Consider the following 288,358-nt stretch of genomic DNA (forward strand, 5'->3'; position numbering starts at 1 on the left):
ACTCGTTCATTCACCACGCATCTACTGACCCACCCACGGGTCTGCTCATCCACCCACGCGCTCATGCAGACACGTTCAGCCGCACGGACCTCGCCCCTCACTGCTTCCCCCGGTTTTTCTCTCCTGCATTTGTTCATTCACTCCTGACTACTTGGCGCGCCCCATCGTATCACGCACGTTGACCGGCCCGGGAGGTTTCCGGCGCGGCCCCCACCTGGGCAGCCGCTGGCCTTGGGCCCAGGCGCTTGAGACCTGCGCAAACATTTACTTTGGGGCTGGCCGATTAAAGGTTAAATGTCCAAACCGAGAAACCGCAGGCTCCGGGACTCCGCCAGGGGGAGGGGGCGGGGGCTGGGCCCGGGGCTGGAAGGTGCCCCTTCTGGTTTCGCAGCTCTCCCCAGAGCGGGGCCGCAGGCGCGCACGGGCGTGACCACAGCTCTGGGTAAGGCGGGAGGAAAGGGGTGGGGGCACTGCGGCGCGGGGGCCACAGTGGACCCGCGGCCCAGAGCCTCGCGCGGGGGCGGAGCCGGCTTCCGGAGGGCGACTGGTCGCGGGGCGCCGGCGGCGGGGCTCTCAGCACCCGGCGGGGGACCAGAGGCCGCCCGTGGCGCCGGGAACGGCGGGGGCCCGGAGCGCGGCGTAGGCAGCGCGGGGCGCGGAGGTGGCCGGGGCGCGGCTGCTGATCGCACAGGGCTGGCGGGGGGAGTGCAACAGGCCCGGGTTGGGAAGGACGCGCGGGGGGCTGGGAAGCACCGGGCTAGGGCGCAGAGGCTGTCCCGGGGGCGCGGCCGCAGGTGACGGGGTGGGGGGCGGGACGGGGAGGCAGTGGCAGCGGGTCTCGAGAACAGCGCTGTCGCCCGCAGGTCGGGAATCCGCGCGCGTCCGGGGGAGACGCGCCCCTGCTCCGGGCCGGGAGTCCACCCACCGCCCCCGCGCGCCCACCGCCCCGCGGCGCTGCCTACCATGTCGGGTGAGTCAGGCGCGGCCCCTCCCCGCTCCGCCTCCCTGGTCGGGCTGCACGTACGAGATGGGTCTGCGCTTGGGGACACCCGGCTGTGCCCCCGCGGTCGCCCCCGAGCCCGAGTTTTCCGCGGTTAACGGGGCTCCGTGCGGTAGCGTTGCAAGATGGGGGAGGGCCCCAGCGGCGAGGAGGGGGCGATTTATGGCACGGTGAGGGTCCTTAAATTTCCTTCTGTAAAAAGTAGCCCTGGAGCTCTAAAGGTGGTCTTTTAATAGGGGGGCGATTTGGGTGGGCCGTCTTGCCTTTAAGGCCGATGGGAGGGCATCCACCCGTGCCCCTAAAACTCGTGGGCACGGGGCGCCTCCCAGAACTGCTCAGACCGTGGCCTTAATTTCTTATTCTTAGTAAAGTTGCTAGTTGAGTGCCCCCAGCCGAGCAGCAGGTCCAGCTCCCAGGTTCTCCGCTTCTGTGGAATCAGATTTAGAAGGTGGAAGGCTGAGAGACCCAGGAGAATGCCATGTCCACCCAAAGTTTAAGGACCTCCCAGGTGCTCTTTTGTTAATGTAGGTGCACCCCTCTTTCCCGGCAGAAGCCCTGATCCTTCACAGATGCACACAGGTTGCTGAGAGGGGGGGATTTGCCAAGTCCCTGAGCTGCTTCCCTGCGTGTCCCCCCCCTCCCCCCACTAGCCTGGCCTTAGAAAAGAAAATCGTGGGGGCAGGGCTCCCAAGGGGACTCTGGAGAACATGTGCTGTAAAATTCCTTTCAGGGGAGCAGCAGAAGAGCCTCTCTGTTGGAGGGAGCCGTGTGGAGCGCTCCAAAACCAAAGTCAGTCTGGTTTCCCCAAAGCCGCAGGAGCCTGGATAATGGAGGCTTTCAAAAAAAAAAGAGGCGTTTTAATCCACCTTGATGCCTGGGGAATGTATTCAGAGCCAGCCGTGGTGTCAAGTCTTGGCGGAAAAGAAAAGCCATCTTTGAGAAAAGGTGGAAGACAGAGAAGGAAACCACCGCTATTTGTGGAGGCTGGATAGAAGGGAGGGGGGGCAAAAGGCAGGAATAAGTATTTTTCACAGACTTCTTAGGCCGCTCTCAACTCTGGGCAGCCCTGGGATGACCCTGATTTTGCGAGAATCGGGCTTCTTTGGGCTGGAATGGAGTAGAGAGGAACGCTTTCTTTGGGATTTCCCACTGCGCCCTCCCTTATCAGATGGAAACGTAATCTTTTAGTGCCATGGTGTTGGATTTTGACGGATATTCTTCTTTTAGGCCACCCTGAAACTTGATCATTAGCGGTTTCTTAAAAGTTAAGGCAAGGGGGAATCTGAAAGCCTGTCGATGAACTGTTTGTACTGTGATGCGTTTCAGTCCACTGGTCTGTCTTGCAATTCAGACTGGACCCACGTTCCACGTGTGATTTTATGGCATCATCCGTGGCCAAGCTTGGGCGGTGAGGGCTTTTCATTCAGAGTCATGTCAGTCTTGGGACCCAGCTTGCTGGAGAGAGGAGAGAGAGAGGATTTCTTCTCAACATCGTTACAATAATACAATCAATGACGTGCCCATCTTAAGAGAAAGACCAGATGCCCCATGTGTAGTTTCACAACCCACCCTCCAGACCTGGCCTCCTTCCCTAACCCCAAAAAAGCTCACGTGTCTGCCCTGGGATCCTGCTTCCGTGGCTCATCCTACATCCCGTGTCAGCAAAGACCTCTTGGATTTTGTTCCGTGGGTGAAGGAGATTCATTCTCCAGGTCCTGGAGTCTCCAGCCTGCCCTTGGGGTGTCCGAGTTTCTCTTTGGGTAGCAGGTGATTTGTGCAAACTAGTTCTCAGACACTGGCTTCATTTCCTGGGACTGCAGTCACCTACGTGCCACAAATGGGAGGCTACGAGAAAGAGGAATCTATTCTCTCCCAGTCCTGGAGTCTAGAAATCTGATGAGGGTTGGTGGGACCACGTTTCCTTGGAGAATAGTAGGATTCTGGTGGTGGCTTGCCAGCAACCCATGGCATTCTTTGGCTTGTGGAATTACCTCGATTCTTTGTTCATCTTCACTTGGCCGTTTTCTCTTTCTGTCCCTCTTTGTGTTTGTGTCCAGTCCACCCCATCTTCTGAGGACACAGTCATATTGGATTAGGGTCCACCCCAATCTAGTTTGACCTCCCAGCTCCTCTTTTTTGGGGGGACATGCTTCATTCCATAACAGTCAAAAACATGAAATGATTGACATTTTAATTTTTCTGGCCTCGGGTTTTATGGCTGTTCATCATGAGAGACCCATTTTGCAAACAGTGGTGAGTCAAACTAAATCCAGAGAATTAGGCATCATTTTCTCAGATATAGTACAGGAACGCTTTTGACTGTTGGAAGGATGAATGAGTGGAAAATGATCTAGTGAGGTAACTTTTGTGTGTATTCAGTTAGTAATAATTGAATGCTCTTTTCAGGAATATTCAAACTCTCATTCCTCCCCCCACCACGAAAGTTTAATCTTCCCACAGCTCTGTTGTGAGTTTTCTTTTTCTTTGAGGAAAGCCTAATCAAAATTGTTCAGATATAAAATAAAAAGAAAATTGCAATGATGAAAATGTAGCTGAAAGCGAATCAGCAGCCCGAAAAGGGTTGCTGACATAAATTTAAAACTTAAATTGACACCAAATTTAAGTTTGATGTAGTTCAGTGGTTGAGTGCTTGCTTCCCATGTATGAGATCTCAGGTTCAATCCCCAGAACCTACTAAAAAAAAAAAAAAACTTTAAGGGATCTCCCAACGATGGGTACTTCTCCTTTGCTAGTGGTGGTCTGACATTGGAGACACCCTTTATGAGTTTAGGCTCCTGCTGTTTGTAATGAATAAACATACATCCTCAGCAAGAGTGGAAAATCAGTTGTTGCACTTACCAACTTTTGATCAGCTTGTCATTTCTACTCTTTCCATCTCAATATTGAGCTCTGGGCCAATTCAGTGCCACCTCCCTTCTCCGTGGAGAGTCAGGGGTCCATGGGGTGGTCACTTGTGGTCCTTGGCTCCTCTTGCTAATGCCAGCTCTCGAAGAAACTGTATTGCATTTCCCGCACAGGTGTCTCTCCAGATTTCTCCACCTGGGATGTCCTCGGGCTTCTCAAACTCTAGGTAGAACTCTATTGTTCATCTTGTCCGCCATTTTGTTATTGGATCGTCTTCATCCAGGGGATAGTACCCATGCCCCAGCGCCTGGACACAGTTCTTTATTTCTGCCTTTCTCTTATCCAGGAGTCTTTACCAGCTTCTCTTCCAATTCCCTCGTAAACGTCTCATGCACGCGACCACCTCGTCCACAGCCTCACTGTTTTGCCACCACCATCTCATGAATGGACAACTGAGCAATTTCCCTACTGGCCTCCTTGCCTCTTGTCTTCCTCCCTCCAGATTGTTTTTCCCAGACAGAAAAATCTTGAACCTTCCTTGCAGCAAGTTAAAGAAAAAAAAATAAAAAAAGAATCACACAGACCAAAAGGGTCTTTTTTTTCAAATATCTGGTCACCCTTTACATTCACAACTTAAAAATTGTGCAGTTTGACGGATTTATGGCCAGTTGCGCTCTGCCTCCCCAGGAGACTTGCTGACATGTCTGAAGTTGTTCCAGGCTAGGAATGCCACGCTGTGGTGCATTTTTCTCTGGGGCCTTTTGTTTCCTTTAGAGTAGATCTGTCTTAGGTTCGTAGGGCTGCCAAAAGAAAGCGCCTTAAACGGGGAGCGCTTCAGATAACAGAAATGTCTGTCTCATGGTTCTCAGGGGCAGAGGTTAGACACCTGTAGAGGAGAAACTTTCCTAGCTTTTGGTGGCTTGCTAGCAAACTTCAGGCTTCAAGCTCTGGCTCCTTCATTCCACGGGCTCTTCCCAGTGTCAGTCTCCAAGTTTCTTCCTCTTATAAGGACACTGGGTTGGGGCCCAGTCTACTCCAGTCTGTCCTTCCTTTAATCCCATCTTCAAAAACCTCAACTCTGCTTGTCTTCTCTTCCCCTACAGCGAGAGATTTGCTGAAATCTCTCATCTACAATGGATTCCTTCCTGCTGCTTTTGGGGCTTGGGGTTGTGACTTCATTTAAGGGGTGTCATCAGTCAAAGGCAATGCTTTATCTCTTTCTTATCTTAGTGTATTCTTTGGAAGCGGGTTCACATTTACGTTAGATACATGGTCGTTCTTTCCTGCTCTCTCTCCTTTCCCACTCCCCCCAATCACCAAACAATAAATGGAATTCAAGAGGTGTCTCTTGAATGTTGAAACCTGGCTCTCGTCTTGCACTGGGCTGATTCTCGGCATCTGTGGACCCGACTTTGGCTGCAGCTTCGCCGGAACCACCTCTGAGCTTTCCTGACACCCATCCTGAATCTTTGCTTCCTCTTCAATTCCTCTTCTCTGCTCAGAAACAGAAGACACAACTCAATTCTTCCCTCTCTCTCTGCCTTGGAAGGGGTCCCTCTTAACAAGTATGCCGGTTCTTGAGGAATAACTTGGATCAAACCTCGGGTCTTTGGAAATGTATAAATAAATAATAATCACCGTTACCTATTTTAAACCAACTTGTTTACAAATCTGTCCTTCTGTCTGTCTTTTGGGGTTGCAAACTTCTGGGCTGGCGATTCGTCTGCGATACTCAATCTATAGTGAGAAAGACAAGACTTCTCATTCCCTCCTAATCCAAGAGACAAACATACGGACCTGAGTCTGTTTAACAGGCGCATTTTGGATTTGATACCTTTGGAATGTAAAGGTCGGGGCATCGGCTCAGACAAATAGCACTGGGAAGTGTACATTTGCCATGGTTATGTTGCCTGGGAATGTATTTTTGTCTCACTGTGAGTGCAGCCGCCAGCCAGTGGAACACAGCAGGCGGGGGCTGTGGTTGGGAGAGAAAGTGCCCCTGTCTGAGAATGATGGATGGGTCTTTTTACAAGCTTGCAGTTACCATTTCTTGAGACTGCACGGTGGCAAGAAGGAGGCATAAGGTTTCTTGAAGTTGCCGATTTCCCCCCACCTCTGTTGTCTTTCTCCTGGCCACAGCTCTCGGGGGTCCAAGAATCAACATGTTTGCCATCATTGTAAACATTCATGATAATGACTTTAAGAAGAAATGAAGCTCAAGAAAGACGCTAGAAACTGGACTCTCTGACAGTTTCTTGCTCTCCTATGGAGACATCAGGAAACTGAGAAAAGTTTGGGTGGATGAAACCACACGTTTTCCTCCTCCCATTTCTCTTTGCCTTCACATATTCTAGAGTTGAGGAATTTTTTATTGTATTTTTTTGAAAATACATAGATCACAAAAAATGTTACATTAAAAAATATAAAAGGTTCCTACATACCCTACACCCCACACCCCAACTCTTCCCTCATCCACAAGCTCTTTCATCATTGTGGCCCGTTCATTGCATTTGGTGAATACGTTTTAGAGCACTGCTGCACTGCAAGGGTTATACTTTATGTTGTAGCTTACACTATCCCGCGGTCCGTTCAGTGGGTTATGGCAGGATATATAATGTCCTGCATCCGTCCCTGCAATATCATTTAGGACAACTCCAAGTCCCCAAAATGCCCCCACATCTCATCTCTTCTTCCCTCTCCCTGCCCTCAGCAACTACCGTGGCCACTTTCTCTGGATCAATGCTGCAGTTTCTTCCATTACTAGTCATAATAGTTCTATAGTGGAATATAAGTAAGTCCACCAGCTGGGCCCCACACCTCAGCAGAGTTGCATCTCCTACTCTCCAGTTCATTGGACTTACCCAGGTCAGCTACCTGGGAGGCGAAGATGGTCAACCACCACACCAGGGAACCAAGAGTGCCTACAACTGCAAGCAGGAGAACTGCATCCACCAACCATGTGGGTCTAAGCCCCCTCTCAACATAGAGGTGGAGTGGACATCACCATCCCAGGGTCCACAAAATATGGCTGAGTCTCTTTGGTCTCACAGTGGTCATTACCTCCAGATTAGCTGTTCCGTGGTGCTGGAGGGTGCTGTGCAACAGGCTGGTGGAACACACGAGCCAATCTTCCTGTTCTCATAAGGACTGACCCTACTACAGTAGGTCACCTGCGTGAAGGACATGCCAACCATGCAATAATTCCAAAGTGATGTGGGTAGAATCAAGCTGGGCTTGTCCAAGTCTTTCTTTGGTCTGACATATTCATCCTCAGTTCTGCAGGAAACTATATTACACAGCCCCTTGCCATACTCAGGACACTTGGGACAACTTTCTTCCCAAATTATCCTGAAAATCTAGAAGTCTTATGTCTATGTTTCTCATAGACAATTCTTGGGTAAAACTGAAGATCATACCACGATGCATCTTTGTCTATGAAAGAAGCCCTCTCCCCTTAATATAAAAACAGGGATATTATTTGTATTATAATTTCCAAAGAACTTTCATTTTATCAGATGTTTCTGGATTCTGGGCTTCTAGGTTCTTGGCTTATGTCGCATAAAAGAATTTTAGGACATGCTGTAGGGTAGGCAAGGGAGTAAAGAATTTATTAAGAAACAAGACAAGTACACGGTCTGAGACATGGACAGCAGGCATACTGCAGGGTGAGTGGCCTGAAAAATTTTATAAACTTGGTTCGTGAGGAACCAAGAGTGGCATAACTCTCTTGAATTGGGCAGGTGTCTTCACTGTAGCTAAAGTAAGGAGAGATCGCTTCCATCCTTATTCTTCTTTCGCCAACGTGCAAGTACTTTGGGTGAGTTTTCAAGGCTCTAATGCAAAATAAGATAGCTCAAATCTAAGAATATCCATGTGTCTTAACTTCTCAGCTGCTCAAACAATGCCATACAATGGGTTGGCTTACCAACAGGAATTTATTGGCTCATGGTTCAGAGATGGAGAAGGCTTGCTTTCAGTTGGGGTTGGGATCTTATGGGATTCCTTAACTTTTCCATCACATGGCAGTGCACATCGAGACATCTTCTCCTGTCTCTCCTGGATTCCATTGACTTTTGGCTGTTCACTCTGGTTTCCTTTCTGTGGTCATCTCTCCCTGGACTCCAGTAAGACTCATCCTGATTCAGCTGGGCCATACCTATGTGAAGTAGCTTCATCAAAAGGTCCTACTTACAATTGTTGACACCCACAAGAATGGGTTAAGCTTCAGAGCGTGTTTTTCTGGAGTCCATAACTCCAAGCCACTGTACCATAGTATTGTCCTCTTACGATATTTTAACCACTTATGGTTTCCTTACACGTTTCCTGTGTTTGGAAAAGTGCAGAGACGTATGCAAAATGTTTCCAGAGAATATTTACAGACTATTAAACAGGTAATCTGTGGGAGCCATAAAGCTTTGGGGAGGAACAGAGGTGCCGTTGACCCCATGGCCTTATGAGACCCATTGGGAACCTGACATTGGGGTCTTTGTCAGTTTCCACAGTTGCAGACCAGGCCTTTGTCACGCTGGCCACCAATGACCTCTACTGCCAAGGGGCGCTGGTTCTGGGGCAGTCACTGCGGAACCACAGAGCGACCCGGAAGCTGGTGGTGCTTATCTCCTCCCAGGTGTCCAACCTGTTCAGGTAAGGCTCAGAATCTCCCATCAGGTGTGCAGCCCTCCCAGGTAGGGCTCAGAATCTCCCTTCAGGTGTGTAGGCTCCCCAGGTAAAGCTCAGAATCTTCCCTCAGGTGTGCAGCCTTTCCAGGTAAGGTTCAGAATCTTCTGTCAGGAGTGAAACCTGCTCAGATCAACCTCAGAATTTCCCCCTTAGGTGTGCAACCTGCCCAGGTAAGGCTCAGAATCTTCCACCATGTTTGCAGGCTTCCCAATGAAAGCTCAGAACTTCCCTCAGATGTGTAACCTCTCCAGGTAAGGCTCAGACTCTACCCTCAGGTGTGCAGGCTTCTCAAGTAAAGCCCAGATCTTCTCTCAGGTGTGCAACCTTCCCAGGTAAGGCTGAGAGACACCTGGTGCCCCTTGACTCCTCCTGGGAGAAGGTCTGCTAATGCCCTCAGAAGTCAGGCTTGTCCTGATCAGTGGCCACCTTTGCATATAGGCTCAGATGACTGCAACTGTAATAGGTGTCACACATTTGTAAAGTACCCTACTCTCATGGTGGAAGAAGGAAAATCTATCATGGAGTGTGATCTACTTCAGAATCCTTAAACATAATAGTTGTATGATTATTTTGCTCAGGTTCTTTACTATGGAGATTTGTAAGTCAACTTTTTTGGAGAAAAGCTGAAAAGCAAATATATTCAAGTAAGTTAAATATTTAAACCTGAACATCATTGTGTAAGGTAGGGTTCTCCAGAGAAACAGAACCAATAGGAAGTAGATAGGTAGGTAGGTAGATAGATAGATAGATAGATAGATAGATAGATAGATAGATAGATAGATAGATAGAGATAGGTGGTTAGTAGATAGTTAGATGGATCTAGATAGAAAGATAGACATTAGATGGATAGATATAGATGCTAGTTAGATGGATATAGATAAGAGAGAAAGAAAGTAAAAGGGAAGGAAGGAAGGAAGGAAGGAAGGAAGGAAGGAAGGAAGGAAGGAAGGAAGGAAGGAAGGAAGGAAGGAAGGAAGGAAGGAAGGAAGGAAGGAAGGAAGGAAGGAAGGAAGGAAGGAAGGAAGGAAGGAAGGAAGGAAGGAAGGAAGGAAGGAAGGAAGGAAGGAAGGAAGGAAATGATTATTTAGAGTAAGGTGAATATAAATGGAGAGATATAGATTGATAGAGTGAAATGGAAATAGATAGAAAGATAGTGTTAGATGGAAATAGAGAGATAGATGCTAGATTGATAGATATACAGGATAGAGTTAGATGGGTATAGAAAGAAAGAATGGAAGGAAGGAAGGAAATATGACAGAGATAGATAGATGATATGTAGATGATGGATCATAGATGACAGATAGATGATATAAAGATGATAGATTGATAGATGATGGATGAGGGATTATGAAGAAAGGTGACAGACAGATATGATAGATTTAGGTGGATATAGATGAAAGAAAGGGAAGGAAGGAGGGAGGGAGGGAAGGAAGGAGGGAAGAAAGGAAGGAAAGGAAGGAAGGAGGGAGGGAGGGAGGGAGGGAGGGAAGGAAGGAAGGAAGGAAGGAAGGAAGGAAGGAAGGAAGGAAAAATAGATGATAGACAATAGATAGGGAATTATTTTAAGTAATGGGCTCCACAATTGTGGGAGCTGGCAAGTTTGAAAAAACCATAGGGATGGAAAGTGAGGGAGGAGTTGAAGACTCAATCCATAGGGCAGGTTAGAGACTCAGGTGAGATTTCTATGCTGCAGTCTTGAGGTAGATTTCCTCTTTTGGGGAAAATCTCATGTTTTTGCTCTTGTGGCCCTCAGCTGTTGGATGAGACCCATACCATTATCTAGGGTCACCTCCTTCACCTAAAATTAACTGACAGTAGATGTTAACCACAGCTACAAAGTACCTTCACGAAACTTCTAGACTGGTATTTGGCCAAAGAACTGGACATCATAGCCTGGCCAAGTGGACACACTGAGTAACCATTATAGTTGTCTAACCTCCACTTGGCGCTGTAGAGTCTTTTGATGTGTCTAGCCTCTGTGTATAGATATCCATCTCTTGGCTTGAGCTGTGGAGTCTTCTGTGTCCTCCTGTGTCCATCTACTGGATTTTTCTCCATGTAGGTGTGTATATTGTATTTCTTGGTACCTGTGCATGAGGATGCTGTTGGTTTTGTCTAATGTGTGCCTAGCTAGAAAGTGCAGCTCTGCATGTCTCTTGATCTCCCTGTAAAGGAAAGACTGGATATAGGAAACTCACCTAGGGATGGGAGGAAAAGATGAGGGGTGTGTGATAGATCAGGGATGAACCCAGCCCCAAGGACAGAGCTGTTTGCCGATGCGACACCTGGGTCCCTGGGCATCCTGGATCTCCCAGATGGTGATCCAGACAGCCAATGCTTATGTGGCACCTACTGTTTTCTAGGCTCGGCTCCGAGCATTCCACACGTGTCAATTTGTTTAAAACTCATGGCCCTCCATGGGCCATGTACCTGCCTCTGTTCCTTTCTCCAGCTTCCTGAGGTGGAAGTGAGGGAGCTGGAGTCTCAGCTTGCCCTCGAACCCTTGAACTGCAGTGCTGCCCTCTTCCACCACCTGTCCCTAATGAGATAATAGTAAGTTGCAATAAAGGCAGTGGTCGACCAGGTGGCTTTGAGGGTCTGGAAAAGGAGAGGGGTAGGACTGGCATGGAGGGGTTTGGGGGCACAAGGTAGCATCTCTTTGCTGGAGAGGCCAAACTCCCCATTGGAGTCTCCCCAGGAGGGAAAGCAAGGCAAGAGGGTACTGAAGTGGGACCCCATGGCTGCTTTCCTAGGAAGAGCCCAGCATCCTCGGGTGGGTGGAAACAGTGTCAGTTGTGTTTCACTTGATTTGGAGGCAGGGATTTAGGGTCTGGTGGCAGCCCATTCCTTAGCTTGGAAGTACCATGCAAGATTCCAGTTGGAATGTCATGAGTGACTCCATATTTAGAGTCCCATATACCTGTGCACAATGTAGATAGCGTGGTGAGCGTTGCTGCTATGGGTTGAGTGGTGTGCTCCCCAAAAGATACATTCATGTCCTACCTTCTGGGCCTCTGAGGCTACTTTATTTGCAAATAGATTCATTGAAGATGGGGTGACTAAGAGGAGACCACCTGGATTAGGGTGCACCCCAATCCAGGAGCCCTGGGGTCCTTATAAGAAGGGGAGAGAAGACAGAGGCAGTCAGAGGAGATGGCCTCCTGATGGAGGGAGAGAAACCCATGGCTGGCAGGCAAGCCACGGGAGAAGCCAGGAGACACACTCTGCTTCAGGTTTCAAAGGCGGCTCAATGCTGCCAACTTGATCTCGGGATTCTGCCCTCCAAAACTGGGAGGGAACCCATTCACGTTGTTTTTTTTTAAGCCGGTTTTGAAGATAAATCTTATTATTAAAAGTAATGCAAACGTTTTAATCACTTTCTGATGAAATGTGGTTCCTTGATTCTATTAAACATATAAGAGTTAATGAAAAGGGATTGATAAACTTTATACATATGATAGGTACAATTATGATTAATTTATGTTAAACTTATAATATTCACTTAAAAATATCATGAAGTGATATTCAAAGATGTCTACCAATTTCGTGACATCTCTACATATCACAGAGCCAAACGAAGAATATAATAGTAATAACAATAATAAAAACATCAATAACAGTAACTGCGCCAACAACTAACAATATTTACTATTTGTTTACTATTTGCCAGTCTTATGTTATCTAGTATAAGTCTGTAGTCTGTACGGCAAGTCTTTAAGTAGCCCTCTTATCTTTGAAAAAAATTGAAGACTTTAGATTATGATAAATATATATTTGGCAGTTTCCTTGCATCTGGCTTTCCCTTAAATATCTAAGCCCATGGAGAGCTACAAATGTGCTGAGGATTAAAGCATTTAATATGAGCTAAGAGTTATGTGGGGGAACAGGGAGATGTAGATTTGTAGGGGATTTTGTGTCATCCTAATAAAATAAGGGTATCAACACACAAATTCCCCTCCCTGGATTAGCTGGGCTTTTAAAGAAACAGAAATTAACAACATGTGGCCTAAGTGTGGGAAAGTGTCCACTTGTAGAGCATGGATGAGCATGTGTTGGCTAGCTCACTTGGGAGACTACTGGCTGATTCTGGGGGCCCCCAGGTGACCCCATGGCACATCCATTTCACCCTCGCTTTAAACAGCGGACCTTTGACCTCACCCTGGCGAAGGGAGCAAGCACAGAGTATTTTATTTAGTTTTCTAATAAAAAGAATTCTCTTGAAATTGGCCAATGCTAGTGCATTCGGACCAGTGGGATTTAGTGGAATGAGCACAGGATGTGATGTTGCCCAATGGAGTTTAAACCCCTTTTGCCTCGGCACAAAACATTCGGGGCCTGAGGCTACTGTAAAGTGTTAACTGTATGTCTCAGTTTGCCAGCGCGGCTATGACAAATAGCGTACGCTGTTCACCTTACACAACGGGAATTTATGGGCTCAGGTTTTGGATGCTGGAACTCCAACTAAAGATGGCGCCCACCAGCCATGCTTTCTTTCCAGTCTGTAGATGACTGCCCTTTTTCTGTCTTCTTTCTGTGACTTTCAACATCTTAGTCATCCGTGTGTCTGTGGTTGTATAAAAATGAGGATGGGCTGGAGAAATAGCACCCTGTCTTGCTCAAGTAGCGCCAGGATTTATGTCCTTTTATTCAGCTCTCCTTGTTTCCTTAAAATAAATACCTGCAAGAAAACTTGAGATTCATGGATCCATTTAGTTTGTGGCTATGAGCACGTACTCCTGCATTTGTTTCCCTGCAGGAAGGCAGCCCCTTGTACATCTGGTAACACAGAGCTTGGAGGGTCTCCCTGCCCCACACCTCTGGTCATTTGTGGACAGTGCTTGACTGACCACCACAGGGCATCTTTACTCCACCTTCCCTAAGAGCTTCTAAGATGGAAAAATCGCACAGAAGCTAAACCAGTGCTCGAACATTCAACTCTTTCCAATATTTCTGTGACATTGTTTTGGAATATTTTTTCACTTTTGCATCTTATTTTATTATTTTTTAATTTACACATACCATATTCACCAACCATATACTCTCCCACATCCCGTAGTAACCTCCAATCTACTTTGTGCCTGTGGCTTTGCTCTCTGGACATCTCTCATAATTTTTAAAAAAGATTTATTTATTTATTTATTTATTTCTCTCCCCTTCCCCGCCCCGGTTGTCTGTTCTCTGTGTCTATTTGCTCTGTTTTCTTTGTCCGCTTCTGTTGTCAGCGGCACGGGAATCTGTGTTTCTTTTTGTTGCGTCATCTTGTGTCAGCTCTCTGTGTGCGGGGCCACTCCTGGGCAGGCTGCACTTCCTTTCGCGCTGGGCGGCTATCCTTACGGGGCGCACTCCTTGCACATGGGACTCCCCCACAGGGGGAACACCCCTGCGTGGCAGGGCACTCCTTACGCACATCAGCGCTGCGCCTGGCCAGCTCCACACGGGTCAAGGAGGCCCGGGCTCTGAACCGCAGACCTCCCATGTGGTAGGCGGATGCCCTAACCACTGGGCCAAGTCTGCTTCCCCATCTCCCATAATTGACATCAGATAATATTTTTCCTCATGCGCCTTGCTTATTTCACTCAGCATAATGCTTCAAGGTTCTTCCACGTGAACGGAATTCTCAGAGTCCCAGTCTTTCTTGTGCATGAACGATATTCCGTTGTGTGTCTGACCCCTGTTTTGTTCATTCATTTGTTGAAAGTCACTTGGATTCTTTCCATCTTTCAGCTTTTGTGAATAATGCCGCTATGAACATCAGTGTACCAGTATCTTTCTGAGACCCTGCTTTCACTCTCTTTGAGTATAGACATGGAAAGGCTGGAGAAAACAAGCTTGTATAAATTTCTAATTTAAAAGTAGTCATTTGTATAAAATGCAAATTTTAAAAGCAAATACTTGATAAACTGTTTACTAGTGATCCTGGAAGTATTGAAGAAATGCTTTATTCTTGTAAGGAAATTCAGTTGACCAACACTGACATCTGAAGAAATAGAAAATTTCAGGCAATGGGAGAGACTAAGTATGTTTATCAAGGGTTTACCTGAACCTGGGCAATTTTAAGGGAATTGCTGCTAAATGGCCCAAGGTAATTTCCACGTTGAATGAACTATTTCAGAGCTTAGGAAAAGATGAATGTGTTTATTTATTTTAAGAAACTATCAGAATCCTGATAACTCAAGTTGATTTATAACTTTGATTGTGTTTACATACAGGCACAAATGGGCCCCAAATGCAGAAAACCAAGAAGGCAACTCCAGCCCCATAGTAAAGAAATAAATAGCATACTCTGAGAAAAGGAGGATACATTTGAAAATCTCTCGATGCCATTTATCCTATTCATGCCAGGAAAAATCATAGTTATGATCCTTCTACTACAAAAATTCAACATAGGGGGAGCAGATGTGGCTCAAGCAGTTGAGCATCTGCTTCTCACATGGGAGGTCCCAAGTTTGGTTCTTGGTGCCTCCTAAAAACAAAAAAAAACAAACAAATGAAAAATCCATCTCAGAGGAGTCAATGTAGCTCAGTGGTTGGGCACTGGCTGCCCACAATCAAGGTCCTGGGTTTAATTCCTGGCCCTGATACCTCAAAAAAAAAGAAAAAACTTCAACACAGGCCAAAATAAATTCCTGGTAGATTATAAAAGTAAACACTGAAAGCACTAAAGGAAAGAAAAACTTTAAAAAAAAGTAATGACCAGATTTTCTTACCTTTGGCAGTATTGGCATTTGGGGCTGGATAGTTATTTCTTGTGGGGTATGTTCTGAGCAGTGGATGCATGCCAGGGGCACACTTTTCCCAATTGTGGCAACCGAAAATGTCAGCAGAAATTGCCAAGTTCCCCTGGGGGCAAAGCCACCCTTGGGTGGGGACAAGATGAAGCTCCAGTCATGTGAAAGCTGGCATGCTAGTTCAAAGGAAACAAAACAGAGGATGGTGCTGGAACTGTTGTCTATCCTAAACGCTTTGTATAAATGTAGAAAGGTAAAACAAACCGGAAGCAAATTAGCAATATTTATAACTATGCATAAAGAACTCTCACAAACAGTAAGAATGGATGGACAGATCAACACAACCATAGATGGAAGTCATGGACAATCGAAACTTAACATCAGCAGGAGCCAAGGTCAGCAACTCCGTCATATTTTTGTTCAGTTAGATTGGCAACAAATCTTTTAAGTTAGAGTTTGAGGGGCAGACCTTCTTTGACAGCGAGTGATGTGACTAGACTTGAATCAAGTTCTCTCTAACCCATTCTCTTCAAAATATTTCAGATGCAGCGATGCTTAACTTTTATTTCCTCTTGCCCAAGACAAGCTCTTGGGGCCCCAAAGAGAAAGCAAAAAGAAAGAAATACGGTTAGCAGGAGTGAAAATTCCCCTGTGTCTTGACAATCGGGCTTTCAGATTCAATCAGAGATGGAGTCAGGTCAGAGTAAGGAAAGGTGGGTCTGAGTGGACCTTTGTCCCTGGAAGCCCCTCTGTGGTTTGTCTACTGTGACAGAACTCCAGGAAAGAGAGTGATGGCGAAGCTGTTATATTGTTTTACTCAACTGTCCAGATAAAGCCAAAAGGACCCCCTAAAGCCCTATCTGACTCTCTCTTGAATTCCTCTCTCCTCTGGAAGCCATCAAACCTGTCAACATTTGTTTCAGTGAGTGAAAGGATCTACTTAAGAGATCGGTCCTCACAGAAGAACATAAAAATAGTTGCAAACATGGAGAAGGAAAAACGGTGCAGCCACTTTGGAAAGCAAAATGGCGGCTCCTCCCAAAGCTCATAATAGAATTACTATATGGCCCGGCAATCCCACCACTGTGTTTATTTCCAAAGACAGTGAAAGCCAAGTCTCAAACTATACTTGTACACTGATGTTCCCAGCAGCATTATTCCCAATAGTAAAGACAAAGAGCCCAAGTGCCTTTCAGCCAACGAATGAACAAAATGGGAGTCACACACACAACGGAAATATTGTTCAGGCACAAGAAAGACTGGAATTCCAAGAATTCTGTTAATGTGGAAGAAGTTGAAACATTCTGCTGAGTGAAATAAACAAGGCGCATGAGGGAAACTATTATCTGATGTCACTGAGGAGAGATGTCAAGAGAGCTAAGCCACAGACACAAAGTAGATTGGAGATTACCGGGAGATGTGGGCATGGAGGAAGGGGAGTATATGGTTTGGTGAATATGGGGTGTGTAAATTAAAGAATAATAAAACAAGATGCAAAAGTGAAAAAAAAGATTCAGAAACAGTGTCGTGGAAATATTGGGAAGAATTAAATGTTGCAGCACTGGTTTAGCCTTTCTGTGGTTTTTACTTTGAAGCTCTTAGGGAAGGTGGAGTGAAGGTGTCTTTTGGTGGTCAGTCAGGCATTGTCCACAGACATCCAGGGGTGTGGGGCAGGGAGACCCTCCAAGCTGTGTGTTACCTGATGTACAGGGGCTGCCTTTCTGCAGGGAAAGAAATGCAGGGGTATGTGCTCAAAGCATTAAACAAAATGGATCCGTGAAACTCAACTCTTCCTGCAGGAATTTATTTTAAGAAAACAAGCAGAGCTGAACAAAAGGATTAAAGAGCTCAAATCACAGAGCTATTTGCAGCAAGATAGAGTGCTAGTTTTCTGGTCTATCCCCCGTTCTTTATAGAACCATGAAGATGCCATAAATTCCTTAACCAACTGGTCACAAAGTAGGAAAGTTGGTGATGAAATAGTACTTTCTTAAGATATATAGTTATCTTGGATATTGTGCAATGAAAAAGGAGAAATAAATGTTGAGTAGAAGGGAAAAGCTAAGGGATATAATAGACTCCAAAGCTCCCATATATTTCTAACAGAATTTTTAGAAACAGAAAAGCAGAGGGCACAGAGTAGAAGGAATAACTCATGTAGTTATCCAGCTGAGAAAGGATTTTAGACTGAGAGTGTTCCCTGATTGTTGGGTGGAATGAACGAAGTTACAAAGTGATGAAATCGCAGAGCACCAAAAATAAAGAAAAAGTACTAACTGTATTTCAGTATCTGGTTGAGATACTTGACGAGTATCTCATCTGGAATTGATGCATCAACAATCTGGAGCAAAATGAGTTTGAACTGAGATTTATTTTCAGTCAAATTAGCCTATTTTGAAAGAAAAATAAAAATGTTTCAAGTATGCAAAAACTCAAAAATTTTGCCCCACAAAGACCTTTGAGGAAAAAAAATTGAGGATATACTCAAGCAAAATGAAATATGACTCTAAGAAAGAAGGAATAGTAATGCTAAACAAATAAATGGGTAAAAAGTTAAGACTGAAGGCATTAATGTATAATGTGATGGCTTAATAGTTCACTTAGGAGGTGAATGGATGAGCTTGGAAGAAGATGAGTATAGGATCACACTCATGCCTTGTCTGGGGAATAAATATAGATGATTATCTTTAGGTTTGATAGAAAATACGAGTTTAAATATGTGTGCTAACAGTTAAAGCATGGTATCTACCAGATGACTAAAAATGATATGTGTAGCTTTCAAAGTATTAATGGAAAATGCATGGCATGAAGAAAATCCAAGTAATGCTATGAAAGTTGAGAAGGGATTACAGAGAAGAAGGAGAAAGTATGATAAATGTGAAGAGGAAAAAATATAAACTAAAACTGCAGAATGTAATCCAAATATATTAGTAATGATAATAAAGGTGAATGGATTGAAAACCCCTCTTAGAAAAAAGAGACTTTCAGCCTGGGCAAATGAACAGAATCCAGCTGTGTATTGTACATGCAATAACTTAAATAACAGCAAAAATGTTGAAAATAAGGGAGATGATTGCTATGATATGATAGTATATGATACAATATGATATGACATGACATGATGCTATGTGATATATGATGGTATATAATACAATATGACATGGTGCTTTATGATATGAAATATGATGGATTATAATATGATAGGTATGACATGATGCTATATGTGATGTGATATGACATGATATATATGTGATATTATATGACATGGTGCTGTATGTTATGGCATGATGCTAGATATGATGTGGTATGACATGCTATAAGTAGTATTATATGGGATGAGATGATGCTATATGATATATAATGTGATGTGATATGATATGGTACAATTCTGTCCCAGTATTCAATCCATAGTCTCAGGTTGCATTTAGTTGACATACCTTCTCCAATCTTTTTCAGCTCCTTATTCTTTCCTTATGTGTTATTAGCATCACATTTTTGGAGAGTCCTGGCCAATTATTTTATAGAATGCCTTTCAATTTTATTTGTCCGATGTTTTCCCATGATAATATTGAGGTTATACTTTTTTGGCAAAAAATCCACAGAAGTGACGCATCTTTCTCATTGCATCATATCAGGGTATGGTGTTGATATATCTCATTACTGATGATTTTAACTTTGATTCCTTATATAAAGAGGTATCTTTTGGGTTTCTCCACTGTGGAGTTACTATTTCCCCCTCATAGTTAATGAATATCTTGAGAAATATACCTTGAGATTATGTAGACATCCTGTTTCTCCTCAAGCTTTCAGCCATGGATTTTAGCATCCATCAGTGACTCTTGCCTGCAGCAATTATTATTGTGGTGTTTGCCTAATGGTGATTTTCTATTTCCTTCATTCCATCTGCATTTATTACTTGTAAATCTTCTATAATGAAAAGCTGTCCCTTCTTCCCCATTTACTTATTTATTTATTTAATTTTTTATGTCCATTGTGAATCCATGGATATTTATTTCATATTTTCAATTCATTATTTATTTTGTTACTCAAATTTCTTCAGCTTTGACCATTGGGTGTTTCTTCCAGTTAGTTCTCTGTGTCTGTTGGACTTGCTTCCATTCTTTTTCTTATAATTCCTTATCTTTTCTGTCATCACAAGATATTCTGGGCTATAATAAAGTAGAATTTAAATGACAAAAACAAAAAATTTAAGGGGAACAAAGAGGCACATTTCAGATAGATAAAAGATACAGTCCTTTAAAATTTGTCTCAAACCTGTATGCAAATAACAATGAAGGCTTTGAATACATAAAGCAGAAGCCAATAGTGATTGTAGTGGAAATGTGTTGGTTTCTACCTGCTCAGCAGTCACTCCTCTTTACTCTTGTGTTTGCAGAAGGGAACTTACCTCAGTAAGGGATGGCCCAAGTCAGTCTATCTCAAGACAATTCTGTTCACTTGGTCTTGTTTTTCCAATTTTGAGCATGGGTGAAAACTGTGCAAAACTAAGACATCCACAGAAAACCCACCAACCCCAAGTGGGGTTGAAGGCCCCCAAGTGGGGCTTGAAGACTGTGATGTGGATTTGGACCCATGTCCCATGTTTGAGATGTGTCTTGAAGAGGTAGGACATTCTGTGATGAGTAGTTGCCTCCTTCCCTTGTATTTGTCATGTGTCTTTTCCAGGGTGGCCCTCTCGAGGGTGTTTGATGAGATCATCGAGGTCAATCTGATAGACAGTGCGGACTATAGCCACCTGGCCTTTCTGAAGAGACCTGAGCTTGGGGTCACCCTCACCAAGCTTCACAGTTGGACGCTCACCCATTACAGCAAGTGTGTCTTCTTGGATGCAGACACTCTGGTGAGTGGAGAGGAGCCATGAGGACAATGGACCCTGCTTGACCCTAAACACAGTGCCTCTCCATGAACCCCACTTGATCCCAATGACCATGCCTCTCCATGGACCCCACTTGACCCCAAAGACCATACTCCCCATGGACCAGACTTCACCCCAAAGACCATGCCTCTCCATGGGCCCCACTTGACCCCAAAACCATGCCTCCCCATGGACCAGACTTCACCCTAAAGACCATGCCTCTCCATGGACCCCACTTGACCCCAAAACCATGCCTCCCCATGGACCAGACTTCACCCCAAAGACCATGCTTCTTCATGGACCCCACTTGGCTCCAAAACCATGCCTCCCATGGACCCCACTTTACCCCAAAGACCATTCCTCTCCGTGGTCCCCACTTTACCCCAGGGACCATGACTCTCCAAGGGTGAGCAGGCTCCTGTCTCTTGCCATTAGACACCCATAAAACAATGTGTATCTTTATCTCCAACACCGACATTTGGTCTATCAGAATCAGATGTAACTTACCCACTAGCACTGTACTGGATCCTACTGAGGGTCCTTCGAAACTTCTAGGCTTGCTCATGCCCTGGGATGGGTTTATAATCACATTATTTCATCTCTGCAAAATGGAACAGTTAGAACAAAATGTTTTGCCTTGATTGTGTACTGAACTGAGTAGTTCTGATTGGACAGGTGAGCCATAGCATCTGAGATTGTCATTTCTGGACAGAGACCTGCAGCTTAGGAGTCCCGGATGGGCTCTGTCAAAAGCAGCCATTGCAAAGTCCAGATGTAAGATGTCAGAGCACTGGAGGTCAGACCTACATGCCTTGGTTATTTTTTATAAAGATTTATTTTATTTATTCCACCCTCCTTGTGTTTGTGCTTGCTGTCTGCCCTCTGTGTCCATTCACTGTGTGCTCTCTGTGTCTACTTGTTGACCTTTTAGGAGGCACCAGGAATTGAACCTGAGACCTCCCATGTGGGAGAGAGGCACTCAATCTTTTGAGCCATCTCTGCTTCTTGCTCTGTTGTGTCTCTCATTGTCTTTCCTCTTTGTGTCTCTTTGTTGTGTCATCTTGTTGCATCAGCTTGCCATGCCTGCCCATTGTGCCAGCTCACTGTCTTGCTCATCCTCTCCAGGAAGCACTGGGAACCAAACCCAGGACCTCCCATATGGCAGGTGAGAGCTCAATAGCTTGAGCCCTACTTGCTTCCCTGCCTTGGTTACTGAAATAACAACTCTGTAGGAAAAGGAAGGGGTACAGAGGAGGACAAGAACAATAGAGTAATCAGACTAATGTTCTTCCCAAACAGAGCACAATGTAGAAATCCAGTGTGTCCTAAGGAAACACAATTAGTAGCCAAGTTCTTCAAGGCAATTGATTACATTATAATGATTAAAAAGATCTTTCTTCATAGGTTTCCATAGTTTTATTTGTCACGTTGGCTAGATTAGCGAGGATATATAATCAAGAGCATTCCATGGAGAATCTTAAGAATCTTGGCAGAACAATTAATTTCAGTGGGAGCATTGCTTCAATCACTTGAAATAAACTAGAGGGCAACCTTATCCAGGCAATTGTCTTCTTTGAGCATAAGTTTAAAGGACTTAACAGAGTCTCTCAAAATTGGGGCACAGGTTTCCAACCACTGGAACGTTTGTCCCATCCTAGAGCTCCTGTTCCATTCCTCAGGTACATACCTGAGGAGAGGGTAGGGCTGCTCAGGTCCACACGTTTTGCTTCTCCAGGTGCTCTCCAATATCGATGAGCTGTTCGAGAGGGGAGAATTTTCTGCAGCCCCAGATCCTGGATGGCCTGATTGTTTCAACAGTGGGGTCTTCGTCTTCCAACCCTCTCTCAAAACGCATAACCTCCTGCTGCAGCACGCGATGAAACATGGCAGTTTTGATGGTAAAGGGGGGGATCTTGGGTATATGCAGAAAAGAAGTTTGGTTTTGGCAGCAACCCTACTCTGCTCCATCCTCATTTTCCCTGTATCTGTGAATGGCAAACTAAGCGAGTTAAAGATGGGAATCAAAGAATAAAGTCAGGTGAGGTGACAGAAAAAAATACAGAAGAAAACAGGCAACAGAAAGAACCATTGAAATTATCCTTCATCAGCAATCCCACTCATAGAGAATGGGGTGAACCAACCTTTCTGAAAAGGAGCGTTGAATAAAAATTTTTGGTTTTGGGGACCACACTTGGTGTTACAACTCCCCAGCTCTGCCGTTGTATTGTGACTGCAACCATAGACCACATGGGCTGGCTGAGTTCCAACAAAACTTTATTTATAAAATCACACACAGACAGGTCATCGTTGGCCAACCCCTGATACAGAATAAAGGAAAGAATTAAAGTGAGCCAACCGGAAGCCAGATATTTGATTGAATGGCAGTCAGTGGAAAGGAAATTGGCTGAAATTTTTGTAATGTAAGAGAATATACTAGAACAATGGAGAATTGACTTTAGATAAGGAATTGGAGTTAATGAATCTTGCAAAAATAACTATGTTGGGAAAAGCATTTTTTGCTACCACATAATGCTCATTAGAGGAGGAGTGGAGCATTTTGGAGAGAAAATGCAATTTTATTAGTAACTGAGTTATCTGCCACTTTCAAGGCATAGGTGTGTCCTTGATGTCAGAGAGAAGAAATATAATTGGTAATCTTGAATGCACATGCTTATTTGGTGACTTTGCTTTCTTTCAGTGTGTTGTCTCGTTCTTTATTAACCTATTTTGGGTGTTTGTTAACCATTTAGGGGCTGATCAAGGTTTATTGAATAGTTTCTTCAGTACCTGGTCAACGGCTGACATCCACAAGCATTTGCCGTTCATCTATAACTTAAGCAGTAATGCAGCTTACACCTACAGCCCTGCTTTCAAACAGTGAGTTCCCTGCTATGGTGGGTTGGATTATGTGCCCCAGTGCAGACCCCTTCTTTATCTTGACTGCATTCCTGTGGGTGTGAGCCCATTGCAGATAGGACCTCTTGAAGATGTTAATTTAGTTAAGGTGTGGCCCAGCTGACAGAGGGTAGGCCTTAATTTGGATTCTGGGATTCTTTTATTAGTAATTGAAGAAAATGTGGCATTGGTGTGGAGAAAGTGGCCATGGTAGCTGCTGGGGGTAGGGAATGGGAGGAAGAGATGAGATGTGGAGGCGTTTTCGGGACTTGGAGTTGTCCTGGGTGGTGCTGCGGGGACAGTTACCGGACATTGTGTGTCCTCCCATGGCCCACTGGGTAGACTGTGGGAGAGTGTGGGCTATGGTGTGGACCATTGACCATGAGGTGCAGCGGTGCTCAGAGACGTATTCACCAAATGCAATGAATGTCTCATGATGATGGAGGAGGTTGTTGTTATGGGGGGAGGAGTGTATGGGAGGGGGGTAGAGGGTATATGGGGACCTCATATTTTTTGAATGTAACATTAAAAAAATAAAGACAAAAAAATTTGGTAATAAAAAAAAATAAGCAGAACAGATTCAGATATAGTGGGAAGAGGCCATGGGGAGGAGCTGGGAGCCAGAAGTCAATGGAACCCAAAAGAGAAGGGAGAGGGCATCACCATGCCAACACCAGAATGTGGTACAGAGAGCATTGCCTTTCTAGCATCTCAATTTCAGACCTTGCCTAGACTCAAAACCATAAGCCTGAAAATGCCCCCACATCACATCTCTTCTTCCCTCTCCCTGCCCTTAGCAACTTCCGTGGCCACTGTTTCCACATCAGTGATACAGTTTCCTCCATTGTTAGAGTCACAATAATTCTATAGTAGAATACCAGTAAGTCCACTCTAATCCATACTCTATTCCTCCATCCTGTGGACCCTGGAATGGTGATGTCTACTCCACCTCTAGATCAAGAGGGGACTTAGATCCCACGTGGGTGATGGATGTGATTCTCCTGCTTGCAGTTGTAGACTCTCTCGGTGGACAGATGCTGGACATTATATGTCCATGATCCATGGACATGATCCATGGATGGGGGGAGAGTGTAAGCTACAATGTAAACTGTAATCCATGTGATGGAGCAGTGCTCCAAAACATTTTCACCAAATGCAATGAATGTGCCACAACGATGAAGGAGGTTGTTGATGTGGGGGAAAGAGTGTGGGGGGTGGGGAATATATGGGAACCTCATATTTTTCATGTAACATTTTGTGTGATCTCTGTTTCTTTAAAAAAAAAACTATAAAACATATTAAAACACAACAACCCATAAGCCAATACAGTCCCGTTGCTGAAGCCTCCCCATTATGTGGTATTTGTTTTAGAACCTCAGATAAGTGAAGGTCCTTGCCATGGCCCATCTGCAGGCCTGTCTCCATTCAGCAAAGCATCTCTCAGATGGCAATGGCCTTTGGCAGATGGAAAAATGTAAGGTTGCCCCATCTGCTCTAGTGAAGTATATTACTATTATTGATTCAAAGTACCACAAGTCAAGGCGGCTGTGCTTTATGACAATGGTTCTCAAAGTGCTACCAAGGAACCCTCCTGGGAGTTTCCCACCATCTTTTAAGGCTCTGCAAAATCAAACCACTCTTCCAAAACTCATCTCAAGTGATTCTTGCCCTTTTGAGACTCATCTTCTCCTGAATATCTGGTTGAACTTTATAGACACTGCCTGAGATGCAGTAATAAAGCAGAGTGAGCCTAGAGATACAAGAACCTGTGCCTCATATTAGGCCAGCCCATGCCATTCTGGTCCTCTTTTTATTTTATTTTATTTTGAAAAATATTGTTATTTCCAAGAAAAGTATGAAATTTAGGGTAACAGGTTAACATGTAATGGGTTTATTTTTTTCTTGGTTTTTTTTTTTTTTTTGCTTTTATTTATTTTCTGGCCTTAGTATTTTATAATGAACTGATAAATCATTTTTTAAATCTGTTTTAATTTCTAATAGAGTAGATATACACAGAATCAAATTGAAGAAAAATTTTTTGGGTCCTCAATTATTTTTATGAGTGTAAAAGGGCCCTGGGCCAAAAAAGTTTGAGAACTACTGATCTCTGAAACATCGTTGTAAATGAAAATAGAACATCTGAGAATAATCTAGGGAATGGATCATTTTAGAACACGTATTCTCAAGGGCAAAAGTATCCCCTATTGCCACAAAGCAGGTAGAAATTGGTTCTTGGGGAAGTGAAAAAAATCTTACTCCTTTTTAATGTGTAAAATACAATTTATGCATATGGAACTTAAATATATGTAAAGTGTATCTGGTATTAAAATGTTAAATGGGGAAGTAATCAGAGGAAAAACTCTAAAAAAGTTTCTGGGAGAGTGATAATGAGAAAATGAGAAATCATTTGTTGAAGAGAATCTTGTAAAATAAGTGAATTGTTTGATTCACAGCCTGCTATTTCTACTTTTTATTTTCCTCATATCATTTTAAGGATATGAATGGGCTGCTATGGTGTCCATTTGTAAAAGACTTTTGATTTTGCCTTCCAGTTTAGGGAAAGATACTTCTGGGTTATGATTATGATGATTGTCATGAAGAAAATGAAACACAGCAAACTTTCATTAAAAAAAAGTTACAAAAGTAACTCTAAATCAAAGTAGTAGCAATTAACGATATCATCAATAACATGTCTCCCAGTTGGTAAATAATCGATTTCTGGGCATCTTTGGTCACTTCCAAGGAGAAAGCAGAATCCTCTTTGCTTCCTTCTCAGATTTGGTTCGAAGGCTAAAGTCGTGCACTTTTTGGGGTCCACCAAGCCCTGGAATTACCAGTATAACCCCCAGACGGGCTCAGTCCTAGGGGCTGCTTCCCAGCACCAGGAGCCATTCCTCAACCTCTGGTGGACAACCTACTACAGGAGCATCCTACCTCTTTTTGAAAGTCTCCAAGGCATGGAAGACGACGCATCCCCAGGACATGCCGTAAGCAGGCGCTCCTCCCTTGGAACCCATAGTTGAGGACAGACATGCACTCTCAGTGTGTTACCTTCAAATGCAAACCTTTTGTTCTCATATCCTGTAGTCCACGCAGAAGGATGCTGAAGCAGTGGGCAGCTCAGAATAGTGGCTCAAAGTGGTGGCTGAACAGAAGTGCTTCCGTAATTTGTAGGACTGAAGCGTGAAAAGGTCATTTAAATTAGGGGGGAAAATGCTGATGGAAAAGTGACTAGAGATTGCTGACTACCGTTTAATGAGAGCAGACATTTCTCCACTTTAAGTCAGCATTTGTCATAGCATTTGATGAAAGTTTCTGCAAAGGAGTCTTTAATAGTAGAGTGACACTCTGATTTTTTAAATGTAATAAGTGTACTAAATCGTGAAGTTTCTACAGCCTGTTTAGTATGGATTGGTTTCCAAAGAGCCTTTTTAAAATTAAGTCTCAGGAAAAGTTTGATTCTTTATCAACTTTTTCTAGCAGATTAATGAAGTATTCAAGAATTGGCAAATATATTATAGCAGGTCCTCATTTTATGTGGATTCAGGTATATGAAATTTGCAATTGAAAAAATAAAGATAGAATTATTTAAAAAATTATTTCTATGATTGTTTTTACTTATTGTCACTAGAATATTTATTTGCCTTATTTTTTTATATTGAAGTATAATATTAGTACATGAACATTATAAACAGTAAGTGTATAGTAAAAGTTGTGAACTTACAAAGCAAACATGCATATCATCATACAAGACTCCCTTACCTCTCCCCACCATCAACACCCTGCATTGTTGAGAAATATTTGTTACAAACTATGGAAGAGCATTGTCAAAATCTTACTAACTATAGTTCGTATCCTACATTTGGTGTATTTTTCCCCCAACCCACCCTATTACTTTTTAAAATTATATTTTATTACAGAGTTGAGCTTACAAAATAACCATACCCATGTGTAGAATTCCCATACAACAATCCTTTACCAGCTCAGTACACCATGGTGGAACATATGTTGAAATTATGAGATAGTATCGTCAGATTATTACTACCAACCATGGTCCATAGTGTACATTTGGCCTACTTTTTCCATACTCCCCCAATTATCAACACAGTACACCTTTGGCATTGATGCAAGAATACTACACTATTGCTGTTAATCACAGTCCATAGGTCACTCCAGTTGTATTTTTCCCATGCTTCTCCACATTCCCACCACCCTGCATTAGGGATGTACATCTGCTCTAGCTCACAGGACACTCTTGCATCTGTACCATCAACCACAATTCTCATCCACCTCTGGGTTTACTGTGTGATTCAGTCCATAGATTATTCTCTAGCTTTCTTTCAATTGACAATTACATCCCTAGATGACCCTTTCCAGCTACATTCCCATTCACAAACCAGCAACTACTCACTATAAAGTGTTACCATCAACTCTATCCATTTCTACACTTCTATAGTCAAGTTAATTAAAACTTCTACATGCATTAAACTGCCTTATTTTTTAAAATGTGTGATAGGTATGTCCATATAAGAACACCTATTAAACAACGGGGTTCACTATTATGCCTGATTTTTAGGGTTTGGAACGTATTGGTTGTGTAAAACAAGGTTGTACCATACTTAAGAAATTGAGGAGAATCCATGTTTTAAATTTTACTATAGTTTTTGTATGTGAGGAGTTAGGCAATACCTGAACTATACATTTCTCTAGCCATTTGCCAGGAGTGAATAGTAGTTTCTTTGTCCTCACTCCCTTGATGCTGATTGGTACTTAGTGGTAGGCTTCAGGTTGTGTGTGAAGGAAAATTAGATGGGGTGCCAGGTAGTTGTGAACAAGAATGCTTTGGAGGCCTTCTCGATGAGCAGAACCATTTTCTCAAGGGTAGCGACCACTCTGTGTGTTTCATCAGAACTTACTTTGAGAGGTGTCCATTCAACAGGAGCCCTCCAGGCCTGGGAGCTCCCTGTTGGTCTCTGGGGTGGAAAAGAATCTCTACTCATGTTGCAGAGTGTCTGATTCTGGGAACTTCTGCAAGTTATGTATCAGTTCTTCAGGCTCAGTTTCACAAATCCATGTAGCATCTGTTGAGGATACCAACAGCAATTGCAGGTGATTGCCTTGGAGAGCACTGGCCACTCAAAATTCAGGGTGGGTCTCGGGTGACCTGCATTGAGGAGAGGTACTAGAACTCACCAGGTGCATCCACTCCCCGCAGGTATTACCCGTGGGTTTCGGAGGACCAAGTACAAACTCAGCGCCTGGAGCTGGGGAGCCAAGTGTGAATTTGACGCCATGGACTAGCCCACCTTCACCTGCTCAGGGCTCTTCAGAGCAGACCGTGGGAGTGGATAAGTCCCCACCCTCACCTGAACAATGCTATTCAGAAGAGGTAAGTACCTGCACTCAGCACAGGTGTGACAGAATGTCAGACACTGAGTTGCCAGTGAAATGAGAGCCAGTCCTCAGGGTTTTCTCCGGAATGAGGGAGCTCCTGCATTAATTTATTTCTCTGTACAGTTAAATGTTGTGGGAGACTGAATAAAGCACCCCTACAGAGGTGTCCCTGCCCTGACCCCAGGAACCTGTGGATATGTTATGTCACATGGCAAGAGGGAAAGAAGGTTGCTAATACCTGATCTTGAGATAAGGAGATGGTTCTAGATTATCTAGGTGGACCCAATATAATCCAATGAGTCTAAAAGTGGTAAAAGAAGACAGAACTGCTCTTATATCCATCCTCGCCTATTGTGGGCTGAGGAAAGGACCCCAGAGATGCTCACATCCTAATTCCCAGACCTGGAGAACATGGTACCTGGCAAAGGAGATGCAGATGGGATGAAGTTAAGGATCCTGAGATTATCGTGCTTTACATGGGTGGGTCCATTAGCATCACAAAGAAATTATAATAAGGAGGAGGGAGGGCCAGTGCTAGTTGTGGAGACTGGAAGATCCTCCACAGCTGGATTTAAAGACAGGGAAGGGACCAAAAGGCAAGGGATATGGGGGGGTCACCAGAAACTAGAAAAGGCAAGGAAACTACTTTTCCCTAGAACCTCCAGAAGAAATACAGCTCTCCTGATGCTTTGACTTCACCCCAGGGAGACCATTCTGGGCTTCTGGACTGTAAGAGAAACAACCTGTGCTGTGTGAGGCACTACATTTATGGTCATTTATTACAGCAGAAAGGAAACTCATATGCCTGCAGATGGCAGTACCTAGAAGACATTGGGGAGTGTCCCAGCTCCTTCAGGTTTAAAAAGGAAGGCATTTTCTACCTCAGCCCCAAATGTTCTGCATTCTGAGAAGTTTCTGTCAAAAGCACAACTTGAGTTGGTTAGTGTTGACCTAGATGGTCATTTACATTGAGCCTGGGCTTTATTAATAGTTGATTTGATAAATAAATGATACTGCATGAAGCCATGATGTAGACATTCCCAGTTTAACTAGGAAAACATTGAAAAAATGTCCTACATTTGAAGATTTCTCAGGTTACTTCCTCACGCTTATTGGCCAAAACCAAGGCATTAAGAGAAAGGCAGGGAAATTCAAGATGGCACCAGGCCTGTTGGTTGCAACATGAAGGGTTGTGTCTCTGAAAATCTGGGAAGAAAGTGGGGCCCAGGCATTGATACCCAGCAATGCTGATGCTCTAGGCTGGGCAGACATCTCAGATATAAGTAGCTCAGAGCTTGGAAAACTGTGAGCCCCTCTTTCTCAACCATCACCCAGCCAGGAAGAGAAGGATCCAAAGAGCAAGCTCAGGAATGGGGCAGCTGTGGGAAAAGGCCTAGCAGTGAAACCCAAAGCCATTTAAATATAGACTCAACTATAAATAACTGGGGGCAAATCTTTCCAGACCACGTGCAGATGCTGAAAACCTTGGTGAAATGAGATTAATGAAAGCAGAAATAAATATCTGGGCACATAGGCTTCCAGCCATCATTCCATCCTTGACTTCTTGACCTCCCTCTCAATCCCTCCATCCATCCATTTTGGCGTAATTTACTTTTTAAAAATTTTCTTTGTTGCTTGAGTCTTTTATGATGAGCATATATAATTTTTACTGATTACTATTTTAAAAGGGGGAGGCATCTTCCAAACACCAATATATCTCATTCCACACCCCATTAGTCTTTGTAATACATTAATGCAACATCTCGGCCACCTCTTGGTCACTCGTTGTTCTGACTCTGGGATCTTAAATGACTTTTCCAAGTTCTTTGTTTTGCAGAGCTGGAACCCAGGCTGAGAAGGTTATCCTTTTCCCCAATTCTAACAGTCCTAGGTTTGTATCCTAGGATTCCGTATTCCAAGTAGCAAGCCCTGTACAGATAATTATGTCTATGGTCGTGAGTAGGACACTGTTTTAGAAAATAAAGTCAATACCTCATTTATCTTCCCTATAAATTGATGTATTAAGAAAAAAATTACAGTTTAGTATCTTCTTAGTCATCTGTTTTGTCTTTCAATGTTTTGGATAGGGAAAGGTAGTTCATTAAAGGATTAGGAAAGCACCTCCTTTAAAAAATTATTGATTGTTTTTATTGTTCATCATGCATCTTATTTTATTTTTAAAAACTTTTTTTACTGAAGTACAACATACCTTTAAAAAATACACTCATGGGATGAACTTACCAGGTGCAATGGATGTATCACGATGATGGGAGAGAGTGTTGCTGTGGGGAGAGTGGGGGGCGGGGGCGGTGGGGTTGAATGGGACCTCATATATTTTTTTTATTATAATTAAAAATAATAATAATAAATAAATATTAAAAAAAAATACACTCATGGGAGTGGATGTCGTTCAAGCAGTTGAGCGTCTGCTTCCCAGGTACGAGGTCCTGGGTTCAATCTCTGGTACCTCCTTTTAAAAAAGTACACACAAAATAAGTGTAGATCTTAATGAATTGTCACAGATTAAGAAAAAAGATAATTACTGTTCAGGCTAGGAAAGAAACCAAAAGACCCCTTTCTCTTTCTCAATCTTCCTTTGCCAGCCTCTCCAAAAGATCTGCTATCTGGGCTTTTACTACAATAGCTTAGTTTTGAGTGCTTTTGAACTGTATATAAATGGAATCATGCAGTGTGTACTTTTGAGCACACTCTTGTGACTGGATGCATTTGGGGGACTTATCTGTCTTACTGAATGAAGCCAAGTTCATTCATTCTTATAGGATGCAGATTATCAAATATATGAAGATAAAATACTTATTATTCCTAGTCTTGATGGACATTTGGCAGTTTTGGCTAATACAAATAATACTGCTTTGAACATTTTTGTACATGTTCTTTGTTGCCCTTATGTTAGGCCTCTCTGTCGGGTTTACGTCTAATTGTGGGATTGCTAGATCAGAGGTATGCATTTGACCTATTTGGGTAGATTTTGCCAAGGATTTTCTACAAGCAGAGTATGGGAGTTCCAGTTGGTTCCAGCAACTGGAACCAACATTTTGATGTGCCAATAAGGATATTGTGATATCTTATTAATTTCAGTGTAAAAATTGGCATTTGTGATGTGACTAATGAAGTGGAACCTATTTTCATGTACTTTTTTGGCATTTGGATATCCTCTTTTCAAAGTACCTATTCCAATATTTTGACCATTTTTTCCCCTCCAGTGTTTTCTGTTGTTTTCTTAAAGGCTAGAGCTTTACAAATTGTATATATTCCAGATACAAGTTCTTTGTCAGTAATATATAGTAAATACATTCTTCCAGTCCATTACTTGCCTTCTTACTCTCTATACGGTATCCTTTGATGAATAGACATTCCACAGTTTAGATCATTTTGTTAATATTTCCTTTATTAGTAGTATTACTCAGGTTTACAGCCTCTTAATTGCTTTAAATGGAAGTAGAATGCCAAATTTTAATCTCACCTCTCCTGGTTGCCCCGAGGTCTTGATTATCAAGTTTCTACTGCCTTGGTAGCTCTCTGATGCATCTATCATCCAAATCTATCTATCTGTCTATCTATCTATCTATCTATCTATCTATCTATCTATCTATCTATCTATCTATCTATCTATCTGTCTGTCTGTCTATCTCTCGCTGTCTCTCATCTATCTGCCTCTCTATCAATCTATCATCTATCAATCATCCATCTATCTAGCTATCTATCAATCATCTATAATCAATCATCTATCTAATCTATCTGCCTATCTATCAACCTATCAATCATCTATCTACCATCTATCAACCATTTATACATCTATCAAATCATCTCTCATCATCTATGTGCCTATCAATCTATCATCTATCCATCTATCATCTATAATCAATCATCAATCTATATAGCTAATCTATCTGCCTATCAACCGATCAATCTATCATCTATCAATCTACCATTTATAGATCTGTCTATCTATCTATCTATCTATCTATCTATCTATCTATCTATCTATCTATCTGTCTATCTATCTATCATCCATCTATCATTGATCTATCATGTATATGAATATCCAGTCTTTTAGTCATTCTTAACAAAAGGGTAAGTCTGAAATAAGCAGCAGCATCTGTGGCTAAAAGTGGAAAAGTCACTCTTCATTTCCCGAATGGATTTATGTACCTATATTGTTAGATTCTGCCACCTCCGGCAGTAATAATTTTTGAATTTTATAGCCCGTGGTGCAAAGTAACGCTTCCTTTGATTTGTTCTAAATTTATCTCTCTGTCTCATATTTCAGCATTCCATACCCATTGTGTATCCTCTTTGTCTTTATTATGACCTCCCTCAGGGTTCATCTTTCCAGAATGAGATTCCTTTTGTTTATCATCTGTTCTCCATACTTCATCCTTCTGTCCTTTGAGAGAAGAAGCTTCCTTGGATGGTTTTCAATGTCACAGCCTTTTCTTTCAAGATGACCCAAAGTTGAGCCAGCCTTTTGAGGGGATGAATCAGAGAAGTACTTATTACCTAAGGGTAAAATTAAATGCAGTTTGTGAAAGTCATATTTTACAGATGCACGTTCATATACTGCCAAAAACCATCTGCAAGACTGACTTTGTACCAAACTACTGTTAAAATTTTGTCCTAGAAGTCTCTCTGGGCTTTCTGATGCTATGTAAAGGACATAACTATTGGTTGCTAATAAGAATAGGTGGGATATCTCTTAATGATTTTTCTTTTTATGTTTCAGTTGTTAATATTAATTGTTTTTAAATTAGCCTGTGGATCTTGACCAGAAGAGTGGCTTGACTGAACTTCCTATTTCTGGTTAAGTCAAATTTGTGAGTTTGTATTAGTCAGCCAAAGGGATGCTGATGCAAGTACAAGAACTCTGTCGGCTTTTATAGAGGGTATTTATTTGGGGTAGAAGTTTACAGTCACAAGACCCTAAGGAGTCCAACTCAATGTACCATAAGAGGTACTTTCTCACCCAAAGCCATTGGCTGCATGTTGATACAAGATGGCGGGCGATGTCTGCAAGGGTTCAGCCTTCTTCCTCCTAAGGTTCCATGGTCCCATCTTCTTTTCTCAGCTGTAGGCTGATGTAAGGTTCATCTCTCTCCTGAGGGCTCATTTCTTTCTGGGTTCAGCTACTCTGTTCTCTTCACATGGTTAATTGTAGACTATCAGGCTCATCTCTTTTCCTGGGGCCTCTGTCATGTCTAATAAGCTGTCTCTCTTCTTCTGTGTTCTTTTTTGTGTACCTTCGTCCATGTGAAAGTCTGTTTTATCAGCAGAAAGGGGCTTGGACTCAAAGCTGAGTTGCACTCTAATGACATGGTTGAATCAAGCCCTAATCTTAAAATAATTTAATCAGAAGTCTCAGCTGAATCTAATATAATCAAAGGGTTATCGCACCCAGAGAAGCAGACCAGTTTACAAACAGTTTATATCATTTTTAGAATTCATAAATAATACCAGACTGCCACAAGGTCGATAACATACTTGCAGAAAACAACCTGGAAAGCTGATTTATTATTTCATCATTTATTATAAAAAATATAATCCTAGTTAAATCACTTTTAGTGAAGAATAAAATTTCCTGGTTGGCTCGTGTGAAGTTTGTGTGTTCTTTATTGAGAGAAATTAAGGAGAAATAGACAAACAATTGAAATTTTTCTTATTTGTAATCTTTTTTGAGTATTTACTCTTTCCCAGACTCTTTGTTTCATTTATCCATCACAGTGTTTGCTTGTACTACATATTCGCAAATAAATCAAGACTCAGGAACAGTAAATTACTTATCCACATATTTTTCCTTGTGGGTTTAAGGTTTCAAATTCAGGATGTCCCACTACCCAACTCTGATTGGGTAGCAAAATTATTTTTTCTATGATGAATACATTTATATGGCAGTGCACCGATCTTGTTCATCATTTTTTTCCCAAAACTTTTAATCTTTTGCAGACCATGGAGAATTAGGATGCATTATAGATGTAGATGGCATAGGACAAATAAGCATGGAATTGGGGGTCAGATCCTCCTCTGATACTTGCCAGCTCTGCCATGTCAGGAAGGTATCTGTCTTTCAATATTAGGTTTTTTCATCAGAAAGAGCAGGGATCAAAAGATCACCTCACGAGAGTGAATAATGTACAAGGAACTTCTTATTGTCATGCAGGAGGCAGTAACGGGCACCTAAAAAACGAGCCGCTCTTATGGTGGTCATTTTGGTAACTTCATGTTTTTGCTTTTCACTGTAATTATGAGAACTTAATATTCTTTTTGGAATTTAAGCTTTTAATCATCACCTGGAAGAAGGAGCTGATATATTCTTTTTAAGATTTATTTATTTTTTTATTTCTCTCCCCTTTCTCACCACCCCCCCCCCCCCAGTTGTCTGCTCTCTGTAGCCATTCGCTGTGTATTCTTCTGTGTCTGCTTCTATCCTTGTCAGCGGCTCTGGGAATCTGTGTCTCTTTTTGTTGCGTCATCTTGCTGCGTCAGCTCTCCATGTGAGCGGCACCATTCTTGGGGAGGCTGCACTTTCTTTCACACTGGATGGCTCTCCTTATAGGGTGCACTCCTTGTGTGTGGGGCTCTCCTACGCAGGGGACACCCCTGCATGGCAGGGCACTCCTTGCGCGCATCAGCACTGCACGTGGGCCAGCTCCACATGGGCCAAGGAGGCCCGGGGTTTGAACCGTGGACCTCCCATGTGGTAGGCGGATGTCCTATCCATTGGGCCAAGTCTGCTTCCCTCTGTGACCTCTTGATGGGTCAGGATATTTCATCTTCTCCACCCCTACCAAGAATAGTACTTCTCAAGACCCAAATCCCAGTCATACCTTGAAAAGCAGCCTACATTTTTTTTCATGTAACTGGCCAGCAAAGTGTATCTCAGAACTGTCCATTCCTGAGAAGCTCTAGACATTCACATCAACTAATCCTGGACTTTCTTTCAGTGGAACTTTTCCAACTTTGTCTTGGGGCCCTTTGCCTGGCAGTCTTTCAGTATCTTAATGGTCACCCTTCCTCAGGGGCTTTGCAAGTGCTCTACTTGTGCACAGCACTCAAGAATTTCTTCTTCTGGGGAAGCAGACTTGGCCCAGTGGTTAGGGCGTCCGTCTACCACATGGGAGGTCCACAGTTCAAACCCCAGGCCTCCTTGACCGGTGTGGAGCTGGCCCACATGCAGTGTTGATGCGTGCAAGGGGTGCCCTGCCATGCAGGGGTGTCCCCGCGTAGGGGAGCCCCACGCACAAGGAATGTGCCCCGTAAGGAGAGCCGCCCAGCGCAATAGAAAGTGCAGCCTGCCTAAGAATGGCGCCACCCACATGGAGAGCTGACGCAACAAGATGACACAACAAAAAGAAACACAGATTCCTGTGCCGCTGAAAACAACAGAAGTGGACAAAGAAGAACACGCAGCAAATAGACACAGAGAACAGACAACTGGAGTGGGGGGGAAGGGGAGAGAAATAAATAAATAAATCTTAAAAAAAAGAGTTTCTTCTTCTCATCCCAACTCCAATCATTTTATACCACTTACTTCTATCATCTTTCAGGCCTCATTTGAATATCCCTCTGTCAGGAATACTCCACAGAGCAGATCAGGTCCTCTGATAAAGCTGCTCACTCTTCCCTAGAATTTTCTTGGCTTGCAACTTCAAATTCACTATTAGATACATGTCTCTTTCTTTCCCCTTTGAAGGTAGTGATTTATGCCTCTGTGGCCCTCTCATCAATCTTTTTGAGTGAATAAATCCATCCCTCAATGAAAGGAATGAACTGGACTTTCTCCAAAATGGGAAGGCTGGGATTAGAGATTTGGGAGCTAGGTATCTGGGTTATGAGGCTGTTCACCAAGTCAACTATGTAAAAATCTCTGGGTCAATGGATTGGGAGCTTTCAGGCTACAAAGAGTCACCCTGGGCCCTTCCCAGCCTGCTCACATGAGCTCCTCAGTGTGTTTGGAGTACAGATTGACTATCCTCTTTAGGCTATGTTGTTGACACTCATTGGGGTAGCTGCAGAGAAAACCTTTAGTTCCTTTATGGAGCCAAGTTTTTGGGCACAGGCTTGCTTCCTGACCCTGTATCTGTCAGGGTAGGCTAGCTGCTGTAACAAACATCCCCCCAAATAAGTAAATGTTTAGTACCTGTTTGTGTCATGGTCAGTTGAACAAAAAACAACCTTTACTGTATACAGGACCCTTCCATTGCTCTGCTGTGCCCTCTATTAGAGAAGCCCTTCTCAACAGAGGATCCTTGTGAGAATTACCCCCTCATGCCCTAAGCCATCCATTATATGTAATGCATTAGTTGATCTTCTCTAGTTATGTAGCATGCTCTTGAGGATCAAGAGGATAGTAACTGGAATCATTTTCTGTAGGGCTGTGTTTTTTCATGTAGTCTGAGTTGCAGAAGGCTTGGGGTTCCTCGTGCTTCACCTGGCCAGAGGGAAACAGAAGGAAAAGGTGTTACCTTCTCACTTTCCAGCCTGGCGGTAGCCCACTTCACATTTTCTCAGTTCCACTGGTGAGACTGAGGCTGCTGGCCTTCTCCAAGCCCAAGGAAGCTCAGAATTGGAGTCAGGTGTGGGCCTAAGATGAGAAAACACAGGTATCAGTGGGCATGCCATTCTCGGTCATAGACCTGTTCATCATTACCTGCACTTGCATCATGGAGGAAGAAGAAATGGACTGGGTGTTTTCAAAGAAGGTGCTTTTATTTGCAAGAAGGTGTGTCCCAACACGACTTTGTTTAAGTTGACCTTGCTGGTTTTTAAAAATATTTACAACAGATAATAGTTTGCCCGGAAACGGAGACTTCTGCTGCAGGCATTCGTGACCCAGTTTCACCATCCTCCTCCCAATTTGAAGACTTCTCAGAGACCCACACCATCTTTTTTTTTTTTTTTTCAAATTCTACTCAATTTATTCATAAAAATATGGAACGCTTCATGAATTTGCATGTCATCCTTGCGCAGGGGCCATGCTAATCTTCTCTGTATCGTTCCAATTTTAGTATATGTGCTGCTGAAGCAAGCAGCCACACCATCTTGGTAGATCTCATTTATACTTCTTAAGCAAGCTTGTCTCTCTTACCGCTGTTTAAACTCACAGAGTTTTTGTGCCTGTGACAAACCAGAGAACATGTCACATGTGATTTTCTTTACTCCGTGAGCTTTCGGAGTGGTTTCTCCAACCAGTCGAGTCCAAGGGTGAGGTCCATGAACCTTTCACTCTCAGTGTGAGACTATCTTGGTGAAATACTTCCATGAGCATTTGTTATAAACCGACCCAGGGTTGTCTCTGAAGTGGTGACTTGGGTAAGTTCTACAAGAACTTCTAGCTTCTCAGCTTGTAGGAGAAATGGAGTGTGGTTCAGGCAAAGCAAGGAGCAGCAAAGCTAAGCTTTAAAAAGCTTCCCAGGAAAGGCTCGTTAGCATGGCTAAAAAGCTCTCTGTCAGCTGCTCCCCTGGAGCCCACCATGGACTAATCCTGGAATGGTTATGTTTCTAGCAGCCAGTTGATATCGCTGAAAGCAGCCCCACTGAAGACATCTTGGAGACAGACCAGGAGGCCCCCGTGGAGGTCACCAGGGACCCCGTTCTTCAAGATTCTTTGGAGGTGGTATCCCATCCCTCTGACCCTGCGTGGCCCAAAACCGCTGATGGGGCCACATTGCTCTCAGCTCTCACTGCGGCCGCTTGCATGCATCGGCCAGTTGGCTCTAGTCTCAGCCCTGCTTTCCTGCCCTCAGAGCACGTCTTCTCTGTGGACCTCGGTTCCATCATCTCCTGTTGGGTCATTGCATACGGGTGCTTGCTCTACTCTCTTTCCTCCGCTCTGATCATTATGCACCGTCTCTCTTTAAACACTGTCCTGCCAGAGTTTGTTAAAGCGATGTTGCGGGACCTTCCTGTAGCATGAGCATGGGAACTAATGCAGAATGGTTAATTTTCTAATGCAAAGAGAATACGAGCTGTGAAATTTGGGGGGAGAGGGTGAATGTTTTGATCCAAGTCAATTTCTTCTTCGAGATGAAAGTGGAAAATGCCTTCTTCCTGAGCTTTTTCTGGTCTGCAAATTCTAGCCTTCACTCTCATCGTTGGATGAAAGCAATAGCTAAAGTGTGTTTTTATTCCCCTAACAATGATCTAATCACATCCTTTGGCCTTTCAATAATACTAAATGGAAAATATAGCTTTAGCACAGGGTGCTGTGTGTAGGAGGAAAGTTGCTGTTGAAAATGCATTTGGAATCTGACCTGCTGTATATTAAATACGTTAGTTTGCACAATGCCTTTAGCAGAAAATGCAAAAGTTTATTCTCTCTGTTAGTTAGTCAATCTATCAAATACCAAACATGACCACTGTTGTGAAATAAGGTTTTCTTCTGAAACTGCAATCTGTAGAATGGGAGTTTGACCCCTTCAGGAATTTTAGTTTATCATAGTAGTGTTGAGGCCACTTGTGCCCTAAGCCATCCATTGTATGTAATGCAATACATTACAATGCATTAGTAGAGAATAAAATTATTCCCTATAATTATTAGGGAATAATTATATTCCCTAATATAATTAGGGAATATATTTCCTATATATATAATATATATAATTATTAGGGAATAATAATTCCCTAAATATAATGAGGGAATTATAATTCCCTATAATTCTATATTTATAAAGAATTATAATATTATATAAATATAGAATTATATTCTATATTTTTGCATATATATTGCATGCATCAGCCAGGGAATATATTTTGTATTCCCTAATATAATTAGGGAATATAGTTCCTATATATATTCTATAATTATTAGGGAATAAAGAATTTGGGTGGGATGTTGGACATCTCTTGGATATCTCTGCTATGTTTTAGGCTTGGAGCTTTGTGCCGGTGCAATTGCTTCTCTGAGGATCTTGGGGTACCTAACTCGGAGACTGGGAAATTACACAGGAGAGGAGGGGGCTTGAAAGAAGCACTGGAGATGCATGACTCTAAAAATTAGCTCCATGCCTTCCACCCCACTACTGCCTCCCAACTTTTCAGATGGTACCAGGAAGAGTCACCATGAGTGGAATGTATCATGCCAGGGATGCTCAGTTGCCATCCATTTCATTAGCTGGGTCATTTTCTTTTTTTAAGGAGGGACTGGGGATTGAACCCAGGACCTTGTACATGCAAAGCAGGTGCCCGACCACTGAGCTCCACCCACTCCACCAAGCTAGGTCTGTTGACATTCTCCTCTTACATGTCTCGCCTGTTAGCATTTCCTTATCTAGTGGGCATCTCAGCCTGTTTCATGAAATCCAAGCTGTGCTTGTTGGAAACTTACCTCCTCTCGCTATCCCCACGATGCATCACCTCAGGGTTTTCTCCCGAAACTAGTGGTGCCTATGAGTTGTGCACTTCTGGAAAACTTTACTTCTCAGGAACTCAAGCCTTGAGTGTAAACCCACACTTCCAAGTGCTCTTGGGGAGAGAAGCATCAAACCAGGCTGGAATACATCTGCTTTTATTCTTGATACTGCTATAATCATGGGGTGGCTCTATTTTAAAAAAATAAAATGTTATTGAAGTATATCATTCATACCTGAACATACATAAATAACAAGTGTAGAATCAAAATTGTGAACTTACAAAACAAACATGAGTATCACTGAACAAGGCTCCCACACATCTCCCCACCACCCACCACCTTGCATTGTTTGAAACATTTGTTATAAACTAATGAAAGAGCATCGTTGAAATATTACTAACTACAACCCGTATCTTACATTTGGTATATTTTCCCCTCAACCCACTGATAAGCAAAGCCCTATATTATATCTTTTGTAGCTTGTGAACAAGCATTCTCCTGTTTGTTCTGTTAACCACAGTCCATTTTCCACCACTGGGTGCCCTGTCATACAGTCGCATGGTTTGTACTGGGATGACTCTATTTTAACAAAGTGTGTGGAAATGAGTGTGGATGGCAGAATGTAAAAAGTCTTGTTGATAGGGGAGGAGTGGGGTGAGAGCGGTAGGGGGTTTATGGGAACCTCTTAAATTTTTTGAATGTAACATTTAAAAAAAAAATAAAGAGATCATGGAAAAAAAATGCTATGGAGATTATGTAGAGGATAAATTACTATATGCCCAGTGATATAGACATTATAATTTATGTCTAGTGCCCAACACACTCCCCAAAACATGTACCATCTGAGAAGTACCTGTGCCAAGTTTAGTGTCAAATAAGTATATGTGTTTGCATTATGTATATGTATATGTATATGTATATGTATAGCTATAAGTATTGGGATATGTATGTGTATTTGTGTGTCTATTTATCTGGATGTCTGTGTGTATCTATGAGGTTACTTTTTGCATATTACCCCCAACCGAGATATCTTTCTTGTCTGTTTGCTTGTTGTTTTTGCTGGTTGTTTTTGCCGGTTGTTTGTGCTCATTGTCTGCTCGTTGTTTTTGCTTGTTGTCTGCTTCTTGTTTTTTGCTCATTGTCTGATTGTTTTTCTTTAGGAGGCACTGGGAACCAAACCCAGACCTCCCATGTGGTAGGCAGGCGCACTCTTGATTTAGCCACATCCGCTCCCCCCTTGTTTGTTTTTGCTCATTGTCTGCTCATTGTTTTTGCTCATTGTCTGCTTGTTGCTTCTTTTGCTCCATGTCTGCTCATTGCTTGTTGTTTGTTTGTCTTTAGGAGGCACTGGGCGTTGAACCTAGCACTTCCCATGTGGGAGGTGGGAGCTCAAATGCTTGAGCCACACCTGCACCCATACATACATACATACATACATACATACATACATACATGTTTTTTTTTAGGAGGTACCAGGGATTGAATCCAGGACCTCATGCATGCAAAGCAGGTGCTCAGCCACTGAGCTCCGCCCTCTCTGCAACTTCATGCGTATTTTTAAAGTTTTTTTCTAGTACTTGGTAAGAAGTTTTTTAAAGGAAATGTATTTATTTTTGTTGGCCCACTCGAGCACCAAACAAAAGTAAGGCACATGTGTTTACATATCCTCTCATATCTATCACTTGAGAAGACAGAAACTCTGACATTTTGCTCTTGCAAGGAGAAAATTATCTAAATTATCTTGCCAAAGCAGTCCAAAATATTTTTGGTTTTATTTAGATAAGGTAAAAACCTTCTTCATTTAACATAGTTTGATTATTTGCTGTGATACAAAATAGTGAGATGTTGGCGGGTGTAAATAGTAAATCAATAATGTGTGTGTATGTGCATAAAGTGGTTTAGCCACAAGAAATTAAATACAATTCTTAGGGAAAGGTGAGTACATATAGAATTTTTCCACTTTTTTTTTTTTTTTTAAAAGATACTTCAATTACATAAATGTTACAGAGAATAATATATAAGGGATTCCCATATGCCCCCCTCCCCACACCTCTCTCATTTTCCCACATTAACAACGTCCTTCATTAGTGTGGTACATTCATTGCAATGGATGGACACATTTTGGAGCATTGCCACTAAGCATGGATTATAATTCACATTGCAGTTTACTTTTTATATAATTTCATATTTCAAACAGAGTAGTCAGGCAAAAAGCTTCTTCTTATGAGAATATGACATTAAGTCCAGCACATTTTATTTTTTTAGGAGGTACCAGGGATTGAACCCAGGACCTCGTATATGTGGGAAGCAGGTGCTCAACCACTGAGCTACATCCGCTCTCCCCAGTTCAAAAGAAACGTGCTCATGACTAGCACGTCTCTGAGAACTGGGACTGGTTGGTAGGGTGAGTTGCCAATCCCACATTGGCTTAGGTAGCTTTTGCTCTACGATGGGCAACTTCAAAAACCACCTCCCATCTTCCGTAGGTTGACCTGGCCATTTCCGTCTCCGAGATTTCCGTTCAAGAAAAGGCCAAGGAGCTCAGTCAGGAGGAAGACAGAAAAAAGTGGGAAGAAGGGCAAATCGACTTCATGGGGAGAGACGCGTTCTCACGCATTCAGGAAAAGCTGGATCGGTTTCTGCAGTGATCTGCACGGTCGTTTCGTGTGCGCGTGGTGAGACGACGTCTTGTTTCTGTGGTCCTTTTAAGTGAAAATCTCCTCTGGTCTTTTCCCGAAGGAAATGCCTGTTAAACAACGTGCCTCTATTTGTGGTTGTCACGCTCGAGTGCCTAACAAAAATCACGTAGAAAATGGTAGTCCAGCTTCTGATCCAAACCCCAGGTAACTTGTAGCCCTTCCCGAGAGGCCAACTCTTCCATTGCCTTTGTTGTCCCTGGATGAGAATGGCTTTTATTCTCACCAGAAGGAACTCAAACTCTGCCTTGTACAGGTGCTATGACATGTATCCTACACGTAGGTCAACAGTTTACTGCATGTTTCCTTTGGTCCCTGAGCTAATGACACTGATTTGTATTACGTACCTTGGGAACCTCAGAGAACAAAAAAACCTGTTTCCTTATCCTTTAGGGCTAACAGTCATTTAGACATCTTGACTTTGACGGCCCTTAGATGTTGTGAAGCAAATATGAGACATGGCACGACTTGTACTCTCAGCTTTGAAACCTGGCAGATCTCCACAGTGCCTTTGGCAGGAAGCCAATTTGGAAAATGGCAGAGGTATTTAGAGGAAAGATTTTTAACTGGCTTGGGGACGTCACCTCTTCTAAACCAATTCACTTATTGGTTTCGAAGAACCAAGGGTTTACGCCAAATGATTGCTAGCGTCAGCTCCTTCATGGTAAAAGGATCTGGAGTTCCTCTTTGCTTAAAGTTAGTCCATTGCAGTTGGTTTATGTGGCGGCTACTTGGTTACTCTAGTATACCACCTCTATATCTCTCACTACCTCATTTGTCAGTAACTTATTGGCTCTCTGTGCTCTCTAAGCCATTTCAACACTGCACTTTCGGGAGAACTCTCATTTTATGAGACTGGACATTTAATCACACAGGAAAGCCTCATCTTCAGAAGTATCCTACTGTTATGAATAAACACAGTATGCTGTAGCATCTTTCTGGGTCACCGTTCGTGGCCACAGCAATTAACATGAAAAGTGGAAATCACTGTAATAAAAAGAGGGAAATAGGATGTTTAAAACTTGTGCATGGGGGAGTGGGTGTCGTTCAGTGGTTGAGTGCCTGCTTCACATGTACAAGGTCCTGGGTTCAATCCCCCGTACCTCCTAAAAATACATACATACATATATATATACTCACACACATATATATATACAACTTGTGCATGGTTTATTTATCATACCCTCACAGTTAGAAAGCAAGGGATTTATTACACAGTCTTGAAGAAGCTGGAAGATCGTGTTCTACAGTGTTTTAATTAACTGGATATATTTGACCACGTTTTACATCACAGGAAGCAGCTCAGTGCTTTGGACACTATGTTTCAACTTTCCATCCTATTCCTTGGGTTGTGACTAATTCAAGGTGTGGGCTGTGGTTGACTTACTTCTGATGACATCTGGGTGATATGTGATTTGCCATCTCGGTTGGCAGTGAGCATTTGACTCTTCAGGAACTAATTTAAATTATCTATACAGCCATAGTTTTGGGTTGATTGAGATGGGCCAGGAGCCATTATCCGTGTTGGTTACAAAAAGACAGAACCGCACTCAACAAATGTGAGCAGGGCTATTTTGAGTCTGCCTCATCTTCTCTGGAGAAGAGAATTCATGTGTGTAGACAGTAAGTTCAATCTGGAATTCTGTCTTGCATTCCGGTATATAGCATTGTATTTGGATGAACGTTAATGCATTGACATTAAAACTTTAAAACCACAGTACGGTCTCTGTTTGGTTTGTGTGTGCATGTGTTATGAGATACCAGAATAATATTTTATACTTAAGGGGAGGAAGGAAGGTGGCTGCCTTTTCCCTACCAGAAATATAAATTGCTAGATGGGTTTTCAGAATTGCTGGAAGAAGGAAAATGCATGGAACTAGTTACTTTTCATCTTTTAAGCTCCCCTACGGTCTCTACGGAAGGAACCCGTTTTCCAGCATTGCCTTCTCACCCCTCTTCGTTCATTCGATCTTTCTTTCAACAAAGAGCTGTTGAGCTCTGTGACAAGTGTGAAGTGAATACATGAGAAGTTCAAGCACATTTTGAGGACTTCTAAAGCATCCATACGATACATATAAAAAGATTTTATTGCATAAGGGGTGCCAAAATCAACATCTGTGCTGTGCGATGCTGGAACCACAGAATGATATAGTTGAGTGCCTGTGGGCACTGTGATCTTTTTTTTTTTTTTTGAAAATGACACTTTTTTATTGTCTTTTTTTTTTAAAGATACATAGATCACACAAAGTGTTACATTAAAAAATAAAAGAGGTTCCCATATACCCCACACTCCACCCTCCCCCCACTCCTCCCACATCAACAACCTCCTTCATCATTGTGGCACATTCATTGCATTTGGTGAATACATTTTGGAGCACTGCTGCACCACATGGATTAGAGTTTACATTGTAGTTTACACTCTCCCCCAGTCCATTCAGTGGGTTATGGTAGGACTTATAATGTCCAGCCTCTGTCCCTGCAATATCATTCAGGACAACTCCAAGTCCCGAAAATGTCCCCACATCTCATCTCTTCTTCCCTCTCCCTGCCCTCAGCAGCTCCCGTGGCCACTGTCTCCACATCAACGATACAATTTATTCCATTGCTAGAGTCACAATAGTTCTATACTAGAATACCAGTAAGTCCACTCTAATTCATATTTTATTCCTCTGTCCTGGAGATCCTGAGATGGAGATGTGTACTCCACCTCTAAAGCAAGAGGGAGCTTAGATCGGTGGGTTGTGATTTAACCTATTTTGATACATAGAAAGGTGTTTGTTGGTAAGTCCTAAAAATTATTTTAGAGAGATTTTGAAATTATTAAATATTTTTGGGCAGGAAAAAAACATTTTTAGATAAATTGACGTGGGAAGCAGGTGTAGGTCAGTGGCTAAGCGCCTCCTTCACACGTACAAGGTCCCAGCTTCAAGCCCTGTTACCTCCTTAAAAAATAAAAGGTTCCTCTAATTTGGGTGAGATGTGTAAATCCAGAGGAAAAAAGTATACTTTTTGCTTCTCAAAATTGCTTTGCTAAATCCTGCTGAAACAATTTGCTCATAGTTGAATGCATATGAATGCTAGGTCCTTATGCTAATCACTTTCCTTGTGATGCTGCAAATGGTTTGAAGCAGAAAGGAGTTCCTTTCTATCCATCTCTCCTAAATTAGAAAGAGTGGACCAATGATCTATTCTGATAGCATCTTCTCTTTAGAGTCCAGTTGTGGTTAGAGCTGTGCCTGAGGTTAAAAATCCGCATATCTTATCTTCCATTATTCTAAGAAACTAAGTTCTAATATTTCTTGGCATGAGCAATGCTTTTTGAAATGCTTCATTACAGCTTCAATTATATGTAGTATGTGAAACATACTTTGCAGATAAAGTTTCTTTTTAGCAGCAAAAAAAAAGTTCCAGTGGTATTTTGAATGTATCACCAAATGTTGCCCAAGATAGGAACACAGGTCATTAAGAAGTTCAATAAATAATAATCAAATCCCCATTAGTCTTTGACCTTTTCATGGTTTCCTGGCAGAGCAAGATTCCCAGAATCACCTTGCAGTTTCTTTCCTCAGATCTAGAATTGACCCTTAGTTTAAGGACTGTTTTACTTTAAAACTAGTTAGGTAACGTTAGTTGTGATTTTCTAAGTCATGCAGCCTATAACTTGAAAACAACTTCTCTGAATCATCCTTAAAATAAATAATGTTTCCATTTCCTTTTTGTCTATAAAATAAGAATTATAACAGTACATACTCGTAGGAGTTTTTCAGAACACAATGAGGTCAGGAGTCTACAGCTCTTAGCAAATTATGCTATGCACATGCATCAAGTACATGAAAAAATTTAAAAGTTAAGCGAGTATTAATAAGCATGATTGTCATCTATATTCTGTTTCAACACAATGTCAAAAAAATTGGTTAAAGTGACTTAAGTGCAGGGTAAGAACTTTATTAGCTGATATGCTTTGGGGAAAACATGGAGACCAAGTAACTTGCTGAGCAGAAAAAGGTTGGGGGTTTTATAGATAAGGAGAGGAAAGGGGTATGTGTCCTTGTGCTCTGATGCAGGATGCAATTTTGTTCATGTTTATCTGCTGCAAACCTGAAATTGGACAGTTGGAGTTTGTTGCATTTTTTTTTTTTGGTACCTCTTGCTTGTTTTGTTGGTGCAAATCCTTTCCAAATACTCGCAGAATGGTGCTTTCAAGAGGTGTTTCTCAAGTCTTGCATTCTGTCAAGTTTCAGGGGAGAGGAGGGGGAAACAAAAAAGGAAGGAAGGGAAAAAGAGAAGATTAAATAAATGGAAAGGAGGCAAGAGTCCAAGCCAGATAAACTGGGCTCTTTTAATCCCTTCACAGCTCCAAGTGGAGAGGAACCTTTTGCTCAGCGATTCCTTCTTTTGACTATCTAATTTTTATAAAATGCAGCAAAATTTTGTACCATCTATTTACCCATCACTGTTGCTGCTTGAGCCCTGTGGAGAAAAAAGCGACTCTTTCAGCCACATGCCATCTTGTTCAAGGATAACTGGTTGAGAATCCTTCTTGAGGAGCAGTGCCTCATACCCTTTTTTCCATTAAATTGTACGGAATTGGCTGCATTACGTTTCCTGCGTGCCTCCACCTGTTCCTCCTCTTGGTGTTTGCCTTCCATTAAGATTGCTCTACAAGAGCCATGTACACATCCCCTAGTGTCCCATTTTCTGGTCATGCAGAGATATAAGCTCACAAGTACTTCTCCTTTTAAAAGTTTTATAGCCCAGTAAAGCACTGGTCCCCATGAGGCTCTACCCAGGGGGTGAAATTCAAAACAGCGAAAACAAGAGGGTTATGCCATTTTATCCAAAACTTCCAGGTAGTTTTGACAGCCGTTGCCCAGAGCCCCTGCTTCTTGGCACTCTTTCCTTTTTGCTACCTCCTTCCCCACTTCAGCCTGTGGGACTTGGTCCCTTGGCCCTTATCCAAGAAGAGCACAGAGATGTTTCACGCCTCCTTTTGCACAGTTTGGTGATTTTGCATTCACATGAGCTTCTGGCACTGGAGAGGACCTGTTGGGGATGGAGTCAGCAACAGAAGAGCAACAAGAATTTATAAGGGGGAGTTTGTAGAGAGTCTGGGAACTTGTTTGTGCCCCTTTTTTGTCAACTGACTATTGATGGATAGCCTGGTCTGGGCATTTTGCCCTGAACCAGGGGATTTTCAAGCAGACACCGTCAGCTGCTTAGAGAGTCCAGAAGACTTGGAGAGTTTCGCTGTGTGGCAGGTTTTCTCCAAGGACTGGGTTCAGAGCCTCTGTCTGCGTTCGGCCAGGTTTCATCGTTTCCTTCATCTTGCCTCCTCTTCCACCCCAGATTGGGTGAGGGACGTCCTGCCCCTTCTGCAGAGGCCTGCCTGCTCCTGCAGTCTGACCCATCCTATGGGGTGGGTTGACCACGAACGTGAGCATTTTGCAGCCCTTGCGCTGATTTCACCCCCAGGAGAAACGGGGCACCCATGGCTGATGGGAATCCATGTTTGCTAGCCGCAGAAGCCGCTTGAATTCCTGGCTGCCTGTGTTACCAGTGGGTGGGGTGTCCGAGATTAAGATTCCATCACGTAGAAGACCAGGTCTGGAGTGGCCCCTGGAAACCAGGGAATCGGGCAGTTTTCCCAGAGAGCTGGGGCCAGTTGTTACAATTCAGAGTTGAGCCTGTGACCCTGCCAGCACGTGGTTTACTGTCTTACCTCGTACCCAGGGTGGGGGAAGACAAAGAGCAGCAAAGCAGAGCTGGACAGAATAAAATTAATAGATAAGATAAAATAAAATAAATAAAATTTAAAAATAAAGTAAAATTTAAGAATCAAATGAAAATTTTAAATTAAAATCAAAATAAAGTAAAACAAAAAATAAAATAAAGTAATATGAAATTAAAAATTAAAATAAAAACTTAAATGAATAAAAATGAAATTAAAATTAAGTAAAAAATAAAGTAAAATAAAATAAATAAAAATTAAATAAAAATAAAAAACAAAATACTAGCATATAAAAATAAAGTAAAATTAAAAAGTAAATTAAAAAGTAAAATAAAAATAATAAAATAAAAAATTAAATTAAAAGACTTAAAAATTAAATAAAAGAAAAAAGTAATGGGTGAGCAGAAGAGCGGAAGTCTACTACCAGTTTCCTTGCTTTTTATTCTTTAGCCAGAGCGGGATATGTTTTTTTCTCATCTACTAATGGACAAAATGGCATAATGCCCCCAGATATTGAGTCTCAAATGATGGGAAGTTGCAGACGGAAGGAGCTGTGTTTTGTAAAGCATTTAGAGCGGCTGGAATATATTAAGAGCTCAATGAATGTCGGCTGCTATGCCAATTATTTTTATGCCAATTATTTCATCCAGGCTGGGGGGAAGAGATACAACCAATTAGGTATATCTGGCTGGGGGGGTGGGTAGGGGTGGCCATGCATTTGCCATTTGTTAAGAGCAGAGCCGAACGCTCTTCTTCCCAGCTGTGTGTCTTTAAAGCCTCTTTCCCGCTCTCCAGCTGATTTAGAACCGGTGGAAATAAACGATGACCCTCCAAAGGATAAAAACAGATGCTATGTATTCAAAAGTTGCTGTAACAAGAGATTTTGCACCATCGCTTGTGTTTGGCAGGATTCCAAAGACAGGGAGGGGAGTTGGGAATCTTTAACATGTGTTGTGTGGTATGTGCATTTCCATTTTTGAGACTGCGTAGTGGTGTCTCATTGTGGGTTTTTCTTACACATTTTTAAAATTAAAGTTAATAGATCACACAGACTGTTACATTAAAAAACATAAGAGGTTCCCATATAACTCACTCCCCACTTCCCCATCCCCCACTCCCATCATTTTTGTAAATTGTATTTTTTGAAGATATATACATCACAAAAAAAGTTACATTAAAAAACATAAGAGGTTCCCGTATGTTTCCCTGATGTATTTTTATATTCCTTCTTTTCTACTGATTTGTTTAGATCTTTCCTGTTGATTTTTAGGGATTCCTTATCTATTCTAGATAAGAGCCCTCTCTCAGGTATATGCATTGCAAATATTTTTTCCTACGTTTGACTTGTATTTTCATTTGTCTTCAAAAAGGGAAATTAACATCTTATCAAATTTGGAGGTGGATTTTATTGAAAAAAGATTTTTGCTTCTAGTTGTGATAATCATATGATTGCCCTCCTTTTATTCTATTGAAGGGGTGCATTCCTTAGAATTTATTATATTAAACTAACCTTATGTTGTTCCTGCAATAAATCCATCATGGTTGCATTGTATTCTTTTTTTTTTTTTTTAATTTGCTAGGATTTTGTTTCAGAGAGAGATTAGCCTGTAATTTACCTTTCCCTATAAGCTCTTGGTCAGGTTTGGCTACCAAGGTATTTCAATTTATTTTTCCTCGGCACCACATACCTTACAAATTTTCCCCCTGATTCTTGGACCTTTCTGCTTAACTTCTTAGCTTTCAGCACCACGCAGCTAGAGACTTGTGCATTCCACAAGTGCTTCAAGGCAAACCACCCTTTGTCAGGCCATGCTCCCTTTTCTCTGGGATCTTGGCTACTCAAATCACTACTTCCTTGGCAGTCCCAAAATCATCCCTGAAAAGGACTGAAGATCTGTTTTGAGCGTCTTTGCCTCTTAGCAACAGTCCTCTGCCCTAAATCTTGGTCGCTTGCTCTGTGCCCAGAACTGGCAAATGCCCCAAGGTGAACAGAGGCTTGCAGGAACTCTTCCCACTTTGTTCTGTTTTCTCTGGGATCTTGGCCCTCTGGCTTTGCCTTCCTTGAAAGCTCTCCAATGCCTTCATGCAGATTTTTTTTTAACAAATCAATTTTATTGACACATATTTACAAACATACAAATTCATCCAAAGTGTACAATCAATGGTATTTGCCATAAACACATAATTGCATGTTCTTCACTTCAACCATTATTAGAGCGTTTTCATTATTTCAATAACAATAATGAGAAAAAAAAAAAACCCCAGACAAACCAGAAAATTCCTCACCTCTCAGTCTTTCTATCCTACTTTCTTTAATTTTTAATTTTTTAGAGATACTTAGTTACATAAATGTTACATCAAAAATATAGGGAATTCCCACATGCTCTGCTCCCTGTATCTCCCACACTTTCCCACATTAACCACATCCCTCAGAAGTGTAGTATATTCATTGCAATTGATGAACACATTTTGGAGCATTGCCACTAAGCATGGGTTACAGTTTCCATTATAGTTTATACTCAGTCCCGCACAATTTTGTAAGTTATGACAAGATATATAATAGCCTATATCTGTCACTCAGGACAATTCCAAAGTCCCAAAAATGCCCCCGTATTACATCTATTTTTCCCTCTCCCTGCCCTCAGAACCTCCAGTGGCCACTGTCTCCACATCAATGATATAGTTTTTTCCATTGCTAGAATCACAATGAGTGTATCGTAGAATACCAATAAGTGTACTTTATTCTATAGTTCATTCCCCAATCCCAAGGATTCTGGGATGCTGATGTCTAGTCCACCTCTAATTGAGGGAGGACTTTGATCTCATGGGGCACATGGATGGGACTCTTTTGCTTGCAGTTGTAGACTCTTTCGGTTCCTTGTTATGGTGGTTGTCCATCATCACCTCCTTGTTGGTTGTCCTGGGTGAGTCCAATGAACCGGAGAGTAGGTGTTTTAGCCCCATTGAGATTCAGGGACCAGCTCGCACATGGACAGTCCAAATATTTATTTGGACATATACCTATTCACTCTAGTATTAATTGTAGGTCCAAATAAAAGGGTCAGAAGAGATGTGTAGGGAAACCACATTTGGGTCCAACTCTGTCACACTGGGAGGCATAAATTCCAAAGTAGGTCCTACTGGCAATGCATCTAACTCCTGAGCTCTCTGCCCTAACTATAGTGTCTGGATGTCTCCAGAGCTCTCAGGAGCCCTGCTATTTGGGGTAGTATCTATTTTGGCAGTCTATGAGTTCCTGCTGAGACATGCACAAGCATAACCTCTGGGATGACCTCCCAACTCACCCTGAAGTCTCCCAGCCATACAAACTCATCTGTCTTTACCTTGTCCCCCTTTTCGGGAAGGTCCTCTTCCAGCTGCATTGCCAGTTGGTGTCTGGCCCCAATTCCTCAGTGCCAGGGAGGCTCACCCCCAGGAGTCATGTCCCATCCTTGAGGGAAGGGTAATGGGCCCCTCATATTCCCCTAATCCCACCTACCCCCCTCCCAAGGACATGGTTGTTCCTGAAGAGAACCAAGGTGATATTTGTTTGAAATATATATTTCTAGACCACGTTTTCCCCTTCAGCATGACTGACATCAGGGCTGGGGAATTCTGGTGAGGAATCTTTTGGATGTCAGGAGCAGCCCTCCTCCAGGTGGTGTAGCCAACAATGTCTCCAGACAAGTTTCTGGGGGGACAGAGTGCCCCCCATGGCAATCCAGTCTTCCTGACTAGAGCCTGTTTTTCACAGCAGGTGTCAGAGTCTGGTTTTATAGGGATGGCCTCGACTCATTTTATTAATGGTGGGAGGCTCAGCCAACACATTCTTTCTGGGTCACATCAATGAAACTCCTACTGCCTGACTTTCACACTGTTGTCATGAACCTTTCGTTTCTCTACAGCACACATTTGTTCCTGCTTTCTGTATAAGGACAGGGGAGTCCAACTGTCTGCTTTTCTAAACAGATAACAGAACACCTGTATTGGTTTATTCTCCTGATAGGAAAATAGATCCATTTTTCTCAGATTCTCACCACTCTTAGACATCAACAAGATGTTTTACTCTTCACCAATATTATTGGCATACAAAATTACCTCAATTATACTCTTCCCTGCTCTGTTAGATTTATTATCTTATATATATGTATATGCATGAATTTATATATGGATAAGTTGTATATATAAATTGTATATATGTACGCATACACACACACTTATACACAACACTTGTATTTCTCATCAATTTCATCTTTTTTCAAATGGATTGTCTGCCTCTTTCCTTGATTTGTAGAACTTATTATATATTATGGATTTCAATCCATTGTTTTTGAATTGTAGACATTTCCTCCCCCCAGCTTTTAAACTATGTTCCTTTTGCATAACAGGGACTTTGTATTTCTTACTTAAATTGGTCTACCTTCCATTAATGCTCCCAGGTGTTTTACTTACAGAGACAAACTTTTCCTGATGAAATAATCAGAAAGTTACTCAATTATGCTTTTATCCAGTGACTCATTTTTTTACATTTAGATATTAGAATCATTTGGAGTTTATTTTTGTTTATTTGCTATAGATTAAGAATCTAACTTGTATACTGTCTATTCAATTGTTCTAACACCATTGATTCTTTTTCTGAATATAAACCATTGATTTATTCTTTTAAGATTTTTACACTACTTCATTTTCTAAGCAATAATACACAATTACTTTAACCTTATCAAAAGCCATGGGCGATCTTTTTGTACCATGTGTACCTGACTTCGGCCAGTGAAACTTTTATTGTAGTAAATATTTCCTTAATTCCAATGAGAAGCAACTGAACTGCTCCTCACAGATGTACATGGAGTGGGTACATTTTGCTGAACTTGGAGGCAACTAGAGTTGCAGCACTTACTCTACAGTTTGTTGGGCTAGCCCATGTAGTTTATGTAATATTTGCATTCAAAATAAGTCATTAGAAACCTTTTTGTTGGCAAGATGGCACCAGAGTAAGTGCACCCATATCATCACTCCTACAATAAAACAGCTGAGTGGGGACAATCCTGCCTAAGTCAGCTGTTTTAGGAAGCCACAAAGCGGGAGGCTGCTGGACATCGAACCAGAGAGAGCATGACGAAGAGAGAGCTATACCAAGGTAAAACCGTGGGTTTCTGCCCCTCCCCCAGTGGAAGAAGCCACAGCTTTCCCGAACCTTGCCAATCACACAGCCAGAGGGGAAAAATTACAAGAGTGGGGGGATTCTGGTAAAAGGTGGAGAGGAGTCCTTTAAGTGCAGGTTCAATGGTCTGGACCCCACTTTTTGAGCTTTGAGGAGCATATCAGCTGACTTGAGGAGAAATCAGGAAGAGGGGAGAGCTGAATCTGCTGAGGCAGGCTGATTTACCCAACTTCTGTGGGTTATGTCTGGGAGAACGTGGAGCCAGGCAATTAACTATTTCTGTGCAACACACCTTTTAACTCAAACTATATTCTTCTCAATATTCAGTTTTCCATTTCATTGTCAGTACTGCACAGTCTTATTCCTATAATTATACAGTGTTCAAATGAGTTTAATATTTATTCTCCTAGGTCTTATACAGTTCATCTGCTAATGTTTACTATCAATACTATTATTATACTTTTTCTTTTCTTACCTCTTTTGCTTTCTTTGGCCCTAATCTTTTTCCTTCAAGGTAACTTAGACAACAACAAGGAAATAAAATAAGAAGAACAAAGTGTCCAAGAGCAAACTTAAAACACACACAAAAACAACACCTAAAAAACCCAAGCCTAGAGGGAGAAGCTACTCAACTGAACAAGCCCATCAAGAGAAAATGATGACCAGACAACAACAATAATTACAAGCCATACAAATAGTCAAAAGACGTGGCCCAGTATGACGAAAAAATTAAAAACCAGGAAGAGGAGCAGAACATCAAAGAAATAATTGAAACAAATATCATGGACCAACTTAATGAAGTGAAGGAAGAGTTTAAAGATATTAAGAAAACATTTGGAGAGCATACTGAAGAAGTTGTAAACATACACAAAATGATAACAGATATCATGGTGAGAATGGCACAATTTAAGAAATCAAACACTCTTAGCAAATAAGAGCATATTTGCAGAAGCAGAGGAAAGAATTAGTGATGCGAAAGACAGTACATCTGAACTCAAATAGATTGTAGATGATTTATAAAAGGATAGGAAAAAAACCAGCAGGGCCTTAGGGATTTGAATGACAATACAAAATGACCGAAATACACATTTTAGGCAACTTAAAAGGAGAAGAGAAGGAAAAGGGGGCAGACGTTTTGTTGGAGGAAATTATGGCTAAAAACTTCCCAGACCTTTTGAAGGAGATGGATGTACACATCCAGGAAGTGCAGCACATCCAAACAGTATAAATCCCAAGCAGTTAACCCCAAGACATATACTTGTCAAATTATCCAATGCTCAAGAAAAGGGAGAAAACTCAAGGCAGCAAGAGAAAAGAGAACCATCACATACAAGGGAAGCTCAATAAGATTAAATGCTGATTTCTCATCTGAAACCATGGAGCCAAGAAGGCAGTGATATGACATAGTTAAGGTGCTAAAAGAAAAATATTTACAGGCAGGAATACTCTATCCCACAAAGCTGGCATTATTAAATGATGGAGAGTTCAAAATATTTACAGATAAACAGAAACTAAGAGAGTATGTCAATGAGAAACCTGCCCTTCAAGAAATACTAAAGGGAGCTCTGCAGGGGGAAAGAAAAAGCTGGAGAGACAGAGTTGGAGGAGAGTGTAAGAACAACCAAAAAGACAAAAAGAGAAATAAAAACAACATATGGTATAGACAAATCCAAAAAAAAAAAAAAAACAAACACGGCTAACGTAAGTAATTCTTTGACAGTAATAACACTGAATGTTAATGAATTAAATTCACCTGTCAAGAGACACAGATTGGCAGATTGGATAAGGAAATATGACCCATCTATATGCTGTCTACAAGGAACCCACCTTAGATCCAGGGATTCAAGGAGGTTGAAAGTGAATGGCTGAAAAACAATCTAACAAGCAAATAATAATCATAAAAGGGCAGGAGTAAATATACCAATATTGGACAAAATACACTTTAAATGTAAACTCTTTTGAAAGACAAAGACGGATGCTACATATTTATAAAAGGGGTAATCTTTCAAGAAGAAAGAGCAATTCTAAACATTTATTCACCTAATCAGGGCACTTCAAATATCTTAGGCAAACAATGGAAAAACTAAGTGGAGAAATAGATGCCTCTACAGTTAGAGTGAGGGACTTTCATACACCATTATCACCTTTAGAGAGAACATCTCAACAGAGAATCAATTAAAAAACAACTTTGAATAATATATTAGAGGATCTGGAACTAATAGACATTTACAGGATACTACACCCAAAGGCAGCAGGATATACATTCTTCTCAAGCACACATGGATCATTCTCCAAGATAGACCACATCCTAGGCCACAGAGAAATTCTCATTGAATCCCATAAGTACTGATATATTGTGTTGTCATTTTTATTAGTTTCAAGGTAGTTACAGATTTCTTTTGAGGTTTCCTCCTTGACCCACTGTTTGTCTAAGAGTGTATTGCTTAACTTCCAAATCTTGTTGCCTAATCTGGGTCTCTGGCCCTTGCAGATTTCCAGTTTCATTCCACTGTGATCAGAGAAAACATTTTGTGTGATTTAAATCTTTCTGAATTCAATGAGATTGGATGGAGTGAGAAGAGGGGAGATGGAGCCTGGACAAGGTGGAGATTTGCTTTTGTGAAGGACAGCCCATAGTCCAGAAGGACATGCCCCATGCTGACTGCAAACCCTGGAGGGCTCGATTGACAAAATGCTGCCCAGAGTTTTATTCTAGGATAAAAACACCTGAGCACACCTTTTATCTATCCTGGGTGAATGCTCCTGGTGCTACAAGCATGACTTCTGACACACAATCACCTTGAAAGGAGGTTCCCTAGTTATTTGTTTCAATTGTGGATTTCCTACAACATTTCTTGACTCAGAACGGAACTGTGAGGCTGGGTGGGGATGTCTAGGATACTTGATTGAATTCAGTCATATCTGCAGAGGGGGAGATGGATAAAAGGGGGTGGGAGGCAGACAAAGGTGAGGGGGTATGAGAAAGCCAGTGAGGAGACCCTGGGTGACCCTCTCAATCCTCTTAAGCTATTGAAGGGTTTAATTTCTGTCTCTTCCTCCCCACCCCCCATGTATGACATCTCATTTCCCATAATCTCACATTTCTCTACTTTTCCCTTGGATTGTCAGTAGCCCACAACTGGAGAATTCAATGGCTTGTTTTTCATTTTTCTGGAAATTTTCTAAATTTTGCTTCTTTCCTTGGTCCTTGATATTTTTTCTGTGCTAGGGGCTCCCTTTTTTTTTGTTTTCAAAAGGGAACATTTTTGATATAAGCAGATGGAATGCAACCAATTGGGCAAACTTTGTATTTAAAAAAATGTAGCCAGAAAATGGTGGGAAATTGGTATTGTGGGTTGAATAGGGGGGAAATATCTTTCCAGAAGATATGATCAAGTCCTAACCCCTGGACCCATGAAAATAGGTGGAAATAGGGTCTTGGAAGATGAGCTTAAGGGGAGGGCAGCCTGGAGGAGGCTGTCTTAATCCAATATGACTGGTGTCCTTGTAGGAAGAGTCACAAATACACAGAAGAGGCCAAGTGAAGACAAAGCAGCTCTTGAAGTGATGTGGCCACAAGCCAACGACCTCCTGGGGACACCAGAAGCTGGAAGAGGGGCCTCCTCTGGAACCTTTGGAGCAGGGCTTTTTCATCATTTTTGTTCCATGGACCCCTTGGCCATTCAGGTGGAAACCATGGACTCCATCTCAGAATGTACCAGCAGATAGTTTTATGACACTCACCATCAGCCTGTCTTTAAATTACATTTTAGGAATATTCAAAATTGCATTTTCCCATAGTTTCCCATAGTTTCAATACTCGATACCCTAACACGGTTCAACCTCTGTTCATTTTTGGCAAACATTTAGAAATTCGAGTTCTCCCATGGCATCATAAAACCACCTCTGCCATCCTTACCAGCCTTTTTAAAAATATATATATTTTTTGTTTATTTTTAAAAGATACTTAGATGATATATAAAATGTTACAAAAAACAATAGAGGGGATTGCCATATGCCCCACTTCCCACGCCTCCCACGCTTCCCCACATTAACAACTTCTTTCATTAGCATGGCACATTCATTGCATTTGATAAACATTTTGGAGCACTGCTGTGCAGCATGGGTTGTAATTTACATTGTAGTTGGCACTCTCTCCCACTCAATTCGGTACATTATGGCAGGATATATAATGTCCTGCATCTGTCACAGTAATATCATTCAGGACAATTCCAAGTGCTGAAAATGCCCCCACATCACACCTCTTTCTCCCTCTCCCTGCCTTCAGCAACTTCCATGGCCACTGTCTCTACATCAATGATATAATTTCTTCCATTGCTAGAGTCACAATAATTCTATAGTAGAATACCAGTAAGTCCACTCTAGTTCATAATTTATTCCCCAATCCTGAGGACTCTGGGAAAGTGATGCCCACTCTACCTCTCATTGAGAGGGGACCTTGATCCCACATGGCTGATGCATGGGGCTCTCTTACTTGCAGTTGTAGACTCCCTCTTGGTTCCCTGGTGTGGTGGTTGTCCATTCTCACCTCCTTGTTAGTTGTCTTGGGTGAGTCCAATGAACTGGGGAGTAGATGTTGCAACTCCACTGAGGCTCAGGACCCAGCTGGCACATGGACAGTCCAGAGATTCAAGTCTTTTGGGTATAAACCTACCAACTCCAGCACCAACTATACATTACCAACCCTTTTGCAGGCAGTTATCCATTACCCTGAGGACATGCTACATTAAAATAAAAATCACACTAAATCCATGCTATACTGTGTATTATTTAATAAATACATCACACCTGCACCAACATGTCCCTACAGGAATAATTTTTTCAACGCATAAAATAAAATTGCAAAGGAAATCAGTTCCATAGAGCGAAATACAGCTATAAAAATAAGGAAACACATATGATAAAAGACTATATGTATGTGCTTCTTTCTTAACACATTCAATGATAGCCCAATACCTGAAAAATATAGGAAAGTTAAATTTTATTTTTTAAAGCCATGTCAATGTGCAGACTGTTGTTATCTTGAATAAGAACATTAAACTGTGGTGTAGTCCTTAACAAGGCAGCATGCATAGCATGTTGGACACCTAATCAAGTTGATTTTTTTCAATTCAAGCTCACAGACCCCATGAAATCTTTCCATGGATCACTTGGGCATCCATGGTCCCCTGGTTAAGAGCCCCCGCTTTGGGAAGAATGCAACTCTGCACAGACCTTGGTTTTGGACTTGTGGCACCCAGATTGGCGAGACAATAAATTCTTCTAGATTCAAACCACCCAATTTGCAATACTTTGGCAGCCCAAAGAATTGTAGGTCAATGAGTAAGGGCGTGAACAAGCAGGTGGGTCAGAGACTGGAGACCCTCTGTCCCTCTCCCCGTCCTTCCTCTGACTGCCCTGCTGCCTTCACAGCTCGGCATGTGGGCAGGGGCTCTCCTGGCACCCGCAGAATGGGAAGGTGCCACAGCACGGCTGAAGCCACGGGTTCCACACGTTGCCTGGGCCTGAGAGCTGTTGGGGGACGGGGGTGAGGGTCTTTCGGTGCTCCCACATGGCCTCCTTGATGCGGCTGACCACGGAGTGAAACGAGGGCTCCAGGGCGGGGGACAGGGGCTTGGCCTCCGAGGGGTCAGTGGAGAGTTCGAAGAGCAATGGAGGATCATGGCGGACCACACCATTGTGGCACGGGCATAAGCCATCCTCCGTGTGGCAGCCCACGGAACCTTCTGGGAAGAAGGTGGGTGTCTCGAAGTGAGCCTTCCATAGCCGGCCACCTGGTGGAGAACGCAAGTAGCCTGTGAGATCCAACTTGGGATGAGGCAGGTGTGGAATTTTTGTGGGCATTCTCTCCCTGCTGCTGGGAAAACCACTCTTTGAATGGTAGATACAAGATGAGCTGCTGGGATCACCCCCAAATTCAAGCAAAGCCCCCTGTGGTGGATTGAGTCATGTATCCCAATAGAAAGACATGCTCTTAATCTCTCTTCTTTTTTTAGGAGGTCCTGGGGATTGAGCCCAAGACTTTGTCCATGGGATGTAGGCACTCAACCACTTAGCTCCATCTGCTCACTGATAAGGTTTTTTTCATTTGTTTTAAGGCAGTACCAGGGATCAAACCCAGGACCTTTTCCATGGGAAGCAGGTGTAATTACTTGAGCTACACCCACTCCGTTCACGCTCATAATCTTAATCCACATTCCTGTGATGTGACCCCATGGTAAACAGGACCTTGTGAAGATGCTATTATCAGTTGAGGTGTGGACTTGTTTGTGAATAGGTTCTTCTACAATCCCATTTAGGTAGAGCCCAGCTGAATCAGGGTGGACCTTAATCTTTATGACTTTTTTTAATAAACAGAAGAGATTAGGATCCATGAATCAGAGAAAACCACAGTGGAGGAAACCAAGGACATTGCCATGTGATGAAGGACTGCTGAGCACAGGAGAAAGCATGGCCTGGCTGACATCTTGGTTTTGGACTTTCAGCATCTGGGACAGTTTGAAATTCTTCTATGAATCCCCTCAAAAAGAGAGATCATGTTTTTGAATGAATCCTTTCCTGTGGGTGTGAGACCCTTTTGATTGGATTACATCAGTGAGGTGTGACTCAGGTTGAGTCTCTGTCTCTTCTTCTTGGGTCTGATATAAATGAAGACAGAGAGAGAGAGGCAGGGAAAAAGGAAATTGCCATATTTTTTTTTCTTTCCATGAAACAGAAAGACCTCCAGGCTCACCCACAGCTGAGTTCAACGAGAAAATCTCCAGGAGGCTCAAGGAGCTGATGTCCAGGAAGAGATAAGCCTGAGAGATTGCAACTGAATTTGGGAAGAAAGTAGAGCAGCAGAGGCTGAGAGAGGAGGCCTGATAAAAGACAAACCCTATGTCTGGTTGCCCTGAGCTGAGCTCCAGGAGATGGTCGATTCTGGAGGAAAAGGCAGAGACCTCAGCAGAGATCAGCCGCCATCTTGCTTTGCCACGTGGCAGCTGACTTTGGTGGGAAATCATCTCTGATAGTGCCTTGATGTGGACATTTCACAGACTCGGAACTGTGTAAGATTTTACCCCCGATAAATCCCTGCTTTAAAAGCCAACACATTTCTGGCACTTTGCATTGGCAGCCCTGTAGCAAACTAAGCCAATAAATGCTGTTGTTTAAACCAGTCCATTGGGTGCTATTTGTCATAGCAGCTGGGCAGACTAAGGCACACTTTTGCCTTATCTCCTGGTCAAGACCAGCCTAAATGCCTCCCTGCAGCCTGGGATCCCCAGTGGTCCCTTCTGGGTCTCCCACCTAAGCCTGCTCTGGACCCATCACTGCATGATGCCAGGCAACATGGAGAACACTCTGTGGCCTTGCTCACGGCGCTTACCACGACCTCTGTGCTATTCCACATAATAAGTACAGTCAACCCTCATTAATCACAGAGTCTGTATTTGCAAATTTGCCCACTTGATAAAACTTGTTGGTAACCCCAGAATCAGTACTCGTGCCCTTTTGTGGTTATTTATGGACATGTGCAAATCTCCCGATGTGCACGTTCCCAGGTGAGGCCAAACAAGGGGATGTCATTCAGCTCTCAGGTCATAAACAAGCGAAATTTCATGGTTCAACTCAGTGCTGCATTTTTCACATTTTTATGCTTTTGTGGGTGATTTTGCTGTTTATAAAGACCCTGAGTGTAGTGCCAAAGTAGTGTCTAGTGTTCCCAAGAGGGAGAAGTCTGTGAAGCACTGTTGACCATGAATTCAAAGTCAACGGATCGGCAATATATATTAAATCAGATTAAATATGTCAGACACAGATTTAACATAAATTAAACCAGGTGTGTTTAAACAGAAACACAGACAAAACAAGCTTATGGATTGACTGGTTGACGAAAATGTAACTGAGGTTTCAGGAACCTCTCCCTGACTTCCCGTGGAAGCAATTTTTGGGGTTCGCTAATTCAGCATTCATGGAGACGTAACAGAGCATAACTACTGCCAAGAATGAGAATTGACTATCCAAAAAGCATCTTGGGAATTACACTGCCTCAGGAAGGTGTTGGTAGTTGAAAAACGATCAGTTGCCTGCATTTGATAAATGAATTGGATCTCTCATTACCTTGAAATCGTCTCATTTCTGAGTGAGGGAGCTGCTCATCCAAGAGCTACGAATAATGTCCCCAAGTCCAAACGCTGGCTCCTGCTAGTGCCTCCCCAGTCCCTGCTGGCTTTGTTGTCCTCTAGGAATCTGAGCAGCATCTACTATGGCTTTCTCTGTTGTGAGGAGGGTATGTCCAGCAGGCTTTCCCAGGACCCATCCCTCTGATAGCAATTCCTGCTCTGAAACACAAGCCCATGCTCATGCATCTCCACCAGGGCAGCGTCAGGGCCGAGCCCATGCCCTGTTTTGACGCCGTCCCCATGAGGCAGCAATGCATGGCCGTCGACTAAATTCAGGGTAAATGCAATGTCTCAGTTATCTGGAATCCATCTCCCACCAACCTCACTTATCCAGAATATTAAAAAGACACACAGGACGTTTTGACTGCTCGGGATGGAGGTGGTGAATCAACCATAGGTGAGCCTCCACTCCCCCACCACCCCCCCCCCAGCTTTCCTTAGAGCCTACTAACCCAGGTAAATGTGATGCCTCCATTATCTGGAATCTGGCTCCTACCAAACTTGCTTATCCAGAATATCAAAAATAAATACAGAAAGAGTCTTGACTGCTCAGAATGAAGGTGGTGAATCAACCACAGGTGAGCCCCCCCTGCCTTTCTCAGAACCTACTAACTTGGGTAAACATGATGCTTCAGTTATCTGGAATCTAGCTCCCGTCCACCTCACTTATTTAGAATATTAAAATAAATACATGGGAAGTGGCGGTGGCTCAAGTGATAGAGCTTCTGCCTACCATATGGGAGGACCCGGGTTCAATCCCTGGGACCTCCTGGTGAAAAAGAAGAGAGAAATCATGCCCTCATGGCAAGCCAGTGCCCATGCAAATGAGTCACACAGCAAGACAATGATGCATCAAAAGAGAGACAAGGAGAGAGTCAAGGTGAAGCACAGCAGAAACCAGGAACTGCAGTGGTGCAATTGACCTCTTCACATCAGAGGTCTCCAGGATTGAATCCCGGTGGATCCTAGAGGAGAGAAGATGAGAAGAGAAGACAACACAGAGAGTAAAAACAGCAGGGTGGGAGGAAGAGAAGGGGGGGTTAATAAAATAAATAAATCTTTAAAAATAAGTAAATAAATACAGGAAGAGTTTTGACTGCTCAGAGTGGAGGTGGTGAATCAACCCCAGGACCTATTTCCTAGGGTAAATGTAACCTCTTGGTTGTCTGGAATCCAACAGTACAATATTGGGCAATTCTGATACACATTAACATATGAAAAACTCTACCATGGGCAGAACTGAAAATCCTCAAGGAGGAGAAAAACATGCCCAAAGGAAAACGGACATGTGGCAAGAACAGGCAGTTCACAAGAGAAGAATACAAATGGCCAAAAGTCATAGTAGTCATCACAAATGACATCTATTGAAATGTCATTTTTCCCCATTCTTTAGAAAATTGGTATATTAAAAGTTTGTAGTACCTCGAGGTAGGAAGGGCATGCAGAGGCAGCTCTAAGTTTCAACACTGTTAGAAGTATACACTGAGACTGATGCGTGCAAGGAGTGCCGTGCCACGCAGGAGTGTCCCCTGCATAGGGGAGCCACATATGCAAGGAGTGCGCCCCTTAAGGAGAGCCTCCCAGCACAAAAGAAAGTGCACCCTGCTCAAGAATGGCACTGCACACACGGAGAGCTGACACAACAAGATGATGCAACAAAAAGAAACATAGATTCCCGGTGCTGCTGATAAGGATAGAAGCGGTCACAGAAGAACACACAGCAAATGGACACAGAGAGCAGATAACTGAGGGTGGGGGGAGGGGAGAGAAATAAAAAATAAATATTTTTTTAAAATGTACCTACAAATTTGATGGTCCCTAAATATGTAAAACACAGAATTAGCTATGACCCACCCTCTTGGTTTTGGGTGTTTTTTTGTCAGACAGTAGAGAGACACACAGGTTTAGTGGGCTTATTAAATATCCCCAGTAGAAAATACTAGTCAGATCTTATTTTTTATTTAATTTATTTTTTTGTGGTACCAGGGCCAGGGATTGAACCTGGGTCCTTGTATGTGGGAAGTTCAACCACTGAGCCACATCAGTTCCCCATGTTAGTTTTTCCATATTTTGCTTGTTGTTTGGGTTTTCTTTTCTTACTTTTTTGTTTTTAGGAGGCACCAGGAACTGAACCCGGGACCTCCCATGTGGGAAGCACATGAGCTATACCTGTTCCCCAGATTTTATTTTTTTAAAGCTTTCCAAATGGTGCTTTAAAATGCATCAAAAGTGGAGAAAGGGGAGCAGGTATAGCTCAGTGGCTGAGAACCTGCTTCCCATATAAGAGGTCCTGGGTTCTATCCCAGGTACCTTCTTTAAAGAAAAAAAGTGGAAGAACACAGCTGCCCTATATCCTGATATTTCTGGAATATTCTAATTTGAAATACTGTCCCTTAAATCACTAGAATGGGCAGAGGGAACATCCCAGAATGTAAACCGTCTCTCCTAGTTAAGTCCACCACTGGCCCAAAGGCTTTCACAGGCTTGTCTTGATGTTGGATTCTGCAGATGGGGACCCACATGGAACCTGTGGGATCCCAAGGATCCCTCTGATCTTGCACCCTCTGCATTCCCATGGAAAAGTCACCAGATTGCACGGTCCAGGCCACTGCGTAGCCCACTCTCATCCTTCCCCGTTGAGGCTGGAGGCAGCTCTCCTGGCCAGGTGCTCATGGAGGTGAGAAGAAGAGGAGATGGGGACAAGAACAAACTCACCTTCTCGCTGGTACCAGCGAGCTGCATGCATCCGTGAGCCGCAATAGTGGAACAGAAACTCGTGTCCCGAGTGGGGCATGTCGCCCTGCAAGAGGGGCATCAGGTCCTGCCCATCGACCATCCTGGGGAGAGAGAGCAAAGGAGACTTCTGGTGATATGGGCTGGGCTAGTTGCTTGGATGCTGGAACAGCCTGGAGCTCAGTTGAACGTGTTGCCATCTCCACATGGAAATTCTTAATTATTTTCGAAGCAGGAGCTCTCTTCTAAAACCACTTCCATTCGATTCAAAATCCCTTCTCCCAGGCTCTCTAACTTGTTCCTTTTGCCCAGCAATCCCTGAGCCAATAGCACAATGGTAAATGGCTACATTTTCATAAACCTTCATTCTTCAGATTGTTGACTATTGACTCTTCTGCATGGATTTTAATATCCGCTTGTCAACATCTGCAATATACATATGTATATGAAGTCATTGAATGTGGATTAGAATTACATTGAATTTATAGGTGCATTTAGAATGAAATGTCAACTTTAGCATCCTGAGTTCTTCTATCGATGAACAGGGCACTCTCATTTATTTCTATGATAAAAGAAGCTTTAAAACTTCTCCTTCAAAGTTTTGCCTGTTGTTTGAGAACTTCATTCCTGGAACCTTAGAGTTTGTGTGTCTATTATGAATGGCATCAAGAGAGTTACAAGATTGATCATTTGGTCTTGCATATGAATGGCAATGACCTTTGTCTATTAATCTTGTATTCAATAACCTTGCTAAATTCTCATGGTAGTTTTCATATTTTGTCTGTAGATTCTCTAGGATTTTTATGTAGACATATCACATCACTTCTGAGTCCTATTCTGTTTTCTCCAATTCCTTTCCAGTCCTTACAACTTTTCTTTTCTTATGTTGTTTTAGCAAGAACCTCTAGTACCATATTCTACAGTGGCTGAGAAAGGATATCACGTCCTCATTTTTGACTTTAGAAGGAACTCTGTTCATAGTCTACCCGTATTTTAAATTATGCTCTTCCACTCTATTGGAGGAAGAGGGTTTTTAAAATGTTCTAATGTATGTTTTTTTCCCCACTTACCTGTGAAAAAAGGAAAGGACAATGCTCCGTTATTAGGGGCCTGGCAGCCTTATCAAAGGCGTACCTGTCCTGGGGCACCTGGCCGCCTCCCAGATGGACCACAGTTGGGAAAACATCCATCAGGCTTGTGGGCTTGTCAATCACTCGGCCGGCAGGTAGCACCCCAGGCCACTGGAATATTCCTGGGACACGGATCCCTCCTTCCCAGCCACCCATGCCTTTGCCACCTACAAGTAAAAACAGGCATGAGAGAAAATAACGTAAGTCAGTTTTCTAATGTGTTGTCACAGGATATTTAAGTTGCAATAAATCTTAATGATCACCTAATGATGTAACATTAGTATTAGAGGTATTAGATTAGTATTAGAGGTTTAAAGAAGAAACCATAGTTGGCAGAAAACAAAACAGGAAATCACAGTTTAAATTCAAAAGTGGATTTAAAAATTTTGCACCTCTCCAAATAGGATCTCCATGCTAGGACATTATAGTTCAGAGTTTCCCACCTGAGGACGATTGACACTTGGGTTGAGTTGTTATGGGTGATGAGACTGTCCCAGGCATTGTAGGGGATTGAGGAGCATCCCTGGGTTCCTTGCATTACATATCAGAGGCACCACCTTCCTAGTTGTGACCCCAAAAGTGTTTTCAAATATTGCCTAGAGTGCTATGGGGGGTGAAATCACCTCCAATTGCAGATCACTGCCAAAGGTAGATGACAGATGATTGATAGATGAATGGATGGATAGTTAGATGGATGGATAGTTACACTGATAGATAGGTAGATTGATAGATAAATAGGTAGGTAGGTAGGTAGGTAGATGACTGGCTGGCTAGGTAGATAGATGGACAGACAGATAGATGATAGATACATAGATAGATGATGGATAGATAGATGACAAATAGATATAGATAGATAGATGATAGAGAGATAGATGATGGATAGAAGATAGATAAATAATAGATGATAGATAGATGATTGATAAATATATAGATAGAGATAGATACATAGAGAGATGTCAGATAGATGATAGATAATAGAGGTAGACAGGTAGATAGAGGATAGGTGATAGATAGGATAGGTAGATGACAGATGATAGATAGATAGATGATAGATAGATGATAGATACCTAGCTAGATGATGGATAAATGGTAGATATAGATGATAGATGACAGAGAGATAGGTGATGGATAGAAGATAGATAATAGATGATAGATGATTGATAAATAAATAGATAAGAGACAGATATATAGATAGATGATAGATAATAGAGGTAGATAGGTAGATAGAGGATAGATAGATTATAGATAGGATAGGTAGATGACAGATAGACGATAGATAGATAGATAGATAGATAGATAGATAGATAGATAGATAGTCTCATTCTAAACTTCAACACCACTGACATTTGGGGCTGGGTTGTACTTTGTCCTCGGGGTTGTCCTGGCACTGTAGGATGTTGACTAGGGCCTGTGGCCTCCAGTCACATGTCACATGAGCACCCCTACATGTGACAACTGAAAATGCCTCCAGACATCCCAGTGTCCTCTGGGGGGTGGGAAGCAGAATTCCCTGCTCTATGTTCTTCTCTCTGTGTGAAAATCCCAGCAAACCCTTCAGGATTGGGAGGAAGCACGTACGCTACGCATGTGGACAGATGGCAGCCTTGGTTTCCTTCACTTACAACATCCAGGTGTTTCCCATCCAGTTTGCTTCTTCCTTCTTCCTGCAACAGCCCAGTGCTTAGCACACCAAATCTGCTAGAAAAGATAGTTTCTTCATCTTCATCCATGTTCCTTGGGTGTGGACCCATTTGTTAAAAATAGGATGTTTCAACCTGCTGATGTGAGTCTCGGTGAGGACTTATTTGTAGGGTCTCGGAAGGTCCTATTTATAGGTGGCCAACTGCACCAGGGTGGGTCTTAACCCAGGTTATTGTACTCATTATAAAGAGAACCTCGAAGTTACAGAAACCAGAAAGGAGAGGGTCACCATGTGATGGGAGGCAAGGAGCCCCAGGGATGGTGGCAGCCTTCACCAGAAAGCTACAGATTTTAGGAGGAAGCAAGTCTTGCTGAGACCTTGAGTTTGGGCCTCTAGTCTCAAAACTGTGAGCTGGCGAGTTCCTGTGGTTTACCTAAAACTAGCTTGTGGTATCTGCAATAGCAGCTGAGCCAACTAAGATAGTGGGCTACAGGTTGAAAAGGTGGTGCCACCAGCAGGCAACCAATCATCTCCTCTGGCTTCTCCTCCTCATGTAGCTGCTGGGAAGGTTGGAGAGAGTAAGGTGACGTCTCTCCATCCTAGGAGAGTCAAGGATGGAGTGATAGAGGGACAATAGGACCCTCAAGGGATGCCCTGAACTGCCCCCTCCTTGTTGGCCCAGAGGGGGGTTCTCTCTGAGGATTGCTTGGCCAGGAACACTGCTCAAAGCTTAGAAAAAAGAGAGTTAAGGAAACATCTCAAAGTAAAAGGAAAATATCCCAGAAATCTAAAATTTAAACAGTCACAAGCCAAGAATCAACCATATCCAAGGACACCATTTTCAAGGTATGAACTCTCTGGCTAAATTCTGCAAGTGTCCTTTGAAACACAAGAAATTAGATCAGCGAGCCCCTGGGGTTCTCCTTGCCTTCGTTAGTACTCAAGTTCTGAAGGGGTTGGGGCCCTGAGTCACTCTGTCTTCTCCTTGTCAGGTGTAAGAATGGATAAGGAGATGGAGCCAAGTAAAGGCCCAGTTTGGGGACAATAGATGTTCATCCTGATCAGTCTAGCTCCCCGTGATGAAAGAGAGAGCTTTCAGATACTTGACTTCACTTGTCTCCTTCAAGTTGAGTAAACTGTCCAAACACCCAAGTAGGTTTACTAACTATATGAAACGTGAATGCAGATGCCCCTTTTAGGACATCTGAGACCTTTTTATTGGGTTACTATTAATAATAAAACATCAGGAACCTTCCATCTCTCCGCTTTGCAGATTTGCATGGTCACAGTCCTTTTGTTTCTTTTTTATTTCCTACTGTTAAACACGGCTTTCCAGAACAATACAGCTTGTATCATTATAAAACAGAGACATTTATTGAAGTCTGAATTCAGTTTTAAGATTTTAGGAGTTCTGGATGTCTTAGATTTTGAAATTTTGTTAAAAGCAAATCTAGATGTTTTCATGTGTTTGCCCTTTATATCCAGAAGCAGCCTGAGGCATTTGCATTTTGGTAAGTGTGCAAATGTTTCCAGCTCATGGTTTGCTGGCATGATGGGTACTGCTACCTTGGCTTGGTCAGGACTCTGCACCATAGAATTTGTGTTTTCTCTCTTCTTCCATTCAATGAGCTTCTTTCAAGAGTCCTCTTGGAGGCTAAATTTTGGCACTCTAATAACAGAGGCATCTGAATACCTGGGTATTTGTAGAGTTGCTATTAATGTTCTAGATCAACTTGTTCTCCTTTTGTGTACTCATAGCACTGTGGGTTTTTTGAAAAATATTCATACTATCTACTCCAGACGTTTTCCTCCAAAGAACGTCCTCAGGAATTTAACAAGCTGGTGGTATAATCTCTTGGGTGATAGGAAAGCCACAGACCCTGGCAGCAGTCCCTCCTCCATTCAGAGTGGGACCGATCTTCCCTCTTTGTGTGTCTATCTGTCTCTGTGTCCAAATTTCCCTCTTCTTTTAAGGACTCAAGTCTTTGGATTTAGAGCCCACCCTAATCAACTTCGGCCACATCTTAACTCGATTACAGTGTCAAAGACCCTATTTCCAGATGAGGTCACAGTCACAGGTATTCAGTGGTTGGACTTTGGCATGTCTTTTTGGGTACACAGTTCAGCTCACAGTTTCCTCCCCAAAGCTTGGAGCTTCATTTAACATGTGTGGAGCACACACCATGCCTTTTGGGTACACAGTTCAGCTCACAGTTTCCTCTCCAAGACTTGAGCTGCTTTTTTTTTTTTGTCATTTTTTTTTTACTGTTACATTAAAAAAATATGAGGTCCCCATATTGCCCCCACCCCCCTCACCCCACTCCTGCATTACCGTCCTACCAGCATGAGACATGACTCCCAGGCATGAGCCTCCCTGGTGCCGAGGGATTACTACCAAGTACCAGCTGATGATGTAACTAGAAAATGACCATGAATAAAAGGGTCAACTCACACCAGCAGAATATCTCAGCCTACATATAATATCAGGTGTCAAAAATGCTTTTTGACCTTGAGCTTCATTTAATATGTGTTGATCACATGATTATCTGCACTGGTTCATGAGCAGCACAGGGAGGGGAGGACACATTAGTCTCTTTGAAATCCCTCTTCCCCAAATTCCTCAACCATCACTCATATGATACAGCCAAAAAATCCAGGTCTGAGGATGAAGTCTAATTTTTAATATCTCTCTTAAAATGTGACACAGAGAAATGAATGCAACTGATAACCAGCTAAAAATAGAATCTAATTTATGCTTCCTAGTCTTAGGATTGCTTAAAAATATTTATCCTTGAAAATATTGAATAGATGTGCTAAAATTGTGTTTATTTAAATATTGGTTAATGTGAAGACAAGTATCTCCTAATCTATTAAAATGATAAGAAATATATACAAGTATATAAGCATATAATCCTATGCATAGAATACCCAGTATTACACACACACACACATATATATGTACGTATATATATAAAAAATTCTATGCATAGAGTATCCCAGGCAATTTTCTTTTAAAACCACAAAAGGTTCTGGAACTATGAACACTAGGAACCTCAAATATAAGAGGAGCAATGTAAGGTATAAAATATTGTGTGATGGTCTGCAAGGCTGCATAAGAAACAAGTATTATCTGCAATGTCCTTATGCCCAGGAAGTCACATTACTTCCCATTGTCCATCCCAAAAGGACACAGGAAAGAGAGTTTTCAGCAAAAGCAGATGAGAAAGGTTTTAGAAGCATGAAAGAGAGAGATGGGAGATGTTAGGTGGAAAACTGGGTGATTCCATAGAAGTCTGCCTTGTCTAATGTGATACCATGTGCCCATCCTCCACCAGTTTCAGGAGATGGGAACAATCCTTGCCTGGAGAAACTAAAGCCACTGACTTAAAAGGCAGAATAGAAATAACCAGAGAGAAGGGTAAAGCTTTAAAAATTCAATTATTATATTGGAAGAGATGAGAACATGATTCTGTGAAAAGTGATGTCTGATCAGGGGGAAAATTATATTGGGAAGTAATATTCAAGGCATCTAGAAATTATGAGACAGCTTAGTTGGGGGAATTGAGGATAAGATCTACATTCTTCTCCTCTTCTGAAAATCAGATCATTTGCTCAAACCCAGGAGGCTATTAATCTTCTTAGGTTACATTACGTATTTAAACTAAAAAATGTATTTCTGTGGCAAATAGTCCCAAAAGATTTTTCATTAAAGCACTGTGGAATTTCCCCACCTTTGTAGATTCCATTCCAGCCCCCAAGAGGTGTGTCTTCTATATGAACCTCCAGGAAGCCTCCATGATCCGAGGCAAAATACACAAGTGTGTCGTTGGTCAAGCCTTCCTTGTCAAGGGTTTCAAGAACTTGACCTGTAGAAGGAAATCAAAGGATAAAGTGAGCCAAAGGGCCAAGGTGGTCAATTGTTGGACTGCATTGTGCAATAGCATTCCTTCATAACTTGGTTTATGTGCCTGTACATTGTTGAACATTGCATTCAATAAACGGGACTGGACATGAGATTTGTTGACCTGCTGTCTTCCAGGCTAATCACCTAAGGAAGCTGTTTGTTAGTGTCAGTCTAACCATTTAGAATGTGGAGTTGGATGGATGTCACTGAAGGGGCATGTTGAGTTGGGGGCATTGGGGGGAACTCACCCACCATCCAGTCCATCTCCTCCACGTTATCTCCATATAAGCCATGTCGGCTTCTCCCAAGAAAGTGGTTGGTTGTTGGAAGAGGTGTGTGGACTTGCAAAAGTGAAAGGAAGAGGAGGAAAGGTCTCTGTTTGTTTCTGAAAGAAACAACATCCAGACATAAGATCATTAGGCATTCTAGTTTAAAAAGTGGTCAAAATATGTTTAGACAGTTGGAAACCACTTTCTTTAAAAGAACTTCAGCTAGAATAGAGATATTCTCAAGTAAGACACTTCAGTTCTTGGAAAAGTCTTCAGATCCAGTGATAATAGGTCAACTCTAATTGCAGAACCTTCTTCTCTGTGTGTGTGAATGGATGGATTCCTATAGTTGGATTACTCAACTGGACTCAGAGATAGCGTTTATAAGTTTAATACATGAAGAGTTATAAACTATACATTCTCCTGGCATTTAATTAGTTCAATACTCTTAAAACCCACTTCTTGGGCTTGTGTCCTTATGTTTCCAATAGCTTCTTGACATGATGATCTGAAGTTAGAAGCAACTTACAAAGAATGATATCAATAGAGCCAGCAGAACTAATCATAAGTTGAGGGAATTGAGAGGTTTTTTTCCCCAATAAGGACATATAAGATAGCAGGAGGTATCTGTTTGTGGAAATACACCAGAAGGGATAAAAAAATGCTGTGTGAGGAGGGAATTATTTTATTAAATTATACCTGAACGTTTTCTCATGTGATGTAAGCACAAGATAAGTGATCATTAAAGAAAATCCAACATGTATGCAGATTATTTCTACAGTAAAACGTACTCAGTTTAAACATACTTATTTGTATTTCAGATTCAAAGTATATAAGCAAATTATGATCAGAAATGACAGAATTACCAAGCATACTAAAGAATCAATAATGATTTTAACACTTTAAAATTAACCTTTAGAATAGGTAAGTATATTTATATGTAATTATTTATTTGCAAATAAAATATCTCTTGAAATATTCTCATAGACCTGATCAAGGGATTGCCTTTGGAGAGGAGAATGTGTGGCTGGGGTCTGAGGAGGGAGATATTTGACTGTGCTTATTTCTAGACCTCTCAATTTTGAGGCATATAGAATATACCATTCCTCTTTAAGAAATAAATACAAAATTTTACCAGTAAAAATAATTTAGAAGAGCATTTCTGAGTATCCTCTTGGTAGAAACATTCTGTATCATTTTAAAATGAAACTATCTACCTATTACACCTGCACCTCCAGGCAATATGATGTACACTTGAACGCAATCCTTATTTTCTTAAAAATCATTTTCCAAATACAAGGTGGATGTTTTCAAATAACATGCCATTATATTTTGTGATTTTCTTAAGAAAAAAAAAAAAACATGATTAATTGGTGGAAAATAACCGATCCAAAAAGTATTTGTCTGGACTCCCATGAAACCTGGATGATCAGAATGTTCATAGGTTTTCTTCAGTCAATTTCCAGAGACCAGGAGGACAGAGAATAAATACAGGTGAGATTTAGCTGTTTTGGAGATCATGCAAAGAGTTACAATCAGAAAGAAAATTGTTCACTTTAGAAGAAAAGAAATGAAATATTACAAGGGTCAACTGTTATACACTCAGCAGCATCCTCTTTTCCACCTAAATCCTGAATCCTTGAGAAATAATATAAGTAAGGTAGATGGAAGGTGAAACGTCATTTACATACTGATATAAGCTAGATTGAGGGTATAGCCTAGTTGAGGGCTGAAAATGAGCCTCCTACCTGAACATCAAGACTAGGCAAATTTATGCACCAACTTACAGAAAGTTGGACTCTGGCAATGGGAAGAAGCTTGATTGCTAAATGTGTAGTAGGGAAAACGTATATCTATAGGAAGCCTGGTTTCTAAAGTGGAAGGGGTTGTGAGCCAAGCAGGTGCAGCTAATTCTTCTCAATTTTGTCAATCAAAGAGGAGACTTCATTCTCCCTGGAGTGAGTATAAGGTAGAGAGATGAGGGATTGCATTAACTGAGCTTCTTTCCGATGGAAAGAAACATGAGGAATTGAGGGGAAAACTTTTTCCCAACATTCTCACCCTTCTAGGACCTCCCTCTCTCATAGGATGTCTTGAGAAGGCATATGGGAAATCTTCTGTAAATGTCCAGGTGTTTATAAAGAAGGTCTGTCACCACCGTGGCAAAAAATTTATTTTTCTAAATTCTCTGAAATTAGGGTGTAACTTAAATCGATGGCGTTTTAATGGCTGTCACGTGGAACACACTCATGATAAGTTGGGGTTGCCTGAGTCCAAAACAAAATGGAAACCAATACTTTATGGCCTGGTATCTGTAAGCTCCTATCCCAAATAAATACCCTTTATAAAAGCCAAAAAAAAAAAAAAAAAAAAGAAGGGAAAATATTCTCCCTTGCGTTCCCACTTAATAAATGGAATTCTTGTTGTCGGTCACTACCTTTCAATGAATGAGAGTGCCTCCCTCAACAGGAGAGACGTCGTTCTCTCTAACGCCATTGACTGCTCGCGGACTTCGTGATTTCTCATCAACATGCAGTTCCAGTGCCTCACGAATCCGTAGCTGGAGTACCAGGAGAGGAAAAAGACGAGCAGGAGAACGGCCAAGCCGCCGATAGCTTTCCACGGGATGGGGAGGGAGTGAGCGAGCTTGCCAAGAGCCAGGAGGAGCACCAGAAGGGTTAGCACGCACGTGTAAAACCAGTTCTCAGCTCTCACGGCTTGGCCTAGTTCACTGTGTTGACCTCCACACTCCAGCATCAGTGTAAGAGGCATGCCGTAAAAATAGTCGAATCCGTGGCGGAGAGGGTGATGGCAGTGGTCATCGCGGGTTTCACAGCTCACGCCCAAATGCCACTTCCCTGGGCCCAGAAGGAACAGTTTAAGATGACCAGACATTGAAAGGCGTTTGTCCAATGGTTAAATCGAGACAATCCTTTGCTACATTGGAAACCATCGTAGGACGTTGGAGAAGTCCCATTTCTGACAAGGTTCTCCAGTTTTGTTCCATGGCTTGCAGAAGCCTTACTTATGGTGATCCTGGACCTCTATGCACTAAGAGAGCAAACTGAGGAGAGAGATGTGCACCCTGAGATGCTTTGGGGGAAACGCTCATGTGTTAGGGTTCAATATAAAAACATGAAGCTTCTTATTCTACTCACTTGACTCTACGTGAAATACGTTCATCTTGGACAAGAGTTCTACACAGATTCTCACATAAACTTGCAACTGACTCAGGGTCTGATTTGTATTATAAGAACATTCTGGATTCAGTGTGCTGGTTTCCATTTGTGTAGCACATGATCATTTTATGGTAAGCCGTTATTGCACCTGCACGTTCTAACACCTCTCTCAGATGGATGACAACGGTTGCCTCCCTTTACAGAGGAAGAACCTGAGGGTCTGAGAGGCCACCAGTCCAGAAATGGAAGCTGGTTTTCTAACATCATGCCTTGAGCTCAGAGGCTTCTGTAGAATTAAACGCCTGTGTTTTCCTTTTCCTTAAGGATGCTACAATGGATTTATTACGTCTAGTGGAAACCATTCAAAATTCCCCGACAACTGTACCTACTTTTGGGGACATCCTGATATTCAGTTTCTCCCTCTCAGAATTGGAATTGATTTAACCTGTAGAAGACCTATATCTTGGAAATGATTTATGTCTGGTAGGAAAGATACCCACAAGGCTATGGTTTTTATCATCTGTAGAACATTAACCAGTTTTGTATCTAACTTTGCAATCTCCTATGAACATTCTTTCTCTCCATAGATTATATATTCTCTAATTGCTACCAAATTCCTTTTCAGCTCTATGGAATTCTATACTCTCCTTAACTCTTTCTTTTTGTTGCTAGATTTACCATCCTGCTGGCTCTTCTTTGTAAAACATGTAAAAAGTTTTCAACTTTGAAATTCATAGTATGCTGGCTTTCCGTTTCAAAAGCAGCTGTTTTATACCACACGCTCATTACCTCTAATTGGTATCACTTCTACAACTCCCTCACTATATCAGGAAACTTCTCTACCTCCAAGGTATCACAGTAATCTTATCTCCTTCCAGCTTCAAAAGCACCCAATGACTTCCTAATTTAAACCAGAGCTTGTTAGCTTGGAAACCAAGATTCCTTTTAATTACTACCCCTCTCCTTCCAATTTCACATCTTACAGTTTCCATAAAAAGCTGCTCTTTCTGAGCTCTCCTGAATCTGGAAAGCTTCTCATCTACTCATACTGTTTCCTCTACTTTCAAGGGTATTCCACCTCATCCTATCTCAATCCCATGTCCTTTAATCCTTAATGCTCTTAGATGCAGTCCCTCAACAAAACTTCCCAATTTCTGCTGTATTTTAAACTGCACCATCATAGCCTCAGTACTTTCTCATCTATGTCATTTCTTTTGAACCTGAAGCTTTTAAGAGCAGAAGATATTTCTCCCATATTTTTTTTACTCTTCATAAATCCATTTTAGTCCTGGAAACATATTAGGTAACCTGGTGATACCAAAGAAATAGTTTCAAGCTTCATAAATCAAAAGGATGGGGTATTAGATCAGTATATTTCTAGTGGAGATAGAAACTTTGGGGACTTTCTTTTTCACTGCTCAGTAGGACTTTTTCTGTTGAAAGTCCATAGTGTTACACTTGTTATAGTTGGATAATTCCATTTCAAATATCTAGAACACCAAGACAACCAGTGATTTTGATGAAACACCAGTGTAGATCCAAAAGTTTCATATCATTTCAAAAGTTTTGTCCTTTAGATTTACATCCAAGGCTTAATTAAACTAGCGCAGTTGCAAATACTGATACATAAACACACCAGGTCAAAATTCAGGCGAGGTCTGCCTGAAGAGATCCATTGAGACCAATTTCTCTTTATTTAGAATGCATTTACCCACTCTTGATATAACTTCCAGAAGTGTCTAAATGCTCTATGGTATCACTTGCCCTCACCGTGTTCAAGTAGCGATTTGGTAATAATTCCCTTTGCTAGTCTATATTTGAAATGTGATGGCAAAGAGCAACTACAAGAGCATTTTGGCTCTCGCAGTGGAGTACCTACCCACCAGACCCGTGGCATAGCCTCGTTGCTGCAGTATCTTGGCGAACGTGGTTTCATTGGGAGGGAGCCCCCCAGAGGCAGCTGTCCAACGTAAAACTCGGGCTTCACTTTCTGAGGCCATCCCTGAATTTGGGGACAAAGGTAGACAACGGAAAGTGAAGGCATCGTGCTTCAGCTCCCTTCCTTTAAATTTCCAGCCTTTGGCATAAAGACCGATGACTCTAGATATCTTTTTTGTTTATTATATTATGATCACGGAGCCTTGTCCAGTGATCTACACCAGAATGTTAATTGTCGTTCTCAGTGATGGGTTTTGGAGCCAGGAGAATTGAGGGGTGTCCGTTGTCTCTGCCTGCCCAGAAGGCAGTTCCCCTTTCCATGCAATGGCACCTGGTTTCTTTGGAAGCTCACGGCTCCCACTGTAGGCTCACGTGGTTTGGGTGAAACTGAGCCATGGTCACTGAGTAGGGGATTTGAGGCCACAGAGAATGGCTGAGGGAATGCAGGCACTCAAGTTTATTCTAAGGGACTTGATCCTGTGACGTTGAAGTAGCTAAGCATGCCTTTCCTCCATGACTTTGAAGTGGGCAGATAAAGAACCCTGTCTTGGCTGGTGACCATATCTGGCCACCTTGAGGGAAGGGCTTTCCCTAGGAAAAAAGCCAACCCAACACAGACCAGAGTTAAGAGGTGGGGAGATCCTTGAATCCCTGGTAATCCAGGCTAGAAATGTGCCCAAGAGTTTTAGTTGCACTGACTCACAGCTACCTGCACCCAATAGCTACCTGTATCCAAACCCCCATTTCCTTTCATGTGTTTAACATACTCTGTAGGCTGGATAATGGTACGCCAAAGAAGACAACATCCGTATCTCAATAATCTGCTTGTATGCTGCTTTGTGTGGCAAAAGGGACTTTGCAGATGTGATTAAGTTAAAGGGCCTTGAGATGGGAGATTAGCCTGGATGGGTGGGATGAATGAATTCACAAGCATCCTTATAAGACAGGCAGGGGGGTCATTTATAGAGAAAGAGATGTGGAAATGGAGGCAGAGGAGAGAGAGTTGAAGATGTTATGCTTCTGGCAGAGGAAGGGTCTGTGAACCAAGGAATGCAGGTAGCCTCTAGAAGCTGGAAAAGGCAAGAAAACGGACGCTCCCCTGAAACCCCCAGAAAGGAACATGATTCTGTCAACACCTCGATTTTATGCTTCTGCCTTTCTTCCGAAAATAAGAAAATAAAGAAGAAGAAAAAACCCCACTAAGTTAGCAGCATTTGTTACAGCAGCTATAGGGAACTAATACAGACAATTTGTCTCGAGTTTTCTGTTGCTTGCAGCTTTAAAATCCTAACACAGACAGCAAACTGTGAAGGGGAAGAATGGGACAGACCGCAGTGTGTGATGGGCTGTGCTAACAAAATGAAGAAACATGTTACATTTAGTCAACCTGTGACTCTCTTACAAGACAGTTGGAAGAGAAATCCATGAAATGGAAATCAATTGCCAAGTGCAGTGTAACGCGCAGACTGTGGGACCTGTCCATTTGTTGGTAGAAAAATGGAGTGAATGATCTTTGCTTGAACACGGTTAGTGTTTAACTCAGCTGCTGTGTTGGAGATTTGGGCCTGAAGGGTATCGGGAACGAAAGAAAGAGAAAAGGGAGAGTGAAAGAGAAAGAAGGAAAGAAAGAAAGAACGAGAGAGCTGGGATCAGGGCATCTGTGAGTAGAGACTCATCAGACAACTTTATTGTTTACAAGGGGCTCTCTATATACCCCAGTCTATGTGAGAACAAGCAGCAACACATAGTTAACTATCAGCATTACTCATAGTCTAAGGAATTCAAAAAAATCTTATCTCAAGGTACAAAGTCTAAGTGTTCTATTTACTACAAAAGGTATGTGCTCATCTTTTCTTTCAGCCTTTAACAGCTTTATCCTGTTTGCCAGGAACTCTTAATTAACGCATTCCTTAGGTTGCAAGCATAGCCATGGAGACAACGCCTCTCCTTGTGAGGCTACGGTGCCTCAGTTTCCAACACTGCTGGGCTTTGCTAGCCCTGAATCCTTCTGCCCTCTATGCCTTGTTTCCTTTCTTCTTCTGATCTCCAGAATCTTGGCTAGAGACTCCACCACCTCCACTGCCTTCAACTGATTCCAAGGGGTCCCTTCCTTTTGCTCTCGGACCCTTTGAAGCACTGGCATGGATTCCTAATGTCTACTCAGAAAATATCCAAGTTTTCTGCCCAAAATGGGGGCTCTGTTCACCAGTCCCACCCTGAGATCCTGCTTCTTCTGAACCAACTTGTGTGGATGGCGATGGTCTGAGTAAAGAAGGAGAAACATCTACATTACCTGGAAGGCATATGGGGAGCCATCTTATTAGGATAAGATCAAATACTTAAAAACCTGATCGGATCGGGTATCTTCCCGTCAAGAAGGCAGCCCTGCTTGGGGTGCAGAGGGAAGCAGCCGCCAAGTGTTGGGTCAGACGGACGCCTTCCCGTGCAAGCCGATCAATATTGGGGGTCCTGAAATAAAGAGGTGACAGCGAATGAGAAACACAGTTGGATTCTGAAGGCAATGACCCACACGGCCAGGGGGCACCGTGGGGGGAAAGTAGATCTCCATGGCCAAGTACAGCCGAGCTCCCTGACATCCCGCTGAGGAGGGAAACAAGGGCCATCTTTATATCAGTTATTCTTACCAAACTGGCCACTCGGAAAGAGTTTTTCTCTGCTCAGACTTCCTTTCCCACTCAGTTTTAGTGTCTGTAGCCACCCACCTGCCTGGTGTTGGATTTCCAAACTTTACGATGCCTATGCAAAGAAAATTGGCTCCAAAGAGTAGATGTAAGACTTGCAAAAGATGCAGTTTCAGAGACATGGAAAGAATGTCTGAGAACCGCTCAGCTTTCGCCCGAAAGCAGCATTTGGTGATGAACAGAAATATGGATGCCTTTCAACAGGCAAACAATTGAAGAAGAAACTAGCCACAAAAATGTTGGCACCGTAGGGGCTTCAAAAAAGAACAAAGCCCAGTGGTTAGGGCGTCCGTCTACCACGTGGGAGGTCCGCGGTTCAAACCCCGGGCCTCCTTGACCCGTGTGGAGCTGGCCCATGCGCAGTGCTGATGCGCGCAAGGAGTGCCGTGCCACGCAGGGGTGTCCCCCGCGTAGGGGAGCCCCACGCGCAAGGAGTGCGCCCCGTAAGGAGAGCCGCCCAGCACGAAAGAAAGTGCAACCTGCCTAGGAACGGTGCCACACACACGGAGAGCTGACACAACAAGATGACACAACAAAAAAGAGACACAGATTCCCGTGCTGCTAATGACAACAAAAGCGGACAAAGAAAGAGGCAGCAAATAGACACAGAGAACAGACAACCAGGGTGGGGGTGGGGGAAGGGGAGAGAAATAAATAAATAAATCTTTAAAAAAAAAAGAGCAAAGCATTATGAAGTCCCTTGGAAAACTGATAGAATCTTACACATCTTTGCAAAATGACTTGCTTTAGGAACTTGCTGAAGCTTCAATCACGACGGGAAATATACCGTATTGAGTTTTTGTTGATGAACATATGCCTAAAATAGCAAACCTTGTTTAATCCTGGACTCATCGGAAGAATTTCCATATGATAACAATGACAAACTAAAGTTTGTTCGATGTAAGCCAAAACAGACTAATTTTCTGAGAAATAGTTTGCGTTTTTTAGAAAATTGGAGGATGAAGTTTGTTACGGACTTTTTTCAGCCTTTACTATCAAACATCTATTTCCTTTGGCGATGGATTACGTCCACTGTCCATTTTCGTATGAAGCGTAGTTTTCAGTCAAGGAGTACTTCCACAGGGAAGAAAGGAAGTCAGAGTTGAAATACCTGGTTTAAACACCTCCTTACACTCAGCAGAGTGAGTGGGCTAAGTTATTTGACAGTTAGTATGCATTTCTACAATGTATGGATACTACCGAGTACTTCTCAAAGTGGTTTGGATTTTTCAGATAATGGGTGTGAAGGCCACATGCAAAGGACCCAGCAAACAACAGTTGAATATAAATTTGAAAAAAAAAAAAACAATTAAAAAACAATTTCCAACCAGAATGGACAAGTCATTCACGTGGAATGTTGACCTTACCCTCTTGGGTAGTTGTGTAGCATTTCTGGTTTGTCCCATGGAGAGCAGAGTGGACAGGTAGTTTTCCACTCTTCCATCCCAGACTTTACCATGGGAACCTTGTAGGAAACAGGATTTCAGAGCTGGATGGGGTCTTATGGAGATCCTGAGCAAGCCTCCCTCTCACAGATGGAAAACCCATGACTCGGATTTGGCCTCCCTCTCCCATCCCAGGACTTTTTAACTGTTCCTGATCTGGGTGCCCAGAAATGATCACACGAAAATGATCATTTGGGAGCCTCCTTATAAAGCGTGAAGGGACGGCAAAATCCATTGAGAGGGAAGTGCATGTGGCTCAAGCAATTGGGCTCCCATCTACCACTTGGGAAATCCAGGGTTTGAAGGAGAGCTGGTGCAACAAGGTGATGCAACAAAAAGAGACACAGGAGAGAGACAATGAGAGACAAAGTGAAATAGGGAGCTGAGGTGGCTCAAGTGATGGCATGCCTCTTTCCCACTTTGGAAGATCCCAGGATTGGTTCCTGGTGCCTCCTCAAGAGAAGACAAGAAGAGAAGACACAAACAGACACAGAAGAGCATACAGAGAATGGACACAGAGAGCAGACAGTGAGTGCAAGTGGCAAGGGGGGGAATAAATAAAATAAACCTTTTTTAAAAAAATCCATTGATTTTTTTCTCCATTCTGGTTTACAACTTCAATACACAACACACTTGGTGTTCAATAATCACATCAAACATTCTCCTTTATTGTAATCAGTAAATGCAAGCTGCTCAGCTTTGCAGATAAGTTGGGAGTTTGCACTCTTCCAGTCACCTTACCAGATTTCTACATTTTAAAGCATCAGTATCACAGCTCAAATGTGTTACCAAAGAGGCGACTGATTGTCAGAAAGGTCCCCCAAGTACAAAACACCCTAAATGGCTTCTCGCATTTTTCATGAGCAAATGGATATGTTTGTTCTAATTTGAAAAGGTTCCGAATACTCCTGGGTGAACTATAATCAGTGCATGCTTCTATAACCAAGGCATTCATTTAAAGGCATTATTCTAAAGACAATGCATTTGACCCTTTTATTTGGTTCTAGAAGACGTGATTTATGAAAAACCGACCAAATCATTTCCCTCTGTGGAATGACATTCAACCTGAGTCTTTCACCCAAAGCCAAGATGGTGCCAATGACAAGGTCATGTGCTGATAAAGGTGAAGGTTATGGAAAAGCCAACTTCCCATTTGCTACTGAAGTTCTTTGGGCTCTTTGGATGCATGCAGATGAAGGTACAGTAAGTACTAAAGGCCTCAGAATTTGTTGAAAGTCTAATTAGTTCTTTATCATGGCACGCCTGAAACCACAAAAAAAACTCTCAAAAGTTGAAATTCACGTATGGATTTGGTAAAATAAGCAAACCAGAGAATGAACGTTTACTCCAATTTAAAATAAAATCTCCTCCGTTGACACATGCACAAACACAGCACACACTGCTCTCTTTAAAGCAAAACATGCACGTTAGGAACCAAATATCTCTCACAAAATACAGGTTTATATGTGGTAACGCAGTCAAGTTATCTTATTGACAATAGAGCTGGACTCTTTAAACTCCATGATTCTTTCTTGATGCTGTGATATTTACCAGAACCTTCCCTTTAGCCAAGGGTAGGGGCAGTGGAGACAAATTCCTGCTGAATTTCTTTTGTGGCTTGTGTAAAGATCTGAGGTTATTGGGATTTTTTTTGTCAAATTCTACACAATTTATTCATTTTTTAAAAAATATTACATTAAAAAAATATGAGGTCCCCATTCACCCCCACCGCCCCCACCCCACCACTCCCCCCACAGCAAGACTCTCCCCCATCATCATGACGCATCCATTGCACCTGGTGAGTACATCTCTGGGCATCGCTGCACCCCATGTCCCGTGTTCCACACCATAGCCCACACCCTCCCACGTTCCATCCAGTGGGCCATGGGAGGACATACAGTGTCCGGCAATTGTCCCTGGAGCACCACCCAGGACAACTCCAAGTCCCGAAAATGCCTCCACATCTCATCTCTTCCTCCCATTCCCTGCACCCAGCAGCCACCATGGCCACTTTCTCCACACCAATGCCACATTTTCTCGATTATTAACCACAATAGTTCATGAATAGAATATCATTAAGTCCACTCTAATACTTACTGTATTCCTCCTTCCTGTGGACCTTGGCTTGGTTGTGGTTATTGGAATTTAAGCAAATTCCAGCAAGTCTTTGAATTGCATATGAATTTTTTATGCGTGTTCTTGTACCAGTTTTATGAAATGTTTAACCCAGACCTACTATTTTAGGGAGAATACCATTTAATTATACCAAATAAGCCCTTACCTTAAAGTATCGTTTCCATAGCTGCTGACATCTCCAATTCCTAGGTCATCTGCCATTATCAGTAGAATGTTTGGTTGCGTGGGACTTGCCAAGCCTGTCTGGCAACCTAAGCAAAAAACCAGCATGAGTGGCCAGTAATCCCTGAAAAGAAAGACATGGTAGAAAACAGATCAGGGTATTTCCCCAGGGAGATCATTTAAAACGTACGCTTGTTTTTCACGGCCGCTGAATATCTGTATTGCAAAATTTAATTTCCAGTGATCCTCCGTGCCCTTCCTAACTGATCCTCAAATTTCACTGTGGGAGAAAGATGGCTTTCATTTTAAGTTTTAGCCACAAGTTTACTTTTGCTTTCCATTGAATGCTTTGGACGTAGGCCGCAGATGGTGCTGGCTTCGATCCCCGGAACCTCCTAAAAATAAGTAAATAAATTAAAAAAAAAATTTTTTTTTAAAGAATTCCTGAAAACGGAGTCAGGAAAAAAATGAGCAAAGGATATCAGCAAGGAGATAATTTTAACAAAATGTACCAGACATTAATAGGGCACATGAGCCCCTAGACTGAAAGGGAAGTGATGAGAATCTAGTCTAAGAAGAAAAAGAGACATGCTGCAGGTGAGAGCACTAGTCAATCTCAGAAGCCCCAATATAAATGTATCTGGCACTACATTCTGAAAAGGGGTCCTTGGGTTTTTACCTGACTGGCAAAGGGGTCCATGGAACAAAAAATGTTATATCAGGGGATATAGAAAGAAAAGGGTAGCTGGAAGGAGAGACAAAAATAAAATGCCCCTGGGAAAGGAAATAGAGTGGGGAGGGGCAAGTTTATGAGGGTGATGAGAGTGGAGAAGATGACACGCTTGGTTTCATAAATGCTTGGCTGGTCATCCCTTGCTACTATCTCTGCGTGTTACTCCAGATTAAAATGAAAACTCCCCTTTCCCTAGCTGAGGCAGCCTTCTCTTTAAGTTCATTAAAACAGAACAAAAATGAGTAATGAAGCCTCCAGAGTTCCAAGTCCAAAAGACCCTAATGGCTGAATGGTGACAATTACATCCATCTCTCTCTTGAAAAACCACCACTTTCACCTCTTGCCAGGTTCTCATGAAATTTCCAGGGCTATCATCTGCTCATCAGAGCTCAGTGTGGGTATGTGCATTTCATAACACAAAGGTCATGGGTTGCATGTACTTGTGTGTAGCTTTCTCTTCCCAATAAATCCATCTTGGAAGTTCTGAAACCCTATTAGTATTAATAGGGGATTGAATCACATCTCCCCAAGAAGATTGTCCAAGTGCCAGAACCTGTCAAGGGGACGTCATTTGGAAAACGTGCATGCTTGGACGTAGTTAAGGATGTCAAATGCCAAGTGTCCTTAAAAGAGAAAGAAGCGAAGATAGAGGAGAAGGACATATGAAGCTGGAGCAGATATTGGCATGATGCAACCACAAACCAAGGGCTGCCTAGAGCCATGAGAAGATGGAGGAGGCAAGAAGGAGCTTCTCCTAGAGCTCCCTCCTGTTGACAACTTGATTTTGTACTTCTGGGCTCCAGAAATGTGAGACGATACATTTCTGTTGTTGTAGGCTGCCAGGTTTGTGCTAATTTGATGCAGAAACCCCAGGAAATGAATGCAGTATTCTAAATATGGCACCCAGTGTTTATGGAGACTGAGTCCCACTGGTGGGCATCTGGGATGTGTCCATTCTTCCACCAGTGTCAACAAAGTCACAGTTAAAATCCATACGTGTGTGTTTCTTCATGTTTTTCATTACTGAGATCTTGACTATGTCATTTAATCTGTGTGTCTTTCTGGCAACTAAAGGAACAAATGAGGTAGCAGTTGGGACTAGATGAGATAAAAGCACTGGGACAGAGAAGCGGACTTGGCCCAGTGGTTAGGGTGTCCGTCTACCACATGGGAGGTCCGCGGTTCAAACCCCGGGCCTCCTTGACCCGTGTGCAGCTGGCCCACGTGCAGTGCTGATGTGTGCAAGGAATGCCGTGCCACGCAGGGGTGTCCCCCATGTAGGGGAGCCCCATGTGCAAGGAGTGTGCCCTGTAAGGAGAGCCGCCCAGTGCAAAGGAAAGTGCAGCCTGCCCAGGAATGGTGCCGCACACACGGAGAGCTGATGCAGCAAGATGACGCAACAAAAAGAGACACAGATTCCCGTGCTGCTGACAACAACAGAAGTGGACAAAGATGACGCAGCAAATAGACACAGAGAACAGACAACCGGGGCGGGGACAGGGGAAGGGGAGAGAAATAAATAAATAAATCTTTAAAAAAAAAAAAAAGCACTGGGACAGAACTTTTTAGGAGTAATGCTTCCTTAACCTGTTGAGCTGCCTTTTTCTTTTTTCTTTTTAAAGTTGAAGTAAAGTTTGAATAAAAAATATATATTTTACCTGAAGGTCCTCATTCATGGGTGTGGTTTGGAATCAGGGACTTGCCCCCAGTGAACGGAATCTGGTTATGGGATGTGGCTTCATTTATTAGTTCCATCTCTCAAGGAATTGAGCTCAGCCTCCAGCCAACAGCAAATCCTGAACTGAATCCCCTGGTGCAACAGCTAGTGAGCTGAGCTCTGCAAACCAACAGTGGGTCAGCTCTGAAGGAGACCCTGCCCCAATTGACCCTGAGGTGGCTACAGACATGGGGGAAACCTGACCCCAAGGGCCCTGCTAAGCCGTGCCCAGACTCTTGGTCCATGGAAACTAGGAGACAGTTAAATGTGTGCCATTTTAAGTCATTCATTTTTGGGGCAATTTGTTACACAGCAAGAGATAACCGATACAAATTCATGTGACTCTGAAGGAACTAGTCTTAGTGTTGAGTAGCTGGGCAGAGAAGAAGGCATGTTTTGCAGACATCCTCAAATTGTTCTCTGTAGATACCGTAAAAGAATCCTTTCTCACATTCTCACCCTTACCAACTCAACTTAGTATCAAAGCCAAGACATTTACATGGGACACTTTCACAAACGAGAACCGACCTGTAGAAAGCTCAGTGGGGAGACGTGTGGCATTTCCTTGCCAGAAACGTCAGTTTTATTGAAGTAGAACAGGGGTTCTTAACCTTTTTTGTTCCATGGACCCCTTTGCCAATCAGGTAAAAACCACAGACCCCTTTTCAGAATGTAGCAGCAGATAGTTTTATGACACACAACATTGGCATGTCTTTAAATTAAATTTTAGGATTATTCCAAAGCACATTGTACAACTTTCCCATGATTTCAATACCTGATAACCTAACACACTTCCACATCTGTTCAAATGGTCATTTTTGGCAAACCTTTAGGAATTTGAGTTTTCTCACGGCGCCATAAAACCACCTCTGCCATCCTACTGACCTTTCTGCAGGCAATCATTCACTGCACTCAGAACACGCGACATCAAAATAAAAATCATCCTAAGCCCACACGATGTTCTGTATTCATTAATAAATATGTCACCCCCACACCAACGCGTCCCCACAAGAATATGTTTTTAAATTCATAAAACAAAATTGCACAGGATATCGGTTCCATATATTGAAATACAGTTACTAAAACAAAAATCATATGACATCATCCTAGACATAGTGGTTGCTTTTTAAACACATTAAATAATAATCCAATACGTCAAAAATATAAGCAAGTTAAAGTTAAATTTCAGTTTTTAAAGACATGTCCATGTGCAGATGATTATCTCGAATAAAAACATGGAACTGTGGTGTAGTACTTGAGAAGGCAATGTGCCTATCATGCTGGCCATCTAATCGAGTTGATTCCTTCTCAATTCTAGCCCATGGACCCCCTGAAGTCTTTCCAAGAACCCCTGCTTAAGAACCCCTGAGGTAGAGAAGTAGCTCGAGAATCAGTATCTCTTACCTGTGATTCCACCGGTCGTTCATATTTTCTTGCCTTTTTCTGGTAGGCTTGGGCTGGAGACACCAGTTTCTCGTAACACAGAAAAATGTCGTCCTCCGTCTTTGTATTACGTGCTGTGAAACATCAGAGTGGCCGAGCAACCACGTCCTGTAATGACTTAGGTGGGCGTAAGAGCTGGGTTCAGTTTGGGTGCTGCTTTCCTCTACGTTATTTTGTGGCAATTTGGGTGATTTCGTAAAAGTTCCCAGTGTCTACACGCCCTAATTCCAGATAATCTTGTGCTCAGCCCCAGTGGCAGGAAGGTCACATTCTCACTCGCTGGGTCATCTTGGAAAGGTCTGTCTATTGGGGTCGAATAGTTTCTGCCCCAAAATCAGGTCCTCCTGGGGCTTGAGAATGTGACATTAGCAGGAAACAGGTAGGATTAGTTAGGATGAGGCCAGACTGAGAGGGGCGGGTCCTAGTTCAGTGTAATCCTGTCCTGAAAAGAAGAGATTTTGGACACGGAGACACAAGCACAGGATTGGGGTGACGGAGTCACGAGCCAAGGAACTCTTGGGGCTCCAGAAGCTGGAAGAGAAGTCTCCTCTAGAGCGTCTGGGGGAGCATGACCCTGTCTACATCTCAACGTCCAAATCTGGACTCCAAAGCAGGGAGGGAGGAAATGCCTGTTGTTGGAAGCTACCCAGACTGTGATCATCTGTTGCAGCATCTCTGGGAATCTCATACCATCAGATAAATTGCTACACATTGGTTCTGTTATCTGTAAAATGGGGATATTAACAGTCCCTCACCTGGGAGGGTTGTTGGGTGGTTTCAAGTGAAATGATATATTTAAAAGAGCTTAGCACAGGGAGTGGATGTAGCTCAGGAGTTGAGCACCTGCTTCCCATGTCCCAGGTCCTGGGTTCAATCCCCGGTACCTCCTAAAAAACAAACAAACGAAGAAAACAACTCTCATTGGGGAGCGGATGTAGCTCAGTGGTTGAGTGCCTGCTTCCCATGTACGAGGTCCTGGGTTCAATCCCCGGTACCTCCTAAACAACAACAAAAAAGCTGACCCTGGCACAAGGCTAGAAATAATAGGATTATCCAGCATCCATGTGGGATCTAAGCCCCCTCTTGATATAGATGTGGAGTGGACACAACTGTTCCAAGGTCCACAGGATGGAGGAATAGAGTATGGATTAGAGTGGACTTACTGATATTCTATTCATGAACTATTGTGGTTATTAATCGAAAATGTGGCCTTGGTGTGGAGAAAGTGGCCCTGGTGGCTGCTGGGGGTAGGGAATGGGAGGAAGAGATGAGATGTGGAGGCATTTTTGAGACTTGGAGTTGTCCTGGGTGGAGCTGCAGGGACAGTTACCAGACATTGTATGTCCTCCCATGGCCCACTGGGTGGACTGGGGGAGAGTGTGGGCTATGGTGTGGACCATTGACCATGAGGTGCAGCGGTGCTCAGAGATGTATTCACCAAATGCAATGAGTGTCTCATGATGATGCAGGAGGTTGTTGTTATGGGGGGAGGGATAGGGTGAGGGGTGCGGGGGGTATATGGGGACCTCATTTTTTTAATGTAACATTAAAAAAAAAGACAAAAAAAAAGGAATACAGTGCAAACAAAGCATTGTAAAGAGAGCAACGTCTATCCTTGAGGCGCCAAGAAGAAGACTGGAAACGAAAAAAATAATAGGATTATCGCAAATAAGCTTATTCTGGGCTTTTTAATCTACGTTTGAGAACCGTTCTTCCTTCTGTTAAGTAAGAAGGATCCTTCTGCCAAAATGTATCGTCGTTTGATGGAGGACAGATGGGGTAGGACGAGAGAAGCAACAAATTACCACCAACTGGGCGTGGTTTGAAAACTCAGAAATGCATGCTCTGGAGGCTGGAAATTCAACATCCAGGGGTCGGCAGACTCCGCTCCACCCTGCGTCTTTCTGTGTCCAATTTTCCTCTTCTTTTAGGAGTCCGCCCACTCCAGTTTGGCCTCGCCTTCACCAATCACATCCTCAAAGACCCAATTTCCAAAGAGCATCCTGTTTGGACCCGAGGTCAGGGCTCAACCATGTATTTTTGGGGGGAGGCACGACTCAACCCACGAGAGGAATATTTTCCTTCAATCTTGTTTCAGGCTTATTGGCTTCACTCTGCTCCCTTCTATTTTAGGAAAAAAGGATGGTTTGAAAACCCATTTTGCGCTGTTATCTGAACTCAACGATACCCGTTTGCCCTTAGGATAAAGGAAGGACGAAGCTTCTCCAAGGTTTTCCTTCCAAAAGTCCTGAGTTTTTGTAAAGAATGGAAAAGCCACCAGGGGTCAGTATTTTTTGAACACTTCTCAGATGAACCACCTGCTGGTCTTTTCGATCATTATGTTACAAAAAGCTCCCTGGATCCCCCACTGGAGCCAGTGGCCCCCTGCTCATTTAACCCCTTCCATCCCAGGAGTGGTTAAGTGGAAGTTTTGGGATCTGCCTTTCTCTGTTCCTTTTCAGCCTATAAACATGGCGGGTGCTTCTGGACATGACTGAAATTAGGAGGGAAAAGAGATTCATGGTTGCCGGGAGTTGGGTTGGGGGTGGCTTTAAAAGGGTGATTCTAGGCAGTCCTGGGATGGAAAGTTGGCTGAGGTGGTCCCACGTGTGATGGAACTGCCCGGGAGAGCAGAAATGAAACTGGGAAAATCTAAGACTGGTGGGCTGTGTCGATGTCAACTTCTACCACAGCTTCGTCAGAGGTTACCTGTGGGAAAAACTGGGTTCACAGGTTTCCCGCCTGATTACTTACAACTGCATGTGCCTCTATCTTTAAAGCAAAAGGTTCAAAAGAACTGGAATAAATTGCTCATTGCCCATGGCTCACCCTCTGGGTGAGATCAAGTAATTTGTCCAAAGAGCAAACAACCCCAGCGAAAGAATCAGGAATTTGCACTCAAGGGTCTTTGATTCCAAAGCCACATTTGTGTGACTCTAAACAAGTGATGAGTGAGGGAAACATAAAGCTAGCCCTTGAGTCGTCTTTTCATGGACGTGGTTTCCAAATTTGAGCCACGCCTTCCACTTAAGAGGTGTCCAGGTTGTTGGGGAAGTTCTGCCCCCTTCCTCAGGTAGGCAAAGGAAGGTGTCACAGGTCATATTGGAGGAAAGGAACAGAAACTCCTTCTCTGCTCACCTTGACCCCATCGGGGCTGGCAAACCTGGATGGGGTTATGTGTTAATGGGGGGGACAGCTGTGAGAACTCTCCTCTGACCCCACACCACGCCTCAACTGCAGGTTATTCATAAAGCAAATTTTACAGGGGCACACCTGGGAGGGGGTAGGTAGCTGGCATAGAAGAAAAGGTCCCTCCAACGTCGACGACAAGAGGAGACATGGAATTGGATGGCGCCCGAACATTTTACATAGAACCCAAAAAGCATCCCACGGTGGGAGTTTCGGGAGACTTACCTGCCGCGGTGACCGAGATTTTCTCTGTGACTGCTCCCTCACTAGGCCAAAAGGCACGTAGTTGCTTAGGAAACTTGCTAATGTGTAACTTAATCACATTAAAGATTAACCAGACAGCGAGTTAAGACTCATCCTGGACCCTGAAGATAAGGGCTTTTTTCTCTTTTCCGTGAGCAAAACCATGGTTAGAAAACACTCTCTCCATCTCGGGAGCAGCACGAAGCATCTGAAATGCCAGCTGCTTTCACGTCTTTGTTTTTTGTATATACCTAGTTACAGAAGTAACTTTGTAAACTGGCCTGGTTGTCCTCAGGAAAAACCTAATACCTTTTTTTTTTTCAGGGAAGTTTGGAAAAGGAGTTAATAAAAATTCAATATCAACCCAAGGTAGACAGAACTCAGGCATCATAAAATATTTGTTGACCCTTGCACAATTTTGAGACTTCTACTTCAGCCCTGAAGAAAGAAAGAAAACAGTATGGTTATTAGGTGACACATAAGAGTCGATTTTTACAGTAACTTTGTTGCGGCATACTTTACCCATCACAAAATCCCCGTTTAAAGGTCAAAGATCTTTAGGAAATTTAGTCAGTTGTGCAGCCATCATTATGATCTGCCTTTAAAACATTTCTATACTCCCCAAAGATTCCCTAATTAATCCCCCTTTGCTACCCCAGGGCCTGGTATCCAATAATCTGCTTTCTGGATTTGGCAGTTCTGGACAATTCATATAAACAGAATCAAACAATAAGTGGATTTTTTTCTGGCTTCCTTCACTTAGCATAATGTGGTTTTTTTTTGTTTTGTTTTTTTGTTTTGTGGTTCATCCATGCTGAAACATGTATCAGAACGTTATTTCTCTTCTTTTATTTTTTTCTGGCAAACCACATTTTGATTACCCATTCTTCAGATGATGGGATGATTGGGTTGCTTCTACCTTTGGCTATGATAAATCATGCTTCTATGACAATTTGTGTGTAAATTTTGATGTAGACACAAGTTTTCATTCTTTGGGTATATACCTAGTTCTTTTTTAGGAACTGCCAGACAGTTTTACATAGCGGCTGCACCATTTTACATTTCCATCAGCAATGTGTGAGGGTTCAGATTTGTCTACCTCCTTGCCAACACTTGGTATTGTCCATTCTTTTAATTCCTGCCATCCTAGGGTGTGTGAAATGGCATTTCATTGTGATTTTATTTGCATTTCCTTGATGGCTAAGGATGTTGAGCATATTTTCATATCGTTATTAGCTATTCCTATCTTCTTTGGTTAAATGTCTAATAAAATCTCTTGAAATGAGTAGTCGAGGGAGATTCATGTTGATTAGAGGACAGCTAGAGAATAATACAGGGACTGTGTAACAATGATTTGGGTGGTAGATGAGGATTATGGTTAATTATATAAATATAGGAATGTTCTACTACAAGGTTTAAGAATGTGGTGATACACAGGAAAGATTATAACTAATGTAATTTATAGTCTATAGTTAACAACATTGTAATGTTTTTGTAACAAAAGTAAAGGAAGTACAATATTAAGTCTGAAGGTAAAAGAAGGAATATGGGGTTGCTTTCGTAAGATATGAATATAATTAAGCATTTTTTTCTCTTCTTTAGGTTTTTCATTAATGAGACTTTGACTATGTCATTTAATCTCTGTTTATCTGTGTATCTTTCTGAACACTAGAGGAACAACTGATTTGGCAGCTGGAATTAGGTGAAGTAGAATTGGCTAGACAGAACTTTTAGAAGTAATGCTTCCACAGCGTGTTGAGCTGCCTTTCTCTCTTCTTTTATTTTTGTGAGATTGAATCAAGTTTGAATTTTAAAATTTTTTTGCCCATTTATTAATTACATTGTTTTCTCACTGAACTGTGGAGTTCTTTACATATTCTGGATATAAGGCTTTTATCATATATGATTTCCCAAGATTTTCTTCCAGTCTGTAGCTTATCTTTTTCACGTTCTTAAATGGCATGATTTTTTTTTCTTTTAGAAAATTTTCTTAATTGTCTTTTTTTTTAAGATACGTATTATCGTAGATCACAAAAAAAGTTACATTAAAAATATGTGTGTTTTTTTTTTTGATGCATGATTGTTTTGAATTTTGAAATGTCTAACAGAAAATATTTTTAAAGGATCAGTCTTTTGGTATGTTACCTGCCTTACTTTTCCTAACGTCCAGCCATGAAGGTTTTCTCCTAGAAGTTTTGTCCCTGTCACTGTTAACACTGAGGTCTCTGTCCCATTTTGAGCTCATTCGTGTCAACCGTGTGAGAAAAGGGTCAAAATCCTTCTTCCATTTGTTGTGCCATTTGTTGAATTCTCGATCGCCTCTTCTGATGGGGCCGTGGAAAGCTGACGCTGGGGTCCCATCTGCAAAGATGTCTCTATCGTGGATATTTTGCAAGGACAGAAGCATACGCCAGTAAAGTTTTCAATTAAAGATGAAGAATGAGGTACCGGGAGAGAGAGGAAGAAGCAGCAGGCTTCCAAGCACCAGCTCTGCAGGGCTCCTGCTCACACCAACTTAGCATCCCTGCCCTGGGGGAGGCGTGGGCCAAGGGGAGCTCAAAGCAACCTCACCGGTGGGAGTGGGGGTGGGTTAGAGTGGGGGGGGCATCTAGGGCCTCTCTGGACAGGCTGCCTAACCGGTCAAGCCAGTTTGCAAACCTGCCAGCAGCCCCTGGGGACATCAGGGGGGTCTGGAACTTTAAAAGGCACATGGCAATCCCACCTGCCGTTATCTTCACCTATGATCAGCTGCAGGCAAGCCCTTGAGAAAACACAGGCGGGGGGTCCAGCCTGGCTGTAAATCACCTCCGTCCCCCGAGGCCCCCTTATTGGGGTGCTGAGTCTCTTTTATTTAGGTCTGTGAGTGGTCAAAGAAAAATTGTACGGGGCAGCGTGAAACAGGCGAGGATGCTTTTGTCCAGGGACTGAGAGCAGAACCCAGCTCCGTGCAAACAGAGGCAGGCAGGTTTGGGAGGGCTGGGGGTGGGAGGGAGGGAAGGCAGGAAAAGTGGGGAGGGGGCAGGTCACAGGCAGGGAGGACATCTGGAGTCTGTCAGGGGTGAAGGGAGAGGGAGGGAGGTGAAGAGTGGCCCGGCTGTGAGCTTCTTGGGGGCTCGGTAGGGTAAAGGGGAGGCAAGAGGGAGGACAGGGGCTTGGGGCTTAGAAAAGTCTGTCTCAAGTGTGGTCAAGCGCAAGTGACGGGAAGGTGGTCCTGATCCCAGCAAAGACAGTCCTCCAGAGATAATTGCCCATCTCCCTTCTACTTCCCAACCCACCTACCAAGTCCGCGGGATAAGTTTTACAACCGGTTACTGGGGAAAAACCTATAAAGAAATGATCTTTAAACACCCACGGCATTCTGTGAGAGGCAAGAGGCTCGCCCCCACCAGTGAACAAAAGCCACAGGGAATGAAACGAATACGTTTCGATGGATGTGAAAAACCAAGAGCCCCGAAGGAATTTTCAGCAGAAATCCTAGCAGTTTAAAACTAGCTGGTGTGGCACTGCACACACGAGAGCTGATGCAGCAAGATGATGCAACAAAAAGAGACCTAGATTCCAGGTGCTGCTGACAAGAGTAGAAGCGGAACACACAGCAAATGGACACAGAGAGCAGACAACGGGGTGCAGGGAGAGAAATAAATAAAAAATAAATCTTATAAAAAAAAAACGAGCTGGAGCATCTAACGTGGAAGCACGACTGTTATTTTGTCGTTGCCTCTGCAGGTATGTGGGGGAGCAGTTGAGATTTTTAAACAAGGAAACGGAGGAGACAGGTGCTCAAAGTCTGGTGTATATTTGTTCTGCAAACTATTGTTTATTTTCTTCGTTTGAGGTTTTTCTCTGGGTGGGGAATGTGCTGAGCTTTGCAAACTCAAAGAGGAGCACATTGCATCCTTTTTTTTTTTTTTTTTAAAGATTTATTTATTTATTTAATTTCCCCCCCTCCCCTGGTTGTCTGTTCTTGGTGTCTATTTGCTGCGTCTTGTTTCTCTGTCCGCTTCTGTTGTCGTCAGCGGCACGGGAAGTGTGGGCGGCGCCATTCCTGGGCAGGCTGCTCTTTCTTTTGCGCTGGGCGGCTCTCCTTATGGGCGCACTCCTTGCGCGTGGGGCTCCCCTATGCAGGGACACCCCTGCGTGGCACGGCACTCCTTGCGCGCATCAGCACTGCGCATGGCCAGCTCCACACGGGTCAAGGAGGCCCGGGGTTTGAACCGCGGACCTCCCATGTGGTAGACGGACGCCCTAACCACTGGGCCAAGTCCGTTTCCCCACATTGCATCCTTAAATAGCTCATAACTGCCAGGGTGAGAATGATTTTTCTTTTTAAAGGATAGTGAAAAAGAGGAATCTGTCCTAATAAAGATATGGGGTGCTTTGGGGCAGAGAAAGGAGCACTTAGACCCCTGAAAGCCAAACACTGATAGCCTGCAGGTCAGAGAAAGCCCCAGAGTCTGCATGGCCAAAGGGTGATGTCGGCCAGGGACGCCCCGTCCATGCAGGGAAGGATGCAATTTCTTTTTTCTTTTTCTTTTTTTTTAAAGATCTATTTTTATTTATTTCTCTCCCCTTCCTCACCCTCCACCCCCACTCCAGTTGTCTGTTCTCTGTGTCCATTTGCTGTGTGTTCTTTTTTGTCCGCTCCTGTTGTTGTCAGTGGCACCGGAAATCTGTGTTTCTTTTTGTTGCGTCATCTTGCTGTGTCAGCTTTCCGTGTGTGCAGCGCCATTCCTGGGCAGGCTGCACTTTCTTTCGCGCTGGGCGGCTCTCCTCACAGGCGCACTCCTTGCACGTGGGGCTCCCCTACGCGGGGGACACCCCTGCATGGCAGGGCACTCCTTGCGCGCATCAGCACTGCGCATGGGCCAGCTGCACACGGGTCAAGGAGGCCCAGGGTTTGAACCGTGGACCTCCCATGTGGTAGACGGATGCCCTAACCACTGGGCCAAGTCCGCTTCCCAGAAGGATGGAATTTCTTAGAGACAAGATGTGCTGAGCTCATTGTCAGGCAAGGTGCAGCCCCAAAGAAGCTGGAGAAATAGTAATTTTGCGGGGCAAGGACTGAGAAATGCTCAGTGGGGCTACTCGAGGTAGACTGTGCAGGTGTTGTCCTGGGGTGAATCTGATTTTGGGAAAGGACCTTTTAGGGTGGAATTATTTTCCTTGGACCCTGAAGTTTGGGGGCCAAAAAGAGCACACATTTATTCTCTTACAGTTCTGGGGTGAATTCCACTGGGCTAAAGTCGGGGGGAAGGCAGGGCTGGTTATTTTGGAGGCTCCAGGAGAGAATCTTTTTTTTTTTTTTCCCCTTGCCTTTTCCAGCTTCCAGAGGTGCCGGCATTCTGTGGTTTGTGGCCCTCATGGTGGAAAATATGCTTACTAAAATTTCATCATTTAAGCAGCTCTGAAAATCCCCATTCGCTCATCGAGCTGGGTTTCTGTCCATCTCATCGTAGCAGCTGCCTCTTGGCGCTTCGTTCCCTGAAGGATATCGACCAGAATGTCTCAGTTTTGCTTCCAGGAGTAAGAGCGCGTCTCAAAGCAAAACCAGACGGAAGGGTGGACACCTGCACCTTTTCTCAGAGACAAAAAGCTTGATAGCGTTGAGCGGTCGGCTGAGAAAGGAGCCCTGAAAGCCGCGCACCGGCACAAGGATATCGAATTTGTGGCTTATTAGCCGCTGAGATCAAGGACAAGTTGGATGTGCTCAAGACACTGCGGGGCTGAGAAACTGCAGATCCCTGCCATCCCGTGTTTTCCTTCTCTCCTAGCCCTCTGCTTTGCCTATAAAAACCCGAGCTCCGATTCTCACCGTGAACTGGTTTGGGGACGATTTCCCCGTTCTTGTGCACGGGTGCCATCGGTCACCTTCTCCCTGAAGGACGTGTCTCTCCTTTCTGGTGCCAGATCCCGAGGCCCTTCTGTTGGAAACAGCCGTGCTTACTGCAACAGCCCCTTCCTCCATCTCCCCGCCGCATCCCTCCCTCTTCTTCATCCGTTTTCACACCTCGTAGGAGGACCCGTGTGAGTCCATCGAGCCCCTGTCTCCAAAAAAAAATCCAGGGTAATGAATCTCCCATGTCGAGAGCCTTATCTTCATGCCACCTGCAAAGACCCTTTTGCCAGGTCAGGTGGCATCGGCTCAGGCTCCAGGAGCAGGGCTAGGGCATCTTCCCGGAACGTGATTCAGCGGGCCTCAGAACCTGCGTTGAAATCGTGGCCGTGGGCGGCTTTTGATTTGCTGGAGACGATCTCCAGCTCCACGAGGGTAATCACGAGGGCTCCAGTCATCGTTGGGAATCCCCAAGTCTACAGAAGGGAGGTTACCCAGACCTGGCCACGTCCTTTCAGACACGTGACGATTTTATTTTTAAAGAAGCTTTAAAGTACGTAAATCAAAAATAGATCTAAGCCCCCTCTTGATGTAGAGGTGGAGTGGACATCGCCATCCCAGGGTCCACAGGATGGTGGAATAGAGTGTGGATTAGAGTGGACTTACTGGTATTCTACTGTAGAACTACTGTGACTAGCAATGGAAGAAATTGTAGCACTGATGTGAAGAAAGTGGCCACGGTAGCTGCTGAGGGTAGGGAGAGGGAAGAAAAGATGAGATATGGGGGCATTTTCAAGACTTGGAGTTGCTGCAGGGACAGATGCTGGACATTCTATATCCTGCCATAACCCACTGAATGGACTGGGGCAGAGAATAAACTACAATGTAAACTCTAATCCATGTGGGGCAGCAGTGCTCCAAAATGTATTCACCAAACGCAATGAATGTGCCACGATGATGAAAGAGGTTGTTGATGTGAGGGTGTAGGGTATGTAGGAACCTCTTATATTTTTTAATATATCATATTTTGTGATCTATGTATCTTCAAAAAATACAATAAAAAATAAATGCTCATTAAAAAAATAGGGAGGGAAGCGGATGTGGCGCAAGCAGTTGAGCACCCGCCTACCACACGGGAGGTCCTGGGTTTGGTTCCCAGTACCTCCTAAGGAAGGCAAGCAAGGTGTTGAGCTGATGCGATGGGCTGGTGCAACAAAATAATGCCAGGAGATGACGCAACAAGGAGACACAACGAGGAAATACGGTGAGACACAACAAGCAGAAAGTGGAGGTGTCTCAGGTGGTTGGGCACCTCCACCCCATATGGGAGGTCCTGGGTTCGGATCCCAGAGCCTCCTAAAAAAGGAAGACAGAGAGCAGACAGCAAGTGCAAACAATGGGTGAGGGGAAAATAAAGTTAAAACATATGTAGGGGATTCCCATATGCCTCATCCCCCCCACTCCCTCCCTCACATTTTTCCACTAACATCTTTCATTCGTGTGGTACATTTGTTACCACTGATGACGCGTTGCCACTAACCACGGAGTACCGTTTACATTCCGGTTTACACTTTGTCCCGCGCAATTCTATAGGTGGTGATTTTTGAATTCCTACGGTGGGACGTGAATGGGCAGGCACGGCTGCACACACATCCAATAACCTGAGATTTGTGTGCCAACGCCACTCCCTTCCCTGCTGTTGGCCCGGGGCCTCGGCAGTCACAAGAGAAAGCGCCCGTTCTCATGGACGGAATGTTCCGGCAGGAGACACGGATGGGAAACAGCAGATAGCTCTGGCGAGCACTGGCCATCTCCACCGTCCCCCAATGCCGTCTCAATGTCCAACGCGAAAGAGGGTCTTTCATCATCCCGCATCCGGCCCCCATCTCGTCTACATAACACTCGACGTGCTGGAACTGCTGGCCTTGATTTAGGTTTCCCTTGATCTGAAGTGATTGAGTTTTAGCAGCAATGGCTGGCCGGGTGCTGGGAAGAAGGGGCCGCTGGTAGGTGGGCAAAGGCTGGGGGTGGGCGAATAAGCAGAAACTAAACCATCCATGGAAAATCTGCCCGGTTTTGTGCAGTAATTCTGCTCAGGTCTTAGCTTAGGAATGCACCTGCTGCCTGAGAAATTCCCCTGTGGAGACTATTTGTGATGTCGGCTGTGGAAGAAGCCAGAGGGTTCCTCGGTCTAGGGCAAGTTAGTTCCACTAACTAGCACAGGTCAAGTTAGTTATACTAGCTAGTACAGGTAAAAGGTTAATTACATGAGCTGGTACAGATCAGAAGTTTAATTACATCCACCAGCACATCACTCATTTAGTGACATTAGCCAGCACAGATTAGAAAGTTAATTTCAATAACCAGCACACATCTGACAGATCAGTAAGTCAATTACACTAACTCGTACAGACCAATGTTAGTTCCATTAACTAGCACAGATTACAGATCAATACGTTAATTACATGAGCTAGCACAGATCAATAAATTACATCAATAGCACAGATCAGAATTACATCAGTTAGCACAGATCAGAAAGTTAATTATATTAACTGGCATGGATCAGTAAGCTAATTACATTAACTAGCACAGATTACAGATCAATATGTTAATTACATTATCTAGCACAGAGCAGAGAGTTAATTTAACTCACACGGATCAGAAAGTCAGTTACATTAACCAGTACAGATCAAAGTCAGTAACATTAACCAGCACAGACTAGAAAGTTAAGTACAATAACCAGCACAAATCTGACAGTAAATCAATTACATTAACTAGCCAAGATTGCAGATCCATAGTTAATTACATTAGCTAGCACAGATCAATAACGAGATCAGAAAGTCAATTACATTAACCAGCACAGGTCAATAAGCTAATTACATTAACTAGCACAGAACAGTAAGTTACGTACATTAGCTAGCCTAGATCAACGTTAGTTACATTAACTAGAACAGATCACAGATCCATCAACTACATGAATTAGCTCAGATCAATAAGGTACTTACATTAACTAACGCAGATCAGTAAGTTCCATTAACTAGCCAAGATTGCAAATCAATGATTACATTAGCTAGCACAGATCTATAAATTACATGAACTCACCCAGATGAGAAAGTTCATCACATTAACTAGCACAGATCAGTCAATTACGTACATTAGCTAGCCTAGATCAGTAAGTTACTTACATGAACTCGAACAGACCCAGACGTTACTTCCATTAACTGGCACAGATCAATATTTTGGTGACATTAACTGTCAGAGATCAATCAACGGCTCGCGTCTACACCGATTTAAATTTCCCGACCGTTGTGTCTGCGGTTTGTTTGAGAAAGAATTTCACCCGGGCACAGTCAGACCCTTTTTGCCAGGAAAATAGAACTGAGTAAAACCTTCTGGAGCGCTGCTCCTAAGGGAGCTCCAAGAAAGCAAAATCCGCAGGGTTTCCACTGGATGTCAGCAAACGGCCGTACCCTGGCCCGACGGCCACCCAGGTAAGGGTTGCTGACTCGGTGTGTGAATACCAACGTGAGGCAAGGGAAAGATTAGACAGCCCCACGCCCTCCTATATGTGCTCCACATTGAGTTCTCTATTCTGCAGGGTGAAGATTGTCAACCACACCAGGGAGCCAAGAGTGCCTACAGCTGCAAGCAGGAGAATTGCATCCAGCATCCATGTGGAATCTAAGCCTCCTCTCAATATAGAGGTGGAGTGGACATCACCATCCCAGGTCCACAGGATGGAGGAACAGAGTATGGATTAGAGTGGACTTACTGATATTCTCCTATGGAACTATACTGACTAGTAATGGAAGAAACTGTAGCATTGATGTGGAGAAAGTGGCCACCGTAACTGCTGAGGGCAGGGAGAGGGAAGAAGAGATGTGATGTGGGGGCATTTTCAGCACTTGGAGTTGTCTTGGATGATATTGCAGTGACAGAGGCTGGACATTCTATGTCTTGCCATAACCCACTGAATGGACTGGGGGAGAGTGTCAACTACAATGTAAACTATTATCCATGTGGTGCAGCAGTGCTCCAAAATGTATCCACCAAATGCAGTGAATGTGCCACAACGATGACAGAGGTTGTTGATGTGGGAGGAGTGTGTGTGTGGGGGCGGTATATGGGAACCTCTTATTTTTTTAATATAACCTTTTTTTGATATGTATCTACAAAAAAATACAATTTACAAAAATGACAGGGGTGGGGAGTGGGTTATATGGGAGCCTCTTACGTTTTCCACTGCAACATTCCTCGTGACATATTAACTTTAATAATAAAAACAAAAAGTGTGGGCTGGGTTTTCAGTTGTTCCCTCCAGGCCCCGCTCAGAGCTCCTCCACCCAGCCCCTGGCCCCAGGAGGCCGAGCGCTGGACCCTGCGGCCCCTCCGCTGCCTCGGCTTCCACTCGGCCAGCCGAACCCCCTCCAGGAGGTGGGTGGGTGGGCTTGAAAGCAGGAGGCCGTGATGGGTCCCCAAGAAGACCGACCAGCCCCTGCCAACTCCCCCTTGGCATTCTGGAAGCTTCCAGGCTCACACGGGAAGTGGGTTCCTGCTACGCTCACGAGGTGACCCCAATCTTGGACCCCCCGAAGACGACTGCCTCGTAAGGAGCGCACGGTCTCTTCCTCAGCCTCCCTTTGTCTCCCCATTGGGTGGTCGCAAATTTGGTCTGGAGACCCCGATGGCCAGAGAGGAAGAGGGCAAGAGCCCGCGTACTGTTGGACTGGGGGTCAGGGGGGATTTAAGTCCCAGCTGCGACTCCCACCCCAGTAATTTATCCTCATGCCCTGAGTCAACCAACAGGGAGAAGGAGGCGAACCAGAATTTGTTCAGAGGAAATGCTTGGTCAACGAACGCAGCTCTCCTTTCTCTTTTTTGGGTCTTACAGCTCGGAGGAGACGAGCAGACCCCTGCCCCTTTGCCTGTGGTTGAAATCTTCCACCCCGACACTGCTCACGGATCGCTGGTCTTTCCCCAATTAACAGGCACGTTTCAAAGCAAAGTGAAAGAAGTCACGTGGTCTAGCAATAAAAGGATGCCAAAAGCCACGGCCAACGAAATAAAGGTTCTTTCACCTTGCTCCTAACTAGCCTAAACCTGGTTTTATTTGGGGCAGCCGCCGACCCACCTGCATTTCTCAAGTTCTTGGTGCGTCTATAGAGATACAATTGTCGATTGTCGCAGAAATTGTTGGTTAGGGATTCTAGGTAACTACCTTCACAGGGACTGCTTCATCTGGAAGGAGTGCCCTTTTGCTGAATGCCAGGGTGCTGCCTGGAGCTGCAGCAGCCATTTTGAGAACATGAGGTGAACTTTACATGTCAGGAGAGTTCAGCAGGGAGTTGGAAGGAGCCTGCCAGTCCTGGACCTCATGTTACCTGAGAAACATACTGCCACTCCTGTTTAAGGCACTGCTATTCTCAGTGTCTGTCACTAGTAACCATAAGCTATTTCTAACTGATACAAGTAAGATACATGGTCAGTAACCCTAAAGCATGGGTAACAAATGAACCGTTTCAGATTGACAATTTCTCAAGAGCAGAGACTGAATGCTGTCTTCTGTTACCGGAGAAGAGTAGGTACAAATGCTTTTGCCCATACTTTGTAGGGCTGTTCATATAGACAATTATATTCCAAATATGATTTAACATTGATCGGTAAAAAAAAAAAATCAGCAACTGGCACCATGGTAATTCCTGGGTTTTAGAAGAGGAGGGGGCAAAACTGGGTATCCATTGGGAGCCTCTTATTTCAGAGATGGGGGCACTGAGGCCAACCCCTGTTCCCAGGGGATGGTTTTCCTAAAAGGGAAACAAGATTAGAATCAGCATACAATGGATTTTCATTATTCACAGTAATTCTGTTCTATAAAGTTGCAGCAAACACTGGATTAGCAGACCCCCACCCACCACTGCTTCTGGGTGGAAATACAGGGTGACCTTGCCGTGAGCCTCTGGTGATAATATTTGCATCATCTGATCAATACATCGCCTCCCGTTGTGTGTTTTTGTTTGAAGACGCCTATTCGTTTATAGTGTTGATTCTTCAGCATTGCCCGATCGCCCTACAATTCGGGCCGGAAGGAAGCTAACGCACGTATTTTTCCCCGCAAGGTGCGTTCCCAGCCGTCTTGCACTTGGGAACTAGGGCAAAATGTCCCGCATAAAGCGCAACAGCTTGAAACAACAGCACTAGACAGACCGCGAAAAGGATCCCTGCTGACATCACGAGAGCTGAAACGAGAAGGCAGAGGGTCTCCTTGTTGGAGCTCAGCCGGGGCCCAAATTTTTCACCATTTTGCAGACGTCCCGTGCATGACACTCATAATAACATACAAAAGTGCTTTTTGGGAAAGCACGTGTACAGGAGACTCAGATTTTTCGCCGCTGCAAGGACCAACCGATTCCAGCAGCCGGTGACACCGGGAGGCCGCGCTGTCGCGCATCAGCCTGCCTGTTCTCTCCTGGGTCCCCGCTCACTGGCCTGGGGTCTGGGGGCGGCTGTCGCCCCCATCCTCGCTGCAGGAGCACACCGGGAAGGTCCCGCAGCACGGCTGCAGCCACGGCTTCCAGAGGATGTTGCCGATGGAAAACTGCTGGGGCACCCGCGGCAGCGTCTGCAGGTGCGCCGCCACGGCCTCGTCCACCCGCGCCAGGACAGCGCCCAGCAGCGGCTCAGACTCGGGGCTCAGGGGCCGCGCCTCCGAAGGGTCCCTGGAGAGGTCGAAGAGCAGCGGGGGGCTGTGGTGGGTCACGCCTTCCCCAGAGCAGGGGCAGATTCCGCGGCCGTAGCAGGCTCCAGCTCCCTCGGGATGGAAGCGCGGGGTCGCGTAATGGACCTTCCAGAGCCGCCCGCCTGGAGGAAACAAGAAAACAGTCAGAGGAAAGCTGCCCCGTTGTCAGCGCGTCCTTACTGCAGAGCCACCACCAGGATACAATGTTACGCGGCCAAGGGGAAAGAGGATACAAGTTTACTTGTACAACTAAAATCCTTAACTGGGAAGCGGATTTGGCACAACGGATAGGCCCGGTTCAGACCCCGGGCCTCCTTGACCCGTGTGGAGCTGGCCCATGTGCAGTGCTGATGCGCGCAAGGAGTGCCGTGCCACGCAGGGGTGTCCCCCGCGTAGGGGAGCCCCACGTGCAAGGAGTGCGCCCCGGAAGGAGAGCCACCCAGCATGAAAGAAAGTGCAGCCTGCCCAGGAATGGTGCCTCACACATGGAGAGCTGACACAACAAGATGACGCAACAAAAAGAAACACAGATTCCCGTGCCGCTGACAACAAAAGAAGTGAACAAAGAAGATGCAGCAAATAGACACAGAGAACAGACAACCACGAGGGAGGGGGGGAGGGGGGAAGGGGGAGGGGGGAGGGGGGAGGGGGGAGGGGGGAGAGAAGTAAATAAGTAAATAAATAAATAAATCTTAAAAAAAAAAAGCAACCTTAACTGTTTCGAATTACTGGGTGCATCTATTTCCATAAGCTGTGCTAGAAGCAGAGAGAAGAAAAGGAACTCTTCCCAAACTGTCCCAGGACTAGAATCATTGTTTTTTTTTGTTTTGTTTTGTTTTTTTTAGCACTGAATAAAGCATTTATTTTACTTAGTGTTCAAAAGTAATCAACATAGTGATGTGGGAGGAGTGGGTGGGGTGGGGTATGGGGTATATGGGAACCTCTTCTGTTTTTCAATGGAACATTTTTTGTGATCTATGTATCTTAAAAAAAAGACAATTTAAAAATTTTTTAAAAAGTGTTTTCCCAATTCAGTAAGCAAAGTCTGAGTTTTAACACTGATTGCAAGTCAACATAAGTACACGACGGTGAGTAAAACATGTATTTTACTTTGTTGTCAAAACCCATCAAGATAGTGATGTGGAAGAGTAGGTGGGGTGGGGGTAGGGGTATATGGGAACCTTATATTTTTTAATGTAACATGTTTTGTGATCTATGTATCTTTGAAAAAAAAGACAATTAAAAAATGAAAAAATAAGATAGTTGTCTTCCCAATTCACTAAGCGAAGTCTGTTTTAACACTGATTGCAAGTCAACCTAAGTGCACAGCCATGAATAAAACATGTATTTTACTTTGTTTTCAAAACTCATCAAGATAGCGTTGTGGAATGGATGGAAACAAGGTAAATATGGGGGCAAGAGAGGAGTTCTGTGAGAGTACATGAGGATGAATATAAAACATGTAATATTACACCAAAAACATATAGGGGACGACAGACTAATAATGAAAACCATAAGGCAAAACATAGGATAACTAAAAAATTTAGAAAACTGTACAACCTAAAGTATGGACCACATAGTAAGCACAGATGTCACCTTGCTTGAAAGCTATTGTCTCAGAATCTCTACATCAGTTTCAGGAAATATGATATGAATAAGTTAAAAGATTATTGCTGTGGAAGGGAAAAGGTTTTATGGTGGATATGGGGAAGTACTGTATATTGTATATTTGAATTTCGGTGATCTAAGACTCTTGTGAAGCTGACATTATGTTGGGATTCACTTTACAGGAAGTTTTGGATCACAGAGTGGTTCAACAATGGCAGCGGAGGAATACTGATACAGGATGTTATTGACAGGATATATATGGCTGACAGGGAGTTAAACAGGGCATATGCCCAGGGTATATAGTAATGTCTAGATATACTCATAGTGGAAACAATTAAAAACAATAGCTGGGGGGGGGGTACTGGGCCCCTGGCTGGGGGGTCACTGTTGTGGACCCTGGGGGAGCAGCGGCAGTCCCCCAGGTGCAACGGCAAGAACCAAGAAGGAAGGAGGGCCCAACAGTGGGCTCCTGATACTAATGGCTATGCTTTTGAGCCTATACGCCTCCAATAAGAATAAGGCCTAGAGTAGCACTGTGCCTGGGAGTTTCCTCCTGACAGCCTTCATGTTACTCAAATGTGGCCACTCTCACAGCCAAACTCAGCATGTAGATGCAGTGCATTCCCCCCAGCGTGGGACATGACACCCGGGGATGAGCCTCCCTGGCAACGAGGGATCACTACCACATACCAGCTGAAGATGCAATTAGAAAAGGACCTTGAATTAAAGGTTCAACACGGATCAGCAGAATATCCCTGTCTACATATAATAACATGACTTCAAAATGCTGTTTGACCTAATGTAAGGGGGAAATGGAAAGGAGAAATGAGAATATAAGGCTGTGAGTCTCTAAAAAAGAGTCTGGAGTTTGTCAGAAGGAATGCCCTTATGCACAAATGAGCAGAGTCTGAGAGACAGATAAAGTAGATACAATCCCAGGTATTGGTTCTTTTGAGGAATAAAGAGACCCACGGGTTCTATGATCATGGCAGATGGGGTTCACTGCCATGGCAGATGGCCCTTCTTTGGAGCTGGTGTTTCTGCATGATGGAATTGGACTCAGAGGGGATCTCTCTTCACAAGACTTGCATGCTACTTTAATGGAATTGTAGTTGGTGCTGGGGTTTTAGATATATTTAGGGGATTTGAATCTCTGGACTGATAATATGACACCCAGGCCCAGAGACTCAACAGACTTCAGCTCCTACACTTTGATTTATTGGACTTACCCCACTCAGCTAACATCGAGTTGAAGACGATCAACCACCACATCATGGAGCCTAGAGTGTCTACAACTGGAAGCAGGAGGAGTGCATCCAGCATCCATGTGGAATCTAAGCCCCCACTTGACATAGATGTGCAATGGACACAACCAATCCAATGTCCACAGAGAAAATGTGGAATGGGTGTGGGAAGGGTGGCCATGGTGGCAGCTGGGTTTGGGGAACGGGAGGAAGAGATGAGATGTGGAGGCGTTTTCGGGACGAGGAGTTGTCCTGGGTGGTGCTTCATGGACAATTATGGGACATTGTAGATCCTCCTGGGGCCCACTGGATGGAGCATGGGAGAGTCTGGGCTATGATGTGGACCACTGACTATGGGGTGCAGTGATACTCAGAGATGTACTTATCAGGTGCAATGGATGTGTCACGATGATGGGAGAGAGTGTTGCTGTGGGGGGAGTGGGGGGTGGGGGCGGTGGGGTTGAATGGGACTTCATATTTTTTGAATGTAATTTTTAAAAATAAATAATTTAATTAAAAAAATAAAAAATAAAAAAAATTTTAAAAAATTAAAAAAAAAAGATAGCGTTTTCACAGTTCATTCAGAGAGTTCCGTCTTTCTTTTTCTCCACCAGCATCAGAGCTTACTTTCATGTGCAGAATTTCTTTAAAACTTTTTTACCTGCTTTCTATATGTTGCTGAAAACTGTTGGCAAACACTTTCCTTTTTTTTAAATTAAAGTTAATAGATCACACAGAACATTGCATTAAAAAAACATAACAGGTTCCCATGTAACTCCCTCTGCACCCCTCACTGCCATCATTTTTTAATTGTATTTTTTTGAAGATACATATATCACAAAAATGTTACATTAAAAAAAAAAAAGGTTCCCGTATACCCCCCACCTCCCACCCCGCTCCTCCCACACCGACGACCTCCCCCATCTGGTAAACACTGTCTTGATAACTAACAAGCATCGATTAAAATCAACTAGAATCTATTGCCTTTCAATAACAAAGCCGTAACTTTCTCCCTTTGCCTAAATCCGTAAGGAATCATTTGGTCACTAGCTCAATTGTCCCCACAAACCCCACTCTTATAGCACCAAAGCTGACTGCTCTTCAGCAATCGTTAGCGGATACTTTGTGCATTTATTTGACTGCCTCTCAAACTTTGTAGCCCTCCTTAAAAATCACTGATTTTTTAGATAGTTCTTACCATTTAACCCCCAGAGCAGGGAGTGGGTCTTAGTTTTCCCATCTGTGAAATAAAAGGGTCTCAATGCATGTCCAATAATGAGCCTTCTTCTTAGAAAACTTGGGGACTATTGTGGCGCTGATTACCAAAATTTTTTTTACCAATCAACATTTTTTTTTGAGATATTGGGGGGGGGCGGAGTTTAATTGAACCTGGGACCTCGTATGTGGGAAGCTGGCACTCAGCAACTGAGCCACACGGGTTCCCTGAGTTGGTTTTTCCATTGGTTTGCTTGTTTGTTTTCAGGAGGCACCGGGAACTGAACCTGGGACCTCCCGTGTGGGAAGCGGGTGCTCAACTGCTTGCGTCCCATCCACTCCACCCTATGGATATCGAAGTAAACTCGGAATTTCACTGCCAATCGGAACAGCCTTGAAAAGGGGCAGGAAAATGTGTTCTCAGTTAACAGGGGAAAGAACAGATTTGCTGTCTGCCCTGGAGGAAATGTCAGACGAAAATGGTTCATTCATTCCCAAAGAGAGTCTACAGCTACAAGCAGGAGAACTGCACTGATCATCCATGTGGGATCTAAGCCCCTCTTGATGTAGAGGTGGAATGGACATCACCATCCCAGGGTCCACAGGATGGAGGGATAAAACATGGATCAGAGTGGACTTACTGATACTCTACTACAGAGCTATTGTGACTAGTAATGGAAGAAATTGTAGCCTTGACGTGGAGACAGTGGCCACAGTAGCTGCTGAGGGCAGGGAGAGGGAAGAAGAGATGTGATGTGGGGGCATTTTTAGGACTTGGAGTTGTCCTGGGTGGTGCTGCAGGGACAGACGCTGGACACTGTGTGTCCTGCCATGGCCCACTGGGTGGACTGGGGGAGAATGTCAACTACAATGTAAACCCCTATCCATGTGGTGCAGCAGTGCTCCAAAATGTATTCACCAAATGCAATGAATGTCCCACAATAATGTAAGAGGTTGTTGATGTGGGAGGAGTGGGGTGGGGTGGTGTGGGGTGTATATGGGAACCTCGTATTTTTTAAGGTAACTTTTTTGTGATCGATGTATCTTTAAAAATAAGGCAACTAAATGAAAAAATTTTAAATGCAATTAGAGTTGAGAAAATGAAAGTTAACAAAATTTTAAAAATAAAAGACAGCTGAATGTTTTCCTACTTAAACAGAATTAGGGTGACTTTTAAAATTTCATAAACAGGCTTTTATAAACAGAAATAAATGTAATATTTTCAATAGCAGGACTGGCAAAGGTTTTGGTAGGTCCTCGCAGCTGATCAAGCCAGCTGAGGGGCGCAACCTGGCAGGTGTCGGCCCATTGGTAGAGAGGACCTTTGAATGTGCTATTATCAGCCAGAGTGGATGCATTTGTGAGCAGACCTTCAAAGATTCTATTTCCATGTGGCCAGACTGAATCAGGGTGTGCCAAATCCACAGGCCTGGAGGTTTATAAGGCAGGGGAAATGTGGACACAATACAATCTGAAGCGAAAAGAGAGGAAGAGCCAGAGGTCAGGGAAGACCTCAGCAGCAAGTATGAGGAGAGAAAGCGTGCCATGTTGGGAGAATGCCGGAATGTTCCATTCTCCTGGAGAAAGCGAGCTCTGCTGACTCCTTGACCCTGCGCCTCCAAAACTGCGATGCAATGAATTTTCTTGGTTTAAGCTGGCCCCTGGCGTGCTACTTGTCAAAGCAGCGCCTGCAAACCGAGACACATGAGCAAGCACAGGGGAACCATCCTCTCTGAGATGGGAGGGGCTCTCGCCAGCTCTGCCCGTGCGGGAAAGGGACGTGTGCCCCCTGGGGCGGGAGCCAGTACTCACTGTCCTTCTGATGCCACCTCACCGCATGCAGGGAATTCCCACAGTAGTGGAACAGAAACTCGTGGGCAGAGCGCTCCGAGGCTCCCTGCAGCAACGGCACCAGGCTACGCCCGTCGATCACCCTGATGAGGGGAAGAGAAGAGCAAGGGGTCAAGTCGGTCACGGGCGGGTCGCCGCTCGACGTAAAACCGCAAGAGTTGCCAGAAACCCGTCCCGACACACACTGTTGCTAAACTCCAGCCGACCCCACGTGCCCGACTCATGAGCTCGTCTGTTTCCACCGTGGCTGATTCCAACTCCTGCCGCCATGTGGGCAAAGAAGTCAGGTCCAAGTGGCCTCTGAGGGCGGCATTTCTTCTAAACAGCTTTTAATTCCTCAAAGTACTCCATCTGGACTTGATGCAGAAATAATGGAGTAGCTTTCCTGAAAGCTCCTCTTAGCCTCCCGGTTTCTTAAATACATCCTAATGTAGGAAAATGCTTTTGGGGAGTGAGGGTCAGAACTGGACACACTGCATTATTTGACGCCTTAAGCGGAAGAACCAAATTGTTGACAGAATGCCAGCTTCTATCATCCTCTCTTGGTAATGTGCTGAAATGGGGGCGATAAATCATTTTCAAGTCCTATTTTCAGAGCCTCTCGTGCATACTGGGAGAATTCCATCTCAGGACATTATAGGATGGTGGTGTTTTTTTTTAAAGATTTATTTATTTATTTTTAAAATTTATTTCTCTCCCTTTTTCCCTGCCCCGCCCCAGTTTTCTGTTCTCTGTGTCCGTTTGCTGCGTGTTCTTTCTTTGTCCACTTCTGTTGTTGCCGGCAGCACGGGAATCTGTGTTTCTTTTTGTTGCGTCATCTTGTTGTGTCAGCTCTCCATATGTGTGGCGCCATTCCTGCACTTTCTTTCCTGCACAAGGAGAGCCGCCCAGCACGAAAGAAAGTGCAGCCTGCCCAGGAATGGCGCCGCACACACGGAGAGCTGACACAGCAAGATGACGCAACAAAAAAAGGGACGCAGGTTCCCAGTGCCGCCTGATAATGCAAGCGGAGGCAGAAGGACACACAGCAAATGGACACAGAGAGCAGACAATGGGGGGAAGGGGAGAGAAAGAAATAAAAATAAATCTTAAAAAAACAAAACAAAAGAGGTTCCCATATACCCCACTCCCCACCCCCATCATTTTTTATTGTATTTTTTTGAAAATACATACATCACAAAAAATGTTACATTAAAAAATATAAGAGGGCCCCACCGCCCCACTCCTCCCACATCAACAACCTCTTTCATCACCGTGGCACGTTCACTGCATTGGGTGAAGACATTCTGGAGCACGGCTGCACCACACGGATTAGCGTTTACATCGTAGTTTCATTAGAGTGGAGAGTTTTAAAAACATTCTCATGTATAAAAGAACGAAAGGACAACCCTCAGGAATGAGGGGCCTGACAGGCTTATCAAAGGCGTACCTGTCCTGGGGCACCTGGCCGCCTCCCAGCTGGACCACGGTTGGAAAAACGTCCATCAGGCTCGTGGGCTCGTCGCTCACCCGGCCGGCAGGTAGCATCCCAGGCCACCGGAATATTCCAGGGACGCGGATTCCGCCTTCCCAGCCACCCATGCCTTTGCCACCTACGAGTCAATGACCTTGTCAGGATGCCCCAGGAAATCGAAAGTTAATGGATAGGAGGTTTGCAAACATCTACGTGCAAAGCGGTGGATGGTGTTTTCCCAAAGCGACCGCAGCGGTATTTGCAGGCCCACGTGCTTTCCAGAGCCGTGCCGCACCCTCGCCAGGTGCTGGCATCCATTTCCCGCGCTTGAAATTCAGCAGGAAGTTGTGCGTGATTTCTGAGCTAGGATGGAAAAGCTGGCAGCCAGGTAAGGAAGCCGAGCTGCGCAAAGTGGCCACATGTGGGGCAGCGGGCTGAGAGCCTCAGCTACCGGGGTCTCTCCAGTTGGCAGCCGGCATCGCCCTCAAGCACATTCGCAAGTGACTCTTTGACTCCTTCTAGCCCTGGCTCTTAAGCTGCCACGGTTGATGATGAGCAGAGAAGAAATGACTCTGCTGAGAACAGCCCAGATTGCAGACTGGCGAGCAAAACGTGCATTGTTGTTCTGAGAGGCTTAGTTTCTAAGCTTTGGGGTCGTTTGTTACACCGCCCTGGATAACTGTATGCACACACACGCACCCCATCTCAAATTGCGTCAATGCGGAACACTAAAACTTGCTGAATGGAATATCCCTTATTTCCATTAGGCTGAGTTAGGTCTAGCCACGTGTGTGATGGTTTGAGGCTGTAGGGGCCCCAGAAAACTGTGTTCTTAGAGTTAATCCAGTCCTGTGGGTGTGGAGCCTTAAGTAAGATCTTTTGGGGAGTAGGATCTTAATTCCAGTGAAGATCTGAATGGGTCTAACTCCTCTTACTGGAGTCCTTTATAAGAGAATGAAGTTCAGGCAGAGAGAGAGAAAACCACAGGAGCAAGAAACTGAAAGCAAGAAAACCTGGAAGAGAAGGGAGAGCCCAGCAGATACACCATGTGCCTTGCCATATGACACAGGCGCCCAGGATCACTGCGGCCACTCTTCAGGGAGTAGGGATTACCTGACAATGCCCTGATCTGGACATTTTCATGGCCTCGGAACTGTAAGTTTGTACGCTCATCAATTCCCATTGAAAAAGCCGCTCCAGTGCTGGTATACCGCTTTGAGCGCCTTAGCAAATAGAATGCCATGCCAACACAGCTAGTGAAATAAGGATCCTGAAAGCTCCTGGGAAAAGGTATAAACATTACTCTTTGAGGCAAAGAAACTGCTTTCAATGTCACTGCCACATTTTAACATCTTTTAAGAACGAGTTCCAGGTTTGGGCCTTGATGGCTCAGAGTGGAATGGCGACTCTAAAAGAGCAGGTTCTACACACACCATTGCTTGGTTTTAGACCCTAAAAATTATGAGAGTGTAGCAGTTATCAATGCTGCGTAACAATCCACCCAGCTTAAAATAACCATTTTATTGGTGCACAGTTCTTTGGGCCAGTGAGGAGCTGGACTCAGCTAGGTGGACCTTCTCCTGGTCTCACCTGCAGCCAATAATTCTCAGGGTGCCAAAAGCTGGCTGGGTCTGCCAGGGCTGTCAGTCCAGGGAGCCTCACCCAGGCGAGCTCATCTGCTGCATTTGGTCGGATTTCCTTCACGGCGGGGATTTGCAACAAGAGAAGGCAGGCCCTAGAGCACAGGTCCCTGCCTGTGACACAGTTACTACCGTCCTGATATCCAAAGCCAGTGGCACGTCCAAGCCACTAAAACCAGGGGGTCCATGAACTGACCTGCTGATTCCCACTTGCTGCTTTGTCTACAACAGCAGGTACTCAAGAAATCCTGGCTGAATGGGTGGACCCTTTTTTACTTTCGGATGCTTCGTCGGGGATTAGGGCAGATGGAAATGAGTTTATGAATACCCAAAAGAGAAAGATTATGTTTTTTTTTTTTTTTTTAAAGGTGGTACCAGGGATTGAACTTGGGACCTCGTACATGGGCAGCAGGTGCTCAACCGCTGCACTCCCCAGATTATGTTTCGGAACTAGTTTATTCCTGGGGGGGTGAGACCCTTTGACTGCATCCAATTCAGCTGAGGGGACTTTGATTAGATTACTTGATAAGGTCCACCAAGGGCTTTGGATTGGATGATGCCAGGGAGGCAAGGCTCACATTGAGTCCCTGTTCCCTTGCTGATATACATGGAAACAGAGAGAGAGATGGAGAGGAAAAGGGAGCTGCAATATTCTATTATTCCTGCTGTGTAAGAGAGAGGATTGCAGGAAAACAGAAGCCCCCAGTGGTTCAAAGAGCTAGGCTCAGGGAGACCTAACCCACATGCTTGATAGCTTGCAGCTGAATGTGGGAAGAGAGCAGAGCAGCCGAGACTGAGACAGGAAAGGGAAAAGCTCTCTGCCTGGCCGCTGACAGCTGAGCTCTGGGAGCCGGACTTGGCAGAGATCGGCCACCATCTTGCTTCACCAAATGGAACCACCAGGCGCTGACTTTGGGGAGAAAGCCCCTCTTACGGTGCCTCGATTTGGACATGGTACGGCCTCAGAACCCTAAGTTTCTATAAATTCCCTTTAGAAAAGCCAACCCATTTCTGGTAACTTGGCCTGGCGGCCCTTTGGCAAACGAAAACAGGGATGTTTGTTCCACTGATCATGTCCCCGCGCTTTCACCGCCAATATCCTTTGGCCTTACCTTTATATATTCCGTTCCACCCGCCGAGCTGCCCCTGCTCATCCCGGGCCTCCAAATGTCCTCCGTGATCAGAGGTGAAATAGGTGAAGGTTGTGTTCTTCAAACCATTTTCTTCAACCGCTTTAAGAATTTCACCTTACCAAAAAAAAAAGGAACGTTTCAGGACAAAGAAAGAAAACAAAATGAGCAGATTCCATTCAACTTGCCTTTTCTGTATATGGTGCCTCTGGGTAGAAAGTCATTAAAAGGGATGACATCCAAGGTTGATTGTAAATTTTTGGAAATGAATGGAAATGGTGAAAGCACATGATAGTGTTTGTGATCAGAAGAGCTATTACATAGGTATGACAGTGGCTGAAAGGGAAAGTCTAATATCACAAGGAAAGCTAAAAGCGAAATAGGACTGTACCGCACAGCGAGCCAGCCCTCTTGTGAAAAATGAGTGTGGTTAATAGTGCCTATTTAAGAATGTTCTTCTCTGAAACAGAACAAATGTCTGTTAATGGTACAAGATGTTAATATCCGGGTAATATTTGCACAAAAATACAAGCAATGCAAATGACGGACAGTAATGTATGGTAATATATTAAAAATCTTGCACCAATGATAAAAAAAGGAAAGATGCTAAGTGAAAGAAACTAGAGGAAAGTTACTACATATTGTTTGAATTCATCTGTACAAAATGTGAATATAAATAAATGATAGGCAGAGAAAGAGATTAGCAGTGATGTAGGGCAGGAGAAGGATAGATTGAGCGGCAACTGCTAAGGAGTAGTTCTGTTTTTGTTTTTATTAGTAGTAGTATTAGAGTAATGAAAATGTTCTCATGCTGATTGAATGATGAATGCATGACTCTCTGATTATACCCAATGCCACTGATCGTACACTTTGGATGGATGATATGGTTTACGAACACGTTTCAATAATTTTTTTTAAAAAGAGATTCCATCATTATGACCACAAAATGTTAAGCTGAATCAAAGTGCTCGAATACCTCAAAGTTTCTAAGAAAGATATTACCAATACAGGAAACAGGAAAACCTCCAAAAGTGTCGTGCTTTACACAAAGCCTGTCTGTGTGTTTTGCGTGTCTCTAGTAAGTGCACTGAGGAAGGGGGAGGGTGGAAGTGGTGAAAGCAGTTCAGAGAGACCTCTGTCTATCAAGAAACCCAAGGCCAGCAGCTCCCGTGGATTTTGGTCTTTGAGGTTCCCATGAGGCAACTGCCTCATCCCCAGAGAACAGAGGGCCGTCTAGCCCTCAAAATGCAGATCTTTAATCAGGTCCACCCTCCTATTATTTTGCGGCTATAGCTTCTTCGGCTGGTCCAATGAATCCCTTTGTTTGTTTCAGGACATCTTACAAAACACTGCAATGACCTGATGTCTCGGTTCCTTTAAGCATCGATCGCCCCACTGCTTCTTTCCAGGGGGGTTTCTCAAGTTCCCATGGGAAAGCGACTTTGTTTCATTGTCCTAAAAGGTGACAGCACGCCTTGGCTTTCTGAAACTTTCTTTTTAGGAGGTACCGGGGATTGAACCCAGGACCTCATACCTGGGAAGAGGTGCTCAACCACTGAGCTACATCGGCCCACCAGTGAGAGTTGGTTTTTTGTTTGTTTGTTTGGCCCTGATACATGGGAAGCAGGTGCTCAACCACTGAGCTACATCTGCCCACCAGAGAGAGTTGGTTTATAGCGTTTGTTTGTTTGGACCTCGTACATGGGAAGCAGGTGCTCAACCACTAAGCTACATCTGCTCCCCAGTAAGAGTTGTTTTTTGTTTGTTTTGTTTGGACCTTGTACGTGGGAAGCAGGTGCTCAACCACTGAGCTACATCTGCCCACCAGTGAGAGTTGTTTTTTTTGTTCGTTTGTTTGGACCGCATACATGGGAAGCAGGTGCTCAACCACTGACTATAGCTGCCCACCAGTGAGAGTTTATATCATTTGTTTGGACCTCATACATGGGAAGCAGGTGCTCAACCACTGAGCTACATCTGCCTACCAGTGAGAGCTATTTTTTGTTTGTTTGTTTGGACCTCATACATGGGAAGCAGGTGCTCAACCACTTGAGCTACATCTGCTCCCTGCTTTCTGAACCTTTGAATAATGACTCTAAATGCATGTCTTTGCAGAAGGAAGGATTTGCGCCAACTAGGCTAAGGAATCTGAAGCACCGGAGGAGCAAAGAATGACCTGGGGGAGATTTCCCTGCTCTTTGCCTTTTCTGTTTTTCTTCCTGGCCAGATGGACAGTCTTGTTTCTACATGTTAATGCCAAGCCCAAGAGTAAGACTTGGTCGGACATTTGGCTTACCCACTAGCCAGTCCATTTCCTCCACGTTGTCTCCGTACAAGCCATGGCGACTTTTCCCAAGAAACGCTTTTGTGGACACGAGAGGAATGTGGACATGTAGCAAGGAAACAAAGAGGAGAAATGGCCCGTGCTTATTTCTGAAAGAAGAAATCCACCTTTACAATTTATGGTACACAACGGCGTACGTTTCTATGCTATTTGACAGGTTACCCTGCTTCAAAGTAGAGACGTTAACCTGGGAAAACAACCCATGTGAAAAGGCTGAATTTCTTAAACCACTCCTGGTAAGGTTGTTTGAGGAAACCCCGAGAGACCCTGAAAACGAAACTTCGTAAACACAGGATCGTTTCATTACCTTTCAATATAGGAAACTGCCTCCTTCAGCAGACGATGTGTCGTTCTTTCCAAAACCATGGGCTGTTCTGTTACCTCGAAGTTCCTCATCAGGATGCAATTCCAGCGACGCACAAACCCAAAGCTGGCGTACCAGGAGGCGAAAAAGAGGAAGACGAGGCCGGACGCCCCCAGGACTGCTTTCCAGGAGATGGAGATTAAACCAGACATCCTGCCGGCGGCCAGGGAGAGCAACCCCAAAGCCATGACCTGCGTGGAAAGCCAGAGCTTGGCTCTCAGCACAGCATCCACCTCGGGGGGTCTGCTCGGGTGGCAGTCGCTGACGAGCGTGAACGGCATGCCGTAAAAGTAGTCGAATCCGTGATTCAGGGGGTGGTGGCAATGGTCCGTGCGAGATACACAGCTCACCCCTTGGTGCCACTTTCCTAGAGACCAGAGGGAAAATGTTGAATGGAAACAAATTTAGAACTCAACTAACTAGTCACCTTCTCAGACTAAGTTGGATGTTCTAAGGGAAAGGAAGCTCTGCAACAGAGAAATCTGAACAAAGAAAGGCAATGAATGTGTTTGATGCTGGTGTTTAAAAAGGATATGGGGGGAAGCGGACTTGGCCCAATGGACAGGGTGTCCGTCTACCACATGGGAGGTCCATGGTTCAAACCCCGGGCCTCCTTGACCCGTGGGGAGCTGGCCCATGCGCAGTGCTGATGCGCGCAAGGAGTGCCGTGCCACGTAGGGGTGTCCCCCGCATAGGGGAGCCCCACGCACAAGGAGTACACCCTGTAAGGAGAGCAGCCCAGCACGAAAGAAAGTGCAGCCTGCCCAGGAATGGCGCCACACACACGGAGAGCTGACACAACAAGATGATGCAACCAAAGAAACACAAGATTCCCGTGCCGCTGACAACAACAGAAGCGGACAAAAAGAAGAACACGCAGCAAATAGACACAGAGAACAGACAACTGGTGCGGGGGAGGAGGGGAAAGGGAGAGAAATAAATAAAAATTTAAAAAAATAAATAAAAAATAAAAAGGATATGGGATATGCTGTGAGTGCTAATAAAATACGTACATGTAAGGGTTATTATCAAGTTATCAGAGGCTTACAATTTTCTGGAGCATTTGTATTACATGCTTTGTACCATGAAATGATTCTGCTGTTAAAGAGCTTACGATATATGACTGACCAATATATGTATTTTTAGGAAGTACCAGGGATTGAACCCGGGACCTCGTACATGAGTTATTTTATAGCAGATTAGCAGGAACTGGCTCCCTCTGTCAACTAGTAATTAAAAATACCTGTAAGGATTTATTAAGGGCACTAATGCACAACAATATCCTATAGACAGACCATGGTAAGCCCACATCTCAAATTCCAGTGAAATGTACCCAGGATCCGGGTGTCAGCAGTTACACCTATTTTAGGCTAGGGTCCCTTAGAGAGCTCAAGTTTGGGTACAAAACTAGAAGGAAAAGGCTCCAATGTACTATTTGCCCAAATTTCCAGATGGAGGGGTTAAACTGGCAGGAGACCAGTCATCTGTCTTGAGAATCTGCGGGCTTCTTTTCCCACATATCCTTCTGCTTCATACATTTAGGGAATAAAATATTCGGAGAGGGTGAGTGTGCTGGGGTAGAAAATAAATGCAGGAGAATCTCCAGCCTCAAAAGCTTTTTACCCTTTGGAATATGGAGAATCATCTTCCTACAAAATAGACTAGGCATGTGCAAAGGAATAAAAATATTAAAGAAGCAACTAGTCTTTGGTGAAGGCAAGAGTAAATTCTCATCCAATTTAAAAAGATTCTGTTGCAGCTCCTACTTTCTGGTTTATTGGACTTACCCTGGCCAGCTAACAAGGAGGTGAAGAAGGTCAACCACCACACCAGGGAGCCAAGAGTGCCTACAACTGCAAGCAGGAGAATTGCATCCAGCATCCATGTGGGATCTAAGCCCCTCTCAATATAGAGGTGGACTGGACATCACCATCCCAGGGTCCACGGGATGGAGGAATACAGTATGGATTAGAGTGGACTTACTGATATTCTACTATGGAACTACTGTGACTAGTAATGGAAGAAACTGTAGCATTGATGTGGAGAAACTGGCCACGGGAACTGCTGAGGATAGGGAGAGGGAAGAAGAGATGTGATGTGGGGGCATTTTCAGGACTTGGAGTTGTCCTGGGTGGTGCTGCAGGGACAGTTACCAGACATTGTATGTCCTCCCATGGCCCACTGGGTGGACTGTGGGAGAGTGTGGGCTATGATGTGGACCATTGACCATGAGGTGCAGCGGTGCTCAGAGATGTATTCACCAAGTGCAATGAATGTCTCATGATGATGGAGGAGAATGTTGCTATGGGAGGAATGGGGTGAGGGGGGTGGGGGGTATATGGGGACCTCATATTTTTTTAATGTAACATTTTTAAAAAATTAGAAAGAAAAAAAAGATTCAGCTCCAAAATGAGGAGAGAAAGGAAAATCCATGATGTCAGGCATCCTCACCCAAGGGTGGTCAATTGTTAGCGGAACATTCCAGTTTGGTGGCTAAGAAGTTGTGCTTTCCCTTATGGGGTGGGAAGGAGAAATAAAAGGAGATTGTAGAATACCCTTGAAAAAGCTGTTGAGTCTGGGATTTCACTGACATTTCTAAAATACCAGGGATTTGTAAAAGGAGGAAATATTTAACACCCCTAGCCAATGGCCACTGACACAAAGTAGGGGGCATCATGGATCTTTCTGACTTGAACAGCAGCTGAGGGTGGGAGTGGAAGAGATGAGCAAGGGGAAGGCTGCCCTTGATAAAACACCCCGGGTGCCGAGTCTCATGAGCATCCCTGGCGGACGACATTTCACCCGTGTTGTCACAGCTTGTTGCTGTGAAAATTAAGTGCATCCTTTGTGACCCCACAGAGGGGGCTCAGGCTTTCTCTAGACTTTATCCTATGTGCCTTCTCCTTTTGCTGGTTGTACTTTGTATCTTTTGGCCATATTAAACCATAATGGTTGAGTATAACTCCAAGATATGTCCTCTGAGCTCTTCTGGCAAATCACCAAACTGGAAGTGATCTTGGGGATCCCCCAAAATGCCCTCTCTTATGATGGGGGAGCTTCAGACCCTCCCTGAGCCTGTGATGTAAAGAAAGGAAGTGATCTTTAGTTCTGTGGGTTTGGGAATGGTGAGCGGCACTTTGCCGAAGGATAACCTCTAAGAGGTTGGCACAGGAGGAGATGGACATGCCAAAGGAGGGCAAGAGGTCCATCTCCCAAAGTTTTGGATCAAAAAGAACTCTTCAGTGACAAAACGTAAAAAGTCACAAACTCCTCAAGACGGATTAGACACCAACGCTGGGATTAGAGAAGGACGCCATGACTTCCTCTGCTTTGGAGTAAAACACATTCCTACGGATCGCCGATCACCCCCATCATGGAGAATGATGCCAGAATTCCATACCGCCTCACCTATCAGGCCAGTGCTGTATCCCTGCTGCTGGAGGATTCTCGCAAAGGTGGTTTCATTTGGAGGCAGTCCACCTGAGCCTCCGTTCCACTGAAGTGCCCGGTAGCCGTTGCTGGCTTCCATGCCTGAGGAACACATCAGAGAAGGATGACTCAAGTTTCCATAGCAGGTCTCACTAGGGGGTGGATCTGCTCCCCCAGGGCATGTGATGGAATCTGGGAAATGTTGGGGTGTCACACCTAGGGAGCGAGATGTTATTGGTCTCTAGGGGGTGCAGCCGAGAGACGCCACTCAACATTCTACACTGCACAAAACATATCCCTGCCACAGAGAATTATTCCTCTCCAAATGTCACTAGTGCTGGGCCAGGAACCTCTGCTCTAGAGGGAATATGGTTGCTTGGCGTTTACTGGCTCTTGCAGCCTACCTGTGTATTGATATGAGACTGTTTTCATTGCACAATGTAATACTACAGAGTTATGGAGATGAATGACTCATAGACCCCTGGATCAGCATGAAAAAAGCTTATAACGAGCATATTAAATGAAAAAGAGCAAGGAATGGAAGATACATTCACTCCCATTGAAATAAAATTCAAAAATCAAGGGAAATCACACACACAGACACGGTAATTCTGTAAAGAAAATGATTTAAAAATTCCAAACGGTGACCTTTAGTTGCTAGGGAACTCTTTAAGGTTGATTTTTTAAATAAGGTGGTTTTTTTTGTTTTTTTTTTTTTATGCTTTAAAACTTCCACGTAGTATATATTCTTTAGTATGTTTTAAGTACTTCTATAATTAAATTACAAGTTTTTTTTAGGAAATAAGGGTTGGAAGAGTACATACAAATGGAACAGGTTTGGTGAAAAGTGAATAACGAGGAAGTATCCCTTTGGTAAATATATATATATATATATATCCAATTTGGGGGGATTTTACCCATTTACAATTCACATGAGGTATGTGTGCCTCTGGAAGAACAGCAAAGAGTAAAAAAAAGTAGAAAAATAAACAAAAAACATGCCAGCTTTCAGGATAAACTCAGCTCAAACTCTTGACCTCTTACAAGTCCTGTAAGAGGTAGCTGCTGTTGCATCTCTCAACCTGTCACCAACATCCTCCATCCAAGCTGACTATGGAATCGCTCACCCTCTTGCCAGCTGTCTCTTTGTCAGGACTCAGGGGAGACCTTACTTTTTTGGGGAACAGTTTCCTTAGCCCCCAACCCTGGCCTGGGGAATTAACTGTATGTTAGCACTCGTGATACTCTCAGCAATTGCCTTCACCCTTCCCAGCTTTCGAGCGCTTCCTGTGTGTTTATCATCGGAGTTACCATTTCATTGATTCTTCTGAGCTTTAGGCATTTATTCCCATTTCGTCCTCAACATTTTGTTCTTAGCATCTTATTACAGACTCCAATGTTGGAACACACTGGCTTCATGTAAGTGTAAAACTCTCCCGCCTTCCTAAGGTAACTTGCCAACACCCAGCAGAGGGGACACCATCAGCCCCATTCTCTGGGACCCTCTCCTGACCCTTCCCTGTCACCTCCCTAAAACCACCACTCTGAGTTCTTATTCTGTGGGTTTACTTTTGCCTGCTTTTAACTCGATGGAGATGGCATCAAAGGGGATGAGCTCATGAGCATCTTGCTTCTTCTGTTCAGCATTGCATGTGTGAGATTCAACAACACCATTATGACTAGCAATAATTCATTTATTCCATTTCTGTGCAGTGTTCCAGTGTGTGATAGACCACAGGTGATTAAGCCATTCTCCTGCAGATGAACTGTTGCCAGCACACAGTGAGTGTTTTCCGTCATGTCTCTTGGGGAACATACGTGTTCATACGTGTTGGGTACATACTTAGGAAGGGGATGGCCAGGTCATGGGTTATGCATGTATTCAGTGTAAGCAGATATTGACAAATAATGTTCCAAAGTGGTTGTGCTAATGTATAACTCCACCGAGAGAGAGAGTTCCAGTTGTTCCACATCCCTGTCAGCACTTGGTATTATCTATCTTTTTCCCAATTCAGCCACTGCAGTGAGACATGTGGTTTTCAGATTATGTTTGAGATGGTAGTAGATGATATCTTGGGACAGATTCTCGTTGCTTCCTATCATTCTCAGGGCGAGTCCTTGGACTGTGTGGCATATGACCATTTTTCCTCACCCATGGCCCACTGGATTACTCTCCTATTGCCGCTATAACAAATTCCATAAACTGCGTGTCTTAAACCAATTTGTATGTATTCTCTTGCAGTTGCAGAGGTGAGAAGTCTAAAATTCGTTCCTTTTAGCAGCTGCCTGCGTTCCTTGACCCAAGCATCTCTCCACCTTCTTCCTTCCTTGTATCTCTTTCCATGACTCTGACCCTCCTACGTCCCTCTTCTAAGGACCTCTGAGATGTCCATTGGGTCCTCCCAGATAATGCAAGATGCCACCTCCTTCTCAAGGTCCCTCATCGCACCTGCAAAGCTCCCTGGTATGGGGGTTCCAGGCCTTAGGAGATGGACATCTTTGGGGCCCATGACTCAGCTGACCACTCCCATCGGCTGTCTGGCCACATGCACAACTTCCCATCAAGACCCAAATAGACAAAGAAAGAAAATGTCGAGCACAATCGACCTCCATAGGAGAGTGGTGATATTCCGAATTCCAAACAGACTCATTTTTTTTTTTTTACCTTTCTATATCAATCACACTATTCTTTACATACAGAGAAACAATGAAACTGCAGATTATCTGCTCATTGTTTGCTCTGTATCTGGAGCAACTCTGCCCTGTTGTCAGAGACAATAAATTTAGTGGGTGCAGACGTGAACCCTCGCGGGGCTGTCCCCAGGACACTGACCTGATCTGAAGGCGTGCCTCCCTGTGAGAAATGCAGCTCTGCTTGGGGTACAGAGGGGCGCGGCTGCCAAATGCTGGGTGAGCTTCACCCCTTCCGTCGCGAGCCGGTCGATATTCGGCGTCCTGAGGAAACCACACACGTTGCTGGTTTGCAGAACTCTGCATGTGAAATCCGCGAAGCTGACGGCATCAAAAGTATTCGCCAGGTGCAGTGAATGTGCCACGATGATGGAAGAGGTTGTTGACGTGGGAGGAGTGGGGTGAGGGGGGGTGGCGGGTATAGGAGGACCTCCTATTTTTTAAATGTAACATTTTTTTAAAAAGAGAGAAAAAAATATAGAGGGGGTTCAACACGTCCTCCTTAAAACATCAAAAATTTACACATAGACCATTTGCCGTGGCGAGCCCTATTGGAGAGTGAGGCAAAAGGAAAAAGTGTGGCCTTCAAGACATGTCCTTATGGTGATTTTCTTTTAAAAATATTTTGTTAGACTCTGTTTTTATGTAAGACTTAGGATTGCAGGAAATTTGTGCAAAAAGAACAAAGACTTTTTATGTACCCCTGAGCCCCATCACCCTCAATTTGCCCTATTATCAGCATCTTGCATGAGTGTGGTACCATGGTTATAATTTGTTACAACTGGTAAGCCAATATTGATACATCATTATTTTTTTTTAACAATTTTATTGTATTTTTTTTGCATTGTGTGTCCTGCCATAGCCCATTGGGTGGACTGGAGGAGAGTGTAAACTACAATGTAAACCACTGTCCATGTGGTGCAACAGTGTTCCAAAGTGTATTCACCAGGTGCAGTGGATGTGCCGCGATGATAGAAGACGTTGTTGATGTGGGAGGAGTGGGGTAGGGGGGCTGGGGATGTACAGGGACCTCATATTTTTTGAATGTAACATTTAAAAAAGAAAATAAAGAAGAAAAAAAAATCACCTAAGTGATTACACAGGGTTCTTAGAATTAGTAGCAACCCCGTAGGCAATCCTCTTCATTGCATCTTGGTCCTCTGGTTAATTTCATGGGAAAAAAAGGTCTTTGCAGATGTGATTAAGCGAGAAGAGGTTGCAGTGGGGAGATTATCCTGTATTGTCAGGGAGGCAGTGATTTCACGAGGGTCCTTAGGAGAGGGAGCTGGGGGGAGCAGAGTCAGAGCTGTGATGAGGAATGGAGAGGGTGGAGAGGTGCACTTTATATCCTGCCATAACCCACTGAACAGACGGGGGGGAGAGTGTGAACTACAATGTAGACTAGTATCCATGTGGTGCAGCAGTGCTCCAAAATGTATTCACCAGATGCAGTGAATGTGCCACAATGATGAAAGAGGTTGTTGATGTGGGAGGAGTGGGGGTGGGGGGTATATGGGAACCTCTTATATTTTTTAATGTAACATTTTTTTTTGATCTCTGTATCTTCAAAACAATACAATTTTTAAAAAATGATGGGGGTGAGGGGTGGGGAGTGGGGTTTATGGGAACCTCTTAGGTTTTTTAACGTAACGTTTCATGTGATCAACTAACTTTAAAAAAAAGATAATTAAAAAAATAAAATTAAATTTAAATGAATAAAGACAGAGGAGGGCAGCGGGTGTAGCCCAGCGGTTTGAGTTCTAATTCCCACGGATGAGGTCCAGGGTTCAATCCCTAGTACCTCTTTAAAAAAAAAAAAAGAAGACAGAGGAAGGGGCCATGGGCCAAGGGTCGCTAGCAGTTAGAAAGGATTTTCCTCTGGAGAGTGCAGCCATACGGACATTCTGATCTTGGGACTCACCACACCCAGAAGGGTAAGTGAATTAATTTGTCATGTTTCACATCACCCATTCATTTCAGCAGGAACAGGAAGTCAATTCATTTCCCCGTCAGTTTTCTTGTACAATTGGAACGAATCTCAAAACTTGGCAAACGGAGGGAAGCAGACGTGGCTCACGTGACTGGGCTCCCGTCTACCACAGAGGAGGTTCAGGGTTTGATTCCCAGGGCCTCCTGGTGAAGGCGAGCTGGACAAGGCAGAGTGCTGGCCCACGCAGCGCGTTGCCCCACACAGGAGTGCTGGCTCATGCAGCAAATTGGCCCAAGCACAGACCTGGGGCAGCAAGCTGGCACAACAAAAAGGGACACCGAGGAGAGACAATAAGAGACGCAGGAGACCAGGGAGCTGAGGTGGCGCAAGAGAACGATCGCCTCTCTCCCACTCCAGAAGGTCCCAGGATCGGTTCCCGGTGCCACCTAAAAGAGAAGACGAGCAGACACAGAGCACACAGCGAATGGACACAGAGCAGACAGCAATCACACACACACAAAACTGGGGACGGGGGGCGGTGGGGGTGATAAATAAGTTAAAAACAAAAAAACTTGGCAAATGGGGCACATGGGCCCCTGGCTCAGTTTTCCAGGGTTCCTTAACCAGTAGCACAGGTTGGTTGGTTTAACCCACGAGAATTTACCGCCTAAGCGTTTTAGGCCCCGAAGTGTGACTCTCAGGTATCAGAAGGCCCTGATTTCTCTGCATTCTGCAGGGGGCTGGCGGGCATCGCGTGATTCAGTCTCGGCTTCCATCACGTGCTTGCCCATCTCCTCTGTCTCCTGGCTGTGCCCAATGTTCTCTGCTTGCAAAGACTTCCTTCAAATTTTGGCTTAAGCCCACCCTGAATCCATTTGGAAACAGATCCTTAAAAGATCCCACTTACGAAGAGGTTCAAACCAACAGGACTGGGGGTTAGAAACTGAGCAGGTGTTTGTGGGGGTACAATCTACTATGCGTACAAACTTGGGGGTACAGCCTGAAGCTGGAACGGATAACTGGCTCCAATTCAAAACGTCTGGGAAAGAATGAGTTGAGGGGAAGGAGAGGGAAAAACAGGTGTAATATGGGGGCATTTTTGGGACTTGGGAGTTGTTCTAAATGACATTGCAATGATAGATGCAGGGCATTATATATCTTGCCATAACCTGCAAAATTGTCTGGCAGAGTGTAAACTACAATGTAAACTATAATCCACGCTTAGCGGCAACGCTCCACAATGTATTCATCAATTTTAACAAATGTACCACACTCATAAAGGATTTGTTAATGTGGGAAAATGTGAGAGGGGTAGGGAGCAGGGCATGTGGGAATCCCCTATTTTTCAGATTTATTTTATTTCTCCCCACCCCCTCATTGTTTGCACTCACTTCATCTGTTCATTGTGTGCTTGTCTTCCTTTTTTTTTTTTTTAGGAGGTACCAGAAACTGAACCCAGGACCTCCCATGTGGGAGGGAAGCACCTAATGGCTTGAGCCACCTCTGCTCCCTGCTTTGTTGGGTCTCTCATTATGTTTTCCTCCTTGTGTCTCGTTGCATTAGCTCGCTGCCTTGCTCGTCTTCCTCAGGAGGCACCAGGAACCAAACCCAGGCCCTTCCATGTGGTAGGCAGGAGCTCAATCGCTTGAGCCACATCCGCTCCCCTCCCCTATATTTCTTATGTAACGTTTACGTTATCTAAGTCGTTTTAAAAATATATAAAAGTATATTATAGAAAACACAAGAATGAGTTGAAGTCATCAAGATAAACTTTGTCGGAACAACACGGAGCTCTAAACCCGGCCTCAAATGTGCACCTATCTAAATTAACCTGTGGCCCTGTGAACACACCTGAGAATTTCTTTATGGGGACAACTTAGTTCTTTGGGATCAGAGCTGGACCAGGCACAGGTTGGGGGATTCTGTGCTCGTCAGACCCCACCTCCGCAGAGAAGGATGGGCATCGGATTCTCATGCTCCGGCATTCAGGGACAAATGGAGACCCCGGGTTATCTGAGGTGTGCCTGCTCTGGTGGGAGGACGGGGGGTCTCTGGGGACACAGTGGACAGGGCAGGTTTGTGCAGGGTTTGGAAAGCCCACCACGGAAGGGGAGCGCCCCAGCTGTCTGCGTAGCCCTCTGGTCGGGAGCTCCTGGAGGGCAGAGGCCAGTTCAACGCCAGGTTTCCAGAGGCAAAGCAGGCCAGCCTTGTGGAGGGAAGGGGGTACAGGCTGACCTGTTGTAGAAGTCGAGAGAAGTTCAATGGTTTGCGTATAGAAAGGCCAGGACTCGGGAATAATTTGGGGAAGGAAAAAGGATATATTCACGACCGGCCGGGCTCAGAGCTTCTCATTCAAAATCCGAACCCTGAACGAACAAGATGTTTGAGTTCCTTTTATACAGAGGAAGGGCCAAATGGTTCTTTGTTTCAGTGCTCAATAGGCTTGAATTAGCATATATCTTCCATACAGACTTCATACATTCTAGATAAGCTTTTAGCCCATCTGGTTTGCATGTTCCCTGAATATTTAAAGTTTATAGAGTTTGCATTGCTCAACCGGGAGTGGAGTTGTTGTCATGGTTACCGAGGGCTGGGCTGCAGCCTCTCACCGTCCCAAACGCACAGCTCAGGTTCTCCAGGAAGAGATGACCAGCCCCTCATCCACAGCCTCTATCATACCTACTCCAGATTTGCACACACCCCACTTTCGGGGGTGAACGGTGGCCCCCGAAAGATAGGTCCAACTCCTCGCCCCAGGATCTCAGATTGGGGCCTTATTTGGAAAAAGCGTTGGTTGAAGATGGAATTAACAGGTCGTCCTAAAGTTACCCTTCTCATGAGGAGAAACAAAGAGGGAGAGGAGAAGGCACGTGGGGATGGCGGCCGAGAGCCGAGGGAAGTCTTTGCAAGTCATAAAAGACTGCGGGTCCAGAACGGACCCTCTGTTTTGGAGGGAGCAGGTCCCCAACCACCTGGTGATTTCAGTTTTCCCACTTCCAGAACTGGTGTCTCAATAAATCTCTGTTGGTTGACCTTCTTCGCCTCCATGTTAGCTGGGTGGGCTATGGTGTGAACCATTGACCATGAGGTGCAGTAGTGCTCAGAGATGTACTCACCAAGTGCAATGAATGTCTCATGATGATGGAGGACGTTGTTGTTATGGTGGGAGGAGTGGGGTGAGGGGGGCGGGGGTATATGGGGGCCTCATATTTTTTGAATGTAATATTAAAAAATAAAGACCAAAAAAATAAATCTCTGGTGCTTTAAGACACAAAGCTTGTAACGATCTGGTGCTGGCCGTGGCAGGAAACTGCTAAACCCACCCACTACAGTTCCAGGTTTCCTTGGAAGGCTTAGGACCCTCGTTTTATGAAAAAAAATAAAATCATAATTAAAAAAAAATTATATATATATATATAAATGTTGAGTTCTGACATAGGAAGAAACTTCCTCCTTCCTACCAGCAGATATGACAGCACCATTAGGCCAAGCACAGGTGTTTGAAAAAGCACGTGCCCACACGCTCATTCCCTGCGCCGGTGCCAAACTTTACCTCAGGGTGTCATTGCCATAGCAACCGAGGTCGCCAATCCCCAGGTCATCTGCCATGATGAGAAGAATATTTGGTTTGAAGCCACTCGCTGCTTTGGGTTCACACATCTTCAGGAGCAGGCCTGCCATTAACAGAACTGGAAACCAGTTCCTAATTAAGAAAAAAAAAAAAAAAGGGACAGTGATGTGGGGGCATTTTCGGGACTTGGAATTGTCCTGGGTGGTGCTGCAGGGACAGAGGCTGGACATCGTATATCCTGCCATAACCCACTGAATGGACTGGCAGAGAGTGTCAACTGCAATGTAAACTATAATCCATGCAATGCAGCAGTGCTCCAAGAGGTATTCACCAAATGCAATGAATGTGCCACACTGATTAAAGAGGTTGTTGATGTGGGAGGAGTGTGTGTGTGTGGGGGGTATATGGGGACCTCTTACAGTTTTTAATGTAACATTTTTTGTGATCTATGCATCTTAAAATTTAAAAATTTAAAAAATAATAAAAGGCAGAAACAGATGCCTACGACTCAGAATGACAAGTGGGCATTTCCAACCAGCTTGACTAGCAGGCGTTTGTAGCACGAGTAAACTGAGAAACAGCCAGCGTTTGCATCTAGTTTATGGACCTTTGTCCCAATTGTTTGCCTTGTAAAAACACACCCCAGGAAGCTGGAACCGGTCGGCTCGTTTCCCTTTGTTTCTGCAGGCCCTGTGCGTAAAGTTTGGTTTCTTTCGAAAACTTTCTTTCGCTGCTGTCGCTGCTGTCGTTCCCCCGCCCCTCCTCTTCCCATGGTTGCATTTTGCCACTTGAGAAGAAATCTCACAGCAGGCCCGGCTGGCGCCTTACGCGCTCGCGCTGCGGCCCGAGGCGCTCCATCCGCGTGCGCCCTGCCCCAGGACGGGCACGGAGCCGGGCAGCCGGGCCGGGGGTGAGGCGCGGGCCTGGGCGAGCGCCTGGCTATGACTTACAGCGTCCAACGGTGGTCCCTGAGATCCTCCAGTGAGCTGGCGCTCGACTGCCCCAGCACGGGTCTGACCGGCATGTTGGACACGGGGTGCAGCCAACCGGGGGCTCAGAAAACCCAAGTGCGTAAAAGGGATTGGCAGAGACCCGGGGGGCGGGCCCTGGGCTCTCCAGCCCCGGAAAGAGCCGAGACCTGGGGTGGGGGGCGCGCTAGAAGCGGCCTAATCCAGATGCCCAGACCCCCCGCTGGAGCCCCTGCGTCCCCGGGCACCCCCGATTGCGCCCTGCGGGAGAGCAGGAGAGAGACGCAGGGGATTGTGACGGCCCCCGGGAAGGGGTCACCGAGGCTGGGGGAGGGGCGTCCCGGCGGTGACACTGGGGGGCGGGGGTGAAAGCTGGAGCTCCGGGGCGGGGAGCGGGGCGTGTCTGAAGAGGGGGAGGGGGCGGCCACGAGCGCGCTTCCCGGGTGTGGAGCGGGGAGGGCCGCGACGGGTCCTGAAGAGTACGAGTGCGCTCGGGGGCGGAGCAGGCCTCGAAGACGGGTTGGGGGGCAGCCGGTGGGTCCGGCAGGGGGTCGCGGCCGCGCTCCAGGGAGGCTCCGGGAGAGCTTAGGGCAGCGGATCCGGCTCGGGGTCTCCCGGAAGCTCGCGGGCGGCCCCCGGAGCAGGACCCCCGGCGCGCGTTAGGCCGGGGAGTGCCCGGCTCCGATCTCCCTCCCCTTCCGCTCCCCGGTCCCGCCCCTTCCCCGTCCTTCCTCCCCTGCTTCCCTCTCCCTCCCACCACCACCTCTTCCTCTCTCCCCTCCTTCCACCGCCGTCCCCGCCCGCACCTTCCCAACTCTCAGACCCTTGTCCTTCCCCCGCGGAGACGCGGCTCCTGCTGCGCCTTGTTGAATTCCAGACGCGCCGTCCAGGGCCGGCCCCTCCCGCGGTGCCTTCTCGACGCCCCCGCCCCCAACTGGGGCGGCGTCCGGGGGTCCCTCACCTGGCGGGCGAGGCGGCGCGTCCCGGGGCCCGGGGGGCTCCCATGTGCGCGGTGGATCCGAGGTTGGAGCGCGAACCCTGGCGCGCCGAGCCCTGCGAGTGCTCGCGCCTCCGCCGAGCGGAACTGCGCGATCTGGAGCGCGGGGCCTCGCTTTAATCCGCTTAATCTCCGGGGATTTAGGGCCTCCTGGAGGTGCAGCTTGGAAAATGCCCGAGGCAGGTGTGTTTCCGGGAGGCCAGGGCGGTGCGCCATTGTAAATAATGAGTTATAGTCTTTATTTGAAGAGAGTTCACATACCCATCAATAAAACCAACCATTTTATCTTATTGCAAAGTGAATTATCATAATTTATTAATATTTGATGATCCATTAAACTTGTGTATAATTTGCACTATTGCTGTTTCTGATAAACGTCCGTCTGTTTACAATGGCCCCACTGTTAGTCTGTCCTCTTGCTTTTCTCTCTCAGAGCAGATAAAACTATCCACTATTCTGTTAAACAAGGTGCTTTATCCTAATAACTCCTTTATGGACTGTCCCTTTAGCCATACAATCTGACACTTTTGTCACATTTAATTATTTTTTATTTAAATTCTGCTTTATTTGATAGGTTTCTTTCTCTCTCACTTGATCTCTCTCCCACTGTCCCTACATTATTTTCCGTAGTATAAATGTATTAGCTCATATACTTGACTTTTCTGAATCATTCTTGCATTCCTATTTCCATAATTGTAAAAATTAAGAAATAGTATTTAATAATTCTCCCTGGTGTAAAGAGTGTAAATTAATATACTTTTCTTCCTCTAAACATTCTACTCTATCCTATTTTTCTAGACATAATCTTGGAATTTTAGCTGATTTATTTTGACTAAATTATCATTTTCAATATTCCGTTTAAATATGTTATTCAAAAGACTATAACATCCTACTATTTGTAGACCATTCTATGTTTATATGGGTTCGTTTCTTACCACATTTACTTCCTTGCCATGGTTTCGTTTCAGGGTTCTTTATACTGTTTTATAAATTCACCAAGTTAGACTCGCTAGAGATGGGCGAGTTACTCTAGAGTCCCCTGGGGGTGCCTGGTAAAGAATGTAGCCCCCAACCTCTGAATTCACTGAGTTAGACTCTCCAGGAAGGAGGCTAGGGTCTCTTTTGAAAGGAATCCATTTTTGCAACCCTTGCCTTTTAATTGTCCAATTTAGTTCATGTACATTTATTGTGATAGCAGATATCTGGCGTTAATTCTTGGGCATTGTTTAATGCTGCTCTGTCCTGCTTTCTTTATTACCCTAAAGGAATTCTTAATCAGCAGGTGACTTTCCAACTGGGGTTGGCTTTATGGAATGCCACACAGATGGAGAAAGAGGGGGTGGCTCTGGAGGGGGGGGTGGGGAGCAAGAGTCCAGAGGGCCCTGACTTGGAGCATGTGGGGAGGGCAGGGGCCCCTGATTGACTTCATCACCAGCAAAGGTGTGGGTTGTTCTGGGAAGGAAGCAACCTCACCCAGGGGGTCCTGAAGAGCTTGGAGATGAGTGGGTAGGGGGCTGGCAGAAATGCCTGGCTGCCTCTGCTTCTACTTCTCTAAAAGGGTGGTGGGGAAGGAGCTGGGCTCTTACGGACCGTCTGAAGGGCATTTCTTTCTTTTCCCCTTAGGGGAATCCAGTAAAGACCAATGTGAGCCGACACAGAAGAACACACGGCGAATGGACACAGAGAGCAGACAACGGGGGTGGAGGGAGAGGGGAAGGGGAGAGAAGTTTAAAAAAAAAAGACTAAAGGAGTTGGCTTTGGCTTACTTCCCTTAATTCCTCTGAGCCTGGAGATTCAGTGTGAGTCACCCTGGGGCAATTTGAGGAGAGGCTCTTGAGGATAAAACCAGGGGTTGTGTGTTAGTCTTGGAGACTTGGGGGGTGGGAGGGTTACTTGACTTTTCACTCTAGAGATGGAAAGAACGGTTCAAAGGGATTCTCAGAGGGAAGCGGATTTGGCTCAATGGACAGAGCGTCCACCTACCACATGGGAGGTCCAGGGTACAAACCCAGGGCCTCCTGACCCATGTAGAGAGCTGGCCCACGCGCAGTGCTGATGTGCACAAGGAGTGCCGTGCTAAACGGGGGTGTCCCCCGTGTAGGGGAGCCCCAGGCACAAGGAGTGCGCCCCGCATGGAGAGCCACCCCGCGCGAAAAGAGCGCAGCCCACCCAGGAGTGGTGACGCACACACAGAGAGCTGGTGCACCAAGATGACGCAACAAAGAGAGACACAGATTTCCAGTGCTGCCGAGAATGCAAGCAGACACAGAAGAGCACACAGCAAATGGATACGAGAGAGCAGACAACGGGGGAGGAGGAGAAGGGGAGAGAAATAAATAAATCTTAAAAAAAAATAACAAAAGGATTCTCAGAGACGTGTGTGTGTGTGGGGGGGGTGATTGGGTAGGGGGTTGGGAATAGAAGCCCCCTCCCATGGGACCTCCCAGTGGGCATGGTGTGGAGAGATGGACAGGGGGTGGGGTGCACAGCTTTCAGAGTTCCTCTGAAATGTCATGGGCATTTGTTAACAGGGCGCCCCGGCTCCAATTTGAACCAGAGCCCATCCTTGAAAATAGTGAAAAACATACACCAGCATTTAAACTGGCCCCAGGCACACACTTTATCAGCCCCATTCCTTACACTTGGTGCCTATTTCCCGCAAGTCTGTATAAACAGAAACACTTTCCGGCGGGAATTGACCTCTTTCAAGCGCTTTGGTACAGGGCAGCCTCTTCCAGGCGGGGCTGGGGGCCTGTGCCCGGGACCACCCCCCCCCCCCCCCGTTTCTGGGGCGCTTTGCTGTCCTTAAGTCTTGAGTGCCCTTGGGTGACCCAGAGTGTTTTATTATTTCATGGCTGTGGCCCATAATGGCTTTTACTTGATGCCTTCTCTTTGGACTTGGTGAAAGCACTACGCCCTATAAAAGGAGACCTATTTCGACCCAAGTGGGGAAATCCAGCAGTATGGGCGCAGCAGCTGGCTCTGGCCGGCTGTCCCTCACGGGCGGTCATCTTTCCAGTTGCACCAGCAGAAGGGAAAGGAGCCGCAGCACGGCTGGAGCCAAGGCCTCCAGACGTTCAAGGAGTCCAGCTGCGGGACCACAGGTGTGAGTGACTCCCGGTGCTCCTGCACGGCCAGCTTGACCCTTTCCAGCACCTGGCTGAACAGGGGCTCCGTGTCCGGCGTCAGGGGGTGGGCCTCGGAAGGGTCTCTGGACAGATCAAACAGCAAAGGGGGATCGTGCTCAGCCACGTTTTCCCCAGAGCACGGGCAGACCGCTCTCCCGTAGCAGGCACCTGCTCCCTCGGGCTGGAAGATTGGGCTCATGTAGTGGACTTTCCAGAGTCTTCCCCCTAGTAGAAGAAGGAACAGAATGGTAGAAGTCGGCACAGAAAAAGAGCAGCGTTCGTTAGTCAAGGCAGCACCCCAAGTGGGAAGAGCCCACATATCCAGGGGACGGGGTAGACAAATAGAGGTGTGGCCGTACGATGGAATATTACACAGCCCTCTAAAGGAATGGTGCATGCAAAAGGCCATACAATGTAGGTTTCCTTTGATAGGAGATGTCCAAAATCAGCAAATCTAGAGAGAGCAGGTTTGTGATTGCCAGAGGGTGGGTATGGGTGGGCACTGGGGGTGGCTGCTAGGGGTGGGATTTATTTTTGGAATGATGAAAATGTTCCAGAGTTAGATAGTGGTGATGGTTGCCCTTTGAAGAAAGTGGAGTTTACAGCATGAGAATTATGTCTTCATAAAGCCGGTTTTTGTTTTTGTTTGTTTGTTTTTTTAAAGAGTGACTTGCTTGTTTGGTAGCTAGTTGGATTACGGAATTCTCAGAGGATTAAAATGGTAATGGGCAGCGGACTTGGCCCAGTGGTTAGGGCATCCATCTACCACATGGGAGGTCCGTGGTTCAAACCCTGGGCCTCCTTGACCCGTGTGGAGCTGGCCCATGCACAGTGCTGATGCGCGCAAGGAGTGCCCTGCCACTCAGGGGTGTCCCCCGCGTAGGGGAGCCCCACACGCAAGGAGTGCACCCCATAAGGAGAGCTGCTCAGCGCGAAAGAAAGTGCAGCCTGCCCAGGAATGGTGCCGCACACACGGAGAGCTGCTGCAGCAAGATGATGCAACAAAAAGAAACACAAATTCCCGTGCCGCTGACAACAACAGAAGCAGACAAAGATGCAGCAAATGGACACAGAGAACAGACAACTGGGGTGGGGGGGGGGGGAAGGGAAGGGAGAGAAATAAATAAATAAATCTTCAAAAAATAAAAAAGGTAATGTTTTCAAAGAAACCTCTCCAAGCTCCTCCCTAGCTGTGAAAGTGCAGGAAGAAAAGGAAAGCTTGACTTCACCTCTGTCAGAATTTAGGAAGGACTAGCCACTGAACAGTCCAAACCAAAGTATCTGACTACCCCAGGTAGCTAAAGACCGATGATTGTTGCAAACGCTGAGGCAATCAACAAATAATGAACTGATATGGCAGATGGAAGAAGTGTCTGGTGAAATGGTACTGTGATGGGCAGCAGTGCATAAATGGAAATTGGGTTCCGTTGGGAGAGTTTTGGTATTGTGAAGTTAACGATTTCCCCAAGTTAATTGATGCAGTGAGTGCGATTGAAACGGACATTCCAGTGAGGATTTTGTCTTAACCCGCAAAAGACCTGACAGTCCTTTCGAAAGGACAATTGGGGCCAAAGTTTGAAAAGCGAAATAAAGATGATTCGATCCCTAGGGTACTGCATGTGTTACGAAAGTGTGATGATTATACCGAAGATAAAAGCGTGTGATGAAGCTAGGGTGAGGAAAACATCTGGGAATAAATCTAGGTGAACGCAACAGATGAAAAAGCCCGAGGATGGCGTGCTCGCGTCCATGAATGTGCAGAAATGTGTGTGTGGGTGTGTGAGTACACGGGCACGATACGGCAGTGTGCGTTTGCGTGTCGTTAGTGATAAATGTTCTTCGCATCACGGGGGAGTGAACGAATCCTTAAGTAACGTGTAAAGAACAAGTGACAGTTGCCTCACACAATCGCCAAAGGAGGGGCAGCGTTTCAGGGGATTTGGTGACAAGGGGTGGAAAAAGCAATGCCAGGGACCGAATCTCGCCTAAAAAAACAAGTGAAAGCCACTAGGTAGTAAGGGAAGGCAAGCAGAGGCAGGGGTGAGGCTCGCCCCCAGCTTTGCTACCCCCGGATGCAGCCGTGTCAGCGCCCTGGGGTCCTTTGGGGTCACGGCCTTGACTCACGGGTGTGTTGGTGCCACCCGGGCCCTTTGGGGGTGCTTTAGGGGTGCGTTGGGGCCGCAGGGGCCCTTTGAGGGCGCGGATCCTAGTCACAGGTGAGTTGGGGTACCGGGGCCCTTTGGGAGCACTTTAGGGGTGCGTTGGGACCACCGGCACCTTTTTGGGGTGCGGCCCCTACTCACGGGGTAGGCTGGGGTCCCGGGGTCCTTTGGGGGCGGGGCCGCAATTCATGAGTGTGCTGGGGCCCCGGGGCCCTTTGAGAGCACTTTAGGGGTACATTGGGCCACTGGGTCCGTTTGGGGGCACGGCCCCTACTCACGGGTAGGCTGGGGTCCCGCGGCGCTTTGGGGGTGCGGCCCCAATTCACGAGTGGGCTGGAGTCTCGGGGCTCTGTAGGGGTGTTGCCCAGTCTCGCGGGTGGGCTGGGATCCCGGAGCCCTTTGGGAGCACTTTAGGGGTGCGTTGGGGGCACCGGGGCCGTTTGTGGGCGCGGCCCCTTCTCACGGGTAGTCCTGGGTCCCGGGACCGTTTGGGGGCGCGGCTCCGACTCGCAGGTGGGCTGGGGTCCCGGGGCCTTTTGGGAGCACTTTAGGGGTGCGTTGGGGCCACCGGGGCCGTTTGGGGGCGCGGATCCTTCTCACGGATAGTCCTGGGTCCAGGGATCCTTTGGGGACGTGGCCCCGACTCGCGGGGGGGCTGGGGTCCCGGGGCCATTTGGGGGCTCGGTTCTTACTCACGGGTAGTCCGGGGTCCCGGGGCCCTTTGAGGGCGCGGCCCCGACTCATGGGTGGGCTGGGGTCCCGGGGCCCTTTGGGAGCACTTTAGGGTGCGTTGGGGGCGCGGCCCCGACTCGCGGGTGGGCTGGGGTCCCGGGACCCTTTGGGGGCGCGTCGCCTACTCACCGGTGCGCGGGTGCCAGCGGGCGGCGTGCAGGAATCCTTGGCAATAATGCAGCAGGAACTCGTGGCCCGAGCGCTGCGCTGCGCCCTGGAGCAGGGGCAGCAGATCCCGGCCGTCAATCACTCTGCGGGGGGTGGGGGGAAGCAGCGAGGTCTCAGGCCTGCACGGGGACCGGGGGGGAACTCGCCAAGACCCCAGGGACCCCGCAGCCCCGGGCAGAGGGGCAGTGGGCGGAAAGGCCGGGTGTGCGCTGAGACCACCTAAGGCCAGCCTGCGAGGGCGCGGGGCCAGCTCCTGCGTCTCCCAGACCTGCTCTGCCTAAATCCGCAAGGAACTGGCTTGTTTGACCTCACTCATTATCTGCACAGCCTGGCGGTTAGTGTCAGAATAAATTAGATTCTTTGCAGCTTCTTCCGTTTCCATTGTCATAGACTTTAACCCTCAGTGGGATACATTGTAACCTTTCACAAGACTTGAAAAACCTCCTCCTCTGGGCGAACATTCCCTTCTGCATCTAAGTGTCCTTTTATCCTCCCCGGCTCCAAAAACTGTTTATTTTGCAGGACCAGGCTCTGCTTGCCAGGTCGAGGTCCTCCGAGAATTCCAGTTGCATTTCCTGTGCCCCTGTTAGGGAAACACGAGACCTTTTCTGCTCTGATTTGCAGCGTTTGCCATGTGCATTTTATTTGCCAATTAAATGCACTAGGTTGCTGGATGGGCGGGTAACCGCTTGTATTCCCTCTGGCTATATAGTAAATGTTAATAAACACACTTAGCTTCTCTGTGGATCCCTAATTTCCCATGCATTCGAAGGCAAGTAAATGCCTTGAAACTGAAAACTGGAGAGACTCTCTTTTTTTTCTTGAATTATTTTGAAAGCCTTTCAGAATCCCGTGTCTAGGATTTTAATCACAAATGCCAATGGTATTTTTTACTGATGCTGAGAACTTGTAAGAGCAATAAAATGGGAGTCTTTTTCTCCAGTTGGTTCATGTACACAGAAGAGACAGAGAATTCAAAACTGAAAGACAATTTTGCTTAGAGTCGCCATGGAAAAAATGTAATAAGAGCCACTAAAATAAATAAAGCTGTGTACACACACACATATATACATAAATAAAATAAAAGGAAGCAAGACTAATATTCACCATACAGAGATGATTGAAATAAAATACAGCAAATCCACTAAAATCATATTTTCTCCCTATGTACAAGAACTTTTTTAAACAAAGAAAAGAGAATATTTACCATAAACTTTTAAATATGTGTTTCTGTTCATGCGATCTCTAGGCTGGCAAAAGCATGAAAGTGGTTTATTTTCTTTCTATGTTCCCCCAAATCTTCTATGCCTTTTGTTTTTTAAGGAGGTACTGGGGGTCAAACCCAGGACTTCGTATATGAGAGGCAGGTGCTCAACCACTGTGCTACATGTGCTCCCAATGGGACCTGTTTTTTTTTTCATTTGTTTGTTTGTTTTGTTTTATTTTGTTTTTAGGAGGTACCAGGGATTGAACCCGGGACCTCATGCATGGGAAGCAGGCGCTCAACCACTTGAGCTACATCTGCTTCCCTCTATTAAGTTTCAAGACAAGGAATCAATTAAATCAACCTTATAAAAGCCCTTACCAACTGAACCAAAAGTAATTTCTCATGAAGAATTTCTACATTTCCCAGTGACAATTTCCTTCATAATAAAGTGTGCCCCACCTGAAAATTAGGAGAAAGGAAAAAAGATAGTTTGTGTCAAAAATGAAACAAACATTTGACCCCAGCAAACAATAGTAGGCTCTAAAGTTGTGTTTTCCAGATACTGATTCCATGGCTGCCTTATGGCAAAGCAAAAGTTAAAAATCCATTAGAGTGGACTTACTGGTACTCTATTCTAGAATTATTGTGACTCCAGCAATGGAAGAAATTGTAGCACTGATGTGGAGACAGCGGCCACGGGAGTTGCTGAGGGCAGGGAGAGGGAAGCAGAGGTGTGATGTGGGGGCATTTTGGGGACTTGGAGTTGTCCTGAGTGATATCGTAGGGATGCTGGACATTCTATATCCTGCCATAACCCACTGAATGGACTGGGACAGAGTATAATCTACAATGTAAACTATAACCCACGTGGTGCAGCAGTGCTCCAAAATGTATTCACCAAATGCAATGAATGTGCCACAATGATGAAAGAGGTTGTTGATGTGGGAGGAGTGGGGTGAGGGGGGTGGGTTATTTGGGAACCTCTTACATATACAGGTTTTTTTTTTTCTTCCTGATTTTTATTTTTTATACAATATACCATACAGGCTTTTTTTTTTTTAATTTTTCACTTATATTGTGTTAGCAGAGAATTTTAAAAGAAAGAAAGATCCTTAATGCCATCTAATACAGCTCCTTCGCTTAAATGACTAGAAAAATGGGATCCAGCGAGGTGAATGATTTGCTAAAGTTTACACAGCCAGTTGCTGGAAGATTCCAGTCTAGGTAAAGGATATGAGATTTGTTTATTTATTTATTTTTTATTGCCAGGTTGATTGCTTTTATTTATTTATTTTTAATTTTTTCTTCTTTATTTACTTTTAAATGTTACATTAAAAAAATAAGAGGTTCCCACATACCCCACACCCCACCCCACTCCTTGCACATCAGCAACCTCTCGCATCATCGCGGCACATTCACTGCATTTGGTGAATACATGTTGGAGCACTGCTGCCCCACATGGGTAATAGTTTACATTGTAGTTTACACTCTCCCCCAGTCCATTCAGTGGGTTATGGCAGGATATAGAATGTCCACCATCTGTCCCTGCAATATCATTCAGGACAACTCCAAGTCCTGAAAATGCCCCCACACATTTTTTTGTGATCTATGTATCTTAACAAAAAAAGACAACAAAAAACAAAAACAAAACAAAAAATTACGTGAACGTTAAAATAAAAAAAGACTTTCGGCATAAGTGTGGTCTCCACCCCAGCCTGGCACTGCTTCTTTAGCACGCTCTGTACCTGTCCTGGGGCACCTGGCCGCCTCCCAGCTGGATCACGGTTGGGAAAACGTCCATCAGGCTCGTGGGCTCGTCGCTCACCCGGCCAGCAGGTAGCACCCCAGGCCACCGGAATATTCCAGGGACGCGGATTCCGCCTTCCCAGCCGCCCATGCCTTTGCTTCCTTGGTTGAAATAGGAACAGAAAAGAGTGTGATTCTTAAAAATCATAAATTACACGTTTATTTGGGGGATTTAACCCTTCTGTTTGTTTTAAAACCATCTTTTATGCTTGCTTTGCAGCCTTCGATTCAGACTGGATCTTCTTTGTCGGCCTGATTTCTATCTCCCTCAAACTTCTTAAGAATTGGATTAAGTTTTGGGGTGACACCAGTTGCCTCACTGAAAGCATTTTATCTTTCTCCCATTTTCTCTTTGCCAATGATGGTTTCCTAGAGCCTCGCCTTACCCGTTTAACTCCGGATCTGTTATTTTCACATCGTGCTTTCTTGTCATCCCTCCCTATTTTCCTTCTTGCTTCTTCTTCATGCCTTTTTGGATGCCTTCCTTTGAAGCTCCTCGTGTCTCTTCTCATTTCCTCGTCTTTACCGGTTGGTTATTTGTCTCGTCTTTGTCACCCTCGTTTCCTTTCGATCATTTATCGCTCATGGCAAAGATTTTGCGGAGGATGATGGTGGCCTCTGTTGGAGGAAGTCCCGAGGCTTCTTTTCGATTCCGATTTGTAATTAAATTAGAATTTCTCCATGTCAGCTTTCTCTCTTGTTCTTTTTTTTTTAGGTACCAGGGCCAAGGATTGAACCCGGGACCTCCCGTGTGGGAGGCAGGTGCTCAACAATCGAGCCACATTGGCTCCCCTAGTTGGTTTTGCATTTTTTTGCTTGTTGTTTGTTTTTATTTTTTTTTTATTTTTTTTTTAATTTTTTATTTTTTATTAATTTTTTTATTTTTTATTGACTTTGTAATAATATTACATTAAAAATATATATATATGTGAGGTCCCATTCAACCCCACCCCCCCACCCCCCCTCTCCCCCCCCCCCACAACACTCGTTCCCATCATCATGACACATCCATTGGATTTGGTAAGTACATCTTTGGGCATCTCTGCACCTCATATACATTGGTTCACATCATGGCCCATACTCTCCTCTATTCCATCATGTAGGCCCTGTGAGGATTTACAATGTCCGGTGATTACCTCTGAAGCACCATCCAGGGCAGCTCCATGTCCCGAAGACGCCTCCACCTCTCATCTCTTCCTGCCTTTCCCCATACCCTTTGTCCATTATGTCCACTTTTCCCAATCCAATGCCACCTCTTCTATGTGGACACTGGATTGGTTGTGTCCATTGCACCTTTATGTCAAGAGGAGGCTCAGATTCCACCTGGATGCTGGATGCAATCCTCCCATTTTCAGTTGTAATCACTCTAGGCTCCATGGTGTGGTGGTTGTCCTTCTTCACCTCCATCTTAGCTGAGTGTGGTAAGTCCAATAAATCAGATTGTAGGTGCTGGAGTCTGTTGAGGCTCAGGATCTGGCTATCACATTGTCAGTCCAGAGATTCAAATCCCCTAAATATATCTTAAACCCCAACATTAACTGCACCTCCAGCACATTAGCATGAAAGTCTTATGAAGGGAGATCCCATCTGAGTCCAGATTCATCACACATAAACACCATTTCCAAAGAGGGGCCATCTGCCCTGGTAGTTAACCCCATCGGCCATGACCATAACTCCCATGGGTCTCTTTAGCCCTCAAAGGAACCAATATCTGGGGGTTGTATCTGCTTTATCTGTCTCTCTGACTCTGCTCAGTTGTGCATGAGGGCAAACCTTCTGCCAGCCTCCAGACTCTTTTTTAGAAACTCGTAGCCATATAAACTCATTTCTCCTTTCCATTTCCCCCTTACTTTAGGTCAAACAGCATTTTAAAGTCATGGTATTTTATGTAGACATGGATATTCTGCTGATCCGCATTGAACCTTCCGTATAAGGTCATTTTCCAGTTGCATCATCAGTTGGTAGTTGATAGTGGTCCCTCGTTGCCAGGGAGGCTCATCCCCGGGTGTCATGTCCCACGCTGGGGGGAAGGCATTGCATTTACATGCTGAGTTTGGCTTCGAGACTGGCCACATTTGAGTAACATGAAGGCTGACAGAAGGAAATTCCCAGGCACAAAGTTGCTCTAGGCCTTGTTCTTATTTTGGGTTTATCAGCTCACAAGCATAGTCATTAGCATCAGGGGCTCACTGTTGAACCCTCACTCCCTCCCGGTCCCCGCCACTGTACCTGGGAGACTGTCGCTGCTCCCCTAGGGACCATGACAGAGCACCACTGGCCAGGAACCCAGTACCCCCCCTACTGTGGTTTTTAATTGTTGCCACTATGAGTATATCCAAACATTACCATGCACCCTGGACATATGTTCTGTACAGCTCCCTGTCAGTCATATATCACCTGTCATTGGTATCCCATACCAGTATCCCTCCATTGCCATTGTTGAAACACTCTGTGATCCAGAACTCCCCGAAATTTGAAGCCCAATATAATGTCATGGTCCCTTACTAGGGAATGGCATATAGCGATGAGTTTAAAGGATAGATAAAGAACTTGGATAAAGTTAGATAAAGAACTTAGATAAAGAATGTTGACTTGAAAAAATTCCACATCCTATTTCCCCCCCCCCCCCCCTAATTATTCAGCTTTTCTTCACAGGAGTCCTAGACCACAGCAATGTATATATATAATATACAGCACTCCCACACATCCACCAGAAAACCTTTTCCCTTCCACAGTGATACTCTTACGCCCTATTCATATCATATTTACTTAAAGTGATGTACAGAGTCTGAGACATTAGCTTTCTAACAAGGTGACATCTGTGTTTACATTATGGTGCATACTTTAGGATACACAGTTCTTTACATTTTTAGTTATCCTATGTTTTACATTATGGTTTACATTATCAGTCTGTCATCTCCTATATGTTATGGTGTAATATTACATGTTTTATATCCATCCTTGTGTACTCTCAAGAAACTCCTCTCTTACCCCCCATTTACTTTGGTTCCACACATTTAATGTCCATTTTCCCTTCCACCTTGGTGCCCTCAGTGATAGCCAACCTCCGTTTCCTGAGGAGCCACTTCCAGAGATAGATGGAATAGTGTTCAGGGCCTAACTTGCTCAACTGCCCCAATGCCCTGGGAGCCACCCTTTCTCTCGAGGGATACAGTTCCCTCTATTGGATGGCATTAGTCCTCCCCAGGATGTGGGTCCACCCCCACTCTCACTACTTGGGTTTCTACCCCATGGTGTCACCCACTCTGGCAGAATGAGCATTTAGACATTCCCCAGGAGCCCGTCCTGCATCAGACCCTCCCCTCCGAGCATTCTAAACAGGTAACCCTCTTTATTATATTTTGATATGATTTTCTCGGCATTTTACTCTCCACCAACACCTGACCCTCTCCTGGTTCGTATGCTACCCCTCCCTCCCCCCACTTTTGGGCAACGTTACCCACCCGTCCCTCCCCAGCCACCCTCAAACCCGCAAAGCCCCAAGCAAAGGCAACCCCTTGCCCCCCTTTTATCTCTTCTTTGTGTTCATACTTACCACCATCTCGTCTTAAATTCCACCCCTGCAGACATCGGCGCATATCCTTCCTCCACCCTCCGATTTCCTGCAAGCCTATCGTTCAGTCTCTTGCTATCTAGGGCAGCTTGTTTATTTCATATCATTGAGGTCATGTAGTATTTGTCCTTCAATGTCTGGGTTGCTTCACTCAACATAAGGTTCTCAAGATTCATCCATGTTATCACATGTGTTTGTAGTGTGTTTGTTCTTACAGCCGAGTAGTATTCCATTGTGTGTATATACCACATTTTATTGATCCACTCGTCTGTTGATGGGCATTTGGGTTGATTCCAACTTTTGGCAATAGTGAACAATGCTGCTATGAACATTGGTGTACATATATTGATTTGTGTTCTTGTTTTCAGTTCTGCTGGGTATATTCCCAGCAGTGGTATTGCTGGGTCATATGGCAAATCTATGGCTAGTTTTTTGAGAAACCGCCATACTGTTCTCCAGAATGGTTGGATCCTTCTGCATTCCCACCAGCAGTGGATGAGTGTTCCCCTTCCTTCACATCCTCTCCAGCACTTGTATTCTTCTGTTTTTTTCATAGCTGCCAATCTTATGGGTGTAAGATGGTATCTCATTGTGGTTTTGATTTGCATTTCCCTGATAGCTAGAGATTTGGAACATTTTTTCATGTGCTTTCTTGCCATTTGTATTTCTTCTTCGGAGAAGTGTCTGTTTAAGTCTTTTTCCCATTTTTAAAATGGATTGTTTATCTTTTTATTTTCAAGATGTAGGAGTTCTTTATATATGCAAGTTATAAGTTTCTTATCAGATATATGATTGCCAAATATTTTCTCCCACTGTGTGGGCTCCCTTTTTACTTTCTTGACAAACTCCTTTGAGGTGCAGAAGGCTTTAATTTTGAGGAAGTCCCATTTATCTATTAGTTCTTTTGCTGCTCGTGCTTTTGGTGAGATATTCATAAATCCATTACCTATTACAAGGTCCTGTAGATGTTTCCCTACACTGCTTTCTAAGGTTTTTATGGTCTTGGCTTTTATATTTAGGTCTTTGATCCATCTTGAGTTGATCTTTGTATAAGGTGTGAGATGGTAATCCTCTTTCATTCTTCTACATATGGCTATCCAGTTCTCCAGACACCATTTGTTGAATAGGCCACTCTCTCCCAGTTGAGAGGGTTTGGTGGCTTTATCGAATATTATGTGGTTGTATATGTGAGGTTCTATATCAGAGCTTTCAATTCGATTCCATTGGTCTATATGTCTCTCCTTATGCCAATACCATGCTGTTTTCACCACCGTAGCTTTATAGTATGTTTTGAAGTCAGGTAGTGTGATTCCTCCAATTTCGTTTTTCTTTTTCAGTATGTCTTTGGCTATTCGGGGTCTCTTTCCTTTCCAAATAAATTTCATAGTTAGTTTTTCTAGTTCCTTAAAGAAGGCTGCATTGATTTTTATTGGGATTGCATTGAATGTGTAGATCAATTTTGGTAGGATAGACATCTTAATAATGTTCAGTCTTCCTATCCATGAACAAGGAATAGTCTGCCATTTATTTAGGTCTTCTTTGATTTCCTTGAACAATCTTGTATAGTTCTCAGTGTATAAGTTCTTTACCTCTTTAGTTAAATTTATTCCTAAGTATTTGATTTTTTTATTTACTATTGTGAATGGTATTTGTTTCTTGATTTCCTCCTGATCTTGCTCATTATTGGTGTACAGAAATGCTACTGATTTTTGCGCATTGATCTTATAACCTGTGACTTTACTAAACTCATTTATGAGTTCTAGAATCTTCGTTGTAGATCTCTCAGGTTTTTCTATGTATAGGATCATGTCATCTGCAAATAATGAAATTTTGACTTCTTCCTTTCCAATTTGAATGCCTTTTATTTCTGGTTCTTGCCTCAGTGCTCGAGCAAGTACTTCTAAGACAATGTTAAATAGGAGCGGCGACAGTGGGCATCCTTGTCTTGTTCCTGAGTTTAGAGGGAAGGAGTCTAGGATTTCTCCATTGTAAACATTATTGGCTTTAGGTTTTTCATATATACTCTTTATCATGTTCAAAAAATTTCCTTGTATTCCAATCATTTGGAGTGTTTTTATCAAGAAAGGGTGCTGTATTTTGTCAAATGCTTTTTCTGCATCAATAGATATAATCATGTGATTTTTTTCCTTCAATCTGTTTATATGGTGTATTACGTTGATTGATTTTCTTATGTTGAACCATCCTTGCATACCTGGGATGAATCCCACTTGGTCGTGGTGTATAATTCGTTTAATGTGTTGTTGAATACGATTAGCAAGTATTTTGTTAAGTATTTTTGCGTCTAGGTTCATTAGAGAAATTGGTCTGTAATTTTCCTTTCTTGTGATGTCTTTGTTTGGCTTTGGTACTAGGGTAATGTTGGCATCATAGAAGGAGTTGGGTAATGTTCTTTCTGTTTCGATGGTTTGGAATAGTTTCAGCAGTATTGGTGTCAGTTCTTTACGGAATGTTTTATAGAATTCACCTGTGAAGCCATCTGGCCCTGGGCTCTTCTTAGTTGGGAGATTTTTAATAACTGATTCTATCTCTCTGCTTGTGATTGGTTTGTTAAGATCATCAATTTCTTCTTTTGTCAATATGGGCTGTTTATGTGTTTCTAGGAATTTGTCCATTTCCTCTAGATTGTCATTTTTGTTGGAATATAGTTTTTCAAAATATCCTCTTATGATAGTCTTTATTTCTGTGGGGTCAGTGGTGATATCGCCTTTCTCATTTCTTATTTTGTGTATTTGCATCTTCTCTCTTTTTTTCTTTGTTAGTGTCGCTAAAGGTTTGTCAATTTTGTTAATCTTCTCAAAAAACCAGCTCTTGGTCTTGTTTATCTGTTCAAGTGCTTTCTTATTTTCTATTTCATTTAGTTCTGCTCTTATCTTTGTTATTTCCTTCCTTCTTCTTCCTGTTGGGTTACTTTGTTGTTGTTTTTCTAATTCCTTCAAATGTGCAGTTAGTTCTTCAATTTTTGCTCTTTCTTCTTTTTTGATATATGAATTTATGGCTATAAACTTCCCTCTCAGTACTGCTTTTGCTGCATCCCATAAATTTTGGTATGTTGTGTTATCATTATCATTTGTTTCAAGGTAGTCATTGATTTCTTTTGAGATTTCCTCTTTGACCCACTGTTTTTCTAAGAGTATGTTGTTTAATTTCCAAATCGTGGTGTGAAATCTGGGCTTCTTTCCCTTGCAAATCTCCAGCTTGACTCCACTGTGGTCAGAGATAATGTTTTGTATGATTTCAATCTTTCTGAATTCGTTCAGCCTTTCTTTGTGGCCTAGCATATGATCTATCTTGGAGAATGATCCATGTGCGCTTGAGAAAAATGTATATCCTGCTGTGTTTGGGTGTAGCGATCTATATATGTCTATTAGATCGAGCTCCTCTAATATACTATTCAGATGTTTTGTTTCTTTGGTGATTCTCTTTTGAGATGTTCTGTCCAGAATTGATAGTGGTGTATTAAAATCCCCCACTATAATTGTAGATGTATCTATTCTTTCACTTAGTTTTTCCAGCGTTTGCCTGACGTATTTAGAGGCACCCTTGTTAGGGGCATAGATATTTATGATTGTTCGATCTTCTTGACAGATTTTCCCTTTGACTAAAATGTAGTATCCTTCTTTGTCTCTCACAATTGTTTCACATTTAAAGTCTATTTTGTCTGATATTAATATAGCTACTCCTGCCTTTTTTTGGTTATTGTTAGCTTGTATGATTATTTTCCAGCCTTTCACTTTCAATCTCCATGCGTCTCTGGGTCTAAGATGTGTCTCTTGTAGACAGCATATGGATGGGTCATATTTCCTTATCCAGTGTCCCAGTCTGAATCTTTTGATAGGTGAGTTTAATCCATTGACATTCAGTGTTATTACTATCAAGGAATTATTTGTGTTAGCCATATTTTGATTGGATTTGTGTTTGTCATATTTTGTTTGTATATTTTTTTTGTCTTTTTTGTTGTTGTTGTTGGTCTTATACTCTCCTCCAACTTTGCCTTTCCTGTTTTTTCCTTTCTTCCTGCAGAACTCCCTTTAGAATTTCTTGAAGGGGAGGTTTCTTGTTGGTATACTCTTTCAGTTTCTGTTTGTCTGCGAATATTTTGAACTCTCCATCATGTTTGAATGCTAGTTTAGCTGGATAGAGTATTCTTGGTTGGAAATTTTTTTCCTTTAGTACCTTGACTATATCATACCACTGTCTTCTTGCCTCCATGGTTTCAGAAGAGAAATCAGCACTTAATCTAATTGAGCTTCCCTTGTATGTGATGGTTTTCTTTTCTCTTGCTGCTTTTAGGATTTTCTCTTTGTCTTGAGCATTGGATAATTTGACAAGTATATGTCTTGGGGTGGGCCTGTTGGGGTTTATGACTTGTGGAGTGCGCTGTGCTTCTTGGATATGTACATCTGTCTCTTTCAGTAGATTTGGGAAGTTTTCAGCCATTATTTCCTGCAACACTCTTTCTGACCCCTTTCCCTTCTCTTCACCTTCTGGAATGCTTATAATACGTATGTTTGAGCGTTTTGCATTGTCATTCAGGTCCCTAAATCCTAATTGGATTTTTTCTATCTTCTTATTGACCCCTTCTACTATCTGTTTGATTTCTGATGTACTGTCTTCCACATCACTAATTCTCTGCTCTGTCTCTTCTAGTCTGCTGATATTTGCTGCAAGTGTATTTTTGATTTCTTGAACTGTGGTGTTCATTCCCATCATATCTGTTATGTTTTTGCGTATGTCTGCAATTTCCCCTCCAAGTGATGTCTTCATGTTGTTAACCTCTTTCATTACTGCATCAAATTTGTCGGTGATAAATGTTCTGAGATCTTTCATTGCTTGTGCCAAGTTTTGCTCCCCTTCGTGATTATTGGTTTGTTGATTGGATTCAGCCATGTTTTCCTGATTATTGGTTTGGTTCGTAGATTTTTGTTGCTTTCTGGTCATCTCTTTATTTTGACGAATTTAATCAGTTCCTTAGCTTCTTTGTCTGCTCTTGGAGGTTAATTAGTTGTTATTTTTGCACAGGTGTTATATCTTCTCTTTGTCACTTTTTTCTTCTTATTCTAGTTACTTGTTGTTGGTTAAGTTCACTTTAGAGGAAAGTATTAGTGTTGGGGAAAGGCAATTGTGTAAGCAAGGGAAAAGTGTAAAGTTGTATTGGTGATGTATGTTAATAAAGCAGGAATATGAGATCTGGAAGGATGGAGGTTAGATTCATGTAGATTGTATAGGGTTATAGCTGTAGGTGGAGTACCTTTTATGAAGTTGATGACTGAATTTGGGAGGAATATGGTATGAACTACACAGCTATTGTTTTCATGAGAGAGGGAAAAAGAAAAGAAAGGTAATAGTTTCAAGAGTGGATAATAGACAGAAAACAGAACAAAGGTATTAGAAATTAAGAGTTAGACACTTTGTGGATCAAAGAACGGGAGGTGGGGGGTGGAATATAGGAGAGACAGTAGATGATAGTGGATATCAAGATGCAGGGGAAGGGGGATAGTGTAGGTAGCCTAAATCAGTTCACACAGAAATGAGGCAGTGGAGGATGGGAAAACCCAGCAAATGTGAGGTGTTCCCTGTAGCACCTATTGTATACTTGAATTAAAGTAAAAATAAGTGGAAGATGAGGGACAAGAGGGAAAGAGAAAACCGAAAAAAAAAAAAAAAACAAACTAATTATAATAAAGAAAAAAGAAAGGCAAGAAGAAAGGAAGAAAGAAAAAGAGGATGGGCAAACGGTGGGGAACGGATAGGGAGAAGAGAGATACAGGTACACACGTGTCACAATTGCAACACTATCTAAAACAACAACTTCCCCCCGCTTTGCCCTAAAACCCCCCCGTCTGTCTGCCCAAATGGGTCTGCAAGCACCTCCCTTCCCACAAACCCCCAATAGGCCGCCCAGGGCCCACGAACTCCCCAGTACTGCAGATGCTCAAAAAAAAAAAAAAAAAAAAAAATTTAAGTAAAATTAAAACAAACAAACAAACAAACAAACAAACAAAAAAAAACAAAAAAAAACAGAAACCCCTCCGCAGGCCCGGCTCCGCCCGCCGCGGAGGCTTGGACCGGCTCTGCCCGGCTCCTCACGCCGCCTTGGCCTGGCCTGGCTCCGCCCAGCTCCGCTCGCTACAGCGGCCCAGCCGGCTCCGGCATCCACCTCCCGCCACCGCGGCCTGGACCGGCCCTGCCCGGCTCCGTACCCGCCGCGGCCTGACCCGGGCCCGTCCGGCTCCAAACGCTACCGCGGCCCGCAGCCGGGGCCTGCACCGGCCCCGCCCGGCTCCAAGCGCTACCGCGGCCCGCAGCCGGGGCCTGCACCGGCCCCGCCCGGCTCCAAGCGCTGCCGCGGCCCGCAGCCGGGGCCTGCACCGGCCCCGCCCGGCTCCAAGCGCTACCGCGGCCCGGCCCGGCCTGGCTCAGCCCCACCGAGCGGGGCTAGATGCCTCGTCTCCGCCTACCCAAGAAGGGAATCCTCTGCAGGTAGCTGGGATCTCCGTGTATATTTCACAGACGAATCCTCTCTGTTACCTTCCCTCCAAATCGATGTCCAGACACCTCCGGACCAGCAAAAATCCCGAAACAATCCGGTCCCAAAGAGTCTCCAACGCCGCCCAGCCGATTCCCTGCAGAAGACTCTAACAGGGATGTTCACTCAGCTGCCATCTTGCCCCCTCTCCCCTGTTGTTTGTTTTTAGGAGGCAATGGGGGGACTGAACCTGGGACCTCCCACGTGGGAAGCAGGTGCTCAACCACTTTAGCCACATCCACGCTCCTCTCATTTTTTTTTTTTAAAGGAAGCCCTGGCTACTTTTTTTTTTTTAAGATTTATTTATTTGTTTATTTATTCCCCCTCCTTGTGGCTTGTTCCATTCTTTGCTGTCCCTTCTCTGTGTCCATTGGCTGCGTGTTTTTTCCCTATCTGCTTGTCTCTCTTTGTTGCGTCATCTTGCTGCGCCAGCTCTCCGCGCCGCCACGTGTGCCGTCAGCTCTCCGCAGCACATGGGCCAGCTTCCCTTCACAAAGAGGCCCCGGGACGTGAACCCAGGGCCTCCCATATGGTAGGCGGGAGCCCAACTGATGGAGCCACAGCCGCTTTCCCACCACTCATTTTCAATGTCATGACAGTATTAGTTTCCTCCTGCTCTAACAAATCGCCACAGACTTAGCGGCTCAAGAAAAACACAAAGGTATTACCTTATAGTCCTGAAGGTCAGAAATCCTGAAATTCTAGATGTGGGCTGAGTCCTGGAGCTTCTAAAGGAGACCCCGATTCCTCATCTTTCCTGCTTTTTAGAGACCATCAGTATTCTTGGGCTCAGGGCTTCTGTGTCATTTTGAAAGTATTGTATGAATCCCAAGAAGAGAAAGACTACGTTTATGGGCTGGCCCATGCTCGCGGGTATGGGACCTTTTCAAAATTGGACTATGTCATTGAGGGATGACAGGTTGAGTCTCCATTCTCTTGCTGGGTCTAATGCAAAATGGAGATACAGAAAAAGAGAGCTCTGCCGTTTTTGAGGCTGCCATCTGAGAAAAGGAGGGGCTCACAGACCTGAGGTCCCAGGCGGAGATGAGCCATTTGCCTGACAGCTTGCTGCTGAGATTGGGCAGAAAACAGAGCAGCTGAGCCTGGGAGCAGAGGCCTGGCAAGCGACAAGTCCTCTACCTGGCTGCCTTCAGCTGAGCTCTGAGTTGGACTTTTCATAGCCTTGCAACCGTAAGCTTTGACTCCAAATAAATCCCCTTTATAAAAGCCAATCTAAGGGAAACGGATTGGGCTCCTGCCTACCACATCGGAGGTCCCTGGTTTGGTTCCCAGTGCCTCCTAAAGAAGACAGCAAGCTGGTGTGATGCGCCGGCGTGGCAGGCTGGTGCGACGAGAGACACAAGAAGAAAAACATAATGAGGAACACAATAAAGCAGGGAATGGCAGTGACTCAGGTGATTAGATGCCTCTCTTTCATATCAGAGGCCCTGAGCTTGTCTCCCAGTGCCTCCTAACAAAACAAGGAAGATGAACAGGCACAGCAAGTGCAAACAACGGGGGTGTGAGGAGAAATAAAAAAGTAAAATAAATCTTAAAAAAAAAAGCCAATCCATTTCCGTCCTTTGGGTGGGCAACACTTTGACAAACTAAAACCTTCAAAGCCAGCAGTTTAGCACGTTGCAAATCTCTTGATCTTGGGCTGCTCCGTCCCTTCTCTCTCTCTTATAACTTGGACAGATCCCCCTTAATTTTATCTCAAGAGCCTTCACTTCATCACGTCTGCAAAGTCCCTTAATGTAACGTATTTGGGTGTTCCAGAGATTACTCCTCTGCAGCAAAGCTCATTTGGCCTGCTCTGTTTTGTGCCTTGACATACCTCAATCATTTATCCAGTCTCCTCTGAGGACGCTGTACCACTTTTCATGGATGCCAAGATGCACGTTTTCCCAATAACTGCAGCTCACCTAGATAGCTGGAGGCTGGCCAACAGTTAGGAGGGAGCTATCATTGTGTGCACATGTGCACAGAAACTTGCCAAACTGTGCAAGGAAAATCACTGTGGGACAGTAGTGTCGCATGGTTAAACAGTTCTGTATCATCCACACTCTCGAAGGCAAACGGCATGGTACTGCGTCGGGGAAACACAACTTTGATGACATTGAGCTGAAAAGGGGTTCAGAGGATATACTGGGAATATCTTAACTGATTCAATGAATAAGTATACAATATTCCCTTATTTTTTGTATGTACAAGACTATCGGTCAGGGTTCGCTAGGGAAACAGACTCGACAAGAGATATCTGCAATAGTATGTGATTCTATGAATCTCTCACATCCCCATGGAGGTGCACAAGTCCAGGTTTCGCAGGCAGGCTGCAACCAGGGGCTGCAGTGAAAGTCCAGTGAAGGTTCTTGATGAGTCCTGGGAGACGTTGGCTGTCCAAAGATGAGCTGGGAAATTTTCACTCGATACTGGAATCACTTCCCCTTTTAAGGCATTCATCTGATTGGGTTAAGCATCACTCACTGCTGATGGCAGTCTCCCTGATTGATGTAATTATAACCAGCTAGCTATGATTTACCACTGCAGTAAAGTCAATGGTGACTAAACTCCATAAATGCCCTTGTATTACAGTCAGCCCAGGGCTTGCTGGACCAAACAACTGGGCACAATGACCTGGCCGAGTTGACACACTAGCCTAACCATCACACATGACAAGCATAAATGTGAAAATTAGTCTAAGCAAACTCTTTCAGATTTCTAAGTGAAAATGAAAAAACAAACAGTGCTGTGCCACAGCACCTTTCAGAATGGTTGTGACATATCAAATAATACTGGCATGTGTGTCTATAATTGATGGGGTTCGAGAGTGAATAAAATGTGGTCCTCCTGAGAGGCCATCTGTCTTGAACCCAAAGGCTGAGCCTAACATTCAAACCTGAGGCCATCGGTATCTGGAGAGATAAACAAAATGCAATCTCTCGCTCAGATGCTATTTGTCTAATAAAAGGAATGGCGTGCTGATACATGCTACGGTGTGGATGTAGCTTGAAAACATGCTAAGGGAAAGAAGGCAGACATATGGGGACACTGTATTATATGATTCCAATGATAGAGAATAGGCAAATTATAGTGATCAAGAGTAAGTTAGTGGGTGAGAGGGACTGGGTGGGATGAGGAAATTAGAGGCTGATAGCTAAGGGGTAGGGGTGTCTTTTGGGGGGAGAAGAAAATGTTCTATAATGATTGTGGCAATGGTTGCACAACTTGGGAACATGTTGTAGAATTTGAGAGAGGTTTACTTATTTGCGTATAGAGAGGTCAGGACTCAGGAATGATTTTGAGAAGGAAAAATGGTTTATTGATGGCAGGCTGGACTCGGGAGCTTTCCGTTTCGAACCCGAGCCCCGGACAAGATTTTTAAGTTCTTTTTATACAGAGAGGAATGTCCAAATGGTCCCTTTGTTTCAGTTCTCAATAGGCTTGAATTAGCATCTATCTTCCACATCCTAGGTAAGCTTTTAGCATGGACTCCAGACATTCTAGATAAGCTTTTAGCACATTTGGTTTGCATTTCCCCTGAATATTTAAAGTTTATAGACTTTGCACTGTTAAACTGTTTCCTGGGACTGGAGTCGTTGCCATGGTTACCAAGGGACGGGCTGCGGCCTCTCACCCTCCCACACCCACAAGTCAGGACAGACAGCTTAGGTTAAGGTTATCTCCAAGAGACAAAGAGCCTTCCACCCATAGCCCACATCAAACACACTACAAACCACTTGTGTTTTTTAAAAATTCAAACCTTAGAATGGCAGAGTGCAATTTCTGCATTGGATGAGAGTATCCTGAAGCAACAGTATATACAGTCTTTTGACAAGATGGCCCTATTCCAGTAGTGGGATTAGGAATTACAGCCCGGAGACCAGTATCGTTGAACCGTTCAGCCTTACCTTTATAGATTCCATTCCAGCCGCCATATTGATTGTCTCCAAGTTGAGACTCTAAGGATCCTCCGTGGTCAGAAGTAAAATAAACAAGGGTACTATTGCTCAAACCTTCCTTGTCCAAAGTGTTGAGGATGTGCCCTGCAAAGAACAGACACTTTTGACCCAATCCAAATAAACAAATATCTTAAACCTCACGACGCAGCATGTGTTTTCGCCTTTTGGGACTTGACGTAAATGCCAATTGAAAGGAAACCAGACAATAATCTAGGGACTGTGTGGCATAGTGATTTCAGTGGTGGGTGAAGATTGGGCTTGATGGTATAAATATGAGAATGTTCTATTGAGTTTTTTCTTAATTCATAGACTGTTTAGAATAATTTGAGTTTTACAGGTTCATTGAGCAATGTTACATTGATGAAACAGTGATGCCACATTATTAACTAAATTCATAGTTTGCATTAGGGTTTACTATTTGTATTGTACAGTTCTATGAGTTTGACAAATGCTTAATGCCATGAATCTACCATTAGAGTGACATACCCAATAGTATCACTGTCCTAAAAACAACCTCGTGCTGTAAAATGTTAAAACTGGTGGATTTGGGCATCTGGGCAGGGTATGTTGGAGTTCTCCTTGTGGATTTTGTAATGTGTTTGCAATTGTCCTGTACGTTTGAAATGATTTCAAAATACAAAGCTTAAAAAAAAAAAAAAGAGCCAGTCACCTGAGTTTTCAAGCCTGGTAAAGTTGCATTGCCTACAACCAGCTAAATACTGTTTAAATTGGAGACTTTTGTTGGAAACTGAGGCATGGTGGTCTCACAAAGGGAGACGTGCTGTTTCCATGGCTACGCTTTTAACATAGGAATGCAGCAATTAAGCCTTTTGAGTCAGCAGGACAGAGCTGTCCCCGGCAGGGAGAAATATGAGTAAACACACTTTGTAGTTTGAAAGGAATACTAAATCTTTGTTCTTAAAGATAAATCCTTTAATTTACGATTCTTGTAAATGGGTAGTTACATTGTTTGTTATCTCGATAGTTTGAGTATATATAATGCCACATGTAGAAAATAAAGTTGTCTGAGGAGTGACTACTCGCAGACCCCCTGATCCCAGCTCTCTCTTTCTTTCTTTGTTTCACTCCTTTTCTCTTCCTTTCATTCCCGATACCCTTTGGGTCCAAGTCTCTAACAGACTTTCAGGGAATAAAAGGGAAAATCATTTGACCAAAGGAGCAAAATATATTAAATTTTTTTTAATCTCCTGTGCTTCACCTATTTACATAATTCCAATGATTTTCATTTTTAAAATATTATATTGTGTCTAAATTGAGCTTTGCATTGGAACGGTAAAATCACGACATTAAAGACATTTTTAAATACGTGTTTCCTTATCTGGATGAGTTTAATGAGTTCTTGACTTTGTATTATAAAATTCCGTTCTTAATCTTTCAATGTGTTAGAGTGCATGAATCTTTGCATTTATTATTTTAATTTTTTTTTTTGTTGCAAATAGTGACATCATAGAGTCAACTTTAAACAATTAATGTGAGGCAGCAAATAAAAGAGCCTGCATTTTTCCAGGGGTTCTTAATATTTTCCATCTTAAGATCCATCTCGGCAAAGACAAACGAATTTCTCCTTCAGGGAAGCGGGCTACGCATACTGAAAAAGTGATATGGATTGAACACTGGCACGTGTTTCTTCCACAGCCCATAGTTTTTCTTAAAATTTCACTGACATCCTACATTTTACCCCAAGAATTTTTAAAATTAGAAAAATTCTCTTTTCCCCTCCAGTCTTTGATGACAGTTACCCTGTGGCTGTGGTTCAGCTGTACCAACCCAGGTGCACGAATCCCCATTTGACAAGTTTGGACAAGGCTGTGTCCATCATGGTGCATTTATTTGTCACTCGCTCAAAACAGACCCACGTTCCTTGAGCCAGAGAATATTCTGAAAACAGCAGATGCAGTGGGTAAACAGAGCAAGACATGGAGAGCTTACCTTCTCTTCAAGGAGAAGAGAAAACAAGCCCACCCTAAATATCGTTGTTCAGCGAAAATGAAACGACTGAGGAACAGAATCTATGGGCGAGGGGTAGAAGGTGATTAGGGTGGGGTGGCTGGAGAAGGCCAGTCAGGGTAGCCTCTCTGGGGAGGGGCAGAATCCTGAAGAGTGAAGATGAGCAGCCTTAGCAGGTGGAAAAGATGGGAGCAACCTCTATGTGAGTTCCAGGCAGCCTTGTAAGGTGCAAGAGGGATGAACAAGAGCAAGATGCGGGACTGGACAGAGATGAGGCTGGGTGGTAGGTGGTAGACAGCCGCATGGAGCCTTGCAGGGCGTGGAAAGGAATCTAGACTTGTTCTGTGGGTGGCCATGTGAGTTGTTGAGGGCAGGGAGAGGGAAGAAGAGATGTGATGTGAGGTCATTTTCGGGACTTACAAGTTGTCCTAAATGATATTGCAGGGACAGATGCTGGACTTTATATATCCTGCCATAACCCACTGAATGGACTGGGGCAGAGAGTAAACTACAATGTAAATTCTAATCCATGTGGTGAAGCAGTGCTCCAAAGTGTACTCATCAAATGCAATGAATGTGCATTTGAAAGAGGTTGTTGATGTAGGAGGAGTGGGTGGGTGGGGTGAGGGGTATGTGGGAACCTCTTATATTTTTTAATGTAACATTTTTTGTGATCTATGTATCTTAAAAAAAAGACAATTAAAACAGTGTAAATGAGGGGATTGGGAGAAATAAAATAACATCTTAAAAAATGAAAAAAAAAAAAGAGCATCACACAGATACAAAAAAATTTCATCTGATTGCAATGCTTGTGCTGCCCCTTCCATATTCATCTTCCTATTCTTAGATGGTTTCCTCCTTGGGCTGTTGGGTAGGGAAAATCACATTTACACTCACAGCACAGGTACTGGGGTGGCTGTAAGTTTTGTACCCTGCAAAAATACGTTCTGGATTCTAACCCATGATAAATGAGGCCTTTGGATGAGGTTACTTCTGTTAAGGTTTGGCTCAGCTGGCTTAGGATAAGGCGATACTATTACTGGAAGCCTTACAGAGAAGACCAGAGAGGAAGACATCAAGGAAGTCAGTGGAGCCCAGAAGAGAAAGGAGGAGGTGCCGCCATATGCATGGCCATGGACCAAGGATGGCCAGAGACCAATCCCAGAGCCCCACAGCCTTCAGGAAGCCTTGTTGACGTCTCGATTTTGGACCTCTTCCAGTCTCAGAACTGTAAACCTGTGGGAAGCTGCCTCTGGCACAGGTGTTGTATTGGCCATCTTGTTGCTAAGCGCTGTTTTTAGATACTAACCCGGTTAAGTTTCTGTTTCCCCACCCTCGCTGAAGCAATTAAGTTTCTATTTTTCCGCCACTCCCCCGGGCTCCAATTGGTCACTCCCTAAAGAGCTCAAAAGTCTTTCCACCGACATTGCCAAATAACCATCTGCACGTGCGTGTGGCACGAGAATAAAAATCTAGTTAACCAATCATTTACTGACACATGTGTTGTCAGTATGTGCCACCTCATTCAACCATGGCTATAAAAACCCCTGATTGACCCTCAATAAACGAGACTTGATCAGAATCCTGTCTTGTCTCCATTCTTTGTGTCTCTTGTCCCTTTTCATTCCCACTCCCTCCCTCAGGTCTCTGTTCGACTGATCCACGGGTCGGGTCATAAACCAGTGTAACAGTTTGAGATTGTTTTCGTGAATCCCCAAAAGAGAAAGATTATGTTTGTAAACAAATCTGTTCCTCTGGTGTGATACCTATTGATTATATTGGATTCCATTGAGGGCCCCTTGATCAAATGACCTGCTAAGATTACTGCTTTGAGTCAACCAAATCAGTAAGGCGTGACTCAGGTTGAGTCCTGTTACCTTGGGGGGCCTATATACGTGGACGCTCACTCAAGAAGATGTGGGAAGAGAGAGAGCTCTGCCATTTTTGATTCTGGGGCCCCAGGCAGAGATGAGCCATTCACCTGATAATTTGCAGCTGACCATGGGAAGACAGCCTAGACCGATATAGAAAGCCCAGAAAGAAACAAGCCCTATGTGAGGAGAGGGAGGAAGCCCTGAGAGACAAGCCCTGTGCCAGCTGCTGCTGAGAGAGAGGAAGCCCAGAGGAGAAGGCTGGACTCTTGCAGAGATCGCCCGCCATCTTGCTTCAAGACATGGCAACTGACTTTGGTGAGGAAGCACCCTTGAGTTGGACTCTTCAGGGCCTTGTAACCATTAGCTTTTACCCCAAATAAATACCCATTACGAAAGCCGACCCTTTGCATGGTATTTGTTTTAACAGCTGGGAAATGAAAATGCTACTTACCCACCATCCAGTCCATCTCTTCTACGTTGTCCCCATACAGCCCATGGAGACTCTTCCCACGGAAGTTCTTGGCAGTAACAAGAGGGACATGGGTATGTAAGAAGGCAACAAAGAGCAGGAAAGGCCTGTGCTTGTTTCTAAAAATAAACACAAAACAACTAGAGTTACATTTTAGTAGAATAGAGATGAAAGTTCTAGAGACATTAAACACAGATCTGAACAATCATTTCCTTTCTCCAACGTTGTCTGGGTTTTCCAAGTGCAGCAGAAGAATATTCTTAGTTTTGACACTCTTTAATTTTCCCCCTCTAATGTCTATCAAAAAATCCACAGTGATTTTACCATCATTTTTTTCTCAAACATTGCAGTTTTCAAAGTCTATGTGGCTATGACAGCTGAAAGTTGACAACCATCTGACCTGACATTTATTTCAGCATATTTTTCTACCTCAAACTCTATCTTGTGGAATAAATGATATTTTACATCTGATTTTATTTATAATCGATCATATAAAAAAATGAAACAGACATGAGGTAGTTATGAAAAGCATACACTTTACAAATGAGGCATATTAGATTATTAATTTCAAAATTATCACCCGCACTCTGGGTAATACGTTATTTCCCCCTTCCTCACCTGCTCTCTCTATGGTCTAAAGCACCCCCTTAAAATAGAGACGCATAGGAGACTGTTGAAGCTTCACTGTTTCAAGACCCACATGTTTTGATTTGTATGCTCATTATCAACACCGTATGTGTGATAGTTCCATTGAGAACGCTGTGAGAATGTACTAGAATAGGCTCACAAGCTCATCCCCACCAGGTATATTGGGGCGGACGGTGTCACCTTCTTTACTGGACACCTTGGGGGGAGGTTAGAACTCCCTCTGTCTGGGAAGGCTTTTCATCACATTCTCCTTCACCTGACATGTGAAGCTCGTTCATCACTCAAGTTTACATCTAGGCTGAAGGGAGTAACAGGGTGTCTTAAGAGGATAGAATTTTAAACCTGTTTAGATTTTATTCAAAAGGTTCTTTAGGTGATTCATGATAGTTGCATGTGGCCCGTGGTGAGTGGCAAGCTCTTCAGTAAGAGGGTTTCCTAAAAGCAGGGGATGTAGGTAGGACATTCCAAAGAATCTCTTTTAATGGTGGCAAGGCAAGTCGCTGCCACACCACTCAACTGGCCAATGTCCAGACATTGGACGGAATGTCTTTCTGAGCCAGGGCCACTTCACCCATCCCACCCCAATGACAGAAGAGGAGTACTGGGGCTGTGTGCTCATCACGACGTTGATGTCCAGGATGAGAACCGTGGCGAAGCTCACCTCTGGATGAACCCTCTGGCCTCCTTGAGAAGGAGACTCGTGGTCCTCTGGAAACGCATGGGCTGCTCCGTGACGGTGTGGTTTCTCATCAGGAAACAGTCGGCGTGCACGATCAGCACGCCCATGAAATGCGAGGCCACGAAGAGCAGAAGGGCCGCCGCGGTCGCCAAGATGACCAGCGTCCACGGAATGCCCTTCAGGCGCGTGAGCTTGCCGACGGTGAGCGTGAGCGCGACCAAGGCTGCGATCTGGATGTAGGACCTGAGCTGGCCCTCCAGGGCCAGGCGTTTCTCGGACAGTTCCCACTGGAGGCAATCGCCCATCATGGAGAACGGCATGCCGTAGAAATGGTCGAAACCGTGGTTGAGTGGGTGGTGGCAGTGATCGCCGCTGTGGTCGCAGTTGAGTCCCAGGTGCCACTTTCCTGAAAGGCAAAAGGATGTTGATGGAACAAGCTTACCTGGACGCAGTTGGGGTGGTGGGCGCTCAGAGCAGGATGGGTAGTTTTAGCTGTTATTTATACCATGGTCTGCATCTCATCATTTCAGGGGGAGGAGGATCTCAAGTGGCAGCATTACCTGCTGGAGAGGTTTCCAATTACCATAAACTGTGAGACTTAAAATGACAGGAAATTTATATTCTCCAAAATTCTGGAGGCCAGAAGTCCCAGTTGAAGCTGTGGCACAGCTGTGCTCTTTACAGAAGCTCTCGGGGAGACTCTGTCCTGCTTTGTCAACATCTGGTGGCCCCAGGTGTCCTTGACTCAGGCTACATCATTTCAATCTTTGCCTTCATCTTCCCTGCCATCTCCTCTGTTTCTCCTATAAGGACACTCGTCATTGGAAGTAGGTCCCATCTAGACAATCCAGAATCAAGCTGCTTAGCTTAACCACATCAGGAAAGACCGTTTCACCATTTAATTCAGTGTTGACACGTTCCAGGTCCGAGGATTTGGGATTAGGACCTTTGGGGGCCACTGCTTAGTCTTCTATGCCCCCGGTTTTGGGATGGTCCAATGGCAGAGGCCATGGAGAATGAAAGCACAAAAAGTCAGATTGCCTGGGAAATTTGGCGTGATGTAATTGGCATGGGGTAAACACCTGCAGACTTTAGAATTTGCCTCTGCTCTGTTGAACCAGCGTAATGAACAAAAGTGGAGGTGGGTGGTAGATTTCAGAGGGCAACTTTCAGCTCCAATCAGAGGAGAATGCTGAGGACCTTGATGCCAGAACTAGGGTGTTGGCCAAGAGATACAACAAACCTCAAGCAATTTTCGAGGGACCAACATGTGGGGATAGGCTCTTGTATCTTAACAAAAGGCAAGGAGGCATTGGATTTCCCCTTGAGGCTATCACCTGGTCTCGTTCCTTGATAGGAATCAATGTAATGTTAATAAAAGTTATTACTGTATTAACTGTAATAATGTATCATTATAATGTAATAATGTAATAATGTATCATTACTGTATCATGATGACAGTGAGGATAACAAATTGATTCCCTGTCAAGAAATGATTATTCCTTAACTTATGGACTGTGTTTAAGAGCCGTATTGAAGTACTTTTGCAGCAAAGGCAAAGAAGATACCATATTTATGCTACAGGTAAAAAGGAAAAGAATGTGGGGTTTAGTTTGGTGAGATATGGATGTGATTAGACTTTTTTTACCCCTTCATTTTCTTCATTAACAAGGACACCTTAGTCATGTCATTTGGCTAATCTGTGCTCATTTGTGTTCCTCCAGGGAGGAACAATTTTGTTTTTTTGGGGGGAATTGATTGAGACAAATGTGCCTGGACAGCGTTTTTTTTTTTTTTTGGAAAAGTGTTTCCATATTTTGTTGGACTGCCTTTTGTCTGTTATCTTACCTTTTGACGTTGACATGCCGTTTACTTTGAAAAAGAAACAATTGTTCTTGGTTTTATTGCATTCTGTACGTGGCATGGTTCTTAACACAGGAAAAATTAACGTGCTATTTTTGTAAGCAGAGAGCCCTAAGCTCTGGAGCTCTGTTTCCATAAGGAGAAAAGCATCATGGAAATTTTTGGTAAAAAAAAGTTATGGAATTTCTAACTCTATTATTCTGGTGCATTGGCATGTTGTGAGAAGTGGCAAATATCGAAGGGGAGTGGGTGTAGCTCAGTGGTTGAGCACCTGCTTCCCCTGTATGAGGTCCAGGGTTCAATCCCTGGTATCTTTAAAAAAGTATATATATATATATATACATATATATATAGCATTAAAAAGGAATTTCTTCAGCACCTACTTTGCATCAGGAAATCTGGAAGTTATGTCATTTCTGAGTGTAGTTAGCTTTTGTGTCTAGTGGAAAATCCTACTAGACAAAACAGTTCATTTCTAAATTTGATTGTTGAATATACTCCCCATATAAATGCAATGTGCTTAACACTAAAAATATACGTACATACCTATTAGTCCAGTGGCATAACCTTCATTTTTTAATACTTTTGCAAATGTGGTCTCATTTGTTGGAATGCCTCCAGAAACTCCGGTCCACATAAGAACACGGTAATCGTTGCTGGAAACCATACCTTTGGGCAATCGTTTTAAAGGAAATATTAGTTACATGCTCACATTCTTGCTTTTCATAAATTTTTAAAATTTAGATTATGTGGTGAACATCTCTAGTTTTCAAAATAAAAGTGAAAATTAACCTCCCATTTGATTTCGCTCCCCAGATGGCGTTTTTGACAGAAAAGGAAATGATTAGTTGAAGAAGTTAGTGTGATGTGGTGATAGTTAAGGTACTGTGTCAGCTTGGCCAGGTAATTGGCTAATTGTAATTTAGTCACCAGTGACTTTACTGCGTAGAGGGCTGATAACATCTACATCAACTCGAGAGATTGGCGGCGGACTTGGCCCAGTGGTTAGGGCGTCCGTCTACCATATGGGAGGTCCGCGGTTCAAACCCCGGGCCTCCTTGACCCGTGTGGAGCTGGCCATGCGCAGTGCTGATGCGCGCAAGGAGTGCCCTGCCACGCAGGGGTGTCCCCCCGCGTAGGGGAGCCCCACGCGCAAAGAGTGCGCCCCGAAAGGAGAGCCGCCCAGTGTGAAAGAAAGTGCAGCCTGCCCAGGAATGGCGCCACACACACGGAGAGCTAACACAACAAGATGATGCAACCAAAAGAAACACAGATTCTCGTGCCACTGACAACAACAGAAGCAGACAAAGAAGATGCAGCAAATAGACACAGAGAACAGACAACCGGGGGGGAGGGGAGAGAAATAAATAAATAAATCTTTAAAAAACAAAACAAAACTAGGGAGATTGCTGTCAGCAATGAGTGACACTTTATCCAATCAGTTGAATGCCTTAAAAGGGGAAGTGATCTCAACATTCAGAGAGAATTTCCCAGCTCATGTCTGGACAGATGACGTTTCCAGGAAACTCATCAAGGACCTTCACTGGACTTTCTTCGGAGCCCCTGGTTGCAGCCTGCCTGCGGAACCTGGACTTGTGCATCCCACGGTCATGTGAGAGACTCTTGTAAAATCTCACACTATTTACAGATATCTCCTGTTGATTCTGTTTCCCTAGAGAACCCTGACTAATACAGATTGTTAATTTTATGTTCAGCTTGGCTAGGCTATGGTGCTCAGCTGTTTGGTTGAACTAGTCTAACTATTGTTGTCGAGGTATTTTGTAGGTGGGATTAGTTTTACAGTTAACGTTAGCTGATTTTAAATAAAGATGAGCCTTGATAATGTGGTGGGGTCTCATCCAATCAGTTGGTGGCCTTAGGAACAAAGAAATGAGAGATCTTGGAAGAAGAATTTCTGCCCAAGACTACAATTTCACCTCCTCTTTGAGTTTCCATCCAATTGGCATGCCTTACAGATTTTAGACTTGAGAACCTTCACAAACACATGAGTCAATTCCTTAAAATAAATCTCTTACAGACACACATAGTCTGTTGGTTTTGATTCTCTGGAGAACGCTGACTAATAAAATGAGTAAGAAGCTGTACTGTCTTGTTATGTCTACAATGTATAAAAAGGAAGTGTTGAGTGAAAAAGAATCTAAAATAGGTTTATGAGTTCACCAAACTTGATACAATGTAGCGGTTCTCAAATTTATCTGATCTTTGGAATCACCTGGGGAGCTTCAAAGAACTCTGCCACTTGGATGTCACCCCAAAGCTTGTAATTGTCATGGGTTTGGGACAGAATCTGAGTTTTGGAATTATTGAGAGAGCCTTGAGTGATTCTGATGTATAGACAGGTTGGGAGCTGCTGATATAATTCACCTGACTTTATGTACTCAGGACATCCGTCCAGTTGGTCCTCAGACTAGGCAGATTGGCTTTTCCAAGGGTGGGACTCCAGCCTCAGTATTTTTCTAAAGTCCTGTCATGAATCCCATGTGCAGCCAATGGTTGAGAACCATTGATTTAGAAGATGCTCCTGCCTCTTACTCCACTTTGGTGAGTTTAGTCCAGCTCAACTTTTTTTTACAGGATCAACCTGATGTAAAGAGTGAACGTCATTCCCAACCATCAACATGTGGAAACTCAGCCTTCTTCCCGAGGGTTTCCAGAATTTTGAGCATGTGCTTTGTCTCTTTGTCAGCTGAAGAGTGGTTGGCTATAACAAAGGCGACACTGGCTGTTTGGGCTTAATTCCGTTAGGACCCTTTCTTCTTTGTGGGAGGGAAGGGGGCACCAGATGGTCCATGAGGGCCTGACATCTCCCAGGAAGTCTACTTACTCAGCTTCCATTCAGGAAATGCTGAGGACCTCACAAGGATTTTCAAACTTTTGGGTCTACTTCAGCCCAGTGCTTGGACTCCACTCTGGGGCTCAGAGAGATAGAGGGCTGTTAGCAAAACATGGCAGAGCTGTTAGCCACAAGATATTGCTAAGATTTGGGGACAACTTTGGAAAGCCCAGTGGTCTAATGAGAAAAATAGCTTATCAGAATTCATCACGCTTTGGACCCATTTAGAAGTCTAAGTTCTACCACTTGGGGTCGTAGAAAACAAATAACTTTTTCTTTTCCATGGGATGGGCAGAGATTTGAAGCCAGCCTTCACAGACCCCATCTTTTATTCTTCAGATTAAACATATTCCATTATTTCAAATTTTGTACAACTATGGTGAAGATATTGTTCATTAATCTTCTAATATCCTTTATGTCAGGGTCACCAAACTATGGCACACAGGCCAGATCTGTCTTTTTTAGTGTATAGCCCACAAACTAAGCATGGTTTTTACATTTTTAAATGGTTGGAGAAAAGTAAAAATGAATATATTTAAACAAGTTTTTTTTAACTTTTTCTTTTTTTCAGGGATACTGGGAATTAAACCTGGGACCTTGTATATGAGAAGGAAGTGATCAACCACTAAGTTACACCTGCTCTGCAAAAAGAATATTTTTAACATGGGAAAATTGTATGGAATTTAAATTTCAGCATCCACACATGATGTTTTATTGAAACATGGCCACACCATTCAGTTACGTACTCTGTCTTCAGCTGCTTTCAGACTACAGGGGCAGAATTGAGTGGCTACAAGAGAGACTGTGTGTCCCTACCAAGCATAAGCTAGTTACCATCTGGCCAAAGTTGCCCACCAGTGTCTTTTGGGATTATCTACATCAGAGGAAATAATTACATGGGTGACCTCTGGCTCTGTGGAGCACTGTAAGTCTTAGTAGTTTGAGTTGATGTCTGATGGTGAAAATATGGGGAGAAGATCATCATTTTCACATTGTGCAATGACTGTTAAGAGGATGAAAGAGACCATGTTCTTTTCCAGTCTAGTGGTGAGACGTACAGAATGACTAACCTGATCGGATGGGGTACCTGCCAGTCAGGAACGCAGCTCTGCTCGGCGTACACACCGAGGCGGCCGAGATATGCTGGGTGAGCATCACGCCGTCCTTTGCGAGCCGGTCAATATTTGGAGTCCTGTGATGGGGGAAAAATGAGCAGTGTTATTGCTTAACAAACAGGTTTATCCCTAACACCATAGGTCTATGATACTTAGTAGAAGACGTGCCAGTCAAAATCTGAAACACGAAGGTATCTGTAAGAGTGCCCCGGTGCAAGAACTTGCAATGCCTTCTGAATCATCGAAGCAGCCTGAGTTCCATTAAATTTTACCTATGCCCCCAGAGTGTACTACTGGTGCTGAGAGAGACATCAAGGGAATTCCAGAATGGAGAGCTTGGGTTGCCTTCTAGCATGGCACTCCCTGATCTGGAGGCTCAGCATCATGATAGCATGGTACATGAAGGTGGGATTCAGACAAAGAGGAAGCAGGTGGAGAATTAGGCTGGCACCTGAGCTGGATCCTCGATGGTAATGAGAATGTGACAGAGATATCAGGGGGTCCTTCTGGAGAGATGCGTTGCAGATGCCAGAGGGGCATGGTAGATTCAGAGAGTAGAAAGACGTGGATATGTCTGTGTGAAGTGGTGCTTTCCGGGAGGGGAGCATTGAATCCTTTGTAGGTGGGTGGGCTTGGCCTGCTGGATGGGGGGTGGTCATTAGCTTACATGGTTTTAAAAAATAATTGTTCATCATGTAGTGGGCTGGTGAATAGTACATCTCAAAAATGGTTAGGTGTGGGTTGGATGGGTTTGAGTGGGGGTCAGAACTGGTGTGGGGAAGAAGGCAGGGTGAAAGGGAATTCAATGATGGGAAGTGGACTTGGCCCAGTGGTTAGGGCGTCCGTCTACCATATGGGAGGTCTGCGGTTCAAACCCCGGGCCTCCTTGACCCGCGTGGAGCTGGCCCATGCGCAGTGCTGGTGTGCGCAAGGAGTGCCGTGCCACGCAGGGGTGTCCCCCATGTAGGGGAGCTCCACGCGCAAGGAGTGTGCCCCATAAGGAGAGCTGCCCAGCACGAAAGAAAGTGCAGCCTGCCCAGGAATGGTGCCGCACACACGGAGAGCTGATACAACATGATGATGCAACAAAAAAAAGAAACACAGATTCCTGTGCTGCTGACAACAACAGAGGCAGACAAAGAAGAACACAGAGCAAATAGACGCAGAGAACAGACAACCGGGAGTGGGGGGAAGGGGAGAGAAATAAATAAATAAATAAATAAATAAATCTTTAAAAAAAAAAGGGAATTAAATGAAACAATGTGGGCAGTGCATGTGGCTTAAGCAGTTGAGCTCCTGCCTCCCACACGGGAGGTCCCAGGTTCGGTTCCCAGTGCCTCCCGAAAAAACAAAAATGAACAATGAGCAAAGCAAATGAGAAAACCAACTCAGGGAAGCCCATGTGGCTCAGTGGTTGAGCACCAGTTTCCCACATACGAGGTCCCGGGTTCAATCTCCAGCCCCCAATACCTAAGAAAAGAAAAGAAAAGAAAAGAAAATTCAGGAAAACTCTGGATTTCTCAGACCAAGGTTGATACATGTTATTGGTGTCTCCTGGGCGCCATCTTGGCCATACTCTGTTCCTTGCCTTATGGTTCCGTTGCCATAGCATCCGATATCCCCGATGCCGAGGTCGTCAGCCATTAGCAGAAGAAAGTTTGGCCGGGAGCCCGATGACTTGCTGCAACCAGAGGTCTTCAGAACCAGAAGGACACAGAGTGTCCTGGACAGCCAGCTCCTGCAACATGAAAGACCAGAGACAACTCACCTTGGTTGTCTGTTTTGTCTGGGTGACTGTGAGCAGGATGCTTGTGCCATTTTCTTGACGTGGCTTTGGAAACATCATCACATCTCACCATGGTTTGAGTGTAGCTGGCAGGCCATTGGTGTAACTTTGTTTCATTTTGTAGTTTTAAGATTACACCCCAAACCGGTGTAATGTGGGGGCATTTTTGGGACCTGGGGATTATCCCAAATGACATTGCAATGGTAGATACAGGTCATTGTATATCTTGTCATAAGTTGCAAAAATGTGTGGAGCAAGAAACATACGAACATCCCAAACCCCTCCTGGTTCAGCTACTTGCCAACTTTCCGCTTTTGTAACTTACTTGCTTGCTCAGTAACGGCCTTATAAAAAAAAATAAAAGAAGTTTAAGCCAATAAAACCTTATCCTCCTCCTAAGCGCACGAAAACTAACCCCACCTGTATGTGCCCATATATATACCTCAAGTTCCCCGGACCTGTCTAACTACTGTAGGAAGGTGCCCTGGCAGGAAAAAAAATAAAAGTTTTTAAATTAACTCCTCCTAAATATTCTAATGTTTAATCTATAAAGTGTTCTACTTCAGTGGGAGAGAGTGTAAACTACAACGGAAACTAATCATTGCTTAGTGGCAATGCGCGAAGATTTGTTCATCAATTGTGGCAAATGTACCAAGCTACTGAACGATGTTGTTGATTTCAAAAAGTGTGGGAGGGACAGGGCCCACTGGATGGAATGTGGGAGAGTATGGGCCATGATGTGGACCATTGACCATGAGGTGCAGAGATGCCCAGAGATGTACTTACCAAATGCAATGGATGTGTCATGATGACGGGAGGGAGTGTTGCTGGGGGGGGGGGGGGGGAGTGGTGGAGTGGGGGTGGTGGGGTTGAATGGGACCTCATCTTGTTTTTTTAATGTAACATTTTTACAAAATCAATTAAAAAAAAAAGTGTGGGAGGGAGAGGAATTGGGGTATATGGGAACCCTCTAGATTTTTTTGTAACATTTATGTAATTTAAGTTTCTTTAAAAAATTTAAAATATATATGTTAAAAAAATTGCTCACACTGATGATGGTTTTGGTTAGATTTTAAAGCTCTGTCATCTAGTGAGGTGATTCAACTCCAGATGAATGGGAAACTTGATCTGTAGGTGATGGATGTAGGATGACCGAATACCTCAAATTAACTTGTTTCTCTTCCTGTTGCTAGGATGCAAAGAAAAGAATTGTATGTAAATCAGAAGGTAATGAAATGCAACCCTCTCTTTGGGCCAAATTCTGCTTTTGGTGGTGAAGAATATCCTGTTGAAGCAATGAAGTATGAAAACCAGCTTCAACCAGTTGGCTGGACCTGCGCAGAAGCAGCCCCTTGCTGTCCTCACTCCAACTTGCTTAATCAACCTAGTAAGATTCCCACCCAGGGGTGGAGTTCTCCGCCCCTTTCTTGATCATGCAATGAATGTGCAAGCATAATTTCCTGAACATGCTAATCATACAATTATATAACCAGCTATGTGTGCTCATCCATATGCATAAAAACTAATGCATAATCAAAGCAAAGGCTAAGTAGTAACTTGGATATTTAAGCAAGAGTGGAACTGCAGCAGAGGGAGCTGGGTCTGAGTGACTTTGGGCTGGCCTTGGCTCCTTACTCTGTGGACGTAATAAATGTGAGTTTGCCTGACTCTTGTGTTGAAGTTTTCTTCATGCCATCTCTGGTTATCCATACAGGCCCTGCCTTGAGGCCTAATAGGTGCTTAGGATGTCTGAGACAGAAACACAGAGCCGCACCAGGTGCTTCTACTTCACTTCTCCTTCTGATGTGGGCTAGGGGTGGGAGGCTGTTCATCTCTTTGTAGATCACCTAAGCTGTCTGTGACTTGTGGGTGTGGGACAGTGAGAGGCTGTCATCCTGCCTTGATGACCATGGCAACGACTCCAGTCCCAGGAAACAGTTTAGCAATGCACACTCTATAAACTTTAAATATTCAGGGAAAATGCAAACCAAATGTGCTAAAAGCTTATCTGGAATGTATGAAGTCCATGCTAAAAGCTTACCTAGGATGTGGAAGATCTATGCTAATTCAAGACAACTGAGCACTGAAACAAAGAACGATTTAGCCCTTACCCTGTATAAAAGGAACTCAAAAATCTTGTTCGGGGCTCGGGCTGGGAACAGAAAGCTCCTGAGTCCGGCCGGCTGTCAATAAATCATTTTTTCCTTCTCAAAATCATTCCTGAGTCCTGGCCTTTCTATACGCAAATAATTGAACCTCTCTCAAATTCGACAACACTTCCACCTCATTCTTCCTCAAATAAGTAAATGGTGTTAATCTGGGAAATTTGGGGCACATTGAAAGAGTTGGCAGAACGGGGGAGATGGACCAGCTCAACGCCATCTGGTCATTCTAGGTCCGTTGAAAATCCTCTTACATTCTGGCATTCATATGGAAATATCAAAAGGCTGATGTTTTCCAGCCCTGTGCTATCTGATGAGAAATCAGAGGTGACAGAGGCTCTGATCGAGAGCCAAGAGTCTTGGCTCCACAAGGAAAAATTAAGGGAGCTTCTAAGATTGCTCGTGAGAACCTTGAGCCAAGACCCTTTCTGTGGAAACTGCCCAGGGCGTGCTCGTGAAAAGCAAGGCAGTATGTCGCGGCGCTCAGTGTAATGAAATAGATGGGCAATCTGAATCTGCCAAGAAGTCTGGCCAGATGACGTCCCTGGTAAAGCTGACAGCTGGACACAGAAGGGGTTGATGTCCAGGTGTGGGAAAGATGGACCTGAATTCCTTCGGAGGCTGCCTGGTGCAGCTTCAAGGTGATCAGGCATGAAGTACTAAAATTAATCACCAATCCCACACCCGATCCTGGAGATGCGTGACTGATGGCTAATGGAGCGGAGCTGCTCCCTTAGCAATGCATTCCGACAAAGCGACACGAAGAAATGAAGAAGCAGCAAGAGAATATTCCTGGATGCATGTAATCCCATCTTACCTAGAATACTCCAAATCCAACATGGTCTGTCTGTTTTCTCCCTGTAAGAAATAAAATGCTCTTTATGGACACAGGCAGAAGAAAATGAACACATTCTCTGTATCAACAGAGAGCGCAAAACTGAAACGAAAAACTCTAATTGGTGTCTTCCTGATGCGATGGATAGCAAAAGAACAATTACTGAAAACTCCTAAATTAATGACCTTCCCTAGTGAAAAAGCTTTAAAAATGTTAAAACACGATGTTAAGAATGTAGAACATTTATCTGTAAAGGACCAGATGGTAAATACTTTTATTTATTTATTTTTTAAAGATTTATTTATTTATTTCTCTCCCTTCCCCCCGCCCACCCCGGTTGTCTGTTCTCTGTGTCCATTTGTTGCGTCCTGTTTCTTTGTCCGCTTCTGTTGTTGTCAGTGGCACGGGAATCTGTATTTCTTTTGGTTTGCGTCATCTTGCTGTGTCAGCTCTCCGTGTGTGCGGTGCCATTCCTGGGCAGGCTGCACTTTCTTTCTTGCTGGGTGGCTCTCCTTACGGGCGCACTCATTGTGCGTGGGGCTCCCCTACGCGAGGACAGCCCTGCGTGGCAGGCACTCCTTGCGCGCATCAGCACTGCACATGGGCCAGCTCCACATGGGTCAAGGAGGCCCAGGGTTTGAACTGCGGACCTCCCATGTGGTAGATGGACGCCCTAACCACTGGGCCAAGTCCATTTCCCGGTAAATACTTTTAGATCTGGTGTCTATTCTGCCATTGTAACATGAAAGCAGCTAGAGACAACAAGTTAATGGATGGGCATTGCCGCCTTCCAATAAAACTTTATTTAGAAAAACATGCAAAGGGCAGTGTTTGGCCTCAGGGCCCTTGATATAGAAGGCAGAGTAGAAAGGAAAGAAAATGCAAACTTATATGGGAATATTGATATGTAATGATCTCCAATATATTTTTCTTGAGCTACAATTCACATACCACATGCTTCATTCTTCTGAAGTACATACAATTCAGGGGACATTTAGTACAATCATAATATTGTGTGACCTTCACTGCTACCTAGTTCTGGGACATTTCATCTCCCCCAAAAGAAACCTTATACCCATTAGCAGTCACCCCCATTTTTCCCTTTCCCGTCTAAACCTGTCTCACCATGAATCTATGCCTCTATGGATAAGCCTATTCTGAATATTTACATTTTATTTTATTTATTTTGCTTTTTATATTTTACTTTATTTGATACTTCATTTTATTTGATATTTTATTTATTTTATTTTATTTGATATTTTATTTTTCTGTTTTATTTTATATTTTATTTTATTTTACCTTATTTTTAAAATTTTACTATTATTATTATTTTTTGAGGTATCGGGGCCAGGAACTGAGCCCTGTACCTCATATGTGGCCTGAGCCCCATACCTCATATGTGGGAAGCTAATGCTCCACCACTGAGCCGTATCAGTTCCCAATTACTATATTCCAAGTAAAAATATGTAAGAGCTGGAAGAGAGTAACTGGTGTGTTGGCATGATATCTGCATAAAATAATAAAAGGAAGAAGGACAGCCACGGGCACGTTTGCTTGGACACACAGCTGGTTGGTAGCACGGGTGCCCTTTGCAGATGCATGACAACGTGGACCTTCAAGGGTTTGATAAACCCTCTCCCCTTCTGCCATTCTGGAGGCCCCAAGTCCAAAATCAAAGGGTGGGCAGGGCCATGTTAACCTCAGAAAGCTCGGAGGGAGGGTCCCTCCTGCCCCTGCCAGCTCTGAGGTACCTCAGCTGTGGATCCTCTCTGCAGCCTCTAGCTCCATCTTCACATGGCCTTTTCCATGCCAGTGTCTGTGTGTCTCCTTCTCCACCTCTTCTTCTTATGAGAACTTCGTCTTGACTCACCATTTTGGAAAGACCCTATCTCCACATACCTTTTGGGAGGACACCCTCCAACTCCCACCACTTGCCATTTCAGATGATTTCTCACATCTTTCCAAGTTGCGGTCTCACCAGCCCAAGGACAGGGCAGTGGGCCTGTGGAGAATGCAACAGCTGGGGTAGGGTCAGAATTGTGTAGACAAGGACTCAGAAGTTCATCCGACTGGCCGTGTATGGTCAATGTGGTCAACATTGGTGCGGAAGGGACATTGTTAGTTGGGCTCCAGACCTACAGGTTCCTGGTGAACCCAAACGAGCTAAGCAAGGTCTACAACCAAGTCATGAGCCATTTGTTAGGTGGTGTTTTCAATTTCTTTCCAGAAAAGAGTCTAATGGGATGTGAGCCACCAACTGGTGTGCATGTTTTGGCTCTGGAGGGCTGCGTGTAGAGAAATGATGGAAGGCTGCACCCATTGTCTGCACTGCCTGACTATGAGAACAGACAATGTGCCTCTTGAGGGTGGGCTGCTTTCTTGAACCTGTTGGACGGCTGATAAAGGGGTCATTGAACCAGAGAGTAGGTGTTACAACTCTGCTGAGGCTCAGGGTCCAGCTGGTACATGGACAGTCCAGAGATTCAAGTCTCCTGAGTATACACCAACCCCAGCGTCAACCACAGGTTCAATAAAAGTGACAGAAGAGGCACATACAGAGAGGTCACATCTGAGTCCAACTCCATCACACAGGAACACAAACTCCAAAGTAGGGCCAACTGACATGGCACTGAACTCCAGAGCCACCTGCCATGACCATAGGACCTGGGTGTCTCCATACCCCTCAGGAGCACCCCTACCTGGGGTTCTTCTACTTTGGCTATCTCTGGATCCTACTGAGAAGCCCCCTCTCAATTTAAAGGTGGAGTGGGCATTGCTATCGCAGGGTCCTCAGGATGGAGGAATAAAATATGAATTAGAGTGGACTTACTGGTATTCTACTATAGAACTATTGTGACTCTAGTGATAGAAGAAATTGTAGCATTGATGTGGACACAGTGGCCACGGGAGTTGCTGAAGGCAGGGAGAGGGAAGAAGAGATGTGACGTGGGGGCATTTTCAGGACTTGGAGTTGTCCTGAATGCTATTGCAGGGACAGAAGCTGGACATTCTATATCCTGCCATAACCCACTGAATGGACTGGGGGAGAGTGAGAACTACAATGTAAACTATTATCCATACAGTGCAGCAGTGCTCCAAGATGTATTCACCAAATGCAATGAAGGTGCTACAATGATGAAAGAGGTTGATGATGTGGGAGGAGCGGGGTATGTAGGAACCTCTTATATTTTTTAATGTAACATTTTGTGTGATCTATGTATCTTAAAAAAAAAGACAACAAAAAAGTTTTGCTAAAAAAAGGGGGAGTGGTCATTGATTTCCCCGAGTTTGTGAAAGCTGTGAGAATGGTGGCTTTGCTCCTTGTTTCAGCTCAGCCTTGCAGGCCTGGAGGTCTCTCTTGCTGGGAACAAGGTTCTCAGGTGAGGACCTACCTCAGTTTCTCTCCCCATACCCTACACCAAGGCAGGAGCTGCACACACAGCATACCTGGATGAAAACATGACTCTGGGGAAACAGATCTGGCCCAACGGTTAGAGCGTCCGCCTACCACATGGGAGGTCCAAGGTCCAAACCCAGGGCCTCCTTGACCCGTGTGCAGCTGGCCCATGTGCAGTGCTGATGCACACAAGGAATGCCGTGCCATGTAGGGGTGTCCCCTGCATAGGGAAGCCCCACATGCAAGGAGTGCGCCCCATAAGGAGAGCCGTCCAGCACGAAAAAAATTCAGCCTGGCCAGGAATGGTGCCACGCACACAGAGAGCTGATGCAGCAAGATGATGCAACAAAAAGAGACACAGATTCCCAGTGCTGCTGAAAAGAATAGAAGTGGACACAGAAGAACACACAGCAAATGGACACAAAGAGCAGACACCTGGAAGGGAAAGAAATAAAAAAAAAAGGAAAATATGACTCAGCATCAGCCCAGAGGAAAGGAACATAGAGGGGGCTTTGTGAGCATGGAGAGGTGGACGGTGGGAGTGGCACTGGCGTGGGCACTGGGGGTTAAAGAACTCAGCGGATCCCACGTTTGGGGAAGGAGATGGGTGATGAGTCATGCAAGGCTCCTGGGGCACAGGAAGGAAGCTCCTAACTGCACCAGAGAAGCTGGGGAGCCCGTTGGAGTAAGGAAGATGGAAGACGAGAGGAGAGTTCCAGTACACAGGTCGGGGCATTTGGGACATTCCATGGGTGTGATCAAATGGACCACGGAGGAGCGGATAGTGGAGAGAGGAGGTGCTGACGTCACAGATCAAGAAGGTCTGAGTCCTGGCATTTCTGGGTGGCTGGGGAAGGGGTGACCTGCCCCCAGACCATTTTATTTTAATTGACTTTATTATTTTTTTTAGAACAGTTTTAGGCTTACAGAAAAACAGAGCTGAGCGTATCGAGAATTCCCATATCTCCCTTTCCCCACCCTATGCACGTGCCTTCTGTGGGGGGAGCGATTCAATCCCCAACACCAAATTACAGACTAAGGAAATGATTTAAAGTCATGCACAGGAAAAAAAAATAGATGGACTGACCATTTAATACCCTCTGCTCCATTTGCTCACCCTGGATGACTCATGTAACTGTTTAGAACACCATGAATAAAGATGATATGTTGGCAAAAATTGCTTGTAGTTAGAAACGTAAAAATTGCATCAGAAGAGCACTTGAGCAAGGCTGCCAATACTGGCTATTTCTGGAGTTTGTGGATTAGAAGTTTTTCTTTTTCCAGATTTTCCCCAATGAATTGATACTTATTTTACCCATAAAGACATGGAAATAAAGGCGGTTGGTACATTCCAGGTTGTATCCCTTGAGATTGAGCTGCGCCTACCGTAAGCATCTCCTGAAGGTTCTAAAATTGGTCACCTCTTCCTGAAGAACTGAATTCACAGGTCCCTGAGTCCAGATTACTTGTCTCATTTGTGAAAACTGTCTTGGATGGACATCATTCAAGGAGCAAAGAGACCTGAGGCCCTGAACTCATCAGGCACAGAGTTTGGATCCCGCACAGAATGTACCAGAACTTGGGCAACACTTTGCCCGGGGACCCTCCTGATTTCCTTAGTCACGGATGAGGAGGCACAGTGAAGGCGGGGAGCCTCTGTGCGGTGCTTTGGGTTGGGAATTATTGACTTGAGATTGGCTTTCTTAAATCTACATGAAGTGGAAGGGACAAATATTCCCAGATTTGCGGAATCCTGCAGAATTGGGGAAAGTCCCCTACTGTTAATAACCTTGACGATCTCCTGATGTCTCCATACTATTTAACACTGTTTATTCTGTAACATGTGGGCTGTTGGTAACATTATATCCAGGAAAATGCACATTAAAAAATAATAAAATGGGAAGTGGACTTGGCCCAGTGGTTAGGGCATCCGTCTACCACATGGGAGGTCCGCAGTTCAAGTCCCGGGCCTCCTTGACCCGTGTGGAGCTGGCCTATGTGCAATGCTGATGCGCGTAAGGAGTGTCGTGCCACGTGACGCAGGGGTGTCCCCCGCGTAGGGGAGCCCAATGCACAAGGAGCGCGCCCCGTAGGGAGAGCCACCCAGTGCAAAAGAAAGTGCAGCCTGCCCAGGGATGGTGCCGCCCACACGGAGAACTTACACAACAAGATGATGAAACAAAAAGAAACACAGATTCCCGTGCCGCTGACAACAGCAGAAGCAGACAAAGAAGAACATGCAGCAAATAGACACAGAGAACAGACAACCGGGAGCGGGGGAAAGGGAGAGAAATAAATAAATACACCTTTAAAAAATAACAATAATAAAATGCTCCAGTCAAAGATTTATGAGCCCATCATATCATAAATAAACGCTGTTGGAAAGCTTGTCTATGAAGCTCAACCACACAAAACTGCCAAATGTCCACCCTTTGGGGCTGACAGAGATTTTGGTTCCACACATTCAGTGATTTTTGGTAAGTCACCACCATCCTGGGTCTATGGAAGATGGTGGGTCCTCACACGTCGCCAGCTGATGTTGGAATCACCCTACCCCTCTCACCTGAGCTTTGGGCACATTGTGCACCTGCCGGGGTTTTATGGTAGATGATGTCAATGGCGTGCCTTGGAGGGAACAGGAGAAGGATGGCTGCAAATGCTTTTAGTCCTGTGGGCATAAGCCTTATCTTTCATTTGCTCCGCTTTGCAATGTTTGGCGACAAGTCGTAAATAATTTTCCCTTAGGCGGCCAAACACATTCCCTAGGAAAAGTATTTGATGGCCTTTTTTTGAGGATGCAACTGTAACCTGTCACCTGTCCTTCCCTCCCAGTGCCCCATCCCTGAGAATCAATCTTGATGGAAAATCCTAAGGTATTGCAGCTTTTGTCTACCTCTCAGCGACGAGCTCCCTTTTTATTTATTAATGTTTTAAATTGTATTTTTAAAAAATACACAGATCACAAAAAATGTTACATTTAAAAAATATAAGAGGTTCTCATATACCCACACACCACCCACCCCACTCCTCCCACATCAACAACCTCTTTCACCATTGTGGTGATGTGGGATATGGGTGGGAGGTGCTGTGTCTCTTCAGAGATAACCTAAACTATCTGTGACTTGTGAGTGTGGGATGATAAAAGGCTGCAGTCCTGCCCGTGATGAGCAGGAAACAGTTTAACAATGCAAGGTCTATAAACTTTAAGTATTCAGGGGAAATGCAAACAAAATATGCTAAAAGCTTATCGAATGCCTGAGGTCCATGCTAAAAGCTTACCTAAGATGTGGAAATATATGCTAATTCAAGCCTATTGAGAACTGAAACAAAAGGACCATTTGGCCTTTCCTCTCTGTATAAAAGGGACTTAAAAATCTTGTTCGGGGCTCGGGATTCAAACAGAAAGTTCCCGAGTCCAGCCGGCCGTCAATAAACCATTTTTCCTTCTCAAAATCATTCCTGAGTCCTGGCCTCTCTATACGCAAATAATTGAACCTCTCTCAAATTCTAAAACAGTGGCACATTCATTACATTTGGTGATTTTGGGGACTTGGAGTTGTCCAAAATGATATTGCAGGGACAGATGCTGGACATTATATATCCTGCCATAACCCACGGAATGGACTGGGGGAGAGTGTGAACTACAATGTAAATGATTATCCATGCAGTGCAGCCGTGCTCCAAAATGAGCTCTCTTTCTAGCAGCAGAAAGGAACATATCTCTCTATTCCAACGCACTCACCCCTTTAGCCCATAGAAAGCTGAAGAACTTACTTCAGTCTTGCTGCTTGCCACCAGGTAATACATAAATAAAACAAAAATAATAAAAAATAGCAAACAAGAATTATGAAATAATAAAAAAGCTACTGCGGAAGCATATACATGCAATATAAAATTTGCCATTTCAGCCATTTTTGAGTGTAAAATTCAGTCCTTTCATTCAAGAAGCGGTGCCACCATCACCTTCATCCAGAAACTCTGCAGCAAGGAAGTAATAACTTTCCCCTCTCCCCTCCTCAAATCCTGGGAATCCCTACTCTACTTTCTCTGTGAATTTGCCTCGTCTAGATATTTCATGCAAGTTACTGGATAGAACATAGCACTAAGGGAAATAAAGGAAAAGGAAGAGAAAAGCCCTTCAAGTATGAGTTATAATTTGCCTTTGATTCTCCTCCATTGTGGAGGGATTTCAGCCACAATCCAGCTTGACTGTGTGCTCAGCTGGGTTACCAAACCATCATCTTCAACTTTCATACACATGATCTCCCTACATCTAAGAATCTGGTGTTGATGCATTCCCCCCCCACACACACACACATCTTTTCCACTCAATTTCACTCCTGCATTATTTTTAGAAATCGCCCAGGTAAAAACTTCTGTTATTTCATTAAAAAATAAAACAGAGATTGGTTCTTGAAGGTTTCAAAGGACCGCAGTGAGTCATGCAGTTTGGAGTGGCTATCTTGTGTCCTTAGCATAAACATTTACCTGACTCGATGCTCTTTCTGGAATCAGGCTGGCTGGGGGGGGTGCAGGGATGGGGGTGATTCTCAGAGCAAAAACGTTCTCCTTGCCAGATGGGCAGCTGCTGCTGTGAGCAGAGCTACCAGCCTGTTTCAGTGGAGAGCTGGATCACTCCCAAATCAACGAGCAGGCATTCCACAGAACCGGACTGAAGTTGTCGCTGGAAACGGGAGTCTCCAGACATCTGCTGTACTTGCTCTCCCAGCAAAGGACAGAGGAGCTTCTGTTCTTCTTTTCAAAACGTAACACTCTCCTCCGGATTCCAGAAAGCTCATCTGAAACACAGAGTCTTTCATGAAGAAGTGGGTTGAAACTCTCCTGGTCTTTGAGTAAACCGTAAGGGGTCATTCATTGGCTGGCTGCTCCCAGTGTGGGAAACCACTTGCCGCACAAATCTTTCTTGAACTGCCACTCAACTAGCCATTAAATCTTTTTTTTTTCCTTTTGGCACTTTTTCTGTATATAAAAATAAAAAGGGGACAGAGAATAATTCTGACTTCAACGTTCAACTGCCATGAAAACTTTGTAACTGCTTAACTACATTACTATGTAACTGTAGAGGTCCAATCCTTTTCCACTTAATGAGAGAAATTTGCTGTTTTGCTCACTAGGGAGCACAATTTTTTGTACTGTACCAGAACATATTTCAGACCATTTTTGATGCAAAATGCTTCTTTTTGAAGACTTTTCACAAATTAGAACCCTCTAGGCATTTCTAGGTGCTAATCACCTAAAAATATCACTCAGAAAATCCCTCATTTTTACTGTCTACAGCCTGAACATTGTAGAGTTTTGATTTGAGACTTGCACTTGTAAAGTATCTCTTATAAATACGCAATTCCAAATTATTTATGAGTTCGATAGACTAACAGAGTGAAGGAAACGTGGGCTGGATTTTTAAGGAATTCCTACCCTTGATGGAAAGTCTCCTAAACTGCATTGGTAATTAGGAAAGACAGTCAAAATCTTGTGGTTGGGTTACCAGAGTTTGTTTAGGTTCTTTGACTGCTGGAGAAATGAATTTCAAGAGCACTTCGGGTGAGTGAGGCCAGTAATTTATTCAGGTAGGGAGGGAAGAGAAATGGGAGAAAATAGGAGAGCAGTGGTACCAGGTAGAGTGGCAGAGGCTGAAAAGTGATAAAGAAGGGCTGATTTACAGGCGACAATGTGCCATTATAGGTTATAAATGCCCAGGTTTTCCTTGTGTGGTGATCTAAGTGGGGAAGAAGGCAGCTGAAGCCCAGGTCGAGAGGCAAGAGAGCAGTAGAGAAAGAGCGCTTGTTCAGGCCCTGCTTGGATTTTGAACTGTTCAATATTCCACCCCTTTGCTAATGGCAGGGGAGGGGTTCCAGCTGTCTGTTTTGATTGGTTACCCCACCCATCAATCCCTCTTGAGGGCCCAATGATAAAGTCCTTGGGGACTATCTGGGTTTCTCCTGGCTTCTGGAGGAAGTCTTCTGAGTGGTGGAATCTTGGGGACGGTCCTCCAACAGCCATCTCGGGGTTGCTGATGGCCCCGCGGACTTCTTGCCAGGGTCTGGATCCATCTATTGATTTCCTATCTTACTAGCCTGCTTCATTCTCCCCTCAGAGAGTTTACACCTTTAATCTTAAAGGGGTGCTGAAGGGAGATGATCTTTCTTCTGTAGCGACTTTCTGCTGGTTAGGGACAGTAGGCCCTACCTGACAGAGTGTGAAACTTACTTCCTATTTTATTGCAATGGGAGGAAGATGGATCTGGCATCCTCTGTGAGGCTGAATGATGTTGATTCTTGAAGAAATAAACGTAATTAGAATTTTGAGAATATATGGTCCCACTAAGAGACATAGAAAAGACCAGGTGTCTCTAAAGGCTGCATTTCTCTGACATCGGTGGGTTTTATTTGGCAGGTTTTGAATACTGTTTAGGACTGTTTTAGAGTCATTTGCATTCTTCCTTAAGTAGAGGACATACTCTCTTCTGTGCTACAGTTAGCATGCCAAGTAACCTGCAATTTTGCACCGCCACAGCAGCAGGAGAGTCTGCTCGCTGTTTTAGAACTTCCAAGGCACGGCTGGTTTCATTTATGCTGTTAGTTTTAGGGCGCGACTGGAATAGACAATGGGGTTTGGTATAGATGGCCAACCCCAATTTTCAATGGTGGTGATTATGCCTAAAGCAGCCAAGAGGGGGGATGAGAAGGGACATTGCCTTTTTCAAATGAAAACAGACAAGGTTTTTTTTTAGGATGGTGGGTTAGAGACCCAGATGATCCTTACCTTTGTCTCTTCAAGAGGTATTTCAGGCCTTCCAATGAGTTGCATGCGAACATCTCGACAGGTGCTTCTGGTGAGCTGGCGCTTTCTGGCGCAGCTGGCTTCACTTAGGGTTAGCACACCGAGTTGGACATTCCTTTAACAGCTGTAGGAGTGATCAGAACTACAGAGTAAAGTACCTTATGTTTTGGCTGTAATTGAGCAACTCCTGGTAATTTCTTCGACTGTCTTCACCAGCCTTTGTCTTTCAAAAACCTATTTGGCTAAGCTGGTTAGGGCACCCTTTCCTGGTTGAGTGGCTTGGCGAACTCCAAGAAGGACTTTCCACTGCACTGGTCCTGGCAGGTAGACTCGAGTAGCCTTACCAAGCCACCCATCAGCCTCCTGGGTAAAGTCCAGGAAGGACTTTCCACTGCACTGGTCCTGGCAGGTAGACTCTGATGTGGGTTATGGGTGGGAGGCTCTTTGTCTCTTCAGAGATAACCTAAACTATCTGTGACTTGTGGGTGTGGGATGATAAAAGCCTGCAGTCCTGCCCTTGGTGACAGAAAACAGTTTAACAATGCAAGGTCTATAAACTTTCAGTATTCAGGGGAAATGCAAACCAAATATGCTAAAAGCTTATCGAATGCCTGAGGTCCATGCTAAAAGCTTACCTAAGATGTGGAAATATATGCTAATTCAAGCCTATTGAGAACTGAAACAAAAGGACCATTTGGCCTTTCCACTCTGTATAAAAGGGACTCAAAAATCTTGTTCGGGGCTCCGGATTGAAACAGAAAGTTCCCGAGTCTGGCCGGCCATCAATAAACCATTTTTCCTTCTCGAAATCATTCCTGAGTCCTGGCCTCTCTATATGCAAATAATTGAACCTCTCTCAAATTCTACAACATTTTTGGCAACCACGAAGGGACAACAAATGAAGGCCAGAGAAGGTAGCATTTTGCTGCCCCTTCCAAATCCCCGAGGAAGCCAGGAGGACTCGGGTGAACCCCAAATCTGGGCGCCCCTGGATTAAATTTAATCCAGAAAAGATGTGGGCTCCGCCAGAGTCTTCCCGAAAAAAATTGAGGACAATGGAAGGTCTGAAGAGAAAGATTCTGGGAACAAAAAAGAACTCCGAACATGGAAGAAGGTAAGACTCCCCGGGTGAGCACAGTCTGGAAAGCTCTAGCTTTAATTGCTAGGAAGGGGAGGCTGATCACCTCCCGAGAGAACCCTAGTAGCCCCAGAAAGTTGGGGGGAAGCCGTTCTCTCTAGGCTTGGGAAAAGGAGAAAAACCGGGGAAAAGTCCTGGTGTTTTGGGTTTGTCTAACTGCATGTTAGAATCTGGTACTGGTCTTATATCCACTAAAGAAGTGGAGTCTTGATTTCAATAGGAAGGGTTGTTTATAGGTTAGAGTCCTAATGTCCTGGAGAAAAACCGGGAAAAAGCCCTGGTGTTTTGGGTTTGTCTAACTGCATGTTAGAATCTGGTACTAGTCTTATATCCACTAAAGGAGTGGAGGCTTGATTTTAATAAAAAGGGTTGTTTATAGGTTCAAGTCCTAATGTCCTGGAAATTGGTCTAGATTAAAAAAAAAAAACAAAAACAAAACTTGGTTACAGGAAAATGGATCGGCTTTTCTAGTGGAGCTCGGTCTGGGTGTAAAGTTTAAACAGTGGAAAAAGTCTAGCTGAAATCTTTTGTTATGGTGCTAATTTGTGAATGAATTTGCTTTATACCAAATGTTAAGTGTTCTGAGGTTTGTGATGGCTGTGGGGGCAGCCATGGTGAAAATATATATATATAAACTTGTGGGTCAGATTAGTGACCTTTGTGCTTCTGTCTGTGTCAGCTCAATGCTAGTGTTGGAGTTGTGTCCTTATGTAAAGTAGAATGCAGTAGAGCTAGAACCCCTCCTTGCCATTGGCAAGGGGGTGAAATGATTATGGGGCAAAACTGAGGAGTCTGGATGTTTGTGCATGCTCTGCTGTCTTGTCTCTGGTCTGCTCCTTTGCCGGGGCTTGAAGGCCATCTGTATTTGTGTCTGCACCCCACACCCAAGTTTATTGTGGCTGCCCCAGTCAGGGTGGCTGGGTCCCCTGGAGAGTTGCCAAATTTGAGTAGGTTCTGTGTGCCCATTTTGGCCTGAAAGCTGGAAAGGGGGGAGCAGCTTGCCCCTTTCCAGTGAGTCCACTCCTTCTATTCATAAGCCGCATTCCTGTTTGATTGTTGTGCACCCAACTGCCTGGAAGGGGGGGAAGTGAAGGGGGTGAAAAGCAGAATCAGAATAAATGCAGTAAAGTTCCCTCCATAGGGTGTCAAAACCAAAATACATTTGCATTCTCCCCAGATTCTTAGAAGGTATTGCAGTAACTTTAAGTAAGAGAATGTGTTCTGTGAAGGTAAAATTTGTCTTAAAGGTATAAATAATTATAAAAGTTTTACAAAGCATTGTTTAAATTAAGGTATTTAAATGGCTAATTGCAGAAAGTCATTATTAAACAAAAACTGAATTGATAATAATAATAATAAAAGGTAATTTTATAAGAAATTTATTCGGCAGCCACCCTCCCCTGCCAACTTGCTTCCAAAGAAACTTTCTGGTATTCCATGCTACTAAGTATTTAAAGTGAAGAAAACTTCATTATTTTAACAAGCTTGTTTAGTATTAATGGCAATTATATGTTGTAAGAGGTTTACCTGGTAACTTACTTAGTATGTGGGATATATGGAATGTGTTTTTTTTTTTTTAATTTTTTTATTTTTTATTGACTTTGTAATAATATTACATTAAAAATATATATGTGAGGTCCCATTCAACCCCATCCCCCCACCCCCCCTCTACCCCCCCCCCCCCCAACAACACTCGTTCCCATCATCATGACACATCCATTGGATTTGGTAAGTACATCTTTGGGCACCTCTGCACCTCATATACATTAGTTCACATCATAGCCCATACTCTCCTCCATTCCATCCAGTGGGCCCTGTGAGGATTTACAATGTCCGGTGATTGCCTCTGAAGTACCATCCAGGGCAGCTCCATGTCCCAAAGACGCCTCCACCTCTCATCTCTTCCTGCCTTTCCCCATACCCTTCGTCCACTATGTTCACTTTTCCCATTCCAATGCCACCTCTTCTATGTGGACATTGGATTGGTTGTGTCCATTGCACCTCTATGTCAAGAGGAGGGTCAGATTCCACCTGGATGCTGGATGCAATCCTCCCATTTTCAGTTGTAATCACTCTAGGCTCCATGGTGTGGTGGTTGTCCTTCTTCAACTCCATCTTAGCTGAGTGTGGTAAGTCCAATAAATCAGATTGTAGGTGCTGGAGTCTGTTGAGGCTCAGGATCTGGCTATCACATTGTCAGTCCAGAGATTCAAATCCCCTAAATAAATCTTAAACCCCAACATTAACTGCACCTCCAGCACATTGGCATGAAAGTCTTATGAAGAGAGATCCCATCTGAGTCCAGATTCATCACACATAAACACCATTTCCAAAGAGGGGCCATCTGCCCTGGTAGTTAACCCCATCGGCCATGACCATAACTCCCGTGGGTCTCTTTAGCCCTCAAAGGAACCAATATCTGTGGGTTGTATCTGCTTTATCTGTCTCTCTGACTCTGCTCAGTTGTGCATGAGGGCAAACCTTCTGCCAGCCTCCAGACTCTTTTTTAGAAACTCGTAGCCATATAAACTCATTTCTCCTTTCCATTTCCCCCTTACTTTAGGTCAAACAGCATTTTAAAGTCATGGTATTTTATGTAGACATGGATATTCTGTTGATCCGCATTGAACCTTCCGTATAAGGTCATTTTCCAGTTGCATCATCAGTTGGTAGTTGATAGTGGTCCCTTGTTGCCAGGGAGGCTCATCCCCGGGTGTCATGTCCCATGCTGGGGGGAAGGCATTGCATTTACATGCTGAGTTTGGCTTCGAGACTGGCCACATTTGAGTAACATGAAGGCTGACAGGAGGAAATTCCCAGGCACAAAGTTGTTCTAGGCCTTGTTCTTATTTTGGGTTTATCAGCTCACAAGCATAGTCATTAGCATCAGGGGCTCACTGTTGAACCCTCACTCCCTCCCGGTCCCCGCCACTGTACCTGGGAGACTGTCGCTGCTCCCCTAGGGACCATGACAGAGCACCACTGGCCAGGAACCCAGTACCCCCCCTACTGTGGTTTTTAATTGTTGCCACTATGAGTATATCCGAACATTACCATGCACCCTGGACATATGTTCTGTACAGCTCCCTGTCAGCCATATATCACCTGTCATTGGTACCCCATACCAGTATCCCTCCATTGCCATTGTTGAAACACTCTGTGATCCAGAACTCCCCGAAATTTGAAGCCCAATATAATTTCATGGTCCCTTACTAGGGAATGGCATATAGCGATGAGCTTAAAGGATAGATAAAGAACTTGGATAAAGTTAGATAAAGAACTTAGATAAAGAATGTTGACTTGAAAAAATTCCACATCCTATCTTTTTCTTCCCCCCCCCCCCAATTATTCAGCTTTTCTTCACAGGAGTCCTAGACCACAGCAATGTATATATATAATATACAGCACTCCCACACATCCACCAGAAAACCTTTTCCCTTCCACAGTGATACTCTTACGCCCTATTCATATCATATTTACTTAAAGTGATGTACAGAGTCTGAGACATTAGCTTTCTAACAAGGTGACATCTGTGCTTACATTGTGGTGCATACTTTAGGATACACAGTTCTTTACACTTTTAGTTATCCTATGTTTTACATTATGGTTTACATTATCAGTCTGTCATCTCCTATATGTTATAGTGTAATATTACATGTTTTATATCCATCCTTGTGTACTCTCAAGAAACTCCTCTCTTACCCCCCATTTACTTTGGTTCCACACATTTAACGTCCATTTTCCCTTCCACCTTGGTGTCCTCAGTGATAGCCAACCTCCGTTTCCTGAGGAGCCACTTCCAGAGATAGATGGAATAGTGTTCAGGTCCTAACTTACTCAACTGCCCCAATGCCCTGGGAGCCACCCTTTCTCTCGAGGGATACAGTTCCCTCTATTGGATGGCATTAGTCCTCCCCAGGATGTGGGTCCACCCCCACTCTCACTACTTGGGTTTCTACCCCATGGTGTCACCCACTCTGGCAGAATGAGCATTTAGACATTCCCTAGGAGTCCGTCCTGCATCAGACCCTCCCCTCCGAGCATTCTAAACAGGTAACCCTCTTTATTATATTTTGATATGATTTTCTCGGCATTTTACTCTCCACCAACACCTGGCCCTCTCCTGGTTCATATGCTACCCCTCCCTCCCCCCACTTTTGGGCAACGTTACCCATCCGTCCCTCCCCAGCCACCCTCAAACCCGCAAAGCCCCAACCAAAGGCAACCCCTTGCCCCCCTTTTATCTCTTCTTTGTGTTCATACTTACCACCATCTCATCTTAAATTCGACCCCTGCAGACATCGACTCATATCCTTCCTCCACCCTCCGATTTCCTGTAAGCCTATCGTTCAGTCTCTTGCTATCTAGGGCAGCTTGTTTATTTCATATCATTGAGGTCATGTAGTATTTGTCCTTCAATGTCTGGGTTGCTTCACTCAACATAAGGTTCTCAAGATTCATCCATGTTATCACATGTGTTTGTAGTGTGTTTGTTCTTACAGCCGAGTAGTATTCCATTGTGTGTATATACCACATTTTATTGATCCACTCGTCTGTTGATGGGCATTTGGGTTGATTCCAACTTTTGGCAATAGTGAACAATGCTGCTATGAACATTGGTGTACATATATCGGTTTGTGTTCTTGTTTTCAGTTCTGCTGGGTATATACCCAGCAGTGGTATTGCTGGGTCATATGGCAAATCTATGGCTAGTTTTTTGAGAAACCGCAATACTGTCCTCCAGAATGGTTGGATCCTTCTGCATTCCCACCAGCAGTGGATGAGTGTTCCCCTTCCTTCACATCCTCTCCAGCACTTGTATTCTTCTGTTTTTTTCATAGCTGCCAATCTTATGGGTGTAAGATGGTATCTCATTGTAGTTTTGATTTGCATTTCCCTGATAGCTAGAGATTTGGAACATTTTTTCATGTGCTTTCTTGCCATTTGTATTTCTTCTTCGGAGAAGTGTCTGTTTAAGTCTTTTTCCCATTTTTTAAATGGGTTGTTTATCTTTTTATTTTCAAGATATAGGAGTTCTTTATATATGCAAGTTATAAGTTTCTTATCAGATATATGGTTGCCAAATATTTTCTCCCACTGTGTGGGCTCCCTTTTTACTTTCTTGACAAACTCCTTTGAGGTGCAGAAGGCTTTAATTTTGAGGAAGTCCCATTTATCTATTAGTTCTTTTGCTGCTCGTGCTTTTGGTGAGATATTCATAAATCCATTTCCTATTACAAGGTCCTGTAGATGTTTCCCTACACTGCTTTCTAAGGTTTTTATGGTCTTGGCTCTTATATTTAGGTCTTTGATCCATCTTGAGTTGATCTTTGTATAAGGTGTGAGATGGTAATCCTCTTTCATTCTTCTACATATGGCTATCCAGTTCTCCAGACACCATTTGTTGAATAGGCCACTCTCTCCCAGTTGAGAGGGTTTGGTGGCTTTATCGAATATTATGTGGTTGTATATGTGAGGTTCTATATCAGAGCTTTCAATTCGATTCCATTGGTCTATGTGTCTCTCCTTATGCCAATACCATGCTGTTTTCACCACCGTGGCTTTATAGTATTTTTTGAAGTCAGGTAGTGTGATTCCTCCAATTTCGTTTTTCTTTTTCAGTGTGTCTTTGGCTATTCGGGGTCTCTTTCCTTTCCAAATAAATTTCATAGTTAGTTTTTCTAGTTCCTTAAAGAAGGCTGCATTGATTTTTATTGGGATTGCATTGAATGTGTAGATCAGTTTTGGTAGGATAGACATCTTAATAATGCTCAGTCTTCCTATACATGAACAAGGAATAGTCTTCCATTTATTTAGGTCTTCTTTGATTTCCTTGAACAATCTTGTATAGTTCTCGGTGTATAAGTTCTTTACCTCTTTAGTTAAATTTATTCCTAAGTATTTGATTTTTTTATTTACTATTGTGAATGGTATTTGTTTCTTGATTTCCTCCTGATCTTGCTCATTATTGGTGTACAGAAAGGAATGTGTTTTTTTTGTTAAGGAAACAGAAGATGATTTTGTCCTAAGATAAAATGATTGATTATTGGAAAGAGTAGAGTGTGGGACAAAACCTGAATGAATACTGAAAGTGTAGAAGTTTGTGGAAGGAAAATTTTATGATTAAAATTGAGTAAGGTCAATATACAAAAAAAATCTGTTTTATCAAAATAACTTCTTGTGCTTTAACCTCATCATTTCCTCAGTGTTTGAAAAAGAGAGGGTCTTCTATTTTAAAGAACATTATATTCTAGAAATCAAATCCTGAAAAGTAGCTTTTTATTTCAAGCTAACTGCAAGAGATTTATTCTTTTACCTTAAAAGAAAAACTAAAGTAATAGTTAAGTTCATTTAATATGTTATAAGTCAAATAAAAGGTGTTTAAATGTGTTACAAAATTAACAGTTTTTAAAAAAATTAATAAAAACTGTAACTAAGTTAAAATCATTTATAAATGCATTTATATTATAAAACAGTGGAAAGATAATAACTGAAATTATAGATGGGTGAATTTATCCTGAAATTATTAAAGTGTAAACTCTAACTTAACCTTTCCTTAGTTTATGGTTACTTCAAGCCTAACCTCACCCCTTGCCTTTGCCTATGGTTATTTCATAATAGCTTCTGCCCCTACAGGCCAGAGAAGAGCTGGGACATCACTGTCTCCTGTCCTGGTATTAGTAACCCTTTCTCTCATGAATTCAAGTGTAAACTAAATAAATTGCTGCCTGATGGAATAAGGTTAAATGACCACTGGAGTTTTATTATCTCCAAAATCAAAAAGGGGGGTGGAGGGGGAGAAGTCTCCTGCCTTGACGGTCAGGGTTCCTAAGAGTGGCAATTCATGAGAGAAACCAGTCTGTCTCCCTGAGGCTTCAAATAGCCTCAGTAAATATATATAAAATTAATCTTATTGCTTATCCAAAATTCTGCTAAATTCAAAGTAAAATATAAAGTTTTGAAACAAAAAATAGTGCTAAAGCATTGAGAACATTTTGGTTACAATCCATTAATTAAGAAAGAAAATTCTTGTGTAAAACTGCATAGTCATAGTATAAAACTGCACAGTCATAGTGCAAATTAAGAAGAGTTTCAGGAGTCTTTGAAATGTTTTGCAGTCACACTTGTTTTGTAAGAATTAGAAATTTAAAGTAACTAAAGTTATGTTTTTGTGTCAAACTATTCATGTCTGCCTATTTGCTCAAATTGTTGAGGTTAAATATGCAGTTATAAGTAATATGTATTTCAGGACCCCAAATTAAGCTAAACAGTATATAAAATAATGCGAATTATAAGTAATATCAATGAGTTGTGTTTCTGTGTCTAACACTTTGTGTCTGCTCATTTTCTCAGTGTATGTCTTCATATATCAGGATAATAATATCAAATTAACAAATAAAAATTCTTAAAAAAACTCTATTCAAATTGTTAATTAAATATGCAGTTATATATGTAAATAAATATTCTTAAAGCCCAAATTAAACTTATCAGGATGAAAAGGTCATAGAAATCTGATTATAGAAACAATTGGGAAAGGGTCTCCTCTTTGCAAGAGCTTTAAAGGCAAGACTAGGTGTGGCAGATTAAACCTATCTACTAGGCTAGGGAATTAAGAATCAGTTTGCCTGGTAATTTCCCAGTTTAAACCTTTTGTCAGCCATAAAATGTAAAAAACAAACAAACAAACAAAGATTAGGTTAGTTTTCACATAAAGGAAGAAAAATGTTGATTGGTGTAACCTGGCGGCCTGCTGCCTCGGTCTCCCACTCCCGGGTTGGACAGCAGTGGAGGAGACCAGTTTAGGCCAGTCCTATGGGCAGTGGAAGGATGCCCAAGAAGGAGCTAAGTCGGTGCCATTTCAGCACTAAATTCTATTCCTTATTTGACAAAGGGGAGCAGGTAAAAACTAAAATGGTTGGAATGTGATAAAGGAAGCAGTTAAATCACAAACTTTTGCATTGGAAAGTTAGATCTCAGATAAGCTGTAACTTCTGAAGTATCCAATCTATGGAGAAACAGAGGAAGAGCTTGCGCGCTAGGCTTAGGGGTATAAATTGTGTCATTTTTCCTTGTTCAGGGCACCAGCCAGATCTGGCTCTGCGCCCCTTCTTGCAAGACTGAGAATAAATTCTTTTCTTCTCCACAATCTGGTGAGCCTTATTTTCTTCCAGAAGATTTCTTTCCAACAAAATAAAGGTAATTAGTGGCTCTATTAACAAATTTCAGTAAGTAAAGGAAAGTCCATAAAAACTATGGAGAGATCTTTCCTGGGTTATGATTAAAAAAATTAAGTAATTGTGTAATGTGTTTTAAAACCTGGTAGTCAGTTTGCTTTTAAATTATTAATTTTCATAACTTAAACAAAGAAAAGAAGTTTTTAGCTTCCTGTAAGGGAAAAAAGAACATTCCTTGCATAAACTATTATGGTTTCAATTTTATTTAACTTGAGTGTAATCTCCCATAGTTAATTTATAAACTAAATTAACATTATATGTATGAAATCTTTAGAGTAATGAAAATTGTTAAGTTCACGTTGGTGAAATTAGGCTAAAGGAAAAAGATTGTAGATATGCTCTCTTAAATAAATAGAGTAAATTTCTTTCATTGGTAATTGTAATTTAGTAAGTTTATTTAAACATGAGGTGGCTAGTCAATGTGGTTATAGTCAATTATAAAGAGTTTGTAAAACATCTTCCAAACTGATAATGTTTAAATAGTTCTAGTTCTAGAAGTCATTGTTAACTAAAAAACTTAGATTGGTATTGGTAGCAGAAATAACTTCGTGATAATAAAACCTATCTGAAGGCCACTGCAAAGTACACATTTAAGTAAATGGTAATAAAAAGTTATCTTGATTCTATTGGAAATATTCTGTTTTCATTTTAACAATGAAAAATAATTTTTTTCCCTCTATTACTAAAGTACCTACTGTTATCTTCATGGTAAAATTGTGTAAGTAAACAGTCATTTAATATATGATATGTTGCATTAAATTGTTTAAAAAATATATATAAAAACAAGGAATAAACTTTGACATTATCAAACTCTTTTGTGCATTCAAACCAGGCCTTGTATACATTGCATTTTGCCTCTCCATGTGAGTTATTGGCTAGGCTGGTCACTGACCCCTCAATTAAAAATATTTGCTATACCAGCCTCTGGATCTGCTCCTGAAGTCGATGGGAACTAGTTTGCAGTTTCAAGCTCCTGCAGCAGCCAATAATGACTCGGTACAGCCAAGTGTACAATGGACATTGCCTCCAGACTGGCACTGTTCCATAGTGCCAGAGAGCACTATGCACCAGGCTAGTAGAATACTGGAAAATCTCTCTTAAAATCAAGGATGCTGTGACTTGCTCACTGCATTGAAGAACATGCTAAGTGGAGCCATGATACCAGGATACTGTAAGTGAAACTTAAACACAATTGGCATTATGGCCTGCTCTCATGGAGAGATAACATGTAAAGTATTACAAACCTGAAACTCAAAACTAAATAATTGCAGCTCTGAATCCTTATGCATTAAGTAATACATTAGTTAATATTAAGTGCTGTACTTTTATCCTGTACTAAATATATGCCTAATAATTATAACGTTATCTTTTCTATTTTGGATCAAGTGCAGAAGTATATTAGACATGTTAAATTCCTGGTAAAATCATTTTCTAAACAGTTAATAAACATGTCTATAGAATAAGGTGGCAGTCTCAGCCAGTCTCAGTCAACTTCTATATTCTACTGTATTCTGCTGTGTAGCAAAGGTGAGGCTTGCTTGCTGATGGTGAGTCACCTATTGAACAAGTCAAAATTGCTAGAAATTGTACAATGAAAACCAAGGTGTAAAAGCACCTTTATTCTGTAGTTCTGATCACTCCACAGGTGAAAACGAAGAGAATTTCCAACTTAGTGTTCTAATCCTGAGTGAAGCCAGTTGCCCAAGGAGTGCCAGTTGACCAGGAGCATCTGAGAGAGCAAATGAGTGCCAATCATTGAACAGCTTGGAATGTGTTTTCAGACAAAGCTAAGTGTCTGTTGCAATTTCTCTCTAAAGATGAATAACTTAAAAAAGAATATATATGCTGTTCCCACCAGCTTTTAAGAAGGAGTGCCATCTTTATAGGCACCTAACCTTGTCTACCTCTGTAATCCAATGTCCTCTTTTAAAAAGGGGTATTCCAAAGTTTTAATTAAGTTTGTTTCTTTCAGAGTGAACATCTTATTAACCATATGAAAACTTCATCCAACTTCATACAGGATGGCAGATCCATCTTCCTCCAGTTAAAATAAATTAAGAGTTTTACACCTTATTAGGCAATGACTACAGCCCATGGCCAGCAGGAAGCAGTTACAGAAAAGAGGTCATCTCCCTTCAGCACCCCTTTTAAATTAAAGGTGTAAACTCTTCAAGGGTAAAATAAAATTAATAGATGGATCTGGAACCTGACTGGAAATCCACGTGAGTGCTGGTGGCCACAGGATGACTGCAGGAGGCCCCTGCCCCAGGATTCTGCTGTCCAGAATGAAAACTTCTAAACTTTTAAAAACAGTCCTGGATGCTACAGTAAAGATTGATAAATAATCAATCAAAACAACAAACAGCCATCCACCTCATAGCTCCAACAATAATTATGCCAAAGCTTAGCAAGTTAAACTTTGGCAAAGGCGGGAAATGATGTGGGCTATGGGTGGCAGGCTCTTTGTCTCTTCAGAGGTAACCTAAACTATCTGTGACTTGTGGGTGTGGGATGATAAAAGGCTGCAGTCCCACCCTTGGTGGGCAGTTTAACAATGCAAGGTCTATAATCTTTAAGTATTCAGGGGAAATGCAAACCAAATATGCTAAAAGGTTATCGAATGCCTGAGGTCCATGCTAAAAGCTTACCTAAGATGTGGAAATATATGCTAATTCAAGCCTATTGAGAACTGAAACAAAAGGACCATTTGGCCTTTCCTCTCTGTATAAAAGGGACTAAAAAATCTTGTTCCGGGCTCTGGATTGAAACAGAAAGTTCCCGAGTCCAGCCGGCCATCATAAACCATTTTTCCTTCTCAAAATCATTCCTGAGTCCTGGCCTCTCTATACTCAAATAATTGAACCTCTCTCAAATTCTACAAGAACTCGAGTAGCCTTACCAAGCCACCCATCAGCCTCCTGGGTAAAGCCAATAGGATTTTCCAGTGCACTGGTCCTGGCAGGTAGACTGGAGTAGCCTTACCAAGCCACCCATCAGCCTCTTGGATGAACCCCAGGCTAGCTGCCCTGGTCAGTTCATCCTGGGTAATCTATGCAACTTCAAGTACTGGTCCAGGTGTTGGAATAAGGGGTAGGAGGGAAACCTGGGTTTGTGCTTCTACTTTAGTAGTTGTGTCGGCTTGAGCATTTCTTATAGCAGTGTCTGTTTTCTGATGCCCTGGACAATGCATAACTGCTCTTTCTTGAGGTTAACAGTACAGCTTTTAGTAAGTTTAGTATTCCTTGCCTGTGCTTAATAGGTGACTTCCTGTTAGTAAGCAAGCTTTGTTTGTTATAGATAGAGCAGAGTGATTATGAAGGACAAGGAGTGCCTACTTAGAATTTGTGTAAATATTAGCCTGCTTCCCATCTGCTGGCTTTAAACTTTTTGAAAGGGCAATCAGCTCTGCTTTCTGGGATGGAGTTCCAGGGGGAAGAGCTTTGGCTTTTTTGGTTTTAAATTGAGAAACCACTGCATAGCCTGCCCTTTTAATTCCTTCCTCAGTAAAGCTGCTTTTATCTGTGAATTAGTCAATGTTTGGGTTCACGAGAGGCTCCTCTTTTAAATCTGGCCTGCTCAAGTAGTTTTGGAGAAGAGTTTCAAGGCAGGATGGAGAAGGGGTCCCTTGGGATCTGACTTTGGGCCATGTACCAGTAGGAGGGTGGCTGGGATGAGAGTCTGACACATCCTTATTTGCATCTCAGGGGTTTTTAGAAATTGAGACTGGATTAATTAATCTGCTACCTGGGAGCCACTGGTGGCCCTGGGCTCAAGCACATCCTTAAGCTGGTGTGGTGAAGACTGTGAGAGGTTGCCCCCATGCTACTTTGGTGGCTGTTTAGGTTGAAAGGGCTGTTGGCTCTGCTGCTCTCAGGCAAGGTAGCCATTCCTTTATCTTATAGACATGTTCATTAACTACTCAGAAAATGAAGTTGACCAGGACTGTTAACATGTTTAATGTCCTTCTGGAAAGATCTCTTTGAAGGCTTTTTCTTTAATTTGCACCATGACTATGCAGTTTTGCACAAAAATTTTGTTTCTTAATTAATGGCTTCTACCCAAAATGTCCCCGATGCTTTAATACCATTTTCCTTTGCTTCAGCACTTTATATTTTAATTTGACCTTAGCAGACTTTGGATGAGGAAGAGACAGGGATGTTTGAAGTTTGCTTTCCCCTGAGCCTAGGGCAGAAGCTGTTATGAAATAACCATAAGCAAAGGCAAGGGGTGAGGCTAGGCTTGAAGTGACCATAAATGAAGGTAAAGTCACTTTAGAATTTACATGTACAATAGTAAGTTTAGGCTAAATCCACCCAAATACAATTTTGATTATTATCCTTCTGCTGTTTTATAATATAAAGGCATCTATAACGAATTTTAACTCTGAGTTCCAGTTTCTAGAAAGTTTTTAACCTTAAGGTGAATTGAGTACTTTTATTAATCAAGCCACAAGAATTTTATCAGTAACAACTTTGTGACATTTCTCTGCTTTTCTGGCAATAGAATCAATTCCACTTGTGGTTTATGCATTAAATCCACTAGCAAGACAGTATGGACATTAAAAGACTAATTTTTGGGTTACCTTTCACTGTTATCCAATTCCTACCAGGTGAACCCCAAATCTGATTTCCTAGGCACAAGCAAATGACAAGGTTAAACAGATTTCAAAGTTGAACACCAAGTTCAGCACAGATTAAAAAAGGAGAGAATTTTATTCCTTTAACACTTCTTGGAACTCTTTGATCTTAATTGGTGGCACATGAGGTTTCTCCTTTTGATCCCTAGTCACACCTTTTACAGGCACAAGCAGTTTAAACCAATAGAAGTTTGAGGTTTATTTCCTCATTTCTTTATTTTTTTAAAAAGACACCCCCACAGTTTGTCTATTTTCTGTGTCTATTTGCTGCATGTTCTTCTTTGCCCACTTCTGTTGTTGTCAGCAGCATGGGAATCTGTTTCTTTTTGTTGCATCATCTTGTTATGTCAGCTCTCATTGTGTGTGCAGCACCATTCTTGGGCAAGCTGCACTTTCTTTTGTGCTGGGCGGCTCTCCTTACAGGGCACGCTCCTTGCGCGTGGGGCTCCCCTATGCGGGGACACCCCTGTGTGGCAGAGCACTCCTTGTGCGCATCAGCACTGCGCATGGGCCAGCTCCACACGGGTCAAGGAGGCCCAGGGTTTGAACCGCAGACCTCCCATGTGGTAGACGGTCGCCCTAACCACTGGGCCAAGTCCGCTTCCCCTTCATTTCTTTAAGGAGACATGACATGAGGTTTCTGGGCCTTAGATTTATTTGTCTTCATTTCTTAGAATTTTTAACTGGAATTCAGGTTCCTATACAGAGGCTGCTCTCTGCTATATTGTGGCAATTTAGACCAGCAGTGGGTGGAATTTTCTGATTCCTTAAAAGATACTCCTACAGGGAGTTTACAGGTGGGCTAGAGACCATGTCCATTATTCTAGGAAGGTGAAGAAGCACCTTTTTAGTCGACTGATTTGGCATCCCAGAGTCCCAGTCTGATTAACGTTCAACACTCCCTATAATTTAGAGCTGATGCTCTGTTTCAGTGTCCCAAGAATTTCAATATTCAGAGCTGACCTGGCCCTCAGGCATCCTTGAGTGAGAGATCTACGTCTTGGGGGATAACTGATGCCCACTCCAGTGATCAGATCAATGCACCCAAGCTGAATTGGTGGGAGACTGAGCAGTGGCCCCAGATCAAAGCACCTGGGATGTCTGTCTCAGGGGATATTTAGCTGCTCTCTGAATGGATGGGCCCAAGGATTGGGGGCCCTTCAGTTTCCTGCTCTGGTTCTCGGCACCCCTGGCTGTTACAGGCTCCGAGACCCCTACTGACCACACAGCAGTTCGTGAGTTAAATCTCAGGAAATGTGCTGGCCTCTGCTTCCCACCACCCCAGGGAATTATAGAGGTCCTGCTGTTGGGTGTTCCCAGGGCCGCTTGGACTTGGGAGACAGGCTGACTAGATTTTACTCTGAAGTTGCCAAGCCAAATACTGCGTCTTCCTCAAATATTGCTCCTTCTTCTGAGGAGGGGCAAAAATAAAGCCATCACGGTTTCATGGCTTCGCCGTCTGATAGTCTCCCAGTTAAGCCATCCATCCAAAGGCCATTAAGTGATTAGAGATTAATTGCTCTAGCTCAAAGGCCGTGGGGCCCTGAGGCCGCAGTTTTCTTGCTAGACAAAGGCACTTCCCATTTTCACAGTTTTTAAAACAGACTGAAGCCTTCTAAGACAAACCCGCAAAGGGAATTTCAGGAGCAGGAAATAGGCAAGGTAAAACATGGGGAAAGGTTAATTATGGCAAGGAAGTCCAAGGACAAAGACCCTGGCTGCTAAAATGGCTTGAAAAAGTAGCTTCACAGGTCCAGTGCTCTGCTGGGGAAACTACCTTGGCAGGGCCATGATTTAAGCCACTGCCTTATGGCCCAGCCATCATGGCTGGGGTCAGATTTAGAAGCCTGGGTGCACAGCATGGATTTAAAGAATTCCCAAACCCTGGCCCCTTCCCTCCTGGGATTACAGCCTTTGGGGGCTCATAGCCAAATGTGTTTAAAATAGAGAATCCAAGGAAGGCATTAAACAGGCTGCAGGCCGTAGTTTCATGCACCAATGAACTCCTGGTTGGCTCGCCAAATACGTTGCCAGATTTCATTTAGGTTCTTTTACCAGGCTGCAGAAATGAATTTTAAGGGCATGTCGGGTGAGTTAGGCCAGTAATTTATTCAAGTAGGGAGGGAAGAGAAATGGGAGAATGTAACAGATCAGGGGTAGAGAGGAAGGGGCTGAAAAGGGATAAAGAGGGGGCTGATTGACAGGCTACAATTTCCCATTGTAGGTTATAAATGCCCAGGTTTTACTTGCGTGGTGATCCGAGCAGGGGAGAAGGCAGCTGGAGCCTGGGTCCAGAGGCAACAGAGTTTGAGAGTGGGAGTGCTCATTCAGGCCCCGTGCCTGGCTTTTTAAGCTGTTCATTATTCTACCCCTTTGCTAATGGCAGGGGAGGGGTTCCAGCTGTTTGCTGTTTTGATTGATTACCCCACCCATCAATCTCCCAGGAGGGTTCAATGATAAAGTCTTTGGGAAATATCTGGGTTTCTCCTGGCTTCTACAAGAAGGCTTCTCTTGAGTGGCAGAATCTTGGGAGGGTCCTCCAGCAGCTGTCTTGGGGTTGGGGATGTCCACGTGGACTTCTTGCCACGTTCTAGATCCACCTATTAATTCTCTATCTTACTAGCCTGCTTCAGGCATTTTGAACATTTTCTGCAAAATGAAGGCAAACCCCCAGGATGGAAATCAAACTGCCCTGGTTTCCCAACTTAACCCATCTTTCTCCAGTCAGTAAAAGGGCTCCTTCGCCTTACTGCCACTGACATTTGGGAGCAGCATCATTTTGGGTTGGTGGGCTGTCCTGTTGCAGTATGGGACATCTAGCAGCCCCCCTGACCAGTAGTCCCACCCCCACTGTGACAACCCAGTCTCACCCTGGCTGAGGACGACTGCTGATAAAATATTTTATAGATATCAGGAGAATGCTTCATGACAACCCAGCTTCATCTCCACTTTGTCTTTTCTCAGACTCTGATAGTGGAAGCCTGGTCAGCTCTGAACCTGGGCGTGTGGGTGACAGACTAGGCTGGACACTGATAATATTAGTATTCTCCAAACATTGCTAGAAGCAAGTTGACTGTTCTTAAATGGACAGTTTCTAGCAATGAGCCGTTTAATTATGGCAAAGTGTTGTGTTGACAATGACTTGGTAAGTTTTCTCTCCAGGGGCTCAAAGAGATCCAAGGATGTTCTGGGGGTACGGGAAAGTCTCGTTCAATCCAGGGGCTCCCTTGTCTTTCCCAGACTCTCACATGTCAGGGGATCCTGTTGAGTTTAATTTCTTTCTCTTTTCTTTCTCTCTTTCATTTCCTTCCTTCCTTCCTTCCTTCCTTCCTTCCTTCCTTCCTTCCTTCCTTCCTTCCTTCCTTCCTTCCTTCCTTCCTTCCTTCCTTCCTTTTCTTCTTTCTTTTTTCTAAATTTCTTTCTCTTTCATTCATTCTTTCTCTCTTTTATTTTTCCTTCTTTCTTTCCCTCCCTCCCTTCCTCCCTCTTCCTCCCTTTTATTCCCTCCCCATCTTCTCCCCTCCTCCTCCTTCTCCTTCTCCCCTCCCGACCCTCTTCTTTCTTCTCTTTCTAGTTCATATTCCTTTTCTGTTAGATTTGTTCAGGGTTGTGGTTTGAAGTTTTACTCCTCTTCAGAGTTGTAAAGAGATCCCCTCCTTGGTAGAAGAATTAACCTCCATTTCCATTTTCCTTGTACAGACAATACCTGAATGTTTTCAGGGAAAATAAGAGATTTTCATCTGGTTTGCACATAAGAAGAAAATCCTGAGATCCCCAATCCTAACGCAGTTGCTTCAGCTTTGAATTTATTGAGGAAAAAAAAGTGTTGCATACCAGAGTAAAGTTGATGGTTTGTTCACATGAGAAAATGCCAACTAGATTGACCTATTTTTAAAAATACCTATAAAGAGCTGCTTTTCATGTCAACTATCATCTCCCTCGAACAGAGCCCAACATGCCTTAGAAAAATGTTGCCCTTATTACTGCATGTCCTAATCATCAAATCTCCTAATCTCTTGGGAATTTTAATCCCACACTCATTTCTGAAGCTGTATAGCCTGGAAAGCTGAACGTGCTTGCTTCTTGTCTTAAGACTCAATAGATTTCTTGTACTTATACAGTATATCTTAAGTCTTAAGAAGAAAAAGGTGCCTGAACGCTAATAACGGCAATTCCCAAAAATGGATTAAAGGAACTTCTCAGGGGTATAAAAGGTGGGTCCCAAAGTACAGATTTAATACTGAATGGTCAAACTCGGGAATTTAAGCAAAGCTGGGGTCTGCCAAGAGGAAAGGGAACATGAATGGTTGAGAGTTTCTTGGTAAGTGCCTTTATCTCATTTCTAGCTTTATCCAAGTGGAAAGTTGGAAGAGGAAACGCTTCTGCTTTAGCAGAGTGCCCTAAGGCATTTTCTTCTAAAACCAGGGAATCCACTTCTCCTGGGAAAGAAGAGCTCCTGCTCACTTGCAGCCAGAGTTCACTTCCGGGTTGGTTGTTGGTTTTTCCAGATCTGCGGCAGGTATGCTCCACACTCCCGGAGAATGAACAAGACCAGGCGGCTCACCTTTTATCCGCAAAAGGTAGGATATAAGCACAAATGACTGACGTGACCTAAAACGACCAAATTGCCAAATAAAGATCCCTTTATGTGGAGCAAGTGTCCCTCAGTTGTTGAGCTCCTGCTTTGCATGTTCAAGGTCGAACGTCTTAAAGATAAGTAAATAAATTCTGATGAAAATAAAGTAGTTAATAAGCAAACCGTGATTAGGAAGGACTTGAGCCTTCTAGCGTTCGTTAGGTGTTTGATAATGGTTGTGCACCTCCTGTGTGTACAGAACTTAAAAACAATGTGTTCTCCTAAGGAACTTCAATAGTCTCTCTGTATTCGTGCATGGATTACCAAAACTTTCCTTTCCAGTGCTACATGGTTTTAGATTTTAAATTAGAAAAGTTCACATTAACAAAGTTGAATTGCATTACTTAAATAAAACCTACTGAATGTATTAACTAGAGCCCAGAGGGGGTGGAGCTGATGCAGAGGGGCTGCCCCAGCCCAGCCCAGGGCTCTAGCTGAGCTCTTGGTCAGTTGTTTTATTTTTTTGGGGGGGAAGGGGTCTAATGTTTGCCCCAGTGTGCAGAGAGCAGAGGTTCTTATCCAGGGGGGAGTGCAGTTTTGGCTGACCTCCCCCTTAAGCCAATGAAGCGAATTGTGGCTTCTTAGCATCACAACAGAACTGGTATCTTAAACACCTAAGTGCATGCCCCACCCACCCCAGAGCAGAAATTCAGTGGGATTAATGAGGAGGGTAAGTTGAGGCAGGAAGACGGAGCCACACGTGCAGGGGAAGGGTCTCCTGGACTGGGGATCCAGGACAAGGCTGGACTCCTCGCAATGAGGAGCCCCTTAGATGCGGAGGGGCTGAGCTTGGTGCTGAAAGAGTTAAGCAAAGGAAGGGGTGCCAAGCATCTCTGCAGGAAAGGGTGTGGAGAGGCTACTGGGCTGCCACGAAAGAGCTCTGTGTTATCACTGGAGTCCAGGGTTGTAAGTGGTTTGGAAGAATCCCCTTTACTTTTCATTATAGAGATTTACTCTGTTTTCATCTTTAAAAATTTTATCTCAACTCTTTGTAGCAAAGAACTTGAAACCCCATCTTGGCTCTCCATCAGAATGACCTGAGGCAGAGCTTAAAATGACAGGTCTTACCATTCCTTCTCAAAGTCTCTGAGTCAGTAGGTTTAGGGTCCGACTCTGGATATTTTTCTTTATTCTTCCAAGTTGATTGTGTACAACGAATGTTGTGAAGGGCAGTTTTGCAGTTACCTTTCCCCTGAAGAGATCTCTTCCCCAGGACACTAAATACATACAAAAAATTGTAAAGTATATTCAATAAAAGATATACTAGGAAATATACATATATTTTTATATTTTGTGTTGTGTTGTTCCTACTTAAGCCATACATACCGATCCCCAAGGCCTTATGTTTTCATCTTAAAGTCTCGTAGTTCAGTTTTTGTGTTTAGGTCTATGGTCCACTTACATTAATTTTTTTAATACAGTTTATTTTGTTTATTTATTTTTTAAGGCAGTACCAGGGGTTGAACCCAGGACCTCACACATGGGAAGCAGGTGCTCAACCTCTGAGCTACACCCGCTTCCCAATTTTTTTTTATAAGGTTCCAGGTAAGCATAAAGTTTCATTTCTTTCTCAAATGCTTATCAGGTTGTTCGGGCACTATTTGTTGAAAAGGCGGTCATGTTCTCTTTTAATTACCTTGGCATTCTATTCAATAGTCACTGGACTCCCAGTTCTGTACTCTTGATTTCTAAGTCTGTGTTCACATCAACACCACACCTGTTTGGACTCTGTAATAAACTCCTGAATGCTGGGCATGTAAAAGAAGCAGGAGATGGGCGATAAAAAACTTTCCAAACCTTTCATTAAGGAGTTCTTTTTCTCTAGCCAAATCTTTCGATGGATTGGAAGAATGTCCTACAGAACCCAGTTGGGAAACACATTTAGACGTTTTTTTCTTAATGTCTTAATTCAAGGCCGTTTAATTCTTATTTAATTTTAATTTCTTAAATCAACTTTATTGAAATCTACTTTGCCTACAGTACAATATGTAAGCATCCAGCTCAGTAACATTGAATTTAGTTATACGACTATGTATCCACGGAGAGAAACAAAGTATAGAACATTTTGATCACCCAAAAATTTCCTTCCAGCTCCTTTGCCACCAATCTCCCCTAGCCCAGTCTCCAGGAGCCCCTGTTAGCTACTGATCTCCTTTCTGTCATTAGAGATTAGTTTTATCTGTTCTAGAATTTCACGTAAAAGGAATCCTACTCCGTGCACTGTTTTGTGCCTGGCTTCTTTCATTCCGCATGATATTATATAGACCCATCCATTTTGAAGAGTGTACCTTTAGTTTCTTTCTTTTTATTGTGGAGTAATATTCTTTGCATCTGTAGGAGTCAGTTTCTTTATCTCTTTCTGATGAATAGTTGATTGTTTCAGTTTGGGGTCATTAAATAACACTGCTATAAATATTGCTTTGTGTGGACATATTTTTTCAATTCTCTTGGGTAAATACCCAGGAGTGGAATTGCTGATCATATGGAACTGGTATGTTTAACTTAAGAAACTGCCAACTTCTTTTCCAGAGTGGTTGTAACATTTTGATTTCCAGCCAGCAATTTTTTAGAGTTCCGGCTGTTACACATACTTGCCAATATTTTGCATTGCCTTTTTAGTTCATGAATTGGTATTTTATTTTGGTTTTAAAATGCACATTTCCTTGAGGATTAATGATGTTGAGCACCTTTTCATGAGCTTTTCAGCCATGAGTATATCTTCTCTGTAAAGGGTCTATTTTTAAAAAGGAACAAACTTATTATTATTAAATTATAAGAGTTCTTTGTAAATTCTGGACACCAATTCTCTGTCAGATATATGAATTTGTAATAGTTTTACAGAGTGTGACTTGCCTTTTTGTTTTCTTAACAGTGCATTTCAAAGAGTAGTTTTAATTTTGGTGATGTCGTATATATTAAATTTTTCTTTTCTATTTTGTGCTTTGTTGTTCCTACTTAAGCCATACATACCCACCCCAAGGCCTTATGTTTTCATCTTCAAGTTTTGTATTTTAGTTTTTATGTTTAGGTCTACAATTCATTACATTAATTTTTTTGAATACAGTTTATTTTATTATTATTATTATTTTTTAAGGCAGTACCAGGGGTTGAACACACGACCTCATACACGGGAAGCAGGCACTCAACCCCTGAACTATACTGGCTTCCTATTTAATTTTATAAGGTGCCAGGTAAGGATAAACTTTCATTTCTTTCTCAAATGCCTATCCTGTTGCTCCTGCACCATTTGTTAAAAAGACTGCCCTGTCCTCTTCTAATTACCTTGGCATTCTTTTCAACAGTCACTGGACTCCCAGTTCTGTGCTCTTGATCTCTAAGTCTGTGTTCACATCAACACCACAACTGTTTGGACTCTGTAATAAACTCCTGAATGCTAGGCATGTAAAAGAAGGGGGTGATAGGTGATAAAGAACTCTCCAAACCTTTGATTAAGGAGCTCTTTTCCTCTAGCCAAATGGGAAGAATGTACTTCAAAACCCAGTTGGGGAAATATTAGTTTTAGCCAAAGAAAAGGAACAGTGTATTTGGGGCTCAGTAGCTTGAGACTAGTGCACCCTGAATGCAAGGAAGGAAATGCACAGAGACTTCATAATAGACATGGACATAGACCCAGAGGCAGACAAAGACATAAGACATAGACATGGACATGGATGTGGACGTAGACACAGACATAGACATAGTCATGGTCATGGACATGGACATAGACATAGACATAGACATAGACATGGACATAGACATGGACATGGACATAGACTTAGACTTAGACATAGACAAAACATAGATATGGTCATGGTCATGGACATGGACATAGATGTAGACGTAGATGTAGACGTAGACGTAGACATAGACTTAGACATAGACATAGACATAGACTTAGACTTAGACTTAGACTTAGACTTAGACTTAGACTTAGACATGGACTTGGACATAGACATAGACGTAGACGTAGACATAGACTTAGACATACACTTAGACATAGACTTAGACATAGACATGGACTTGGACATAAACATAGACGTAGATGTAGATATAGATAAAGATGTAGATATAGACATAGTCATGGACATAGACATAGACAAAGACATAGACATAGACATAATCATAGACAGGGACATAGACATGGTCATGGACATGGACGTAGACATAGACTTAGACGTAGATGCAGACATAGACAAAGATGTAGACATAGATGTAGACATGGACATAGACGTAGACCAAGATGGAGATATAGTCATAGTCATGGACATAGACATAGACAAAGACGTAGACATAGTCATAGACATAGACATAGTCATAGTCATGGACATAGACATAGACATGGTCATGGTCATGGTCATGGACATGGACATGGACATGGACATAGACGTAGATGTAGACGTAGACAAAGGTGTAGATATAGACATAGTCATGGACATAGACGTAGACAAAGATGTAGACATAGTCGTAGACATAGACATAATCATAGACATGGACATAGACATAGACATGGTCATGGTCATGGACATGGACATAGACTTAGACATAGACATAGACAGAGATGTAGACATAGACATAGAGGTAGATGTAGATGTAGTCATAGACATAGACATAGACATAGATGTAGACATAGACATGGACATGGACATAGTCGTAGACATAGACATAGACATAGTCAAAGTCGTTCTCATAGTCATAGATATAGACATGTACATAGTCACAGACATGGACATAATTTTGTGTACACACACAAACACACAGACAAATACACACTTCCAAGCTCTCCACCCAATAAAAGGACTCAGTTGCAATGAACATAGAGAGCACCCAGGTCTTGTGTCCTAAATACCACTCTCCTCTAACAGAGCAGAACTCTTTAGAGAAGTGGTAGCTGATATCATGGCTGAGGCATAGAAGATACAAGATGATCCTGAAACCCATTTCCTTGTGCCGAAGATAAAAAAGTGCTTGAATGATAATGGTTTCATATGCAAAGAATACACAAACCAGGGAAGCAGACTTGGCCCAATGGATAGGGCATCTACCTACCACATGGGAGGTCTGCGGCTCAAACCCAGGGTCTTCTGACCCGTGTGGAGCTGGCCCATGTGCAGTACTGATGCATGTAAGGAGTGCTGTGCCACCCAGGGGTGTCCCCACGTAGGGGAGCCCCACGCTCAAGGAGTGCACCCCATAAGGAGAGCCACCCAGAGCGAAAGAAAGTGCAGCCTGCCCAAGAATGGCACCACACACACGGAGAGCAGATACAACAACAAGATGATGCAACATAAAGAAACACAGATTCCTGGGGCTGCTGATAAGGATAGAAGCAGTCACAGAAGAACACACAGTGAATGGACACAGAGAACAGACAACTGGGGGGTGGAGAAGGGGAGAGAAATAAATAATAAATCTTAAAAAAAAAACGAATACATGAACCAGTTTGAAGGGACTCTTGCTGGTCATGTCTGGGACAATTTGAGCAAAAAATTAAATAATGATAGACACCACATTAACCAAGTGAGAAAAATTAACACTTAAAGTGATAAGGTCACCAGTAGTGGGACAAAGTGACACTGTGTGCTTCCTGATTTGCAGTCCTGAGGGTTTTCTTTCCATAGTGTTTCCTGCCCAAGGCTGGATAATATTCTACAGAATAACTGGACTGTATCAATTTGGAAGAGCTGCTAAACAATACCACAGACTAGTTGGCTTAGACAGCAGGAATTTATTGTCTAACAGTTTTGGAGGCTAGAGGTCCAACATCAAGGTATCATCAGGTCACTTCTTTTTCTCCTGAAATCTGCAGCATTCTACTGCTGGACTGATGACAAACTTTGGGGTTCCTTGACTTGTAGATGCACCTCTGCCTCTATCACATAGTTATCTCTTTCTCCTTCTCTGGCTTCTTCCTTGTTCAATTTCCTTTGCTTTTAGGGACCTCAGTTGTCCTGGATTAGGGCCCAACCTCATTCAACTTGGCCAAACCTTAACTAATAATGCCTTCAAAGGTCTTATTTACAAATTAGTTGATACTCAAAGAACCAGAGGTTAGAACTTGACCATGTCTTTTTTTGGGAGACATGATTCAATTGCCAACATGCACCTACAAATTTTAAAAATTTATACATCCAATTATTATTTTTTTCATTCCAGATTTACTGGATCCATTATTCTGGAGAAAAGTCTCAGAAATATTCATCTTAAGAAGCCTCAGTTGATTTGGATGTAAAATTTGAGAACTACTGTGTTGGTAGAAAGTGTGGGGCTCCTAAGTGAGGTATTCCATCATGGAAGCGGAGATGAGAAGTGATCTGATTGTTAAAGAATGCAATTTTTAATTCACTTTGCAAGCATTGAATTTCAGAATGACTCCCAGGGATCCTAACATTTGGATGCATGGAGATCCGATTTGTTAAAATACACAGATGTTCAGAATCACCTTTTCTGACACAGGTTTTCAATGCCTTCATTTCTGTACAAGAAGCTTGGGGATAAATATGTCCATCAAAACCTCAGGTTTTACCATCAACCTCATGCTTTAGCCCCTTTGAGACAATAGCTATTCTACGTGAAGATGTTCATTCCCAATCAGGCTATTGACTAGAATTAAATGAGGTTGACCCTCATCGTTTGGTGGGCTTTTCCTTGCTTGAGCTTCACTCCCTGCCAACATGGCTGAGTCTTAATGGATTATGATTAGAGAAACATTTCAAAACCCATGGTTTTAGTGTGTTAAGGATTGCCAAGGTAATACACCAGAAATGGGTTGGCTTTTACAGTGGGGATGTAGTAACTTATAAGTTTACAGTTCTGAGGCCATGAATGGGCCCAAATCTAGGTATCCTCTGAAGATGCTCTCTCTCTCTGAGCTGCAGCTATGGTGATCAGACAAATGGGAACACTGCTGGTCTGTGCCTTCTCCTCCGGGCTCCATTGCTTTGAGCTTCTGGCTGCTCCTCCTGTGGCTTTCTCTCCCTTGGGTTCCATTGATTGCAGTTTCTTATGCTCTCAGCTTCTGTGGCTTCTCCTCTGAACTCCTGGGTCTTTTCTGTCTCTTTCTTCTCCTCTGGGTCTCATTTATGAACAAGTCCAGTAAGAGGATTAAGACCCACTCTGGGGAAGTGGATTTGGCCCAACAGATAGGGTGCCTACCTGCCACATGGGAGGTCCACGGTTCAAACCCCGGGCCTCCTTGACCCGTGTGGAGCTGGCCCATGCGCAGTGCTGATGCACACAAGGAGTACCCTGCCATGCAGGGGTGTACCCCACATAGGGGAACCCCACATGCAAGGAGTGTGCCCTGTAAGGAGAGCCACCCAGTGCGAGAAAAGTGCAGCCTGCCCAGGAATGGCTTCGCACACATGGACAGCTGACACAGCAAGGTGATGCAACAAAATGAGGCATAAATTCCAGGTGCCACTGACAAGAATACAAGTGGACACAGAAGAACACACAGTGAATGGACACAGAGAGCAGGCAACTGGGGGGGCAGGGAAGGGGACAGAAATAAATTTAAAAAAAAAAGACCCACTCTGGATAACTAGAAATAATCTAATCAAATGTTCCTTAAAATACTGTAATCAAAAGGTCCCACCTGTAGGTTGCACACTCACAGGGATGGATTAATTTAAGAATATGATTTTCTCCAGGCCACAAAAGACTCAGACTACCCCACCTACCCATGACCGAGTGGAAGAATACTCAGCTGGAACCTGGGAAGGTAGATTCCTTTAGATCTTTAGGAGACTTCCAGACAGTGCCACTGTGAATTGCCTCAGTGCCACACCAGCTTGACCCCTTCCATTATTAAAAGAGGCTCTTCCTTGCTCCCAGCAGGAAGCTCTAGAGAAGAGTGGTCAAGGACTTGTGGATGACCCAACTGGGTTGCAAACCCTGGCTCTTTTCCTCACTGGCTTCATGTCTTCTTGGTTTCTACCTCCAAGGGCTCTGGTGAGAATGGAATGCTATAGCACCCACATGTTGCACTTTGCAGATCCTGGCACATCCAAGGTACTCAACAGATGACAGTCAAAGACAACCACATGCATTTCCTGCTCTCTCACTGCTTCCTCCAGGGATTGGGATTGCTTGGGAGAGACTTGTTTCTTCCCTAGCTCTGTTGACTTGTGCTGGGGAGACTATCAGAGCCTTTTCAAAAAATTTAAACATACATAGATTACACAAATGTCACATAAAAATATAGGGGATTCTCATATGCTCTCCTCCCCACACCTCCCACATTTTCCCACATTAACAACATTCCTCATTAGTGTGGTACATTCATTACAATTGATGAACACATTTTGGAGTATTGCCACTAAGCATGGATTATAGTTTAAATTGCAGTTTACCCTCTCTCCCACCCAATTTTGTAGGTTATGGCAAGATATATAATGGCCTGTATCTCTCATTGCAATGTCATTCAGGACAATTCCTAAGTCCCCAAAACACCCCTGTATTACATCTGTTTTTCCCTCTCCCTGTCCTTAGAACCCTCAGTGACCTCTGCCTCCACATCAATGATATAATTTCTTCCATTGCTAGAATCCCAATATATCTATAGTAGAATACCATTAAGTCCACTCTAGCTCATCATTCATTCCCCAATCCTGAGGATTCTGGGATGGTGATGCCCACTCCACCTGTAATTGAGAGGGGGCTATGATCCCATGGATGATGCTAATCCCATTTACAAAATACCCGCACAGCAACACCTAGCCAAATTGACACAAAATTAACCATTGCAGATAGTAAAACACAAGTATTCAAATCATAGAAGAATAAAAGGATATGGTCAAAATCATTAACAAAGGTTTGTTCTGGTCAAGCTAGTGGACTTTTTTATGCCCACTTGCCATCTCTGTGGAGGATTAGCTAAAATGAGAGGTGAAATAGCAAATATCCTTTATTCTCAACTATCACCATGCTTGAAAATAAGGAAAGGGATATGCCATGAGCTAGAAAATTTGAGGAATTCCTGAAAGGAATAAAAACCAGGCAAGGTCAGAATGACAGAGGAGAGCAAGGCAAGGGAAAGCAAAAAGCAGACAACATTGTTCAAAGAAGCAAAAAGCAAGATATTTGGATGTTCTGGGGAAAAACAAAAAGCTGTGCAAAAAAATGGTCTTGGTCAAAATAAGGGTGAGTTTGACTTTGAGGATGAATAACATTTTCCTTGAGTGGTCAGAGGTTTGTGACATTTGGTCCTTGAAGCAGAGAAGAGCATCCTGGCACTCTCTCCTACTGCAACAGCAACCACTATTCCTCCTTTTTCCTTTGGGAGGCACCAGGAACCAAACCAGGGACCTCCTGTGTGGTAGGTGGGTGCTCAGCTCTTTGAACCACATTCACTACCCCACTATTCTTTTGATAGTCAGTTAGCCTTTTGATGATTATTAATGAGACCTGTCTCATTTTTACATGTTTTTTGAGCTGCTGCTTGCTTTTCAAGTATTTTTTCTCAATTGTCCAAAAGCTTGTCTGTCTATTTTTTATTCTATGTTTTCCATTAAAAACTTTATTTCAAATTTACAAAAATAAAAGAACAGAAAAAGGCAGTTCAATGAGTTATGAAACATTACTCCTAAAAAATTCTTTTTAGGTACTTTTTTTTTTTTTACAATCTTTCTTCTTTAGCTTAATTTCATTAAGGTGAACTTACAATTTTTATTACTCTAAAGATTTTGTACATATAGTGTTAATTTATTTAATGGTTTTTTTTTATAAACTAAGGGATATTATACCCAAGCTAAATAAAATTGAAACCATTATAGTTTATGCAAGGAATGTTCTCTTTTTTTTTTCTTTATAGGAAGCTAAAACTTCTTTTCTTTGTTTAAGTTATGAAAATGAACAATTTTTAAAAGCATACGGACTACCAGGTTTCAAAACACATTACATAACTATCTATCCCATCTAATTCCAACTGCTAAGTCATTTGTTCCTCTAGGGTTCAGAAAGATACAGAGATGAACACAGATTAGTTAAATGGCTTAGTTAACGTCTCCTTATTAATGAAAAAAGTGAGGAAGAGAAAAATGCTTAATCATATTCATATCTCACAAGAGCAAACCCCATATTCTTTTTTTTTTTACCTTTAGAGTTAATACCGTACCATCTTTGCTTTTACTACAAAAGCGTTACAATGTCTTCTTTTTTAAAAAAAATTGGGGAATCATACATAGTATAAAGTAAGTAAAGCATCAAGTATACAATACCCTTGTACCATAATACAATAAATGTAATGTAGATGGGTTCGAAATACCTTCTCTCACCCTTTTGCTTGTCTTTCCTCTCTGTTAAAGTAGTTTCTTGGTTTTCCAGGACTGCAGTAACAAGATTAGGTTAGCTTAGACAACAGGCATTTGTTGTGCCAGTTTGGGAGACCACAAGTCTGAGGTCATGTCATCAGCCGGTTGTGTTTCCTCTGAAGTCTGCAGCATCCTGGTGGTGAGCCATTACTCAACCTCTCACTCCATCATGAGACCACCTCTTTCCTCTTCCTTCTTCTCCTGACTGTCTAAATTTCCTGCACTTATTAGTGCTCCAGTCATAGTGGATGAAGTCCTCTGATTCCACTTGGCCTCACCTTCACTGATCACATCTATTTTTTTAGATTTATTTATTTTATTCTCCCCTTCCCCCTTCCCCGTCCTCCTCCCCCACCCTGCTGATTTTTGCCATCTGTGACCATTCACCATGTGATCTTCTGTATCTCTTTCTTTTTTGGTCTTCTCATTTTTTCTCCTGGAGACCTCTGATGTGGAGAGAGGTTCCCTGTTAGCTGCACCACCTCAGTTCCTGGTGTCTGCTGTGCTTCACCTTGACTCTCCCCTTTGTCTCTCTTTTGTTGCATCATCATCTTGCTGTGTGACTCACTTGCATGGGCACTGGGTCACTGAGAGGGCACTTGTCTCACCATGCGGGCACTGGCTCACTGTGCAGGCACATTTTCTCTTCTTTTTCATCAGGAGGCCCCAGGGATTGAACCTGGGTCCTCTCATATGGCACGTGGAAGCCCTATCACTTGAATCACCTCTGCTTCCCTGACTGATCATAACTTAAAAGGGCCTTTTTACAAGTGGGCTTACTCACAGGATGGGGTCAGGACTTGGACATGTCTTTGTGGGGGACAGGATTCAATCCATAGCAAGTGTACTTGGGTCAACAGATGGTCTCAATTTTAAGGTAGGTGAATTTGTCCATCCTCTTGTGGCCTGACACCTGGTGCTGAAACTCTCATGGGTGGAGGGTGCCCACAGAATTTTAGTAGACCACTTCACTTCAGGACCCCCTCCAAGCACATTCCTGCATCAAGAAAGCAAATCAGTGATGTCACTAGCCAGGAGCTCCAGAGTAGAGGCCACATGACCTTGGGTAGAGCAAGACATGGTGTGCATCGGGATGAGTTTCTCCTGCTGGTGTAACAATTTATGAAAAAACAAAGGGACTTAAAACAACACCCTCTGTTTTAGACATCCAAAGGGGTGCTGATGTCACGTACCAGAACTCTGTTGGCTTTTATCAAGGTTGTTTATTTGGGGTAGAAGCTTACAGTCACAAGAGTCCAACTCAAGGTACCATACAAGGTACTTTCTCACCCAAAGTCATCTGCGTCTGTGAGGGTTCAACCTTCCTTCTTCTTCTTCAGTCTCCTTGGTCCCAGCTTCTTCTGATCTCCTGTAGGCTGGGATAAGGCTTGTCTCTCTCCCAGAGCCCATGTCGTTCTGGGCTCAGCTGCTCTGTTCCCTTCACCAGGTCAGCTGTGAACTATCAGGCTCATCCCTCTTCTCAGGCTGCAGGATCCTCTGTGTATCTTCTCTGTGACAGTGTTTTATTACCACCAAGGCTGTGGGGATTCAACCCTGCACACTCTGATGACATGTTCGAATAAAAGCCCTAATCTTGATTTAATGAAGTAAAAGTGAAACCTCTGAATCTGATAGGATCTAACACTCCCAGAGGTCAGACCAGTTTACAAACACAGCCCGATATCTATTTTTGGAGTTTATAAACAATAGCAAACTTCCAGACCATCTTATTATTATAATGTTCTGGAGGTCAGATATGCAAAATGGATTGGCAAGGTGATGTTTCTTTTGGGGTTTCCAGGTGAGAATCCATTTACTTGCCATTTCTAGCTCTTGTTGAATACCTGCTTTCCTTGGTTCTCACTCCATCTTCAAAGCCAGCAGAGAAGCATCTTCCAATCTCTCTTTCTCTCATTCTTTTGAATCTGCCTCTTTTTCCTACCTTGTAAGGACCATCATAATTACATTGGACCCACCTGTCTTATCCAAGATTATCTTCCCATCTGCCTTTACCTTAATCCCATCTGCAAAGATCCTTTTGTCAGATAAGGTGTTGGAGCCTTAGGTTCCAGGAACCAGGCCATGGACATCTTAGGAGGTCATTATCTGGCCTACTATTTTGTCTGCTTGAGGGTTTGAGGAATCTTTCTCCTTTCCCTCCTTTCCAGAGGGTGAAACATGGTCCTTCTACCCAGGTGTTTAGTTTGTAAGGGAGGACACTTGTCCTCTAAAATTCTTCATTTACTGGAAATGAACATACGCACACACAGAGAGTTTCACCTCTGATGGTCAAATTGTTTTTTTCCTGTTTCATTTATTTATTTACTGTATCTACCTGTTTGCTCTCCTTGCTCCTACCCTTGTTAACCAGGAAGGGAGGTCTTGAGGATGTTGAGGTCAGAAAATAAAGGCAATGTGATTGTTTGTGCAATGAACATGACATGCTAAGTTTCTAGCCATAATGGTTAGAGTGAAATACAAAGCTCATATCACCTCCTCCTCATCACTGCATTTCTGATGACTTTTATTCATTTGCTTTTTCTTCAGATCTCTTTTCTTTCAGTTTCATCATTCATTATTTTGGTGTCCTGATAGGTGTTTTCTCAAGGCCAGTGTCCTGGACTTTATAGGATTAAAAAAAAAATTTCTATGTTTTTATTGTCTTTTTTTTCTTTACGATACATAGATCACAAAAACTGCTACATGAAAAATATAAGAGGTTCCCATATACCCCAGAACCCCCCACTCCTGCCACATCAAAAACCTCTTTCTTCATTACGGCACGTTCATTGCCTTTGGTGAAGACATTTTGGAGCACTGCTGCATCACATGGATTAGAGTTTACTTTGTAGTTCACACTCTCCCCGAGTCCGTTCACGGGGTTATGGCAGGATATAATGTCCGGCATCTGTCCCTGCAATATCATTCAGGACAACTCCAAGTCCCAAAAGTGCCCCCATGCCACTTCTCTTCTTCCCTCTCCCTGACCTCAACAACTACTGTGGCCACTTTCTCCACATCAATGATACAATTTCTTTCATTGCTAGAGTCACAATAGTTCTATGGTAGAATATCAGTAGGTCCACTCCAATCCATATTTTATTCCTCCATCCTATGGGCCCTGGGATGATGATGCCCACTCCACCTCTAAATCAAGTGAGAACTTAGATCCCACATGGATGATGGATGGGATTCTCCTGCTTGCAGTTGTAGGCACTCTTGGCTCCCTGGTGTGGTGGTTGACCATCTTTACCTCCCTGTTAGCTGACCTGGGTAAGCCCAATGAACTGGAGAGTAGGTGCTGCAACTCTGCTGAGGTTCAGGGTCCAGCTGGCACATGGACAGTCCAGAGATTGAAGTCTCCTGATTAAACACCAACCCCAGCACCAACCACAGTTTCAATAAACATTACAGAAGAGGCGTGTGAATTTAAATGGGAAAACCCACTCAAGCATTTGCCCAGTCACTGTAAATACTTTGCCATCTTCAATTCCTTATAAAATATCCCTAATATCTTGCTTGTGCCCTCGTTTATGAGCTTACTAAATCTTTAACACTGATTCACTTTATATTTGTATGAAAATTATGCAATTTTTGAAAATTTTACTTTAATAAAATACCCAATAAATAGTTTTTAGTGATGCCAAAAATGTTCAATATTGAATCTAGTAAAGGCATAACTCCCACTTGAGGAATTAGCAGTTAAATATTTTATGTATAATGCCTTCATCATATCTGTTTTATCAGATTGACTGTCTTTTAAAAGAGATTTCTTTTTTTCATCAAGGTCTTATAGATACTGTCTTATATTGTATTCTAAACATTTTATAGTTTCCCCCAAATTTAAAACTTTAATCAACCACAAATAGATTTTCATGAACTTCATATTTCCCCTCCATAAGCTTAGCTAATTGTCCTTTCTGACTCATTGAACAGTAGATTCTCTTCCCTTTCACTTTCACTGCATGAAATTGCTCTTGGACTCTATTTTATTGTTTGTCTATTCGTCTACATGGGTTCTATCACTATTGCCTTATCTTGTTCTCCTCAATGATGGTTAATCTTGATCTTTTGTTTAAAGGTTAAGAGAAGCTTCTAAAGATCACAAAACAAAACAACACAAAAAACCTTGCTTTGTAATTTTAGTCTACCAGAATTGTATTGACTCTAGAAATCAGTTTGGGGACATCTCTCTCTAATATTAAACTTCTCCAAGAGCCTTCTTATCCAATATGAAGATGGATAAATCCAATATTAAGAAAGACATACTTTCTTATCCAATATTAGGACTTCTTTTTCAAGAGTTATCTAATTTATTATGCATTCTTCAGTGTCCTTCTATAAAGCTTTATAATTAACTTAATAGAAATACAGTATTTCTTAGATTATATTTATTCAAGCTGCTCATGTATAATTGATTGTCCTTGGGTGAGACTTTACTTTAGAGCAGTGGGACATTAGCTAAAAACAAAATTAAGGGCCCACCCACACTCAAATTCTAATCAGCCAACAAACAGGATATAGCCATGAATACTTTATGACCTGGAAAGATTATGCATGAGACTTCTAGCTAAAATCAAATAATAAATAAGTGCATTTACCTCTATTAACTTCTGAAACCTCATTACAAGTAGAGGAAAAGGATTTACAAAGACACTGAGTTAAGGGAAAATGGAGACGCTGTATTTTCTAAAAGTTGACTCATTGAGTAGACTAAAAATATTACCATTTTAACTGGGAATAGTGGAAACTATGAGTAATATTTATTCACCAAAGCAAAATAAATACTAAATATTTAACTCCAAACCATGAAATAGTTGTATTGGGAGGGTGGAAAATAGAAGTCTGGGAAGGCTTGAACATGCCTGGGGAATAGAGATGGTGTGAAAGCTAAATTCTTCTCTTCTATCATTGTATTATCAATAGATATTAGTCACTATTTCAAGTCCTTGTAATGAAATTTGCAGAAATGCGACCACAGTTTTTGAAAGCATTAAGCAAGGGGGGATAATGATAGAACATACATGAGGGGAGCTGGCACAGAGCTGAAATGTTTTTCATAAGAAAAAGAAAGGGCTGTGTGATGGAAAGACAGGTGGGCAGATGTGGGGGTAGAGCAGCCAGGGTTCACCTGAGGGAAGGGCTGGAGAAGGGGAGATGGGGGGAAGAGAGGAAATAGAGATTTAAGGCCAGGCATTAGGGAGAAGAGAGTTGGGATTGTGATGGCCAAAGTGAGCTTTGGGGCAGATCAAACAATGCTTCCCATGAGATAGAAGTTTCTCCATTTTCCCTGCATGACCCACTCCATGCTGGGTCTACTCTGCAGACATACTCAGTGCTCACCTGTCAGCAGATAAAGAGCTCCTTTGCCAAACCTGATGGTGACTCTTGGATGGCTTAGTGCTAATGTGGTTTCTCATCAGAAAACAAGCTCTGTAGGTGATTAGTGTGTGAAGTCAGGGCAAGGGGAAAACTAAGGATGGCAAAGAAACATGTTTTCTTCCAAAAGACTTGGGTTATACCTGGGTGGGAGCAACTGCAGAGGCATGACTTCATCATCACCATCCACATATGCGGTAGACTGAGTTGTGTGCTCCAGAGAAAAACATGCTCGTAATTTCCACCCATTCCTGTGGGTGTGAACCGTTATAAATAGGACCTCTTGAAGATGGTAATTTTGGCTAAGGCGTAGCCAGCTGGAGGCTTTATGGAGACAAAGCCACATGATGGAGAAGCTGGAAGTCAACGGAATCTGGAAGAGAAGAAAGAGGACAACATCATGTGATGGGAAAACCCAGAAACTCAAGATTGTTGGTCAGACAGAAAGGGATTTCCTTCAAAACTGTGATACAATAAAGTAATATTGTTTATGCAAACACATTGCATGATATTTGTCTTAGCAGCCAGGAAAATGAGGATGAGGTGTAAGCCACAGATGCCCCATCTTCTCTGATCATTGTTGACAAAGAATTTTAAACAGCATGGTGCCATTTTCCTAGAATTTAAAACCTTAACATTGGCTAATTCATTCTTCCTTTATCTACTCTTCTAGTTGTTAGTAATACTATTGATCTGCAATACCACCTGTTATTTCCAGAAAAGCATTACAATCATTTCCTAAGGATGGAGGGATTCTGGAGTCATGTTACCTCTTGGCTTCAAAGATGAGAAATCAGTGTCCCTGCATGAACCAAAGGTTTTAGGTTTTGGCACTTGGATTTATGCCTTTCACCTCTTTGCTGCTGGGTCTTTGTTTTCTTGTTTCTTTTCAGTATGCTCATAATTGCTTATTAAGGCATTTTTACGGCCGATGGTTTAAAATCTTGGTCAGATAATTCTAACATCGCTGTCATCTTGGCATTGACATCTGCTGGTTGTGGGTTTTTTTGTTCAGTTAAAAATTTTTCTGGTCCTTGGCATGACAAATGAACTTTGAAATGGAAACTTGGACATTTGGGGTATTCTTTTATGTGGCTCTGAATCCTATTTAAACCTTCTGTTTTAGCTGGTTTTCTTTGGTACTCCTCCAGCATAGGAAATTGCGGGGGGGGAGACCTTTTTACTGCCAGGTGAACTTCCCCACTCAGCCTACATGCTACTGCTGAGAAGCTGATGGGGTTGAGTTGAGTCCCCCCAAAAGAGATCTCCAGGACAACTAGCAAGATGACAGTGGGGTAAGGAGATCATAGAGTCAGCTCCTGGCAGTTACAGGGCAGTTAGTAAACACCCAGAGCTATCTGGAGCTAGCTGAAGCACCTGTTTGGGGGTTCCAGGAGACCAGAAGAGCATCCTGCAACATCCTTGAAGGAATGGAAGGAAGAGACTGCCCATCGGCAGGGAAGATTCATAAGTAGAGTCATCCATGCAATGGGGGCCAGAGCCAGTCCTTCACTGGAGCTTCACTGGAAGCTGTTCTGTGGCTGGAATTGAAAGCTTCACTTCCCAAAAATGGGGGAGGAAGGGACAGTTGGGCACCAACTTCAGCTCCTGATGAGTAAATTCAGCAGGCTAAAGTATAATCCTGAGAAGAGCTAAAGTTTGAGCCTGTCCAAGTCAGAAGGCGGCCAGAAGACACCATCTTAACTCTGTGCTTGGCATGAGGGCAAGGGCGGTGGACTGAAAATTCCAGTGCTGGTGGGGACTGGCTTCTTTCCATCCAGATCTGATTGCAGGTCTACCTTAAACCCCAGCCCCACCTCTGGGAGGAGGAAGCCAGGGGACCTGTGCCAGCCTATCTGGGAAATTACCAGTCAAGCTGCAGAGGCTGGTGACCATCTTACTTTGGCAGTGCAAGCTGCCCCAGGAGCTATTTTGTGGTTGGAATTTGATTCTCCATTCCCCAAAAACAGGGGAGGAGGAGACAATTGGCCACTGATTTCAGCTATTGATTGGTGGATTCAGCTGGCTAGAGTATAACCCTAGGAACAGCTAAAGTTTGAAATTGCCCAGGTCAGAAAGAAGTTGGTAGCTGCCATTTTGACTCTGCCTCCAGTATGAGGGGAAGCTAGGCTGACCAAAAATCACAGTGATGGTAGGAACCAGTTTCTTTCACCCAGATTGGCCTGTAGCCCTAGTCTAGGTTTCAACCCCACCTCTGGCAGGGAAGAGGCTGGCAGGTCCTGAGCCAACCTATCCAGTTTACTGCAGGTACCTTTGGCTGGTGCAGTCTGGATAATTGGAAGTCTACTGGGGCAACTGTGGTCATCTGGGACTGGCACTGTGTAGATTGCTGCTCACACCTGCGGTTCTGTCCCCACCCCAGGCAAGGGAGAAGGAGGCATGTAACTTCATCAGTCTCTCTGGGAAACTAGAGTGTAGGCCTGCACAACTTGGGTTATTCCACACAGCTGTGACTCTGTCTCTACCCCTGGTAAAGGAGAAAGTGGGGAGAAGTTTTATCGTTCCCTGAGGTAATGATAGCAGTTTGAGCCTCCACAGCTTATAGCACTAGCTACATCCTTGGCTTCTACTGCATGACCAACAAGGAAAAAAGGGCAGGAAATCCTAAACTAAAGAGAAAGACTACACTCAGAATACATACTCTAGTAAGCCAGATGCCAAGACACCAACAAAAAATTACAATCCACACCAAGAAACAGAAAGCTATGGCCCAATTAAAGGAACAAGATAAGCCTTCAGATGACAAAAAGGAGTCGAGACAACTAATCATAGATGTTCAAACAAATCTTGATAAATTCAATAAGATGGCTAAAGAGATTAAGGATATTAAGAAGACCCTAGATAAACACAAGGAAGAATTTGGAAGCATACATAGAAAAAGAGCAGCTCTTATGGGAATGAAAGGTGCAATAAATGAAATTTTTAAAAAACATTGGAATCATATAAAGCAGATTTGAGGCAGAAGAAAGGATTGGTGAGCTTGAAGAAATGGCCTCTGAAAGTGAACATACAAAAGAACATATGAAGAAAAAAAATGAAAAAATTGAACTAGGCTTCAGGGAACTAAATGATAGCAAAAGACATGCAAACCTATGTGACATGAGTGTTCCAGAAGGAGAAGAGAAGGGAAAAGGGGCAGAAGAAATATTTGAAAAAACAATGGTAGAAAATTTCCTAACTGTGTTGAAGGGCATAGATTTCCATGTGCAAGAAGCACAATGTACTCCCATCTGAAAAAATCTGAACAGACCAACTCCAAGACACATACTAATCAGAATGTCAAATGCCAAAGACAAAGAGAGAATTCTGAGAACAGCAAGAGAAAAGCAATGTATAACATATAAGTGATAGCCCATAAGATGACAAGCTGATTTATCACCAGAAACCATGAATGCAAGAAGACTGTGGTGTGATATATTTAAGATAATGCAAAAGAAAAGCTTCCAGTCAAGAATCCTATATCCAGGAAATTGTCTTTCTGAAATGAGGACGAGTTTCGAATATTCACCGATAAACAGAAACTGAGAGAAATTCTAACCAAGAGGCCAGATTTCCAGGAAATTCTAAAGGGTGTGCTAGAGTCTGGGAAAAAAAAAAAAAAAGAGAGAGAGAGAGCGAGAGAGGCCTAGAAGAGAATCTAGAAATGAAGATTACATATAAAAAAAAAATAACTAAATGTTTCAAAAGAGTGGTGAAAATAAAATATGACAGGTAAAACTCAAATAGTCAGGAATAAACTTAACCAATGATGTAAAGCAGAGGTATTCAGAAAAATGCAACTCAATGTTAAAAGAAACATTAAAAAGCCTAAATAAGTGGAAGAACATTCCATGCACGTAGATTGGAAGACTAAATATCATTAAGATGTCAATTCTACTCAAATTGATATACAGATTCAATCCCAATAAAAAGTACATCAGCATTTTTTAAAAAATTGAAAACATGATTATCACATTTATTTGGAAGGGCAAGTGGTCCTGAATACCCAGAAACATCTTAAAAAGGAAACATGAACTCTCCCTTGCTAGACTTTATATTACCTAGCTATAGTGGTAAAAACAGCATGGTACTGCATAAAGACAGACACAAAGACCAATGGAACCAAATTGCTGGTTTAGAAACAGACCCTCACATGTATGGTCAAGTGATTTTTGACTAGCCTATCAAACCCACACAGGTTGGGCAGAACAGTCCATTCAACAAATGGTGCTGAAAAACCTAGATATCCATAGCTGAAAGAAGGAAAGAGCACCTCTATCTCACACCTTATCCAAAAATTAACTCAAAGTGGATCAAAAACCTAAAAATAAAAGCAAGAACCATAAAGCTTCTAGAAGAAATTGTAGGAAAATAGCTTCAAGACCTGGTGGTAGGTGGTGGATTCTTAAAGGAGATAAGAGGAGGACTGAGAGGGACTACTGATGTTTAATGTAGGTAGCAGTTTTAATTATCTTTACTGTAAAAGTGTATATTTTACTGCACATTTTAGTATAAAATATATAGAGTGGATGGTAACAAATAGTGAGTAACAGCTAGTTTATAAATGGGGATGTGGCTGAAAATGGTAGTCTAGGTATGTAAATGCCAATTGACAGAATGCTAGAGAATATTCTAGGAAGAGAATAGCACAGTAAACCAAGAGCTGGATGAGAATCGTGGTTGATGGTACAGACGCAAGAGTGTCTTTTGTGAGCTAGAGCAAATGTATATCACTACTGCAGAGTGGTGGGAATGTGGAGAAGCATGGGAAAATACAACTGGAGTGACCTAAGGACAGTGGTTAGTAGTAATAATTTTAATATTCTTGCATCTATGCCAAACATATACTGTGTTGATAATGAGACAATATGGAAAATGTGAGCCAAATTTACACTATGGACATAGTAACAATAATCAGATTATATTATTTTATCTGTAATAAATATTCCACCACAGTGTAGTGTGTTGATTGAGGGATGTTGTTTGGGAATTCTGCACATGTGCATGATTGTTTTATAAGTTTACAACTTCTGTCATAAAAAATATATTTAAAAATAATAATAGGATGGTTTTGGGGAAAAACACACCAAATGTAAGATAAGGACTATAATTAGTAGTAAGATTTTGACAATATTCTTTCATAACTTGTATCTAATATCTCACAACAATGCAAGGTTTTGGTGGAGGGTTGATGTATGCAACCCCTGTATGATGTTATGCATGTTTGCTTTGTAAGTTCATGACTTTTACTATACACTTAATTCTTTATATATGTTCTTATATAAATGATATAAAGATAATAATAATAGGGTGGATTGGGGAAAATACTTTGGCTAGTAGTAATATTTTGACAATGCTCTTTAATCATTAGTCAAAAAGGTTTAACAACAATGCAAGGTATTAGTGGTAGGGTGAACTGCAAGAGTCTAATATGATGTTATATATATTTGTAAGTTCACAACTATTACTGTACACTTATTGTTTGTTTGTTTATGTATGAGTGATATACTTCAGTAAATTTAAAAGAAAGAAAAAAGAGATGCCCAGGGAGTGGATGTGGCTTAAGCAGTTGAGTGCCCACCTTCCACATGAGAGGTCCCAGTTTCGGTCCCCAGTGCCTCCTATAGAAGACAAGCAATGAGCAGACATGAGCAAAAATAATGAGCAGTCAATGAGGAAAAAGAACAAGGAGACCGTGAGCAGACAGTGAGAAAAAACAATGGGCAAACAGATGAGGGAGCCATCTCAGTAGTGGGGGGAATTATTCTTAAAAAAAAAAAAAAAATCTGTCCATATCCTAACACTTAGGACCTCAGAAGATTCCTGAACTTGATTGGAAATAGGGCTGTTACAGATGGAATCTGGCAACTTAAAATAAGGTCAGACTGGAGCAGGGTGAGCCCCTCATCCAATATGTCTTGTGTCTTATAAGATGTGGAGAAGAGATACAGAGCAGGACACATAGTGGAGAGGACCATGTGTAGACAGAGGAAGAGATTGGAGTGCTACATCTACAAGTGAAGGGCTGCCATGGATTCCTGGTCACCCCAGAAGCCAGGAGAGAAGCAGGGGACAGAGTTTTTGCTGCAGACTCCCGAGGGAGCATGACTTTGCCCACACCATGGTTTGGGACTTCACAACTGTGAGAGGACACATGTCTGTTTTTTGTGGTACTGTGTTACAGCAGCCCAAGGAACCTAACACAGCAGGGTTGGGGACCTCCAGCTCCCCAGCTTTTCTCCACTGATGTGTCCCTGGTTAGGAGGGAGTAGGAGTGCCCCATGGCCAATTCTCACATGGCCTCTGTGGCATCACAGGGGATGGTGACCTCATCTCTCCTAGGTGGCAGTGAAAATCCTGCCTTTCCATGGGATCTTCTCTGAAATCAACCCTGTGGAGCAGGGACTGATGCGAGGAAGAGGTGGAGGCAGCAGTTTCCTAAAAAATGATGGGTTCCACAAAGAGACAGTGGTCCCTGGGCAGAGTCCTGGCAAATGCTGAAGAAGCACTGGCTGCAGGGGTCCCTGGTAGAGGAGGAGTTTGGGGTTGCCAACCTGACTTATTTGCAAGTAAGTGAGACACCCCCTGCAGCAGTTTGATATTATTGAATTCCAAAAAGAAATGTTGGATTATGTTTGTAAACTGATCTTTTCCTCCGGACATATTAGATTATATTGGAGTCATAAGTTTACTTGATTAGGTAATTATATCAACCACTTGTGCCAGCAGGATGTTGAGTCTCCACCCTTTGGTGGGTGGGGACTCACAGATAAGACACAAAGGACAGAGTTGGTGGTTTTTTATTTTGGAGTTTTGATCTTGGAGTTTGATGCTGAAGCTTTAAGCTGGAGCCCCAGGAAGTCAGCTCACAGAGGAAAGAGAAGCAAACCCCAGGAAGAGAGGAACCTTGAGCCCAGGAAGAAGCAAGCCCTGGGAGGAAGGAACCTTGAACCCAGAGAGAAGCAAGACCCTGGAAGGGAGGAACCCAGGAAGCCTGAACCCTGGCAGACGTCAGCAACCATCTTGCTCCAACACATGAAAATAGACTTTGGTGAGGGAAGTAACTTAAGCTTTATGGCCTGTTATCTGTAAACTCCTACCCCAATTAAATACCCTTTATAAAAACCAACCCGTTTCTGGTATTATGCATCAGGTGCTTTGGCCAACTAATGCACCCCCCAAAAAACTACCTTGAAGATGGAGGCGGGTTTTGGAGGCAGGAGAAGAGCAAATTTAGACTTGCTTTGTCAGTGGGACTTCAAAGCATCCATAGGCTGCTGTAGCGAGGGAGCAATGTGGGTTGAAACTTCTTAGAATTTATATTTTATTATAATTTCTTAAATGATAACTCAAGGGGAGATTTTTTTACCTCACTTTCTAAGACAGATGACAGAGTAGAAAAATTGAAATGATGATGGCGATGAACTTTGGATGGGTTGCTCATGCATGCAACTCCAAGAGGTTCTGATGCCAGAACTTTCCGGACCTCTCCAGAAGTGGCCAGCAGTCTCCAGTTAGGTCACGATTGCCACCTGGTGGAAAGAAGTGTCAGATGCAGCTCTCTTTCAGGGAAGTTAAAATGCGGGCTTCATAGTTATTTTCTCCCATACTGCAGATTGTCTTTTCTCTTGAGAGCGTCCCTTGAGGCACAAAAGTTTTTCATTTTGATCAAGTCCAATTTATCATCAATTTTTAATTCTATTCCTTTGTGCTTTTGGTGTTGTATTTAAGAATCTACAGACAAACCCAAGGCCATGAAAATTTATCCCCATGTCTTCCTCTCAAGTTTTCTGGTTTTAGCGCCTCACTTCAGGCACTTGATAGAGTTTGAGCTAATTTTGTGGACTGTTTTCATTCATACAACAGACCATTATTTAGCTATAAAATGGAATGCAGTTCTGAGTCATGCTGTAGCATGGATGAAACTTGAAGACATTATTTTGAGTGAGATGAGCCAGACACAAATGGACATGTATTCCATTTATATGAAATATCCAGAATGAGCAAATCCAAAAAAACAGGAAGGAGATTAGTGATTGTTAGGGGCAGGGAGAGGAGGGAATGGAGCCTGACAGCTAATGGCTATGGGGTTTCCATCTGGAGGTGATGAAAAGCCCTGGAATCAGATAGAGGTGATGGTTGCCCAACATTGTGAATGTGCTGAGTGATGCTGAATCGTCCACTTTAGAATGGTTACATTGGTCAATTTTATATTACGTGCATTTTATCACAATAAAAATGAAGGAAAATATGAGGACAAAATTTCATCTTAGAATAAGATACGATAGAGTATGAATTTATCCTAGAAACCATTTATAGTAAGTGGTTTGCTGCCAGGCAGTCTTGGATCCAAGCTTGAGCACTTAATCCCTGAACTCCTGGCTTCCCAGCAAAGGACACAGGCTGGATTTAACCCCTTACTCCAATAAATGTGCCAGGGTGTTTTTGGAAGCAATTCCAAATGTCACTAGCCTCTTCTCCTCAAAGAGGCACCTTCAACTTGGATGCATCCTACAATCTGGGAGCCAGAGTTTTCACCTGTGGCAGTGTGGGATCCCTGAAGTCCAATAATTTTCATGATGTAAAGTAGGATTTAGAGGCTTCCTATAATGACCAGGCAGCAACTGTGGAGCCAGGTTTCTCATTGATAATGCCTATAAACCTGAAGGCACATCTGCACATGCACACCTGCATGAGCACACCTGCATAAGTACACCTGTGTGAGCACACCTGTGTAAGCACACCTGCATAAGCACATCTGCACATACACACCTGTGTGAGGACACCCACATGAGCACACATATATAAGCATACCTGTGTGAGCACACCTACAGGAGCACACCTGCATGAAGCATACCTGTACAAACACACATTCATGAGTGCATGTACATAAGCACAACTGAGCAGGCACACCTGCACAAGCACACCTCATGAGCACATCTGCATGAGCACACCTACATGAGCACACGTCCATCAGTGCACCTGCGTGAGCACACCTATGCAAGGACATCTGCGTGTGCACACCTGTGTGAGTACACCTGCATGAGCATCCTTGCATGAACCCACCTGAGTGAGCACACCTACATGAGCACACATACATAAGCACATCTGTGTGAGCATACCTGCACAAGCACTCCTATATGAGCACACCTGCATGAGCATACCTGCACAAGCACACACCTTCATGAGCATACCTGCATGAGCACATCTATTTGAGCACACTTACACAAGCACATGTACATAAGCACACCTGTGCAAGCACACCTGTACAAGGTCACCTGTGTGTGCATACTTGCACAAATATACCTGCCTGAGCATGCATGCATAAACAGACCTGCATGAGCACACCTGCATGAGTGCACCTACATCAGCACACTTGCATGAGCATACCTGCACAAGCACACCTGTGCATGCACACCTGTCTGTGCACATCAGTACTCTGAGATAACCACAGAAGGAGACCAAGGACGTACCTAGGTGATAGAGACCCAGCTGCCAGGCAAGGAACCCTAGGACCTGTGCTGACTCAGCACCAGAACGCTGCAAGAGAAAGCCAGACCTTGGCAACACCTTGATTTTGGACTTGCAGCCTCAAAACTGCAAGAGAATAAATTCCTGTTGTTAAGTCAACCCATGGGTGCTATTTGTCATAGCAGCCTGGCAACCTCAGGCACTGTCCCCTGGGTGGGCAATGCAATCCCTTGGGAGGACAGAGAGGTTCTTGGGTGAGCTCCAAAATCCCCCAGTCTTTCAGCCACCAGGAGCCAACACCTGAGAGACAGGTCAGGGGTGGGCACAGTTGAACACTGGCTACTGTGAACTGCACCTGCACTTCCTCCAGCCCTTCATTAGCACAAACACCAGGGAGAATGAGGGACTTACTCGTTTAGTTTAAATTGCTTGCACAGGTTTAATCGTGTGCCCCCAAAATCCAAGTCCACCGGGGACCCCAAAATGGGACCTTATGTGGAAATAGGGCATTTGCAGATGTAACTAAGGATTGTGAGATGAGATTCCCTGGGTTATGGTGGTCCCTAAATTCAATGACTGATGTCCTTATAAGATAAGGAAAGATCCAGAGGGGAGGCTGTGGAAGATGGAGAGAGATGAGGGTGAGCAGGCACAAGCCAAGAAGACCTCGGGCCACCAGGAGCTGGGAGAGGCTGGGAGGTGCCTCTCCTAGAGTCTACGGAGGACCATGGGTCTACTCACACCTTGAGTCAGACCTCTGGTCTTCAGAAACCTGAGAGAATAAGTACCTACTTGTTTAAGACTGCTTTATGGCTCTTGGTTACAGCAGCCAAGAACCCATCCAGCCCCCCAACTATTTCTGATTTTTCCCATGTCCAGCCTCTGCAGACAGATGTAAGTAATACTTCAAAGGTGAGTCATCTATCTATGTATTTTCTGCGTTCAGTCATCTCTGACATCTAGACATGCAGATCCTAAGATGTTTAAAGTGAAATGCCCAGGACAACTCCCTGATGGATGATGATGGACAACACCCATCCCAAAAAACAGGGAGAATCTACAACTGCAAGAAGACGGTTCCATCCTTCTGCCCCATGGCATCTAAGCCCCCTTCTCAATCAGAAGCAGAGTGGACATCACCGCCCCAAATCCTCAATGAACAAACATAAGGGGGGAATGCAGCTATGGACTAAAGTAGACTTACGATTATTCTAGCAATGGAAGAACTTGTGTCATCGATAGAAAGGCAGTGGCCACCACAAGTTCTGAGGGGAGAAAGAGGGAAGAGCAGGTGGAACATGGAGCATTTTTGGGACACTGGAATTGTCCTGCATGGCATTGCAATGACGGATACAGGCCATTATACATTTTATCAAAACCGATAAAAATGTGCAGGGCAAAGTGTCAACCATAATGTAAACTATAGTCCATGGTTAGTAGCAAGGCTCCAATATGTATTCATCATTTGGAACAAAGGTACCACATTAATGAAAGACGTCGTTAATGGGGAAAAGTGTGGGGGCAGGGGTTCTAGTATATGGGAATTCCCTCTTTTTGATGTGACATTTATATAATCTAAAGCTTCTTTCAAAATAAAATAAAATAATGTGAAACAGAAAACTGCTGAATTTCTGGAGGGCTATGGTTAGTCTTAAAATACACATCATGAAGGAAATATACATTGCTCTTAGAGTATCTCAGGAACAACACAACAGGAACAAAAACACTTCTAGTTAAAATGGGGTGTTCACAGTGATGCTGGATATTGTCAGATCTCTTACATTTCCCGTAATTGTCAGGGTACATTGGGACTCTCAGTGCTGGCAGCAAAGCAGGTGAAATACCTTGCTGACTTGGCTAACTTTTTAACATTGGTATTTTTTTTTAACTGTATATATATTTTTAAAATTAAATTAAATTAAATTTTAATTGTATTTTTCTTGAAGATACATAGATCACAAAAAATGTTGCATTAAAAAATATAAGAGGTTCCCATATACCCCACACCTCACCCCCCCAGTCCTCCCACATCAACAACCTCTTTATAACATGGGTATTGACCAGTTGCTCTTGTGACCTTAATTAGGAAGAATCCATTGGAAAAGTCTTTGGGACCTGGTGGAGAGCTTGAAGGATGCAAACACTGAGTTGCCTTTTCAGTGTGTCTCCTTAATTCGCATCTCCAAAAGTACGCAGCTTTGGCTTCTGGTGTTGTTGGGTGATTGCACATCTATCTTTTTCATGAGAATTTTCAGTTTGCATCTCTTCTCACCCTCACCCACACACCTACCAGATGTCACACACCTAATAAGGCTTTAAGAAATGGTGAAATTATGTGAGGAAAGATTCTGTGAGGACAGCATTTTGTAGGGCATGCCTAACTCAATCTTGCCTGAAGGATGTCCATCAACCAGGACAGGGAACAATCTCATCTACTCTAGGCTTTTTTATTTATTTATTTATTTTTAAAAATTACATTAAAAAAAAATATGAGGTCCCATTTACCCCCACCGCCCCCACCCCCCACTCCCCCCACAGCAACACTTGCTCCCATCATCATGACACATCCATTGCACCTGGTAAGAACATCTCTGAGCATCACTGCACCCCATAGTCAATGATCCACATCATATAGGCTTTTTTTAAAAAAAGATTTATTTGTTTATTTATTTCTCTCAACCCCCCCCATCTATTCTCTGTGTCTATTCCCTGCGTGCTCTTTTTTGTCCGCTTCTGTTGTCGTCAGTGGCACGGGAATCTGTATTTCTTTTTGTTGCATCATCTCGTTGTGTCAGCTCTCTGTGTGTGCAGCGCCATTCCTGGGCAGGCTGCACTTTCTTTCGCGCTGGGCGGCTCTCCTTACGGGGCACACTCCTTGCGTGTGGGGCTCCCCTACGCGGGGGACACCCCTGTGTGGCAGGGCACTCCTTGCGCGCATCAGCACTGCGCATGGGCCAGCTCCACATGGGTCAAGGAGGCCCGGGGTTTGAACCGCGGACCTCCCATGTGGTAGACGGACGCCCTAACCACTGGGCCAAGTCCGTTACTCCAGGTTTAATGATGCAATGCTTACGTGATGCATTTTGATGGAAAGATGAAAGCCACATCTAAAAGTAGGGAGTATGCATTAAAATGGTGGAATTCAATGTATTAGAATTCCGTTCTCTCTTGCCTTCTTTGAGCACCTGTCATCCTTATTCAAATTTTTTCTCCTCATACAACTTAGTCAATGTCATAAAATTCCTGTAATTAAACGTATGCTTAGTGTGAGTCGAAAGGCGGAAATGAAAGATTCCTTTCCTAAATAATTATATAACACTTGTCACAGTAGACTATGTTTACATGTAAAAATAATGGCTAGACTTGTTCAGTGTCCAATCATCATACTTAAAAAATGTTTAATTATAATAATGATGACACTAACTCCAACCAGTTATAGCACCTTGACTTTCTAAGACCAAGGTCCAGAAATGTAGAAACTTAAGAAACAGCCTGTTGCAGGTGAGTAAAATATGTTAACTTTACTATATTGTACTATACTATAATATTTATTATTTTTGTATTTATTATTTATATTTATTTTTTTTAATGATCAACAGGGTTGAAAATGATGAAATTATTACCTTTCACAAAAAATATTACATTAAAAAAATAAAAGGGAAACGGACTTTGGCCCAGTGGTTAGGGCGTCCGTCTACCATATGGGAGGTCCGCGGTTCAAACCCCGGGCCTCCTTGACCCGTGTGGAGCTGGCCCACGTGCAGTGCTGATGCGCGCAAGGAGTGCCCTGCCACGCAAGGGTGTCCCCCGCGTGGGGGAGCCCCACGCGCAAGGAGTGCGCCTGTGAGGAAAGCCGCCCAGCGTGAAAAGAAAGAGCAGCCTGCCCAGGAATGGTGCCGCCCACACTTCCCGAGCCGCTGACGACAACAGAAGCGGACAAAGAAACAAGACACAGCAAATAGACACCAAGAACAGACAACCGGGGGGGCGGGGGGGATTAAATAAATAAAAATAAATCTTAAAAAAAAATAAAATAAAAAAAAAATAAAAAGCACAGCACTTCTGAGAGTAGTTTCAGTGGTTGGAATATTTTGGTTAATGAACATTAATACAAAGAATATTTTAATTAATGGGGAGGTTGCATTAGAATTTATTAGTTGGACTTACGTGACACCACCTCTTCCCCATGCAGCCCATTTGATCCACATAAATGTAGGTATCCTCCCTCACTCAAAAGTGGTGAAGGTTAAAGAGATAATATCCAGGTAGCATTGCTATTTCCTTAGATGAAAGGTCCCATAAAAGTAATTGCTATTTTTATTTCACTTGTGATTGGGCAATGCCTTATAAAACATATACGTTTTTTTTCCTCAGAGACACTGGGATCCTTCAGTTTCATCTTCCTTTTTCTAAAGGAAATATTTTAACACCCCTTGTTTTAGAAGGAAATGGCAGCCGATATCAGGTAAAGGGTCTTGTAAACGCCATTCGGTAAATTAATGTGGAAAAGCCACCATGTACTTTTTTTGTGATGTTAATTTTTAAAACAATGATTATGGGTCAAGATAAAGTCCATTTGGACAGCCTCCTGCCCTGACCTTCTATCTCACCCTATTTCCATCTCTTCTTTCTCTACTGGTGAAGACTGCTCTGAGTCATAGCCTCCCAGAGCTTTTGCCTGTGTTTACAAGCATCCTTGCAAAGGAAATCCTTGAGCCTGTGTCTGTTGAATAAACAGTATCCTACTGTATCTAGTTGTCTGAAACTTGGTCTTTTATTTTTAACTTTGTTATGTACCTTGGAAACCTACCCTTCTTGATCCACATAAGTATCTTTGTTTCTTATTTGACTCATGGAATTCCATGGTATGAATATATTGGATATATTCTGATTTATGAAGCCTGAGAGTGGACATTTTGGTGGGTTTCCATTTTACCTTAATTAAAGACAACGTTGCAATAAACATCCTTGGTGATACCTCCTTTTGCCCCTGGCTGAACTTCTCTCTAGAGTTGCAAGTGGAATTAAGCTTATGATCCATTTTATATTTCACTAGGGGCAGGTTCTATCACAAACAGCCGCCCTAATCACGGCTTCTTCAGCGGTGTGCAGGCAACTTTCTTTGAATCAGTGATAAAATCGCATCCTATCAAACTTGAAAAAAAACCAACCTGGTATTTCGACTGAGGCATGCTATCTTCTTAATGTCAACATGTACTTCTGGTTTCTGGGAAGGGTCAACATATTTTTGTATGTTTATTGACCATTCGTACATTTTCTATGAACTATCTCTTTATGTCTTATGTCCATTTTACTATTGTTTTCTTGCATCCCATGTCCATTTTCCTCTAGTGTTCTTGTCCCTTTACTAATTTATCTATATAAAATAGTGAAGGCATTTTTTTTTCCTTCCCTGTAACTTGCCCCTTTTGCTTTGCTTACAGTGTGCCTTGCCATATAAATTGTCCTGGGAATGCCTTAAAAAAGTGTCACCAACTGGGTAGCTTCAGGAATTTATTCTGTTTTGGCTCTGGGAACCAGAAGTCCAAAATCGAGGTGTTGGCAAGGCTGTGTTTTCCTTGGAAGATTTAGGGGAAAATCTGTTCCTTGCTTCTCTGAGCTTCTGTTGCTTGCCCCCAACCCTTGGTGTACCTTGCCTTGTAGACCGTCACTCCAAACTGCCTTCATCGTTACAAGGATGTCTTCTCCCTGTGTTTGTACCAACATCCAGTCATGCTGGATTTAGACTCCACCCAAAACCAAAAGGACCTCTTCTTAACTTGACCACATCTGCAAAGAACCTTTTCCCGTAGGAGGTCACGCGCAGAGTCTCCGGGTGTCTTCAACCCAATACAGATGCTTTCCCTGTTCCTTTGCTCACGATTTAAGCTCACACCTCCCTGAATTCTGATTCCTACTTTCCCCCTGATGTATATTTCTGCTGATTTCCTCAGAGAGATTCTGAGTCTGTGAACATATGTTTATTTAGCTGACATTCTACAATATGTGCTCAAGGAGATGTCGAGGCTCAGGCTCAAATTATGCTTTCAGAGCAGTCAGGCTTAGCAATGTCAATCCATCTTGACATGGCAACTTGAGTGCAATGTTCCCACGAGAAGTCCAAAGTCATTTGAGTCTCATCCAGTTGTAAGTATTTTCTCTTTAGTAGTTTGGATATGTTCTTTGTATCCTGAAACTTCAGCACTAAGTGTAGGTAGCTTTTCATCTGATTCACTGGCCTTGTTATCCTATAGACTGGACTTTCCTTCAGTTCCTGAAAGTTGTCCAATATTACCAAATATTGCAGGCTTTCCAGCCTTTTAAATTGTACCCATCAGTTGTCTTAATAGAAAGATTGATGCTCAGCATTTCCAACCTTCGACAACCCCTTGCCTTATCCTTTCTTTAGCTTTTCCATCTCTTTTCCTTCTTTTTGTAGTATCCTGTGGAAATTCTTTGGCTCAACTTTCTAATTTAACAATATACTCTTCAGCTATGGCCACTTTGTGATTCAGTGGGACTTTAGCTTAGTTTGTTTTCAATTTTTAACTCTTGTGCTTCCCATTTCCAAGATTGGAATTCATCTCAATTTCATAGCTATCTCTTTTTATAGCACAAATTCCCACTCTAGTTTCATTGATTCCTTTCCTTTGTTTTTTGGAGTAATTTAAATAGTTATTAGTAAGTCCTATATTGAGTAATCTGTTAAATTGTTGTACTTGTGAATATTTGGTGACTCTATAATAAGTCCTCATTGCCTATAACCTAATTTTTTTAAAAAGATTTTTTCTATTTATTTCTTTCACCGTCTCTCCCATTGTCTGCTCTCTGTGTCTATTCTGTGTTCTTCTGTGTCCACTTGCATTCTTGTCAGGCAGCACCAGGAATCTGTGTCTCTTTTTGTTGCGCCATCTTGCTGCATCAGCTCTCCGTGTGTGCGGCGCCACTCCTGGGTGGGCTGTGATTTTCTCGAATGGGGTGGCTCTCCTTGCGTGCATACTCCTTGCACATGGGGCTCCCCCATACGGGGACGCCACTGCATGGCACAGGCCTCCTTTAGCACATCAGCACTGCATGTGGGCCAGCTCACCACACGGGCTAGGAGGCCCTGGGTTTGAACCCTGGACCTCCTACCTGGTAGGCAGATGCTCTATCAGTTGAGCCACATCTGCTTTCCCCCTATAACTTAATTCTCTGTGCCTTGGGTGGGGTTTCCTCACTGCAGTCTTAGAATTTCCTGTAGCATGCTTGGAGACTCTAAGCGGTAAGTAGGCTTGCTCCTGTGGTTTCCCATCTGCCTTCCTTCTTTTTATCCACCACAAAACGCGTTTTTATGCATTTATTTTCTCTCTTATAAATTCTTTGATGTCAGTGCAGTATTTACTTTTCTGCCATTTTGAAATGGAACCCAGAATTTAGTTGTGTGCTTTTCTGCCTTTCTCCTTTTTTTTCCCGCTAGGCAGTTTCCAATGTTTTCTTATGGTTTCCTTCTATTTCAGACTGTCATCAGTACCCTCAGCCAACTTTATCTAAAAGTACTCAAGCTCCCCCTTCCCTCAGTTTCTCTTTCATTAGACCCCTCATGTTGGAAGTCCCTGGGTCACTGGGAGTTAATCACTAATGGTGAAAACATTAAAATCTAGAAGTAGGGATGGAATGTACTTTAGCACCTCCTTTCTACCATGAGGGTAACATCTATTTCTAAAAACATCTATTTCTAAAATTGCTTTTTTTCATTGCCTGTTAGGGGGCACATTGCAGTGGTAGCTACATCCACCAATTGAGACTCTTGCCCATCACAGATCAGAGAGTAACTTATTAAGTTATGGCATCTATTGTTGAATTAAAAAGAATAATTTCCAACCCATTTTCTGTCCCTTTCACCCAGCTCTTGGGACTCTCTCAATTCCTTAAGTATGCATTTACTAGAATGCCATGTGTTCTAGCCTGCTAGGCTACCAAAATGCAAATACCATGAAATGGGTCAGTGTTTACCAATGGGAATTTACTAACTTACAAGCTTACCGTTTCGAGGCTGAGAAAAATGTCCAAATGAAGGCACAATCAGGTGATGGTTTCTTCTGGAAGGCCAGTGGTCCTGGTCTCCTCCATACCAAGGCAAGGCATATGGCAGCATGAGCTGAGCTCTCCTTTCTCTTCCAGGTTTTGTTGATTCCAGCTTCTGGCTTCTGTTCTTCCTCTGAATTTCATTCTCTTCTAAAGGACTCCAGTAAGAGGATTAAGACTCACCCTGAATGAGGTGGCTTGCATCCTAACTTAGTGAAGATCCTACTCGACTCCAAATGGGTCCATACCCACGGGAATGGATTACCTTTAAGAACTCGGGTTCAAACAGCTTCAAACCACCAAACCATCTAACGTACTAGGCATGACAGAGATGGCCAAAGTGACTTTTTAGGAGGTCACATGTGGTCAGGTCTAGTACAGAACTATTCACAGGTGTTTGTGGTGCAGAGAGAATGGACTGTCACTCACAGGTTGGGGTGTGGGCTTCAGTTTCATGGTGATCAAATGCATTAGGAGAGACAGCTTCTAGAAAGATCACATTTGAGAGTCCTGTTGGAGGGTTGAACATGAGATGGTGGCCATGAGAAATCTGATTTAGACATACAGAGGACTGAGAGTCACAGGCCAAATTTTCATTCCTGGCTCTTCAATTCAGTGGCCTCCTACAAGTCTTTAAACCTCGATGACCTCCAATACCCTCTTCATAAAATAGGAGAGTAGTTGTTAACCGTTTGAGGCAAGCTGGGTAAGATGTTTTCAGGATCCAATGGGAAAATGTACCTGGAAGTGCCTTGAATATTATAAACCTCTATAAAGTATATGGCAGTGCTATTAATTTTTTATTATATGTCACCTATCTTGTGGAGTAGCTTGTTATGAAACCTCACCTGTCTGAACAATTTGGGAATCCTAAGCAGGGGACACCAGTCTTATAAAAGGATCATAAATACAGCTGTCAGACACACCTTCTTGGGTCAAATGAGTTGAGCCACCAAGCCGGCAGCTGATCCATAGGTGAGGCGTTTTAAGGCAGACAGCACTCTCCTGCTAGGGAGACAAGATGTATTGACTCAAAATTTGTAAAATATCTCACTTTCCAGCAGAGTACCATATATAGTGAAGGGCTGATACAAACTTTTGTTGAATACATGCCTGCTTGTTTATTATCAATTTTTTTTTAAGACTCTGGAATGGAGGGGCTCATGTTGATGGATTAGTCAAGACCATTTGTTGCAATTAGGCATAAAGAATTGAATGGATCACCACAAAACAGGCTAGTTAGCACTTTGGCTCACTAAGGATCTTGCTCTGCAGAAACTAGTTTCTTTGCAAGAGTGCTTAGCTGTTCTGCTGTGGGCTTGCTATTTTAAGTTAGCAACCCACGAGGACCGGGAGGGCTTCCACGGCTCGGCGGTGAGCCCCTAGGCCAGCGCGTAGGCCTAGGTTCTCCAGGTGTGGGGGACGCGCGGTAAAAACCACGGAGACAGCCTGTGAGAGTGAGCTAGTCCACTTTATTGCGGAAATACACTTGATTATATAAGGTCGGGTCAAGGGAGGGGTAGGAACGGGGGCGGATTAACTACCGGGCGGTAGTGGATAGGCGGAGCTGTGCAGGCAGCTATGAGGTAGGCAGTGAAGGATAGCAACGGCTGGAAAAGGGAGATAACAAAGGCTAGGAGGAGGGGTAAAGGGAGGCAGCAACACTGTTCTTTTCTTTTTCAGGTAAAATAACCAGACACTATGAAACAGCCATTCCAGAACTGGTAAGTTGGCAAATGCACTAATTTTCTATATGTTGAGAGAAGTGTTGCTTGTCAAGAGCCTTTGGATAATTGTTCTTTCTGATGTACCTGAGAGATTCCTTCTACTATGACTGTAGATTATCACCCTTTCCTCATATTTTATTCAACCTTTGATTTATACAATTTGGAACTATAATTGAGGTCATAAAGTTTTATGGTTTTCATCTTTGTGGATTACTTTTCTCATTCAATAATAGCTCTGCCTGTCTATATTAATGATTTTAACTTTATTTTCTTTTGGCTGATATTATTACTATGACAACTACATTCTTTTGGTTACTATTTGCCCATTGTAGCTTTTTATATGTTTTTTATTTTCAAACTTTCTTTGTCATTGGGTTTTTGATGTGTGTTTTAGAAAAAGCCCGGTGGATTAAAATAAATAATTGGAGACTCTCTTACTTACAATAAGCAAATAAAGCCACTTATTTATATTTTAAATTGTTAACATAGTTGAATTTATTTCTATAATCTTGTAGTTTGTTTTCTATTTGCAAGGGTTTTCTTTGTCTTTTTTCTTCTTCCATACTTTTGCGAATTATATTGAGATTTCTTTATTTCCTCCCTTCCCAGCTGGTCTGGAGGCTATACTTCACATAATGCTTTTTTATTTTTTGGAAGGTCCTGGGCATTGAACCCAGGACCTCATATGTGGGAAGCAGGTACTCAAGTACTGAGCTACATCTGCTCCCCAATGACAGTTGTTTTTCTGTTGCCATTTTTGTTTGTTTGTTTGTTTTTCAGAGGTACCAGGGATCAAACCCAGGACCTTGTTCATGGGAAGCAGGTAGCTACATCCACTCCCACATAATGCTTTCAATTGTGTGTTTGCCCCTAATTATTTTTAACATGATTTTAGTTTATCAAAGTATGATAGTTAATCAGTACCTCTACCCTCCTTTTAAAGAAAGAAAAACTATAAAATGTTTTAACTCCAAGTCACTCCCTTTCATTCTCTGTATTAGTCAGCCAAAGGGGTGCTGCCATAAAATACCAGAAATGGGTTGGTTTTTATAAAGGGTATTTATTTGGGGTAGGAGCTTACAGATACCAGGCCATAAAGCATAAGTTACTTCCCTCACCAAAGTCTATTTCCACATGTTGGAGCAAGATGGCGGCCGACGTCTGTGAGGGCTCAGGCTTCCTGGGTTCCTATGTTCCTGGGGCTTGCTTTTCTCTGGGTTCAAGGTTCCTTTCTTCCTGTGCTTCTCTTTCCTCTGTGTGCTTACTTCCTGGGGCTCCAGCTTAAGTCTTCATCATCAAACTCCAACATCAGAAAACCCTCAACTCCGTTCTTTGTCATACCTTTTATCTGTGACTCCCCACCTGGGGTGGGAACTCAAAGCCCTAATCATAACTCAATCATGCCCAGGTACAGATCAGATTAGAAACATAATCCAATATTTCTTTTTGGAATTCATCAGGAATATCAAACTTATCAAACGGCTACATTCTCCATGTAATTATTGATTGGGAAATTGGTTTTGCCTAGTTTTACCCCTTCCTTAAATTATTACATTATCAGGGTTTTTTTGTCAATGCATATTTAGTTATCAGCACATTTTATCTCATTTTATTTTCACCATCTTTTTTTGTGTTCTACACTTTCTTCCTGGGATACATTTGCCTTTTTTATTAAAAATTTTTAGTAGTTTGTTCATCAGGGGTCTTTTGGTTTGTATATATCCCAAAATGCCCATAATCTCTTCTAATTCTTGAGTGATATATTAGCAGTGTATAGGATTCTATGTGGATAGTGATTTTTTCCTTAACTCTGAAAGTAGTATTACCTGGTCTTCAGGTTTCCCTTGTGGCTGTTGAAAAGTTTCTTTTCAGTCCAGTTGTCTCCTTATTGTAAGTAACTTGCGGTTGTTTTAAACCAGTCTATTTTTGTTGTGTTGTACTTTAAAGACACAGAAATAAGTGGGTAATTATTTCCCTGCCTGAGATGTGCTGTGCTATTTCGGTCTAAATATTCATGTCTGTGTTCAGTTCTGGAAAATTCTTAACCAGTATATCTCTGAATATTTCCTCTTCTTTTCCTTTCTAATATCATTCCTTTAAATCCTTTTAAATATAGGATGATACTTTACACTTATTTTTCATGCCTCTTACCTTCTTCTGGCTCTTCATGTTGCATGCTATGAGATGCTTTGAGATCTAGTTTCCAGGTTATTCTGAATTTTAATGGAGCTTACTCCTTTTCTATTAAGTTTATTTTTAAATTCCAATGACTATATTTCATGTCTGTTTTATATTTTTTACTTTACTTTAAACAGACCTGTTTTGTTTTGAAATGTTCAAACATTTCATTTAAGACATTGCTTTTTTGTCTATTCTTCTCTTTGTTTTCTTGAGCCTTCTGATAACACTTATGTTAGAATCTCTTTGGCATGGGTCCTTTAGCAAAGGTGCTGTAAATCATCCCATTTGTCTCAATGGTTGACTGTCTCTGTCTCATGGAAATAATATTTGTTTTTAATATTTTTGAACTATGAGCTCATCTTCTACAGTTGTCATTTTTTAAATGGAATTTTGTGTTTGAGGGTCCCAAGACCACCCCAAGTTGGTGATTCTCTAAGAGGACTCACAGAACTCAACCTATCTTTTTATTCATGGCTGTAATTTATTAGAGGAAAGTGACACAAGGCAAAATAAACAAAAGGTGAAGGCTTATCTCATGAGATCTGATGGAAACTAAATAAAAGCTTCCAGAGTCCTTTCTCAGTGGAGTCACATAGAACATGCTTAATTTCTCTAGTAATGAGTTGTGACAACCTGTGTTGAGTGCTTTCTACCAGGGCAGCTCATTATTTTTTTGGTGGGGGAGCTGGTCAAATAGGCAACTTCTGTCTAGCACCTGCCAAATTCCAGGTTCCAAGAAGGAAAGCAGGTGTTCAGCATAATCCACATTGTTTTAAAAAATAGTTTGGTACAGTGAGTCACTCTTATCAGGTATGGAACCCTTCTGAATGCCATGTTCCCAGATACCAGCCAAGGGCTAATCCAGCAAGCAGAACTTTCTAAAGAAGGCAATGTCAGACTTGTAAATTCTTTCTGCACAACTTTCTTAATACATGAGTGTTGTGGAAGTAAGTACACAGTAAAGTCACCCTTGCTCAAGTATCTATAGAATTCATAGGTTCCATCTTCCTTTTATGCTTGTTTTAGTTTTCTGTAGGCTGCCAAAGCAATATGCCAGATATGGGTTGGCTTTTACCATGGGGATTTATTAGTTTAAAAACTTACAGTCTTGGGGCCAAGAAAAATGTCCAAATCAAAGCTTCAGCAGGTGATGCATTTTCTCTCTATAGTCCAGCTGTTGGCTAGTTGTATGAAGATGCAGATAAGCTTTAATTAGAAGAGTGGGTTCAACCTGGACAGCCCAGTAGAATCACCTGGGAAGCTTTTTATTTTTTTAGAGATTTATTTATTTATTTCTCTCCCCTCTACCCCTCCACCCCAATTGTCTGTTCTCTGTGTCTATTTGTTGCGTCTTCTTTGTCTGCTTTTGTAGTTGTCAGTGGCACCAGGAATCTGTGTTTCTTTCTGTTGCGCCATCTTGTTGTGTCAGCTCTCCGTGTGTGTTGCACCTTTCCTGGGCAGGCTGCACTTTCTTTCGTGCTGGGCGGCTCTCCTTACGGGGCGCACTCCTTGTGCGTGGGGCTCCCCTACACAGGGACACCCCTGCGTGGCAGGGCACTCCTTGCGTGCATCAGCACTGTGCCTGGGCCAGCTCCACACGGGTCAAGGAGGCCCGGGGTTTGAACCGCGGACCTACCGTGTAGTAGATGGACACCCTAACCACTGGGCCAAGTCTGCCGCCCACTTTTAATAATCTTAATGGCCAGCTTGTACCTCAGATCCATGAATGTCAGGATTACTGGGGATGGAATGCTGGCATCAATTTTTAAAATTCCAGTGCACAGCTAAAGTAGATAACATCTGGTTCTCAACTGTTTATGGATCCACGCATTTCTGATAGTAATATATATTAGTAATATATGTTGTCGAAAAGCATATTCGAAGGATTAAACATCCTGATACAGTAGAGAAACATAAGGTGGTAAAATTTAAGGAATTCCCCTTCTAATAGAGAAGCAGAGACCACCTTCTAAATTGCCTGTGGGTCATAAAAATTAGAATTATTTGAGGTAGGTAAAGAAAGTCCATGATATGTGAATCAAGGCTATCAAAACTATTTTCTATAAGGGATTTTGCCCTAAAATCTATAAGGGAGAGAGCATGGGAACTGCAATCTGCATGGCAAAACACCAGAGTAAGCAAGCGTAGCATCAGGTTTATAGCACAAAAAGGCAATTGCATCCTGTTTAAATAATATGTTCATAGAAAATGTTCCAAACCAGAGACATGCTTGTTCTAAAGAACTTTTGCTGTCTCCTTCAGATTTTGTAAATGGAAACTTCTTTCCAGTTTCTTTTTTAGATAAGTCATATTTGAAAATATGAATGTTTACAGTGGCCGGGAAGAGAGTACCAATTTTAGACGGCATTAATTCTTAAAAATTTAAAGGCTTTCATTGACAACTATATATATATGTGGTTCTGAACACCTCTGTTGTCTGCGCAAGTAATAAAATTCATAGTAATAACGGCAGTTTCTGATGACTCATTGTGTACTGTGCATTATATAAATTTATATTTATATAAATATAAATCACCTTATGTTGTCTTTAAAACGTTATTATTTCAATACAGTCATTATTTTCCTTGCCTGAATAAAGCTTGCCAGAACAAGTAAGTATAAAATTTGGGTCCCTTGGCACTTGTGCCTATAAATCTTAAGCTATAAGATTAGGAGAGGGCTGGAAATACGATACCGATTTGGAGGCAATAAGCAGGTAGATGGACAACAGGGGGCTTCAGGAATGTGTTGGAATTGAAGACGTTAAGAAAGACAAAGCCAACAAGTCTGCAGAGCTGCTTGGCTGAGAAGGGAAGGTGAGGCAGAGGGCATTCGCCCATCATCTATCCCTCATTCCTTCATTCATCATCCATCATTCCTTCATACATTGAACAAGGATTTAAGGGCACCTACGCTGTACCACATCGTCAAGACTGTCAGAGGTGAATGAAGTAGTCACAATTCCAGTCCTCCCTGGAAATTACAGTCTAATGGAAAGAGACAAGCAGCCAACTAGAAATCCCAAAACATAACAAGTTCAAAGGTGAAAAGGAAGTGTCAACTGTAATGGAGTCGCAAAGGACTGCTGTTGGATGCAGCTGTGAAGAATGGTTTTGCCACGGATGTGACGCTTACCCTGGGAATATATTGGAAGGATGTATGCAAATATGATGGGTAAGAGGCAGGGCTTTCCCGGATGAAGGTTGCAGAGGGAGAGACATGTATGATCTTAGGTTTTGAGAATTCGCACGTAGTGAGCCAATAAGAGGAAACTGTGAGAGGAAGTCTTAGAAGGAATAGAAAAAAAACTCGATTGAGTCAAGTTTTATCAGAAAGGTCAGGTTTGGACATTTAATCCCCCCAAATTGGGAAGCCATTGGACTTCTTTAGGAAGTATTATAAAAACAGGTGAATTTTTATAGGGTCTCCCTTCTTGGGTGCCTTTTGCAGGTGCGAAAGTGGGGAAGTCCAAGCCATTTAGAAAGATTTGAAGTGTACAAGTGAAAGAAGGGGTAGACAGTTTCCTGGGCTCCCGCGATGAGAGTGAAGATGGATGGGCACAAATAGATTTACATTGAAGATGGATGGGCACAAATAGATTTACAATATCACTTTTGAGGTAGAATTAATAGGGCTTGTAATTGATGGGATGGATTGTGGGTGGCAGAAACAGCATCCTGCCAGAAGGAAGGTTGGTTGCCAGCCTCTAGTGACAATCATCCATCAAGAGTTGTTGGATTTTTTTTCAGCACATTATAGAATTGGCCACTTACATATGGGTACTTTACAGTCTAAATTTTGGTAGAATATTTTACAAAATATTATATTTCCTTTTTCAGGTGTTAAAAAGAATTTACATTATTATTATTACTCTTGTTATTATTATTATTAATCTGGCAATTGAGTGTCCCCAGGTGTGAGGTCTTCTATAGACTTATTTTCTCAATGAAGATAAAAGAATAAGTCTCTTTGCATATTTGCATTCTACTCCAGAGTCTAGTTTGCCATCATGGCATTCTGGAATCAATTTCCTAGGAAATTGGTTCATTTGCTACTTTCTTATCTGTATGCCTTGGAGCAAGAGTCCAAGGTTATAACATGGCTTCAAAAAGTGCAATTAAACTTAAAAAATCAAACCTGCCTACTTTGATTTTTCACTGTGTTTACAGTTGTATATGAATAAAGCAAATGATTGGAACTTTACATACAACTTTGACCACTGCCAGACTATTTATAAAGAGTCTGATATCATTACAGCTGCTTGAAGAGTTTTTCTGAGAGTAAGTTGTCATAAAGCATGTGAAATCAGGGTATGAGTTTCCTGGAGCTGCCATAATTAACACAAACTGGTTGACTTCCAAAGCAGAACTTTGTTCGCTAATGGTTCTGGAGAGCAGAAGTTCAAATTCAGTTTTGCTGAACTGAAACAAAGATGTTAGCAGAACTGTGCTCCTTCTGGGAGCTCCACCTTCTGGGGACTCCTGGTATACCTTGTTGCGTGGCTCCACCACCTCAATCTCTACCTCCAGCTTCACATGACCTTCTCTTCTATATCTCCATGTCAACTATCCCTTTCCTTTGTCTTATGAAGACACCAGCCATTGGATTTAGAGCCCATGCTAAATCCAAAATGATTTCATCTCAAGATCCTTCACGAATTAGCTCTGTAAAGACCTTTTTTCCAAATAAGGTTTCAAGTGGACACGGATTTTGGGAGAACACTATTCAACTCATGATAATCGGTTTGTAAAATATGATATTACAGTAACATAAAATTACTTTTTTAGAGAAACTATGGTTTCTGAGTAAGCCAACTCAGATATGATCTACAGTGAAAATTTGTAAAGAATGCCATTATTTGTATGTTTTTATTGAGGAAGTTCTGGGGATTAAACCCAGGACCTTGTACTTTGGGAGGAGGCACACAACCACTGAACTACACCGCTCCCCAATTCATTCGTATATGAAACTGTCTAAAATGTAAATGTTAATCGATACCTTCTTCTCTTCTGCCTCCCCCAAACCCCCCAAAATACTTTCAGGAACTGTTGGCTGTCAGTAATCCTGTGGTGGCTGCTCGGGAATGAAAATGGAGCTGTCATGACAAGAAACTCCAGACCCAATATTGTTCTGCTGATGGCGGATGACCTGGGGGTGGGAGATTTGTCCTGCTACGGTAATAACACAATGAGGTAAAGACAGATGACACACCATCCACCTGCATGGCTAGCACCCCAAGTTGCCTCATCCTCATCTTTGACATTGTAGCAAGGAATCAGTCAGAAACCAATTATCTATTATATCAATAGGGGTCACACTAGGCTGCGGCGGCTTATTCGGTCGGTAGAGGTGGGGTCTGGCTGCGGACGAGGGGTCGGTCCAGCTCTGGACGAGGGGTCGGTCCTGCTTGGGACGAGGGGTCGGTCCCACTTGGGACGAGGGGTCGGTCCGGCAGCAGACGAGGGATCGGTCTCACAGGGGTTGCGCGGTTTGGCTGACGGGGTCGCCCGGCGAAGCCGGCGACGAAGGGGTCGCCCGGCGAAGCCGGCGACGAAGGGGTCGCCCGGAGAAGCAGGCGACGAACCGGGGACAAGGGAGGCCAGGCCCTTGTCGGGGGCTCTCAGGACTGGAGGGCGCACGGCAGAAGAACTACCGCGGAGACGAGGTAAACAGGCAAGTCCACTTTATTGAGGGAGAGGCAACAGTTTTATAGGGGCTGGGGAAGGCTGATTGGTTGAAGCCACGCCCTGTTCTGATTGGTTGCCGGCGAAAGGTCAGTGGGCGGTACTGGACGGGGGACGGGTGGTGGTTAGGGATTGGCTGTCGCTGTTGCTGGGGGAAGGGGCAGGGTTTAGGGATTGGTGGCTGCTGTTGCTGGGGTGGAGGGCAGACTTGAGTTTCCCGCCCACGCCTGGCTGTTGCTGCTGTCGGGGGAGGGAAAAGGGCGGGCTGGAATTTTCTGCCCTGCGCCTGCGCAGGGAGAAGGAAGAAGAAGGGTGCCGCCCCACAAGGCATCGGGTGGTGCCATCTGGGAGGAGGGGCGGCCGCGGAAGCATGGCTGCCGAGAAGGGGAGACCCGAGGGCACTCTGCGCCCATGCCGAGCTTCCTTCAGGGGTGGCGGTGAGTCCGACCAGCCACCCTATTATGGGGGCAGCGGAATTAGGCCTACCGCGGCCGCTCCCCTGCCAGGCCAGCAAACCACACTTCAGCCCGAGGGGTGACCGCACTAGGCCATCTGCAAAATGTCAGAAACAAAAATTTTGTTTTTATTGAGGCAAAATTCACAAAACATAAAACGCACCATTGGAGAGTAGTCCTAGCTCAGTGATTGAATGCCTGCTTCCCATATACGGGGTCCTGGGTTCAACTCCTGGTACCTCCTAAGAAAAGCCAAAACAAAACCAAAAATCCCCAAAAGGCACCACATAACCATTTTAAATTGTAAAATTCAGTAGTATTTAGTACATCCACGATGTTGTGCAAACATCATCACTAACTAATTCCAGAACATTTCCACCACGGCAAATAGAAACCCTATGCCAATTAGCAGTCCCTCCATATCTCGACCTTTCCCCATAGTTCCTGTTAACCACTAATCTGCTTTCCTACTTTCTGTCTTTATGGATTTAACTATTCTGATATTTCAGATAAGTGGAATCATGTACTAAGTGGTCCTTTTGTGTCCAACTTTTTTCACTGTGCCTGATGTGTTTGCGGTTCATCCACATTGTAGCATGTATCTTTCATACATCTGAATAATATTCCCTTTTATGGATATACCACATTAATGTAGAGTTTTTAAATGCATTCCTTGAATTCTTTCCAAAGCCTTTGGTACCCAGAGACCTCCTTTATCTCTACGCATTGCCAAACAAATCCTGCTGATGTGAAAGTCTACGTGTCTTTTTAACTTGAATTTACACAGCACTGTGTCGGTGAAATCCTATGTTTTAAATGTGCACTTGAAGATTGAAAAGAGCTGGTCTTTTTCAGGGCATTTAGCCGGGAGTTGAGGTGTTGCCCTCTCCTCTCCATGGGAGTCAAGTCTAAGGAAGGAGGTTTGTTCTCCTAATTTGTCACCCACTGGCAGCCACTTGTCTCACCTCTTGTGATATTGTGCCCACACATGGGTGTCTCAGAGTGGGGTATGGAAAACCCTCCATCATCATCCTTCCATGTGACTGTGAAAGGAACGAGTCATTGGTGTGAGATTAGTATTGGTGTGCTCTGACTCCTGCGGAAGCAAAGCAATTCAGGGTGCCTCTCTTCTATAGGCGTTCAAATATTTTGTGTAGTATTTTGGACATCTTTATCTCCAAATTTTTTTCTCTATGGCATGAATAAATTGATAAACTCTAAAATGTCACAATTTGGTGACAGAAAGTTATAAAAACTTAAAATTTGGTTATAAAAAGCTAGATTGTATTACAGAAAATACTTTAAGGTTTTTATTTATTTTATTTACTCATTCATTTTAGGGTCATGGTAAGATATTGAGATGCATATTTACTCAGTTTAGTAATCATTTAAATTATACTTGATGGCCTTTATTAGTTTGTAATATTTTTTTTCCTGAAGATATATTGTTTTGCACTCTACTTTCCATTTACATGTAACTGTAATACATTGAAGAAGAGAAGGATTCAGTGTCTCACAGTTTCCACATTGATTGTAAATCACTATAAGTACACTGGGGAAGATAAAGCATGTGTTTTACAAACTTTACAAAAAACAAGAAAGATTGAAAGGGTGAATTTTAGGTTCTAGGACAATTTGGAATTAGAAGCTCACCCACTGGATTTTAATTCGGTCCACAGCACACCTAATATCGACCGTCTGGCCAGGGAAGGTGTGATGCTCACCCAACACCTGGCAGCCGCCTCTATGTGCAGCCCTAGCAGGGCTGCCTTCCTGACTGGCAGGTATCCAATTCGATCAGGTAAGGCAAACTGTCCTGCAACGGTATTTTTCTCTGATGAAAATGCTTTCTCGTGATTTGTTTTTGCAACTCTTCATAAGCAGTCCGAAAAGTTTGCTTAAGGTACTCTGAATGAATGTAAATTCAAGCAGGGCTTGTGTTGCTGTAGCTGGGAAGCTTATACAGGTTTTCTGCTCGCCAGGTGTCCCCAAGCTGCTCACCTGTGTACGTACACAGTGGCCAGGTTTGGGCTTTGGGAAGCAGTTTCTTAATGATAGAGCAAATGTGGTGAGAGTCTTCAAGCTATCAGAGACCACGTAGAATTTCTAAGAAATGCAAGCCAAACGAGTCCCTGGGTAGATTGGAAAAGTGGAAGGAGCCATTGAGAAAATGCGTGTTAAGAAAATACAACATAAATGAGAGTTGGAACATAATCTTGTATTCACACACACAATTAAAATATTTAGGCCTGTAAATATTGAGTAACTTGGCTACCATTTAATATTTATACCTAAGCTTGGAATCAACATTATGAACATCAGTTTTTTCATTTATTGTAACAGCTTTGTTGATCTATAATTCATATGCCATACAATCCACCCTTTTAATGTTTGCAATTTAGTGGATAACAGAGTTGGATAACCATCAACACTATATAATTCCCAGAACATTTTCATCACGTTAAAAAGAAGTCCCAGGCCCATTAATAGTCACTTCCCATTCTATTTCCAGTCTCTATGGATTTGCCTAATTGGAACATTTCATATACATGGAATCATGCAATACATGGCCTTTTGTGTTTGGTTTCTTTCACGGAGCATAATATTTGAAAGTTTCAGCCATGTTGTAGCATGGATCAATACTTTTTCCCTTTTTACGGACAGATAAGAGTCTACTGTATGACATTTTAAAAATCCACTCATCAGTTGATGGACGTTTGCACTGTTTTCACTTTTGTTGGCAATTGTGGATAATGCTGCTGGGAAAATTTGTGCACCAATTTTTTGATGGACGTGTGTTTTCAGTTCTCTTGGGATTATACTTAGCAGTTCGATGCTGGTAAATATGGTAAGTCGGTGTTTTAACTTGTTGAGGAGGTTGCCTAATTATTTTCCAAAGCAGATGCACCATTTGACCTTCCCACCAGCAATGTGCGTGGTTCCAATTTCTCCAAATTCTTGCTAAGGCTTGTCATTGCCTTTTATTTCGGGAGGTACCAGGGATTGAACCCAGGACCTCCTACATGCAAAACAAGCACTCAACCACTGAGCTATACCTGCTCCCTGGTCATTCTTTGCTTGTAACTATCTTAGAGGATGTGAGGTGGTATCTGTTTTTCCCATTTCCTTTTCATTTATTTTGTTTATTTTTTAAAGATTTATTTTTTATTTATTTCTATCCCCTTCTCCGTCCCCCCTTGTCTGCTCTCTGTGTCCATTTGCTGTGTTCTTCTGTGACCGCTTCTATCCTTATCAGCGGCACCGGGAATCTGTGTTTCTTTTTGTTGTGTCATCTTGTTGTGTTAGCTCTCCGTGTGGGCGGCGCCATTCCTGGGCAGGCTGCACTTTCTTTCGCGCTGGGCAGCTCTCCTTCTGGGGCATACTCCTTGCTCGTGGGGCTTCCCTACGCGGGGGACACCCCTGCGTGGCAGGGCACTCCTTGCGCACATCAGCACTGCATGTGGGCCAGCTCCACACGGGTCAAGGAGGCCCGGGGTTTGAACCGCGGACCTCCCATGTGGTAGACGGATGCCCTAACCACTGAGCCAAGTCCGCTTCCCTTCATTTATTTTTGTTAGAGAAGTTATAGGTTATGGACAAATCATACAGAAGATACTGAGTTCTCACATATCCCTCCTCATCACACTCAGTTTTCCATCTCAACACTTGGCATTAATTTAGTATCTCTGCTACAGTTGGTAAAACAACATTGTCATACCTATCTTATTAACTAGAGTTCGTAGTTGAAACTAGGTTTCACTGTATTGTACAGTGCTATGTTTTAAAAAAATTAGTCTAGTAACACGCATACAACCTAAAATTTCCTCTTTAACCACATTCAAATATATAATTCAGTGCTGTTAAATGTCCAAATTGTTAGGCTACCATCAACTCCCTCCATTACCAACACTTTTCCATCACCCCCAAAAGAAACTCTGAATATCAATTTTTAAACCCGTTTAAAATACAATGAGGCCCCTATTTCTCTACATGAAATTGCCCTAGACTATTTTGCTCTTTTTAGTTCTTACATATTCTTGTTATAATTTTAATATCTCCACCCCCACCATTTATTTTTCAACGATAATTTTTTCTCTATGAGCTTTCATTCTTCTAAGCGGTAGCTTCTACATCTGATAAAGCCTGGGAAGGAAACCAATCAGGTTAATTTGAATTACATGCAGCCCAAGAGTAAATAAACATTGTAACTTCCCATCACATGAACATTGATTTATGGTCATCTACTTCTGCTGCTCAAAGGACTTCTTTCATAAGTCAGTGTTCTCAATTTTGCTCAACATATCTGGTTTCCAAAAAAATAGTCTCCAAATAATATAGTACTGTGTATGAAGAGATTGTAGAGATATGGAACTGTGTTTGTTTTAAGAAAAGTCAATGGCATTTATAATTTGATGAAATTATAAATATCAACTATGGTAGAATACCACTTATTGAAATTAACAAAAACAATTAAATCATTGATGGGCACACCATAATCAAGGCATATTCATAAGTAATTTTCCAAAAAATGTGGGACAAATAATTGAGTTTAATTCTTTCTACTTTTCAAAAATTCCAGAAAAAAGAATTGAATACCAAGATAATATTCTACTACTTCGGTTAAACAAATGGGTTCTCTTCCATAGTGGACTCGTGAAATAACAACTTGCCTTTCCTTCTCTTTCAATCCATACATCTTTGTTTGCATTTTTCATGCACATTTCTTTTAATCTCCAGGTTTCTCAGGTCACCCAGCAGTGCAAATCCACAGAAAATGCAAAAGGAATTGTACCACTTCCCTCCACAAACCTGCCCTTTTTTGGGTCAAGTAGGATGCATTTAATCTGGGAACTCTAATTACCCAAGGAAATAGCATTCAATCAAGAAGAAGAGGGTCCAGGAAATAGAGCCAGGAAAATCAGTGGAAATTTAGGAAAGAAGGAAATGGTACAGCCACACAAGAGAGAATTCCAAGAATATCAGCCCTGAATGGGAACCGGTAGAGACTGTCATTAAGAGACACTAATCCGTTGACTTCTGTCCATTTAGGAATGGCATCTTCCTTCAATCTGAACCGAGCCCTCACCTGGCTCGGCGGGTCAGCTGGTCTCCCTGCCAACGAAACGACTTTTGCCAAGCTCCTGCAGCACCGTGGCTACCGCACTGGACTCATAGGTAGGCCGGCAGAAATCTGCAAGTAGAAATAGGACAGTGCAGACTCAGTGTGCTCTCGTGGAGACTCAGCATTTCCCGGGTGGTTGGTGGAATAAATTCCAGGTGATTTAACTTTGGGGTCAGACGCAGGGACAAGGGATTTATCCCAGAATGGTTGAGGGCTTTGAGTATGGAGCCCATGGTACTGGGAAAACCATGAAAAGTGGACACGCTTAACTGTTTTTGCCAGCGAAATGGAATATTTTGTAACGAGATATACTTTTGGGACAGCATGAACAGAACCAGTGAATTTTTAATGAAGTTCTCCTGCATCCGGAACTCTTTACATTAATAGTTTGTGAAATTGAAGCAATTAATAGTCAATTATTTAGATCATATGATATTCTGTACCATGGGGGGGAGGTGTGAAAATAAAATGCAACATAGGATCAAGCAAGCATATTCTGTAAAATCCTGGCCCATTCTGTCATTCCTCTAAAAAGAGATTCTGTGGTTCAGTAATTTCGGGCAATGATATCTGCTTGCTGCAACCATTTTCACAGGGCAGGGGTGATTCTCAATGTGAATTGTAAGAATATTAAATGTAGTGGGATGCCCTCAGTTAAAAACAATGCATAACTTTGCTGGAGCGTCTTCCACATTTGATGAATAAACCGTTTATTCCCGTCTAATTCCCAGTAGCATCCTGTGAACGGAGATCCTTGAAAGCATCTTAACACTTTCACAAGCAAACCTGGATTCATGCCCAGCTCTACCACTCTTAACGTGACTGTGGGCACGTTAATAAACCCAGACAGTGAATTTCTCATTGGTAACAAAGGATTTGGAAAGGATTCCATACAATAATGTATGTAAATAAAGCGTAGGGGTAATTGATGGATAGTTTGTGTTCAATAAAAGGGATTTTTCCCACCCTGAGAATCCTTTGGTTGGTGATGGACTTTGCAGGGCTAGATTGCCATCCTTAGCTTAGGGCCCTTGCAGAGCGGCTCTGTGTACAGAATTTCAGACACTTTTCAGCAGGACAGAAAGAAAAGGGCAGAAGTCGCTTGGATAACAATAGCCAGTGCCCCAAGTACACTTTGTAAGTTCGTGGTTTAGTTGACAACAGATGAACCAATGTGCAGATTCTGGCTTTCTCGCTGGTTCCAGATATCCAAACCATCTTAAATCACAGAGCTGGATGTAAAAGCCCCAAACAAATGGTTTCTTCTGGATATAACGTGAGCCTCCTCTTCTGTGATTTAGGAGACTCCTTGGCATTTCCCAGGGAGGTGATTGGTGATACAATAGCAGCCCAAGAGTTGGAGCTGTACTGAACTTTTACCCAGTGAGGCTGAAATTCTGGGAACTGGTTCTGTGAGTGCCATGACAGCCTGATTTTGTCTTGTCTCCCAGGAAAATGGCACCAGGGCTTGAGTCACGCCTCTCGAGATGATCACTGCCACCACCCTCTCAACCACGGCTTCGACTACTTCTACGGCGTTCCCTTTGGCCTCATCAGTGACTGCCAGCCTTCGAAGACACCTGAACTGCACCGCTGGCTGAGGGCCAAGCTCTGGATCTCCACGGCTGCTGCTGCCCTCTTCCCCCTGCTCCTTTACATCCCCAGATACGCCGGCTGGTTCTCAGTGCCCTGGAAGGTCATCGTCTCCTTTGCTCTCCTCGTCTTCTTGTTTTTCACAGCCTGGTACTCCAGTTATGGGTTTACCCGGCGTTGGAATTGCATCCTCATGAGGAACCATGAGATTGTTCAACAGCCGATGAAGGAGGAAAGAGTCTCTTCCCTCATGCTGAGGGAGGCGCTTTCGTTTATTGAAAGGTAATCAGTCATTTCTGCGCTGATTTCCTGGGCAGGAATGTCGTTTCTATTTCAGAGCAGTTGGGTACCTCTTGGGCCACTTTGTTTGAAATATTTATGACATACTTGAGTCCCCTGCCTGAGATAAAATGAAATAGAGAGTTGAATTTCAAAACTGAACACTGGACAAGCAAAGAAGTCTATTTTATACACTTCTGTTTTTTAAAGCTAGAATTTTAATCTATATTGTTCTAATGCAGATTCATATCTGAGTTGGTTGACTCTTTGGAATTTGTCTGGCTTTTGATTTGCCTTAGACGCTTCTTGCTCTTTGAACTACTTGGAAGTGGCTCTGTATCTGCAGATATCTAGTTTTAAGTCTTGTAAGTTTAACCCAAGCCACACACACACGAATGTACTGAGCTCTCATCTTTCTATGACTGTTCCTTCCCAATTAAGTATTGAAAACCCATTAAAATTGTCAGAGTGGACTCTCATTGATCTTGCTTTTCTATTCTCAGAAGGAGGAGTGGGTAGAAAAAGTGACAGCATAATTCCAGGGAGTTAATGAGTAGATAGCAGCACCCCATTTTTCACATGCCTCTCACTGCCAAAGTTGCTTATGCTATGTTTGAGAGAACATAACTCAACTCTGTCTCCTTCCTCTTTTTAAATGCTGTTGTGAATGAATGGGTTTATAAGATGGCTACAGGAAACATAAAAATGTCAAACTCAAACAACATGACACAAAGGAGAGAAACTTATTTCTCTTTGACAGTAGGCAGGCCTCAGATGCACTTTAGCTCCTTCTACCTTGTTATCAGCCATCCCATGGTAGTAGCCTCATGGCTCCAAGTAGATGCCGAGGCTCCGGCCATTTAGTTATGTTCTAAGCAGCAAGAAGGAAGAGGAAGAAGGAATAAGAAAGAACCCTCTCTAGAAACGGCATAGTGCAGTTTTATTTATCCTACACCCTTGGTTGGACTTTTCTAGATGTAATGGAGGCTGAGAAATGTAATCTGTGTTCTGGGCAATCTTGGATTTAGTTAAATATCAGGGCTTCTTTTACTGAGAAACACAAGGATGGTGAAAGGGGAGGATCTGAAGCCTCAGATGAAGGAGAAGTAAGCCTACACTTAGGATACACTTCTTCTTTTTTTATGTCCAAGAGAGTACAATGGGTAATGAGAATTCTTGTTTCATTTTTACGTGACTTTATTCATTCAACAAAGATTGGAAGATTTATTAAACCGCTGCTTATGTCAGATGCTAAGCTGGATACTAGAGAGTCAAAGATTGACTACACTATTTTATTGCTAAAACATATTCTCAGTTATTGTGAGAATCTCCTTCCAATATAGAGTCTTGTTGTGGTATGCATTATTTACTAAAGCATGAAAAAAATCTCCATTAGTTTTTCCAAGTTCTTTCAAGACGTGCAGAATGAAATCAAAGTGGAGGAATTGCCTTGATGGATAATGCAATTGATTTTCTACCCATAGGTATAAAGGTGGACCTTTCCTTCTGTTTGTTTCCTTTTTGCATGTCCACACACCACTTATCACCAAGAAGAAGTTCTTTGGACACAGCAAATACGGCTTATATGGGGATAATGTTGAAGAAATGGATTGGATGGTAGGTGAGTATTTCGTAACCTAGCTTTTTGTATGAGATTCAAGGGCTAGAGAAAAGCAAATCTCTTCAATGTCTGACATGTCATCCAGCCCTGTATATCATGGGCAAATGCTGGTAAGTGTTTTTTCACTGAATTGAATTAAAAAAACTAGCTCTGGGTTGAGCAGTACCAGTGAATACAACCAGAATAACAGTCACAATTTATGAGTCTAGGTTTTCCCATCTTTAAAATAAAAGTAGTCATTTTCTTGAAAAACTCGCTTTCAATATTAATGAAGTTTTGCTGTGAAAAGCATGGTGGATCCCAGTATTGCCGTTACTGAAAAATAAGCCCCAATAGTGCTTCACGGACAATTACGGGACATTATAGATCCCCCCAGGACCCACTGGATGGAACGTGAGAGAGTCTGGGCTAGGATGTGGACCATTGACTATGGGGTGCAGTGATGCTCAGAGATGCACTTACCAGGTGCAATGGATGTGTCATGATGATGGGAGAGAGTGTTGCTGTGGGGGGAGTGGGGGGTGGGGGCGGTGGGGTTGAATGGGACCTCATATTTTTCATAATGTAATTAAAAAAAATAAATAAATAATTAAAAAAAAACATGGATAGAATTACTGAAATCTTAAGTTCAATATCGATCTAACCTTTCCATTCAAAGGAACTTTGTGCTTTTAAAAAATATTTTAATCACCTTTCCTTATTGGCCTCTTTCCATGTATCTTTGGCGAGACTCATGATTATCCCGTTGCCATCTGCAATCCCACACACACATACCTTCCCATATTTATACATTCCATACACACATTCTATACGTTTCCAAATGAAACAATGTTTTTGTAGCTATTTTATTCCTTTGATATATATTGATATAGTTATTACTCTAGCTAGATCTATCACAAACTGATCATTTAATTATGCTCTTGTCAGAAAGCCTTTATCACCTTTTATGCTACAAACTCATGGGTCACCACAAAAATAGAATGAAATAATAACACAAATCTTAACTTAGAGTGGCAGCTTTTCTAAGAAATGGCTAGCCCGGCTTCTCAAACAAATCACTTTTAAACAATGAATAAACAGGGATGAGATTCCAGCACGAGGGATATGTGTTGACTGGAAGGTAAGATTTGCAGGGTGCCCAGGGAATCCCAGGGCAGTGTTTCCTGCTGACCTGAAAATGTCCAAAAGAAATTGGAAATCAAACTGGCATGGTTTGGAATTTGGCTTGCTCAACTTTCTACTTGAATTTTTTTCAAAACGCTTTGTCCCCTTGAAGATGTATCAGCGTCTACCTGCAATGCCTGCTAAGTGTAACTGAATGTTATTGTTACAACTCAAACAACAAAAATAGCCTTCTATTTTGATACAGACTCAAGATGGCACCAGGGAACCCTGGATTCCTAAAATAAGAGGCTGCTGCTCTCTGCAGGATGTGATGACTGCTTTTTATTCCTGCAGATCCACTTTTTAAAAAAAGTTGATTTATTGAAATATATCACCCACACACAAACATACGTAAACAATAAGTGTATAGTAATAGTTGTGCACTTACAAAGCAAACATATATAACATCACACAGGACTCCCATAACTCACCCTACCACCAACCCCCTACATTATTGTTAAACCTTTTTAACTAATGATTAAAGAGCATCGTCAAAATATTACTACTAAACAAAGTATTTCCCCCCAAACCTCCCTAATATTATTATCTTTATCTCATTTATATATGAACATACATAAACAATAAGTGTATAGTAAAAGTTGTAGATTTACAAGGCAGACATGCATAATTTAATACAGGGGTCCCATACATCGACCCTCCACCAACACCTTGCATTATCATGAAATGTTTGTTACAAATTATGAAAGAATATTGTTAAAATCGTACTTCTAATCTTAGTCCTTACCTTACATTTGGTGTGTTTCTCCCCAACCCACCCTATTATTATTTTTTAAATATATTTTTTTAATGACAGAAGTTGCAAACTTATAAAACAATCATGCACATGTGCAGAATTCCCAAACAACACCCCTCCATATATACACCACACTGTGGTGGAACATTTGTTACAGGTAAGATATCATCTGATTGTTACCATGTCCATAGTGTACATTTGGCTCACTTTTTCCATACTGCCTCAGTATCAGCACAATACATCTTTGGAATAGATGCAAGAATATTATATTATTACTGCTAAACACAGGCCATAGGTCATTCCGGTTGTATTTTTCCCATGTGTTCTGCATATGTTCTTTTTTTCAAAGAATTAGTTTTTTTTAAGATTTATTTTTTATTTATTTCTCCCCTTCCCCTAGTTGTCAGCTCTCTGTGTCTATTTGCTGTGTTTTCTTCTTTGTCAGCTTCTGTTGTTGTCAGCGGCCTGGGAATCTGTGTTTCTTTTTGTTGCGTCATCTTGTTGTGTCAGCTCTTTGGGTGTGTGGCGCCATTTCTGGGCAGGCTGCACTTTTTTAGTGCTGGGTGGCTCTCCTTACGGGGCGCACTCCTTGCGCATGGGGCTCCCCTAAGTGGGTGACACCCCTGCGTGGCAGGGCACTCCTTGCACGCATCAGCACTACGCATGGGCCAGCCCCACACGGGTCAGGGAGGTCCGGGGTTTGAACCGCAGACCTCCCATGAGGTAGGCGGGTGCCCTATCCATTGGGACAAGTCCGCTTCCCCAGATGTACTTTTAAAAAAGACATTTCCCCCCAACCCGCAAGATGGCTTCCTTGTCTGTCTGCTCATTGTTTCCACTCCTTGTCTGTTCACTATATCTGCTCATTGCATCTGCTCCTCTTCTTTAGGAGGCACCAGGAACTAAACTTGAGAACTCCCATGTGGGAGGCAGGTGCCCAACTAATTGAGCCACATCAGCTCCCTGACATGCTTTTTTTTTTCCAATTTCACTGATCATTTTATTTTAAAAAATAAGAGTGTCTTTCCTTCAGAGTAGCATTTATTAAAATTTAGAAAGTATATAAAGCCAAATATATACAATATCCACAGTCAATGACGAGAGTAAGCTTTGTAGTCATTGTACTTGAAATAAGGCTAATGTAGCCATTGTAATTGAAGAAATGGTTTATTTTTGTCCAATTGGGGCCCAAATAATGACTCTCATAGTTTATTTTTCCAGATTCTTTTTTTAAAATTTATTTTTATTGCCTTTTTTTTAAAGAAGATACATAGATCACACAAAATGTTATATTAAAAAGCATAAGAGGTCCCCATATACCTCCCACCCCCCTCACCCCACTCCTCCCACATCAACAACCTCTTTCATCATTCACATTCATTGCATTTGGTGAATACATTTTGGAGCACTGCTGCACCACATGGATGATAGTTTACACTGTAGTTTACACACTCCCCCAGTCTATTCAGTGGGTTTCATAAGTTAATTTTCACAGCTGGACCCTCTTTGAATGGGCTATTTGAATTGTGGGCAGTGGTGACCTCACGTAAGCAAATGCTAGTTGTCCACATGAAAGGTTTCTTGCTTCTGACCTTCACCAGGCAAGATCGTCGAAGCCCTGGAACAAGAGTGTCTGACTAACCACACTTTGGTCTACTTCACCTCGGACAACGGAGGCAGCCTGGAATCTCAGGACGGGGCGGCTCAGACCGGTGGCTGGAATGGGATCTACAGAGGTAGGTAGCGAAAAGACCCTTTTTGGCTTAAAATCAGTGCCCTCTCTACTTAGATGGCATAGCTTGGGCTTTCGTTGTTTTGGAGACTTGAACGTGTGTGAGTGATCCTCCTTTATGAGGCTGGATGAAAATTTAAAAGAAAGCAAAACACTGGAACTTCTGGGGCAATTTCCAACAGTTTTAAACACACGTTTGGACCAGGAGAGCTTGTCTAGGTACATCAGGATAGAGCGCTGGGTGATTCTTAGGGGTGGACACTATAGGGTGTCCCTGGGGTCCACCCACTCTGCCAGGAGCACCCCCTCTTCCAATTGTGGTGACTGAAAATACCTCCAGGCAATGCCAAGTCCCCTCAGAAGGTAAAATTGCCCTGAGATAAGATCCACGGATGTTAAATCATAATCACGTGAACACCTGGATTCAGATTTTTTAAAATTTAGTAAGTAAATTGTGTTATCACTCTCTTTTGAAAGTGTTGCATTGTTCAGGAAAGAGTCATTTCTTTTAATGAATGAAAGCCTTGTTCCTCATTTCCAGTGTATTCTCTTGACCTCCTCTGATGTCCTCCTTGATGAGTCAATTATATATGCTCTTAGGATTTTAGCAGGGCAGAGCCACGCAAGAGAACATTTTAAAAAGAATTTAGTGTTTGCTATCCCTCCACCCCCAAAATCTAAAAGGACATCAAAGTAGTCATCACTCTAAAAGTCAGAGCATTTAGACTTCCTTACACATTAAAAAATAGTGTATAAACTATATATATATGTATACATGTGTATAATATACATTATGTATATAACAGTATGTATATAATAGCTCACATATATAATGTAGACACATACATCTATAATATGTATCCATATTATATGATATGTAACATAATACATATATAATATGGGGATTGACAGAGAGGTGAGCTTCTAAATGTGTGCGTCTTCTCTGTTTTGTCATAATATTCCTCATTAGGAAAGATTAAATAGCTGCAAAATGCTGCTAAGCCTAGCTGAAAAGGTGGGTAATAAAATGAAATCACTCAGCATATGCTGTGCAATGAAATGGGTTATTGTAACAGTGACACTGCCTGGGTGTTTGTGTGTAAACTCCATCCTAAATAATGTCTGCTCCTCAAATCTGAAGAGATATGCCGTATTTCTTGGGAGTAGCCATTCCCTTTGGGGCAGGTAACAGCTCACTAGTCTGATTCCCATACCTCATCAATGAACTAGACATCCTGGTTAAGAAATTAGTTCTGTTTCATGCTCACACATTTTCCGGTTATTGAGAAGCTCCAAGTTTGTTTGATTGTTTGTTGCTCGTGGGCATAAAAAATATGGATTTGTTTCCAGGAGCTTGTCAGTTTTTCATTACTATGATACTTTTAAAAGTGGGGAGACTTTGGACAATGTGAAGTCTGGAATTGGGACTTGCCCTCGTTTTCTACTAGAGAGACACTTTCTGGGATTTTCTTTGTAATTCGTAATGCCAGTAAGAAGGATAAGCACGTGGAAGACGTTCAATGAATTTCTCATAGTCATTCTTTGTGGAATAGTTGTATGTTCTTTTTTTCCCTAGAGAGACTGTTTTTAAAGTATGACCTTGACTTGCGGTATTCTATTCTTCTCTGAATGCCTCTGACTCAGGACTTGTCCTCCAGCTCCGTCTTCATCTCAGATTTGTGCTGGAACCACCCAAGATGGCCTTTGCCTAAGAAGTGATTCTCAACACTTTCGTTATCGCTGCACCATTTACCAGCCCAGCTAATTCCCTCTTCCTTCCCTTATCGGGGAGATCATTGGATAAGGTCAAACTTCCTGAGTTTGTCGAGCCCATCCTTTAGAGCCAGTCTAGTTTCAAGGAAGACTTGGTGGCTTAAGGGATTGTCTCATTTCTTCTCATGATATTGAAATTCTGTAGTCTTCATTGACATGTCATTGGCATAGCTTCTTATGACCGCTCTTAGATTTTATTCCCTATGATTGATGTGTCACTTGTACATGAGAACCTCACAACTAGTGTTTTAGCTTCAGGAAGGCATGTTTTCACTTCTCAGGTACTTGCATCTCTCCTCCCAAATATAGCCTATGGGTTTGAATATAGCAAGTATGGAGAAAAGTTGCACCTAGATTCAACGTGGCAGAGAACGATGTGGTTGAGTTTACTCCAGCGATGGTTTTCATCTTCGGTTTTAGGTGGCAAAGGAATGGGGGGCTTGGAAGGGGGAATCCGTGTCCCTGGCATATTCCGGTGGCCGACAGTCCTGGAGCCGGGGAAGGTGATCGACGAGCCGACGAGCCTCATGGATATTTACCCGACATTGTCTTATATAGGTGGTGGGATCCTGCTTCAGGACAGGTATGGAGAGTGGGCTGCCTCTGATCTAGGGAGGGGTATTTGGCACACATGCGGATGCAATAGATAATTTTATGTGTGTATCCAGTTTGCGAGTTAATTACCAATATTCTGCCCATATGGCCAGGCAACATTTCTCTCCCCTTGGCACATGGTGGAATATTTTGACTGTTTTCATCTTACATCACATTTACTCTCTCCCTCATATTAGTCCTGTGTACAAGTGCCTGGCCTTATGGTGGGAATGGCACCTCAATCATTTTTATATTCCTCCCCTTTAGCACATTAGATGAATTTATGAATAAGAGCAAGAATGAGTAAATTTATGTATGATGGCTTACACTGTATCTTATCACACTTTCTATATATGGGTTTTACAATGGAAAAACACATTATCTGCTTTCATGGCTCGATGTACCTACCTGTGGTGCTTTTTACTCCTCTGCTGGGAAGTTTTACTTGAATCGAATGAGTGTAAAGGACTGAATTTCTTCAATTCATGACATTAATTTATGTTGTCTTCCAAGATATTAGACTATTTCCAGTGTTTCACATCTCCCATAATCTTGGAAAATGTGTCATTTCCTTTTTGTTGTTATAAAATGAGTAAAAATGTGTAATAATTTTATAAAAATCATTTCTACCTCTGCTTCTTTCACTTCCTTCTCCTCCACTTTCTTGACATATTCTCCACCTTCTCCTCCCCTTCCACCTTCTTCTCCCCTACCTCCTCTACCTTCTCCTTCTCCTCCACCTTTTCCTCTTCCTCCACCTTCTCCTCTATCTCCACTTTCTTCTTCTCCTCACTGTCTCCTCCTTCTCCACCTTCTCCTCCCCCCTCCACCTTCTCTTCTCCCACCTCCTCTTCCTCCTCCACCTTTTCCTCCATCTCCACTTTCTCCTCCTCCCCACTCTCTCCTCCTCCTCCACCTTCTCTTCCATCTCTTCCTTGTCCTTCCTCTTCCACCTTCTCCTCCCCCACCTCCTCCACCTTCTCCTCCATCTCCTCCTTCTCCTTCCCTCTCTATCTTCTCCTCCCCCACCTCCTCCACTTCCTCTTCCTCCTCCACCTTCTCCTCCATCTCCACCTTCTCCTCCTCACTCTCTCTTTCTCCTCCACCTTCTCCTTCATCTCCTCCTCCTCCACCTCCTCCTCCTCATTCAACTTCTCCATCTCTACCTTCTCCTCCTCCTAACTTTCTCCTCTCTCTCCACCTCTTCCCACACCTCCTCCACCTCCTCTACCTCCACCTTCACCTCCTTCTCCCTCTCCTCTTTACCACTTTGTTATCCTCCACCTCTTCCTTCACCACCTCTTTCTCGTCCCCATTTCCTTCTCTTCTTTTTCCCTCTTCGGTTATAAAATGCATGACTAATCTAGGCTTTTCTCCCCATTTTCTGCATCCCACCTCTCTCCTAAGAATAATTGATGGCCGGAACCTGATGCCCTTGCTGGAAGGCAGGGTCTCCCACTCTGACCATGAGTTTCTCTTCCACTACTGCGGCGTCTACTTGCACTCAGTGAGGTGGCATCAGAAGGACTGTGAGTAGGATGATGGTGGACATGAAGGAGAACACCATAACGACACAGCCACGTCTCCCATTTCTCTTGGGGGAAGTTATCTCTCACGCAAACAACAGCCAGCCATGATGATTCTTCTCCTTTAGAAAGTTGCTTTACTAGACATTGTGGCTATACTAGGGTTTTGGGAATGGGTGTGTGTGTAACCTTGTTTGCATGCATGTGAGAGAGACTGACAGACTTGAAATAGCCACGCCACAAATCATAAACTCTCTGGTCTAACTCACACAGCTGTTACTTATTCCACCTTCCTTTAAAAAATTGCTGTTGAAGGTCTCTGCCCCACTTTTACACAATAGGTTTCATGCAAACAAATAAAAATTAACATATGATTTTGATTCACTCATGTCTGTAAAGAAAGATCTTTCAGAGACATTGGATAATGTTTAGGAATTATTACTTGATTGGATGTGACTTGATTTGCAGGAAAAACATGGATTTCCCCCCATGTGACCAATTTTCTATGGCATGATGCAGTCTCGATGTTTATGTAGATGAGTCTTCCAAGTAAAACATAAACAGCACAAACAAACAAAAAACCCATAACTCTTTCTTTCAAATTCTGTACCATTTAGGAACATGTTCAACTGTAAGTTACAAAAGAAAACAGTTGACCAAACAACAAAAGCCTTCCAAATCTGACTACACAGGGTTAGACAGAATTTGTTTTATTTTTTCACATAATAAAACTTTCTGAGACTGGGTCACACTGGAACCATGGCTCTTTGCCTATTTCCAGTTTGCCATTCCTAAAATAATAGTCTTATCTTTGTGCTATTCATTCCATTGATGCAAAATGTTTACTCTTTCTCTAAGAATCACTTGTACTCCATGGAGGATGGTAGGGGAAAGACAAAAAAAAGGTAAAAGATCCAAACAGGTGTTTTAGTTCGAATTTATTAGGAAAGCAAAATTTTCACAAGATCCAGACAGCAGACTTCTGTGTTGACCACAGCCTGGGAAATGCTCATGATGCTTACTACCTAAAATTGACCTCAGGAGATAGAATTGCTAACCATTTCATATTTTAAAAAGGAAGGAAGAAAGGGAGGGAGAGGAAGGAAAGAGGAGGAAGGGGGGGAGAGAGAGAGAGAGAGAGAGAGAGAGAGAGAGAGAGAGAGAGAGAGAGAGAGAGAACAAGGAATAGTGAATCTTGCCTAATGACCCTTGCCAATTTCAGATCAGAGAATGGTATTTAGCCTTATATAATTTTCCCACCTTGCTTATGCCAAGTCAAATCATGTTTTCAAATCACGTTTTTAATTACAATTTGTATGATTGTGGTGGTCATTTAGGTAGGCGCTATTGTCTCCAAAATTTCTTATGATAAGTTAAGAAAATTCTTCACGTTTGGAATGAAACTGTGCAATGTTCTAAAATTTGAATAAATGCCACCATTGCTATATAATTCCGTGCAGAAGAAGATCATTGAATGTGAGGGAAAGTGTTTGGGAGAAATATTTTGAATGGTCAGAGTTTTAAAATAGCAATGAATTTGGCTCTAAGATAGACCCCTGTTTTCCAGGTGCAACCGTTTGGAAGGTCCATTACGTAACTCCAAAATTCCACCCAGCGGGTGCTGATGCCTGCTACAGCAGTGTGTTGTGCTCGTGTTCTGGGGATGTGGACTTCCATGATCCTCCACTGCTCTTTGACATCTCAAGAGACCCTGCAGAAGCCCGACTGCTCAACACTGACAATGAAGCGTTATTTGACTCAGTGATAAAGAAAATCGAGAGAGCTCTGAGAGAACATCGTAAGACAATAACACCTGTCCCACAGCAGTTCTCTGTGTTCAACACCATTTGGAAACCTTGGCTGCAGCCATGTTGTGGGTCTTTCCCCTTCTGTGGGTGTGACAAGGAAGATGCTCCATGACTACAGGGGCTACTTGTTACCAACCACAAAGGCACCATTACAGTGGTCAAAAGAGCAAGTGTCAGCTGACTCATTAATGCCGTTTGGGATAAAAAGGGTAACTTCAACCACTTATTTTTATTCAAACTTAAGTTGTTACTCCAAGTCATGTTGAGGCACTCAATGAAATGAAAGTTGATCGGCACAACAGTGAACCTTAAATGGAGCATTCACTGTATTAACTTTTTACAAAATCATGTCTGAATCCCAGGTAAAGGACAGATTAAGGTGACCATCTAACGATTCATGCGGATTTGTGGATTCTAGAAGATGACTTGCAGAAGCAGCATCTCCAGTATGATTGCTTCAACAAGGTTGTGTTAGAAACTTCTACCTACAGATCCTTAACCCAGACACACAATTTTTTTTTTTTAAGAAATCACAGTAAGTTTTTCATTTGATTATGAAGCATTCATAAAACACTTTCACTCCTTGATTTCCCCCCTTTTCTTCTTTGCTTCTCTTCCTGTCTAGCAAATGAATGGTCCTGGGACAAAATGTCTGGGATGAAAGTTTTTGACTCTGCTTCCTGCTACCTATGTGATTGGGGGGAAATCTCTCTACCTTGGTTTCCTCATGTGTAAAACGGTGGGAAAATAGTGTCTATTTCTCAGACCAGCTGTGTGGATTATTTGCATTCATTCTTGTGAATTACCTAGTGTATAGTGAGCACTCAATAAATGTTCTTATTAATATTCTTGTTGTAATTATTGTCTACTGTAGCTAATTATATTCCTGAAGGACAGAGTGGGAAGAATGGGAAAGAGACAATGTTAAGGAAAAACAGAAAAATGGATGAATGTTTTCAGAACTGATAAAAGGTATTCTGGAAGCACACTCAGGAAATAATTACAAACAGAGTAAATAAAAATAAGTCCATACCTTACAGATTCATGATGAAGCTGCAGACCACAAAAGGCAAAGAAAAGATTTTCAGATTAATCAGAGAGAAAAGATGCTACTTACAAAATCATAAGGATTAAGCTAATAACAAACTTCTAAAAATCAGTGACAGCCACAAGACAATAGAATAATCTGTTTAAACTGTCAAGAGAAAACATTCAACCTAGAATTAAAGGTCTAAATGGGTAATTCAATTATGATGGTGACATTTTTTTAAAACTTAGAAACACAATGGGGAGAGTTTACCACTATGCAGCAAAAGAACTCAATGAACTAAATGAATTTCTGAAAGGTGAAGGGAAACAATTCCAGAAAGAGAAAATCTGAGATGTCAGGTGAAATGGCAAAGAAAGCAATTATTAAAACATGGAGAAGTAGAAGCAAACATCTACTTGATAAAAATTTATTTATTTAAATTTATTTTTAAATGTCTACTTTAGGGAGAAGTTCAATGAAATAAAATTATGGAAAATAATATCACTTAAGGGAAGAAGGAGGATACATAGCTAATTTCTTCTAGGATCCTTGCATTCTTCAGGGGGAGGGGAAAGAAACTGAGGAATTTGGGCCTTGTGAAAAATACATGTAAAGCTATAATGATGAGAAGAAATAGAATGTATATATTTGAATCCAACAGAAAAATGAAGTGTAATATAAGACATAGGAAAATGCAAGATACACAAAAGTGCACAAAGAATAATACATATTTGTCTCCCAAGACCCTAAATTACTAGGTTTATCTAAGAATCAAAGGATAGACTTCCTTTAATAAATATTATAACATACGCGATAAAAATAACAATTTATGGCATGCTTTGGTAGATCTCGTAAGTCATCTGACAATGGCCAAACAGCAAATATTAAATCTTCAAGAGCAAAGGGCATGTGGAAATCTTATGATCATGCTAATACACTTTGTAATAGGCATTTTATAAATCTCAGTAACAACTTGTGATTTTTGAATAAAAAATTCTCTTAAAATAAGGACCAAAAGGTTATAGTTTCTTAAAATTTAGACCATTTAACATCACATTCCCAACCAAGTTTCACTTGAATTAAAGATAAGCTATGCAAAATTCAGCTAAAATATAAGATGAGAATAGAGTGGAATGTGCAATTTTCAGATGCAAATGACCTCATCATATAAATTTTGACACAGACATCTTGTAGCAGTTTGATATTGTTTGTGAATTCCAAAAAAATAGATATTGAATTGTATTTGTAGATTGGTTTGTTCCTCTGCACATATTGGATTTTTTACTTGATTGAATAATGGTTGGGCTTTGATTGGGCCACATCAGTGGGATATTGAGTGCCCAACTCCTTGGTGGGCAGGGACTCACAGAGAAACTGCACTGCAGGAAAGGAAGGTTGGAGTTTTGAGCTGGAGCCCTGGGAAGTAAAGACACAGGAGAAGAACACAGAGAAATAGAGATGGCTCCATAGACATGGCAGGGACCCTGGGAAGAGAGAGAGCCTGATAGTCTCCACCTGACTTTGTGGAGAGAAAAGAGAAGCTGAGTCCAGAGAGGAATAAGTCCTGGGAGAGAGATGAGACTTGTCCTAGCCTACAGCTCAGCAGATATTGGAAGAAGTTGGAACCACAAAGATTTAAGAGGAAGAGGAAGGCTGAACCCTGGCAGATGTTGGCAGCCATCTTGCTCCACCATGTGGCAACAGACTTTGGTGAGGAAAGTAACTTCTGCTTTATGACCTGGTAACTGTAAAGCTTCTGCCCCACATAAATGCCCTTTATAAAAGCCAACAGAGTTCTGGCATTTTGCACCAGCACCTCTTTGGATGACAAACACACATATGATATATACAATTGAAAATAGAATTTAAAGAAAAGCAATGCAAAACACACTATACCTGAAATATTTTTAGTGTCTTTCAGACATAAAGATCTCATAGAAATGGATAAGAGTAATACTGGCACCTAGAATAGACTTTGAAAACCAGGGTCAAGATGTGTGCTTATAAGGGGTAGAATTCTTGGGGCTGTTCTTTTTCCCCTTAATATAATAAACTTCATTTTTTAAGAGCTTTAGATTACAGAAAAATTACGTTGAAGTATAAGGGATTCCCATATACCCAACCCCCTCCCCCTCTCCCATCTTCCCCAATTAATAACATCTTACAATTGTGTGGTAGATCTGTTACAATTGATGAACAAATACTGAAGCATCATTTCTAACCAAGGTCTATAGTTTACAATGTGGTTTACACTTAGTTATAACACCCTAAAAATGCCCTATGTTCCACTTATTATGTCCTCCTCCCCTCAGAACCTCTGGTAACCACTATTTTTATAACAATGTTACATGTTCTTCCAGTACTTCAATATTAATAAGTTTACTTTGTCCATGGTTGCATCCCCACCTTATGTTTGTTCCTCCCTCAACCTTGAGGATTTTGGGATGGTGATGCCTGCTCTGCCTCAGATTGAGAGAGGGCTTAGATCTTAAGGGGCAGATGGAAACATCTGTTTTGCTTGCAGTTGGTAGATTCTCTCTGTTTTTTGGGATGGGGGCTGTCCATCATCAGCATATTATGTTGGGCAAGTCTGATAATGTGGAGAGCAGGTGTTGGCTACCACTCTGCTGAAATTCAGGGCATATGAACAGACTGAAGATTTAAGTCATGGAGACACATATTTAATGAGTTTCATGCTAATTATAAGCTCAAATAAAAGGGGTAGAAGAATCATGTGTGGGAAAATTATCAACGAGTCTAGCTCTGTTACACTGAGAAAATAGGTTGTCATGTATTCCAAGGCAAGGCTCACCAACAGGGCATGATTGCAAGGAATTCTGTGCCTTGACTATAGTGTCTGGAGGACTCTAGAGCCCTCAGGAGCACCCCTGTTTGTGGCAGTTAGTGAGAACCACCTGAGACATGCATAAGTATAACTTCTGGAATGTCCTCCCAACTCATTTTGAAATCTCTTAGCCATGAAACCTCTTTCATATTTGATGTTTCCCTCTTTTGGTCAAGGTCTTTTATCAAATGTATTGCTTAGGAGTAATCCCTCAGTGCCAGGGAGGCTCATTCCTGGGAGTCATGTTCCATGCTGAGGGAAAGGTAGTAAGTTTATGTGCTGAGTTTGGCTTAGAGAGAGGGCACATTTGAGCAACAAGGAGTTTTTTAGGAGGTAATTCTTAGGCAATAATTATTAGGCTACGTTTCAATTTTACATAAAGAAGTTTCGTAGTTGCATGCATTAATATTAAGAGCTAGACATATTGGTCTGTTTCCTTTTATTAGGCACTGCTTATGTACTCTAGAGATGCATGTCCCTCTATCTGAGAACATAGCAGAACTACCCAAGATGGGAGTTAAAAATTTTGTCATTTATTGTGTGGGCTTCCTTCCACTGAGATAACACCCTATTGTTAGATGTCAAGGCAGATTCTTTATGGATAATGAGAGATGGCATGAAGAAAACCTCAACATGAGAGTTAGGCAAACTCACCTTTATTATGTCTGCAGAGATAAGGAGCCAAGGTCAGTCTCCCAACTCCCTGTGCAGCAATTTCACTCTTGCTTAAATACCCAAGTTACTACTTAGCATTTGCTTTGATAATGCATTAGTTTTTATGCATCTAGATGAACACATAAAGCTGGTTATATAATTGAATGATTGGTATGTTCAGGAAATCATGATTGCACATACATTGTGTAATCAAGAAAGGGGCAGATAACTCCACCCCTGAGTGGGAATTTTACTACATTAATTAAGTCGAAGTGAGGACAGCAAGAGGCTTCTTCTGTGCAGGTCCAGCCAACCAGATGAAGCTGGTCTTCATACTTCATTGCTTCAACAGGATATTCTTGACCACCGAAAGTGGAATTTGGCCCAAAGAGAGGGTTGCCTCTCATTACCTCCTGCTTTACATACAATTCTTTCCTTTGCATCCTAGCAACAGGGACAGAAACAAGTTACTTTCAGGTATTTGGTAATCCTACATCCATCACTATAACAAGATGAACACATAAATATTCCATAGACGCATGCCCAGGTGCACCCTCTCCCACACATACTCCACCACCAATACCCTGCAGCAGTAATCCTCCATTGCCACATTTGCCAAAAGAACATTCCCAGGATTGTATTTCAACCACAGACCTCTACCTTCCCAGAGTTCACCTGTTCCTTCCTCCAACCTTCCCCCTAGTTCTCTGGATAGTCCAACTCACCCTCCATTATTGTTCACCCTCACACTATCAATCCCACTAACATCCCTGCACCACCACCACCCCCATTCACTGCCAAACCACACTTTTCTCACCTTATCATAGGTTCTCACCAGGTTGAGCATCACTGAGACCATTCTTGAAATTCTGCCTACGGCAATGGAGTTTTGGGGAAGGTAGACGGTAGTTTAGGTGAAAATGGCAATAATGGAGTGTGGATAGTGAGTCAGCCAAAGGGGTGCTGATGCTTAGTACCAGAAATCTTTTGGCTTTTATAAAGGGTATTTATTTGGGGTAAAATCTTACAGTTACAAGGCCCTAGAGAGTCCACCTCAATGTTGCTTTCTCACCAAAGTCAGTTGCCATGTGTTGAAGCAAGATGGCAGGCACTCTCCGCAAAGTTTCAGTTCCAGGCTGGCATAGGGTTTGTTTCTTCCCCGGCTCATCTGCAAACTATCACGCAAATGGCTCATCTCTCTTCCCAGGGCTACAGGATCAAAGTTATCTCCTCAAGTTCTCCCCTCTGTCATGTCTATGGAACTCTCTCTCTCCCTTCCTGTGTGTCTTCTTGAGTGAGTGTCCATTTATATCACCACCAAGGGGGAGAAGACTCATTCTAAATCATGCCTTACTGACGTGGTTGAATCAAAGCCCTAATCTTAACAAGTAATTTAATCAAGACATGTCAGCTGAATCTAATGCATTCAAAGGGCATCACACCCAGAGGAACAAAGCAGCTTACAAACATAATCATTATCTTTTTTGGAATTCATAAATATTGAACTGGTTAAAGATGGTTTTGAGAGAAATTTAGGAACTATGCATTTAAGTAGGTAAAATTGTATTTGTGATTCATTCAACAAATATTTAACTGCTATAAAGTGCCTGAAACATTTTCAGCTTTCTGAAAAAAAAAATTGTGAGCAAGATGAGCAATTCCAAACAGAAATTTAGGATTAGAGCTATTGAGTGAAACACTGGCATGCCACCACAGCTTAATTTAGAAGAAAAGTCTATTCTAGATATTTCCAAGTGCATTAGCTTCCTGTTGCTGCTGTGATAAATTACCACAAAATGCATGGTTTAAGAGATTTCAAACTTGTTACCTTAGACTCCTGTAGGTCTCATGGGGCTAAAATCAAGGTATCATTAGGCTGCATTCATTTTTGGAGGATCCTGGGGAGAATCCTTTTCCTTGCCTTTTCCATATTCTAGAGGAGACTGTGTTCCTTGGCTTATGACTCCTACCTCCATCTTCAAAGCCAGCAATGGCAGGTCAAGTCTATCTCACGTTGACTCCCTTTGACCTCTTCTTCTGCCTCCCTCTTCCACTTTCAAAGTCCCTGGTGATTATAATTGGGCCCACCCAGAAAATCCAGGAGAGTTTCCCTATTTCACAGTCAATCAATTAAAAACCTAAATTCCATCTTCAACCTTAATTCCCCATTACCATGTGCCCATGTACCATGTGTACATTGTTCTTTCAAATTAAAAATAGCATGTATGACAGTTTTCCATTTTCCCAGAAGGCAATATACGCAATAAAATTGCATTGTCAAGGATATATAACTGAGTATAGTATTTCCTTATTTTGTGTTGGACAGTACTTCAGAGAAGATTACATGGAAGAATATGATTCAATTATATGGAAAAATATTTATAATTCAAGCGGTGGATATGCAACTCGTTTTTACTCATTTTCTCACATTACTTTAATTTCACTCACTTTCTCACATTGGATGAAAAAATGCTGGTTGAGCAAAGAACATTGGTGGTTTTATAGATCTTTAGGAAAATGTATTCATTGCAATTCTTTTTTTCAAGATTTGGTAATGCTCATTCATACACACTGCCTTTGCCTCTCAAATTTACACACTTAATGAAAGGCAACTTGCTACCTTTCTGAAGGGAATTCTGTCCTCACCTCTTAAAGATTAGCATCTTAAAAAAATAATCTTGCATTATTGCCTGTTTATAGGGGAGGGGCTTCTGGTTTGTGTCCAGAACCTACAGGTTGTATTCTTAATGTGTTTGGTTTTGATTTCTGTTCTTATGGAACTGGAGTTGTCAATAAGCTGTGTGTAGTTTGGCTGCGTGAAGTGAAGACTTCTTTTATATGGTTCCCTTGGTCTATGCTTATTCCTGGATGCAGGAGCCCCGGCAGTCAAGCTCCACAGAGAAGAAACGTGTCATGCTCAATCCCACCCCCCCTTATTTACTGTAAGGTTCACGTTGAAAAGTAAGGGCAGATATTCGCTAGCCATTGCATTTGGGGAAAGATTTCTTGCACCCATTCCATAAACTACTGCAGAGCACTCCTCATGGAACTCCAATGTGCTTCCTTGCCTCCACATATCCTGGGTCCTGCAGAGTGAAACTTGACTTGCTGCTATCTACAGCATAACTTGCTGAGTTTCTCACATGAAATTCAAGGAACCTTCAGGAGAAACCAGCATCCTTCCAAATCATCATTTCTCCACCTGCTCAATATAAGGGAAAGAAACCAAAACAACGATGTTGTGGCAAGAACAACATCTTCTGTTACTTTGAAAGGTTTAAGGTTTCTTGTTCCATTCAGTCATCAGGGTTTTTCTGGATGGTTTGCCGAAGCTGTTCTCAAATTGCGTTAGGTTGAGTTATGTGCCCCAGTTTACACTTCTTCATCCACTTTCCAGTTGGTGAGAACCAATTGTGACTAGGACCTTTAGAAGATGTTATTTTTAATTGTGGCCAACAGAAGCAGAGTGTACCTTAATCCTTTATACTGGAGGTCCTCATGAAAAGACAGAAGCCTTGGTCATAGAAGGCTACATGGAGAAGCAGGAACTAAGAAGAGAAAGGAGAGGACATCACCCTGTGATGGGAAAGCCAAGGAACACAAGGATGGCTGGCAACCAGCACCAGAATGCCACAGGTGGAGAAAGTAAGCTCTGCCATTTTCTAGATTTTGGACTTCTCCTAGCCTCAGAACTGGGAGCCAATAAATTCCCCTTGTTTAAGCTAACTTATTGTGTGGTATTTGTCATAGCAGCTCAGGGAGATTAGAATAACCTACATAACCCCAAATCCATCAGCTCTCTCCATTCAATTCCTCTTTCTAAGAGTTAAGAACTCTGCTGCAATGGATGAATGGATAAACAAACTGTGGTGTATTCACTCGATGGAATATTATGCAGCAATAAGAAGAAATGAAGTCATAAAGCATATGACAATATGGATGAACCTGGAGGACATGATGTTGGGCAAAGCAAGCCAGACACAAAAGGACAAACGCTCTAGAATTGTGTTACTATGAACCAAATATATTGTGTAACATATTGTATGATTTTTTAAAAATTATATGTATCTGGTAAAAAAAAAACTAAAGGAAATCTTAATTTTCTGGAAAAAGAGCTCTTCTGGACACCCTTCTCCTGAACTCTGACCTGAATGAGTCCAATGAACTGCTTTCCCTTCTCCCTAGTCCCTTAGACTGCCAAACACTCAGAGACCAGCATTTCTCAACCATAGAGTCAATTTTCTGTGCATTATGTGGCAATCTGTTCTCATCATTCTAGCTAGGGATTTGCTGTGTTTTCCTGAGCCACTTGCCTTTCAAAAGAAATCTCTGTGAAAAAAGGAACTTTGTTTACCTGTTAATCCAGGTGTGTGTTGGTAAAGGCTTAAGAACCAACTCTTAAAACATTCGAAAGTCCTATTTTGCAGCATTTGCCAATTTCTGGGGTGCTGATTCTTCCACGGTGGCCCATTTTAGGGTACTGGTGTGATAGCACTGAAGACAAAGTTGGGAAGAGATTGGAAGAGGTCGCTGTTGTATAATATTCCCACCATACAAATACAACTGAGGTAAGTAAACTCTACAGCATGAGCAAGAGTAAAATGCAAGAAGGTAATTCGAAGTGATGAATTTTGAATACACATCAAGTTTTTTTTAATAAAAGGTATTTAATTGTACACGTATGTAAATAGTGCACCATTGGTGTACCCTCGCACCTATAAAAGACTTGGCACATAAGAGATAAACAAAAATTCATAAAAATAAATATGGGGGGCATTTTCAAGACATTGTATTTGTCCTGCATGGCACGGCAGTGATGGAAACAGGTCATTGTATATTTTGTCATAGCTTACAAAGTTGAGAGGGACAGTGTAAACCATGATGAAAACTGCAGTCCACTGTTAGTAGCAATGCTTCCTATGGGTTCATCAATTGTAACAAATGCATCACATTAATGAAGGGTGTTGTTAATGTGGGAAAGTGTGGGAGGAGAGGGAGTGGGGCATATGGGAATCCCTTATATTTTTTTAATGTAAAATTTATGTAATCTAAAACTTCTTTAAAAATTAAAAAAATTTAAAAATTAAATATGTGTTAAATACATGGATGAACGATAATTCCACTTTATTGAAAGATCTCATTGGAGAAGTCCATGGAAATCTCAAACATGAACTGCACAGAATTGCGCAAACTATCCATATCTGCCTTTCCAATCCTTATTAGCCAGGGACCTCGAAACTGTAGCATGTGTCAGCAGATGAACTGATAAACAAACGGTGGAATATATAAAGCGTGGGATGTTCTTTCATAAAAAGATTCAAGTTCTGACACATGCCATATGACACATGTTACAAGATATGAAGTCACCACGTTGAAATAGGCCACACACAAAAGGATTGATGTTGTATAGCTTCACTTTTATGAAATGGGTAGAATATGCAAATTCATAGAGATGGGTGGGGTAGAGTGGGGAAGGGAATTATTGTTTCATGGTGCAGAATTTCTATTTGGGGTGAATTCATTTTGGCAATGGATGGTGGAGATCGTAGCACAACATGCTGGTATACTTAAAGCCACTGACTTTTATTCTGTACAGTAGTTAAAACAGGTAAATTTATGGTGTATATATGTTGCCATAATAAAAAAGCATGTGCACGCAAAAATCCAGTGTGACTCTTAGAAGAATGGGCTTTGTGGCAGACAGTCTGGGTCTGAAGTGATATATTTAATCATCTCTATTTCCTTGGAACAATGAAATATTTGATATGGAAAATAAATCTTATTGTCCATATTTGTAGGATTTAGAACAAAACCTTTTATTAGCATGTGGTTAATAAGCATTTATAGGTTTAGTGAATCAGGTACACATACAAATGTTGACTCTTCGTCAGCAAGAAATATTCAATCTTTATGGCTGTCCATAAATTTGAAGGAAAGATATTATTTCCAGATGGGGTACAGGATTTTCCCTTTATTTTTCTGAGAGTTTAAGGAAACCAGGGTAAATTTCATTAGGGTTTATGAGATGGCTAGGATGATAAATACCAGCAGACATCTGTTTTGATGAACTCTTTTCCCCAACAAGGCACACAGTGGCCACTTTAGAAAGAGTGATGTGGTCTTACTATAAGAAAACATTAAATTATACCTGGACTATGACACTCTAACCCAAAAGGACATTCATTTTCTGGTGGTGGCAACCTCTTCAACTTGCTTGGTTGTATTTCCTAACACACCCTCCTTGGAAAGAACTTTATCTCCAGTAATGCAATTCTCTCCCACTCTTAATTACAGAAAACAAAAGAACCTCCAATCAGCTTGTCTAAAAGTTGAAGAGGCTCTGTGTGTGTTTCTATATTTATTGTGCTGTAATGCGTTTGTATTGTTGCGTTGTGTGTATATGGTAAGTACTGGGTTGGGAGCTACAGATGTGCATGATAAAGAGATTAAAGATTTATGAATGTAACTATTTCTGTAAGTATACATTTAACTTGAATATAAAATACGCAACCTAAAAATTCTTAGCACTGATCTTTCTGACATTGAATTGGCACAATTTGCATACTTTCTATTTCTTTTTTAAAAAATCCTTGTTTTTTTTTTTTTTTTTTCCATAGGAAACACACTGTGTTTTGGCCGATACAAAGTACCAGAAATGTGTTGGCTTTGATAATGGAGATTTATTAAGGGGAAATCTTACAGTTGCAAGGCTGTGAAAATGTCCAAATCAGGGCATTGTCAGAGATGCTCTCTTACCAAAGGTCCACTGCTGGCAGATACTGGACTCTGGCCTCGTGGCAAGGCAAGATGGCGGCTGGTCTCCACCTTCGCCTCCAGGCTCATTTCCTCCCCCAACTCAGCTGTGGGCAATCAGGCATATGGCTCATCTCTCCCCTGGCTTTGTCTCTTCAGCTTTGGGTTGTTCCCCTGATTCAAGTCTCTGACCTCTCTCTCAGCTTATCAGAGTTTCTCTGACTTTCTGCAGCTTCCAGTGAACCTGGAGTCCTCTTTCACATGGCTGGGTAAAAGGACAGCTTTTATTCTCCGCTCTCCTCCATGTACGTAGGACTCCAGTAAAGAATTAAGACCCACCTTAAATGAGGTGACTTTTCTCTTAAGATTTTAAAAGGAGTCCATCTCACAGGAATGGAATAACTTTAAGAATGGGCTTTTCTGGGGTCCATGAAAGACTCAAACCAGCACACACACCTACAGCACAGAGAGAGAAAAAGAGATTTAAGGATCAATTGATCCAGTCTACGCTGAACAATCCAGTTCTCTTGGAGAAATGGAAAATGATGGAGAAAAGTAAAGAATCTGGAATCAGCTGCCTGGTGATGGCAGCCACTTCTGTCTTCCATCGTTGTATTCCTTACTACCCCTCCAAAACCTGGCTTTGAATCCTGGCCTTTTTACTCACCAGCTGGGGAACTTCATGCCATTTAATGCAATTTCCTCTCTGTAAAGTGGATAGATCAGCAAACACCTTATAGTATGGTTGCCAACGTTAGACACGTGAATGATGTCCTGTAAGGAAATTATTATTCAGAATCGTGAATTCTTGAGCTTTCTAAGCAATAGTCGCTGCTGTTTTAGCCTAGAATTGTGAATGATTAACTTGCCCTTTGTCCTCGAGTATGTTGGAATGCTGCTATGCAGGCAATCCCATTATCTATTACCTAAAAAACAAATGTTGAAGAAGAACTAAATACCAGATGTGGCACTTGCGCATCCTTTTTGTATCCCCTGTACAACTCAAAGCTGAAAACCTTTGCGTTCCTGTTCAGAGTACCATGAGTAGAGTAGAGCAAAGACCGCTCAAGACAGCGCATCTCTCCTGTGGAAGGCTGGCCACCCTACTCCAGATGATTCTTGGATACTTTCCATGAGGTCATTGCTCACAAGTTGCAAGACACAGCGGAGTTCTGAGGTCCAGAACCCCTATAAAGGGATGGTCCCCAAGCTTCCAGCCAAGTCTCACCTAGGAGAGAGCCATCCCTTTTAAGGGATACCTGGGACCATTTCTCCAACCTGAACTCTGATCAGCTGCAAAGGGGTTCCCCACTCACGTGAGCGGTCAGAGGTGTTTTTCCCAATTAGGTGATGTATATATTTTCATTCTTTGTTTTTTTTAAATTTTTTCTGATGTTGGAGTATTTTTGCTATTGTTGGTTCTATGATCTCTTTATTTTATATATTTTTAAATGTTACATTCAAAAAATATAAGAGGCTCCCATATGCCCTCCATCCCCCCTCACCCCACTCCTCCCACATCAACAACCTCCTTCATCATTGTGACACATTCATTGCATTTGGTGAATACATTTTGGAGCACTGCTGCACCACATGGATTAGAGTTTACATTGTAGTTCACACTCTCCCCCAGTCCATTCAATGGGGTATGGCAGGATATATAATGTCCAGCATCTGTCCCTGCAATATCATTTAGGACAACTCCAAGTCCTGAAAATGCTCCCATATCACATCTCTTCTTCCCTCTCCCTGCCGTCAGCAGCTACCGTGGCCGCTTTCTCCACATCAGTGCTACAATTAATTACTTTTCCTTTCTGTGTTTGCTCAATTATCATAATCATTTAATATAACCTGAAACTCATTTGATTGAATAAAGCTGCCTTTGCATAGAATTTAGAGTTTTGCCTCTTCCTTAGCAGAACATTTAGTCATCAGCATTCACTAGATATTAAGCTTCCAGTACGGTTAACTTTCATTTAGCAAAACAGTGAATGTGCATCAGACACTTACAGTGCCTAACAGAGCATTTAAATTTTCATGGATTCCTTTCAGTGTAAGCAAGACTGAAGTTGGTTTTTATTGACTCAGGACTTTTATTAGGACCAGTACTGGATACACAGCTGAGTTAGCTGATTATAGCCTGAGGTAGATGGCTTGCTCAGGCAATCCATACTTATCTCTGTAACACAATGTACAGGAATTAACAGCCACCGCCTGCAACTATTTCTCAGTTGTCAGGACAGAGTGTCTACCTTCACAGACCTTCTTTTTCTGGGATCCCTTTGAGAGGTGAATTCTGCGGGATTGCCAAGAACAGATTTTCTGGGATTTGGGATGATTCTGGAGAGCTGCCAAGTCTGTTAGGGAGACAAACGTCTTATATTTCCCCCAAACTCACTGCAAAAGTTGGAGATTCCTCAAGTTGCTGAGAAAGACAGGTAAGAAGATAATTCCAAGGTGCCTTTGATTGAGCCTTTGCTTCCTGTTCTTTAGCTATGGAAAGGGTAAGGAAAGTTGTAATGTCACGTTGAGTTTTTTTTACAGACGGCATCTGATTGATGGGATAGAGTTAGCAATTAAGTCCCTAGCTGTTTTCTCAGAAGGGATTTGGAGTGATCAGATTGGTTTGCTTTGCAAAGAGACATGATTCTTCCTGACTTGCTTTTCTTTCACTTTCCTTATGGCTGGGAATCTATCCCCCAAATTCCTGGGGATGGAGGAGAGAAAATTTCAGAGCTTTCTCTGTCTCTGGGGTTCCCAATTCATTTCCCTGGATTGGGAAACTAGCCCCATCAAGTCTTTCAAACTTTTTCACCGACCACAAGCTGGTGCAAAAAGAAGCTTTAAAACTGTGAGTTGAATATAACTTCCCCAATTTGTATGAAGATCAGGGAACCTCAATAATAGTGCCAATAACAGCAACTTGTGTTGATTTGTGTCATGGCAAAGAGCTCATTTTTAACTGAGAGCAGTGATTTAGGAAGAGCTTGTGAGTAAAATCATTTCTGAAGCCAAGAGGTCCTTGTTTTAATAATTAATTCAATACACTGAGGGATAATGAATTTATTTTACAGGGAATACTATCGTACGTCAAGAAAAATAGAAAGTAACTTGGATATTGCCATGAAACCTTGGTGAGTTGAGCAAGTGCTGTAGGATGATTTCTAATTACGCCATGTAACATGAACATCATGTAAGAATTTGACATTGGCAATAATACAATTTAATAACATACTTTTTTTTTCCCCATTAAGCAACTAAAACAATTTTACCAGTAACAAATTTGCTAAGGTTTTCTTTTACCGCAGTTGAAATTAATTCTACTTGTGATTTCTTTGTATATCAATTTTAATTGAGGTTAGCATTGACATTTCAAGACTCGTTTTCTTTTAGGTTACCTTTCACCATTATCCAACCCCAAATCTGACTTACAATTTCCTGGGCATGAGCAGAGTGACAGTTAAAGCAAGTACAGACTGGTTCAAAAGAGAGAATTTTACACGCTTAGCTTAGCTTAGGGAAAGACCTGAATTTAGAATCATCTGGATGCAAAGCTCCCAGTGTCTGTCCACAGCTGAAACATCATGCAGAACCCTCTAGCTTGAATTCTCTAGGAAAATCCCTGGGCAGCTGCTAGAGACAGAGCTAAGGGGTCTAGAGAAGCCCTGTCCAGATGATATGCAAATTGGGGTGTTAAAAGGAAATAGCGAGTTAGAAAAGCCAAGGACTTTTTAATCATAATTGATGGCTCATGAGGAGATTCCTTATTTTACAGAGGAGAGGTCTGGTAATTAGAATCATTTCCTCATCCTTTTAAAGCAGGGGCTATCAACCTTAATACAGACTCCATATTAAGAAAGGACAAATGAGTTTATATGACTATGAGTCTCCAAAAAGAGCCGGGAGGTTATCAGAAGGGTTGCCCTTATGCACACCTCAGCAGAGTCCCAGAGACAGATAAAGTAGATACAACCCCAGGTATTGGTTCTTCTGAGGGCTACAGAGACCCACAGGTCCTATGGTCATGGCAGATGGAGTTCAGTGCCATGTCAGTTGGTCCTTCTTTGGAGTTTGTGTTTCTGTGTGATGGTGTTGGACTTAGATGTGATCTTTGTCCACAAGTCTCTCCTGTTACTTTTACCAGAACTGTAGTTGGTGCTGGGGTTTAATGTATACCCAGGGGACCTGAATCTCTGGACTGACCATGTGATAGCCAGGCCCTGAGTCTCAACAGACTTTAGCTCCTACACTCTGGTTTATTGGACTTACCCCACTCAGCTAACATGGAGGTGAAGAAGGTCAACCACCACACCATGGAGCCAAGAGTGCCTACAACTGAAAGCAGGTGGATTGCATCCAGCATCCATGTGGAATCTAAGCCCCCTCTTGATATAGATGTGGAGTGGACACAACCATTCTAAGTTCCACAGGATGGAGAAATAGAGTATGGATTAGAGTGGACTTACTGATATTCTGTTCATGAACTATAGTGATTAGTAATGGAAGAAAATGTGGCATTGGTGTGGAGAAAGTGGCCATGGTGGCTGCTAGGGGTAGGGAGTGGGAGGAAGAGGTGTGATGTGGGGGCATTTTCAGGGGTTGGAGTTGTCCTGGAAGGTGCTGCAGGGACAGTTACCAGACATAGTATGTCCTGCCATGGCCCACTGGGTGGACTGTGGGAGAGTGTGGGCTATGGTGTGGACCATTGACCATGAGGTGCAGTGGTGCTCAGAGATGTATTCACCAAATGCAATAAATGTCTTATGATGATAGAGGAGGTTGTTGTTATGGGGGGAGAAGTGGGGCAAGGGGGGTGGGGGTATATGGGGACCTCATATTTTTTGAATGTAATATTAAAAAATAAAGACAACAAAAAAAGAACTCCTGCTTTAAGGACATGCTGCCACATGGGTGTGGTCTCTAGCCCTCAGATCTTTCTGTCCTCTCCTTCTCTCTTACACGGGCTTGACTGGAGTGTAGAGTCCCATACAGATCCCACTCTTGGCTGCACTGTGACCATGGGGTGTGGCAGGAACAGATTAGACTAGGCAGGTTGTCCCAGTTTAAGAGTCGCCCATAAATCTAGAGGAGGAAAATGCATTTGCCAGTTTGGATGGCGTCCCACCACTGTCCTGATGGAACGAGGTTGCTCGCTGAGCTGGTGTCCTGGAAATTGGGAGCCCTGCTCACTGTGGCACATTTTGGGGATCAGGAGCTTTGTCTCTGGGTGTCCCCTAAGCCTTAGAGATCTTGGGGTCTTCTGGGTCTGGTTCCCAGAACTTAACACCCAAGCTAGGCTTTCCCACTAGGAAAGGGTCTTGCTAGGGAACTTTAAATGATTTGCTTACTGGACCAATTTTAGGAGCTGGCCATGAGTGAGCTCATGTCATAGCCACTCCCAGGGGCCAACTTCCTCAGCTAAACCCAACATTTTTTTCGTCTTTCTTTTTAAATGTTACATTAAAAAAAATATGAGGTCCCCATATACCTCCCACCCCTCTCACCCCACTCCTCCTCCCACAACAACAACCTCCTCCATCATCATGACACATTCATTGCATTTGGTGAATACATCTCTGAGCACTGCTGCACCTCATGGTCAATGGTCCACACCATAGCCCACACTCTCCCACAGTCCACCCAGTGGGCCATGGTGGGACATACAATGTCTGGTAACTCTCCCTGCAACACCACCCAGGACAACTCCAACCCCCAAAAATGCCCCCACATCACATCTCTTCCTCCCACTCCCTACCCCCAGCAGCCACCATGGCAAAGGCACTTTTAATTAAAAGAAGTTGACTAGCAATCCATGTTAACAATGTACCCAGTGATAGCCATTCTGAACTTAGAAGGGGTTTGTTAAACTCCTTGCAGACTCCTGCTCCACTTAGGCCATGGGCCCAGCTGGGTCTCAAGGGCAGTTTCACTCACCACCCAGAACTTCCTTGGATCTACATGGCATGGGGTCTTGCCCCTGCCACCTCTACAGAGGAAGTCAGAAGTCTGGGCAGACTGGGTTTATGTCCTTTGGGAGTTTATCCATTAACCCCCTTTAAAATGGAATAAGAAAAGGACACAAACATGTCTTAAAACTCACCAGTTTCCGGCAGGGTCTGGGAGCACCACTCACTTATATTTCTCCTGGCTGGCTCGCCAAATGAAAAGGGAGAAGCTTTGGATTCTGCTAGGTTCTTGGCTATGATGCATAAAAGAATTTTATGAACACATCACTTTAGTTAGACTAGTAAACAGAATGTATTTGGGAAATGGGGGAAAGAACAGAACTTGCTGAGAAAGTGGAGAGAAAGATGGAAATATACACCAAGACTTGGTGTAGGCCCCTCTAGACAGAGAAAACCAACAACATACTTTTTAAAAGAGATACTTAACATTTCTTAAAATAACAGTTCAAGTGCCCAAGTCAAAGTTTTAGTTTTACATACACTCTATAAATATCAGAAGGAAAATATGCTGAACTTTCCTCTAATGGATATCTTCTAGTGAAGCAAATTTTATTTTTACTCCACTTGATCTTAGCCAAAGGCTGAGAAGCAGCAATTAAATTTTATTTTTTAAATATTCTTCTTAATGAGAAGAAATTGTTTCATTAAAGCACACATTCATTATTTGGTCCAGAAATGTTAACTGTGCATTTGCCATAGAAGAAAGAGATATCCTAAGACATGTTTCTTTATTTCAAGATTACCCAGTATAATGCAGAAGACAGCCAATGAAAAAATGATGTGGTTGAAAAAATGAAATGACTAGAGCTCAGAGTGAACTCCTCTTTAGGATCAGAGTCTTCAGATCTCTCATGGAAGAGGAGATATTTGAGCTGGACACTGGAGGAGGTCCAGTTAACACATTCCATCATTCAGTTGTACTGAATGTTATAATTCATTGCATTGTTCTGGGCAAATATTCTATTGTATTTGACTCTAAGATAATGGGACACACCAAGACCAGGCAGCAAGGAAATTTGCGGAAGGAGTCAAATTCACTTTTTCCTTTTTTCTCCTTTTCCAGAGAAAATGTGTGTTCTTGACAGGTTCTACTTTATTTAGAGATACCATTAAGTTGAAGCTTAGTCACTCTGAATGCAAAATGAAAAAAAAAAAAATTGCCCTCTAAATAATTTCAAGCTTCAGGTCTACAGAAAGCAAGCCTTCTGGAAGGTGTTGAGAAGATGAGGTTGGGGACACTCGATGGCTTGCTAGACTCAAGGACATTCGAACTTTGGAAATGGAAGCACGAGCTGGCTAACAGCTGGGTTACTTCCCCTGCCTCTGATGAACTCTTTTCAACCAGGAGTGAATATCCTTAGGGTGCCAGATATGAAATATTGATGATGAGTTCCATTCCTAACAGTAATTTCTTGTGCTTTCCAGGATTTTCCTAGGTTCTCTGACTGTGTATATTCTATTTTTGGAAACATGTGGATCTGACTCCCGGCCTAATATTTTATTACTAATGGCAGATGACCTTGGGATTGGTGACATCAGGTGTTATGGAAATGACACCATCAGGTATTGTCTTGGCCTTGTCAGGCCATATGTTTAGAGACTCAGACATCAAGGTACCTGGTAGGTAAAATGTTTAGAGATGTCAACTTCAAGGCAAACCATGTGATTGTGTCACATTCTTAACAGCCTGGGGCGTTTCCTTTGATAACTTTTGCCCAAGCTACTCTCAGACCTTGTTGAAATCATGGAGTGGAGACTTGTGACAGCAAATATAATAATATTAAAAATGGAAATCATGGGAATTTTGAATTATATTCTTAAGATTAGTTGGATTGCCCCTATATTGTGTTCTTAAGTCTATCAATATGAGATAACTGTGAAAAACATTCTTTAAAGATTGCCTCAGATTCTTGCTAGATAATCTCTCTCTCTCACTTACCTATCTACCTATGGGATCTATCTATCTATCTATCTATCTATCTATCTATCTATCTATCTATCTATCTATCTATCTATCTATCTATCTATCTATCTATCTAGCCACCCATCCATCAATCCATCCATCTCCATCCATTATCTATCATCTATTTATCTAATCTAATAATTGATGTATCTATCAGTCATCTGTCTATCTACCTACCTACCTACTTATCTAATCTAGTAATTCTATATATCTCCCAATCATCTACCTACCCATCTTATCTATGTATCTAATCTAATAATCTATGTATCAATCACCTATCTTATCTATTGTATATCTATTATCTGTCATCTATCTACCTACCTTATCTATCATCTATCTATCATCTATCATCTATCTATCTATCTATCTATCTATCTATCTATCTATCTATCTATCTATCTATCCTCTATCTAAATATCATCTATCTATCTATCCTCTATTCAACTATCCACCTATCTTATAATAAGAGAAGGTAAAAAATAGTAAATTGACATGAAAATAAGTGAAACTGAATGGTGCGGATTTTCAGTTCCTTCTTAAAGGGCAGTGCCAGAATGTGTATTCCTAGCAATATTTATGTCTGGAGTGAAAGCATGTGCTTCTCATTCAGTTGCATCCTACAATATTCCACCCTCTTCAGCAAAAAAGAAACTCTCTCTGGAAATCATTTTATTTTGGATTTATATTTGAGCTTATTTTACAAGGAAGCCAGTCAGGTAAAGATACTTGAAGAAAATCCTTGGGTAAATCTAAAAATTCTTTGGTAGAAAAAATTGACACCACGTTTGGCTGAATTTTATGGTCAGAATTGGTATTGTCTTTTTATCTTTTTTTAAATACTTAAAATCTTTTTTAAAAAAGATACTTAAGATTACATAAATGTTACATGAAAATATAGGGGATCCCCACATGCCCCACTCCGTTCATTTTTTTTTTTAAGCAGTAAACACTGGCTAAGTTCCTGTTTGACTTCTATTATTTCACCTTTTATTTTCATTTTGAATTCTAAAGACTAGATTTTAAAATCTCCTGGGGGGTGGGGTGGGGAATTTTAAGTTCTAAGCATAAAGCACCAGGAAGACAAATGCTTTTGACATTGTTCTTTGAGCTTAAACGTAGTTAGCACAAACAAATTAGGTCTTGGACAAAAGCAAACAAATGAACATTCTGAAATAGTCATGGAAACTAAAGCACTCATACTGTGCCATCTGGTATCAAAAAGCCGACAGACATCTCAATTGGGTCTTCAGTGCTATCAACTTTTTGTGGAAAGAACCCAGTGGTCCATTGATTCGATTTATAAGTAAATGTCACAGACTCTGGCTTGTTAAAAATCTTCATTTTCCTCCTTCACTCACTCTTTTCTAGGACTCCAAATATAGATCTCTTGGCAAAAGAAGGAGTGAAACTTACCCAGCACATTGCAGCAGCATCTCTGTGTACTCCAAGCAGGACTGCTTTTCTAACTGGTCGATACCCTGTCAGATCAGGTATGTAGATCTGCCTCTTGCATTACCACTTTTAAACCATATTTATTGATGTGGAGACGGGGGCCATGGGAGTTGCTGAGGGCAGGGAGAGGGAAGAAGAGATGTGATGTGGGGGCATTTTTGGGACTTGGAGTTGTCCTGAATGATATAGCAGAGACAAATGCAGGGAATTATATATCCTGCCATAACCCACTGAATGGACTTGGGGAGAGTGTAGTGGTGCAGCAGTGCTCCAAAATGTATTCACCAAATGCAATGAATGTGCCACAATGATGAAAGAGGTTGTTGATGTGGGATGAGTAGGGGGGTGGGGGGTTGGGTATGTGGGAGCCTTTTATATTTTTTAATGTAACATTTTGTGTGAACTATGTATCTTTAAAAAAAAAAGGCAATAAAAATTTCATTAAAAAAATTAAGCTTCTATGAATATTCAGTTAAAAAGAAACTGATTTGGCGGTGTCTTCTATTAAAAAAAAAAACAGCACCTAAATTCCCTGGTACTGAAAGCCTCACCCATCGTTGTGTTACCTTTTTCCTGAGTCTCAAGCTGATTGATGTCTTTCAGGAACCGAGATTTCCAAACCACTGACCACATGTGTAAAGAATTAAAAATAAATTTTAATATTTAGTATCTTAGTCACACTACTGCTATATTGGAAAGCACAGGTGTAGTGTTTCCAACATTCTTGAAAGTTCTATCTGGACATTTTGCCTTGTAATTTCATTGCAAATATGGGAATGTTGGTAAATCATCCTTTTTTAAATTTTTTTCCTAAAACTTATGAAGATATGCAAAGATATAGCAATGTTAGAAGAATTCTACCATGAATTCCTGTATCCTTAACACTTGGTTTCTAATATTCATATTTTATCATAATTTTTGCTGTCCATGTATTAATCTACCTATGAACATGTGCTACTTTATTATTTATTTTAAAGCAAATTTCAGACATCCGTGCATTTCTCCCTAAATAATTTTATATGGATATCATTAACCAGAGTTCAATATTTACTTACAGTTTATTTTTGCTTTCATATTTCCAGGGGAATTTACATGCAATTTAACATACAAATCTTTAGCATAAAAGATGATGCTTTTTGAAAAGTGTATAAGCTCATATATCTTATACATTAGCAACAACAGTTCTGATTTTTCCTACCATAATTAGTTTTGCCTGCTCTAGAATTTTATACAAATGCATTTAAATTTTTTTAATTTTTGATTTTTTTTAGAGATAAATTCATTTTGAAGTCTTCTTTTACCGAAGCAAAATGCTTTTGAGATTCATACATATTGTTATGTATGTGAGTAGATTATTCTTTTTTCTTCTACTACAGTGTTTATGAATTTTCCTGTTGATGGGTACCTGAGCTGTTTCTAGTTTGAGGATATTAAGACAAAGCAGTTCTGCTTGTCTAACAGGTCCATTCCTTGTCAGGTTAGAAGTGTAGAAATAGTACCTCTCTGATGGCCACTTTCAATCCCTTTGTATACTCTCGTACAACTTTTATTGTGGACAAATGTCATTTCTATTGGGTAATATATATGGGAGTGGAAATGCTGGGCCATGCAGTAGGTGTATGCTTGATTTTGTAATAAACTTCCTAGAACTTTTTCCAAAGTGGTTTCAGTTTACACCATCGTGGAGGAAACGGAAAGGTTCTAATTGCTCCCTTTTCTCCTCAACATTTAATGTTATCAGGCATTTTCCATGTCAGCCATTGAGAGAGTTGTCTAAGATATCCTAAGGAGTTTTAGTTTGCCTTTCTCTGATGACTAGATGATAGTGAACATTTTCTCGTGTGCCTGTAAGAAATTTGTGTACTTTTAGAAGGTGTTTCTTCAAACCTGTTGTCCACTTTTAAGAATTGGTTTTTAATGATTAAAGGTGGTAAATTTAACCCACATATATAAACATGTATTTTACTTTTATTATTTTTTAAAGATTTATTTTTTATTTCTCACCCCCCATTTCCCCTGTTGTCTGCTCTCTAGGTCCATTCACTGTGTGTTCTTTTGTGTCTGCTTGTATTTTAATTTGGCAACTCTGGGAACCGATCCTGGGATCTTCTGGAGTGGGAGAGAGGTGATTACTCTCTGGAACCCACCTCAGCTTCCTGTTCTGCTCCATCTTCTTTTTGTCTCTCCTCTGTGTCTCTTGTTGGGTCATCTTGCTGCACCAGCTTTCAACATCAGCTGACACTCCTGCATGGGACGGCTTTCCAGTGTGGGCTGGCACTCTGCATGGGCCAGCTCTCTGTGTCCGCCAGCTTGCCCTCACCAGGAGGCCCTGGGTTTGAGCCCTGGACCTCCTATTTGGTAGACAGGAGCCCAATTGGTTGAGCCACATCTGTTTGCCTATAAATATGTATTTTATATATATACACACACATACACACATACATATTGGATGACAGTATTTTATCACATATATGTGGCGGCTTGCTCGGTCGGTAGAGGTGGGGTCTGGCTGCGGACGAGGGGTCGGTCCAGCTCTGGACGAGGGGTCAGTCCCGCTTGGGATGAGGGATCGGTCCTGCTTGGGACGAGGGGTCAGTCCGGCAGCAGACGAGGGGTCGGTCTCACAGGGGTTGCGCGGTTCAGCTGACGGGGTCGCCCGGCGAAGCCGGCGACGAAGGGGTCGCCCGGAGAAGCCGGCGACGAAGGGGTCGCCCGGAGAGGCAGGCGACGAACTGGGGACAAGGGAGGCCAGGCCCTTGTCGGGGGCTCTCAGGACTGGAGGGCGCACGGCAGAAGAACTACTGCGGAGACGAGGTAAACAGGCAAGTCCACTTTATTGAGGGAGAGGCAACAGTTTTATAGGGGCTGGGGAAGGCTGATTGGTGGAAGCCACGCCCTGTTCTGATTGGTTGCCGGCGAAAGGTCAGTGGGCGGTAGTGGACGGGGGAGGGGTGGTGGTTAGAGATTGGCTGTCGCTGTTGCTGGGGGAAGGGGCAGGGTTTAGGGATTGGTGGCTGCTGTTGCTGGGGTGGAGGGCAGACTGGATTTCTCCGCCCACGCCTGGCTGTTGCTGCTGTCAGGGGAGGGGAAAAGGGCAGACTGGAATTTTCTGCCCTGCGCCTGCGCAGGGAGAAAGAAGAAGAAGGGTGCCGCCCCACAGGCATCGTGTGGCGCCATCCGGGAGGAGGGGCGGCCGCGGAAGCATGGCTGCCAAGAAGGGGAGACCCGAGGGCACTCTGCGCCCATGCCGAGCTCCCTTCAGGGGTGGCGGTGAGTCCGACCAGCCACCCTATTATGGGGGCAGCGGCTTGGCCTGCCGCGGCTGCTCCCCCACCAGGCCAGCAAACCACACTTCAGCCTGAGGGGTGACCGCACATATACACTGAGAAGCTATTTTCTTCCAGTCTTTGGATAGCATATATCAGTTTTTAATGGTACCTTTGGATGAGCAGAAGTTTTTAACTTCACCTTACACGGTTTATTTTTTTTCCTCTGTGCTTTTTGCTCTTTGTGACCAAAGAAAATTTGCCTACCCTAAAGAAAAGAAGGGAGTCACATGAATGTTTCTCTAAAGCTCAATGGTTTTGCCTTTTACAGTTAGGTCTATGATGCATCACAAATTAGTTTTTACATGTGATGTAAAGTAGAATTCGATGCTCATGTTTCTACATGACTATCCAGTTTTTCGAGGAGGATTAGATGGGAAGTCTTTCTTTTCTCCCATGGATTATTTTGCCATTCTTGTCCCTAACAAGATGACATGCATGTTGGGGTTTATTTCTGAGTTCTTCCCTTTATTTCATTGATTTCTTAGTCAATTCTTATGGCAAAGAACCCCTTCTGGATTACAGAAGCTAGAAGTCAGGTAGCATAATTCCTCCAATGCATTCATTTTTAATATTGGATTGGATTTTCTAGAGTCTTTGTATTTCCAAATAAAATTTGGAATAGATTGTTAATGTCTATGAAAAAGCCTACTGGGTTTTAATTGGGTTTGCATTTAACCTATAAGTAATAGGTTGATAATTACCATCTTGGTGAATAATTACCATCTTGACAGTGCCTAGTCTTCCAATTTATAAACATGTATATTTAACCATTATTTAGGACTCCTTTAAGTCCTCTCAGAAATATTTTGTGGTCAGTATAGAAGATTTGAAACTTTTAAAAAATTCTTAGCATTTTATAATTTTAGAGTCTATTATAAATGCTATTAGTTTTTAAATTTCATTTTCCAATAAAAATTTGCTGCTAGCATATACAATGCAATTTATTTATTTATTTTTATTTAATTCCCCTCCCCTCCCCCGGTTGTCTGTTTTCTGTGTCTTTTTGCTGCGTCTTGTTTCTTTGTCCGCCTCTGTTGTCGTCAGCGGCACGGGAAGTGTGGGCGGCGCCATTCCTGGGCAGGGTGCTCCCTCCTTCGTGCTGGGCGGCTCTCCTTATGGGCATACTCCTTGCGCGTGGGGCTCCCCTACGCGGGGGACACCCCTGCGTGGCACAGCACTCCTTGCACGCATCAGCGCTGCGCATGGGTCAGCTCCACACGGGTCAAGGAGGCCGAGGGCTTGAACCGTGGACCTCCCATGTGGTAGACGGCCGCCCTAACCACTGGGCCAAAGTCTGTTTCCTGCAATTGATTTTTATCATAGCTTTATATCCTGAGCTCACAAGATTTACTCATTAATTATAATAGTTGGAAGATTCTTTAGGATTTTCTACTTTAAAAATCGTCATATAAATTAATTTTAATTAATTTCTAATCAATTTGCCTTTAATCTAGTTTTTTTTTTCTGCTTATTAAAATGGCCAAGACTCCCAATAGAATGTGGAATCAAAATGCTGAGTATAGATATCCTTCCCTTTTACGTGATTTTGGAAGAAATCGTTCAGTCTTTCACCACTATGTATAAGGTTTTTTGCTATAATTTTTTCACCTCCCATTTTGTGGATTTGTGCTGTTTTCTTTATTATTTTCTCCTTTCATCTTACTCTGAGTTTGTTTGATCCTGCTTTATGAGATTCTTAATATAGAAACTTGAGTCATGGGTTTTTGACTAATTTGATTTAAAGCATTGGATTTTTCTCTACTATTACTTTCAGCACTACTTATCTGTATTCCACAAATTTTGACACATTACTTTTTGTTTTAATTCAGTTCAGAATATTTTCTGCTTTTTACTTTGATTCTTTGTGAAATTTATAAATATGCTGTTTAATTTCCAAACCTTGGGCTTTTTCTGGATATCACACTTTACTTGATTTCCAATGTAATTCTACTGTGGTCAGAGAACCAAAGCGTGTCTGTACATGACTGTTGTAGATGAATATACTACGTGTACTAAAAAATAATGTGTATTTGGAAGCTTTATGTGTAATGTTGTATTGTGTCAAGGTAAATGATTCAAATAATGTATTTCTTTACTGCTTTTTTGGTTGGTTTATTTATGCTATCAGCTGCTGAGAAATGGTTTTAAAATGTGACTATAATTGTGGAATTTTTAATTTCTTTGCTTAATTCTGCTTTCCTTTATTTTGGAGCTCTGCTATTACTTTTTTCTTCCTGATGAATTGAGCCTGTGGTCATGATGTAATTTTCCTTTTTATATCTGATAATGACCTTTACCTTGAGGTCTAGTCTGGCTGAAGTTCAGAGGGCTACTTCAGCCATATTACATTTAGTTTTGAAATGGTGAATTTTTTCCCATAACTTCTATTTCAACCTGTGTCCATTTCAAGTGCTTCTCTTTTACCAACATGTAGTTGAATCTTGTTTTGATCCATGCAGATTTAATAGTGTTTTGTCCACTAACATTTAATGTAATTATTGGTTGGATTTTGGTCTACTCATTTGCTGTTTGTTTTCTGTGTGCCTCATCTGTTCTTATTTTCCTGTCTTCATTGGGTTAACTAACTTTTTTATTTTTGCACTTTTTTTAGTGTTTGTTTTGTAGATTAAAATATATATCTTTAGCTCTTCATGTTTCCAATTAAAGTTAATATAGTATCATTTCATATAAAATGAGGAAACTATATCACACTAAAATTCATTAACCACTGACCTACTATATTTTATGCTATTACCATATATATATATATATATATATACACTATATATATATATTACATTTACAAGGTACCATGATCTTGATGAATAAATTGGACTGCATGCTCTTCAATGAGATAAGGTTATGATATCCCAACAACTTAGAATAACTTGAAATAAATAAAATTGTCTTACATATAGCAATGCAAGTCAAGTAGCTGTGTTCACTTGGAATAATGGATCTAATAACTGGATCTTATCTGGATCTCATGCATCCTTTGTAGGTATGGCTTCTAAGAACATAAATACTATATCCCGAGTCATCTCTGGACTTGGCGTCTCAGGAGGGCTCCCCAGAAATGAATCCACATTTGCAGCTCTCTTGAAGAAAGAAGGGTATAGGACTGGCTTGATAGGTAAGAGGTGAAAAGGACTACATTTCAATTAGAATGGGTAGGCAGAAGATATTAATGGTTATGGTCCTTTAAAAAAAGTAAGGAAATTAATAGAAACAACTTTCTGTCTAAATGATTTATGAAATCAAAGATTTACCAACTCACCACAGAATTTAAAAATCACATGCTATTATTACTCCCTAGATAATGTTCTATTGCCATGCTAATGCCCATATGACATGATTGTGAAAGCATTTATGATTTCTTCACTTAAATATGAAGAGGTTTGTGTCCACACATATCATGATTTTTTAAAGGGAAGAGTAGTTGAGGGAGGGATTAATTTGTATGAAACATGTACTCAGTCAATGCTCAAAGAGTTACTTTCAGTATAAAAAATGGCTGTTCTCTTCCACCCTAAGTTCTACAGGGTTTTATGAGACTCACTTGCATTCTCATGGCTCAGGCTTCCCAGGGATGGCCAGATCATCTATGTCTTAGTTTCTGCTGCATTTCAGACTTACATCAGCTGCCTTCTTATGGCTTTTTTGCTCTTCTTCTCTCCTCCAATCAATAATTTTTTCAAGCTGTGGCTTTTTTTTAAAGTGCTCCTCTTGTAGGCAACATGTAATTGGATCTTGCATTTTGATCCATTCTGCTTTTGAGTATCAACTCATGAGTGCCTGGAACACACTTTGAAAGCACCCAGGCCACCACTTCATGAATGGACCAAAGAGTGAAAGTGTAGAAAGTTACAGAAGAGAAAGAACATCTGTGATCATCTATTACAAAGATTTCACCTTGTGATTCCCGAGACCCCTTGTTTAATTGCGTAAAGAATTTGTCATACTCCCTTTGCTTTCCTGAAATGGAATTCATTGATAATAAATCCACCTAAGCAGATCATTACAGAAAAATTAGCATGATGTCCTATGTACAAGTTCCCTGGGGCTCCCCTAAAAAAGGTACAACAAGCCAGGTGGCTTAAAGCAGCAGAGATTCATTTGCTCACAGTTCTGGAGGCACAGAGTCTGAAATCAAGGTGTCTGCTTCACTGGTTTCTTCTGGAGGTTCTAGGGGAGGGAACTTCCTTGCCTCTTTCAGCTTCTTGGTCATTGTCAGAAAGCCTTGATATTCCTTGGCTAGCAGATGCATCATCCATCTCTGCCTCCATCTTCACATCACCTTCTTCTCTGCTTCTTTCAAGTCTTCTCCTTCTTATTACTTATGAGAACACTCTTATTGGATTTAGGACCTGCCCTCTTCCTGGGTGGGGTCACATATAGAATCTTACCTTAATTACATGTGTAAAGATCCTTGTTTCAAATAAAGTCACATTCTGGGTTTCCAGGGGGACATGAATTTTTGGGGGTGAACTAGTCGTTCACTCTACGTACAACTGCAAAACCTACTGCTATACTCTGCTGTCTTGTGCATTTGTTCCCTGGACTCTCTTCCTCCATGCAGCCATCTTGGGAGGATGACTCTCCAGATTCAACTGCATCACATGGACTTAGGTATTTATTATATCTGAGAGAGCTGAGTTAACCCTGGCAAGAAAATAATAGGATATTAGCAACTTTTATTCAGAAGAGAACGACGTTTAAGATTTTGAAATGGACTTAGTCTTTTTAAAATTTATTTTTATTTATTTATATTATTGTCTTTTAAAAAAAGATAAATAGATCACATAAAACATTACGTTAAAAACATAAGAGGTTCCCATATACCCAACTCCCAACCCCCCCGCCCACTTCTCCCATATCAACATCCCCCTTTCATCATTGTGGCACATTCATTGCATTTGGTGAATATACCCTGGAGCACTGCCACACCTCATGGACCATAGTTCACATGGTAGTTCACACTCTCCATCAGTCCATCCAGTGCCTGATGGCAGGATATACAATGTCCTGCATCGGCCCCTGCAATATCATCCAGGACTACTCCAAGTCCCAAAAATGCCCATATCACACCTCTTCTTCCCTCTCCTTGCCCTCAGCAACTCCGGTGGTCACTGTCTCCACATCAATGATACAATTTCTTCCATTGCTAGAGTCACACCAGTTCTATAGTAGAATACCAGGAAGTCCATTCCAATCCATATTACATTCCTCCATCCTGTGGACCCTGGGATGGTGATGTCCACTCCACCTCTAAAGAACTTCAGTCTAAAGCCATGCAAGAAGGAGCAATATGCCAATGGTATGATTAGTAGGTTCACTGTCCATAATTTATGCGGTGGTGCAAGTTTGGGGCTGACATTCTGCATCTCACTGTTTTGTTCAGAGGACTGTTGACACCTTACCATGTTCCTTGTATTGGGGATCAGGAAGGATTGACAACATCAGGTTGACTTTCTTTCCATCTAACGGGCTGCTGCAGAGCAAATTCCTTACTAAGAAACATTGTTCTACAGAGCCTTCCTGCCCAATGAGCTATTTATTCCACAGCGTGTGACTGGGATGGTGTAGCACACATTTCTAGTTA

General features: G+C 42.9%; 6 protein-coding genes and 1 non-coding gene across 16 annotated transcripts in view; 3 read left to right on the forward strand and 4 right to left on the reverse strand.

Moving 5' to 3' along the window:
- Positions 1-342: 342 nt before the first annotated feature.
- LOC101432457 (glycogenin-2) lies at positions 343-44,216 on the forward strand. Of its 3 annotated transcripts, none has more exons than XM_004449142.3 (10): positions 343-442; positions 864-970; positions 8,359-8,509; positions 19,960-20,134; positions 21,885-22,047; positions 22,900-23,026; positions 25,821-26,031; positions 28,260-28,433; positions 37,959-38,066; positions 42,290-44,216. In XM_004449142.3, exons 2-10 carry the CDS (start codon positions 964-966, stop codon positions 42,449-42,451), a joined length of 1,278 nt encoding a protein of 425 aa, XP_004449199.1. In that variant the 5' UTR covers positions 343-442; positions 864-963; the 3' UTR covers positions 42,452-44,216. The 3 variants fall into 3 exon arrangements, with proteins under 3 accessions (XP_004449199.1, XP_071069336.1, XP_004449200.1); XM_071213235.1 differs by having other exon boundaries at positions 37,962-38,066; positions 42,290-42,600; XM_004449143.3 differs by lacking the exon at positions 37,959-38,066.
- Positions 37,379-37,481, reverse strand: LOC111759424 (U6 spliceosomal RNA). The gene has a single exon (XR_002793412.1). It is a non-coding gene; the product is annotated as a U6 spliceosomal RNA (small nuclear RNA).
- A 13,950-nt stretch (positions 44,217-58,166) lies between the features above and the next one.
- On the reverse strand, positions 58,167-90,169 carry LOC101433208 (arylsulfatase H-like). 2 transcript variants are annotated; one of them, XM_058290912.1, is made up of 11 exons: positions 90,122-90,169; positions 86,669-86,824; positions 82,798-82,938; positions 78,717-78,838; positions 76,311-76,433; positions 73,690-74,110; positions 71,232-71,368; positions 70,811-70,945; positions 65,442-65,604; positions 64,290-64,411; positions 58,167-59,183 (listed from the first exon to the last, which is right to left on the reverse strand). In XM_058290912.1, the coding sequence occupies exons 2-11, from the start codon at positions 86,689-86,691 to the stop codon at positions 58,816-58,818; spliced, it is 1,755 nt and encodes a 584-aa protein (XP_058146895.1). In that variant the 5' UTR covers positions 86,692-86,824; positions 90,122-90,169; the 3' UTR covers positions 58,167-58,815. The 2 variants fall into 2 exon arrangements, with proteins under 2 accessions (XP_058146895.1, XP_071069302.1); XM_071213201.1 differs by lacking the exon at positions 90,122-90,169 and having other exon boundaries at positions 86,669-88,043.
- Positions 90,170-98,245: 8,076 nt separating this feature from the next.
- LOC101433925 (arylsulfatase D) lies at positions 98,246-129,369 on the reverse strand. 5 transcript variants are annotated; one of them, XM_058291610.2, is made up of 10 exons: positions 129,108-129,369; positions 127,161-127,310; positions 121,820-121,941; positions 118,966-119,088; positions 115,501-115,924; positions 115,146-115,282; positions 112,832-112,966; positions 110,056-110,218; positions 108,588-108,709; positions 98,246-102,830 (listed from the first exon to the last, which is right to left on the reverse strand). In XM_058291610.2, the coding sequence occupies exons 1-10, from the start codon at positions 129,149-129,151 to the stop codon at positions 102,451-102,453; spliced, it is 1,800 nt and encodes a 599-aa protein (XP_058147593.1). In that variant the 5' UTR covers positions 129,152-129,369; the 3' UTR covers positions 98,246-102,450. The 5 variants fall into 5 exon arrangements, with proteins under 5 accessions (XP_058147593.1, XP_071069034.1, XP_058147592.1 ...); XM_071212933.1 differs by having other exon boundaries at positions 121,820-124,053; positions 129,108-129,234; XM_058291609.2 differs by lacking the exon at positions 129,108-129,369 and adding an exon at positions 128,129-128,842.
- A 54-nt stretch (positions 129,370-129,423) lies between these two features.
- LOC105744260 (arylsulfatase L) lies at positions 129,424-177,003 on the reverse strand. 2 transcript variants are annotated; one of them, XM_071212935.1, is made up of 12 exons: positions 176,568-176,876; positions 168,665-168,705; positions 166,734-166,874; positions 165,488-165,637; positions 163,855-163,976; positions 160,477-160,599; positions 158,050-158,473; positions 156,723-156,859; positions 152,379-152,513; positions 138,286-138,448; positions 135,295-135,416; positions 129,424-132,496 (listed from the first exon to the last, which is right to left on the reverse strand). In XM_071212935.1, exons 4-12 carry the CDS (start codon positions 165,541-165,543, stop codon positions 132,141-132,143), a joined length of 1,638 nt encoding a protein of 545 aa, XP_071069036.1. In that variant the 5' UTR covers positions 165,544-165,637; positions 166,734-166,874; positions 168,665-168,705; positions 176,568-176,876; the 3' UTR covers positions 129,424-132,140. The 2 variants fall into 2 exon arrangements, with proteins under 2 accessions (XP_071069036.1, XP_058147594.1); XM_058291611.2 differs by lacking the exon at positions 166,734-166,874 and having other exon boundaries at positions 176,568-177,003.
- Positions 177,004-197,238: 20,235 nt separating this feature from the next.
- LOC101434645 (arylsulfatase H) lies at positions 197,239-259,610 on the forward strand. 2 transcript variants are annotated; one of them, XM_071212936.1, is made up of 11 exons: positions 197,239-197,468; positions 232,435-232,475; positions 239,702-239,851; positions 242,478-242,599; positions 245,848-245,973; positions 247,372-247,795; positions 249,277-249,413; positions 252,933-253,067; positions 255,257-255,419; positions 256,838-256,959; positions 258,524-259,610. In XM_071212936.1, the coding sequence occupies exons 2-11, from the start codon at positions 232,453-232,455 to the stop codon at positions 258,874-258,876; spliced, it is 1,755 nt and encodes a 584-aa protein (XP_071069037.1). In that variant the 5' UTR covers positions 197,239-197,468; positions 232,435-232,452; the 3' UTR covers positions 258,877-259,610. The 2 variants fall into 2 exon arrangements, with proteins under 2 accessions (XP_071069037.1, XP_058147595.1); XM_058291612.2 differs by lacking the exon at positions 197,239-197,468 and adding an exon at positions 233,259-233,301 and having other exon boundaries at positions 232,418-232,475.
- A 7,288-nt stretch (positions 259,611-266,898) lies between these two features.
- LOC101436498 (arylsulfatase F) overlaps positions 266,899-288,358 on the forward strand; it is a 30,466-nt gene continuing 9,006 nt past the window's right edge. The window contains exons 1-4 of the mRNA XM_058291941.2: positions 266,899-266,938; positions 277,449-277,575; positions 279,344-279,465; positions 285,758-285,889. Coding sequence (XP_058147924.1) covers positions 266,899-266,938; positions 277,449-277,575; positions 279,344-279,465; positions 285,758-285,889 — 421 coding nt within the window. The remainder of the gene's footprint in view (positions 266,939-277,448; positions 277,576-279,343; positions 279,466-285,757; positions 285,890-288,358) is intronic.

The sequence above is a fragment of the Dasypus novemcinctus genome, chromosome X (assembly GCF_030445035.2).
Source record: "Dasypus novemcinctus isolate mDasNov1 chromosome X, mDasNov1.1.hap2, whole genome shotgun sequence".
Lineage (NCBI taxonomy): Eukaryota > Metazoa > Chordata > Mammalia > Cingulata > Dasypodidae > Dasypus > Dasypus novemcinctus.

Excerpts from the sequence above, each read along its gene's own strand:
- LOC101433208 (XM_058290912.1), bottom strand. The coding sequence starts at position 86,691 with ATGAACGACCGGTGGAATCACAG. Across the intron at positions 78,839-82,797 it reads TATGGAAACGATACTTTAAG|GACCCCCAATATTGATCGGC; the intron begins GTAAGGGCTTAT and ends TCTTTATTTCAG. Across the intron at positions 59,184-64,289 it reads TCGCTGGTACCAGCGAGAAG|GTGGCCGGCTATGGAAGGCT; the intron begins GTGAGTTTGTTC and ends GTTCTCCACCAG.
- LOC101432457 (XM_004449142.3), top strand. Across the intron at positions 20,135-21,884 it reads TCTTGGATGCAGACACTCTG|GTGCTCTCCAATATCGATGA; the intron begins GTGAGTGGAGAG and ends TTGCTTCTCCAG. Across the intron at positions 26,032-28,259 it reads ACGCATCCCCAGGACATGCC|GTATTACCCGTGGGTTTCGG; the intron begins GTAAGCAGGCGC and ends CACTCCCCGCAG.
- LOC101434645 (XM_071212936.1), top strand. The coding sequence starts at position 232,453 with ATGAAACAGCCATTCCAGAACTG. Across the intron at positions 232,476-239,701 it reads AAACAGCCATTCCAGAACTG|GAACTGTTGGCTGTCAGTAA; the intron begins GTAAGTTGGCAA and ends AAATACTTTCAG. Across the intron at positions 256,960-258,523 it reads GAGGTGGCATCAGAAGGACT|GTGCAACCGTTTGGAAGGTC; the intron begins GTGAGTAGGATG and ends CCTGTTTTCCAG.
- LOC101433925 (XM_058291608.2), bottom strand. The coding sequence starts at position 127,950 with ATGGGAAGAGGAGGGGCGGGGGAACGACAGCAGCGACAGCAGCGAAAG. Across the intron at positions 119,089-121,819 it reads GAGGCACGCCTTCAGATCAG|GCATGGAAGCCAGCAACGGC; the intron begins GTCAGTGTCCTG and ends TGTGTTCCTCAG. Across the intron at positions 110,219-112,831 it reads GTGGAACGGAATATATAAAG|GTGGCAAAGGCATGGGTGGC; the intron begins GTAAGGCCAAAG and ends ATTGACTCGTAG.
- LOC105744260 (XM_058291611.2), bottom strand. The coding sequence starts at position 168,687 with ATGTTGGATTTGGAGTATTCTAG. Across the intron at positions 156,860-158,049 it reads GCCAGAGGGTTCATCCAGAG|AAACAAGCACAGGCCTTTCC; the intron begins GTGAGCTTCGCC and ends GTTTATTTTTAG. Across the intron at positions 132,497-135,294 it reads CCGCTGGCACCCGCGCACCG|GGGGAAGACTCTGGAAAGTC; the intron begins GTGAGTAGGCGA and ends TTCTTCTACTAG.